At 56.8% G+C, this 223,092-nt stretch overlaps 8 protein-coding genes across 14 annotated transcripts; 6 read left to right on the forward strand and 2 right to left on the reverse strand.

Moving 5' to 3' along the window:
• Nucleotides 1–85: 85 nt before the first annotated feature.
• On the reverse strand, nt 86–11,148 carry CALU (calumenin). Of its 3 annotated transcripts, XM_086739926.1 has the most exons (7): nt 10,891–11,148; nt 7,707–7,900; nt 4,179–4,345; nt 3,969–4,029; nt 3,161–3,360; nt 1,722–1,849; nt 86–116 (listed from the first exon to the last, which is right to left on the reverse strand). In XM_086739926.1, the coding sequence occupies exons 1-6, from the start codon at nt 11,109–11,111 to the stop codon at nt 1,745–1,747; spliced, it is 948 nt and encodes a 315-aa protein (XP_086596052.1). In that variant the 5' UTR covers nt 11,112–11,148; the 3' UTR covers nt 86–116; nt 1,722–1,744. The 3 variants fall into 3 exon arrangements, with proteins under 3 accessions (XP_086596052.1, XP_086596050.1, XP_086596051.1); XM_086739924.1 differs by lacking the exons at nt 86–116; nt 7,707–7,900 and adding an exon at nt 7,443–7,636 and having other exon boundaries at nt 1,572–1,849; XM_086739925.1 differs by lacking the exon at nt 86–116 and having other exon boundaries at nt 1,572–1,849.
• Nucleotides 11,149–30,078: 18,930 nt separating this feature from the next.
• On the forward strand, nt 30,079–36,603 carry IRF5 (interferon regulatory factor 5). The gene is made up of 8 exons (XM_086744036.1): nt 30,079–30,252; nt 31,809–31,986; nt 32,921–32,973; nt 33,076–33,106; nt 33,209–33,484; nt 34,396–34,785; nt 35,781–35,899; nt 35,983–36,603. Exons 1-8 carry the CDS (start codon nt 30,079–30,081, stop codon nt 36,190–36,192), a joined length of 1,431 nt encoding a protein of 476 aa, XP_086600162.1. The 3' UTR covers nt 36,193–36,603.
• Nucleotides 36,604–36,748: 145 nt separating this feature from the next.
• On the reverse strand, nt 36,749–64,056 carry TNPO3 (transportin 3). 3 transcript variants are annotated; one of them, XM_086744003.1, is made up of 23 exons: nt 63,911–64,056; nt 55,471–55,671; nt 54,972–55,045; nt 54,104–54,260; nt 51,010–51,153; nt 48,503–48,678; nt 46,194–46,332; nt 45,165–45,311; nt 44,482–44,589; nt 44,175–44,266; nt 43,190–43,329; nt 42,919–43,110; nt 41,903–41,994; nt 41,214–41,290; nt 40,861–40,921; nt 40,291–40,431; nt 40,026–40,142; nt 38,865–38,959; nt 38,556–38,712; nt 38,186–38,353; nt 37,925–38,037; nt 37,093–37,183; nt 36,749–36,960 (listed from the first exon to the last, which is right to left on the reverse strand). In XM_086744003.1, the coding sequence occupies exons 1-22, from the start codon at nt 64,034–64,036 to the stop codon at nt 37,123–37,125; spliced, it is 2,778 nt and encodes a 925-aa protein (XP_086600129.1). In that variant the 5' UTR covers nt 64,037–64,056; the 3' UTR covers nt 36,749–36,960; nt 37,093–37,122. The 3 variants fall into 3 exon arrangements, with proteins under 3 accessions (XP_086600129.1, XP_086600122.1, XP_086600113.1); XM_086743996.1 differs by having other exon boundaries at nt 36,749–36,963; XM_086743987.1 differs by having other exon boundaries at nt 36,749–36,980.
• Nucleotides 64,057–70,926: 6,870 nt separating this feature from the next.
• On the forward strand, nt 70,927–74,928 carry TSPAN33 (tetraspanin 33). 2 transcript variants are annotated; one of them, XM_086739928.1, is made up of 8 exons: nt 70,927–71,139; nt 73,037–73,094; nt 73,216–73,343; nt 73,472–73,510; nt 73,613–73,708; nt 73,933–74,061; nt 74,460–74,621; nt 74,816–74,928. In XM_086739928.1, exons 1-8 carry the CDS (start codon nt 71,035–71,037, stop codon nt 74,915–74,917), a joined length of 819 nt encoding a protein of 272 aa, XP_086596054.1. In that variant the 5' UTR covers nt 70,927–71,034; the 3' UTR covers nt 74,918–74,928. The 2 variants fall into 2 exon arrangements, with proteins under 2 accessions (XP_086596054.1, XP_086596053.1); XM_086739927.1 differs by having other exon boundaries at nt 70,929–71,139; nt 73,436–73,510.
• Nucleotides 74,929–78,319: 3,391 nt separating this feature from the next.
• SMO (smoothened, frizzled class receptor) lies at nt 78,320–87,591 on the forward strand (the record flags this gene model as incomplete). Its single annotated transcript, XM_086739929.1, has 12 exons — nt 78,320–78,713; nt 82,747–82,952; nt 84,001–84,210; nt 84,301–84,473; nt 84,653–84,872; nt 84,981–85,104; nt 85,195–85,287; nt 85,494–85,602; nt 85,753–85,938; nt 86,179–86,327; nt 86,425–86,559; nt 86,685–87,591. Coding segments are annotated over 12 exons (2,535 nt in total), but the record flags the coding sequence as incomplete, so codon positions are not given.
• Nucleotides 87,592–95,051: 7,460 nt separating this feature from the next.
• AHCYL2 (adenosylhomocysteinase like 2) lies at nt 95,052–175,741 on the forward strand. 2 transcript variants are annotated; one of them, XM_086744016.1, is made up of 17 exons: nt 95,055–95,515; nt 152,861–152,969; nt 156,150–156,293; nt 156,938–157,038; nt 157,155–157,257; nt 158,018–158,112; nt 163,062–163,168; nt 164,759–164,875; nt 168,372–168,435; nt 169,475–169,563; nt 170,981–171,051; nt 171,190–171,284; nt 172,788–172,886; nt 173,267–173,335; nt 173,421–173,499; nt 174,220–174,340; nt 175,571–175,741. In XM_086744016.1, exons 1-17 carry the CDS (start codon nt 95,099–95,101, stop codon nt 175,575–175,577), a joined length of 1,887 nt encoding a protein of 628 aa, XP_086600142.1. In that variant the 5' UTR covers nt 95,055–95,098; the 3' UTR covers nt 175,578–175,741. The 2 variants fall into 2 exon arrangements, with proteins under 2 accessions (XP_086600150.1, XP_086600142.1); XM_086744024.1 differs by lacking the exon at nt 175,571–175,741 and having other exon boundaries at nt 95,052–95,515; nt 173,267–173,499.
• Nucleotides 175,742–179,936: 4,195 nt separating this feature from the next.
• Nucleotides 179,937–202,512, forward strand: STRIP2 (striatin interacting protein 2). The gene is made up of 21 exons (XM_086744050.1): nt 179,937–180,059; nt 181,518–181,587; nt 182,371–182,445; nt 182,529–182,663; nt 182,836–182,956; nt 183,619–183,687; nt 183,801–183,907; nt 184,025–184,152; nt 184,499–184,684; nt 185,524–185,747; nt 186,600–186,665; nt 187,284–187,347; nt 188,110–188,181; nt 188,452–188,526; nt 189,617–189,714; nt 190,250–190,376; nt 192,809–192,909; nt 195,229–195,295; nt 198,252–198,356; nt 198,884–199,088; nt 200,667–202,512. Exons 1-21 carry the CDS (start codon nt 179,937–179,939, stop codon nt 200,915–200,917), a joined length of 2,469 nt encoding a protein of 822 aa, XP_086600176.1. The 3' UTR covers nt 200,918–202,512.
• Nucleotides 202,513–210,499: 7,987 nt separating this feature from the next.
• SMKR1 (small lysine rich protein 1) lies at nt 210,500–214,466 on the forward strand. Its single transcript, XM_086739930.1, has 2 exons — nt 210,500–210,557; nt 213,985–214,466. The coding sequence occupies exons 1-2, from the start codon at nt 210,555–210,557 to the stop codon at nt 214,186–214,188; spliced, it is 207 nt and encodes a 68-aa protein (XP_086596056.1). The 5' UTR covers nt 210,500–210,554; the 3' UTR covers nt 214,189–214,466.
• Nucleotides 214,467–223,092: the final 8,626 nt, after the last annotated feature.

Genomic DNA, 223,092 nt, shown 5'->3' on the forward strand with positions numbered 1-223,092 from the left:
GGATCGTCCGGACGCGCCGGCAGATTTCACCCCCGAGCGGGAATTCCGGAGACGGATTTCAAAGGGTTGGGGTTTGGTTTGGTTTGGTTTGGTTTTTTTTTTTCCCTTCGGAGCGGCGGCGGCGAGCGGGAAGAGAGAAAAAATGGAAAAAAAAAAATTAAAAATAAAAAAAGAAATTTAAAAATAAAAAAAATTAAAATTTAAAAAAAAAATTAAAAATAAAAAAAGAAATTTAAAAATAAAAAAAATTAAAATTTCAAAAAAAATTTAAAAATCAAAAAACAAAATAAAAAATAAAAATTCAAAAAATAAAATAAAAAAAAATTAACATAAAAAATTTAAAATTCAAAAATTAAAATAAAAATAAAATTAAAAAATTAAAATAAAAATGAAATTAAAAAATTAAAATTAAAAAAATTAACATAAAAAATTTAAAATTAGAAAAATAAAATTCAAAAAATTAAAAAATTAAAAAATTAAAAAAAAGAAATTAACATTAAAAAATTAAAATTAAAAAAAATTAAAAATTAATAATAAAATTAATAAAACTCCAGAGTGACCTCACGCTCGGGCGGCTCCCCGTGCCGGGACGAAGAGCCGGTTGCCGCCGCTCCTCCTCCTCCTCCGCGTTTTATTTTATTTTATTTAATTTAATTTTATTTTATTTTATTTTACTTTTTTGGGCGGATTAAAGGCACTTCCGAGCGACTCCCCGCCCCGCTGCGGCTCGTTAACGGCTTCGTTAATCGGGAAAAACCCGGGAAACGGCCATTTCTGGCGGCAAAGCGCTGGGGAAGAGGCCGGGGGCCGAGCCCTGCCGGCGTTCCGGCAAATCCGGCGCCTCCCGGAGCGGCCGGAGGGAAGAAAAGGTTTGGATTTGAAAAGATTGGCCTCATTTTGTCACATTTTTGTCAAATTTCATGGAATTTTATCACATTTTTGTCAAATTTTATCAAATTTTTGTCAAATTTTGTCTTTCTCTATCAAATTTTGTCCTTTTTTGTCAAATTTTATCATTTTTTGGTCAAATTTTATCAATTTTTGTCAAATTTTGTCTTTTTTTGTCAAATTTTATCAATTTTTTGTCAAATTTTGTCTTTTTCTATCAAATTTTGTCCTTTTTTTGTCAGATTTTATCAATTTTTTGGTCAAATTTTGGGTTTTTTTGTCAAATTTTGTCCTTTTTTTGTCATTTTTGGTCAAATTTTGTAAATTTTTTGTCAAATTTTGGGTTTTTTTGTCATTTTTGGTCAAATTTTGACAATTTTTTTGTCAAATTTCACCAAATTTTGTCATTTTTTTGTCAAATTTCACCAAATTTTGTCAATTTTTGTCAATTCTCAGCAAATTTTGTTTAATTTTGTTGATTTTTGTTGACTTTCGTCCAATTTCGTCCAATTTTGTCAAATTTTAAACAACCGTAGTGGAGTAGAGACAGGAAAAAAAACCAAAATGGAAGGGAAAAGAGGGAGGAAGGGCAGGGGGAGAAGCATTCCCGTCGCTCCGCCCTTCGCCGGACGGGACCCCCGCCTCCCGCGGAGCCGCAAACGGCTACCGAAACGAACCCGGAACTCGTTACGCCCACGAAACGAGGCGTTCATTAAAAAAAAAAAAACCAAAAAAAACTGGAAAAAACAATCCACAGAGTGGTTTTCAGAGTCCCCGCGAAACAAAGCCCCGTTCCCAACGGCGAGGCCGGAGCCCGGAAGCAAATAAATTACGTCGGAAGCGGCCGGCTCCGCGCTCAGAACTCGTCGTGCCGCACCAGGGCCTCGCCGAAATCCGTGGCCTGGCTCCCCACGAAGAGGTCGTGCTTGGCCACGATCTCCTCCCGGCTCAGCTTCCCGTCCTGCAGACGGAAAATTCCATGCTTTATCCCGCTTTCGGGGGGTTTTCCCCAAAAACCGGCCCAGCCCCACGGTTTATCCCAGTTTTGGGGTTTTTTTCCCGGAAAACCGGCCCAGCCGCGTGGTTTATCCCAGTTTTTTGGGGCTTTTCCCCCAAAACCAGCCCAGCCCTGTGGTTTATCCCAGTTTTTTGGGTTTTTTTCCCGGAAAACCGGCCCAGCCGCGTGGTTTATCCCAGTTTTTTGGGGTTTTTCCCCCAAAACCAGCCCAGCCCCACGGTTCATCCCATGTTTTTGGGTTTTTCCCCCCAAAACTGGCCCAGCCGCGTGGTTTATCCCAGTTTTTGGGGATTTTTCTCCCCCAAAACCAGCCCAGCCCCATGGTTTATCCCAGGTTTTTGGGTTTTTTTCCCGGAAAACCGGCCCAGCCGCGTGGTTTATCCCAGTTTTTTGGGGTTTTCTTCCCAGCAAACCAGCCCAGCCCCATGGTTTATCCCAGTTTTTTGGGTTTTTTTCCCGGAAAACCAGCCCAGCCCCATGGTTTATCCCAGTTTTTTGGGTTTTTTTCCCGGAAAACCAGCCCAGCCACGTGGTTTATCCCAGTTTTTGGGTTTTTCCCCCCAAAACCGGCCCAGCCGCGTGGTTTATCCCGTTTTTTTTGTTGTTTTTTCCCTCCAAAACCGGCCCAGCTGCATGGTTTTCCCGGTTTCGGGAGTTTTTGTTTGGTTTTTTTTCCCAGAAAACCAGCCCAGCCCCATGATTTATCCCGGTTTTTGGGATTTCCCTCCCGCTCCAAACTGGCCCAGCCGTGTGGTTTATCCCAGTTTTGGGGATTTTTCCTCAAAAACCGGCCCAGCCGTGTGGTTTATCCCAGTTTTGGGAGTCTTTGGGGCTTTTTTTTCCCCGGAAAACCAGCCCAGCCGCATGGCTTATCCCGGTTTTTGAGATTTTTTCCCCCCAGACCAGCCCAGCCGTGTGGTTTATCCCAGTTTTTGGGATTTTTCCCCCCAAAACCGGCCCAGTCACATGATTTATCCCAATTTTGGGGTTTTTTGGGATTTTTTTCCCTCCAAAACCAGCCCAGATGCGCAGCTTTTCCCATTTTTTGGATTTTTTCCCCCCCAAAACCGGCCCAGCTGCGTGGTTTATCCCGGTTTTTGGCCTTTTTCCCCCCAAAACCGGCCCAGCTGCGTGGTTTATCCCGGTTTTTGGCCTTTTTCCCCCCAAAACCGGCCCAGCCGCGTGGTTTATCCCATTTTTGGCGGGTTTTTCCCCAAACCCGGCCCAGGCAGAGCAGAGGTGCCGCGCGCCCACCTTGTCCTGGTCGGATTCGTAGACGAGGTGGCGCGCTTCCGCCTCGGCGTGGTCGTAATCCGACGGGAGGATCCAATCCTTGGTTTCCTCCTTGTCCATTTTGCCGTCGCGGTTTTTGTCTCGGAATTCCACGAACTGCTCCCGCTCCGTTTTCACCCACTCGGGCTCGTCGGCGGCGGCGTCCTGGCTGTACATGTCACCTGGAAAGGGCACGGCGACGGCTCGGACGGATCCATTCCCAACGGAAAAATCCCCGGCGGGACACGCGGGCAGCGCTGGGTTCGGCGCCGCCGGCCGCGCCGGCACGACCCGCCCCATCCCGCTTTCCGACCTCAAGGATCGCCTCTAAATTTCTTTATTTCCCAAAATTCCTTCCCAAAAATCCCCAAAGCGCCGCCGGGAATCCGTGCGGAGCAGCAAGGCAGCCTTCCTCCCGGCGTTTTTCGGAGCTGGCACGGTTTTTCCCTGCTCCCCTCGCCTTTCCACCAAAAAAAAAGCGGCAGCTGCTCGGCATCCCGGCGCTGCCGGAGCGGGAACGGCCGGCCCCCGCTGTCTCCACGAGGGAAAAATTTGGGATTCGGAGCAGACGTTCCCTTCCCTCCGGATCCCGAAGCCGCTCGTCCCACCCCGAGCGCCCGGCGGCCGACGCGGGTTCGGGATTTCACCCAGAAATCCCCCCGGCGAGGAGGGAAGTTCAAAAAAAAAGAGGGAATAAAATTCCGGGAAAGGGGATGGGACGGGAAAGGCGACGCCGGCAGCTGATCCCGCCGGATGGGGCGTGGCCGGGAACGCGGCGGCGGCGGCTCACCTATGTACTCCTCCAGGTCGATGAAGCCGTCGCCGTTCTTGTCGATGTCCTCCATGGTTTCCTGCGAGGAGACGGCGGCCGTCAGCCGGGCTCCCGGGAATTCCGCCCCCCAAATCCCGGGAGCGCCGCCCTGCGCTCCCTCCCCCGGCCCCCCGATCCGTGTCCGCCCCGCCGCGGGATCGTTTGCGGCGACCGCGGCAGCCGACGCACCTGCACGACGATGTCCTTCATGTAGTCGTACTCTTCGGGGTGGAGGAAGGCGGTGAACTCCTCCTTGGTGGCCGTCAGGTCTCCGTCTTTGTCGGCCATCTTGAAGCGGCGCTCGTCTCGCACCATCATTTGTTTGTAGTTAAACCCGTCGTCGGGGTCCGGGTCATCTGGGCGGGGGCAGAGAAGAGCCGTCCCGGGTCAGGTGGGGTGGGGGGAGATGGTCCATGGTCATCATCAACCCAACCTCAACCTCAACCCAACCTCAACTTCCTCAACTCAACCCAACCTCATCTTTCTCAACCCAACTTCAACCTCCTCAATTCAACCTGGACCTCCCCAACTCAAGCTCCTCAACTTTCTCAACCTCCTCAACCCAACCCCAACCTCCTCAACCCAACCCCAACCCAACCTCCACCTCCTCAACTCAACCTCAATTTCAAACCAACCTCAATTTCAACCTAACCTCAACCTCCTCAACCCAACCTCAACTTCCTCAGTCTCCTCATCCCAACGTCAACCTCCTCAACTCAACCTCAACTTTCTCGACTCCACCTTGACCTCAACCTTCTCAACCCAACCTCAACTTTCTCAACGCAACCTCAACTTTCTCAACCCAACCTCAACTTCCTCCCAACGCTTCGCCACGGCGGCCTGAATTTCAGACACCGGTGGCCGTCGTGCCTCTCCTGAGCATCCCCCGGCCAGGAGGAAGAGGAGGAGGAGCTGTCAGCGGCTGCGGGAGCCCAGCACTCCCGAGGAAGATGCCCCCAGGAGACAGGCATCGGCCTTTGGTGGGGTTTTTTTGTTTTCTTTTTTGGCCGGCGCAGCGCCGGCGGCTCGACCCGGGTTATTTTTGGAGGAGAATGCGTAAGGGGATATCGCTCTCCGGCTTCAAAGCCGGCGAAACGTCCCCCAGCGCCCGCCGCGGCGGGAATATCTGGGCGCGGACGGCCGCTAGATATAGCCACGCCGACAGCTACAGATAAGCGACGGGACGCCGAGGGCGGCTTTGTCCGGCAGCCTATAGAAAAATACCGGGAGAAGGGGGGGCAGCAGCTGAATCGGCGCGGGGTTACGTTAAGCCAGAGCCAGGCCCGGTCTAAAAAAAGGCTCCCTCCCGTCTCTGTTTACAGCCAGGACAAAAGGCGGGGGATTAAGCGGCTGGAAGACGGGAGGGAGGTTTTATTTTAAGCCGGCTCTAGGGCACGACTAAGCCTCGAGTTTCCCGGTCCAGCCGGGAGCTTTCGGCTCGGGAAGCGGCGTAGGCCGAGAGCGAAGCGGAGCGGGGAAGGAATTTCTGCGCGGACTTGCGGTTCCGGCGTTCGGCCGAGCGGAGAAGAGCCGGGCCAGCGGACCGCTGGAAAAGGGTTAAACCCACCCAAAGCCGCGGCGCGTTTTAGGCCCTGCCTAAAGGTTTCGCGCAAGCGGAAGGTTTCAGAGGGCGGATCGGGGGGGGAATCGCTGGGAATCCCAACTTTTTAGTTGGGATTTTAAATCCTTTTAAATCCTTTTTAAAACTTTTTAAATCCTGGAACGCGAGCGCTTCTGGTTTCTGACCCCAGAACGAGCCCAAGCCAAAAAAAACCCCTGAATTATTCCAATTATTTTCTCATTTTTAAGGAAGTTTTAAGGGAGTTTGGCTGTAAAGTGAAGATTTTGGATGCTTCTCACGTAACATTCCTGCTTTCCCGACGGAAAGCGGGCTTGACGCGGGCAGAACCCAGCCCTCGGCGCCGACGCGCAGCGGGCTCCCTTCTCACGGCGCTGGGTGCAGCAAACCCCCAAAAAAAAAATTAAAAAAACCCCCCGGCGTTTCATTTTGGTGCCAAAAGGCGAGCGTTTCTGTAAATCCTCAGCCGAGCAGCAAGAGAGGGGCGGTGCCTGGGCTCCCACGCGACGGGACGGAAGGGATCGGCCGGCCTCTTGGCCGCGCGTCAAGCTCTCTCCGGAGGCATTCCCAGCGCCGCTCCGGCCCGGAGAGCAGGAGGGAGGGGAGAGTTCGGTGGAAGGGATGAGAATATTTCGGCAGAAAGAGGTCGCGGGGGGAAAAAAAATAAAAAAAAAACCGCTGAAAAGAAATGAAAAGTAAAAAAGGGGCGCGGAGCCGCGGCGCTAGGCAGGCCCGGGAAGAGCCGGCGGGATCGTGCCGGCGTTAAGGACAAAAGGGACGCGGGAGCAGCGCTAAAATAGGATCCGGCGGCGTCTGCCAAGGGCGCTCGGCACCCAGCGCCGGACCCCGAGCCGGGCGGCCGGGAGCGTTGCGGCGTCACGGGGGCCGGGCACAACCCTCTCTGGCAAACTGGGCTTTCTCGTTAAGGTTTTTTCCTCATTAAGCTTTTTTTTTTTAAAAAAAAAATACTCTCCGGGCGGCAAAATCCCACCGCAGAGCCCGAAAAGTGGGATAAAAGCCTTCCCAGGAGCGGCTCTCCCCGCTCCAAGGCTGGCGGATAGGCCAGGCTTTCCGGGATGGCAACGTTTTCGGCAAACGGAGCCTCGGGAAGAGCCCGGCGCGACCCCGAGCGGGCCGGAGCCCCCGGCAGCACGGCGAATCCCAGCCCCCCTCCGGCTTTATCCCGTTACAAGGAGCCGGGAAGGGAGGCCGGAGCAGCCGGGTTCTGCCCGGCGTTTGCCTATCTTTGGAAATATTTAGCAAATTCAATTTGATTTCACGCTCGCAGGCCGCAGCTCGTCACGCCATATACGGCCGCGTTCCCGTTCCCGGAGCGGGAAGAGCTGCCAGAGGAACCGTTTGGTTTTTTTTTTTTTGGTTTTGTTTTTTTTTTCCCCCAGCGTTTTAACCCCACAAGAGCGGCTTTTACCTCACCCCTCGGGGTTTTACGGCCCCACGGGGCCGCCGAGCCGAATCGCGTCCCGAAAATCTCCGAGCTCGGTGGGCGGTGGGGCTGGAAGCTGCCCGCGGGACTTCGGGAAGCGATTAAAAGAGCCTTCGCTAACGACCTGGGCGGATTTAGGAAGGGAAAACCCCCAAAAACGCCGCTTTTAGAGCCGGGAGCTGGCGATCCGAAAGCTGGAAGGCCAAAAAAAAGCCGCGGCGGCGCGCGTTCCGCCTCTCGCCGCCGGGTTCGGCGCCGATTTCCGCGACGAAGCGGCCGACAAAGCGGCGCGGCGCTGGCCGAGGGCGCTTTTTTTTTTTCCCCCCCCCGAACGGCCCATCGGGAGGTAAATTTGAGGGAGAATTCGATTCGATTTTGTATTTTTGGGGGCGAGCTGAGCGGCGCCGCTCACCACCGGCCGGCCCCTTACCGAGGTACGTGCCATAGGTCACGTTTCTGTACTCATCCCAGGAGACCGATCCGTCTTGGTTGGTGTCGAACTCCTGCCACTGCCGTTCGACACTCTCATACACGTATTTCTTCTGGGCCTTCTTAATCCAGGCTTTCAGCTCCCCCTCCGTCACAAACCCATCCTTATCCGTGTCTATCTTACCCACAATCGCTCTACGAAAACAAAACAGCACGTTTCAAGCGCCGGCTCCGGGTATTTTTGCTCCCGAGAGTCGAGACCTACCTAAGATGTAGCCGTAGGTGGCATTTTTATATTCCTCCCAAGAAATGAGGCCGTCCTCATTGAGGTCGTGCCCTTTCCACTGCCGCTCTACGTCCTCGTAAATCCAGCGTTTTTGGGCAAATTTAATCCAGGCTTTCAGCTCCTCCACCGTTACAAACCCGTCTTTGTCTTCGTCTATTTTACTTACAATCTTTCTGTAGGAAACGTAGAAAAATCCGGGAAAAAGTTAAAGGGGAAAAAAAGGCTCCGAGGCGGGAAGAGCGTCGGGACGGGGCGGCAGGTTATTCCCGCGCGCCGGAGCGAGCAAAACGAGGGGTGGCTAAGCAAATCCCGGGAGTTTGAGCGCTCGTCCTTAAAACCGAGGTGGGGTTTAGCGCCGGAACGCCGGCCCGCTCGCTCCCGGGACGACGGGGATTTGCGTTCTTCAGGAATTTGGGGAACAGGCCTGGGGAAAAGACGCAGCGGCGCGTCTTCGCGCCCCGGGGCGGGTCGGCGTTCCGAGCGGGAAAACCGGCCGCGGGGAAGGGGTAAGGACGGAGCCCGGGCTCGCGGGCGAGGCGCGGGACGGCGCCGCGAAGCCGACGTCCGCGTGCGGTCGCACCCCGGGGGCCGCGCCCGCCCGTTTCAGCGCGGGAGAAACCGGAGACGCGCGCTCGGGAACGCAGCGGCGCGGGGCCGCCCGCCTTCCGTTATTTTTAGCGGCAGCTGCGAGGAAAAGCCGGCGGGAGGAATGCGGGGCTGCGCCGGCAGACGCGGGCGAGCCGCGGGGAGGGGAGCTGGGCCGTGTCATCCTTGGGGTTTGCTCCGAGGAGCAGCGGCGGCGCGCGTTTTTCCCTAAAAAAATGAAAATCCTGGGATAAGACCGGTAAAAAATATTCCGGTTCCTCCCAGGAGAGCCTCTCGCGCGTCACCCGCGTGGCGTTTCGGTGGCCTGAGTCATTTTTGCAGGAGCGTATCGCCGCGCGCTGTTTTAGGGAAACCATTCGGCTTTTCGCGGCCTCCGAGGGCTTCATCCCGCCGGGAATCTCCCCCTGGAAAAATCCATCCGGCCGAGGGCGACGAGAAACCGGCCGAGCCGCGACGCGCTGCTCGGCGCCCGGAGCTCGCGCGTCGGCAGGGCTAGCGGCCGTCACAGGGATACGTTGGGGAGAGAATTAAAATAAAAAAATAAAAACCAAACCAAAAAAAATCCCCCTCCCAAAAAACCCGACCGGAACGACGAACCGGAGGTGGATTTTTCCAGGAAAGGATTTTGAGGCGGGGCAGCAGCAAGTTCAGAGGGTTAACGAGCGAACGGCGTCGCCGTTAAAGCTCGGGGACGCCTCGGCCGCTCCTACCCCTCTGCCTTCAGCTGCCGCCGCGGCTCCGTGCCAAAAGCAGACGCTCGCCGGCCGCTTTCCCAGGGCCTGAGCCACAAAAACTGTGGGATTTTAAAAAAAAAAAAATGGGGAAAAAAAAAAAAAAAAAGCGGTTTTGTCACACAAACCGCGTGTGTTTTGTGCCGGCCGGCAGCTGGAGTCGGCCGGCCGCTCGGATTCCCCGCTCGCGGCGTCGCGGGGGAGCGAGGGGATCAGCGGCCTGGGCAGGAAAACGGGCCAAGAAAAAAAAAGAAAAAAAGGAAAAAAAACTAAAATAAAACAACAAAAAAGCCCAAGGTAGAGCGCGGGACGCTGTTCGGCGCCCCAGGAAACAGGGAGGTGAGGAAACGGAGCCAGGAAACCCGGAGCCAGAGCTCTCTCCTGGAAAACCAACTCCTTTCAACAGCCATTAAACCAAAAAAAATAATAATTTAAATAATTACGCGCTCGTAACGAGTTTACCCAACCGGCTCAGGCTGGGGAAAGCGTGATGAATTTGCCTCCGAGTGAAAAAAAAAAAAAAAAAATAAAAATCCACGGAACCTGGTTTCTGTCAAAGGCGAGGGCGGTTTGGAAGGGCCCGGTTCACACGTCCGAGTGGAAACTCTGAGCCGGCCCCGCGCCCGCTGCCAGCTTTTTCCAGCGGATAACTCGGCACAACAAGGGAATTACGGCGCGGAGCCGTGACCGAGCCGGCGGGGGCAGGAAAACGGCGCCGGGGCCGGGGCACGGCCGGCGCGGTTCTGCTGGCCACGCGCTCTCCCTTCGTGCTCCCTCCTGCTTTTGGGGTTGAAATCGAGCGATTTCCTCATTTTTTTTTTTTTTTTCCCCCAAAAAACCACCTGACTCCGGATTTTTGCGGTCCGCAGGGTGACGAGGGCCTCGTTGCACTGGATCCAGTGGTGCAAAGGGGGTTTTTTTTCCAGTTTAGAGCCCGCAGGGATTAAAAGAAACCCCCCCACTCGCGTCTCTACGGACACCAAACCCCGCGGGAAAGCCCGGCGCCAGCCCGCTCCGAAAATCCGGCCGCGCCCGCGGGGGCCTACACGCCGTGAAGCTTCCCCTTCCCATCAGGGAGCCTCGTTTTCCCTGAAAAAATTCCTAAATTTTCCCCGCGGTTTGCAGCAAGCGCAGCTCCGCCAGCCGTAGCGCGAGGCGGAGGCGCTCGGCGCTCGCGCGGAGGGCGATGCTGGCGAGCTACGCCCGTCCGGCACGGAAAAAGAGGCCCAAAAAAATGGGAAAAAAATGGGAAAAAACGGACAAATTTGAAGAGTTCACGGGCAATTCGGACGATAAAAATTCAATCCTTCAGCCCAACGCCTCGAGGAGCGCCCCAACGGCAAGGCCAGGCTCACCAGGGAGGTGCCAGCCCTCAGGAGCCTCCAGGAAAAAAAAATAAATAAAGGGGAGAGAGAAAAAAAAAAATAAAATTAAGCCTTTTGAGCCCGACGTGAACAACTGCGGCGGCAGCTGCTGCGGGGCGCGCGAGCGGGGCGCGCCAGGGGCCGCGGCCCGACGCCGGCGCTGGAGCAGGAGCTGGGAGCAGCTGCTGCTGGGAAGGAAAAGGTGGCAGGAAAACGGGAACGATCCCCCCCGGGGCGTCAGCCTCGGCCCGGTTCGGGTGCAAACCGCGGCTTTTCGTTGACGCTTCGCGATTTCGGGGAGCGTTCGGGGGTCGGAAGGACCCACGGTGCCCTCCGGCGAGGAGAAGCGCGGGCGCGCCGCGGCATTTTGGCAGCGCGGCTTCGTTCTCGCCCTCGGTTGCGTTTTTAATTCTTTTTTTTTTTTATTATTATTATTTTTTATTATTATTTTTTTTGCCTTACCCGAGCCTCTCCTTGCTCTCCTCCGGCGTGAGCTGATCGAAAGTTTTGGCCTCCTCCGCCCCCAGGAAGGCGTCGTGGTCGTAGTCGAAGTTCTGGGCGTCGTCGTGGACCTTGTCGCTGAGCTGGGGGTCGTGGTGGACCCGGTCTTTTTTCTCGGTGGGTTTGCCGGAGACGCAGAGCACGGAGAGGGAGAGGCAGAGGAGGAGCTGAGGGACGGTCATGGTGGCTCGGAGGAAACCTGGGGCACGGCGAGAGGAAGGGGAATTGAGGAGGGGGACGACGGAGCGGCGCCGGCTCGGGGGGCGCCGAGAGGAATGCTGAGCCCGAAACGGGGAGAGCGGACGGATTCGGACGGATCGCCCGGGCAAAAAACGATGGATTTGTACGGACCGGGCGAAAAGCCCGAGGAATTTGTGCAGATTGGGCAAAAATCTGAGCAATTTGTACAGATTTTCTGGGCAAAAACCAATGGATTTGCATGGATTGGACAAAAAACCCAATGAATTTGTACAAATTGGGCAAAAACACCAATGGATTTGTGCAGATCGGGCAAAAAAAAAGATGAATTTGTGCAGATTGGGAAAAAATCTCAGCAATTTGTACAGATTTTCTGGGCAAAAACCAATGGATTTGTGCAGATTGGGAAAAAAACTGATGAATTTGTGCAGATTGGGAAAAAAAAACTGATGAATTTGTACAGACTGGGCAAAAATCCCGATGAATTTGTGCAGATTGGGCAAAAAATCTGAGGAATTTGTACAGGGTGTCCGGGCAAAACCCAATGGATTTGTACGGATTGGGCAAAACCACCAACAAATTTGTGCAGACTGGGCAAAAACACCAGTGAATTTGTGCAGATTGGGAAAAAAACTGATGAATTTGTGCAGATTGGGGGAAGAAAAAGATGAATTTGTGCAGATTGGGCAAAAAAAACTGATGAATTTGTGCAGATTGGGAAAAAAAAACTGATGAATTTGTACAGACTGGGCAAAAAGCCCGATGAATTTGTGCAGATTGGGAAAAAAATGTGAGGAATTTGTACAGAGTGGGCAAAAACTTGATGAATTTGTACAGATTGGGGAAAAAAACCGATGAATTTGTGCAGACTGGGCAAAAACACAACGGATTTGTGCAGACTGGGCAAAAAAAAGAGATGAATTTGTGCAGACTGGGGAAAAAAAACCCTATGAATTTGTGCAGATTGGGCAAAAACCTGATGAATTTCTGCAGATTGGGAAAAAAATCTGAGGAATTTTTACAGATTGTCTGGGCAAAACCCGATGAATTTGTACAGACTGGGCAAAAACACAATGGATTTGTGCAGACTGGGCAAAAAAAGAGATGAATTTGGACAGAGTGGGCAAAAAAAGAGACGAATTTGTAGGGATTTTCTGGGCACAAACGACCTGCGGAGCCCCGCGGCGCCGGCAGCCGCTCCCGCCCGCGCTCCCCGCTCCCCTCGCGCGAGCCCCTTCGCACGGCGGCGGCGAGCGCCAACTGCGGAGGGTCAGGAGGCGAGGAATGCGAAGGACGCCCGGCAAACGCGCCTCCCGCCAGCTGCCCTCCGCTCTCGCGTCCTCCCGCCCCCTTCCCTCCCCAAAAATCCTCCTCCCCAGCGCGGAGCCGACGGCCGGGGACGGACACGGGATCCCCGCGCCGCGGCGGAAGCCTCGCCCAGGCGCGTTTCACCGGTAAATTTAACTCGCCGCGCCCAGCTGGACCCCGGTTCCACGTGCGGGGCGGGTGACGGGCGCAGACGACGACGGAAACACTCCGGACGCGGGGATTTAGCGCCCGGGCCGGAAAACGCCGGGTAAAACCAGCGAGAGCCGCGCTCTGCAGTCAAACGGGGCTCTCCGATGTATCCCCCGTCGTTACCTCGTTAATTTAAAACTGCAATCAAGCAGCTGACGTTTAAAATCGAGCCGCCCGACGCCCTCCACGCAGGCAGGACCCCGCTTGCGCAGCCCTGCCTGGAAAAGTTCGTAAAATTAAGCGTGGAAACCGGAAATTGAAGAGGTGGCGCGGCTAGAAATCACTCGTGGGGTTAAAAAAAGAGCGGCAAAAAAGGGAAAAGTAGAAAAAAAAAATTAAAAACTTCTAATAAACGAGGATTTACCTGCCTGAAGCGTTACTGAGGAGTTGGTGAGGTCAAGGGATTTTTTTTTTAATTAAAAATCAACAATTTTTACTTAAAATCGACGACGGCGCGAGGGCGCCGGGGCTCTGCCTGCAGAAGGCGGTGTTTTAATCAAGAAAAAAAACCCAAAAAAGTGAAAAAAGGGTGAATTTAAAGCAGCTGAGCGAGGTCAGGCGCCGTCCTTCCCCTCTCAGGGGCGAGCAGGCGCAGCAGCGAGGAGGCAGCGGCCGCGGAGCGAAGCCAAATCCCGAGGAAGCGAGAGCGTCGCCGGTTTTTCCCTGCGGAGAAAGTTGGAAAGCAGCGCTCCGCCGAGGAAAAAGAAAAAAAAAAAAAAAAAGGGAAAAAAAGGAAAAGAGGAGGCCCCACCGCCACGACCGCGTCCACCGAGGCGGGGATCTCGGAGCCGGGCTGCGAATCCCGGCCTGAAACACAGCGCGCGGACGCCCCAGGCGTTAATTAATCCCAATTAAAGGGAAGCCTGGGCGCGGTTTAGCCGAGGGAAGAGGCGCGCGCAGGCCGGAGCGTCGGGAAGGAGGGAAAAGCCGGAAGAAAAGCCGCTTTTCTCCACCCTCAGGTCATTTCACCGGGGCACAGCGCGGCTTTTCCTCCTCCTAACCGCTCTCCAGCGGATCCGCCGCCTCGTCGCGTTTATTTAGAAAGCAGTTTCTAATTTAAGAAATTAAATTTCTTAAATTTTAAAGGCAGCGACGCTCCCCCGGGGCTTTTTAGGCCACGAGGGACACCCAGACCCCGCCCCGTTTCCTCGCCTCTCGCCTCCCCCCCGGAGCGCGGCGGGAGGATTTCATCGCCGCTCCGACCGCGTGGACGGAGCTTCGCGGTCACCGGCCAGCGGAAAAAAAAAAAATAAAATAAAATAAAATAAAAAAATCCGCATCCCGCATCCTCCCGGAAAGGAAACGAGGCCTGAGCGGCCGGCGGCGAATCCCAGCCGGATCCGGGCGGAAAATCCCCGCTATCCGGCCACGCGTGACGCAATCAAGCGCGGCCAGGAGCCGGGGGACGCCCCGGGCGCTGTTTGAGAGGCCGTATTTCGGCGCAGAACCAGCTTCTGGCCGCCTTCGAGCGCATCCCGGCGCCGAGGAGCCGCCCAGCCTCTCGCTAAACCGGGCGGCGGGCCGGGCTCGAGCGCGGAGTGACCTGGAACGGGCGTAAATTCCACGATTTTTATCTCCAGCGGCGAAGCAAAGCGGCCCCGAGCCGTCGGGAGGCGATCCAAAAGAACAAAAAAAAAAAAAATAGAAGGGGGCAACCTGACCTCAAACCCGGGCATCGCGCCGGGGAAGGCGCCGAGCCGAGCCTCGCTCTGCGGGATGAAAAAAATTAATAAATCCGCCGTTATTCACCAAAAAGTCACTTCTGCAACGGTCTGTGCCGGTAAACAGCTGCTCTCCCAGGAGGATCAGGCCTCAAGTTTTCCCGGGAGCTCAGTTTTGGGGGGGGGGGAAGGAAAAAAAAAAATAAAATAAAGTTACGCGTGTCCCCTCTTCCCTCTCCGCGTCGCTCGGCGAACCGCGAGGGGAAGGGACGCCGGGACGTTCTCCGTTCTCCTAAACGAAACGGGGCTCGGCGGCGAACCGCGGGGGAGCCCGAAGCGGCGATCGGCGGCGGGGTGAACGGGGAAGGACCCCCCCCCCCCCCCTCCCCCCCAAATGGGGGTCTCCCGGAACGTCGGCGCGCGGAGGACCGGAGACCGCGGTTGGTTTCGCCGGGCCAGCGGCGGAAGGACGCGGGACACGGCGCCGGCGACGTTCCGTGCGGATCGACGGGTAAGAAACCCCTTTGGAGAGCGTTTCCCACCGGGAAGCGCGGGCGGTCCCACGGAAACCCACCCCCTCGCTGCGACGGGTCGGGCGAACGGAGCCTTTCTTTCGTTTTTCGAAGGAAGAGCCGGAGGTGGCGGCGCTAAAACGGGCGAGGGGGCGCGAAAGCGGCCGTTGACACAACCGCTCACCGGCTGACGAAGAACCTGAAGGCGCGGGTTAACGAAGGCGTAATTGAGTTAATTAAAAGCTCCTCGCGCGTCAGCATCTCGCAACACCCTTACCCCCCCCGGCCGAGGCCTGAGGGCAGCGGGAGCTTGGTACCGGTCACTCGGAGCCCGGTACCGGTTCCCCGGGCCGGGGGCTCTCCCCGCACCGCAGCCCCCCCCCGGGGGGGGGGCTGCGGTGCGGGGAGAGCCCCCGGCCCGGGGAACCGGTACCGGTACCGCCGCGGCCTGGACGCGCAGCCCCAGGCCAGAGGAACCGGTTGAGGTGGGGGGGGAACCGGTTGAGGTGGGGGGGGGGAACCGGTTGAGGTGGGGGGGGGGAACCGGTTGAGGTGGGGGGGGGGGGGGAACCGGCTGCGGGGGGACACGGCGACGCTGCCCCCCCCCCTCACGGGGTTCCCATGGCGACCAGGCCCAGCCCGCCCGCTGCCACGTTACCGGTCGCCCACGCGTGGCTCGGCGGCTGGGCTGTCGCCCCCCCCCCCCCCCCCTCGGCGGGCCCGGGAGCCCCTTCCCTTCCCGCCCCGCCGGGCCCGGCCCTCACCGTTCGCCGGGAGCCGCCGCCGCCGCCGCCCGTTCTCCCTCAACCGTTCTCGCCGACCGGAAGTAGGCGCTTCGCCACGCCGCACGGCCCCCCGCGCTCTCTCCGAGCCGGCCAATCCGAGCGCTGCTCCTCCTCTCCCGCCTTCAAGATCCTCGCTCTGATTGGGCGTTCCCGCCGCTCGTCCGCCCCTTCGCCCGCCTCCCCCGCTCTACCCTCCGCCTACATCCCCGCCCCCTCCGCCCGCCGTAGCCCCGCCTCCCCGCCCCTCGCCGGCGCGGCCGCCGATTGGTCGGAAAGCGCCACGTCCTCAAGCGCGCGCCGGCCGCCGGCCACGCCCACCCGGGCGCCCGCTCCCCCCCTTCCCCTCTGCGCGCCTGCGCAGTGAGGTGGAGGGGAAAAGGGCGGGAAGAGGGAGGCGGTGGGCGAGGACGGGCCGCCATTTTGAGGCGGGGGGCAGAGCGGGGCCACGCAGCCCTTCCCCAACCCCTGGGGCAGCCGGGGCCGGGCTGCTGGGGCGCTGCGAGTCCTTCCCCTTCCTTAGCAAGCAGGAGCGTTGTGGTTTTAGAGCAGCGTCGCCTCCTGAAACGGCCCTGAGCCCTCCCCTCGGGGGTCCTTCAGTCACAGAACCTCGCCAGAGAGGCGTGGAGTCGTTTAGGCAGGGACTGCTCGATGTGCTGCAGGCGACAGGTTTGGTTCACGTGTATTGAAATCGCAGAGCCAGCTGGGAGAGCTGGGGCTGCTCAGCCTGGAGCAGAGGAGGCTCCGGGGAGACCTGAGAGCGGCTCCCAGTGCCCAAAGGGAGCTGCAGGAAAGGTGGGGAGAGACTCTTCAGCAGGGCCTGCTGGGACAGGATGAGGGGTGATGGTTTAAAACAGAGGGGGGGAGATTCTGACTGGACATGAGGAAGAAATGTTTTACGCTGAGGGTGGTGGAGCCCTGGCCCAGGCTGCCCAGAGAGGCGGTGGATGCCCCATCCCTGGAAACATCCCAGGCCAGGTTGGCCGGGGCTCTGAGCAACCTGATCCGGTTGGAGATGTCCCTGCTCCTGGCAGGGGGTTGGGCTGGGTGGGCTTTGAGGGTCCCTTCCCACCCAAACCATTCTGTGACTCTCTGATTCCATGATGATCAGTCCACCCGTTAACGCAACACTACCAAGGTCACCACTAAACCCCATCCCAAAGTGCCTCATCTTTTAAATTAAACTGTGACTCCACTGCTTCCCCGGACAGCCCGTTCCAGTGCTTGACAACCCTTTAGGTGAATAATTTTTTCCTAATATCCGATTTAAACCTCCCCTGGCACAACTTGAGCCCGTCTCTTCTCATTACTTGGGAAAAGAGACCGACCCCCGCCTCGCTCCGACCTCCCGTCAGGCAGAGAGCGATGCGGTCTCCCCTCAGCCTCCTCTGGGCTAATTAACCGTAATTCCCTCGCGGGACTGGAGCTCCGGACCTTTCGCCAGCTTCGTTGCTCTTCCCTGGACGCGCTCCAGCACCTCAACGTCTTTCTCGTCGCGAGGGTCCCTGCCGTGCTGCCAGGCGTGCCCCGAGCGAGCGCGTCGTGACTGCATCCATCCAAAAATAACTCGGAGGAGCGCAGGCATCCTAAGTTGACAGCACGTTTATAAATACGTTTCGATTTGGGCTGAAAACGCTACGTGGCATTTTAATTCCTTGCATTTAAAATTACTCCTTTGTAACAAGATGTGATCCCATCGGGAGGGAATGTCTTCTACGACCAAAATCCCGTTTCGCTCAATCACCCCGCCGCGGCGTCACGTTGCTATTTAATTTCCCCCCCTGCCTCAGCGCACCGCGATGCGTCAGCCTGCCGATACGCGACGGCCAAATGGCCGAGGCACGCGATTCGTCGCCTTGGACGCGATTCAGCCGATGAGATGCGCACGTCCACATCTGTGCTGGCTGCCTGGACTCCCCTTATAGTCACTGGAAAGAAACGGGCGCTTTCCAGGGCGTGATTCATCTCGTCCTGAAGTAAATGCCTAAATTAGGTCAGGGGAATTGTACCCTGGGAGCGCGTTTCTCTCCGGTCTCCGAGGGGAGCTGAGCCCGCGCCGTCCCTGGCAGATGTTCGCACCCGATATTTACAGTGCGCTGAGATAATTCCCACCCTCTGTGTCACCGTAAACAATTTTAAAAGCCGCTTCGGCCGGCTGACATTTTAAAACCCGGCCCAACTGTTAAGTCATGAACTGAAAAAACTTACGCGAAAGTTCCTTTGCAAAATGAACCTTTGTCTTTCTTTTTTTTTTTTTTTGTCTCTCGAATTGCTGATTTTTGGAAGGTTGCAAGAAAATAATCGCGTGTGTGAGGCTGCATCCCTGTTTCCGACGCGGATCCGCGCTGGCGGGGGATTGCGTGTGGTGTAGCTGCTCCCGTGTCAGGAGATTGTGAGCAGAAGTTAAAATCAGGTGCTTTTTTGGGTTTTTTACAAGAAAAAGTTGTCTTAATGTTTTTTTTAATGTTAAAGTTTGTGTGTTCGAGCTTTTCTTTGTGCCCAGGAGGAACAGAAGATTGATTTTTTTTGTTTTCTTTACGAGGAAGCCTACATTCTCACGATTCAAGGGCTCGAAGGAAAACCGGGAGCAGCCCGATTTCTCCGAGCGGGCTTCCGCCAGGTCCTGCCCTCAGTTTCTGCACGGCTCCCCGGAGCGAGGGCTGCCCTGCCTCCCGTCCCGCGGGGGCTGAGAGCTCATCCCGGGACCTCGAGGGACCCCGCGCCGGGGTCCGCCAGCCCCGCTGCGACGCAGGCCGGGGGCTCGGAGCGTGACGGAGCGAGGGAGGCGCAGCAAGGAGGGTTGTGGCGGAATTTGGGGCTCTGCTCCCCGAGTTATCACGACTCGTCGGGAGAAGGTGAGCAGCGTGTCCTTCACTTTCTGCCCGGAAAGTTTCGCTTGATTAAAATATCTCCGCGCTTACGGCCTCCTAAATCTAGCTTGGCACCAAGTCCTGCTGGGATCATCAGGCCTGCAAGCTTTGAAATCTCCGGAGTGACGAGCGGAAGTCAGTCCCTCCTCGCTCCCCATCCTGATTTTCCCATTTCAGGGATCCCACGCCCTCTCCCCATCCTGATTTTCCCATTTCCAGGCTCCCAATCCCTCTCCCTGTCCTTATTTTCCCGTTTCAAGGTTCCCAGTCGCTTTCCCAATCGTTATTTTCCCCTTTCGAGGTTCCCAATCCCTCTCTCCATCCTGATTTTCCCGTTTCAAGGAATAATTGGGAGAACCCATTACTGATTAACGAGCTTTTCAGCTGTAACCGTGTTTATCTCTTTGTCGCGTGACCCGGACGGCAGAGGAGTTCAGGTGAAGATGACCTCCGTGTTTGGACAAAGAGGAGACAATTTGATTCGTCTGCCGGCGAATCGATCATCCCACCCGGCGCTGCAGCCGCTGCCAGGTCACGGACGCGGTTTGGGTGCTGGGTCTGGCGGAAACCTTTGTGAGTCCCGGGAGAAACACCCCTGGGAGAAACGCTGGGATGGTCTGGAGAGCAACCGGCGCCGTGAGGGAGCTGGAGAGGAACCGGCGCTGTGAAGGATCTGGAGAAGAACCGGCTCCGCGAGGGAGCTGGAGAAGAACCGGCGCCGTGAAGGTGCTGAAGAACTGGCGCCACGAAGGAGCTGGAGAGGAACTGGCTCCGCGAAGGAGCTGGAGAAGAACCGGCACCGTGAAGGTGCTGGAGAAGAACCAACTCCGTGAAGGAGCTGGAGAAGAACCGGGACCGTGAAGGAGCTGGAGAGGAACCGGCGCCGTGAAGGAGCTGGAGAAGAACCAACTCCACGAAGGAGCTGGAGAAGAACCAGCGCCGCGAGGGAGCTGGAGAAGAACCAGCGCCGTGAAGGTGCTGGAGAGGAACCGGCGCCGTGAGGGATCTGGAGAAGAACCGGCGCCACGAATGATCTGGAGAAGAACCGGCGCCGTGAAGGTTCTGGAGAAGAACTGGCACCATGAGGGAGCTGGAGAAGAACCGGCGCCATAAAGGTGCTGGAGAAGAACCGGTGCTGTGAAGGAGCTGGAGAAGAACCGGCTCCGGGAAGGAGTTGGAGAAGAACCAGTGCCGTGAAGGAGCTGCAGAAGAAGCGACGCCATGAAGGAGCTGGAGAAGAACTGGCGCCGCGAGGGAGCTGGAGAGGAACCGGCTCCGGGAAGGAGTTGGAGAAGACCCGGCGCTGTGAGGGATCTGGAGAAGAACTGGTGCCGTGAGGGAGCTGGAGAAGAAGCGGCACTGTGAAGGTTCTGGAGAAGAACCGGCGCCGCGAGGGAGCTGGAGAAGAACCTGCGCCGCAAAGGAGCTGGAGAGCAACCAGCGCCACGAGGGAGCTGGAGAAGAACCAGCGCCGTGAAGGTGCTGGAGAGGAACCAGCGCCGTGAGGGAGCTGGAGAAGAAGCGACGCCATGAAGGAGCTGGAGAAGAACCGGCGCCGCGAGGGAGCTGGAGAAGAACCGGCTCCGGGAAGGAGTTGGAGAAGACCCGGCGCTGTGAGGGATCTGGAGAAGAACCGGCGCCGTGAGGGATCTGGAGAAGAACCGGCGCCGTGAGGGATCTGGAGAAGAACCGGCGCTGTGAGGGATCTGGAGAAGAAGCGGCACTGTGAAGGTTCTGGAGAAGAACCGGCACTGTGAAGGATCTGGAGAAGAACCGGCTCCGTGAAGGAGCTGGAGAAGAACCGGCGCCGTGAAGGATCTGGAGAAGAACCGGCTCCGTGAAGGAGCTGGAGAAGAACCGGCGCCGTGAAGGATCTGGAGAAGAACCGGCTCCGTGAAGGAGCTGGAGAAGAACCGGCGCCGTGAAGGATCTGGAGAAGAACCGGCTCCGTGAAGGATCTGGAGAAGAACTGGCTCCGTGAAGGAGCTGGAGAAGAACCGGCGCCGTGAAGGATCTGGAGAAGAACCGGCTCCGTGAAGGAGCTGGAGAAGAACCGGCGCCGTGAAGGATCTGGAGAAGAACCGGCTCCGTGAAGGATCTGGAGAAGAACTGGCTCCGTGAAGGAGCTGGAGAAGAACCGGCGCCGTGAAGGATCTGGAGAAGAACCGGCTCCGTGAAGGAGCTGGAGAAGAACCGGCGCCGTGAAGGATCTGGAGAAGAACCGGCTCCGTGAAGGATCTGGAGAAGAACCGGCTCCGTGAAGGAGCTGGAGAAGAACCGGCACTGTGAAGGATCTGGAGAAGAACCGGCTCCGTGAAGGAGCTGGAGAAGAACCGGCGCCGTGAAGGATCTGGAGAAGAACCGGCTCCGTGAAGGATCTGGAGAAGAACCGGCACCATGAAGGAGCTGGAGAAGAACCGGCACCGTGAAGGAGCTGGAGAAGAAGCGGCACTGTGAAGGTTCTGGAGAAGAACCGGCGCCGCGAGGGAGCTGGAAGCCTGGAGCACTCCGCTCCGAGCCCCTTCCCGTGCCGCCCCTCTGGCCGAACCCTGACCCCGGCGCCGGGCCCTTGGCCCGCGTGGAGCCACGTGGCCGTGACCGCGCGCCGACCCAGCGCCGTCAGCGGGCGCTCGGCGGCCGTTGGGCCGCGTGCCCATACATCCCCACGCGCTCCGCGGGCGCTGCCGGGCCGCGTCCCGCGGGAAAAGCGAAATCCCGCCGGGAACGATCCGCAGCCAACCGGGCGCGTGCGGGTCCCCGCGCCGTTTGAAAGCGAGGCGGGGTGGGAAGAGCAGCACGAACCCCGCGCGCCGGGCGCGGAGGACTCGCTCCGTGCGGGATTTAACGGCGGGATGAGCGCCGCGGCGCCGGGATCAGCGGAATGCCCCCGGCTAATCCTCCCGCTCCGGAGCCGTCTATTTAGGGAAGCGCTGGCTGCGCGGAGCCGGAGGGGGCCCTGCGCTCAGCGTCCTGGCATTCCTCCGCGTCCCAGCTGGCTTCTTTCCCGGCCCCGCACCCGCTCCTTCCCGGCCGTTCCGGGGCGGCCTTCGGCAAAATCCTTACGGATCGCGGCGGGGTGGAGCCGTTGCACCCGCCTTGAGCTGCGCCGGATTGAAACAAGAAAAAAATAATAATAATAATAATAATTAAGAAAAGGATCGTGATCCAGGAGGAACGTGTTCCCGCTCCTCCGCCCTCCCGTGCCGCGTGCCGGGCCGCGGCGTTCGGAGCGCGGGGATGATCCGTAGGGAAGGCATTCGGGCGGCTGATGTCAGGGAGCAGCAATGCGAGGGAGCTGCCAGCCCAGGCCGCCTCCCCGCGAGCCGCGGGCGCCGCCAGCCCGCGCGGACGGAGAGAAACGTCCTTGTCCCGGCGCGGCGACGGAGGGTCCCGGCGCGGGGCGAGCCGCCTCTCCTCGCCGCGGGGCCTTGAGTTTTCCCGGATCCCTGCTGATTTGGAGAGCTTTAGCCAAAAAAAAAATTCCCCAAAAAAATAAAACTAAACCCGGGGGAATTCCTGGTCCTGGGGCAGAGGGGTTTAATTAGCGCCTTTTACTTCGTTAACGTGAATCCCGAGCGGGAAGGCTCGTTACCGGCACGCGCCCGCGCCCCAGCGCGTGGACTGGAATTCCCGGAGGATAACCCCGCGTCCCGCGGGGGCTGCGGTGACTTTCCCGCGGGACGTCCCGCCGGGCTCTGCGTGCGGCTCTTTGCTTCCGGCGCTCTTGGCTGCGGAGCAAGGACAAAGCCGCTCCGGTCTCCCTTTCCCGGAAAACCGGTGCGTTTCCCGTTGCCCGGAAGATTTCGGCTCGTCTCCGGCTCTCCGTCGCACGTCCCGCCCCGGAATTCTCTGCTTTGACGGCTTCCAGCTCATCCCTTCGTGGTTCCGAAGGGGAACGTCCCGTTACCGCCGGCGCTCCGGCGGCTCCGCGGGATCCCCCCCCCCGCCCCTCGCCGCGCCTCCTCGTTAAACCTCGCTCGTTACATCGCCGCTCCGGCCTTCCGATGATCCGACAGGCCGGGAAGGGAAAAACAAGCCGCTCTCTGCCCATAAAAAGCAACGGGCTTGCGGCGTGGAGTCATCGAAGCCGGAGGGATCCGGGCGGCGGGAACGCTCTTCCCGGGAAGACGCGCCGTTGGGAGAGGGGAGCCGGCGTCTGCTCCGGAACGTGGCTCCGGCCCGGCCGCGATCCCCCCCCAAAAGGTTCGGAAAAACGCGCCCCGGAGCTTCACTGCCCGCAATTCCGCTCCTCTGGCCTCCTTATCCCTGCGGGAATGTGCTCCTGCTACCTGAAACACATCCCAAACCCAGTTTTTTAGGAACACACGGAAGCGGTGGCGTTCCCGAATTCCCGGCTATCCCACGCCAGCGGCTACGGGGAGCTGCTCCGGCCAAGGCGCGGAGCGCGCTCGGCTCTCCGGAGAGAAGCCGTCCCTTCCCGGCACGGCTTGGGAAAACCAGGCTCCCGACGCCAAACCGCCTCCGGAATCGGCGGCGGATCCGGGATGCGGAATTGGCGTCGGATGGGTCGGGTGAGGCCGATCCCGAATTTCCCAACCCGATCCCGCCGGCTCTGCGTGCGCGGCCGCGCCCTCCTCCCGACCTCCCCGTGCCGCGGATCGTCCCGCTCTTCCTCGTTTTGTCCGCTTTTGCCGGGAACGGCGCGCTCCTCCTCTTCCTTTGGGATTTAGCCGCGGATGTTGGGAGAGAAAACTCCGGGGAAGCGTCAAACGGTGGGATAGTTGGGATTTATCCGGGGATTTTGGGAGAGAAAACTCCGGGGGAGCGTCAAACGGTGGGATATCTGGGATTTATCCGCGGATTTTGGAAGAGAAAACTCCGAGGAAGTGTCAAACACGGATTTCTGACGCCACCCGACCTCCGCCGTCGGATGGTCGAGGACTGGGAAAAAAAAATCCACGGAGAGTGTCGGAAAATCCCTGGAAGTGGGACTGCCTCGTGTTTATTCCCGTGCCCAGACACCACGGGAGCGGCCCGGCACGGCTCCGGCACGGCTCCGGCACCGCTCCGGCACCGCTCCGGCACCGCTCCGGCACATCCCGAATTAAGGAAGCCGCCAAATTAAGGGAAAAAAAAAAGCTGGAAGTCAGACAAATTAATTCCGGAGCCGAGAAATCCGTGATTTTCTGGCCAAATCCCGGCCGAAGGTTCCGGTATCCGGAGCCGGCAGCTGGCGGGGGGCCCGGGATGAAGCGATGACTCCGAGACGCCGACGTTCCCGCTCCGGGAAATCCCATCCAACATCATCCCGGCGGCCCGTGGAGCGGCGGCGGCCGAGCGCTCCCTCTCACGGCGGCGGAGACGGAGGCGATCCCGAGGGATTTTCATCGGGAACAGAAAAATCGAAGAGGCGGAGAGCGCTGGCGGAGACGGGAAGTCGGCGCCGGATCGGGAGCGGAACGCGGCATCCTGCCCGGAGAGCCGGCGCGCCGGAACCGTTTCGTTTCTCGGCAGAAGAAAAATTCCCCCCAAATTTTAAAAAATTACCAAAATTTTCTCCCAAAATTCAAAAAAAAATTTAAAATTTTTTTTAAAATTCCCCAAAATTCCCAAATCCCGGGGGTGTCTCCGGGCTCTTCCCGCTCCGTAACCCGCGGCAATTTCACGCGTGAGAACCCCCCAAAAATGGGATTTTTAGGTATTTTTCCCAATTTTATCCTCGCGAGGCGGAGAGCGGAGCCGGGCACCGCGGCCCAAACGCTCCGAGCGCTTCCCGAAACACGGAGCGGGGCGCGGAAGGAGGCGGCGGCGGCGGGGAAAGGCCCGGCCGTCCCGCTTCCTTCCCGTTTCTCCTTCCCGATTCATCCGTGCTGGGATCGGCCGGGATCGCCGGATGAGGCCGCGCGGAAAGAAAACCCGCGGGGGAGAGCATCCCGAGGGAAGCTCCGTAGGGACCCTGCCGCGAATCCCGTGTGGAAGAGGATCCGCGGATCGCCGGGAACGTTGGCCGGCCGTCGGCACCTCTGCCCGGAAGCCGGGAATGCCGATCCCCGGGGATTTGTAGGCTCCCGCCGGCTCCTCAGAGCGAGGGGGGGAACATCCCCCAAATCCCGCGGGAGGGCGGCCGGAATGGTGGGATGAGCCACGGAGCGGTGATCCCGGGCGGTCGCCGGCTGGGAGTCTACTGGGATGGGCTCCACTCCCATTGGGAATCCACTGGGAATCTGCTGGGATCGGCTCCTCTCCGGCTGGGAGTCTACTGGGAATCCACTGGGATGGGCTCCACTCCCATTGGGAATCCACTGGGAATCCACTGGGATCGGCTCTGCTCCCACTGGGAATCCGCTGGAAATCTGCTGGGATCGGCTCCTCTCCTGCTGGGAATCCACTGGGAATCCACTGGGATCGGCTCTGCTCCCACTGGGAATCCGCTGGAAATCTGCTGGGATCGGCTCCTCTCCTGCTGGGAATCCACTGGGAATCCACTGGGATCGGCTCTGCTCCCACTGGGAATCCGCTGGAAATCTGCTGGGATCGGCTCCTCTCCTGCTGGGAATCCACTGGGAATCCACTGGGATCGGCTCTGCTCCCACTGGGAATCCGCTGGAAATCTGCTGGGATCGGCTCCTCTCCGGCTGGGAACCCACTGGGAATCCACTGGGATCGGCTCTGCTCCCATTGGGAATCAACTGGGAATCCACTGGGATCAGCTTCTCTCCGGCTGGGAGTCTACTGGGATCGGCTCCACTCCCAATTGGGAATCCACTGGAAATCTGCTGGGATCGGATCCTCTCCTGCTGGGAATCCACTGGGAATCCACTGGGATCGGCTCATCTCCTGCTGGGAATCCACTGGGAATCCACTGGGATCAGCTCAGCTCCTGCTGGGAATCCACTGGGATCTGTTCCTCTCCTGCTGGGAATCCACTGGGATCAGCTCCCCTCCGGCTGGGAATCCACTGGGATGGGCTCATCTTCTGCTGGGAATCCACTGGGATTGGCTCCTCTCCGGCTGGGAATCCACTGGGATCGGCTCCTCTCCGGCTGGGAATCCACTGGGAATCCACTGGGATCGGCTCCTCTCCTGCTGGGAATCCACTGGGATCTGTTCCTCTCCGGCTGGGAGTCTACTGGGATCGGCTCCTCTCCTGTTGGGAATCCACTGGGAATCCACTGGGATCGGCTCCGCTCCTGCTGGGAATCCACTGGGAATCCACTGGGATCGACTCTGCTCCCATTGGGAATCCACTGGGAATCCACTGGGATCAGCTCCTCTCCGGCTGGGAGTCTACTGGGATCGGCTCCACTCCCATTGGGAATCCGCTGGAAATCTGCTGGGATCGGCTCCTCACCGGCTGGGAATCCACTGGGAATCCACTGGGATCGGCTCCTCTCCTGCTGGGAATCCACTGGGAATCCACTGGGATCGGCTCTGCTCCCATTGGGAATCAACTGGGAATCCACTGGGATCAGCTCCTCTCCGGCTGGGAGTCTACTGGGATGGGCTCCACTCCCATTGGGAATCCGCTGGAAATCCACTGGGATTGGCTCCTCACCGGCTGGGAATCGACTGGGAATCCACTGGGATCGGCTCCGCTTCTGCTGGGAATCCACTGGGATCAGCTCCTCTCCCGCTAGGAATCAACTGGGAATCCACTGGGATTTGCTCCTCGCCAGCTGGGAGTCTACTGGGATCGGCTCCACTCCCATTGGGAATCCACTGGGAATCCGCTGGGATCGGCTCCTCTCCAGCTGGGATTTGACTGGGAATCCACTGGGATCTGCTCCTTTCCCACTGGGAATCCACTGGGACCGGATTATCTCACACTGGGGATCCACTGGGATCCGCTCCTCTCCCACTGGGAATCCACTGGGAATCCACTGGGACCAGCTCATCTCCCAGGAAATTTGGGAATTTCGAGGCCCCAGATCCGCAGCCGGGGGCCCGCTCGCTACCGCGGGGAGGGGCTTGCGGCACCCCGCGCGGGGACACGCGTGGGGCGAAACTGGGAAACACGGGTGGGGACGCGGGAGGCGGGGCCGGGGCCGTCCCGCGGGGCCGGGCCACGCCCACCCGGGCCACGCCCACCCGGGCCACGCCCCCGCCCCCACGGCCCGGCCCCGCCGTGCGGAAGCGCTGGGAGGCGGCGGCGGCGGCGGCGCGCGGGTGAGTGGCGGGGCCGCCCGTGGGCGCGTGTCCGCGCGTGGGTCCCCGTGGGGCGCGTCCCCGCGGGAGGGGGTGCCCGCGGGGGTGGGTCTCCGTGGGAGGGGGGGCGGGGGGGCGGCAGGTGCCGCGGGCATCCCTCCGTGGGGGGGCAGCAGCCCGCGCTCCGCCGGCACCCACGGGACTCGCGGCACCCACGACCGGTCACGCGTGCCCCGGGATGAAGGGGGGGGGGAAAGGGGGGGGGTTTCCTGCGTGACCCCCACGCGGCGCGGGACCCCCGTGGCGGGTGAGGTCTGGGGGCGCCCGCTGGGCGCGGCCCCCGCGTGGGCTCCGTGTCCCCGCGTGTCCCCGTGCCCGTGTGTCCCCGCGTGTCCCCGCGCGGGGTCCGTGCCCCCCCGCCCCCCCCCGCGTGTCCCCCACCCCCAGCTCGGTCCCAGCCGGTTTTGTTTCCCCGAAGCAGCCGCAGCTTCTGCTTTCGGGCCGCGGGGTCCCGCCCACGCACCCACGCGGGGGGTGGGGCGGGGGGGGCGGGGTGGCAGGGACCCTCCCCCCCACCTCCGGCTGCCACCCGGCCCCGCGCCCCCGCCCACGGCCGCGGGGGGACACGCGAGGGGGGGGGAGAGGGGGACACACACCCAGGGGGTGGCACGCGTGGGTGCCCCGCCGCGGCTGCGCACGCGTGTGATGAGCGGGTCGGGCCTCAGCCCGCTGTCTCGGACACGCGTGTCACGAGCGGGGCCGGTCTCAGCCCGCTCACACGTGTCACGAGTGGGGCCGGTCTCAGCCCATTCACGCGTGTCACGAGTGGGGCCGGTCTCAGCCCACTCACACGTGTCACGAGTGGGGCCGGTCTCAGCCCATTCACGCGTGTCACGAGTGGGGCCGGTCTCAGCCCGCTCACACGTGTCACGAGTGGGACCGGTCTCAGCCCACTCACACGTGTCACGAGCGGGGCCGGTCTCAGCCCATTCACGCGTGTCACGAGCGGGGCCGGTCTCAGCCCACTCACACGTGTCACGAGCGGGGCCGGTCTCAGCCCACTCACACGTGTCACGAGTGGGGCCGGTCTCAGCCCACTCACACGTGTCACGAGCGGGGCCGGTCTCAGCCCGTTCACACGTGTCACGAGTGGGGCCGGTCTCAGCCCACTCACACGTGTCACGAGTGGGGCCGGTCTCAGCCCGTTCACACGTGTCACGAGTGGGGCCGGTCTCAGCCCGCTCACACGTGTCACGAGTGGGGCCAGGCCTCAGCCCACTCACACGTGTCACGAGCGTGGCCGGTCTCAGCCCACTCACACGTGTCACGAACGGGGCCAGGTCTCAGCCCACTCACACGTGTCACGAGTGGGGCCGGTCTCAGCCCACTCACACGTGTCACGAACGGGGCCAGGTCTCAGCCCACTCACACGTGTCACGAGTGGGGCCGGTCTCAGCCCACTCACACGTGTCACGAACGGGGCCAGGTCTCAGCCCACTCACACGTGTCACGAGCGGGGCCAGGTCTCAGCCCACTCACACGTGTCACGAGCGGGGCCGGTCTCAGCCCGTTCACACGTGTCACGAGCGGGGCCGGTCTCAGCCCACTCACACGTGTCACGAACGGGGCCAGGTCTCAGCCCACTCACACGTGTCACGAGCGGGGCCAGGTCTCAGCCCACTCACACGTGTCACGAGTGGGGCCGGTCTCAGCCCATTCACGCGTGTCACGAGCGGGGCCGGTCTCAGCCCACTCACACGTGTCACGAGCGGGGCCGGTCTCAGCCCGTTCACACGTGTCACGAGCGGGGCCAGGTCTCAGCCCACTCACACGTGTCACGAGCGGGGCCGGTCTCAGCCCACTCACACGTGTCACGAACGGGGCCGGTCTCAGCCCATTCACACGTGTCACGAGTGGGGCCGGTCTCAGCCCACTCACACGTGTCACGAGCGGGGCCAGGTCTCAGCCCACTCACACGTGTCACGAGTGGGGCCGGTCTCAGCCCGTTCACACGTGTCACGAGTGGGGCCGGTCTCAGCCCGTTCACACGTGTCACGAGTGGGGCCGGTCTCAGCCCACTCACACGTGTCACGAGCGGGGCCAGGTCTCAGCCCACTCACACGTGTCACGAGTGGGGCCGGTCTCAGCCCAGTCACACGTGTCACGAGCGGGGCCAGGTCTCAGCCCACTCACACGTGTCACGAGCGGGGCTGGTCTCAGACTACTCACACGTGTCACGAGCGGGGCCGGTCTCAGCCCACTCACACGTGTCACGAGTGGGGCCGGTCTCAGCCCAGTCACACGTGTCACGAGCGGGGCCAGGTCTCAGCCCGCTCACACGTGTCACGAGTGGGGCCGGTCTCAGCCCACTCACACGTGTCACGAACGGGGCCAGGTCTCAGCCCACTCACACGTGTCACGAGTGGGGCCGGTCTCAGCCCGTTCACACGTGTCACGAACGGGGCCGGTCTCAGCCCAGTCACACGTGTCACGAGCGGGGCCAGGTCTCAGCCCATTCACACGTGTCACGAGTGGGGCCGGTCTCAGCCCACTCACACGTGTCACGAGTGGGGCCAGGTCTCAGCCCACTCACACGTGTCACGAGTGGGGCCGGTCTCAGCCCACTCACACGTGTCACGGGCGGGGCCAGGTCTCAGCCCACTCACACGTGTCACGAGCGGGGCCAGGTCTCAGCCCACTCACACGTGTCACGAGCGGGGCCGGTCTCAGCCCGCTCACACGTGTCACGAGCGGGGCCGGTCTCAGCCCGTTCACACGTGTCACGAGCGGGGCCAGGTCTCAGCCCACTCACACGTGTCACGAGCGGGCCAGGCCTCAGCCCATGCACACGTGTCACGAGCGGGGCCAGGTCTCAGCCCACTCACACGTGTCACGAGCGGGCCAGGCCTCAGCCCATGCACACGTGTCACGAGTGGGGCCGGTCTCAGCCCAGTCACACGTGTCACGAGCGGGGCCAGGTCTCAGCCCACTCACACGTGTCACGAGCGGGGCCGGTCTCAGCCCGCTCACACGTGTCACGAGCGGGGCCGGTCTCAGCCCGCTCACACGTGTCACGAGTGGGGCCGGTCTCAGCCCCTTCACGTGTGTCACGAGCGGGGCCGGTCTCAGCCCGTTCACACGTGTCACGAGCGGGGCTGGTCTCAGCCCACTCACACGTGTCACGAGCGGGCCAGGCCTCAGCCCATGCACACGTGTCACGAGTGGGGCCGGTCTCAGCCCGTTCACACGTGTCACGAGTGGGGCCGGTCTCAGCCCACTCACACGTGTCACGAGTGGGGCCGGTCTCAGCCCATTCACACGTGTCACGAGCGGGCCAGGCCTCAGCTCCTTCACCTGTGTCACGAGCGGGCCAGGCCTCAGCCCACTCACACGTGTCACGAGCGGGCCAGGCCTCAGCCCCCTCCGCTCACAAGTGTGACGAGGTGGCCTGGCCTCAGCCCACACCCGTCCCCCGTCCCCCCCCGCCTCCGCAGAGCCCCCCATGGACCCCCCGGCGCGGCGGGTGCGGCTGAAGCCCTGGCTGGTGGCGCAGGTGAGCAGCCAGCGCTACCCCGGCCTGCGCTGGCTGGACCCCCAGCGCCGGCGCTTCGCCATCCCCTGGCGCCACGCCACCCGCCACCCCCCCGCGCCCCCGGAGCACCGCTCCATCTTCCAGGTGACGGCGGCGCACGCGGGACTGGGACTGCTGGGAGCACTGGGGGGGGGGCACGGGACGGGGGGGCGGTGGGGAGCTGGGGCTGGGAGTGCTGGGAGCACTGGGCGGGCAGTGGCACCCGGGATGGGGGGACGATGGGGAGCTGGGACTGGGAGTGCTGGGAGCACTGGGGGGGGGGGCACAGGACGGGGGAGCGATGGGGAGCTGGGACTGGGAGTGCTGGGAGCACTGGGGGGACAGTGGGACTGGGGAGCTGGGACTGGGAGTGCTGGGAGCACTGGGGGGGCAATGGGACACGGGAGGGGGGGCGATGGGGAGCTGGGACTGGGAGTGACGGGGGTGCTGGGTGCTGGTGGGAGCGGGTTTGGGTGCTGGGAGCAGGTCGGGGTGCCAATGGGGAGCAGGTTTGGGGTGCTGGGTGCCAGTGGGCACGGATTTGGGTGCTGGGTGCCAATGGGGAGCAGGTTTGGGGTGCTGGGTGATGGTGGGACCAGGTTTGGGGCGCCGGGTGCTGATGGGGAGCAGTTTTGGGTGCCGGTGGGAGCAGGCTGGGGCGCTGGGAGCGGGTTGGGTGCCGATGGGAGTGGATCGGGGTGCTGGGTGCCGATGGGAACGGATTTGGGTGCTGGGTGGGGCGCTGGGAGCGGGGTGGGTGCCGATGGGAGCGGGTTGGGTGCCGATGGGAGTGGGTCGGGGTGCTGGGAGCAGATTCGGGTTTGGGTGCCGACAGGCGCGGGTTGGGGCACTGGGAGCTGGTTGGGTGCCGATGGGTGCGGGTTGGGTGCTGATGGGAGCAGATTCAGGTTTGGGTGCCGATGGGAGCAGATTTGGGTTTGGGTGCCGATGGGCGCCGGTTGGGTGCCAATGGGAGCCGGTTGGGTGCCGCCATGCGCGGGTTTGGGTGCCGATGGGAGCTGGTTGGGTGCCGATGGGCGCGGATTTGGGTGCTGATGGGAGCTGGTTGGATGCCAATGGGCGCGGGTTTGGGTGCCGATGGGAGCTGGTTGGGTGCCGATGGGCGCGGGTTTGGGTGCCGATGGGAGCCAGTTGGAGTGCTGGGAGCGGGTTGGGTGCCGATGGGAGCAGATTCGGACTTGGGTGCCGATGGGCATGGGTTTGGGTGATGATGGGAGCCAGTTGGGTGCCAGCGGGTGCAGGTTGGGTGCCAATGGGAGCCGGTTGGAGTGCTGGGAGTGGGTTGAGTGCTGATGGGAGCAGATTCGGGTTTGGGTGCCGATGGGCGCCGGTTGGGTGCCGATGGGAGCAGATTTGGGTTTGGGTGCCAATGGGAGCTGGTTGGGTGCCGATGGGAGCAGATTCGGGTTTGGGTGCCGATGGGAGCTGGTTGGGTGCCGATGGGAGCAGATTCGGATTTGGGTGCCGATGGGTGCCGGTTGGGTGCCGCCATGCGTGGGTTTGGGCGATGATGGGCGCCGGTTGGGGTGCTGGGAGCGGGTTGGGTGCCGATGGGAGCAGATTCGGGTTTGGGTGCCGATGGGCGCCGGTTGGGTGCCGCCGCGCCCGGGTTCGGGTGCTGAGCGGCGCGGCGGCGGCAGGCGTGGGCGCAGGAGACCGGGAAGTTCACGGCGGGGCTGGACCCCCCCGACCCCGCCAAGTGGAAGGCCAACCTGCGCTGCGCCCTCAACAAGAGCCGCGACTTCCGCCTGCTCTTCGACGGCCCCCGCGCCAGCCCCCCGCGCCCCTACAAGGTCTACGAGCTCTGCCAGGGGCCAGGTACCCGCGGGGGGAGCGGGGGGTCGGGGGGGGGGGTCCCGGCGCCCCACGCCGCCCCCAGGGGTAGGGTGGCCGTGGGGTGGCCCGGTCCCCAGCACCCCACGTGTCCCCCACGGCCCGCAAAGCTCCAGCAGCCCCCACGGCGCCAGCGCCCCGTGAGGTCCCAGCACCCCACAAATCCCCCGCACCCCATGAGGACCCAGCACCCCGCATCCTCAGCACCCCACGTCCCCCACACCCCACATCCCCCACACCCCACAAGTCCCCAGCACCCCGTGAGGTCCCAGCACCCCGCATCCTCAGCGCCCCACGTCCCCCACACCCCACATCCCCCACACCCCACAAGTCCCCAGCACCCCATGAGGACCCAGCACCCCGCATCCTCAGCACCCCACGTCCCCCACACCCCACATCCCCCACACCCCACAAGTCCCCAGCACCCCGTGAGGTCCCAGCACCCCACGTCCCCCACACCCCATGAGGACCCAGTGCCCCACAGGAACCTGGCTCCCCACAACTGCCCCTGCACCCCACAAAGTCCCCCACACCCTAAAAGGACCCAGCACCCCACAAGTCCCCTTGCACCCCACAACTGCCCCTGCACCCCATGAGGTCCCTGCACCCCACAAGCCCCCCACCCCTCGAGTCCCCCACACCCCACAAGTCCTCAGCACCCCATGAGGACCCAGCACCCCACAAGTCCCCTTGCACCCCACAACTGCCCCTGCACCCCATGAGGTCCCAGCACCCCACACGTCCCCCACGCCCCACAAGTCCCCAGCACCCTGCAGTGCCCCTGCACCCCACAACTGCCCCTGCACCCCACAAGCCCCCCACCCTCCCAAGTACCCGTCTCCCCCCCGAGCCCCCCGCACCCCACAGCTCCCCCCGCGCCCCCCAGCCCCGCTCCCCCCAGCCCGTCTCTCCCTCGCAGACGGGGCGGCCGAGGATGACTACGGCTGCGGCGCCGAGGAGGACGTCAGCCAGGTACCGGGGGACGGGGAGGGGTCCGGGGTGGCGGGACCCCCAAAACGGGGACAGCTCGGGGGGGTCCCTGCACCCCAGCCCCACATCCTCTGCTCCCCACAGCTCCAGAAGATGACATCGCTGAGCATCGATGGTGAGTGGGGGGCGTGGGGGGGATGTGGGGTGCACCCACCTGGCGGTCTGGGGGGCGGCTGGGGGGCTGTGGCCACCCTCTGACCCCCACCCTGCGCCCCAGACACCCAGCCCGGGGGGGACCTGCTGCCCCCCTACCCCTGGCCCGAGGAGGAGCCCCACTTCGCCGGCGGCTGCCCCGTGGGGTCCTTCGCGCCGCCCCCCCCGCCGCTGCTCCCCGGGGAGGTGGGGGGCACCCACGGGACCCCCGAGCTGCCTCCCGCCGCCCTCGCCAAGACGGGGCCCCCCCTGGGCACCCTGGGGCCCCCGGCCACCTGCCCGCTGGCACCCGTGGAGAACGTCATCCCCAACCTGCTCATCAGCCCCCACATGCTGCCGCGTGAGGAGGGGGCTGGGGGTGGGGGGCATGGGTGGCTGTGAAGCGGTTGGACATGGGTGCGGGGTGGCCATGGGCATGGGATGGCCGTGGGGTGACCACCATGGGGTGACCGTGGGTGCGGAGTGGCCGTGGGGTGGCTGGATGGTGGTGACCGTGGGTGTTGGGCGGCCCTGAGGTGACCACCATGGATTGGCCGTGGGTGTGGGGTGGCCATGGGGTGGCTGGACAAGGTGGCCATGGCTGCGGGGTGGCCGTGGGGTGGCTGGGTGGTGATGGCCATGGCTGTGGGGATAGCTGCATGGGGTGACCATGGGTGTAGGGTGGCCATGGGGTGGTTGGTTGGGGTGGTCATGGGTAGAGGTTGGCTTAAATGGGTGGCCATGGGTGTAGGGTGGCCATGGGGTGACTGGACAAGGTGGCGATGGGTGTAGGGTGGCCATGGGTGTCAGTAAGGTGGCCATGGAGTGGTTGGTTGGGGTGGTCATGGGTAGAGGTTGGCTTAAATGGGTGGCCGTGGCCATGGGGTGACTGGACTGGGTGGCCATGGGTAGAGGATGGCCATGGATGTGGGTAGAGTGGCCATGGGGTGGCTGGACAAGGAGGCCATGGGGCGGCTGGATGGTGGTTACCATGGGTGTTGGGTGGCTGGCCAAGGTGGCCATGGGTGTGGGGGGTGACCACCACGGGGGTGGCCGGATGGGGTGGCCATGGGCGTAGGGTGGCCATGGGTGTGAGTAGGGTGACCGGCTGGGGTGGCCATCAACATGGGGTGGCCATGGGGTGGCTGGGGGAGGTGGCCATGGGCGTAGGGTGGCCGTGGGTGTGAGTAGGGTGGCCACGGGTGACCGGCTGGGGTGGCCGTCAAGGCGTGGTGGCCGCGCCGTGGTCCGACACCCGCGTCCCTTGCCCAGTGACCGACCTGGAGCTGAAGTTCCAGTACCGGGGCCGTCAGGTCTGCGTCCTCACCATCAGCAACCCCCACGGCTGCCGCCTGTTCCACAGCAGCCTGCAGCCCACGCCGGAGCAGGTGGAGCTCTTCGGGCCGCTGACGCTGGAGCAGGTCCGCTTCCCCGCCGCCGACGCCATCCCCAACGAGAAGCAACGCTTCTACACCCACCAGCTGCTGGACGTGCTGGACCGCGGGCTCATCCTGGAGCTGCAGGGCCAGGACCTCTACGCCGTCCGCCTCTGCCAGTGCAAGGTCTTCTGGAGCGGGCCCTGCGCCGACCCCCGCGCCGGCCCCAACCCCATCGAGAGGGAGAAGAAGACCAAGCTCTTCAGCCTCGAGGGCTTTCTCAACGGTAAGCGAGGTCCCCCCCCGCCGGGCTCCTCGGGGCGGGGTCAGCTGGGATTTGGGGACGCCGGGAGGGACGCGGGGGCCTGGTGGCGCGGGAGGACCAAGCTGGGATGGGGGGACACCAGGTGGCACACGGGGACCCGGAGGGACCAAAATGGGATGAGGAGACGGGGGGGGAACCAAGCTGGGATCTGGGGGCTCCGGGTGGGACGTGGGTACCTGGTGGCATGGGGGGGGACGCAGTTGGCGTTTGGGGACACGCGGTGGGACGTGAGGACCTGATGGCACGGAGGGACAAAGCTGAGATGGGGTGACACCAGGTGGCACTTGGGGATGCTGGGTGGGATGGAGGGGGTCAGCTGGGATTCGGGGGCGCCAGGCGGGACGGGGGGACCTGATGGTGTGGAGGGACCAAGCTGGGATGAGATGTGGTGGCATGAGGGGACACCACCCAGGAGATGGGGACGAGCTGGTCTGGGGGGACCGGGCCGGGATGGGGGGACACCAGGCGGGACGCGGGGACCTGGTGGTGTGGAGAGACCGGGCCGGGATGGGGGGACACCAGGCGGGACGCGGGGACCTGGTGGTGTGGAGAGACCGGGCCGGGATGGGGGGACACCAGGCGGGACGCGGGGACCCGGTGGTGTGGAGAGACCGGGCCGGGATGGGGGGACACCAGGCGGGACGCGGGGACCTGGTGGTGTGGAGACCGGGCCGGGATGGGGGGACACCAGGCGGGACGCGGGGACCTGGTGGTGTGGAGAGACCGGGCCGGGATGGGGGGACACCAGGCGGGACGCGGGGACCTGGTGGTGTGGAGGGACCGGGCCGGGATGGGGGGACACCAGGCGGGACGCGGGGACCTGGTGGTGTGGAGACCGGGCCGGGATGGGGGGACACCAGGCGGCGTGGGGACACCAAGCCGGGACAGGGGACACCGGGCGGGACAGCGGAGGCGCAGAGCCCGCCCCGCCCCTCACCGCGGCCTCGGCCCCGCAGGCCTCATCCAGTTCCAGAAGGGCCAGACCCCCACGCCGCCGCCCTTCGAGATCTTCTTCTGCTTCGGCGAGGAGTGGCCGGACCAGAAGCCCAAGGAGAAGAAACTCATCACGGTGCAGGTGAGGGCGCGGGGACGGCGGGTGGGCGTCCCCCACCCCGCGCCGGCCGCGCGCTGACCCCCCTCTCCCCCCTTTTCGGGCAGGTGGTGCCGGTGGCGGCGCGGCTGCTGCTGGAGATGTTTTCGGGGGAGCTCTCCTGGTCGGCCGACAGCGTCCCGCTCCACATCTCCCACCCCGACCTCAAGGACAGGCTGGTGGCCCAGTTCAAGGAGCTCCACCAGCTCTGGCAGAACCAGCAGCGCCCGCCCGCGCCGCCGCCGGACCCCGACCCCTGGGCGCTGCCCCCCCAGTGACCGGCCGCACCCCCCGGCAGAACAGCACCGCACGGCGACGTTTTTAATTCCTTTTTTTTTTTTTTCTTTTTTTTTTTTTTTTTTTTAATTTTTTTCCTCGTTTTTATTGTTCTCGAGATGGCTACACACCCCCGCAGGGAACCGCATGCGCTCCGGCCCCGGCCCCGCGCTCGCTGGCGCCGTCCTCGTCCTCCCCGCGCGCGCTCCGCCCCGCCGATAAACCAAATAAAACCAACCCCCCCCTCAAAAAACCAAACTGAAAAAAAAAAAAAAAAAAAGAAAGAAAAACAAAAAATAAAAGCAATAGAATATTTATAGTTTGAGAGTCCGTCCCACCTGCGGCCGCTCCGGGGGGTCGCTGCCGAGCGGGGTGCTCCCCGCAGCCGCTGCCCTTTCCCAAATTTAAACCCCGGCTTTCCTTCCCAAAATCATTTTTTAGTTGTGTTTTTTTTTTTTTTTTTTACTTTTTGGGTTTTTTTTCCATTTCACAGAAAGTTTTCTACTTCGCGCTCTTGTTTTGCTGCCGGGCAAATCCGTTTTCCTCCGCTGCCTGGGGTTTTTTTTTAATTTTTTTTTTTTTTTTTAATTCCCCCCCCTCGTTGGTTTGTTGTCTCGTTTGCGGTAGCCGACCTTCGGGAAGCGAATCCGCCGGGAACGCGGGATCCTGCGGCCGTCCCGCGCGGCTGGCGCCGGAGCGAGCGAAAGCCCTCGGCCGCCGTGACGCTGGGCTCATCGTGGGACGCCGTCTTGGTTTGCTTCGTTACCTGGCTTCTAATTAAAAGAGATTCCTGGGAGCGGGGAGAGAGCGGGGGTCAGGCCCTCCCTCCCCACGCGGGACGCGGCGTCGCGGCCCCGGGGGTGTCACCGCGGCCCCGGCGGGGTCACGGCGGCGGCTCTCACCTGGGAGACGGGCGCCGCGCGGCGCGGGAGCTATCGGAAGAGGCGGGTGAAGTCTCTCAGGGCCCAGCAGACCTGTTTACATTCCTCAGCGCTGCGAGAGAGGGGTGACAGGGGGGTGACGTCGGCGGGGTGACATTCGGGGAGCGGGGACGGCGGCCCCCTGCCCGGCACGCGCCGGCGGCGGGGAGCGGCAGCCAGGAGCGCGGCGGTTGGGGGAGACGTCGCGGCAAACGGCGCTGGGCAGCCGCCAGCGTCGGCCCCAGAGGGGACGCGGGTGCCGCCGCGGCGGTGGCGGGACGCAAGGTGGCCCCCCCGGGGACGAGCCCACCTCGGGCTCCGGGATTTTTTTTCCCGGAGCCGCGAGCCGAGCAGTCGGGGCTGGAGCGGCTCGATGTCCCCAAAGCGTTCGGGGAGCCGGCTGGTGACAGCGCGGGCGGAGGGGACGTCGCCGGGCTGATCCGGCTCCGGGAACGGACGCATCCCGCAGCGGCGGGATCCCGGCGGGATCCCAGCGCCGGAGCAGCGCGGCCGGGAGCCGGTGACACCGACTCACGAAAGGAAAGCCGCCGCGCTCGGGCGAGAGCGGGAAAACCCGCCGGGTGAGGGCAAAGGCAAGACGCGCCCTCCGGAGCGCGGCTTCCCGCAGCCAGTGCCGTACCGGGAACGGCCGGGACGAGACATCGATCCCGGCGGATCCGCGGGCAGGGAACGGGGGCGACGTCCCGCCGGGACGAGCCGGAGCGCGGAAACGGCCGCGCGCAGGGAGACGCCGGAGCAGCGTCCGCGTCCCGTCCCGGCTCCCCGCTCCGCACGGGAACGCCGGCGCGCTCACCTCGTGACCTGCTTGTGGAAGTCCGTCAGCTGTTTGTGCGTCACCTGGATGGCCCCGCCCGTCGTCTCCTTGGGCAGACCCTTCAGCGAGCTCTCCAGCCAGCGGCAGAACGTCTGCGGGAAGAGCGAGGGAAATGGGGACGCGGAGCCCGACGAAGGCCCCGCATCCCGGCTCCGGCGAGGCGTCCGCGCGCGCGCAGCTGAGCCCCGAGCTCCCCCACGCCGTTTCGGGGCGCGTCCCGTCCCCGCCGCGCCCCCTCACCGGCCGGTCGATCTGCATGATCTCCCAGAGCACCTCGGCGACGTCGGGCAGGGTGTAGGGGGGCAGGCAGAAGCAGCAAGTGTGCAGCAGCTGGTTGACGAGCTGCTGGCCCAGCTGGTTCATCACTTGGCCGATGAGCTCCTTGCGCAGCTCAAAGTCTTCCTCGTGCTGCGGGAGGAAGAGGAGGGAGCGTGAGGAGCGCTTGGGGGCAGGGACACGCTGCTCCCCGCTCCCGGGAGCTTCTCCGGCAGTGGCGGGAGTAAGCGGTGGCATCCCCGACTCCGTGGATTCCTCGAGGAGGAACGACGCAACGAGGAACCCGCGAGGAACCCGCGAGGAACCTGCGAGGAACCCGCGAGGAAGGACTCACGTCGTTGGCCACGCCGGTGTGGATGAGATCGCGCAGGAACTTCATGACGCTGCAGTTGGCGTCCCGGTGATCCAGGGTGGTGGCGGCGATGGCCCACTGCAGGATGGGGATCATCACCTGGCTGCGGAGCAAGGTGACGGGGCTGCGCTGGATGAACCTGGCCAGGCAGAGGACAGAGGAGACGTTACGGGCGCTCTGCCCATCCCTGCGCGGGACCCTGCCCTCTCCCACCCACCCACGGAGACGGGGACCCCTCCCCGAGGAGAGGAGGGGCCGGGGCGTCCCCGCGCGGCGGGAGGAGGCCGGTACCTGGCTGCTAATCGGAAGAGGTCGTCCACGGTGTCCGGGTGGTTCTGAAGGCCGTTGGGCTGCTCGAGGAGCTGGAAGGTGGGGATGCACAGCGCCTAGGAGAAGGGCGGCGGGGACGCGTCAGGAACGCGCTGCGATACAACTGAATCTCAAACCGCCCTTCTCTCTCCGCAGGGAGATTTCCAGCACGGACCACAGCGGACTGCATCAGACCTCGGCGTCTCCTGACAGCCAGGTTTGATCCCTCAACGCGGTCTTGATCATCCCCCAACCTGGTCTTGATCATCTTCCAACCCTGTCTTGATCCCTCAACCCGGTTTTGATCATCTCCCAACCTGGTTCTGACCCCCAACCCAGTTTTGATCATCTCCCAACCCCAGTTCTGATCCCTCAACCTGGTTTTGATCATCTCGCAACCTAGTCTTGATCCCTCAACCCGGTCTTGATCATCTCCCAACCTGGTTTTGATCCCTCAACCTGGTTTTGATCCCTCAACCTGGTTTTGATCCTCTCCCAACCCTGGTTTTGATCCTCTCCCAACCCCGGTTCTGATCCCTCAACCTGGTTCTGATCCAGGTTTGGATCTCCTCTCCCGCTGGGACACATGCCCCGCAGCACCAACGCCTTCCTCAACCATCAAGGAGCCGCTCGCCACTTCTCCTTTCACCAAAAACCTTTCTCCTCCTCGCTTTTGTTCACCCAGTCGCCAAACGCCGGGAGAGCAGCGAGGCACTGGGACCAGTCCAGGTCTGCCTCAGCGCCCAGTGGAAACGGCCCCGCTCCCTGCACCCAGGGCACAGCCGCCCCCGCCAGCGCAGAGGGGACGTCACCGCGCCGGCGCGCGGAAACGAGAGCGGGAAGGGAGCTGGGGAAGCGCCTGGAGCACAAGCGCTGGGAGAAAACGGCCTCAAGCTGCGCCGGGGGAGGTTTAGACTGGATACTGGGAAAAATTCCTCACGGAAAGGGCTGTCGAGCACGGGAACTGGAGGGAAGCGGCGGAGCCACCGTTTAATTTAAAAGACGCGCAGATGCGGTGCTCAGGGACGCGGTTTAGCGGCGGCCGGGGCAGCGCTGGGTTAACGGCTGAACTGGAAGATCCTGAAGATCTTTGCCAGCCGCAGCGGCCCCGCGATTCCGACGCCGGCGGCGCGCGGCGCCCACCTGCAGCATGTCGAGCAGCCCCTGCCGGCAGCCCTCCTCCATGCCGTACTCGTCCACCAAGATGCTGCCCAGGTAGAGGAAGCAGGAGTGCTGGTGCGCCCGGTACACGTTCACCATCTGCGGGGAGAGAACCGCACGCTGCCTGGCGCCGCCGACGCGGAATTCCCTCTCGCCGCGGCCCGCGGGCTGCAGGATCCGGCCGGGAATCTGCCCGCGGGCGGGGGTTTCCTCGGCCAGCCCCGCGCCGGAGCGGCGGGCTGCGTACCTGGGTGACGAGCGGCTGCAGCAGGGCGGCGGAGCCTTTGCCCACGCAGCGGACGGCGAAGCGCAGGCAGCGGCAGCAGCGCTCCACGATGCGGTTATCGGCACTGTGCTTGTTCAGGGTCTCCGACAGCACCGGCCAGATCTGAGGGCGGACGGGCAGGAAAAAAAAAAAAAAAGAAATAAAAACCTGAATCCAGGACACGGCGTATCCCACCATGCTTCCTCCCCAAAATCCACCCGGATCCCCGTACCGCCAGCCCGATGCCACCCAGGTCCCAAAAACAAGAGGTCGCGCGACGCGTAAGTGAGCTTTTTATTGGAGTGAAGAGCTCAGAGCGGCTTAAAACCGCCGGCGCGGCGCCGCAAACGTTCCAAGGGCAGGGAAATCAAAGCGCCGGGGATATCTGCGGAGGCAGGAACCTTCCGGGGTTCCAAATCCCTGCCCGTCAGCCATCCCGGCTCCTCTCCCCGTACGGATCCGGCACCGCAAGCGAATCGACCGCGGGAACGACGCCCCCGTCAATCCCCTCCGTGAGGAATTCCGTCCCGAACCCGCACCGCCGGCACTCACCTCCTGAATGACTTTTTGGCACGGGTGGATCTGTCCGTTTTCTACGATGGGGTTGGTGTGTCTGTGAAAAGCAGCAGAGGGTTGAACAGTGTTTTTCTCTGATTTTTTTTTTTTTTGCATTTAAAGCCAAAAAAACGGGCTGGAGCCCCAAGCACCCGCCGAGGCCGCGGGAGGGGGACCAGAAACCGGCTCGGAGCGGCCGAGGAGCCTCCGAGGTGGGGAAGAAGCGGCTTCCAGCCCGCTCCTCTCGGGGCCGGGGGGAAAGGAGCGGTGATTCGTTTGGTTTTGAGTCTGGGTGAGCGGCTTTGACTCACAAAGCCCTGCCCGGCTGTCCCCGGCCCCTCCTTCCTCACCGGAATATGACAGCGAGCCGATCCAGGGGCACGGTAGGGTCTGAGGAGAGGCCGTTGCTTGGCTCCTGAGAGAGCAGCTAGAAAAGAAGGGAAAATGACGGGATTTCGGGATCCGTTCCCAGTGACGGTGCGATAAACGCCGCCCGGACGCCGGACCCCACCAGCAGCACCTTCCCATCCCCCGCGGGCCAAGGCAGAGCGGGCGTCTCCTCAGACCTCGCTGGGACCCGAGCTGGGACGCGCACGGCCCTTTCTGGAGGCTGCCCTCCCGTCCCTGCCACCCCGCGGGGTTTCTGCGCCCCCTTGTCCCAGGTCTGCGCGGAAAGGTCGCTACGGCCACCGTGGTTTTGGGGACAGCCAGAACGTGACCCCGCGTCCCACAGGGAAGTCGAGTTCCCACGTCCTCCATCCCGGAGACGGCGGGTGAAAGCTGCCTGCTGCGTTCCAGGTCGGCTCGGCGCGGCTCCCGACGCACAAACTGATTTTTAGGGATCGTTTTTGTCCCATTTAACCCATTACACGCTCCACCAGCTAGGTATTTCTGAGCCAGGAGAGACTTGGGGACAGTCCTGGACTCCTCGTGCCCCTCTGGCTTCGAGGGGACGCAATTTCCACAGCAGATCAAGCCACCGGGCAACGACAGAGCCACCGTCCCACCCAAAACGGGGACAAGGAGCGCGGGGACGTACCTTCTTCAGCGCCATCACCTGCACGGCGCAGAGCTCGCTGAGGCATTCCGCTATCTTCTCCAACGGGAGCCTGGCGAGGACCAAGGCCGTCCCTGGAAAAAGCAAGAGGAGAGGGACTCAGGAGCGGGAACACGGCGGGCGAAACGCAACACCAGCGAGGTTCCCCAGACCGGGAGCTGGTTCTCCGCGGCTTGAAGGCGGCTCTTCGGTTAAACCAAGACAGCGGAACGCTTTCCGCGGGGCGGGAAGGAGGAAGGAACGCCGGCGGGCGGGAGAACAGGGATGGATCTGAAGGCAGGAGGACATCGCGAGGGCACCTGGGCACCCCAACGCGTCCCTGCCGCCGCCCCGCAGCTTCGCGAGCTTCCGAGGAAGCTTCTTCCGACCCAGAGCCGAGGCGTTTGAAGGCTCCCAGGAAAATTAGACACGGAGACAAGCGCTCGAGCCGCTCCCCGCTGCCACATCGCAGCGTTTAAAGGCAGGAGGAGCGCAACCAGCCCACGTCGGAGCTGCCGGCAGAGCACGGGGCTGGGGCTGACGACACCGGGAGGAAAATAAAATAAAATAAAATAAATTCTCCCTGGTTCGTGCATTCGTTGCCTTGTTTTATAGAAGGAGGAGAAAATACTGCGCGGCAGGGAGAGGAGCAGCTCAGATACGTGCGCGCAAACAAGCGAGAAACGACAAACGCTCGCAGTTTCCCACCCCGCGCGTACGGTCTCCAAGCGTTGGGATGCGGCGGTAACGCACGGCCAGCTTGGCGTGGGCATTTCCAGTGTTCTCTTCCCGTGTTTTGAGTTCAGAGCAGGGATGGAGACGGCTTATAAACCCAGAAAAGGTTTTTCCTGCCTCCTGCCCCAAGCAAGCGCTTAAGAAGACGCGCGGTGCGGACACCTGAGCGCCTCAGAGCGAAGCGAGGCGCTCTCGTCTAGGAAAAACCCCGCGAAAACGGGGCGGCAGCAGCGTCCGCGGTGAGCGGCTCCCCTCCCGAATCGGGCGCCTTTTCCCCCACGCACCCTTGAGCAGCCCCACGGCGGCCTCCGGAGAGAGCGTGAAGGAGTCGAGGGAGCGGGCGATCTCCAGCAGCCCGTTGAAGTGCTGGGCCATGTGGTCCCGGCACACGGAGCAGATGTTGTGGATGGCCTTGGCCGCCGCCGAGGCCAGCCGCCTGTCGCACAGCCCCTTCATCAAATATCCCAGCACGGGATCTGCGGAGGAGAAAGGCGGGGTGAGGAGAAGGGGTTCCGGGAGGGGACCGGGTTCCGTCGCGGGGCGGGAGGGACTCACCCAGGAACTGGGGGTTTCTGTCCACCACCTCGCTCATCTCTCCCACCAGCTCGATGCTGGTGTAGCGCACAGCGGTGTGCACCGTCTCCGGGAGGCGAACCACCCCTTCCAGCACCTCCACCAGCGTCGGGTTGTTCTCCCTGCGGGGAAACGACAGCCCTGGCTTAGCTCCCGGGCCATTTCCGCGGAGCGGCAGGTTTTATCGGACCCCATCGCCTCCCGCGCCGCTCGGAATCAGCCGGGCAAAGCCCGCAGCCGTGGCTCTCGGAAACAACGCAGAAATAAAAAGCGGAGATGATAAACCCAGCGAGAGCGGCCTTGACGCAGATAACGCGAGCCGGCGGGCGCGGAGCGAAGGCGGCGGCTCCCCCGGCCTCCCGGGGAAGGGGGGCACGGCCACCCCAGCCCGGGCTGTCCCACCGCATCGGCGCGCGGGAGGACTCGCCGCGCTCTCACCGCCCTGGACGTTGGCTTCCAGAAAGCGATTTAAGCTTCCCTAAAGATACCTGGGGAAAAAACTGGCTCTTCCCTCTCCGGGTGCAGAAGGATCCCCAAACAACGCTTTGCTTGCAGGAGATAAACCAAAGGGAAACAAAACCTCATCCTATTTCTCCAGGGCCGAGCCCAAGCCTGTGGCGTTAAAGCCCCCAGGCAGGCAGAGAGGAAGGAGACCTGAGAAGGTTCCAACCGCTTCCCGCGGTCCCAGCTCCGTCCTGGAGCGGTATTCCCAGCCAGAACGCGGAGATCTCAATGCGTGGGCTCCAGGATTGCTCCCTCAGCACGGGGCACCGCACCGCCGCGGCTCTCAGCGTCCGCGCTCTGCGCTAGCTGAAATAAAGCGTGGTTTTTAACCGTTTCCGCCTGGGAAAGCGCGTTCCTGGGAGTATCCGTGGGATATTCGCGGTGTCTCTGCAGAAAAACCCTCACTTGGAGGCAAGTCCTGGCCCCTCGGCCCTTACAGATGAGGAGGATGGTGAACACTCACTGGTCAACGCTCTTGGCTATGGAGGCCATGATGAAGAGGACAGCTTCCGTCACCTCCCAGGGCGGATTCCCGTCCTTCAGGGTGGCGTAGAGCTGCGAGAAAGGGAACCGGTCAGCAAACGGAGCTCCCAACGCAGCTCGTGGGCGCGCGGTCACGCATCCCGCCCGGCGAGACGGCCGCCCAGCTCCTCCCCTCCTCCGCCACCCGAAATACCAGGCTCCAGGTGTGTCCAGGTGTGACCTCCTCCCCACCCCAAAGGCCACCACACGGCTCGGAAGCGCGCCTCACGACGTTCCCGCAAACCCACCTGAGCGAAACACTCCACCGATCCCACCAGGAAGATGAGGTCTTTCACCAGGTCCGAGACCCGCATCCGGAACTCCCCAAAATCGTCCGTCTCCTCTGGGACGCCCTCCTAAGAGGGATCAGGGAGGGCAAAAGGGTGAGAAATCCGGGTTCCCGTGCACCCACAGCCAGGACGAGCCAAGGAATTCCGTTCCGGAGAAGAGATCCAGCGTTTCTGCCCTCCTCTCCCCAAATCGAGCTCCGGAAGGGGATTTCAAGGAGAAGGGAGCGCAACGGAATTCTAACAGCCTGACCACCCGCTGCGTATTCCTGCCCCGCCACGCGGATGAAGGGATGGAAATCGGGATGGGGAGCACAGGCAGGGGTGGAAAAAGGATCGAGCATCCCAGACTTCAAGGAGGAAGACGACAGCGGCGCGGCTAACGAGCTGCGCAAGCTTTATTCCAACAAAACCATCCCCGAGCAGGGGACAACGAGAGCTCCGCAGCTCTCAAATCGGGAGCGGGTCGCCCCGCGGCAACTGAACGCCAGAAAGCTCCGTTGGAACGAGAATTAACTCAATAAATTAATTACTCTCAACCCTCTCTCCGCAATTACTGTGACTGCAGAACCTGGAGAGCCACCAGCGCGCAGCAGCGAGGACGGAGGCGTCCCGCGGAGGCAAGCAAGCGAAGGCAGGCTTACGTGGTCCGAGTCGAGCTGGCAGTGCCTGGCCAGGGCGTGGAGAAGGCGCTGGATGTAGGCTTTGAAGATGCTGTGGATGACGGCGTCGTCCGTCTTGTACAGGTGCTCCCCCAGTCTGTACCAGAAGTTAAAGGAAATTTCTACCACCTGTTTAGAAAGGAAAATAAATAATTAAAGAAAAATCAGTGTCTCGTTATCAACAGAACATTTTGTGGTTACCGCAGGGAAGAAAACAAAAAAAAAAAAAAAAACGAGCGCAGATTTTTTTTCAGGAGCAGCTGCAGAGCTTTGATCCCTCCCAAGCATCGCTGGCACAGGACAAGGTCAAGCCCGAGGGAGACTGAGCTTAGCAGAGCTGGAAAGGGGACTACAGGGTCACCGAGCCCCACGCGAGCACCGCAGGGACCCGCTGAAGCGCGGCCACCCCGCCATTTCCACGGCAAACGAGCCCCGACGGGCCGGATCGCGTCCTTCCCGCAGCGGCACCTTAAACACGGAGGGGAAGGACGGGAGCGCGACCCAGCGAAGCCCAGCTGGGCCTCCCTGCTCCACGCGGCCGATTCAGCGAATTTACGTTTTCCTCCGCGCACAGGCGTGGGGATCGGCTGCTGGGATGTAATTAACAGGTTTGGAAGAATAAAAAGCGGGGTTAAAACGAGAGCCGGCATCTTAAATACGACGACGGCCGGGGAGATGTGATGCTGAACAGCATTTACTCGGAGGACGAAGTCGCCGCGAGCTCCGCCGCAATCCTTGCAAAGCTTAAGCGTGGAAAGAAAATAACGGCGGCTTTCAGAGCTGGCCCACGCGTCCGGGGCGCTGGGAAAGGGACGCCGTGCCAGATTTCCGCACCACGAACGCAGAGCGGGCGCTTCAAGCCTCCCAGAAAAAAATATTTCCTTTCTCTTTATCGCCACGTGGCGACAGAGGAGGAAAAAAAAAAAAAAGCTTTTTCCGCTGAGTCGGACCCCGGGTGAGCGGGATTTGGCAAGAGGGGCGAGGAGGGGAAGGCGGGCAAACCTCACGCACCTCGTACTGCGGGTGACCCGCGCAGATCAGCAGCAGCTCCAGCGTCCGCAGGTCGCCCAGCCCCTGGCCCGGCGTGCAAACTATTTTATCTAGGAACGTCTCGCACAGCTCGGTGAACACGCGGCAGTAGTTGAGCACCCTGGCGAAGGGAAAAAACAAAACAGAAAAAAACCAAAACCAGGGGGTGAGTCAGGAAGATCTTCCACAGGGGAGCTGATATCCCTGCCCTGCCAGAAACACCAGCTCCTGCTTTACCTTGCCGTCAGCAGCTGGGAAATGAGGAGGGGAACTGGTCTTTGATCAGAAATAGGGGAAAAATAGGTTCCAATAAGCAAATCTTGAAAAATTTTCATATTACCCACGAAGTTTGGGAAGCAAACCTACTCTAAAAATAAAGCCAGGACGTCCCGCGGCCCGGACGGGGCCAGCGCGGCGGGAAAACGCAATTCAGCGGCGAGCGGACCACGAGCTTTACCCGGCTTTGAGCCCGCAGGACCGGAGGGAACGCCCCGGAGCCACGGCACGGTGGGACGGAGCAAGCTCCTCACCAATAAACCACCTCCCATCAGGGATCTGGGGGAGAGGTCCAAGAAGAACCATCGGTCCTGGGCTTTGGTTTTAGCATTCACACTCTGGAGAGGTTTAGGAAGTCCTAAATCCGGAGACGGGCTGCACACGCACCCTAAAGCCGGTCCTAAAGGCGGAGGCGAGTCCGCCACATGAGATTTTTTCCTTTTTTTTTTTTTTTTTTAAACTCCAAAAGGCTTCACGCTTCACACAACCCGCCAGCTCCGCGGCGTATCCCCAGGAGCAGATCAAACACGGCGAGACGGTGCCAGCGCCATCGGCGGGGCCTTTGGACAATCCCCGGGAGCGTTTAGGGAGGAAACACCTTCCCCAGCGGAGACCGGAGAGCTGATGCCGTTAATTATCCCCTGCCCCAGCAGCGCCTGAAGACGAAAGCGTTCAGATTTCTCAGAAATACGAAGAGATGCCGCGGCAGAGCCGATCTTACCACGCAGAGAGGATATTATAACTTTATAATTTTTGATTTCAAAAGCCCCAACTTCGAGGAGCGGCTACTCATTCCGCTTGTGGAAATCCCTAACGCGGCAGAGCTCGGGAATTTCCTTAAGCCGAAGGCGCGTACGGCGTCTGGGCTTCGCACCCCGAGCTCAAAGGCGGGGAGGGAGACGCTGGTCGAGTTCTTGAGTTCATCCGAAAAGGCTCAGCGGCGAGGCAAGCACCCCCGAGCCGCCGAGGGGCTGGCAACAGATGGTCTGGCAAACGCGTGAAGCGCTGCTTTCATAGAATCACGGAATGGTTTGGGTGGGAAGGGAGCGTTACAGCCCACCCAGCCCAACCCCCTGCCAGGAGCAGGGACATCTCCAACCGGATCAGGGTGCTCAGAGCCCTGGCCAACCTGGCTTGGGATGTTTCCAGGGATGGGGCATCCACCGCCTCTCTGGGCAGCCTGGGCCAGCTCTCAGCTCTCCCCGGAGCCTCCTCTTCTCCAGGCTGAACAGCCCCAGCTCTCCCAGCCCGGCCTCACAGCAGAGCTGCTCCAGCCCTCTCAGCATCTGCGTGGCCTCCTCTGGACCCTCTCCACCAGCTCCACGGCCTTCTGCTGTTGGGGGCTCCAGAGCTGGACGCAGCGCTGCAGGGGGGTCTCACCAGAGCGGGGCAGAGGGGCAGGATCCCCTCCCTCGCCCGCTGCCCGCGCTGCTGGGGGTGCAGCCCAGGGTGCCGTTGGTTTCTGGGCTGCCAGCGCCCGTTGCCGGCTCACGTTGAGCTTCTCGCCCACCAGCACCCCCAGTCCTTCTCCGCAGGGCTGCTCTCCATCCATTCGACACACTTCATCAAGGTGTGAGGGCTACAGTTCCTCATAACTCAAGAACACGTGGCTGATGACCCTCCACTCCTCTTTCCACCAAAAACAGCTGCACCAGGTACAGATATTTGTAGAGAGGAGGCAGCAGGAGCGACAAGTCGCTCCTCAACTCTTATTTTAAGGCTGATAACACATCAGCTGCGCCTCAGGATACTCCCCTTGGCCTTCGTCTGCCACGAGGGAGACCAAGCGCCCCAGCCCACCTCTCCATCGAAGCTGAGCACAAAGCCCTGGGGCGCTGACCCGCACGCCAAGGAAGTCATTCTGCTCCCCTGGCTTCGTTCAACAAACACTTATTTGCGTAAGAGGCTTCCGAGCACCGCACACAAACGCCGCGGATTCAAAAAACAACGACAGAGAGATGCCGTGAGGGTTAACGGCTGTACCTCTCCTTGCCTTTCCGGGCACGGTCACTTACTTGTCCAGGTCCTCGCGCGCGACAGCCATGTGATAGGCACTCTCCAGGGTGAGGACGCCCTGGAAAAGCTGCAGGGCCAGGGGAAGGTTGGTCTCCACGTTCTCGATGGCGTAGAGGGCCGAGCACACGCAATCGGAAGCGGCTTCGTGGAGGTTTGAGGATGTCTTGTCTTGTTGCTGCCAGAAACAAGAAGAGCCCGGTGAATATTTATGAAATTAGATGGTAATTAAGAAGAAAATACTCTTTTTTTTCGTTCCTGAAATACTTTGTAGAGCTTCTGCGTAGCCACAGCTCCCAACAACTCACCCAATTCCCAACAACTCCCAAGCAGCCCTGCAAAACCTGCGTTGCTTTAGCACCGCGAACACTTGAGGTCAAGAGTGACCCTTCCCAACGGGACCCCACCGAGTTCTCCTCAGGAGAGGCAGACGCAGGAGGAAAAATGCCGACCGAAATCCACGACGGCTCAGGAGAAAGAATTCTGGGTGACAGAACCATAGGGTATCTCAAGCGGGAAGGGACCCACAAGGATCAGAGCCCTCGGTGAGCAGGGAGAGGAGGTTTCTCACAAGCACGTGTGAAATATTTATCACCGCGACGGTCCAGCGATTGTGCAAGGCTGATTTGGTGCAAGGCCGCTGGCACAGGCGCTCTCACGGCTCCCGCGGAGCAATTAAGGAGGGAGACGAGACCGGCATGCTAAGGAGGAGGAGAGAGCAAAGTGAAGCGCCGGGAGGAAACAAAGGAGCGGTGACTCTGCGCGGCCTTTCACGGGAGAGCTCAGCGCGTTCGGAAAACAATTCCTGGTCCCGCGTGAAGGTGGAAGCGGGGAGGAAAAAAAAAAAGAAGTCGCGTTTAAAAGTGATGTTAACAGAATAAAAAGGCCGGCGAGCCAAAGGCGCTGTCCTGGAGGAGAGGGGTTCCCGCTGCAGCGCCGTCGCTCGGGTCCCCGCGTGAATATTTTCCGTTCGTCTCCCACCGAGCGGCAGCCCTCGTTTGCATTCGTCACTAATCGCCTCCGCACCACAGCAGGGATGCAAAGGAGGGATCCGACTCTCGCGGCGGGTCGCGGGTTCCCGGCAGTGCCGCAGCAGCACGCTCCGTCCTCCGGGAATTCCTCCTGTCCGTCTTGTTCAGTTCGCTGCCCTCCCCGGCGCAGCGACGCGGGATTCTCCCAGCCTCCCCGTTCCACCGGGCTCTTCACCTCTCCCGCCTTCGGAGAGGACAAAAGCAAACCAAGCCCAAGCCAAAGCACCTGCCGTAGTTCATTTCCCAAGGTGAATGTGTCAGAGAGGGAATAAAGTATTATTTTATTGAAAATGTGGAAAGAAAACCAAACAGACCCAAAGAGGTACCGATTTTAGGACTGAACAAACGCTGAATTCTTCGCTTCTTCAAGGACAGGCAACTTCTAAAGCCAAAATTCACCAATACTTAAACAAGGACGGCAAACTCGCCGCCACAGCGCTCTGAACAAACGCGTTCTGCTCAGAGCCCCGCAAAAACAAGCAGGTGTAGAGTCAGGACCAAGCACAACGCATTTGAGACCAAAACTCTCACTTTTAAAGTCTACGCAGGCTCCAAAGCGCAGCCGGCACCCGCTTGGGCAGCAGCGGCCACCACGGTGTGGCTAGAAACGGTCGTTTCTCAGACGTTACATCTTCTGTTCCGCTCTGGATGTTTTGCAGGCATCACAGAAGAATTAAACCTGGCTCCTGCTTCAGCTGGACCAGGTATCTGCTTAATTTAGCCTCCAGAATTGATGACTAGCACAGCAGGAATAAGAAGAACAGACAGAAATAGAAGATTAAATAGTCTTTGAATTTTTTTCTTGATGTATTTTCTGCTGGCGAGCGTAGTAATAAACGTATGGAGATGAAAGGATCACACGTGGTGACGCAGCGGGACGGCTCCTGCGACCCAGCCCCTCTGCGGCTGCCCGACACGGTGACCTGCGCTCTCCTGCGCCGCGGCAGGAAAAGCCGCGATTCCCAAGCGGCGCGGGGGAGAAGGCGCAGGAATTCTCTCACAGGGACAGCTGAGCCAGGGGGCTGAGAGGGGCTTCAGTAAAACCAGGCAAAGCACCTGCTCTGGAGAGATTTTGGAGTCTTTCCTGTCTGCCCGAGAACAAGGACTGGTGCTCACCCCTGAGCACGTATTCCCTCGCTCGGAACAGAAGGAGGAGAGGAAAGAACGACCCCGAAGGAGCTGCAGAGTCTCCTTCCTCCACACAAACAGCCAAAAAACCACACGCGTGCGTTTCTGTTTGCATCCGAAAGCTCTGCCGACACTTTCTGTCCATCAGCCTCGTCCCCAAATCCTGAACCAAGGACCAAGCTGCTCGAGGGAAAGACCAGAAGGTTCCTACTCGGGGCAGGAGGGCCACAACTCGCCTTCCGCGCCCGTGGGAAAGCGGCGGCGCCTCTCAGACGCTCCCGGATTTAAAAGCGACGCCATCCCGGTACCCAGGGCCCACCACCGCCTCGTTTCCCGAGAGGAATACTCACCAGCACCTCGAAAAGGAGCGACAGTAACTTGCTGTTGGCCATGAAGGTGCTGTCCAGGACACCCAGGTTGAACCAGCTCCCCAAGCAGCGGAAGATTTTGATGAGCATCTTCTCATCGTTGCCGGCTTTCTCCACGCACGTCATCTACGGCGGGACAGGGAAGAACTGCTCAGGACCCCAGTTCCAACATTTAACTGCACAATACAAATCACAAATAACTTTTGGAAAGCCCTCCTGGAGTCTCTACAACTAGCATCGAGAACTCCTCCGTGAATCTCAGCGAGGCACAGGGGGCCTGGGACCACCAGCAGGGCTCTCTCCAAGAGGCACGTGCAACTTTCAGCGACCAAACAGCAGCGTCGGACCTACACGGAAGCAGCGCTCCAACGAAAAGGCACCTGAGGACGCCCACACCAGCAGAGAGGACCTTCTGCCTCTACCTCGGGCGACCACATCCCCACAGCGGTTTCGTAACCGGCAACGCGACAGTTCCGCAGACGTCCTCTCAAGAGCACGTGGACTTGGGAGCGTCCTCTCAAAGAGGAGATCAGGACAGCCTGAACGCGCAGAGACAGGACGCGGGTCCGGCAGCGATGGCCAACGCTTCTTCTGCTGCACGACAGCCCCTAACAGCAGCCCTCACCCAAACCTGACACCGAAGGAAGCCCTGAGCTCGCCAGGCTGAGGGAAAGGAAGAAGAGGCGGACAAGCAGGACCTGGAGAAGGATCCCAGATTCTCTTCTCCGGAGAAGAGAGCAGTTCTACACGTGAGAGCTTCTAGAGATCATTGCTCCTGGCTTGACTCCTCAATCCTTACGGTGGAATGTTGTACTTCATCATAGTCCCTCTACAATTTTTTCACACGCCACTTTAACTCAAAAAAAGGGAATTTAGCGTTTAAATCCTACACAGAAAACTTAATTTTGCTCTTCAGGCAGGCGGCTGAAAGCCTGGGCTGGGATTTACCACCAAAGCCCCGGGCAGAAGCAGAGGAAGTCTGACCAGAAAGCCTTACGACAGAGCTACGACCCGTGGCGGTCCCTCAGCATCGTCTCCGGTAAGGCCGCGAGCGGCCGGAGCGAGGCGATGTTGGCTGTCTCACCGATGCGACAGCCAGACTCCTCCGAGACATCCTAGGAAGAGAGCTGAGGGCTGGAGACTGCTCGGAGGGACGGCACGGAGCAGGGACTTGAGGGAGGTGAAGAAGTTTCGGAACTGAGCGAGGACGCGGGCAAAGACAAGCAAGCCCACTGGAAAAGCGGAACTGGGCTCCCCTCACGGCCGTGGTGGCAATGGGACGGACCTCTGCTGGGATAAACACGGCTCAAGGGGGGAAGGCAGCCTTCCCAAGGAAGATCTGAGATGCTGTTGAGCAGACATTGCTCAACTCCGCGTCTTCATACACAGCACGAGAGGAAAATGGCCTCAAGTTGCGTCGGGGGAGGTTTAGGTTGGATATCGGGAAAAATTTCTTCACCAAAAGTCTTGTCAAGCACTGGAACAGCCCGTGGTGGTTGAGTCACCACCCCGGAGGGATTTAGAAGACACGCAGACACGGCGCTTGGGGACACGGTTTGGTGGTGGCCTTGGCAGCACTGGGTTAGTGGTTGGACTCGATGACCTTAAAGACCTTTTCCAACCAAAACAATTCTACGATCTGGATCATCACCATCCCCCTTCCTTTGGGGTTACCGGAGTAATTCCGGAAAACGAAGCCTCCTTCCCAGGGAAGGTCAAAGCCAGATGTTGCACCAAGGTGGAACACCCACCAGAAACATCTGCCACGCTCGGATCTCTACTCCAGATACTCCCTGTAGCTTTCTTAACCCCAGAGCCACAAAAGGCGGCGTGGAAAGAGAACGGGGACCTTCTGCGGAGGTTTCGGGCCAGACGCAAAGTTAAACTGAGCCCTCCTAAGCTCCACCCTGCCCTGTTCTCCAAATTAAACACAGGAAACCGCCGGGGGTTGAGCCTGTCCCCATCAGAGACGGGGATTCAGAGGGGGCAGGGCTAGCGGGGAGGGACCGCCGGTGACATCTGCGGGGCAGGAGGGGATAAACGAAACGGGAGGCGACACGGGCCTGGAGGAAGATGAAGAGGGGCTCCTCCGAGCGGAGGATCAAACCCCAGGGAGGACGTCCCCCTCCTGCCTGGCTCCTCAGAGCAAATCCAGGGCCCTCCGCCTATTTCTGTGCGGCATGGGGCTGGGGACGAGCAGAGACCCTGCACGCCTGAGCTAGAAAAGACACGGGAAAATTATCCCTTGAGGAGAAGAGAACATAATCACAGGTTTTAAAGCCTGCGAAGACGGGGCTGCAGAGCAGAGAGGTGATCCCCGACGAGGCGCTGCCGCCCGACACGCCGAACCTCGACTCAGCGCCGTCACCTGAAGCCCGAGCCAGGGATCGGGTTGGCTGAAGAACGTGAGAAGCCTCTCTGGAAAGGAAGGAGGCGGCGAGGAGAATTTATTTTCAGTTCCTGAAGCAATTCACCTCAACGCTCATTCTCTGCACCCCAAGTTCGCCCCGTTTGAGGGCTCACAAGTCTCGTTCTCAAAAGAGCACGAGCGCTCCCCAAATGGGGAGGCCTTTGAAGAAGAACCAGGAGGTTCAGCCACCGTCTCCTCGTCTGGCCAACGCTAAAGGTGACCTGCAGCTGTAAATCCGCAGTGGCTTATCACACGACGGTCAGAAAGCAGGGGCAGGAGAAGAGAGAAATCAAGTCTCTAAGGATCTGAACGCCTTTCTAAGAGACAGAGACACGGAGGTGTGCATCTAGAGATGACCTAGAGATCTACACGCACGCCAAAAGACACGCCGCGCTCTGTAGCGCCAGCTAAAACAACGCCGGCTTGGCACCGAGAGTCCAGCTGAGAGGACGAGAAGGTCGTTAAGTTTCCGTAACGAGCTCAGTTTTCAATCCGGTGCCGCGATTTTGATCTGCTTGGAACTGAAATAGATAAAAACCAGCTTGTTTCACGCAAACCGGCTTTTCCATCACATCCAACTGGGAATAACCGGGATCAGCGGTGCGGAGACGGGAGAAGCCGCCGCGCGAACTTTTTGAGCGGCTGCCCAGGGCTCGGTGTCCTTACCAGCAGAGAGATGACGGTGCTGGAGTAGTACGCCAAGTCTTCTATGATTTCGGTCCGGCGGTTGGCTCCGATGCGCAAGGATCGGCTGTGAACCTCTTCCGGCAGCACCGTGAGGATTTCCAGCAGAAAAGGCAGCGACGTTACGTCGTTGCTGTACCTGAAACGACGAGGAGGGAGGGCAGGGCGTGAAGGCAGGCCAGAGCCGCGCGCGCGCAGAAAATCTGGGAAGGAGGTGAACGGCGCGGTGAGACGGAGGGGCGTTTCGAGGAGACTCAGCACAAACACGCTCCAGCGTCCGGCTGCAAGGGCAGAGCGCCGTCCGGAGCGGTCTCAGTGGTTTAGATGGAGATTTTCAAGAGAAAAACAGCAAAAGCTTTGCCAGCCCAGGAGCACATCGTGTCCAAGCGCCACCACCCAGCCAAATCGAGCTCCCCCCACCGCGACACAAACACCACGGGAGCGGTGATCTGCCCGAGCGAGGCAGAACGCGGCATCGCACGGCGGCGGCGAACGCGGGGCAGCGAAAACGCCATCGCACAGGGAACGCGGCAGCCAACGACTCGGGCTCGCCGTTCGATCCTGCGCTACGGCTAAAGCCGGGAGGGGCCGAGGGATCAGCGCGTAACAAAAGGAGGGATGAGGAAAACCGCTGAGGCTCGGAGAGCCGCGGCCACGGCCTCTCTGTTACACAGAGCCGCAGACAGGCCGACCTAAACCGCTTTAAATTATTAATCAAGAAAGAAAAAAAAACTTTCCTATCGCCGGGGCGCTTGCTGCCGCGCGTGTATTTGGACCGCGCAGGCCCGCTCGCTCAACATTTACCCCAGGAACAACCGAGAGCTTGACGATATAAACAACAATTACTCACTTTTCAACCAGCGTTTGCACGCAGCCTTTCCAAGAAGCCATTTGCAGGGCGAGGTCTGCTATTGCTAAAGCAAGCTGAGAGGAGAAAAAAAAAAAAAAACAAAGAAAAAACACAGCTGAGCGTGGTGAACAATGAAATCTGCCCCACAGCGCGGGAGAAAGGGGGCTGCGACGGTCAGACCTGCGCTCGGCAGCGCCGGCAGGTAACTCCAAGCCTGCGGAGGCAGGATGTTAATTCCCAAAATCCCTGCTGCGTGCGCAATCCCCGCGGCTGAGCGCACCCGATGGGGCAAAATTCCCCACTGGGTTATTTAGGGGCTGCACAGGCACCCTCGGCTCGGCCCGCGCAGCGTCAGACGCCCCGGGGCTGCAGAAACGTGGGGATAACGGGAACGCCGTACGGAGAACAAAGGGATTTCCGAGAACGCGCCAGCACCTCGGGAGAAATCCCCTCGGTCGCACCCGGGGCGGCTCCTTCCGCCCCTCGGCGTGGCACCCACCTGCGTGACGATGACCGGCGAGAGGTCTTTCAAGTTCTGGATGTGGGACAGCAAAGAATCCCGTAAGGAAGCGTGGGAGTCGGTGGGGAGTTCGTAGAAGGACGTCTGTATCTTCATCTTCATCGTCTGCGCCGCGAAGTAGCAGGACTCCACATCCTGGCGGATCTGCAGCAGCTGGTCGGAGATCTCCCAAGCGTGGACCTGGAGAGAAAGCGCGGAGGCGTCAGCGAGCAGGCGGGGGAACGCGGAGCAGACCGGGGAGGCATCAGCACTTTCCCCCCTCCCCAAACATCCCCCCAGTTCTCAAGTTGTCACCAGGAGAGCCTCTGCCGCGACACCCGCACGAGGAACTGAACGAGCGGGCAGCTCCCGGCGCAGACCCGGCATCGGCGGAGACGCTCACGGCCTCAGCCACCGCGACGGCGCCGGGAGAGCGGATCCGACGCCCGTCCTTGCGGGAAAGAGCAACAAAAAGAGGTTTTTTGGGGGCTCCGGCATCGTCAGATTGGATTTTTTATCGCTATAACCACCAGGAAATTCACTCTGGTGGACTCCAAAAGATACCTCTGACAGAAAATCAGGTCACGGGACTGGAGGATGGCAGATATTTCTGATTTTTTTTTTGGAGGGGCGGGGAGATGAAAGACGGCTCCAACCAACATCACAGACCCATAAACATCGCGCCCCAAAAGGAGGAGTTCCCCAAAAGCAACGCGATAACGGCCAGCGAGGCACAGGACCCCAGAACCACCACGGAGGAGGACTTTTTAATACATATAAAAACAAAAAGGATACATAAAAAGTCCATCGAGGTCCAACGGCGCAGTGAAGGGAACAATTAAACAAATTAAATACATTAAAGTCAGCTACAGGACAAAGGATCCTGCCTGTTTGCCTTTTAAAAACCACTTTACCAGCAAAAATCCAGCTGGCAATCCCGGCCACTGCTGGCTGTAGCCCTTCCCGTTCTTCCTGCGCTTGACGCCACTGGGATGAAGAGAAATCCCAGGAAAAAAAGCCATTTCCTTAACTCCACCTGCAGGAAATATCCATGTGGAAAAGCAGACGCAGGCCGTCGCCTTCCCTACTCCTTCACAGTCAAACTTCTCCTCCGCAGCTGACACTTAGGAGGAGAAAAAAACCAATAAAAACCATTTAAAAATGCCTCGTTATGGAAATCACTTTTTTTTTTTTGGTGGTTGTTGAAAATCCGGTTCACAAAAATCTCTGGAAGTCCACGGAGAGCTCATTCGGACAGCCCCGGTGCGTCCGGGCTGACGTGAAACCCGCCGCCCGGCCTGGGATATTTTTTATTTTTCAAATTTCAAGTAGCCTTCACGGGCACCTTGGCGTCACCCAAGAAAGATGAAAGGAGATGGAGCGACGTCTGTGCTCACCGAACCCAAACAGCGGGAACGTTCGCGCTGCAGGAACCCAAAGGCAGCAGATGCCTACGACGCTTGCGGTCCTCGTTTCAGTCTCGTTAGCGAAGGAGGTTTGATGGCGACCTTTGGGTCATAGAATCACAGGAGGGTTTGGGTGGGAAGGGAGCGTCCAAGCCCACCCAGTCCAACCCCCTGCCAGGAGCAGGGACATCTCCAACCGGATCAGGTTGCTCACAGCCCCGGCCAACCTGGCCTGGGATGTTTCCAGGGATGGGGCACCCACCGCCTCTCTGGGCACCCTGGGCCAGCTCTCAGCTCTCCCCGGAGCCTCCTCTGCTCCAGGCTGAGCAGCCCCAGCTCTCCCAGCCCGGCCGCACAGCAGAGCTGCCCCAGCCCTCCCAGCATCTGCGTGGCCTCCTCCGGACCCTCTCCACCAGCTCCACGGCCTTCTGCTGTTGGGGGCTCCAGAGCTGGACGCAGCGCTGCAGGGGGGTCTCCCCGGAGCGGGGCAGAGGGGCAGGATCCCGTCCCTCGCCCGCTGCCCGCGCTGCTGGGGGTGCAGCCCTCTCCCCTTCTCCACTCAGCTCAACTCAGAACATTTAAGCAGCCAGCCGCGTCCAAACACAACGGCAAGAGCCCCAAAAGACGTCGATCCGTCCCTTCCAGCCGCCTACGTGACCACAGGCCGTTAGAGAAGCTCTCTCCAACAACCCCAGCCATTACCGGCGTACAACTCGCCCGTAAGAACTTCCAAACGGGCAGCGAGGGCAGTTTGGAGGCGTTTCCCAGATTTATTGACACTCCCCAGGTAATTCCCAAGCTGGGAATAAATTTCTGAAGGAACTGAAGAACTACAACAGCTGGAATCCCTCTGGGACTAAAAACTCTCTCAGCTGCGTTAACGGGGACGTATTTTCCGCGGAGTTTAGAACCGAACGATCACGGACACGGCGGCGGAAAAAGGGACTCAACAGCACGCGCGGCCGGAGATCCTACCAAAAAAAAAAAAAAAACCCACGCAAAAACCAAAGCCGGAGAGCCTCCGCTACGCAAGCGATGCTTTAACCATCCGGAAGCCGCTGACTCAAAGAATTCTGAAATTATTAATGGTTTCGTGATCATTAATGACTGACCGTACTGAAAGAAGCCGTTTGAACACCCCAAGTTCACCGCGGCACGGTCAGAAATCACAGAAAACTCTTCAAGAGTTGGAAGAAGTTGACTTGCGCGCCCTCAGACAGCTCCAACGATGACTACGGGACCATCAATCAACACACAGGGAGAAAAACCCCCAAAATCTGGAGTAATATTTAGGAAGAACAGACGTACACGGCAGCGGAACAGGTAAGGAAGAGCTTAAAGAAATGCCAGGTGGGGAAATAAATAAATTCGGAGTCTTCGGCAATCGAGCGCCCAACCTACACCTCAGCAGAGAGCGGGCGAGTTCGGCAGATTATCGTTACTCGGGGCATTTTTTCCGGGCACGTGACAGCAAAACATTTCCAAGATGTGAGAAGAGAGCGGTTTCAGATTTGAGCGTTGACCCCCCGATCGCCAAGGAAAGCGAGCTAGCGGAAGGGTTACTCGCAGAACAGAGCTTCCAGCTACAGCGAAGCTGAAGCAGCAGCCAGAGGAGCTCCCAACACCGCCCGCAATTTTATGGATCCTCCTTAAACAAAGGCTGGCTCGAGCCAGACACTGAAAACCAGGGGAGGCTTCACGCTTGAAAGGCGGCCGCAGAGCGTTCCTCTCGCACCCCAGCCCCCCGACAAAGAGCCGTTTCCATTCTTTGGCCAAGTTATGACATGCCCAAGGTCGTAATTCTCGAGCCAAGGGAGCTGGCAAACCCCCTCAGCTATTGAGCGGCCTCTCCCCAGGGTCTCGTACGGGCTGCTGGAGGACGCTTCTAAAGGACGTCGCGGCGCTGAGCTCAAGCAAGCTTCGGGCAAGGACAGCGCGTTCCACGCCAAGCCTGCCGCTCTACAAGACTTTGAGGATAACTTGAGAGGCAGTGGTGAATGTCTTCAAGGACGGAGACCTCCTCAGCCCTGCTCTTTGTTCCAGGATTGGTCCATCCTAATGCAGCGCAGGAGCAACTTAAGTCTCCTAAACCCCAAACCACAACGTTGTTGTCCAGCCGGTTGTCCCAGGCTGACCTGCTGCACGGGGTTATCACATCCCGGGGAAGAAGATTCTTAATTGGCCTTTGCCGAGCTGCCCGAGGTCCCCGTGAGCCCGTTCCTCCACCCACCGAGGTCCCTTGGAAAACCAGCCCTGCCTCCGGCACGCCAACCGCTCCTCCAACTTGGCGTCGTCCACGGTCTGGCTGAGGGTGCCTCTGTCCTACCATCTCGGTGGTCAAGGAAGACGTTCAGCAGTCTCCGCGCAACTGGCAACCCTGGGGAACACCACTTGTCACTGGTCACCAGCTGGACGCCAGGCGGATGACCACCGCCGCTTAAGCGCAGTGATTGGCGGAGTTTCCCAACCATCGCGTCCACCTCTGTCCGGTTTGGTTACAGAAACAGCTGTACGACATCGCGTTGAAGGTCTTCTTAAACATCAAGGAACGGGATATCCACTGCTCTCCCCGTCCACCACGCCGGCCATCTTAGCCCGCGAGGCTCCTCAGTTGGTAGGAAACTTGTCTTCTCCACCGATAGTCCAGGAGACGCATCATTCCCTCTTCCACGTTTTTTTCCCAGCAATTGCTTTTGGCCAGGTGTTGGCAAATTTCTCGACACGTAGCGCTCAATGCTTCAAAAAAAACCATCGGTAGAGGACTTGGCCCAAATTCCACCCTGAAGTCTGGAACATCTCAGTGAGCGGGGAAGGAACGCAGCCCCTCGTACAGAGCGTCGCTACGGTCTCCTCTCCGCGTGCTGGCGCGCAGACCCTCTGTTCCAAAGCTCTGTCGAGGTCCCACCGCCTCTCAAAGAAGACCCACCAAGAGCTCAACAGCCGGCAGGAGGCAAGGTTGGTCGCCTCCAGCTCTCGGGAGGGCATGAGCAATCCTAAACGAGCACCTCGCCTCCGGAACGACGCTTTTAAACCCATGCTTCCTCCGGATGCGCCGAAACGGACTCCCAGACGTCCCTCTGCGCAGCCACGCATGTCTTGCCCAGTACAACTGGTTGAACGCCCCAACCGACAAAAACCCCACCAGATGAAGGCCAGTAGCCCCCTCCTTGGGCACGGGGTAACCCGCGAGCAGCGTTCTTGTGAACCCGGGGATTTCTCGCTCGGACCGGCTTTGCCAGCAATCAGAATCACAAATTTTGGGTCAACCGACCTCCTTGACCAGGATGGTTTGAGCGACGGCCTCGCCATCATCACCACGGGACCAGAGAGATTTTATTTCCCTTAAAATGGTTTGGGAAAGGATTCCCAAATTATTTCCAGCATTACATAAAGCTGCTTGGTTTGTTTTTTTTTTTTTAATTTAATTAGGGGTTATACTTCTACCCAATACTCCCAATCAATTAATTTTACGGACAGATGAAAGGAAATCCATAGCAGAGTTAGTCACTTCCACGAACTCTGGCTACGAGCCTCGTAGAAATTCCACCTCCCAGTCGGCACTTAACGAATCAACGTTCAATCACAAACCGACCTACGCTGAATCCACACCGAAAAAAACCCCCAAAACCCCAAAAAAACCAACGCGCCAACTGGTCTGGAATTGCCTTGACGCAACTCCAAGCACACAGGGTAGGTTCGCGGGTCGGAAGAGCCTCGAATTCGGTGGTTTAGGTGAATTTTTACCTCCAGCCGAGCTCTTCGGCGCTGCGCAGGAGACAGGCAGGCGGGCAACCGCTCCCCAGGACGCTCCGCTACGGCGCGTCGCCCTCCGCTGGAATAACCCGCGGTTAAAAGGCAAGAAACGACGCTGCGGGGGGGACCGGTGACCTCCCCAACGCGATTCAGGCACGTGCAAACCGACGTTGAAGCTTTTGCTTCTCGTCGCCACGACGGCTCTGGCGTGCGACGGCCGGCCCGTCAAACGGCGAGAGCTTAGGACGACGCCACGATTCCGGAAATGCCAAAAAAAAAAACCCAAAAAAACAAACCGGGGACAAGCCAACCCCGCAGCCCACGCCAGCGGAGTTCAGTAACGGAGACGCGCACGCAGCTGCCGCGATATCGGGGTATCGAACCGCTCCCGTGCGTCGCGGCAAGCGCCGGCCGACAAGGAACGTTTGGGAAATAGTCGACGACGGGCGCCGTTTGCAGAGAGACGGTTTGCGAACGGAACAGAACCCAAAGAAAGGACCTTCGGGGTGTTACATCCAAGTGGCTTGATCCAGCCGGAAACGAGGAAGCCGAGCGCTTGGTCAGCGCTTTTGAGGACACTCCAAACCCTTCGCTCGTCACTGCTGACAGTCAGCAAAGGGCTGACGCGGAGAACCAGTGAAAAAGGCACCAGAACCCACCGCGCTCCCCGCTTTTCCATTTTTCTGTCGACCACCGGCCACAAAACCCCGGCTCGAAGCTCGCCGCCGAGGTGGCGCCTCCAAAAAAGCTGCTGCCCCGCGCCCCGCGCCCCGGGAACGCGTTGACAAAGAGAGGGAAGAAGGGGCGAAAGGTGCAGACGGACGGCGACGGCGTTTTTATTTCCATCTTCCCTCCGCAACGCGCGCGAGAGGAGCTTCCTGCTTGTAAACTCCGGCGCAGGAGGCGCTCACCCCGCGACGCCGCGCCGCTTGCCGAGCAAAATTCCCCCGCTCCGGCTCCTAAAGAAGCAGCCGAAGCTCCCGCCCCGCGGCGGCTGGGGGTTCCCGCTCCCCACGGCGTTAAGATCACCCAAAGGTCCGGAAAAATAACTGGAATGAATCCTCAGCCTCGGGAAATAAATCTTTGGAGGGATCTTCTGCGAGAAGCAGAAAAGCTGTCAGGCTGGAGTCGCGCTAGCTCGCCGCTCACGTTTTAAACGCCCTCGCACGCACGACAGAGCCGGTCCAGAGCTGGAGAAGGATTTTGGGAAGCGTTTAGAAGAGATAGGAGAGAGATCCCTCTCCGAAAAACGCAAAGGGATCCCCTTTGTTTGCCGGTACAAGAGCCGAGCGCTCGTCCGTGCTCCAGCACAAAAGCAGCCGCACGGAGAAACCGCGCGGCGACGGGAGATTCCCCGCGGCGAGACGCCTCGCGGGGACGCGGAGGTGACGACCGCGCGCGGGCACCTGCGATTCACACCGAAAAACAACCTGCGCAGCGCGGGCGAGAGGCCACAGAAACCACGGCGGAGCAAAACGGGCGGAGAGACGCCATCCTTACGGGCGGCCGGGGCGTGAAATGAATAAAAATGAATTCCAAATACGCCGCGTGCTCCTTTCGCTGGGGCAACGCGTGCCAAGCGCGGGCAGCCAGAGCGCAGCCCGCCGAGGAAGCGCCTTCGGTGGAATCCGTCGTCTTCATCCCACCGCGTCCCTCGCCCATCCCCGATTCCCCGACCCTGGCCCAGCCAGGGGCAGGAACTCCCCTCGGCGCGCCGCAAAAGGATTCTCTACCCCGCAAACGGACCCGGAGCCGCGCTAATTGCGGCGCCGTTAACGAACGCAGCACGGAATCGGAGTCCTCGGGCTGGGAGCGGGCAGCCTCACCCAGCAAAGAGCGAGCACCCGCTGCTGCGACCACAGATTCGGGGTGGTTCTGGCCCAGGAATCCGCTCTGAAATGACAATTTCCCCGCTTCCAGCTGAAAACGGGACCTTCGCGCGGGCGTAACCGCGGCCGGCGGCGCTCAGACCCGCCGCCGATCGGCGTTGAGCCCCTTCACGGAACTCAGATTCCCCCCCGAGCGCTTCCTGAAGGCAAAGCCCCCTTCTCCGGGCGGGCAAGCGAGGAAAGCGGCTGCCTAAACACACGCAGACATCTGACCGACGGCGTTTCTCCTCGCTCAGCAGAACAGCTGAGAAAAAAAAAAACGCTGCAAACTCTCGCGGTGACCGGGGATGTAACTCTGCGTGGGGCACCGAAGGAAATTTTTTTTTAAAAAAAGGAGGAAAAAACCATGATTTTGTGGAAACAAACGGTCTAAAACTTTGCTGGGAAGCTGATGGAGCTGCACGGAGCTCGGCGAAACCCCCCTGGGATGGCGCCGAGGAGGGGAACGCCGCTCCGCTCCGCGGGACGCGGGCTTCGAGATACAGGGAGAAGCGAGGGGGGCTGCAGCCTCGCGAGGTGAAACCCATCACCCGGAAGGCAGCAGCGGCCACCGAAGGTTTTGGAGGGAAGAAAACTACGGAGCAGGGGGCTGCGGAGGCCACCGGAGCCGCGCAGGGAGCGACGCGGCGGCACAAAACGAGGAGAGACAATAGGATTTGGAGAGGAGGGGAAAAACAGGAGCCCTACAAGCGAAAGGGAAGAGGTGCGTTCGCACCAAGACCACGCGAGGCCAGAAAACGCAGGCTGACCCCCAAATTCGGCCTTAGGGGTAAATTTTGGGGAGAAGGAGCTCGCCAAACACCGCTTGCGGACTCCAGAGAGGAGCCACGGGGCTCGGGCGCCGTCACCCACCGCCTTCGGCCTCTCCCGCCGACCCCGCGCCAGGAGGGCGCTGCCTCTGCCCCCCGATTCGGCGCAGGGTTCCCCCGGCCCCCCGACCTCAGGCGGCGGGAGAGTTTCGGGGGCGAACCCCCAATTTCTTTCCCCCCCCCCTCCCCCCCGACACCTCCCGAAGCCACTTCCTCCTTCCCAGCCGCCGCGAGGGCTGTGCCAAACGTGTCAGCTCGCCTCTCCTGTTATTAAAAAAACAAAAAAAAAACACACAGAAAAAGCGGCGGAGGGAGCTAACCAAGGCCGGGCCTGGGGCTCCCCCCTCGGTGAGCGGCGTTACCCCCCCCCCCCCCCCCCCCAAAAAAAAAGCCGTTGGCTCCGGATGGAGCCCCCGGGGAGCGGCCTGCGGTAGAACCAGGCCGGCTACCGGACACCGAGCAACGGCAGACGGGCTCCCGGGGAGGGAATCACCCGGATTACAACGGCTGCTCCCCCCCGCCCCACACCCCACCTCGCCCCTTCCCCACCGCCCCCCCCCCCCCCCACCTCCCGGGGCCTCACCGATCGCTGGAGCTCGCCCAGCCAGCAGCTCGCCCGCTCTTTGCCGCTGGGGTCGGGGTCGTGGTAGAGGGCCTGCACGGCCTGGTAAACCACCTGCAGGCTGGGCTTGCCCCCGCCGCCCTCCATGGCCGCCGCCGCCGCCGCCCCCTCAGGGCCGCCGCCCGCCGCCGCCGCCCGCCGCCGCCATCTCCTCGCCCTGCGCCCTCGCCGGGACCGGGACGGGGCGGCGCGGCCGCGCTGAAAAGGGGTCCCCCCCGGAAACACGCGCCCGCCGACACGCGCGTTCCGCTTCCTTCCGTTCCGCTTCCTTCCGTTCCGCTTCCTTCCTTCACGCTTCCTTCCTTCACGCTTCCTTTTCCGCCTGGCTCCGCTCTGTTTCCTTTCGTTTCTCCCCGCTTCGCGTGTGTGTGTGCGTGCGTGTCCCGCCCCGGCACCAACCGGTACCGCCAGCCCCGCCCGGAACGGTCCCGCTGTGTTTCCGTGGGGTGCGTCGGGTAAATGGGTCCGGGTGTGCCCCCACTCCACGCGGAAGGGACGCGGCGGGGCCCCCCACGCCCCCCCCCCCATCGGCCTCACCCCGGGGGTCCCATCGCCCCCGCTCCCCTCACCCCGTCCCGCTGCGCTCCCGTTATTCCCGCCGATCCCAGCGCCATCCCGCTCCCACCCGTGTTCCCAGGCCGCGGGGTCCCCTTGGCCCCCACGCCCCCCCGTCTCCCGTGGGATAACGGCGGCGGATTTGGGAAGTCGCGGCGGTCCGGTGGGCTTCCCGCGGACTGGAAGAGGGGAAACGGCCCCAGTTTTAAAAAGGAAAATGAGGAAAACCCGGGGGACTGCAGGGCGGGAGCCTCGCCTTCACGCCGGGTGGGATCGCGGAGCAGATCCTCCTGGAAACCACGCTACGGCCCGTGGAAACCACGCTACGGCCCGTGGAAACCACGCTACGGCCCGTGGAAACCACGCTGAGGCCCGTGGAAACCACGCTACGGCCCGTGGAAACCACGCTGAGGCCCATGGAAACCACGCTACGGCCCGTGGAAACCACGCTACGGCCCGTGGAAACCACGCTACGGCCTGTGGAAACCACGCTGAGGCCCGTGGAAACCACGCTGAGGCACATGGAGAGCAAGGAGGTGGTCGGTGGCAGCCAACGTGGCTTCACCAAGGGCAGATCGTGCTTGACCAACTTGGTGGCCTTCTACAACAACGTTACGGTGTTGGCGGCCAAGGGACGAGCAACCAACGTCATCTACCTGGACTTGGGCAAAGCTTTGGACACTGTCCCGCACAACATTCTTCTCCCTAAACTGGAAAGAGGTGGGTTGGATGGACGGACCACTCGGTGGATAAGGAGTTGGCTGGATGGCCATACTCAAAGAGTTTTTGGTCAACGGCTCGATGTCCAAGTGGAGACCGGTGACGAGTGGCGTCCCTCAGGGGTCCGTGTTGGGCCCGGCCCTGTTCAACATCTTTGTCAGGACGCGGACAGTGGGACGAACTGTCCCGGTTGATCATCCTGGTTCTCCTTCCAAACGCCGCTTTGGAGCACCACATGGAAGATGCTCAACAACCACCAGGAAGAGGAACATCTCGTTTGCGGGCGGTGGACAGCCGCACTGCCTCTTACCCGGGATGTCTTCCCTGGATCCTTGCTCCAAACTTATTCCTCATCCCCATCGCTTGTTTGGCAACGAGCCCGGAGTCAAAACCAACGCGGGCAACCAGCAGCACCAGATTTCTCCGGCGGGTGACACAGTTACGGGTTCCTTCACCGCCGTCGGACGCCGAATTTGGGTGGTCAGCAGAACCTGCCCCCAAAGCATCCTGGTATCCACCTCGTTAGGCGTAATTACTGCCCGGCACCCCAAATTACGGAGCGCAGCCTTCCGAAGCGTTCCGGAGCCTCGAGGCACGAACGCGGCCCCGGGCGGGGAAGAGGAGCCGCGGTAATTACACTGCGCGCTGCAATCACGCTCAATTTACGCGGGGTAGACAAAGACCGGCTCCTGACGGTCCTCACGGACCTCTGTTAACGACTCTCCAATTACATTCAGCCCTTAATGAAACTCAGTTGCTCTTCCAACCCACGGTGCTCACTTGGCCAACACCGTGACGACTCCAGGCAAAGCTGGTGGCCCACCATCTTGACCTGCTGGCCACGCTCCTCTTGATGCAGCCCAGGGCGCCGTTGGTTTCTGGGCCGCCAGCGCACGTTGCCGGCTCACGTTGAGCTTCTGGCCCACCAGCACCCCCAGTCCTTCTCCTCGGGGTTCCTCTCCATCCGTTCCCCGCCCGGCCGGGATTTGTGCCGGGATCGCCCCCACCCACGGGCAGGACCTTGCCCTCGGCCTGGTTGGACCCCGTGAGTTTCTCACGGACCCACCTCTCGACCTTGCCCAGGTCCCTCTGGTCGGCGTCCCCTCCCTCAAAATGGTGGTGACAGCTCAAAATTCAACCCAGAGCTAAGGAATTAATCACCGAAGTAATTAATCGCGAGTACCCGTGTTGCTTTATGAGGGGTAATTTGGAATAAATAGCAATTAATCGATCGTATCTTTAAAATATTAAAGCTATGTTTTATTTTCTGGTAGTAATTTTGTAGTAACTACTAATGCCCTCTCGCGTTACTCATCGCTAGTAATTTACGGTGATCCGTAATGAATTACAGGTTGCTAATGGTAATTAGTGATAGTAATTGCTAATAGTAATCTGCATCGTTATTAATAATCTCCATTATTGCTATTAATCTGCATTATTTCCACTAATATTACCACAAATAATTACTAATACTAACGTGTCTCATGCTGTAGTGGTCGTAGACAGCAACAATCACTAAGAGCAAGAGTAATTAACGGGAATTTTAATAAATAAATTAGCGGAAGCAAAGCCACTTGCGTCTGGTGGGACCCAGGAACCCGTGAGCTGAACCTCCGGCGATTTCGGGGCGGGCAAGAGCCCCCGCCCCCACCTGCTTTGGTGGGACCCCCCCCGGTGGAGACCTCGACCCCAGGTGACCGTCCAGGAGCCGATGTCCTGCACCCGCCCGCAGCTCTGCACCAAAAAAGTGTAAAAAATAACTCGTTACCCACCCAAAACGAGCGTCACTGATGGAGGTCCCAAGCAGGAGGTCTCCTGGACCCTCGCGGGGACGCCTGGCTGCCTCGGTGGGGGATGAGGATGAGGATGATGAGGAGGAGGAGGAGCGGTGGCCTTGGGTGACCTGAGGAGTCTCAGTTCCTGGGGGTCCCCGGGCAGGGATGGGGTGCGAGGGTCCCTCGGAGCGGCCGGTGGGGCGGGGGGTTGTGTCTGTCCCCATCCCAATCCTCGTCCCCACCCTCGGCATCACCCGCATCCCTGTCCCCGTCCCGGACCCCACCCCAATCTCCAGCCCATCCCACCCCATCCCGCTCCCACAGGAGACCGTGCCGTCACCCCCAGCCTGGTGGCACCGGGGCTGGGGAGAGCAGAGTGGCATTTCGGGGTCCCCTGTCCCCAGACACCCTGTCCCCTGCCCGGCTGCGGGATCTGGGGACCCTGGGTCCGTGTCCCCTTCCGGGGGGGGAGACATGGGCAGGGGGACAGGGTGGGGAGCGGGCAGGGAGGGGAGTGGGACACGGCCGCCGCAGGCAGGGGACGGGCAGAGGTGGCGGGGTCTGCCCTGGGGGCGGTGGCACGACTCCCTGTGGAGGAAGATGCGGTTGGGGGCCACCTCAACCGTGGGGACACGTCCATGGGGAGACACCCATGGGGACATGTCTGTGGGACTCATCCAGGGGGACATGTCCATGGGGACACGTCCATGAGGAGACACCCATGGGGACATGTCTGTGGGACTCATCCAGGGGGAGACACCCATGGGGAGATGTCCATGGGACTCATCCAAGGAGACACATACTTGGAGAGAAATCCATGGGAACACATCCAGAGGGACACGTCCATGGGGACATGTCTGTGGGACTCATCCGTGGGGAGACATCCATGGGGAGACATCCATGAAGACACACCCATGAAGACATGTCCATGGGGGCACATCCATGGGGTGACATCCATAGGGAGACATCCATGGGGACATGTCCATGGGGACCTGCCCGGTGGCATCGCAGAGCCACTTTCTGCCGTCATCACGGGACCCAGGGAGGATGGCGCCGGTGGGAGGTGACAAACGCCACCATCGCCAGGGAGGGCGTGTGGTTTGGTGGTGGGATCTCCCAGGGGTCCCTGTTAGGGCCTCCCATTGCTTGAACCAGTGGCCATGGAGAGCTCCTTACCTGGATGCGGAGTGGGTGACCTGGTGACACCCACTATGGCACACGGGACGGGGACGCTGGTGGCTCTCCCTTCCCTTTCCCGCCCGGCTGTCACAGGGCAGCTCCAGGAACACGCCTCACGTCCAGGCGGAGGCCGGGGGGGGGACGTGGGGATCTGGTGGGTCGGGGCATGGGTCTGGTGAGGGCACGTATGGATCTGGTGGGCCAATGAGTAGATCTGGTGGGTGGATGTACAGATCTGATGGGTCAATGCATAGATCTGGTGGGTGGACATACAGATCTGATGGGTCAACGCGTAGATCTGGTGGGTAGATGTACAGATCTGATGGGTCAACGCGTAGATCTGGTGGGTGGACGTACAGATCTGATGGGTCAACGCGTAGATCTGGTGGGTGGACGTACAGATCTGATGGGTCAACGCGTAGATCTCATGGGGGATGTACAGATCTGATGGGTCAATGCATAGATCTCATGGGGGATGTACAGATCTGATGGGTCAACGCGTAGATCTGGTGGGGGATGTACAGATCTGATGGGCCAATGCGTAGATCTGGTGGGTGGACGTACAGATCTGATGGGTCAACGCGTAGATCTGGTGGGTGGACATACAGATCTGATGGGTCAACGTGTAGATCTGGTGGGTGGACGTACAGATCTGATGGGCCAATGCGTAGATCTGGTGGGTGGACGTACAGATCTGATGGGTCAATGCGTAGATCTGGTGGGTGGACGTACAGATCTGATGGGTCAATGCGTAGATCTGGTGGGTGGATGTACAGATCTGATGGGTCAACGCGTAGATCTGGTGGGTGGACGTACAGATCTGATGGGTCAACGCGTAGAACTGGTGGGTGGACGTACAGATCTGATGGGTCAATGCGTAGATCTGGTGGGTGGACATACAGATCTGATGGGTCAATGCGTAGATCTGGTGGGTGGACGTACAGATCTGATGGGCCAATGTGGAGATCTCATGGGGGACGTACAGATCTGATGGGCCAATGCGTAGATCTGGTTGATGGATGTACAGATCTGATGAGTGGACAAGTAGATCTGATGGACAACATGTAGATCTGACGGGTGGACACTCAGATCGGACGGACGACATGCAGATCTGATGGGTAGACACGTAGATCTCCTGGGTGGACACGTAGATCCCATCGGTGGACGTACAGATTTGATGAACGGATCTGATGGACAACGCAGATCTGACGGGTGGACACGTAGATCTGATGGTTGGATGTACCGATTTCATAAGTGGACGCGTGGATCTGATGGATGACACGTAGATTTGATGGGTGGACACGTAGATCTGATGGACGACATCGGAGATCTGATGGACGACAATGGAGATCTGATGGACGACAATGGAGATCTGATGGGTGGACACGTAGATCTGATGGATGACAACGTAGATCTGATGGACGACAATGGAGATCTGATGGACGACAATGGAGATCTGATGGACGGATACGTAGATCTGATGGACGACAACGGAGATCTGATGGACGACAACGGAGATCTGATGGGTAGACACGTAGATCTGATGGATGACAACGTAGATCTGATGGGTGGACGTAGAGGTGCATCCACGGGCCAACGGAGGCACCTTCATCTCCATCGCTGCGGCAGAAGCATTTCCGTGAGGCCCAGGGAACGTTCAACCCCACCAAGTGAGCTCTCCAGACATCCACGGGCATCAACCGCCGTGTTTTTGGGGTTCTTCCAGAGGCACCCAAAGCAAAGTGGCACCCGTCACCGAGGTGGTGGCTCCTCGGTGACGCGGGCTGGGTGCCGTCGCCACCGCGGTGCCTCGGTGACCCAAAAAGCAAGAAGGGGATTTTCGGTTTCAGTTCCTCCACCCGAAGTTCTCGGCTGCCGGCGGGAAGAGCCGTGCTGGCGCGGCAGCCGCTCCCCGGGGCTTTCCAGTCCCGACGAACCCTGAAATTTTAGATAAATAATAATAAATTCAGCAAAAATACGAAATTTGAGGCTTAGATTCGGGTCGGGAAGGGACTTTTCGCTTCTTCGCGCCCCGGGCTGAGCCGATAATTAATGTAAACGAGGAGAACGAACGCAGCGTGGAGGGGAGCGTTGTGACGGAGGAAGGATCCATCCTCCTCCTCCTCGCCGCCGGCTTCGGGGGGGTCCCGCCGGACACCCAAAAATAAAGGCAAACCCGAAGAAATCCCCCGGAACGACTCATTTTTACGCCGTTTGCGGCGCGGAAAGGGGAACTGCGGCGTTTCGGGCTCTCGGTTCCCCGTGCCGGCGCGGTCGCCGGGGGTGCAGCGCTGGCACTGCCGGTTTTGGGGCGATTTCTGCGCATTTGGGGTCAGATATTTGGCAATCTCCAATATCCCCAGGTGGGATGAGGGCTGTCCCACGTCCCTGCTGTCCCCTCGTGTCCCTCCCACGGGCTGTCACCGAGGCGCAAATCAATTACGATTATAATTTAATTATATTTATAAACTATCATTATGAAATGCAACCAGCTGCCCCAGGGGCTGGGGGGGGGGGGTGTCTCCGGGGGACGGACAGCACGATTGGGGCGATTTGGGGGAAATTCGGGGCCGCGCGCCTGCAAACGCGGGTGCGCTGGCCCTTTAAGACGGGGAGGCGGCGCCACGAACAGGTGCGGCAGCGCCACACCGCGCGCCCGGGGGGGGGGGGGGGGCCGGGCTGAGTGATGGGGCGAGGCACCAATGGGAAGGTAGAGAGAGCCGGACGGACCAATGAGAAGGCGAGGGAGGGAGCGGGGCGGGACGCGGTCCGGCTGGGCTGCGGGGTCCGCGCCTCGGCTCGGCGCTCGCCGGGTCCGGTTCCGCCGGGTCCGGTTCCGCGGGGCTCGGCCGGGCCATGGCGAGGAGGGCGGCGGGGGGCGCCGGGCCCCCCGGGGAAGATTTCTCCTTCGTCAGCCCGCTGGTGAAGTACGTGCTCTTCTTCTTCAACCTGCTCTTCTGGGTGAGTGACGGGACCCCCAAACCCCTGAGACTCCCCCCCAAATCCCCCTCAAATCCCCAGGACCCTCCCCAAATCCTCGAGATCCTTCCCGATCTCCAAGATCCCCCCCCAAATCCTCGGGATCCCCCAATCCCCAGGACCCCCCCCAAATCCCCGAGATCCCCCCAAATCCCCAGGACCTCCCCCCAAATCCCTGAGACTCCCAAATGCCCAGGACCCCCCCCAAATCCCCGAGATCCCCCCAAATCCCCAGGACCCCCCCCAAATCCCCGAGATCCCCCCAAATCCCCAGGACCTCCCCCCAAATCCCTGAGACTCCCAAATCCCCGAGATCCCCCCAAATCCCTGAGACTCCCAGATGCCCAGGACCCCCCCCAAATCCCCAGGACCTCCCCCCAAATCCCCAGGAACCCCCCCAAATCCCTGAGACTCCCAAATGCCCAAGACTCCCCCCTCCCCAAAATCCCCACGATCCCTCCCGATCCCCAGGACCCCCCCCACCGAGTCCCTGAGACTCCCAAATCCCCAGGACCTCCCCCCAAATCCCTGAGACTCCCAAATGCCCAGGACCCCCCCCAAATCCCTGAGATCCCCCCAAATCCCCAGGATTCTCCCCCCAAATCCCTGAGACTCCCAAATGCCCAGGACCCCCCCCAAATCCCTGAGACTCCCAAATCCCCGAGATCCCCCCAAATCCCCAGGACCTCCCCCCAAATCCCTGAGACTCCCAAATCCCCAGGACCCCCCCAAATCCCTGAGATCCCCCAAATCCCAGGACCTCCCCCCAAATCCCTGAGACTCCCAAATGCCCAGGACCCCCCCCAAATCCCTGAGACTCCCAAATCCCCAGGACCCCCCCCAAATCCCTGAGACTCCCAAATCCCCAGGACCCCCCACGCCCCCACTCCCTGAGATCCCCCCAAATCCCCAGGACCTCCCCCCAAATCCCTGAGACTCCCAAATCCCCAGGACCCCCCACGCCCCCACTCCCCGAAATCCCCCAGAATCGCCAGGACCCCCCCAAATCCCCAAAACTCCCCTCCCAAATCCCCAGGATTCTCCCCCCAAATCCCGAGGACCCCCCGATCCCCGGGACCCCCCCACTCCAGGCCCTGTCCCTATCCCAGGACCTCCCCCCCGCCCCCCATGACAATTTTTTAGGGGTCCCCCTTCCTCATGGTGTCGCCCGTGGGTGGCTGCCCCCCCAAACCTCCTCCGTTCCCCCCCAAATTGGGGTGGGGGGGCACACCCTCGGGGCCACCTGGCGTGGGGAAGCCGCGGGGTTTCCGCGGTTCGGGGCGTTTTTGTTTAAATATTTCGGGGGCATTTTTCTTTTTGGGGGATTTTTGTTTTTTAATGCTTTGGGAGAAATTTTTATGTTTTGGGGTTTTTAATTCCCTTTTGGTGAAGGTTTTTTTTTATATTTTGGGGTTTTTATTATGTTTTATTTTTTTATGTTTTGGGTTTTTAATTATATTTTGGTGGCAGTTATTTTTTTGGTTTTGGTATTTTTTTTTTTTTAATACTTTGCGTTTTTTTTTTACATCTTGAGGGTTTTTTACAGTTTGGGGGGGTTATGCTTTGGTGGTTTTTTAATCTTTTTAGGGGATTTTGGGGTTTTTTTTTTTTTTCTGACGATCACGATTTTTCAGAGGGCTGCTTCCGTATTTTGAAATCCCATTTTTTGAGGAAGCTTCTCGCTTCCGACAAACCGCGTCCCCACCCCCGGGACCGTTCCCCCTTGGCCCTGTCCCACCGCCGACGCCGAAATGGGGGGCGAGGAGGGGAAACTGAGGCAGCGGCTCCACAGGGGAGGGCTGCAGGCGGGACCCCCGGAGCGGGAGGGCGGTGGTACCTTTGGGGGGGGGTCTCAGAAGCCCCCCGTCCCGCTGCGCAGATGATCTCCATGGTGATGGTGGCGGTGGGGGTCTACGCCCGGCTGCTGAAGCACGCAGGTGAGGCCGGGGCGGGGGGGCTCGGGGATCGCCGGTGCCGCCGGGATCCCGAGATGAGGTGGGGTGCTCCGGCCGGATTTCGGGGGGGGGGGGGGCTGCGGGTGACGCGTTGCCGCGGCAGAGGCGGCGCTGGCCTGCCTGGCGGTGGACCCCGCCGTCCTGCTCGTCGTGGTGGGCGTCCTCACCTTCCTCATCACCTTCTGCGGCTGCGTGGGCTCCTTGCGGGAGAACATCTGCCTGCTGCAGACGGTGAGTCCCGGGGTGGGGGGACACCGCCCCCGCCGCATTTCGGCGTCCCCGCCGCCGTCGCCTCACCGCCCTCGCGCTCCTCTCGCCCGCAGTTCTCCGCCTGCCTCACCGTCGTCTTCCTCCTGCAGCTGGCGGCCGGCGTGCTGGGTTTCGTCTTCTCCGATAAGGTACGGCCGAAACGGGGCGCAGGGGGGTGCCGGACGGCCCCGAGCTCGTCGGGCGACGTCCTTGCTCGGTGTGTGTGTCCCCCCCGCCCCGCCCCGTCGCAGGCGCGCGGGAAGGTGAGCGAGATCATCAACGGCGCCATCGTGCACTACCGGGATGACCTGGACCTGCAGAACCTCATCGATTTCGGGCAGAAGGAGGTGCGGGCTGGAACGGGACGGGACGGGACGGGACGTCCTCGAGGAACGGGGACGGTGGTGGGTCAGGCTTCAATCCGCGGGGGACGCCGGATGCGGTGACGCCCCGGTTGGGGAGACCTGGATGAGAAGGGAAAGGGAGGAGGGAGGAGAAAAAAAAAAAATAATAAAAGACAACAAACCCCCCCAAAAACCCCCGGTGAGCGCCCCGCGCCCCCTCCCCGCAGTTCAGCTGCTGCGGAGGGGTCTCCTACAAGGACTGGTCCCAGAACATGTACTTCAACTGCACGGCCGCCAACCCCAGCCGGGAGCGCTGCTCCGTGCCCTTCTCCTGCTGCCTGCGGCACGCCGGCGAGGTGAGGACGCCGGCTTCGGGGCGCCCAGGGTGGTTTTGGGGGACCCCTGCTCTGCACCTCTCTTCTCCAGGCTGAGAAGAACCCAATCCCCACCCCACCCTTCCTCCTCCTCCCCAGGAGAGGGAACCCCACCACCCCCAGCGTACGGGACCCCGCAGCACCCAGTGGGTTTGGGGGTGTTTGGGTGAATTCCCCCTGCGTGGAGGGGGGGGTGGGGCTCTGTGGGGGCAGGGACCCTGCCCACGCTGCCCCCCACCCCAGGTGGTGTCCGTTTTGGGAGCTGGGGACACCAAGGGTGGAAGGGGACCCAGGGCCAGAGCTCCCAGTTGCCCTATGGGACCCCCCCCACCTCCATCTGGGTGCGTTTTCTGTGTGTGTGTCCCCCCCCGCGCCCCCAGGCCGTCATCAACACCATGTGTGGCCACGGGATGCAGGCCATGGGCTACCTGGAGGCCAGCGCCTTCATCTACACCAACGGCTGCATCGACAAGTTGGTCAACTGGATCCACAGCAACCTCTTCCTGCTGGGGGGCGTCGCTCTGGGGCTGGCGGTCCCACAGGTACCTGGGGGTGGGGCGGGGGGGGGCCCCGGCAGGGAGACGGGACCGTCCCGCAGCTCCGCTCCGCTCCGCTCGCCGTCCCGTTTGGGAGCCGCCCGAACGCCGGGTCTGACGGCGAAACGCAGATTTGGGGCGGGAGCGGGGCGAAAGCCGGGCCCCGCGTTCTTCAGCGCCTTCCTCTTCCTCTCCCGCAGCTGGTGGGCATCCTGCTGGCTCAGATCCTCGTCAACCAGATCAGAGACCAGGTCAAGCTGCAGCTCTACAACCAGCAGCACCGCGCAGACCCCTGGTACTGAGCCCCGGCGCGGCCGGCCCCGCGGCGCGACGCGGCGCTGGCTCCTCGGGACCCCGACGGCGATTTTTCCCAAACCCCGGATCCGCAGGAAGAGCTGAAGGGGCTTTGGCGGAGAAGAGGGAGGTCGGAGCGGGCTGCGGACACCCGGATCCGCGCGCGGTGGCCGCAGAGGGACGCGCGGGGACGCCGTGGCTTTGAGGGCAGGTGCCGCGTTCGCCGCACCGTGCCGCGTTTCGGGGGGCTGGACCGGCCCCGGTGAACGGCTGCGCGTCCGTCCTCGGAGACTGAGGAGTCACCCGGGAAGCAGGTTTGCTCTTGGATGCGCTTCCCATCTCCGTCCGTCCTCCCGACGCGCGCGCCCGGCCGCCTTCGCCCGTGAAGGGTGACAAATTGGGGACGTCCGCCCTGTCGCTGGGCGCCGCGCGCCCCGCCGGTTCCGTCCCGGTGCCACCGGGAGCGGGAGCCCCGCGCGTCCGCTCTGGAAGGAGGAGGAAGGGCGCCGAGGACGGGCACAGCCCCGCGTCCCCTCTCGTGCCGGGCCGCGGCGTTTCCTTTTGCTTTCACGGAGAATAAAGCGAGAGGAGGCCGGAGCCCCGCGATCTCCGCCGCGCCGAGCCCGGTGGGGGCCCCGCTCGATCAGCGGGGCGGGGGACAACGCCGCGGTTCGGTGGGGACATGGTCGGGCCAGCCCCTTCCCGTGCAGTGCCACCGTCATCTCAACAGCGCTGCGCTGCTGGGGGCCGGCTGCGGGAGAAAAACAAACGTTAATGCCCCCAAAAAAAGGGGGGAGAGAAGGGGGCGAGGGGTAGCACAGCCAGCTAGTAGACAGCAGAGAATCCCCCAGCTTGGGGAGGTGTTTGCTGCCTTGCTGATTCCCGGAATTCCCCCCCCTTTCCTGCCCTGGGGAAGAGCTGCAAAACTTTGGGGTGCAAAGCCGTGAGCTGGAGGGGCTGCCGCTGCCCCCCGGCACCGCGGGCCCCGGCCTCGCTGCCGCTTTTCGGAGCGGTCGCAAACTGGGGGTGGAGTTTTAGGGAATTTTTTTTTGGCTTTTTTAATTTTTTTTTTTTTTTTCTCCTCAGGCTGGGTGGTCCCGCCGCACCGCCCCGCCGCAGAGGGAGTCGGGATGCGGCCCAGCGCCCGGCTCTTTGTGTGCGGCCGGGAGGCTCCGAGGCTCAACCGGGCCCCTCTGCCGCCTCCCTGCCCCGATTTTGTCCCCTCTGTGTCCCCCCCACGGCTTTTGGCCAGGGGGGCACGGGGTTCTCGTGGACCGAGGTGGCCCCATCCTGCCCCAGCGTTAGCCAAGGACCAGCTCCCGGCTGCCCCCGGTCCCCTCCGGCATCACCGGCTGGGTGCTGTGGGAAAACTGCCCCAAAACTCTCCCCTCTGTGCCCCAAAGGATGACTTTTCCCCCTCAAAAAAAAAAGATTTATCCGTCCAAAAGAGCAACTTCTGAAAAAGTACCCCCCCAAAGAACTTCTCTCCCCAAAAAGCAGTTTCTCTTTCCCCAAAAAGCAACCTCGCCCCTTCAAAATGTGACTCCTCGCCCAAAAAAAACGAAGTTTTTCCCCTCAAAAGTGATGAAGAACGACACTTCCCCCTAAAAAGTGACTTCTCCCACCCAAAAGTTACTTGTCTCCCTAAAACTTCTCCTCAAAAGAGCTATGTCTCCCCTAAAAAGCAAGGTCTCTCCCAAGAGTGGCTTCTCCCCTCAAAAGTGACTTGTCACCAAAAAGTCACTTTTGCTCCCCCAAAAAAGTGACTCCTCTTCCCAAAAAGCAACTTTTCTCTTCCCTGAAGTAATTCTTGTCCTCAAAAAGCAGCTTTTCTCCCCCTAAAAGCGACTCATCCCCAAAAAGGGAGTTCTTCTCCCCAAAAGTGACTTCCCCCTCGAAAAAGTGACTTTTCTTCCCCTAAAAGTGACTTTTGTCCCCAAAAAGCAACTTTTCTCCGCCCCAAAGGGACTTTTGTCCCCCAAAAGTGACTTCTCCTCCCCCAAAAGTGACTTTTCCCTCAAAAAAGTGACTTTTGTCCCCAAAAAGCAACTTTTCTCTGCCCCAAAAGGACTTTTGTCCCCCCAAAGTGACTTTCCCCTCAAAAAAGTGACTCTTCTTCGCCTAAAAGTGACTTTTCTTCTCAAAAAGCAACTTTTCTCCCCTCAAAAGTGACTCTTGTACCCAAAAGCAACTTTTTTTTCCCCCCTAGAAGTTACTTTAGTCCACAAAAAGCAACTTTTTTTCTCCCAAAAGTGACTTCTCCCCCCAGTGTGACTTCCCCCTCAAAAAGTGACTTTTCCCCCCAAAAATAAACTTTTTTCTCCCTATAAAGTGCCTTTTGTTCCCCCAAAGTGACTTCTCTTCCCCAAAAGCAACTTTTGTCCTCCAAAAAGTATGTCCTCAAAAAGTAACTCCCCCGCCAAAAAGCTACTTTTTGCCCAAAATTAAACTTCTATCTCCCACTAAAGTGCCTTTTGTCCCCCAAAAGTAACTTTTTCTCCCCAAAAGTGATTACTCCGTCAAAAAAAGTTCCTTCCCCCTGCCAACCCCAACTTTCCTCCTCTAAAGTGACTTATCTCCTAAAAAAGCGACTTTTCTCCTCCAGTGAGGTGACCTCTCTGCCCCAAAGCAGCTTTACCCCCAAAGGAACCTTTTGCTCCTCAAAACGACTTTTCCCTCCCCAAACCCGGCTCTCTCCCTCAAAACCTCCCAACCCTCCTCCCCAAATCCAACTCTCTCCGAAAAAAACACCCTTTCTCCTCCAAAAACGCGGCTCCTCCCCTTCCAAACCAACATTTCCCCTCCCAAAAATCACTCTTCCCCCCCCCAAACCGGCATTTTCCCCCTAAAAACTGACTTTTCCCCCACAACCCCCAACATTTCCCCCCAAAACCCAACAATTCCCTCACAAAACCCACATTTTCCCCGTAAAGAACAACTTTCCCCTCCCCAAACCCAACATTTTCCGCCTAAAGAACAACTTTCCCCCTCACAAAACCTAACTTTTTCCCTCACAAACCCAACGTTTCCCCCTAAAACCCAACATCTCCCCCAAAACCACCTTCCCCCCTCAGCCTCGGGCCAACCGCCCTCTTCGCTCCTCCCCCATCGCGCCCCCTCTCAACCCCCCTCTTCCCTCCTTAAAACTCGCCCCCTCCCTGCCCCTTCCAAAAAAAAAAAAAAAAAAAAGTAACTTTTTCCTCACAAAAAGCCACTTTTTCCCTCAGAAACGGGCCGCCCCCCCCCGCCGCCTCCCCCTTTCCGCTCCTCCCGCGCGCCGCCTCCCCTCAGCCCGCCCTGGCGGGGGCGCGAGGCCATGGCGGGCCGCGCCGGGGGGGGGGAGGAGGAGGAGGAGGAAGAAGAGGAGGAGGAGGAGGAGGAGGAGCGGCCCCGCTCCGCTCCCGGCGAGCTCAACAAAGGCCGTCGGGGCATGGCGGGGGTCGGGCCGCCCGCCTAGGGCCGCCGGGGCATGGCGGGGGCCGGGCCGCCCGCCTAGGGCCGGCCGGGATGGCGGAGGAGGGGCGGCGGGGTGGCGGTGGGCGCTGGCGCTGGGGACGGCGCTGGCGCTGGGACGCTGCCCGGCGGCCGCCGCCGCCCCGCTCTCCCCTCCGTTCCTCAACTCCTCTTCCTCCTCCTCCTCTTCCTCCGCCGTTCCCGAGCGCTGCCGCCGGCCCGCGCCCTGCGAACGCCTCCGGTACGGTGCCTGCCTGGGCTCGGCGCTGCCCTACGCCGCCACCTCCACGCTGCTGGCCGCCGACTCCGCCTCGCAGGAGGAGGCTCACGGAAAGCTGCTGCTCTGGTCCGGTACGGGACGGGACGGGGACGGGGACGGGACGGGGGTGCAGGCCCAGCGCGGTATAGCGGGGTGGGGGAGGGCTGGGGCCCGGGGAGCACTTGGGTGGGGGGGGGGGGGGGGCGGTATAGCGGGGAGTGGGGGTGGTACGGTGTAGAGCGGTATAGTGGGGGACGGGGAGTGGGCGCAGTATAGAAAAGTATAGCAGGGGGCTGGGGGTGGGTGCAGTGCAGAGGGGAGCTGTATAGATGGGTACTGTATAGCGAGGGAGCAGTATAGCAGGGACTGGAGATGGGTACAGTATAGAGAAGGAGCTGTATAGCAGGGGGCTGGGGGGTACAGAGCGGTATAGGGGAGCAGTATGGTGGGGGCCAGGGAGCGGGCGCAGTATAGAAGACTATAGCAGGGGGCTGGGGGTGGGTATACAGAGGGGAGTGGTATAGTGGGGGACAGAGCGTGGGTACGGTATAGAAAACCGTATAGCGGGAGAGGCTGGGGGTGGGCGCAGTACAGAGGGGAGCGGTATAGTGTGGGGCAGGGGGTGGGTACAGTATAGCGATGGGAGCAGTATAGCAGGGAGTGGAGATGGGTACAGCATAGAGAAGGAGCTGTATAGCAGGGGGCTGGGGGGGTACAGAGCGGTATAGGGGAGCAGTATGGTGGGGGCAGGGAGTGGGCGCAGTATAGAAGACTATAGCAGGGGGCTGGGGGTGGGTATACAGAGGGGAGTGGTATAGTGGGGACAGAGCGTGGGTACGGTATAGAAAACAGTATAGCGGGAGGCTGGGGTGGGCGCAGTACAGAGGGGAGCGGTATAGTGTGGGGCAGGGGGTGGTACAGTATAGCGAGGGAGCAGTATAGCAGGGGAGTGGAGATGGGTACAGCATAGAGAAGGAGCTGTATGCAGGGGGCTGGGGGGGGTACAGTGCAGAGCGGTATAGGGGAGCAGTATGGTGGGGGCAGGGAGCGGGCGCAGTATAGAAGACTATAGCAGGGGGCTGGGGGTGGGTGCAGTGTAGAGGGGAGCTGTATAGATGGGTACTGAGTATAGCGAGGGAGCAGTATAGCAGGGGACTGGAGGTGGGTACGGTATAGAGAAGGAGCTGTATAGCAGGGGGCTGGGGGGGTACAGTACAGAGCGGTATAGGGGAGCAGTATGGGGGGGCCAGGGAGTGGGCGGCAGTATAGAAGGACTATAGCAGGGGGCTGGGGGTGGGTATACAGAGGGGAGTGGTATAGTGGGGGACAGAGCGTGGGTACAGTATAGAAAACCGTATAGCAGGAGGCTGGGGTGTGGGCGCAGTACAGAGGGGAGTGGTATAGTGGGGGGTAGGGGTGGGTACAGTATAGCGAGGGAGCAGTATAGCAGGGAGTGGAGATGGGTACAGCATAGAGAAGGAGCTGTATAGCAGGGGGCTGGGGGGGGTACAGTACAGAGCGGTATAGGGGAGCAGTATGGTGGGGGCAGGGAGCGGGCGCAGTATAGAAGACTATAGCAGGGGGCTGTATAGAGGGGAGCGGTATAGCAGGGCACTGGAGATGGGTACGGTATAGAAAACTGTACAGTAGAGGGCTGGGGGTGGGTGCAGTGCAGAGGGGAGCTGTATAGATGGGTACTGTATAGCGAGGAGCAGTATAGCAGGGGACTGGAGGTGGGTACGGTATAGAGAAGGAGCTGTATAGCAGGGGGCTGGGGGGGTACAGTACAGAGCGGTATAGGGGAGCAGTATAGTGGGGGGCAGGGAGCGGGCGCAGTATAGAAGACTATAGCAGGGGGCTGTATAGAGGGGAGCAGTATAGCAGGGCACTGGAGATGGGTACGGTATAGAAAATTGTACAGTAGAGGGCTGGGGGGGTGGTGCAGTGCAGAGGGGAGCTGTATAGATGGGTACTGTATAGCGAGGGAGCAGTATAGCAGGGGACTGGAGGTGGGTACGGTATAGAGAAGGAGCTGTATAGCAGGGGGCTGGGGGGGGTACAGTGCAGAGCGGTATAGGGGAGCAGTATAGTGGGGGGCAGGGAGCGGGCGCAGTATAGAAGACTATAGCAGGAGGCTGGGGGTGGGTGCAGTACAGAGGGGAGCGGTATAGCAGGGGAGTGGGGGTGAGTGCAGTATAGAGAACTGTGTAGCAAGGGCTTGGGAGCGGGTGCAGTATAGAGGGGGAGCTGTATAGCAGGGGCCTGGGGATGCGGATGGTATAGAAAACTATGGCAGCGGCGTGGAGATAGGTACGGTATAGAGGGGAGCTGTATAGTGAGGGCAGGGGGTGGGTACAGTATAGAGGGGGAGCTGTATAACAGGGGCGGGTGATGAGCACAGTACAGAAAACTGTATGAGGGGAGCAGTATAGTGGGGGACGGGATGGGTACAGTCTAGAAAACTGTATAGCAGGGGTGGGAGATGGGTGCGGTATAGAGGGGGAGCTGTATAGCAGGGGCCTGGGGGTGGTTACAGTGTAGGGGGGGACAGGGGACAGGTACAGTGTAGAGAGGGAGCTGTATAGCAGGGGACTGGGTTTGGGTACAATATAGCAGGGTACTGGAGTTGAGTACAGTACAGAGGGGGAGCGGTATAGCAGGGGAGCAGGGACGGGCACAGTACAGAGGGGGGGTGGTATAGCAGGGGTCTAGGGGTGGGTGCAGAACAGAGGAGCAGTATAGCAGGGGCCTGGGGGTGAGTGCAGTATAGAGGGGAGCAGTATAGCGGGAGACAGTACAGTATAGAGGGATCCTGGAGTTGGGCACAGTACAGAGGGGGAGCTGTATAGTAGGGGAGCAGGGACGGGGGAGCGGTATAGCGGGGGAGCAGGGACGGGCAGAGGACAGAGGGGGAGCTGTATAGCGGGGGAGCAGGGACGGGCAGAGGACAGAGGGGGAGCGGTATAGCAGGGGAGCAGGGACGGGCAGAGGACAGAGGGGGAGCGGTATAGCGGGGGAGCAGGGACGGGCACAGTACAGAAGGGGAGCTGTATAGCGGGGGAGCAGGGACGGGCACAGTATGGCCAGCTGTATAGCGGGGGAGCGGTATAGCGGGGGAGCAGGGACGGGCACAGTATGGCCAGCTGTATAGCGGGGGAGCTGTATAGCGGGGGAGCAGGGACGGGCACAGTATGGCCAGCTGTATAGCGGGGGAGCTGTATAGCGGGGGAGCAGGGACGGGCGCAGGACAGAGGGGGAGCGGTATAGCGGGGGAGCAGGGACGGGCGCAGGACAGAGGGGGAGCGGTATAGCGGGGGAGCAGGGATGGGCAGAGGACAGAGGGGGAGCTGTATAGCGGGGGAGCAGGGATGGGCTCAGGACAGAGGGGGAGCTGTATAGCGGGGGAGCAGGGACGGGCAGAGGACAGAGGGGGAGCTGTATAGTGGGGGAGCAGGGATGGGGGAGCTGTATAGCGGGGGAGCAGGGACGGGCACAGGACAGAGGGGGAGCGGTATAGCGGGGGAGCAGGGACGGGCACAGTATGGCCAGCTGTATAGTGGGGGAGCAGGGACGGGGGAGCAGGGACGGGCGCAGGACAGAGGGGGAGTGGTATAGCGGGGGAGCAGGGACGGGCGCAGGACAGAGGGGGAGCTGTATAGCGGGGGAGCAGGGACGGGCACAGTATGGCCAGCTGTATAGCGGGGGAGCTGTATAGCGGGGGAGCAGGGACGGGCAGAGGACAGAGGGGGAGCTGTATAGCGGGGGAGCAGGGATGGGGGAGCTGTATAGCGGGGGAGCAGGGACGGGCAGAGGACAGAGGGGGAGCGGTATAGCGGGGGAGCAGGGACGGGCACAGTATGGCCAGCTGTATAGCGGGGGAGCTGTATAGCGGGGGAGCAGGGACGGGCGCAGGACAGAGGGGGAGCTGTATAGCGGGGGAGCAGGGACGGGGGAGCTGTATAGCGGGGGAGCAGGGACGGGCGCCGCGCAGCCGGGCGCCTGGCGCTGGGTGCAGTCTGGAGGGAGAGCGCCGTAGCGGGGGCCCGGGCGCGGCGGCGGCGGCGCTGTAGCGGGGTCCCGCCGGCGCTGCCCGCGCCCCCCGCGGTGCCGGCGCTGTCCCCGCAGGCCTGCGCAACGCCCCGCGCTGCTGGGACGTCATCCAGCCGCTGCTCTGCGCCGTCTACATGCCCAAGTGCGAGGACGGGCGCGTGGAGCTGCCCAGCCAGACGCTCTGCCAGGCCACCCGCGCGCCCTGCGCCATCGTGGAGCGCGAGCGCGGCTGGCCCGACTTCCTCAAGTGCACGCACGACCGCTTCCCCGAGGGCTGTCCGGTACGGCGCGCGCGCCCCAATTCCCGCCCTCCCCTCCCCCCGCGACGGGGCGCCCTCCTCGCCCTCCTCGCCCTCCTCCTCGTCGCCCTCCTCCTCGTCGCCCTCCTCCTCGTCGCCCTCCTCCTCCTCCTCGTCGCCCTCCTCCTCGTCGCCCTCCTCCTCCTCCTCGTCGCCCTCCTCCTCCTCCTCGTCGCCCTCCTCCTCCTCCTCGTCGCCCTCCTCCTCCTCCTCGTCGCCCTCCTCGCCCTCCTCCTCGTCGCCCTCCTCGCCCTCCTCCTCCTCCTCGTCGCCCTCCTCGCCCTCCTCCTCCTCCTCGTCGCCCTCCTCGCCCTCCTCCTCCTCCTCGTCGCCCTCCTCGCCCTCCTCCTCCTCCTCGTCGCCCTCCTCGTCGCCCTCCTCCTCCTCCTCCTCCTCGTCACCCTCCTCGTCGCCCTCCTCCTCCTCGTCACCCTCCTCCTCGCCCTCCTCGCCCTCCTCCTCCTCGTCGCCCTCCTCGCCCTCCTCCTCCTCCTCCTCGTCGCCCTCCTCCTCCTCCTCCTCGTCGCCCTCCTCCTCCTCCTCCTCGTCGCCCTCCTCGCCCTCCTCCTCCTCCTCCTCGTCGCCCTCGTCGCCCTCCTCGCCCTCCTCCTCGTCGCCCTCCTCCTCCTCCTCCTCGTCGCCCTCCTCCTCCTCCTCCTCGTCGCCCTCCTCGCCCTCCTCCTCCTCGCCCTCCTCCTCCTCCTCCTCGTCGCCCTCCTCGCCCTCCTCCTCCTCCTCCTCGTCGCCCTCCTCCTCCTCCTCCTCCTCCTCGCCGCCCTCCTCCTCCTCCTCGCCGCCCTCCTCGCCCTCCTCCTCCTCCTCCTCGTCGCCCTCCTCGCCCTCCTCCTCCTCCTCCTCGTCGCCCTCCTCCTCCTCCTCCTCCTCCTCGCCGCCCTCCTCCTCCTCCTCGTCGCCCTCCTCGCCCTCCTCCTCCTCCTCCTCGCCGCCCTCCTCCCCCTCCTCCTCCTCCTCGCCGCCCTCCTCCTCCTCCTCGCCGCCCTCCTCCTCCTCACGCCCCGTTTTCCGGCAGAACGAGGTGCAGAACATCAAGTTCAACAGCTCGGGGCAGTGCGAGGCGCCGCTGGTGAGGACGGACAACCCCAAGAGCTGGTACGAGGACGTGGAGGGCTGCGGCATCCAGTGCCAGAACCCGCTCTTCACCGAGAAGGAACACCGCGAGATGCACGTCTACATCGCCGCCTTCAGCTCCGTCACCATCTTCTGCACCTTCTTCACCCTGGTGAGACGCGGGGCGGTGGGGAGGGGACGTGTGCGCACGTGGGGAGGCGTCCCCGAAAGGGGACCGGGCGCCGAGCCGTTCCCTTTGCAGGCCACGTTCGTCGCCGACTGGAGGAACTCCAACCGCTACCCCGCCGTCATCCTCTTCTACGTCAACGCCTGCTTCTTCGTGGGCAGCATCGGCTGGCTGGCGCAGTTCATGGACGGCGCCCGCGACGAGATCGTGTGCCGGGCCGACGGCACCATGCGCCTGGGGGAACCCACGTACGTTGTCACCTTCGTCCCCGTCCCGCCACGTCCCCCGGGACTGAGGGAGGCTCTTGGGGGTGGGGGGGCGTTCCTGGCCTCTTGGAGCACGGAGGACGCTCCGCTCTCGGGGTAGGAGAGACCCCGTTCCTCCCCGGGGAGGGCTGGTGACGCTTCTGTCTCGCCTCCCCTCGTAGCTCCAACGAGACGCTCTCCTGCGTCATCATCTTCGTCATCGTTTACTACTCGCTGATGTCGGGCGTCATCTGGTTCGTCATGCTGACCTACGCCTGGCACACCTCCTTCAAGGCGCTGGGCACCACCTACCAACCGCTGCTGGGCAAGACCTCCTACTTCCACCTCATCACCTGGTCCATCCCCTTCGTCCTCACCGTGGCCATCCTGGCCGTGGCGCAGGTAACCGGGACCGCGGTCCCGCGGCCTGCCGGGGGGACGTTGCGCGGGGAGGGGTGGCCGCAGCCAGCTGACCCCCCGACCCCGTCTCCTTGTCCCCGTCTCTGCCAGGTGGACGGTGACTCCGTCAGCGGCATCTGCTTCGTGGGCTACAAGAACTATCGCTACCGGGCCGGCTTCGTCCTGGCGCCCATCGGCCTCGTCCTCATCGTGGGGGGTTATTTCCTCATCCGGGGTAGGCGCGGGCTCGCCGCGGGGACGGGGACGCCGTGGGTGTGTGTGTCACCCCCCTCGCCCCCCTGACCACCTCGTCCCACCGCCGCAGGGGTCATGACGCTCTTCTCCATCAAGAGCAACCACCCCGGGCTGCTGAGCGAGAAGGCGGCCAGCAAGATCAACGAGACCATGCTGCGCCTGGGTAAGCGGGGCCTCGCCGGCGCCGATTCCCTCGGAATTTGAGTGGGAACGGGGACGCTTTGTCCCCTGGACCCGGACAGCCGCGTCCCACCTTCCCGGGGGTGGCTGCAGCGGGGGGACAGAGCTGTCGTGACGGCGGCACAGCACTGGTGGAACGTCTTTGTCCTGGGATCCGGCTAAACCGGGGACGTCTCGCTTCTCTTCCAGGCATCTTCGGCTTCTTGGCCTTCGGCTTCGTCTTCATCACTTTCGGCTGCCACTTCTACGACTTCTTCAACCAGGCGGAGTGGGAGCGCAGCTTTCGGGAATACGTCCTGTGAGCGGGACGGGGACGGGAGGGCGAGCGGGACGCTGGCGGCGGGTCCCCCGGCCAGCGTGGCCACCTCATCTCCGCCCTGCAGAGCTGCGGGGGCGTCGTTGGGCGTCCCCGTCCTTAACGGCCGCCGTCCCGCGCCTGTCCCCGCAGGTGCGAGGCCAACGTCACCATCGCCACGCAGACCAACAAGCCCATCCCGGAGTGCGAGATCAAGAACCGGCCGAGCTTGCTGGTGGAGAAGATCAACCTCTTCGCCATGTTCGGCACCGGCGTCTCCATGAGCACCTGGGTCTGGACCAAGGCCACCCTCCTCATCTGGAAGCGCACCTGGTGCAGGTGGGACCCCGGGGGACGTCACCTCACCCCTGCGGGACCCTTTCTGTCCCGAAACGTTGGAAGGTCCTCCCCGGGGTTTTGTCCGTCAGCTGGAGGAGTTGTGGGCTCGCGGCAGACGGTGGTTGGGGAAGGGGGTGGCCTCTCCCGCTTTGTGGGTGTCATGGGACACCTCTGTCCCCGGGGGGGCTCTGCGTCCCCTGCGCCGCCCCGCGTCCCCGCGCTGACCCGCCGTGTCCCCAGGCTGACGGGGCAGAGCGATGACCAGCCCAAGAGGATCAAGAAGAGCAAGATGATCGCCAAAGCCTTCTCCAAGCGCAAAGAGCTGCTGCGCGACCCGGGCCAGGAGTTGTCCTTCAGCATGCACACCGTCTCGCACGACGGCCCCGTGGGTACGTGCTCGTGGGAGGGGGGGGACACGTTTCGGCGGCACCCCCGGGGTCCCCTCCGTCCCCCGCCTTGACGGGGGCTCCCCCGTTGTCGTTGCAGCCGGTTTAGCCTTCGACATCAACGAGCCGTCGGCCGACGTGTCCTCGGCGTGGGCCCAGCACGTCACCAAGATGGTGGCCAGGAGAGGGGCTATCCTGCCGCAGGACGTCTCCGTGACACCCGTGGCGACGCCTGGCAAGTCCTTGGGGACCGCGTGGGGCATTTTGGGGGGGGGGGGGGGGGGGGGCCGGGCTGAGGGGTGTCGGGGGGCTGGCGGGGTGGGACGTGCCCGCTCTCACCCGCCCCGCTCCGCCCCGCAGTGCCGCCGGAGGAGAGGGCCAACCTCTGGGTGGTGGAGGCCGACGTCTCCCCCGAGCCGCAGAAGCGCGGCGGCCGCAGGAAGAAACGGAGGAAGAAGAAGAAGAAGGAGGAGGTGTGCCCCGATCCCGAACGCCGCCTCGCGCCCCCCCAGCCCCCCAGCGCCGTCCCTCGCCTGCCCCGCTTGCCCCCCCGGCCCTGCCTGGTGGCCTTCGCCCCCGACGTCCTCCCGGGGCTGCAGCCCGAAGCCGCCTTCGCCGGGGGGCCGTGGGGCGGCCGCCGCGGAGCCAACGTCGTCCACCTCGTCAGCAACCCGTTCTGCCCCGAGAGCGGCTCCCCGGAGGAGGAGGAGGAGAGCCCCGGGCCCGGCGGCGGGCGCCGGCAGCGCAACGGGGGTCCGCTCTGGCCCCCCGACCCCGGCACCCTGCCCCGCGGCGGGGGACCGAGGACTCAGGGCCGCCGGGCCGCCTTGGCCCCCATCCACTCCCGGACCAACCTGGTGGACGCGGAGCTGCTGGACGCCGATTCGGACTTTTAAGCCCGGCGAGACCTTGCGAGGGGACGGGGACGGCTGGGGTGAAACCCGAATCCTCGTCCGGCCCGCGAGGGGACACTGAAGCCCACCCCGTCCCGCCGGGCCGGGCCACGGCCGATTTTCGCCTCTCGGAGGGCGGCTTTTCTCCCCGCGCGTCCCAGCGTCGGCAAGACGCCGGCAGAAGGGAGTTTCGGGGATTTCCCACCCCGCGGCGTCGCTGGGAGAGGAGCCGGGGAGCGCCGGTGGAACGGCCTCCGGGTCCTGCGCGGATTTAAGGACCAGGGGGGCGCTGGCTTTTCCGCGCGCGGCCCTCCCGGGACAGCGGGCCAGCGTAGGCCGGGGCGGATTTTGGCGAGCGTTGTCCCGAGGTGCTGTGCCCCCACCCGCGGCTAGATGGTACGTAGAGCTTCCACACACTTGTGCCAGTAGGGATTTTTTTTTATTATTATTATTATTTTTTAATCTTTTTCTAGCGCACCGAGGCGCCACGGCCGGGCGCGGCCTCCGCTCGGGTGCCGCGGCCGAGAGCGGGACGAGCTGACCCCCCCGACGGGGCGGCAGCAGCAGCATCGTCCCGGGGGCGCACCTCTTGTTTTTTAATTATTTTCTGGGTGCACCCGTTTTTTTTTCTAGGGTCCCCAAGTGCCTTCCAGCTCCCCCGGAGAGCTGAACCGGACCCAAACCGGCGCCGCCGTGGCCGTGGGGAGACGGGGAGCCGTGTTGGGGCGCACGGGAGCTCCCCGAGCCATGATTAAAAAAAAAAAAAAAATTAAAAAAAAAAAAAAGAAATAAAACTTTAAAATCCTGGGATGCGCAAGGCGAGACGGGGTCGCCTTTCTGCACCAGCTGCCTGAACAAAGTTTTATATATATATATATATATATATTTTTTTTTTTTTAAGGGAAAAAAAACAAAAACCCAAACAATTCGCAGCGCCCCGGCCGAGCCCCGACGTGGGGGGACCGCAGTCGCTGCCGGTGTCCGTACCGGGCCGTTATCCCCGTGCGCGGCTTTACGAAATCCTGGTAGCTCCTGCCTTTCTCGCTATCCCGGAAACCTCCACGGGTTCATTTTTTTTTTTATTTTTTTTATTTTTTTTTCCGCTGTGTAAAGGAAAACCCTCCTGTATCAGTATTAAATCTGCCGAGTTTCTATTGCCGACGGTTGCCGCGGGCTTTTTGGGGAGGTGCGCGGCGAAACGGCGCGGGGTTTTTTTGTCCTTTCTCCTAAAAGGCCTCCAGCCGCTTTAAAACCAGCTTTAAAACCGGTTTTAACCAGCTCTAAAACCCCGGTCCCGGCCGTTTTCCCCGCGGAAGGCTGGGGCGAGGGGCGGGAAACGCCTGCGGGAGCTGAGGGGACGTTTTGGGGGGACGCTCGACGGCTTTTGGCCGCAAAGCGGGGGGCGCCTGGGGGGGCCCTCTGCCACCAGATGGCACTGCCGCCTTAAAGATCCCCAAATTGGCCCCCCCAATTTCGGGGTCCCACAGGGGCTTTTGGGGACAAACTCTCCTTTTTTTTTTTTAAATTTTGCTTGGGAGTGAGGTGTCGGGGTGCTCGGTGAGCCCGGACACCAGGTCCCTCGGAAATTTGGGTGGAATCGGTGCGTGAAAATCGCATTTTCCTGATTTTTATTTTTTTTTTTTTGGGTGAGCAGGACGGGCCGCTCCTGCTCCGCCGCCGCCGGGCCGGGTGAGCGGCGGGAAGCCGGCCGGTTCGTCTGTGGCAAAACAAAATGTTTCTCTTTATTTTATTTCTTTTTTTTTTTTTTAAAGACGAATGCATCGAAGCAGCTGCTCCTAAGCTTTGAAACAAAAAGCTAAAATATTTAATTTTGGAAACGACGGGAGACGTCCTGACCCCCTCGCATCCCCTGTGGCAACAAAAAACCCCTTGATTTGGCACACAGGGACAAAAAAGCCTGGTTTGGGGTTTTTTAGGCAGAAAAAAAAAAGCATTTATCCTGGGAAACACCACGTCTTCCCCCAGAGGGGCTCGGAAGACGGAACCGGCTCTTTGCTCTAGCGGGAAAAATGGGAAGCAACTGTCAGAGCCCGTCGCTCAGGGCTGTGATTAAAACATCCTCGTTAAAAGGGATGAAACGCCCGGCACGGGACAAATCCAGCGCAACTCGTTCTTAATTCCCAGCGTTTCGGCTCCGGGGGATTTTCCGGAGGATTTTCCTCCGGCCGTGGGACGGAGCCGTGCGGCGCAGCGGCTGCCAGCCGCCGCCCCGGGTTTCCCCGCCCGACGCCGCCGGCAGGGAAACCGCAGCCGGGAACGAAGGCGCGTGGCGGCCCGCAGCAGCGCTCGCACGCGTGACGTGGGACCGGAGACCCTCGGCGTGGCTGAGCCGGCTCCGACGGAGGAGATTCCTCCCGCGGGGATGTTTTATTACGGACGGGGACGAGGCTGGGCCAGCGTCCCCTCCATCCTCGGTGCCGGGGTTCGGGACGCTCCCGCTCCCCACAGACCCTTTTTTCCCCCAACAGCGTCTCCCCCCAACTCCTTCGGGGAAGAGGTCGGTGAGTTTTAAGGTCCTGCGGGACAAACCTCCTCCCTTCGGCGACCCAGGCGTCGCCCGCTCAGCTCCTCGGTGCCCAAAACCCAATTAATTTCCCCAGCCGTCCGTGGAAAATCCTCAGGAAAGAACGGGAAGAGCTGGAACGATCACGCTCCTCTTATTTATTTTTCTTTTCCCTTTCGGTGAGGAGCAATATCTCGGGCTCCGCTTCACATTACAAAGGAGCGAAGAGCCCTTCCTCTTCCTCCTGCCTGCCCTCCCGTTGTCGGGCAGCTTTAATATCTTCCAGTTACGCTTTTCCACCCGTTCCCTAAGGAAACGGGGCTCGCATGGTGACACCCGGCCGGCTGTCGGGCGTCCCCCCCGGCACAGCGCCCGCCGGCGAGGCTGCAGCCTTGCGAGATTACAAAGGTTTCGTGAAAACCGAGCAAAAAGATCGCGTTCAAATCAAGGAATTCACACTCCCTGTCCCGTTTCTCAGCGGTTTTGGGAGGCGCAGGAGATAAAAACGCCGAGAGCCCATCCCTCCAGTGCAGGGAGGGCAGGGCAAGGAGCTTTCCGGGAATCCGGAGAATACTCCCTAGGAACACGCTCACCCCGCCGCCCCCGGGGACAAACGTCGGCGCTATCTGGCCATCTTGCTTGCGTTTGCCGTGATTAAGTGAAGGAAAACGACGCCGGTGCCGGAACAAACCGATAGGTGCTGTAAAATGGGATTGCTCTTATCAGACGGGCAAACGCCGTTAGGCGGGGACGGGCTGAATCATCGCAAATTCGTTATCTGCGATTAGAGGAGTTATTACAGCGCGGAATTGACTTCTAGGTTGTTGGTTTTTTTTTTTTTTTTAATATATATATTCTGTATCTCGGCAAGATGACTACTGCGTCTGTCTGCCGGCTTACAGCAGGGTATTGGAGTCTTCGAAAATCGAAAAACTTCCCTAAAAATCTCTTTTTTTCCCCCCTTCTTTTCTTTGTGTCCGGAAGGCTCAGCCTCCGTGGCGGCGTCCGGTGAAGCTGGATCGCGGCGGGGCCGCGCGAGAGCCTGCGCCATCCCCGGTAAGGGAGGCTTGGCCGCTGTTCACCGGGAGCAGGGAGGCGAAGAGGCTCCGCGCCGAGAAGTCCTGCCCTGGAGTCCTGGCTCCGTTTCCCAGCGCTGCTTTTAGGGCTGAACATCCCAGGAACGGGCAAATCCAGGACGAGAAGGTGGCTGAGGCTCCGCTGAGCCGGTAACCAGCCCGCTCTCCTCCCGGGCGGGCGCCCGGCACCGCCGGCCGTTCCCCACGGCGCAGCGTGGTCGGATGGAGGATTTCAGCTGAAATTCACGAGCCAAACGGTTCAATTTTGGTGGCAAAAAAACCCCTCCAAATTTTCTTTGTTTGTGTAAAATCGAAGCGTGGGTTTCCGCACCGGAGCGCACCCGTGGCTGCCTCCATCCTTCCCTCTCTGCCAAGGAGGCCAAGAGGACAAAGATGACTACGAAACGCCCGACGTGGGTGTCCAGTCTCGCTCTTCCCTCACTTTTGCGCTACGACGCGCTCCGTTCGGGCGGGATCTACGTACGCCGCTTCCCAAGCAGCGCGGGCACCTCTGCTCCAAGGCCGCGCCGTCCCTTGGGAGCGGGATCCTGCGCGCCGGGCCCTGCCGGCAGCTCCGCTGGCGTTGTGGGGCGGACCTGCTGCAGCTTGGTTCCACCCCGCGCGGCGTTCCCGTCCGGGAAAGAGGTATTTCCACGCCAGCAGGTCAGGCACGGGCAAAGCAGGCTGACGACCGCAGCCGAGCCTGCCCTGACAGCTCCGGGCCGCAGGCCGCAGCTATTTTCCTCCTTCTCTGGCTTAATTTCGTTTGTGGTCATCGCTGGGAGGCGAAAGCAGGCCGTCTCCCGTGCAGATCCACACGCGGTCGCGCCTCTCCTGCCTTTCCGGCGCTGCTTTCTCTGCCGTCTTTTAGGAAAATCTCCCCTGCCTCGCCGCCCGTCTCCTGTCCCCGCTGCCGCCCTCCACGCCCGCGGCACGGGGAAGGCGCCGGCCCCGAACCTCTCCCGTAGGCACCGCCGGCGCCGCTCTCACAGAGCCCCGATTGTTCCGGCCGCTCCATCCTCCCTAACCAAACAGCCTCTCCCTTTCTCTCCTGATATCCGTTGTTTTTCCAGAGAAATCGGTGAGCGCTCCGGGGCTCTGGCAAGCGGCGCTATCACCTATTCGCTCAGCGGGCGCGCGGCGGTTTGCGCCCCGGTGCGACGCAGGCACGTCCGGTGTGTGGGCACGCTGAGATTTGTACGCCTTTTTATTTTTCCCGGGAAAACGCCATCCCTGTCGCTACCTCTGTTTGAGGACTGCGCTCCTTAAAAGGCGAACGGGGCGAGGGCGGCGAAGATCCGACGCCAAGCCGGGCGGGCGACGCACGAAGGACCCAACTCGGGGTCGGGATTTTGCCACAGCAGCAGGTTCACCCGGGTCGGGCTTGTGCAAAACAACCCGGTGAGGTTTTTTTTTAACGGCCTGTGGGTTCTGCGGCACCAGGAGCCGATAACGTCCGGAGGGTTTCTGCCCTCGGCGCTGCCGAGCCGGGCTCCAGGTCAGCACAAGCAGAACGGCGCAGCTGGGGCTTCGCGTGGAGCCTGCGCTCGTCTTACGGCGGCAAGAAACGCGCAGCGCGAATCGAAGGGGAGGGAGAGGCATCGCCTGCGACTTGCAACCCCTCCCGCGGCTGCTTTCAAAGAGTTTTGTTCTCAAAGGCCCCTTCTGGGACCCTGACCTGCCCTGAGCCGGAGCTTTCTGATCCGAGGGGAGACAGCCGTCCCGCTGTGAAAGCCGCAGGCGGCTTCTGATGTCGCTTCGGCGAGGAAACAGCGTCGGTTCCATAAAGCCGGGGCTTTCCGCGCACACAGCCGTGCGCTGCTTTCCTTGAACTTCAGCCCCGCTCTCGCCTTCCTCCCGGCACCCTCCCGCTGGTGCAGCGTTGCCTTCGGAGCCCGTTAAACGCTTTACGGCCCCTTTCCCTCCTCGCCTCCGTCCCGGGCGTTTTCCAGCCCAGCTGCCACCCTCGCCTACAACGAAACCGTTTTTCCTCCTGTCCCCAGCGAGTTTTTAACCAGCGCGGGGTGTCAGCAGCTGCCGACCAGGTTCTTCCCCTCCGAGGCTGAATTCCTCCTTCGGCTTCTCAGGTTTTGCAGCCCCTCTCCCTCGGTCGCCTCCTGAATTTTTGGGAGGTTTTCCGCGGGCTCCTCCTCTCCTCCCGCTGCGCCTCGTCTCGCAGCCAGCTCATCCCAAACTCCGAGCTCAGCCAGGGCTCGGGAGTGACTCCAGCGCACTGGGAATCAGGAGCTCTCCCGGTCGCTGCAGTCTCGTGGGTGGTTTTGTCCTGCGCGTTTCTAAATTCCAGCATTTCTGGTGGATCCTGAAACTCCGCTCAAGCTCGCGCTAGTTCATGCCCGTCCATTTTCCAGGCTTCTCCGCATCTCTCCTGGTTGGCCCATTGCACTCCCTTCGGTGTCAAGAAGCTCCCTAAGAGGAGCTTTCCCAGAGAACGGAAGGATTCGGAAATCCTGAAGGATTTAGAAAAATGCGGCTCATTACTGGCTGCTGTTTGTACGAAGGCCTCCGGAGAAAGGCTGACCCACGCGGGGCTCTGCGGGCTCGCGGGACCTGGCTCTCCGATGTCGCGCTCACCTTAGAATCCTAGAATAGGAGACCCCCCCTGCAGCGCTGCGTCCAGCTCTGGAGCCCCCAACAGCAGAAGGACGTGGAGCTGCTGGAGAGGGTGCAGAGGAGGCCACGCAGATGCTGGGAGGGCTGGAGCAGCTCTGCTGTGAGGCCGGGCTGGGAGAGCTGGGGCTGCTCAGCCTGGAGCAGAGGAGGCTCCGGGGAGAGCTGAGAGCTGGCCCAGGTCACCCAGAGAGGCGGTGGATGCCCCATCCCTGGAAACATCCCAGGCCAGGTTGCTTCCAAACCCTGCCCCATGAGCCGTAAGTGCAGTAGAACCTGCACCTACAGCAGCCATCGGGTCTTCTCAGCTTTCCTGGTCTTTCAAAATGTCTTTCGGAGCAGGAGACGCTGAAACGTTTTGAGCTCTAAGGTGACCCCCAGGCAGAGCACGACGTCGTAAGGCCCCTCTTTTCTGGCATCAGGACAAACAAGGATAACTCAACCACACGGCGGGCCTGCAACGGTCACCTCCATCCCAGCTCTTCTCGTAACATCGGCGGGGATTACAGTTTCCGTTCCCTCTGCCCCTTCTGCTGGAATCACCGCTGCTCCTTCCGAGGCCGCATCTTGGGGAGGTTGCCCTTAGGTGAGATGATTGTGAAGGTGTTGTCTCACAAACGGCGTTCGTCACCCGGCGTGCAACGGGCCAGTCTCACCCGCAGCGCCGACGCACCAGTTTATTTTGAAACCGCGCAAAGTCGGGCGCTAGGCGGATTTAGAATCATAGAATGAATCACAGAAGGGTTCGGGTGGGGAGGGAGCGTTCGAGCCCACCCAGCCCAACCCCCTGCCAGGAGCAGGGACATCTCCAACCGGATCAGGTTGCTCAGAGCCCCGGCCAACCTGGCCTGGGATGTTTCCAGGGATGGGGCATCCACCGCCTCTCTGGGCAGCCTGGGCCAGTGCTCCACCACCCTCAGGGTAAAACATTTTTTCCTGCTATCCAGTCTGAATCTACTAAACCGTCACACGCTCCTTGCACAATCACGCGGCTTTCGACGCCTTTTGGGGCGGGATGTTTCCGTTTTATGGGTCTTTCGGTCCCTCATAGGGAATACGTTGTTTCCGTGAAGTAGCTTGGCTCGCTGGAGCCGGATCCTGTTTCACGAGATACCCGTTGTCCTTGCCTAATGGAAAATTTCATTTAAAAATGTTTTATGTCAAAGGGAGGGGCCCGGCTGAGGCGCTTTGCCAGAACCTCTGGGCTCCTCGTTTTGCTTGTGGCAGAGCAGCGGGGCAGGGAGAGCGGCCTGGCGTGGCACAAGGACTGAAACACAACAAATTCCACTAAAATGTGACCAAAAAAACCCCTCAAACTTCACAGGGAGGGGAGGGCGTGGGGGCGGCTGCAGGCCCTGACGAGGCCTCGCCTCCCGCCGCCATTCCGCGCCTGTGCCCTTGGCGGGCGGGCCGGTGGGCACGGCTCTCGGCGGGCCGGACTACATTTCCCAAGAGCCCCCGCGGCGGGGGGAGGGGAGGGACTGGCAGGCGAGGCGCGGCGCGGAGTCCGCTGGGAGTTGTAGTCCGGGCGGGAAGGGCGGGGCGGTGGGCGGGAGGACTGCGGGTCCCGGCGTGCCGCGCGGGCGGGCCCTGAGGGAGCCGGAGGAGGAGGAGGAGGAGGAGGAGGAGGCGGCGGCGGCGGCAGCAGCAGCGATGTCGGTGCAGGTGGCAGCCCCCGCCGTGGAGCTGAAGGAGCTGAGCGGCCCCATGGATAAGGCGGCGGGGCCGGCGTGCGAGCCGGTGGCCGCTCACCCACCCGGCATGGCCGCCGCCTCCTGCCCGTTACCGGTCACGGAGCGCGAGGCGGCCCCTGTGTCCGAGCGGCCTCCGGTGAGCGGCTGCCCGGGGCTGCCCTCCTCCTCCGCCGCCGCCGGTTTGCCCCCGGGCGCCGTGAAGGTGCCTCAGGCTTCGGCCATGAAGCGAAGCGACCCGCATCACCCCCAGCACCGGCACCGGGACGGCGGCGAGACCGGAGGAGGAGGAGGAGGAGGAGGAGGCGGCACCGCCGCGGCCGAGGCGCTCGTCAGCCCCGACGGCACCGTCAGCGAGGCGCCGCGCACCGTCAAGAAGGTAACGGGGAGGGGAGAGCCCACCCGCGGGCCCTGGGTCCGCGAAAGGGCCCGGCCCGGCCTGGGGGGTCCCCGGTGTGCGTCTGTGGGGGTGCCCCGAGGGGCTCCCGTGGGGCCCTGGGGGTCCTCCCGTGGCCGTGGGGGTGCCCCGAGGGGCTCCCGTGGGCCGTGAGGGTCCTGCCGTGGGCCGTTGAGGTCCACCCGTGAGCGTGGGGATGGTTCCGTGGGCCGTGGGGATGCCCCGAGGGGCTCCCGTGGGGGTCTTGCCGTGGCCGTGGGGGTGCCCCGAGGGGCTCCAGTGAGCCGTGGGGATGGCTCCGTGGGCCGTGGGGGTCTTCTCGTGGGCTGCGGGATGCTCCCGTGGGCCGTGGGGTTGCTCCGAGGGGCTCCCGTGGGCTGTGGGGGTCCTGCCGTGGCCGTGGGGGTGCCCCTCGGGGCTCCCGTGGGCTGTGGGGGTCCTCCCGTGGCTGTGGGGATGGCCCCGAGGGGCTCCCGTGGGCTGTGGGGGTCCTCCCGTGGCCGTGGGGGTGGCCCCGAGGGGCTCCCGTGGGTTATGGGGGTCCTGCCGCGGCCGTGGGGGTGCCCCTCGGGGCTCCCGTGGGCTGTGGGGGTCCTGCCGCGGCCGTGGGGGTGCCCCGAGGGGCTCCTGTGGGCCGTGGGGGTCCTGCCATGGCTGTGCGGATGGCCCCGAGTGGCTCCCGTGGGCTGTGGGGGGTCCTCCCGTGGCGTGGGGGTGGCCCCGAGGGGCTCCCATGGGCTGTGGGGGTCGTGCCGTGGCCGTGGGGATGGCCCCGAGGGGCTCCCGTGGGCTGTGGGGGTCGTGCCGTGGCCGTGGGGATGGCCCCGAGGGGCTCCCGTGGGCTGTGGGGGGTCCTCCCGTGGCCGTGGGGGTGGCCCCGAGGGGCTCCCGTGGGCTGTGGGGGTCCTGCCGTGGCCGTGCCCCGACGGGCTCGCGTGGGCTGTGGGGGGTCCTGCCGTGGCCGTAGGGGTGCCCCTCGGGGCTCCCGTGGGCTGTGGGGGGTCCTGCCGTGGCTGTGGGGATGGCCCCGAGGGGCTCGCGTGGGCAGTGGGGGTCCTGCCGTGGGCTGTGGGGATGGCCCCGAGGGGCTCCCGTGGGCTGTGGGGGTCCTCCCGTGGCCGTGGGGGTGGCCCCGAGGGGCTCCCGTGGGTTATGGGGGTCCTGCCGTGGCCGTGGGGATGGCCCCGAGGGGCTCCCGTGGGCTGTGGGGGTCCTGCCGTGGCCGTGCCCCGACGGGCTCGCGTGGGCTGTGGGGGGTCCTGCCGTGGCCGTGGGGGTGGCCCCGAGGGGCTCGCGTGGGCTGTGGGGGTCCTGCCGTGGCCGTGGGGGTGCCCCTCGGGGCTCCCGTGGGCTGTGGGGGTCCTCCCGTGGCTGTGGGGATGGCCCCGAGGGGCTCGCGTGGGCCGTGGGGGTCCTGCCGTGGCCGTGGGGGTGCCCCGAGTGGCTCCCATGGGCTGTGGGGGTCCTCCCGTGGCCGTGGGGGTGGCCCCGAGGGTCTCCCGTGGGCTGTGGGGGGTCCTCCCGTGGCCGTGGGGGTGGCCCCGAGGGGCTCGCGTGGGCCGTAGGGGTCCTGCCGTGGCCGTGGGGTTGCCCCGAGGGGCTCCCGTGGGTTATCGGGGTCCTGCCGTGGCCGTGGGGGTGCCCCTCGGGGCTCCCGTGGGCTGTGGGGGTGCTCCCGTGCCCAAGTTTTGGGGACGCGCTCCTCCCGGGCGCGTGGGCTCTCGTCCCCGTCCTTGCGTCCCCCCTGTGCCTCCGCCCTGTGGGTAAGCGTGGGGCGGACACGCAGACGCTGGCGTGGGCCTGCCCGCGGACACGCGTGACCGGCGTGATCCTGCCCTGTGGCTCCGCGTCACCCGCGCGCGTGCCTGGAAGGGTGCGTGTTCGCTCGCGCGCCCCGCTCCCGCGCACCCGGGCGTCGGGGCGTTTGTGGGAGACGCGGGCGCCGGCTACGTGACGTCCTGAGTGGGCGCGGGTTCGCGTCGCGTTCGCGTCCCCGGGGTTATCAGCTCGCTCGGAAACACGGATACGCGCCGGATAAAAACCTACGGAGCGGCGCCCGTCCCGTCGGCGCGGGAGCGATGAAGCAGGCGCGCCGGGTGCGCCCGCGCCCGTGGGTGCTCGCGCTCGCCCCGTGGGACGTCCCTGTCCCGCCGCTTGCCCGTCCAGGTGTTCGGCTGCGCGCTGGGAACGCGCGGAGCGCGGTCTTGCCCGGCGAGCGCGCGTTGGGCGCGCGGCCGTGGGCTCCTCCAACCGTTGCTGTGGCACCCTTCCCTTGGGAATCTCGGGAGCTCTCCCCGCCGTGACGCCGGAAGCGTTTTGGGGAACGCGGGAGAAGCGTCCCTGCCGTAACGGGAACCTGCCCGCTCCCGAAACTTCGGGGCGAAGGCTTCGTCCGCATCCCGCTGGATCTCCGCCCTCTCCCCTTGTCGCTCTCACGTTCCCTCTCCCTTCGGAAGGCCCGGGATGAGGGAATTTGTCTCCGCAGCCGCTCCCAGAGGCTCTGTGGGACGCAGCGCATCCCTGGAAGGCAAGGTCTGGATCAAGGGCTCCTTCCTGCCGTTAGGAATCCCTGCTGCGGAGGCGTTCCGCTCGTTTTTCCCCCAAATCTGTGACCTCCATCCGCGCTGTCTGGAGCCCTCGCTGTTTGGTATCCTAACTTCTGTTTTTAGGGATGCTCAGGGTATCCATACTCCTGTGCTTAATACTTCTAAACTCCTCTTTTACCCCTCTGTTTTTATTTTTTTCCCTTTTTTTTTAATTGTTAATCAACATAAAGAGGTTTCTCCTCGCGCCCCCCTCCTGGAGTCCAGCTCTCGTCTAAGAGCAGCGGAGGACGCTTCGGAAGAGCGGAGCAGAGGATGCCGGGCTTCCAGGAGAAACCTGGACGCGGGAGGAAGAGGCGGGGAGCTTTCGGATCGGCGCGGCTCCCCAGCTGGCTGCCTTCGCGCCGGGTGCCGCGTTGTTGGGGAGCCGACAATCTGCTCGCTAGCGGAAGCGAGGTGTTGAGGCAGAATCTGCGAGTACATACTGTTCCTTCTCCTTTTTTTTTTTTTTTAAATTTTTTTTCCCCCCCATACTTTTATTCCAGAGACTTCTGGGTGCGTTCCAGAGCCTGGAGAGGTTCTCCGGCGTTTCGTTGACTGCATTTCCAAATCCTTTCCGCCGTTTTTCTTAGGGAGTCGCGTTATTTAAATTAAAACGCCGGGTTCGGTCGCCGTAAAATCGGTCCCAGGCCTGTGACTGAGAAATCGGGCGCTGAAGCATCTGTTGAAAGAAGGTTCAGTGCAAAAATGAGTCTCTTTTAGATGTATTTTTTTTTTAGCAGGTAAAATTTTTAGCCGGATCCAAGAGAACTCGGCTTTAGGACGTGAAATAAAAGTCGATTTAAAAGAGATAAGCAAGATCATAGCAAATCTGTAGTGAAACCGGTGAAACTGTGGTTCTTATCAGTGTTTGCCTGGAATAAAAAAATCTCTGGCATTTTTTCTTGACTGAAAGTACTGTTTTTTCTGGGTATTTTTTATTTTTTTTTTTCCCTTGAAATTTTAACCTGGGTTCTTGCAATACCGCGCGACCAAACGTTTATTTCGTCCTTCTGACACCAGCACAGACTTCCCGGTAAAGCTGTGACTGGTTTTCCTCTCGTACCACCCGCGCTTCGAAACAATTTCTCTTTTGGTTTAGTCTTTTACTGTCTGCCTTCAGATGGACTCATTAATAATTTCTTTTTTATTTTATTTTTTATTTTTTTTGCCAGTTTGTATTTTTATTTATTTAGGTGATCGCTTCATTTTGCCTCGCGTTACAGCTGATTCCGCAGTCTCGCGCGCCTGCTCGGGCGAGAAATGCTGGCGCTCCTCCAAACCCAGAGGTCAAATCTGGGTGGAAATCTCTGTAATCGCGTTTTTTTTTTTGTTTTTTTTTTTTTTTTCCTGTTCCTTTTGCGTTCTTGCCGTAGATCCGCGCTCGCGAGAACCGGCTGGGAGACCTCTGAGACGCCGTCGGGCTTGGGTTTTGCAGAGCCAGCTCCCACGCGTGCGGCGGCGACCTTCACGCGCGTCCACGTTTAGCCGACGCCCGCTGCTGCGGAGCTGGCTGGCTCCGGACGGACCTTCTCGGCGGCCGCACGCGGCTCCAGCAGCTCAAACCGCGTGAATTCCTCGCTTTGAGCCGAGTTAGCTTTCTCTCGGGGCGAAAGGAGAGCGGGAGAAGCGGCAGGAGCGCGTCGGCGGGGACGGGAAGGACGGAAAGGCCTCCCCGGCAGCGGCTGGGTGCCGAAGCGGCTCCGTTGGGTGCCGGTCTCCGCGACGGCGGCGCTGGCGGCAGCCGGCTGGGGTGACTCGGGAGACGCGTGGTTTTTTTTCTCTCGCCGTCCCCGCTCCCGGAGCGGGGTGAGTAACAGGCTCAGGTGTCCCGGCCTAAACTTCCCCGCGGGCGTGAGTCAAGGCCCTGAGTCACGCGGATTGTTTACGGGTTTAGGTTTTAATGGCGTTTCCATGACGAGACGATCGCTCTGGGCTTATATTTTGTGTTATTTCGCCGAGCGCTCCCGGATCGAAGCGACCGAAACTCCTGGAAATGTCGTTAGCGGGGTGGGAGCCAGGAAGGGGCTGTAATTAAAACTGATTAGCCGGGTGATCTTTGCCCTGCGAAGACGACTCTGTGCCCCTCTTGCTGTAGCCAGAGAACACCACGGACGTAAACGGATGCACCTCTTGGTTTCAGGGTTAACTGCTTGCCAAGTGGGGTTTAGGGAAAGCTCGCACGCCACACCGGCGAGTTTAAACGGCGGCGATCGCATCGCTGCGATGTTTTATGTTAAGCACATACCGATTTACAACGTGAAAGGTTTGGTTTTTATTATTTTCTTTCTTTTTTTCTTGTCCCAGCCACTTCAGAACGGAAAGCACAGCTCCCTCCTCCGATTTCAAGCTGTTCTTTCGCTCCGCAGCGTCAGGAAAACAGAGGGTTTGGAACGGGAAGGGGTTGATTTGCTGCGTTGTCGATTCATTCAGCGGGCTAGAGCTCGCTTTGCCGGAGCGCCGCCGCCTCCGCGCTGCTGGCGGCTGTGGAAAGCCGCGGCTTTTGTCTGGGCAGAGCAGAAAAAAAAGCCGGGGCGTAGCGGTAATACGGTAACGAGGCGCGGATCCTCCTGTCGTGTCACCTTTCTGAAACTCCGCGCCGTGAAATTCTTTCGGGGGAAGCGATTGCGGCGAAATAAATGCCTGCCGCTCGCCAGACTGGCACGTCAGCTGAGCGGGGCGCCGCGATGGGAGGGTTTGTTCTGCTCAGACTACAAATGACTCTCATGGGGTTTGTCTAAACGATGCTTCTGACCTTGACTCCCCGCGGATTTCACCGCCTGCGACGGAAACGGTGCCTTTTCCCTCCTCAACGCCTGCAAATTCCTCGCGACGTTCCCGCATCGTTTTGCGGGGCAGGAGGATATTTTGGGTTTTTTTTTTAATTTTTTTTTTTGGCAGGATTTCTTACGTGCTTGTGCGTTGCTTTCCCGTTTTCTCTGTTCCGTGCTAACCCCCAGTGATCAGTTACGCTGGGTAATCAATGATTTCCCCCGCCGCTCGTAACGAGCATGGTGTGAACGCTCTTTGGTAAAATCTTATCATGGGAGGCCGGGTTCTTTTATTGCCTATAATGCTCCCGGGGCTGTCTCCCCGCGAACGCGGGCGGATAATTTTAGAAGGTGCCCGCCTGCGACTGCTTGGAAATGTGCGCAGAGATCAATCCGGCAACCTCTGGCGTGGCGGCTCTGGAGCGGAAGAGGAGATGAGAGAGACTGGGGGGGAAAAGGTGGTGGAAAACCGATGGCTGAGCAGCCCCAGCTCTCCCAGCCCGGCCGCACAGCAGAGCTGCTCCAGCCCTCTCAGCATCTGCGTGGCCTCCTCTGGACCCTCTCCAGCAGCTCCACGGCCTTCTGCTGTTGGGGGCTCCAGAGCTGGACGCAGCGCTGCAGGGGGGTCTCACCAGAGCGGGGCAGAGGGGCAGAATCCCCTCCCTCGCCCGCTGCCCGCGCTGCTGGGGGTGCAGCCCGGGATGCAGTGACCTCTCCAGTTTAGAGAGAAGGATGTTGTGGGGACGGTTCTCAGCTCGTGGACGGGAGAAGCTGGGACGTGGCTCGGGTACCTCAGGCCTTGTACCCGTGAACGGCAAACCTGCGTTTTGCCGGGAGGCTGTGGCACCGTACCTCTCGCTTTCTGAAGTTAAAAAAAAAAAAAAAAATGTTGGAACACATAATGATCTCCGTGTTTTTGTCTTTCCTGGAGCGACAGAAACCTGGTGTTTGAATTTCCAAGCAATTAAAAGCGCAGCCTTCGCGTTAGCCCCGACTTGCCGCTTGAAAGATGAGCAAGGGAAAGCAGTCGCAACCTTCGGGGCCTTGTTTGACCTTTTTAGGTTTTCTTTTTACCTCTGTCTAGCGAATTGTAACACAACGTGGTGACTTAACTCAGACGAGGGAGAGAGGGAGGTGAAATGAAAAGGAAACGAGCCGGGTAACTCGGACGTAACAGGGAGATTTCTCCGTGCGACCTGCAGCATTGCTTCGACTGGAATTTAAAGACTGGAAGAATAGAATTGCTCCGAACGGCGCGCAGAGCTACCGCAGCGGTAGGACAGAAAAACTTCCCGCTTAATTTCCCGTTATTTATTTTCCTCTTCGGTTTCGCGGATTCAGGGCAGAGGTCCAAGCGCAGAACCTCAGTCGGGTGAGGGAGCGGGCTCCGCGGAGTGCGACGGTAAATTCCCGTGTGGAGGGATGAGCTGTGGGCAGGTGACAAAAATCTAAAGGATGAACGGAAGAGAGGCAGCCGGAGAAATCGGGTCCAGCCTCTAAATAAAAACACTGGGGGCTGCTTTAGCTGCTGCGTTCTGAGGCTTCGAGTGAGCAACCGGCTGACGAGGAGGAAAGGGGTGAGCTGAGGATAAAAAGCAGCTTTAAATCTTTCTAGCACAAAATCCTCCGTGCTCGGGCCTGCAGCGAAAGGCGTTTGTAGCGAAAAATCGCCCTGAAATGCCTCAGTTTCAGCCTGGAGAAGCCGTAATGAAGCTCATTTCTTCCTTTCTTATCAAATGGCCGCCAGTGTTGGCGCAGGGTCTTTCTGGGTGGAAAATCTGCAAGTGCAAATTTAAGGTGAGGGGTGCTGGCAGTCGCTGAGGCAGCCTGCAGACAGGGAGGGGAAAATTATTTGTGTTTTCGGTTGCAACGGCAGTCCAGTCTTCTCAGGATTCGGGTGAGATCCTGCAGCGACGTCAAAAGCAGCGCGGGGTCAGTAAATTCTGTTCACTCCTCTGCGTTGCGGCGCCGTGGAGCAACCCTGCAGCGCCCGCTCGCGGGCGTGCCGCGGATGGTGCGGAGAGGCAAAGTCCCGTCTGGAAACCGAAATTCAGCGCGCGGGTACCGGATTGAACGGGAAACTGTCTGGGCTTGACGCTCTGAACTGGGAGAAGTCAGTAAGTGAGAAAGTAAGGCCGAGGAACTTGAAGATTTGAGGTCTAAGATTTAAAAAATAAAAAAATATATATTTTTTTTTTCTTTGAGAACGCTTCTCAACCGACCATTTCCCTGCTTGAGGCCTCAAAGCAGCAAATTACTGCCACGCTTGTGCCCGCTATGCACTCAATACCTTTGAAAAAAGGTGGCTTTTTAATTTCTAGTTATATTTTTGGGAAGGCAAGTGTTTTCTAAGCATGTCAGCTTGGCTTTTTTTTTTTTCCCATCCAAAAAAATTACGCAGGTGTTCCTAGAACTCCGCCTTGCAGCCGGAGCTGTTGATGAGCTACGGGCTTCGCCGCAAAACTTTGAAATTCCGTATTTTTCGTAGGGTGCAGCTCGTCTAATCCGTGCTTACTCCAAAATACAACTCGTAGGATGAAGAATGCTGAGGTCGATCGGAAGTTTATTTCTTGTCCCGCGAAAGCGTACGTGAAGCTGATCAAATCGGCGCCCTGACTTACCGTGCTTCTCCCCAAGCGTGAGCTTTCATACTGTTTGTGCTGTACAGAGAGCTTTAAACTGCTTTTTTTTTTTAATTTATTGCAGTGTTTTATTGGGAAATAGGTGTATAGTTATGTAAATATGTACTGAAGTATTTTAATTTTTTATTGTAACTGAAATACGCGCAGATGTCTCAAGTTAAAGCGGGCAGAGGCTGTTGCGTGGCTTTCCAGAAGGCTCGGCGACCAGCAGCGCGCTTCCCTGAGAATCGAGTGACGTGGTCGTGCTGGTGTTCCCTTCCTGCCTGAGGGGAAGGGCTTCTCTGCGAACGGAACGTCGGAGCGCTCTGGGATAAGCAAGGACGGGTGAGAGCCTGGAATTAACCTTCCTCTGAGCCCTCGGAAGGCTCGCCGGAGCGCTGGAGCGCTTTGCAAACTGGTTTCCGGTTTTTGCAAGACAGTTTCATCTCAGGTTTGTAGCCTGGGGTGTGGAGGCACTGAAATTAATTCCAGTTGTCGCTATATTTGGGGTTTCCACTACGAAATTTAGAAAACCTGGCTTTTTTTTTTCCCCCGATGTCTTGTGTCATTGGTAAACGGCGCTCTCTCATCGAAGCACGGTTCCCACTGCCTTCAGCTGGAGCTGTGAGCGCTCAGCGCTTCTCCCAGCTCTGGGTCACAAGCCGCAGGGGGAAAAAAAAAAAAAAGCTGATTTTGCAGTTAACGGCCGGCTGGGAGCAGGTTACCGAAGGCGTCTTGCCCAGCGCTGCTGCGGACAAGCCCGAACGGATGCAGGCAGCCCCACGTTCGCTCTGCGCGTGGCGACTTGGTCCAGCGTGAGTCACCTCGTCGGCGCCGCGCGTGAGCCGCTGCGCGGCTGCCGGGCCAGCGCTGGCTTCCGTCCGTCCAGCTGAAGCTGCGCTCTGTCTGCGCCTGCCTGCGTAGACTTGCCGGTAGCGACTGTGGCAGAGAAAAATCCAGAGTTTAATTAGGTGAGGCGGCGTTTAACAGCCTCACCAAACCCCTTTGTTCTTCTTGAGGCCTCCTGCCTCCTCCTCCGCGCGCTCTCGACACGAGAAGCAAAGAATCGCCAAAGTCCGGCCCGGAAACCGCCGCGCTCTGTGCGCTGACGGAGACAGGTTCTGAAAGCGGCAGCGTGTGCGTGCTCCGGGCTGAGCGAGCGACCCCCTTTCTGGGATTCCTTATTTTTGGTCAGCTTTCCAGCCTTAATGTTCCTCCACCAACGTTTTTTTAGCCCGTGAAACGTTCAAATGCTGCCGCGTGCCGACCTTACCTTAAATTGCAAGGGTGGCAACGTTGGAGCTCCAGGTATTTGTTTTATTTTAGTTTTTTTTTTTTTTTTCTCCTGACAGAGCCTGAAATAGGCAGCTGGTTGCATTTTTCGTGAGCCGGTTGAAAAATGAGTTAGCTCCCCTGAACCGCCCCATTTCAGATTGGATTCCGAGAGCGAGTACTTAAAAACAGAAGCAGCACGAGCGTGCCTTCGTCTGAGAGTTCGGAGGCTTTGCTTGGTGTTTACCTCGCGCAGGTGGAGCAGAGCGATCGACGCTTAATCCTGAAGTTCTGTGAGGAAAACCAGGGAAGGGACTGTTCCCGTGAAAACGCCTCGAGGACCGGCTTAGGAGAACAGCTTCGCGCTGTTGGTGCCGGTATCTCTTCCCGAAAGCTCAGTGACTCAGATTTGATGTTCTCTCCGTGACTTTGGTGTTTACGGGGGCAGGGAATTCTGCTGGGATCCTTCTCACTCTCGGCTAAGATCACTTTTTTGTTTGCAGAATGCATTAATGTGGATTTTTTTAGGTTTTTTTTTTTTTTTTTAAACCCTGACCTTTGGCATTCTGGGATGAGAGATTGCTGCCAGGATTTCCAGCGTTTCACATCGACCAGTTAGGCGTTAACTGGAGTGACTTTCTCCGAAACCAAACTGTTAATTTTCTACTCTTCGCTGGCGTTGGGTCGCGCTTCAGCCTTGCTCTCCGCTGCTAGTACGTGAGATTTCAAGGGTGGATGCTAAAATCCTTCTTGTTTTCAAGCGATGTGAAAAGTAAACGATCCTCTCGGTGATTTGATTCAGGTCTAAGGTATTGTTTGTTGCTTTGATGTGCTTTTCGCCGGTACCTGGAGGCGGATAATTGGCGTCCCGTGACGAAAGGTGCGATGGAAATTGAAGCGTTTGCGTGCTTCCTTCGATTGTTTGGCTTCCCCTTGGCCGCTTCGGAGGCGGCGGTGGGGCACAGAGGTGACGAACCAGGGTAAGGCTCCGAGGGCAAGGGGTAATATTTCAGAGACTGAGTGTACGTCTTATTTTTGTATAATTTTTTTTTTATTGTGATAAGCCACTTGGCAAGTTCGGGCACAGAGCCCGAGACTCCAGCCCGTCCTCCAGCCTGCAGACCTGTTAGAAATGGATCATCTTCTGAACCACGGTGACCTGGAAACGAAGTAAATCTTCAGACGCAATCGTAGTTGGTGTCAAACCCCGTGTCTTGTTATTTCCAGACACATAAAAGACGCTGAATTCTTTAAATCTGAAGGGAGGTGTCAAGAAGCAAGCGTTCATTCTGGGTTTGTCTCTTTTAATGTGTCACGTTATTTTTTTGTGCGTAATTTTAAGGGTTTTTTTTTTGGAGACTAATTTTTGGAGCTTTAGAGTGCACCTTGTTTGCTCTTCAGCGTTCTGGAAGACGCAGGAGGAAAATAATCACTTGTCTTCAGGAAGGACAGCGTCAGGACTTTTATTTGACCTTGGTGGTTGAACGCGACTTCTCAGTTCCTCTAAGTGATGTTGGTGGAAGTGGCTCTTCTGGTGGCAGAGATTGCAAAGGGGTGGCCTGAGCGCACTCCCACTCTTCTCCCTGACAGCCCGCGTCCAGGTTTCACCCGTCCTTCAGAAGGGAAGAGTGTCTGCAAGCAGTTGGAGAGGCCAGCAGCGCAGTGAAAGCCAGGGTGAGGTTTCCTCTTAGCTATCGGTTGCTGTGTCCTTACCTGATTCTTATAAAATCACGGAATGGGTTGGGTTGGAAGGGACCTTCAAGCCCATCTAGTCCAACCCCCTGCCAGGAGCAGGGACATCTCCAACCAGATCAGGTTGCTCAGAGCCCCGGCCAACCTGGCCTGGGATGTTTCCAGGGATGGGGCATCCACCGCCTCTCTGGGCACCCTGGGCCAGTGCTCCACCACCCTCAGCATAAAGCAGGACCTTGCCCTTGGCCTGGTTGGACTCCATGAGGTTGGCACGGGCCCACCTGCATTTTGAGAAATGCCATCCTGGTCCGTTACTATCTTCCCAGTATAATGCCATAAAGCTTGTTTTCCCGATGGCACAAGTTCTCACCTCCGCTCCCTGAAGGACTCGCCCGTGTTCTCAGACCTTTTCAGTCTCCTGCTCTCTTGTCCTTGGGAAGTCGATGGCCCAGTAGATCCTTGATGCCAACCCGCACCGGACGTTTGTTAGCACAGAAATGGCTTGCTTGGAACCGCATCTTCCATCCTGCCTTTGTGCTTTGAAGGCGGTTGTCGTGACCATCGGCAAAGCCGCCGTTTATCCGTCTTCAGGTTCTTCTTTGGCTGCCCACAGAAGCCTGAGGACGGCGAGGTGTTGGTGCGGTAACACACCCCCTCGCAGCAGGAGCTGGAAGCTACGTTAGCGTGCAGCTCGCTCGCCGTCGCGCTCGGCTAACCCGTTCTCATCCTTTTTCTGATGCAGGAGTATAAATCGGAAAGAGTGCGGAGGCTGAAGGTCTTGGCTCGGAAAGGGGCGGGTGGACGAGGCGAGTGGTATCCTGGTGGGGACGGAGGTGGGGGTTTTGGTAGGAGGACCTGTTCATGTCAGAACACAGGTCCCAGGGACTGGAATTTCGGCTGAAACTGCCTCTTTCCCCGTTTCCTCTGTCAGCTTTCACCCAGCTGTTTTCCTTATCTAGAACCCACGGTTTTCCGGGCTCCTCGTGTGTAAAGCAGCGCCTTTATTTCGGTGTCGCAGATCCCTTCCAAACGGGTTTCTTTTTTCTGGGTTTGGATCAGGCATTACAAGTCATCGTAACCCCTCAGAGCTAGAAAAGCCTTTGTACGCGGCCGGGATCGGAAGATTCCTGGCCACGGAGTAACAAAGCACTGATAGCGTGCCAGAACCCTGCGCGGATTTCGGCTGTTTCCTCTGCTTCGGCTTCGTTAGCACCGCCGTGAGGTATTTCGTGCGCTCTGATGGGTGGTGAGGTCCCACGTGCCGCCTCCGAGGCGGGCAGGTGTTTAAGGACTGCGTAGGCGGGCGCGATGCACGCAGAGCAAACGAGGCTTCCACGTGAGAATTGCGGGAGGGGGAGTCCATTAAACTGCCGCTGCGTCTCCTTGCCGTACTGGGAAACCTGCCCCGTGCTACTGGTGTTCACAACGCCCGTTAAGTTAGTGATATCTGCCCATCCTAGGAACGCGTTTTAATTCATAGAATCATAGAATGGTTTGGGTGCGAAGGGACCTTCAAAGGCCACCCAGCCCAACCCCCTGCCAGGAGCAGGGACATCTCCAACCGGATCAGGTTGCTCAGAGCCCCGGCCAACCTGGCCTGGGATGTTTCCAGGGATGGGGCATCCACCGCCTCTCTGGGCAACCTGGGCCAGTGCTCCACCACCCTCAGGGTAAAACATTTCTTCCTCATATCCAGTCTGAATCTCCCTTCCTCTATTTTAAACCCATCACCCCTCGTCCTGTCCCAACAGGCCCTGCTGAAGAGTCTCTCCCCACCTTTCCTGCAGCCCCCTTTGGGCACTGGGAGCCGCTCTCAGCTCTCCCCGGAGCCTCCTCTGCTCCAGGCTGAGCAGCCCCAGCTCTCCCAGCCCGGCCTCACAGCAGAGCTGCTCCAGCCCTCTCAGCATCCGCGTGGCCTCCTCTGGACCCTCTCCAACTGCTCCATGTCCTTCTGCTGTTGGGGGCTCCAGAACTGGACACAGCGCTGCAGGGGGGTCTCACCAGGGCAGAGTAGAGGTAGAGGGAGAGAATCACCTCCCTTGACCTGCTGGCCACGCTCCTCTTGATGCAGCCCAGGGTGCCGTTGGTTTCTGGGCTGCCAGCGCCCGTTGCCGGCTCACGTTGAGCTTCTAATCCGCCAGCACCCCCAGTCCCTCTCCTCAGGGCTGCTCTCCATCCATTCTCCTTATGCCGTCACCCCGTCATAGAAGGCCACCAGATTGGTCAGGCACGATCTGCCCGTGGTGAAGCCATGCTGGCTGTCACCAGCCACCTCCTTGCTCTCCATGTGCCTTAGTGTGGTTTCCAGGAGAATCTGCTCCATGACCTTGCCAGGCACAGAGGTGAGGCTGACCGGCCTGTAGTTGCCTGGGTCCTCCTTGTTCCCCTTTTTAAAAATTGGGGTTATGTTCCCTCTCTTCCAGTCATCGGGGACCTCACCAGACCGCCACGACTTCTCAAATACGATAGCCACTGGCTTGGCAGCTTCATCCGCCAGCTCCCTCAGGACCCGCGGATGGATCTCGTCAGGTCCCATGGACTTGTGCACCTTCAGGTTCCTCAGGTGATTCTTCTTTGCGGTTTGCCGTCTGAAGGCGTTGCGTCGCACGGGGCAGGCTCTGCCAGCCCTTACGGTTCTCCCCTCGGCGCTTGGTCCGTCAGTCGCGACGGGGTTCTGCGCAGTCGTTCACGCCGGTTTTCGCTCCGTGCCATTCGCCCCTCGCCGCGCGAGTGGGAGGATGCTGGAGAAAACGGGATTTTGTGGGCCGCTGGGAAGGAGCTCATCTTTTTGAAAGCCTCCGTTGTTCACCGTGCAGGAGTTGAGCCTCGAGAGCGCGACGCAAACGATATCTCGGAGGGTTCCCAGGCTTCGGTCGGGATTGTGCTGGTAATTTTTCAGGAGCTAAGCGTGTGTACGACTTCTGCATCTACTTTATTTCTAGCGGATATTTCTCTTTCTGCCCCGTTTCAAGCTGATGCAGGATCGTACGTGGTTTTACGGGAGGCAGCCTGCAGGGCGGATCCCCAAGGCCGATACCTCTGAAGGTCAGGTTTCGCCGCTGCTTGTTTTGCCTTTGGGAAGAAAAGCTGCGTTTTGGGCGTTTAAGGTTGGGAAAGAGCGATGTGACGGCTGCTGCGCTTTCCCAGAGCAAGAGCTGGAGCTTCGTCCTGGTGTACCTTAGAAAGCGTCCGTACGGACGTCGACGCTGTGGGTCCAGGAGAAATCCGGAGAGCAGAGGTTATGAAGGAGAAGAAAATTAAGTTAAGAAGAAAATAATTTGTATTTTAATAGGAAAAAAAATATATATATTTGGCTTTTCTGTCCTGGTAGTTGACCGTTACGCTAGATGAGTCTCAAGCAGTCCTGTCCTCAAAATCCCTGGAGAGAGGATCCGGACTGGCTTTGTTCGGCGGGAGGAGATTTTTTTTATTTTTGCCCGTCACATCCTAATGTGTTGGGTATCTCGCTTGTCCCGTGCCAAGGCGTTCGTGCTGGAACTGCTGAAGGACTACAGAAGGACCAGCGTGGTGTTTCTCTCTTCCTCCGAATTACCGAATGGGCGCCCCTTGCCTGATTTTAGCCGGCTAGACGCGAGTTTAGATTTTTGAAGCCCCAGAGGGACGCTGGAAGGGCTTTCAGGGAGTTTCTCTGCCTAGGCTCAGGTCAGCTTTGCGTGTCACGGCTGTGTTTAAGTCACAGGGCTGCTTTCCACAGAGCTTTGCCGGTCACACCGTGGGCGGTGGTCGGAGAAGACGCTTCCACGTTGCCGTCTGAGACCTCTTCCTGCACCACGTGGACTCCTAGGCCAAACCAGGAGTAATTGTTTCGGCGCTTTTGGCTTGGTGTGACATCACTGCACTTTATTTTTCCTTTATAAGACAATCAGGACCGTGTTTGACTAAACAAAGCAGTGTTTAATTTTGGATCTGCTCTGCTTTGGGCTCATCCTAAGCTTCCACGTGGATACGAGCGGCAGAGCGCTCGCTGGAGACAGGTACAGAAGCAGCGCTTCCCTGAACAAAACAGGTTTTATTTCTTTTTTCCTTTTCTACTTCTTTTTGCGTCAACATCCTCTGCAATAATCCCGGCTTTTAAGCCGGTCTAAATTGGGTTATTCAGCGCTAACGTTATGCAAGATCCCTGATCAGTGGTGTGGAGCTGGAGTTGTGCGAGGCTCCTTGGAGCGGCCGATGGAATGAACGTCGCCGTAGCAACCATTACAATTCAAATGGCTTTCCTTGGGAAGCCAGGCCGCGCGTGCCCGCGCCCGCAGCACGGCGTTACGTAAAATGCTTCGTGCCCCGGCGCTCGGGGTGACCGTAGGGGTTTTGAGGGCGTCTTTTGTGAGCCTTCGGCCTCGCCGACCCGCTCTCCTCTGCTCTCCTTTGCTTTTCTGAAAAGCAAAAACTCTTAGCTCCCTCAAATTCATCTCTGGAGTGTTTCTCCCTGTGATATTTCAGCTCTCGAGTACGGATGCCGTCGGAGCTCGGCGTCTACCAAACCCCGTTGAGTTTGAGTCGCCCTGACCGCGCGTTTGTGGCTTTACGGCGGCGAGCGCAACGACCTCGCGCCTTGCTTCGTGGTTCCTTCAGCTCGTGCGGAGGATCAGTTCCTAGAACGCAGGCTGATCACACCGACTTGGTGTGGAGGAACCCGTTGTTGTCAAAGCTGGGGTGCAAAGCTCCTTGTTGTGTGAATTCTCAGGAAAACCGTGGGGTGTTGAATTCTTGTCGTGCTGTGCCGCGCTCCCGAAATCCAAAGCTTTCTTCCTGTTATTTTTATCCTCTCGTTCACGTGCATCTGGTGATTTCAAAGTGAAAAATCACCCAGAGGTTTCTCTTCACACCTTCAGCGGCCCCCGTTCGCTTGCTCGTTCTTCCTTTTCTCTGTTGACCGATGCTCCTCGCTGGTGGCTCCTGGGTTAATTTTCAAATGTTCCATGGAAACGTTCAAGGCCAGGCTGGATGAGGCTCTGAGCAACCTGATGTGGTTGGAGATGTCCCTGCTCCTGGCAGGGGGTTGGACTGGATGGCCTTTGAAGATCCCTTCCAACCCAAACCGTTCTATGATTCCATGATTTATGGAGCAGCTGCAGTGCTGGCCTGCCTGAGACAGGTGCTCTTCAAACCGATAAATTGTGTCTTGGTCAACAGCTGGAGGAAAGGAAACAGCCCGCGTCGCCGGGAAATGCTTTACACACAAGCTTGGTTGTGGCAATACCCTTCCTACGGAGCGTAGCCCGGCGTGTTTGGCCTGAATACGGCCCAAGTTGATGTAGCAGGAGGAGTAAAAGGAAAAGGAGGTGTGGGGGGGGTAAATCTAGGCTAGTTTTTTTAATTCTTGTGTTCTAAAGAGGAGCTGGAAGAGCCATCTCTGTGGTGAAGGCTGTTCCAGCAGCGGTTGCTAGGTTGTGTGGAGGGATGAGGCACTGGCAGGGAAGAGGAGGGAGGCTGGAACGGATCTCTGGAGTCTTCAGCAGCGAAACGGTTTTGAACTGAAAAATTCAAAAACTCAAGGTTCAAAACAAAGTTCAAAACTCAACGTGAGCCGGCAACGGGCGCTGGCGGCCCAGAAACCAACGGCACCCTGGGCTGCACCCCCAGCAGCGCGGGCAGCGGGCGAGGGAGGGGATCCTGCCCCTCTGCCCCGCTCTGGTGAGACCCCCCTGCAGCGCTGCGTCCAGCTCTGGAGCCCCCAACAGCAGAAGGACGTGGAGCTGGTGGAGAGGGTCCAGAGGAGGCCACGCAGATGCTGAGAGGGCTGGAGCAGCTCTGCTGTGAGGCCGGGCTGAGAGAGCTGGGGCTGCTCAGCCTGGAGCAGAGGAGGCTCCGGGGAGAGCTGAGAGCGGCTCCCAGTGCCCAAAGGGGGCTGCAGGGAAGGTGGGGAGAGACTCTTCAGCAGGGCCTGCTGGGACAGGACGAGGGGTAACAGTTTAAAATAGAGGGAGGCAGATTCAGATTGGACATCAGGAAGAAATGTTTTGTGCTGAGGGTGGTGGAGCACTGGCCCAGGTTGCCCAGAGAGGCGGTGGATGCCCCATCCCTGGAAACATTCCAGGCCAGGTTGGCCGGGGCTCTGAGCAACCTGATCCGGTTGGAGATGTCCCTGCTCCTGGCAGGGGGTTGGGCTGGGTGGGCTCTAACGCTCCCTTCCCACCCAAACCCTTCTGTGACTCTATCATCCACTCCGCGCTTCAGGAGAGCTTCTTGTCTGCCGTCTCGCAGTAACTCCTTGTACTTTTCCACCTCTCTCCTGAAACGCTCGTGCGTCTCTGCTGAATTATTCCGCGCTCCAGATTGTTTCCTGCCTGGACGGCGGCCAGCCAACCCGCTAGCTCTCACACCCATCTTCTTCCCCCACCCCGTCCAAAGCCCGGTCCAGCGCGGGCCTGGGGGCTCGTTTCCGGACATCCAAGGAGTTCACGGGAAGGGTGAGCGCATCCTGAGAGGAGGGGAAGGAGCGCTCGGGTGTGGGGGGCTGCGCCGTGCTCACGCTGTGCCAGGATATCTCTGGAGCTTTTAAAAGGGAACAACCCCTCACGTTAAAAAGATTTTTTTTTTTCTAAACTAGTTATTTTTTAAATTTTTTAATTGGCGATGACTCAAACAGCCATAAAAGTGCCTGCCGTAAATCTTTGACTCTGAAATTCAGAGATTTACTGCTTATAATTGTAATTTTGGTGGGGCTCTCTTGAAGTGGAAGCAGTTCTTTGAGGCAGCCTCTGACATGGGCTGTGCAGTTCCCGGTTGAAGAATTATTTTGGGTTTCGTGCCCTTTGATGATTACGATGACGCCGTCCGCAGGAGGCTTTTGGGTTGGGAAGCTGCTTATCTGCTCACCGCGGCGAAGATGCTGCTGGGCAGCTCCAAGCGCCGAGAACTTTCTGTGCTTTGCTTCTTGTTTTGCCTTGACTTTTTTATTTTTAACATAAATAAGCCGAAACATTTTCTGGTTTCACCGCGGCAGATGCAGCGAAACGACCGCGGTTGAGTCATCGGGCCGCCCGAACACGTAAAGCGTTTTTCCGTCAACGTTCTGCACGATACGGCTTCCGCGCCGCGTTTTCTGTGCTCTCCTCTGACTCGAGAGAGACGTTGGCCGCTAACGCAGCGATTGTGAAAGACGAGAAAAGCCGCTTCTCCGCTCGGCCGCGTGAAAAGTCCCGCCGCAGTTGTGTTTGAGGAACTTGCCTGAGGACCGGAGTTTGAGCAGGAACGCGTTGCCTGGTTCCATCACGTGATTTTGGGGTGTGATTTCGGAATACTCCTCCTCAAGTGACGCGATGGCAAAGCTGAGTAGGTCTGTACGGACCTGCTGAGCTTCCCGGCCAAAGCCGGACCCGGCCGATGACCTTTCCGTGCTTTGGGGACCCTGAGCTGCTTTTCCCCTCGTTGACTGGTTCTTCGTTTCCCGCTCTTTGCCGTCGGGCTGAGGGAACGCTGAGTTAGAGCTGGTGGCGTTGATCGTAGGGACGCTTCAGCCTCGTTATCGAGCTGTGGGGAGGCGGCCTCGCTCTGGGTTTACACGCGCAACCACAGGCCTGCGTCAAGGTGAAATAAAAAAACCCAAGTTTTAAAAAAAAAAAAATAAATCTTCAAATTTCTCCGTTGTCTTCATCCCCCGGATGGAAGGTGTTGTGGATGATATCAAATGGCCTTGTCTTTGAGATCAGGTGAATTACACTTTCGGTGGTTTCTCTGGAATTCCTTAGCTGGGTTTGGGAAGAAGTTGGGTTTTTTTGGTTTTTGTTTTTTTTTTTTTTTTGGTGTTTTCTTTTTTGGTTTTTGTAGGCACAGCAAGAGATGAGCAGCCGCGTTTCTCCATTTGCCTTTCTCTGTGAAGCGTTCAGCCGCCTTTGGCTGTCCGTCCCTCTCCCTCGCTGGAGGTGTCCTGAAGGACTGGGCGCGTCTTAGCCGCTGTGACCCACGGCCCAACGTGTTCAGTTGTTGTCGCTGATATTTTATGGTAACTTAGCGAGCTTCTGAGGTGCTGGCGAACGTTAGCTTCTGCCGAGTCTCCGATGGGAATGGTGACCTCGGGCAGAAAGGCGAGGTAGCAATCCAGCTGTAATAACCACTGTCTTCTCTCCGTAAGAGCCTTCTTCCCTCTTCATCTTCACGTTAGGCAAGACCGTTGAATCATCTCAACCGCTTAGCACTGCCTGAAGGAGATTCCGCTTGTGCTCGAGTGGCTCCGCACCCTTCCTCCTTGCTTTGTTCCTCCGCGATTTTATTAGGCAGCCTTGCGAAAAACGTTGGAGGGTTAGTGGGGAGGACGCAGACAGGGCTGGGCTGAGGTGAATGGGTTCACAGAGAGATCTCTTGGATGCAGAGCGACCTACTACATGGTCAGGAGAAGAGGAGGAGGAGGGCTGAGTGGGGAGGAAGAGGAGCTTTTCCCTTTTGATGCCATGGAGCTGCTGGAGTGGATCAAGCAGCTTCATAACTTCATCCATCATATTGATTTTATGGTTTCCCTAAAATCACTTGGCACCAATCGTTACGGTTTCCCCGCTCACTGCTCAGTAACTGTCAGGGAATTAAAGAAACAACTCTCTCCAGCGAGGACGACAAAATCAGGATGGCAGGTCCTGGACAACTCCGGTTTTGAGTTGTGTCAGAAAGAATTACAACAATCTTCTAGGTGAACGTCAATTTTGAAATATTAGATGTTCCTTTTCACGTGACGTCTTCTCGTCTGAGAAGTCCAGCCTCGACTCAGCTTTTAGATTGTCAGATATCTGTACCTGCCAAAGAATGCCAGCCTCTCGCAGAGCACCCAGCAGAAACCTGCTCCTGTCCTGCCGCCTCGGGCAGAATTGAGGTTCCAAATTTGAGCTTCTTTCAACGCCGCCAAGGTTTGCATTGGCGTGTCCCCGTAGGGACCGTGCTCGTATTAGGGCGTTGGATTGTCCATGGCTTTGGGTACGCAGATGGCTACTTTAACGTAGATGCGGTGGGTCTAATATTTGGGTCTTAAAATCACTTAGAGCTGATTTCAAACAGAGTAGGTGACCTAAATCTACCTAGGGTTTTTTGGGGAAGGACTGGAGAGGCTTTGGGAACCTGAAGACTTGGGGACTTGGGAGAGCAGGGTTGAGATGTCTGACCCAACGATCTGGGTTCTTTCTGCTGGCAGCTCAGGAAAAGCCTAAATTAGCTGCCTCACCCCAGGCAGTAAGATTTATTTAGAGCTAGATTTATTTAGACCCGTCTGCTGGAGTCCATTTCTCTCATGAATATGGAGGAGCAGGGGGGAGCGAAGTGTAGCAACGCTTTGAGAAGAGGCCAACGCATCATAGAGAGTGCTGCGTCCAGCTCTGGAGCCCCCAGCAGCCAGCTTAGCTCCCTTCATGCCTTAAGCCTTGCTTTAATTTCACCTTAATTCAAAACCCTGCCCGATTTCCACGTCCATGCGCTTTTGTTTCGCTTTGCAGAAGCTCTTAAATGCGTATGTGGAGATGGGGCTGAAGCAGTTGGGTGGAGGTGACCTTCGGAACTGACTTACTGCTGGTGTTTCTGGTTTGTCCCCGATTCTCCCGTACGTCATTTTCGTGTCTGGACCGTTTTTGGGATGATAGCGTTCTTAAGTTAGTGCAGCGCCAAGCAAGGTACGGATCCAGCTGTACAATCCTGGACTCCAGGCACGGCCTCCTGGTACAGCTGGCCGACGTCTTCCCCTCTTGGTCAAGCTCGTTACGCCCTTAGTGCCTTGTCTGTTTTCTGCTCTTGTCTGAATTAATACTTATTTTATTTTATTAAAAACCTGAAAGTTATGAGCCGTTAATTGCAGATGGCTCTCTTTTATTGAGATATCGACACTAGCGCCCCTGAAGAAGTTGTCAGAAGTCACTTTTTCCATCTAGCTCCCTCAACACCTCGGAGCTGGGATTTTTAATGGGCTGTCCGTATCGAGGTTTTTAAGGAAAAGCTCGTTCCTTCTTCAGCAGTTTAATCACAGAAGGGTCTGGGTGCGAAGGGACCTTCAAAGCCCACCCAGCCCAACCCCCTGCCAGGAGCAGGGACATCTCCAACCGGATCAGGTTGCTCAGAGCCCCGGCCAACCTGGCCTGGGATGTTTCCAGGGATGGGGCACCCACCGCCTCTCTGGGCAACCTGGGCCAGCGTTTTACCACCCTTTGCGAGTGGATGGGTTTTTACTTTGTCTCTTGATTTCTCTCCAATTTATAACAAATATTAATCCAATCTATGAAGTACGTTCAGCTGGTTCACAAGGAGTTGATTTTTCTTCTTAATTTCTTTTTTTCCACCTGGCCTCTTTAGTCTTTAGCTTTGTCAAGATTGGCGACTGAAGCACCGTGGAGACCGCGTGATGTCAACTCTTGTCGTTAAGACAGCGCTTACCATTAACGTGACTCGGTCGTCTGAAGTCTCCAAACGAAAGTTGCCACCAGCCCGAGCTGCGCTCTAAACACGAGCGTGGTTTAAAGATATTCCGCGCTGGAAACAACCCGCGTGATCCGTTTTTCCGTCGTTCTACCGGGAGTTCCGTTTTGCTTTTCCTAGGTGACTTTTCGGAGAGCGCAAGCCGCGCGTAAATAATTTTCCGATTAGGAGAGGAGCCTGCCCACGTGTCCCGTGGGGTTTTGCGGGGTGACGAACGCTCTCGCTTCTTGACACTTGCGGTGATTTAAGAAAATAAAAACGTAAAAATGTGGCTGCCAAAATATTTTGCCCAATAGAATCTTCTCAGACGTAGAAAACACGGCTAGACAATAGTCCTGGTGTTTGGTTATATGAATTATAAATACCCGTCTTCCTGTGCAGCCGTACCTGCCTTCAGGGCAATTAAAATTTTATTAAAGAGACGAGGAGGAGCAAAGGGAATATTTGATTTGGAGTTACGACAGCACTTGGGTCTTCAGGCCGCTGTGGAGGACGCGAAGCCGGCTGGCTCGGTGTGATAGCGCGCCAGCTGTGCGTCCTCCTTTATTTATTTCGTATTTATTCTAATTTGGAGTGTGGGAAGGCGGGGAATGCGGTTACGATGCAAAGCAGAGGTGTCTGGAGATAACCGAAGAAAATGCTCCCGTCTGTCTTCTGAGATGATTGCGTTCCTCGGGAAAGAGAAACGGTCTTCCCAGAGCCCACCTCGGACTGAAATTATGGAGGCTGTGGAGTGGGCGGCAGTTGCGTAGGATGGACGTGGTACCAGCAGAGAGGCACGGGGTTTTGTGGCCTTTCAGTTTTTATTTCCTAGGATAGAAAAAATATGTGAGGCTCCCCTACCAGAGCTGGTTTAGGAAGGAGCTGGTGGTGGCAAAGAGGCGGGTTTGCTGAAATTGGAACCAGGAGTGTCATCTCTGGTGGGTTTGTCTTTCTCGCTGTGGCGCAATTTTCCAGATTTCAATCTGATGCCCTTCCAGGGGCTGCGTTGGGCTGTTCTGGTTTTCTGAGAGGAAACTGCGCTTGGAGATTCTGGGACAGACGGAAGAAGTGTTTTACGGTAAAGGTGATGGGACAGTGGAAGAGGTTGCCCAGAGAGGTGGTGGATGCCCATCCCTGGAAGTGTTAGAGGCCAGGTTGGACGAGACTGAGCGACCTGATCTGGTGGACGGTGTCCTTGCCCATGGTGCCGGGAGTTGGACTGGGTGTTGGACTGGAGTTGGACTGGCCACGCAGATGCTGAGAGGGCTGGAGCTCCTCTCCTGTGAGGCCAGGCTGAGACAGCTGGGGCTGCTCAGCCTGGAGAAGAGGAGGCCAGGTTGGCCGGGGCTGTGAGCAACCTGATCTGGTTGGAGATGTCCCTGCTCCTTGCAGGGAGGTTGGACTAGATGACCTTTGAAGGTCCCTTCCAACCCAAACCCTCCTGTGATTCTATGATTCTATGATCTTTAAGGTCCCTTCCAACCCAGTCCATCACCCGGGCCTTCCTCTGGCCTGAGCCTTCACCCACGTGTCGGGAACAGTCGCTTCAAGCAGCGGTTGACACCCAAAATGGCCAACAGCCTGGCAGCGCGGTGAGTTTGTGGTACCGTCAGGAGACGATGAAATCTGGGGAGACCTACCTTCCAACAGACTGGGTGCGCTTATCAGAAAAGCGAAATTTCAGAGGAGATACACTGCTCTACTGATCTTAGATTTTTCGATTAGAAAAGCCAGGTAGAACAAAGTCCTCCCTTCTATTTCAGGTCTTTTCAGCCTGGAGATTTCTCTTCTCTTCTTGTTTCGCCGTCCCAGCTGATGACTTGGCAAAATGCTGTCCTTTGCGTTCCCGAGATGTTAGACTTTGACAAACTTGAAGAGAAAATGGAGGAAAAAAGCTCCAGATTCTCATTTTAGCAGATTTTTGTGCTTGTCTCTTTTTTTTTTTTTTTTTGGGCAGATGCTGACTTCAGAAAAATATTTTTCTGAGGCTTGGAGCTTTGTTACAGCAGCGGCTGCTGCTTTGGTCTCGACTCTGATGGTTCAGTCGCTATTTCCGACGTAAACCTCGACTTCAGAAGCCTGTAAACGTGCCGTAAATGTTCTCTCCGCGCTGAGGGAATCATTTTTAGAAGGAAGAATTACGCATCTCCTCTTCTAAAAGGTTTCTGTTCAATATGCAGTTGCTGTTTTACGCAGGGCGTGCCTTACGGGTGCAGTTATTGGAGCCCGTCGCTGAAACGCTCGTTAAAATTAGGTTTGCGAAAGCTGTTCCGTAAGCAGGGAAAAACCCCAAACTGTCTTCAAAACCCGTCAGCACGGAGCACGTGACGCTCGCACGCGTGAACAGCAGCGAGTCTAAACAAGGACGAAGCGAGCGAACCAAACTCTTCCTCCAAATATAGCTAGGGAAGCTTTCATGGCCTTAAAAAGCTGAGCTGCAAATGGAAGATCTCGCCCGAAACTGCGGCGTGGTCTTGCCAGTTGTGGGCCAACGCGAGCCGAGTCAACGCGTAAAACCGTAAAGAGTAGCGCAGCAGTGTGGCGAGCGCCTGTTCCGTTTTAGAGGACAGACCTCCAGGTAAATCCGTAATAATGCTTTTTCCTGGTCTGTTGCCACTTTTTTTTCTGTAACGGGAAGACGTTGAAAGTGTCAAGCAGTGACCGAAATCTTCAGCTGCTCACCGTGGAGCGAGGAGTGGACGTGGAGAGAGGACGTGGATGAAGACAGGAAGGCCAGCGCTGACCTTGAGTTTAATTTTCATTTGTTTCTGTCGGCCCTTGTAGCAGCTGGTTCTCTTTAGCTGTCTCTACTGGTGATGAGCTGGGTCTTTCTCAAACGCTCGTTTCCCTTCCACGTATCTCCAGGAACCTCTTTGTTTCACCGAAAGGTTTGTGTCTTGGACTGGTGAAAATCCAGAGGGACCTGGCCAGGCTGGAGAGGTGGGCCCTTCCCAGCCTCGTGGAGTTCAACCAGGCCAAGGGCAAGGTCCTGCCCGTGGGTGGGGGCACTGCCAGCACAAATCCAGGCTGGGGGAGAATGGATGGAGAGCAGCTCTGAGGAGAAGGACTGGGGGTGCTGGTGGGCGAGAAGCTCAACGTGAGCCGGCAACGGGCGCTGGCAGCCCAGAAACCAACGGCGCCCTGGGCTGCACCCCCAGCAGCGCGGGCAGCGGGCGAGGGAGGGGATCCTGCCCCTCTGCCCCGCTCCGGTGAGACCCCCCTGCAGCGCTGCGTCCAGCTCTGGAGCCCCCAACAGCAGAAGGACGCGGAGCTGGTGGAGAGGGTCCAGAGGAGGCCACGTGGATGCTGAGAGGGCTGGAGCAGCTCTGCTGTGAGGCCGGGCTGGGAGAGCTGGGGCTGCTCAGCCTGGAGCAGAGGAGGCTCCGGGGAGAGCTGAGAGCTGGCCCAGGGTGCCCAGAGAGGCGGTGGATGCCCCAGCCCTGGAAACATCCCAGGCCAGGTTGGCCGGGGCTCTGAGCAACCTGATCCGGTTGGAGATGTCCCTGCTCCTGGCAGGGGGGTTGGGCTGGGTGGGATTTAAAGGTCCCTTCCCACCCAAACCCTTCTGGGATTCTATGAAAATCCGGAAAAGGACAGAAACTTGTGGGTCTGTAGCTCCAGAGTTCTTTAACTGTAGAAGATTTATCGATGTCAACTGCTTTGAGAAATCTTAGCCGTACCTGAAGTCGTTCTGAGCCTTGAAAGGGCGTTGCTGAAAGGTTTTGAGTGTTGGAGTCATCAAACAATTGCCGAAAAGCCCGAGGATTTGGTAATTTCCATTTCGGTTTGAGAAATCGGGGGAAGAGGTTAAACTCTGCTTCTGTATTCCAAGAACACGCGTTCTGAGAAAGCTTTAAATAAAAAAAAAAAATCATCCTTAACTACGCTTGCACCGCGGCCAACGCTTCACGGTTCTTGGAAGCCCTTTGAAGACTTACCGTCGCAGGTAGCCGTGCCCCCTGACGCCGTGCTCACGTGTGTGCATCCCGGTGAGTGATCCAAAAATGAGCGATGAAATTTCTCTCGGGGTTTTTTCTTCCCATCTGTAACGCCTTTTGGCTGTGCTGGCACCGTCCTCTTGCGGGTTTTCCTTCTGCCCGTGCGATAGCAGGGGAAACTTGTGGCAGATGGTGGTGGGCGCTACCGCTGGGAGAGCCTTCCAGAAGAGTTTGAGTTTTCGTAGAATCTTTAAGGTTGGAGAAGACCTCCGCGATCATCAAGTCCAGCCATCAACCCAACACCGCCACGCCTACCGAAGCAGTTTTGCTGGGTTCGGGTGTCTCGATGAGGTTTTTTTTTTATGTTTCAGTGACTGCGATTTCATTTTGTTATTTGCAAAACCAACTTGCCCCAGAGAGCTGCTGGTGAAGAGGTGACACCTCTTCACGAGAACGAGGTTTGAAAAATTGTCTCGGAGATGTTCGTTGGGCGACAACAGGGTCGTCGTGGTTAGGTCCTCTCCAACGCACCTTCTCATCTCCACGCGGAAAGTCTGCCTTCCGTGTTTATCCCTCCGGTAGCGCTGGGAGAGGTGATTCTCGGTGCTGTCCAAAACGCCTTCGGATATCTCTGTGGCAACGGGCGTTTTTTGCCGTTTATCGGCCTTTTTAGCAGAGCGGGGCGTGTTTCTGCGCGGTGCCTTCTTCTGTGCTGGATCCAAATGCGGTGGCGTTCGCGTCTTAGCGGGAGGAGGAGCTGTTACGTTGCAGGGTTTGTTTTTCTCTGTCGGCGGGCGCGTTTCTGTAAATCTTTTGCCTTTGAAATTACATTTAGCCGAGACTATCGGGATACAGAGCTACCGGGATGTGATAACCGTGCCATTTTTGTCCGCATTGCTGCGTTGAGCGTTTCTCCTGGAAACTTCCGACAGAATCACGGAATGGTTTGGGTGGGAAGGGAGCGTTCAAGCCCACCCAGCCCAACCCCCTGCCAGGAGCAGGGACATCTCCAACCGGATCAGGTTGCTCAGAGCCCCGGCCAACCTGGCCTGGGATGTTTCCAGGGCTGGGGCATCCACCGCCTCTCTGGGCAACCTGGGCCAGTGCTCCACCACCCTCAGCTTTAAAAAAAAGCCCCAAACAGCTTCGTTCCTGGTGGCCTCATCCAAACGCCGCTGCACTTTCACGTGTGACGAGGGCAGGCAACCGTAGCAGGTAAAGAGGGAGTCCTCTAGATGGGAAAACTCTTTCGGTTGCCTCGTTATTTTCCGGAGAGGTTCTCTCGTCGTCCCGTGGAGGCTTGCCAAGAGCCACGCGTCGCCCCTGAGCTCGCTTTAACTGTTAGAGGGAGAAGACTGTGCAAGACCTTACTCCTGAGCAAGACCATCTATTTCATGTGAGGAAAAGCTGCTCCAGAAAACAAGGTATCGCCCCGTTGCAGCTCTCTACCAGAAGACATCCTTTATCACGGGAAGCGTGATGGCTTTGCAGTCCTTTTCCGTTGGCCGTGCTCAGCGCAGACTGTTCGTAGATGTTTCTCCTCGCTGGGATAAACGGGAGGGTGAGGAGCGGGAGCTCGGAGCGCGGCGGCTGCGGCGATGCTAGCGCTTCGGCAGCGCCGCCCTTTCGACCTGACACCGCGGTGAGTCCGTCGAAAAACCAGCAGCAGAATAAACCCCGGCGTAGCCACGCAGCCGGCGCTTCCAGCACAGCAAGGCCCAGGACTTCAGTAATTTTTGATGACAGGTTTTATTTGGGCGCGGGACCTCACCCCTAGGACGTTCCAGCTGATGCTGAACGCTACGGCATGGCGGCGCGGAAACGCGGTCGGCTCTGGAAGCACGCAGGTTGCTTCTCAGCTCTCTGTAAAACACAAAATCGGATTTCCGGTCTCGATCCTTTCCTTCAAGGCGCTGCCCAGCCTGCTGCCAGGGTGTCTGAAGTTCTCCGAGGAACGTTTTGATGACATTTGGTGCCGACAAATCCTTTTATCGGCAAGGATGGGTAATTTGTAGGGGGGGGTTTTGTTGGGTGGCTGACTTCATGCTGTTCCCTGACGCAGCAGCGTCTGAACCACAGACCTGCTCTCTACCGGTGCTGGTGCGCAGGCAAGGTTCGTTTCTTTGGGAAGAAGGTGCGTCGCAGCTCAGCCCCGATCGGGACCAGACTACGCAGTCTCTCTCCCTCCCCCCACCCTCCGAGAGAACAGGGGGAGATGATATAAGAAAAACGGCTCAAGGTTTGAGATAAGGACGGGGAGAAATCCTTAAAGTTACCGTCACGGGCAAAACAGACTCGACTTGGGGAAAACTATTCATTTATTTCTAAAAACAGCAGGAGAATGAGACAGGGAACAAGATAACCTCCCCCCACCCCTCCCTCTTCCCGGGCTTAACATTATCTTTATTACTTTCCCGTCCCGAGCGGCACAGGGGGGAAGAGGGAATGGGGGTTGCAGTCAGTTCATCATATGTTGTTTTACGCCGCTGTATCATCGTCGGGGGAAGAACTCCTCACATTCCTCCCCTGCTCCATCGTGGGGTCCCTCCCACGGGCCACAGTCCTTTGTGGAACTGCTCCAGCGTGGGTCATCTCTTCCACGGGTGCAGTCCCTCTAGAGCAGCTGCCCCAGCGGGCCCTCCACGGGCCACAGCTGCCTTCAGGCCTCCACCTCCTCCGGCGTGGGGTCCTCCCCGGGCTGCAGGTGGATCTCTGCCCCTCCGTGGACCTCCATGGGCTGCAGGGGCACAACCTGCTCCACCACGGCCATCACCACGGGCTGCAGGGGAATCTTGGCCAGGAGCCGCATTACTCATCCCCCTCCTTCTGCACTGCCCTTGGCGTCTGCAGCCGTTCCTCACAACCGGCTGGCAGACGCCTCTCAGGATCCTTTTTACATCTCATTCACATCTCATCTTCTCTCCACTTCTTGCAGCCGGGCCGGGCCGAGTTGGGCCCAGTCGGCTGCCCGGCGGGAGGCCAGAGGGTGAGGCCTGCAAGGCCCATGAGGCTCGCGCTTCCCCCTCTCTGCCCCCCGCTCAGCTGCTTCACATCGCTCCTTTTTTTTCCTGTTTTCCCCTATTTAAATACGTTATCGCAGAGGCGTTATCACGAGACATTCTGCTACCAATCGGCTCGGCCTTGGCCAGCAGCGGGTCCGCCCTAGGCCCGGCCGAGTCCACTGAACAAAGGGGAGCGACTTCCAGCAGTTTCCTACAGAAGCTGCCACCTTAGGCCCCCCCTCACTAGCAAAACCAGAACAAGGAGAAAACAAACTGGAGGGACGTTTAGGGAAATCAGATTTCTCTGTTGTTGGCAAGCACATGACGATGGTGATGAGTGTTCTGTGCGTAGAACGTTAGGTGCTCACTTAAGGCTTGACGTTTTGCGGGCCTTTGCTGCTCAGAGCCTGTGCTTGATGGTATTTCCGAATTTCTGAAGGTGCAAGGCGTGGCTTTGCTGTAGAACATCAGGAGAGCAGGCCTTCCATGGAGAGCCGTTGGGTTCTTCCCTCACCACACGTCAGCAGATAGATTTTTAACGCGCGTCCCCTTGAGTGACTGAGCAAAAATCTTTACGCTTTTGCAAGGCTGAGGGATTTTGTTTAAAGGTCTGTGGTGCTGCGGCGCCGGGAACCCTTCTTACGCCGGTCTCCGTTTGCGTTATTTGCCGTGGCATTTGGGTTGTCCTTGGCTTGGGTTGGGTTGACCTTCCCACGCAGTTGTCCTCTGTTTCCCCTTGAGTTGTCCGTTTGTTCCTTCCAGGAAACAGCGTTCCTTGCCCGAGCAGTGGAGAGCGAGAGCTCCGGGTGCTTTCCCTGATGCCTCTCCCTGTTTTCTCTCTTGTTTTAAGAAAAATTCGATGCATGTGTAGTGACTCCCCAGTATAGCAAGAATCCATAGCTTACTGGTTTGGATGTAGGTGGTTTTTGTGGTAACTGGAGCAGATCAAGAGTAATGACCAGAAACGTGTGCCCACGGAAGAACTGCCTGACAATCCTGTGACGACACGGGCTGTGGGTTGTTTCTCGGTGAACAGCGTGACGTTACAGTGATGGCTTCCAACCTCTTCCAGATTTTGCGGGAGAAGTCCAAACCCTTCGTTGTGACGTGACCTGCTTACAGAACGCGCTTTCCCTCCACGCTGAAACGCTACTTCCTGATAACTTCAGATGGCTTTCACAAAAGAAATTTCTTGAAATTTCCTTCTCCGAAACCAGTTCGGTGCTGACTTTTCGTAAGTTAACCCCGGCGATCGGGCTGTTTCAGCCGTCGCACGCAACCGCGTCGAGCGCTTTCCTTTCTAATTCTTTCTCGGCGTCGAAAACGCCGGCGCGGTAAAGAAATGAGAGCAGAGCAGGGAGGAGGAATGAGTTGGGCTGATATAATCTCGTTAACTAAGAAACGTTCTGTCCTACCGATGACTCTCAGGGGATGAGGACAAGGAAAATCAAAGGATTCGATGGCTGAGTTGATGTCGGCTATTCCTGGGAATGAAAAATCTGCCATTAAGTTAATTTTGTTGTCTTGACGTTTATCTCCTGCCCCAGATTAATTGGAGAGCTGAACGTAAGGCCGGTGCCGTACCCTGCCGCCAGACAGCCGGGAGCCGTTAAACCGAGCTCCAGCTTTCCTCTTCTCCAGGAGAAGACTTGAGAAATCGACTTTTTTTTTTTTTTTGCTTTGACTCCCATTCCTTTATCCAAGGATTATTTTGGTTTTTAAATGTGTTTGTTTAAACGAGGCGTGGTGAAAATACGGTTGGGGGTTTTGCGTTTCGTAGGAATGACCTTGAGCGAGTACCTCTTGAGGAAAATGGGTCACTTACAGAGTCACAGAAGGGTTTGGGTGGGAAGGGACCTTCAAAGGCCACCCAGTCCAACCCCCTGCCAGGAGCAGGGACATCTCCAACCGGATCAGGTTGCTCAGAGCCCCGGCCAACCTGGCCTGGGATGTTTCCAGGGATGGGGCATCCACCGCCTCTCTGGGCAACCTGGGACAGTGCTCCAGCGCCCTCAGCGTAAAACATTTCTTCCTGCTATCCAGTCTGAATCTGCCTCCGTCTATTTTAAACCCATCACCCCTTGTCCTGTCCCAGCAGGCCCTGCTGAAGAGTCTCTCCCCACCTTCCCTGCAGCCCCCTTTGGGCACTGGGAGCCGCTCTCAGCTCTCCCCGGAGCCTCCTCTTCTCCAGGCTGAGCAGCCCCAGCTCTCCCAGCCCGGCCTCACAGCAGAGCTGCTCCAGCCCTCTCATCATCTGCGTGGCCTCCTCTGGACCCTCTCCACCAGCTCCATGGCCTTCTGCTGTTGGGGGCTCCAGAGCTGGACGCAGCGCTGCAGGGGGGTCTCACCGGAGCGGGGCAGAGGGGCAGGATCCCCTCCCTCGCCCGCTGCCCGCGCTCCTCTTGTAATAATGTTTTGTGTATTCCGATGCCTGAACCGTAAAACTTGCCCTTTGCTATGAAATAGTTTAACGTTTTTGAAAGCGTTTGGGTTTTTTTTATGTGGCAACAAAGAGAATCTTCAAAAGGATAATTGAGCTGTGAGGTGGTTATCTACAAACACGAGCAAATGGCTTTAGGAAGTATTTGCTTGTTCATGAACGTTGAAATCTGCTTGCGATGCTTTGCCGGTTTCCTTCTGATGGTTGCCAGCAAATGTCGCTTGGAGCCTCGGCCTGCAGCGCACTTGGTCTTCCACACCTTGCCGTGTGCCTTGAGTTCAGTTAAAATTAAAAGAAAACACGTAAAATTGAGTCTTTTTTTTTAAGTTTAGATATAGCAAACATCTGACATCTGTCAAAATTCAAAATGTGAAGTGCTGTTGAAACAAGTTTTGTGAAGCTTTGTAGTGGTTTTTCCTTATCTGAGGAACGAGGCAAGGTATAAAAAGAAGTTTCTTCAAGAAGACTTTGAAGAATTGTTCAGGTTTTGAAAAATTTACTAAATCATAGAACGGTAGAACGTCTCGAGTTGGAAGGGGCCCATAAGGATCGTTGAGTCCAACTCCCATAGAGCGGCTTGGCCAATAAAACCAGTTTTAAAGCGTGTTTTCCGCGTGTAAACCACTTTTTTACGAAGCGTGTTGGCTATTGGCAGTACCGATAACCGAGGGGGGAGTTAGGTTGGGGTGGCCGAGCCTGAACGCGCAGACGGATCGAGTCCTTGCGGAGCGTTCGGTGGTTTCTCATGTGCTGGGTGGTTCCAGTCTGGCGGAAAAGCGAGCAAAGCTTCCGTGTATATACAGCGGCTCCCGGTGCCCAGAGGGGGCTGCAGGGAAGGTGGGGAGAGACTCTTCAGCAGGGCCTGCTGGGACAGGACCAGGGGTCATGGTTTAAAATAGAGGGAGGGAGACTCAGATTGGACATGAGGAAGAAATGTTTTACGCTGAGGGTGGTGGAGCACTGGCCCAGGTTGCCCAGAGAGGCGGTGGATGCCCCATCCCTGGAAACATTCCAGGCCAGGTTGGACGGGGCTCTGAGCAACCTGATCCGGTTGGAGATGTCCCTGCTCCTGGCAGGGGGTTGGGCTGGGTGGCCTTTGAAGGTCCCTTCCAACCCAAACCCTTCTGTGATTCTAGGATTCCTGGAGGTTGGGTACATGTGGCTGGAGAGCATCGCCTTCACAGTCCAGAAGTGGAGTGGAAATAAGGCCTGTTGATGGTCTGGTTTTTTTTTTTTTTTTGCAGTTGGTGCTCTGTACGCTTAGATTATTGAGCAACAACTCCTTTTTCATTGTCTTCGCCAAAGATGCCACCAGAATCCCAGAAGGGTTTGGGTGGGAAGGGAGCCTCAAAGCCCACCCAGCCCAACCCCCCTGCCAGGAGCAGGGACATCTCCAACCGGATCAGGTTGCTCAGAGCCCCGGCCAACCTGGCCTGGGATGTTTCCAGGGCTGGGGCATCCACCGCCTTTGGATTGGTCCCTTCCAACCCAGACCATTCTATCGTTCTATGATTTCCTCTTTTTCCCGCTTTTGACAGATTTCAGAAGGCATTTCAGACCCAAACCAGGTCAGCTCCGGCTGATGGTTAGAACGCAGCAGCACGGGATGCTCGGGTGGAGATCAGTGGTGGGAAGCCCCTCAAACGGTGTCTTTCAAGAGAAATTTGGAGCAGCGATAAATGAAGCGCGGCTCTAGAAGAGGGAACGCGGCTTGGTTGATGAGAAACCATTCAGAGAAGCCAAGCGGTCGCGACCAGCTTTTGGTGTTCCCTGGACGTGTGTGCGTAGAGAGTTTGGGGTGTGGCCTGTAGCCCGTTCACGATGTGAGTGCCTTGGACAAATTCTAAATGCATTTTTTTTAAATATTTGTGTGTTTTATTAAAGGATTTGGCCTTTTTTTTGTTGTGTTTCTCAGTGCAGTTGTAGCGTTTCTACGTTGTGGTGGAGCCTAAAGACCTCAGCTGGAATTTGGGCTTAGTCTTGGCTGTACAGGTGGAAGACGTGACCTCAAGGATGTCCCAGGAGATATCCCCGGCCTGGTCTGGTTTTTCTGGGCTGCTCAGAAGAACGTGGAGCCTTTGCAGCAAACCCTACCAACTGGGTTTGTGAAGGTCTCGCTGCAGCCCCGATCGAGTAGATAAGAGCTCGGGAGCGGGGTGTAATTAAGAGCTGCTCTTCAGAGCTGTAATTAGGGAGGCTGTGCTGAAACGCGGAGCTGAACGGCGTCCTGGGTTCCTCTCCGGAGCGAGGGCTGGTGGGAAAGTCCCAAACAATGGGGGCGAAAGGCGGTTGGAGCTACTTCTTCAGGAAGCTGTTGGGGCCTGCTGATTAGATCTTTATTAAACGAAAAAAAAAGTCCCTGTAGTACTTCTTTATTTTTTTTTTTGAGCTAGATAAAATCTGGAATTGCCTTTACAGCTTGCCTTTGTTCACAGCTCTGAAATAAAATAGCGCTGCCGATGTTGAGCAGCCGGTTATTACCGTTCCTTTCCTTTGCTCCAAAGATTAGGACACCACCTCTTTTTATTGTTTTATTTTTATTTTTTTGGCTGTTTCAGCTGCTTTTTGGCCCTGTGCGGATCCAGAAGAGGGAAAGGCTATGTTATTCCCCGTAAGGTGGGTCCGCTCTGTGCTTTTTAACCGGTAACCTGTCTCACGTGGTGAAGTCTGTTCCGAAAACGCCGCTGTAAGCTCTGGAGATCCTTTGACTGAGTAAACGTTCCGGCCCCGGCTCCAGAAAGGACAGACGAATGCAACTTTGTGGAAATGCCTGGTAGGAATGGCCTCAAGGTGCAGCAGGGGAGGTTTAGGTGGGATATTGGGAAAAATTTCTTTACTGGAAGAGTGGTCAGGCACTGGGACAGGCTGCCCAAGGACGTGGTGGAGTCCCCATCCCTGGAGGTGCTCAAAGAATGTGCAGATGTGGCACTGCAGGACATGGGTTAGTGGGCGTGGTGGTGTTGGGTTGACGGTTGGACTTGATGATCACGGAGATCTCTTCCAACCGTAGGATTCTGTGAAACCATGGAAGCGAAATGCAGCTCAGCTGAGGGATCTGCGCCTACAGAATGCTTGGAGGTGGCCAAGGGCTTCTTGAGCTCTGACCCCTTTGGCTGCCACTGTCCTGGGTGGCAACGTCCAACCCTTAACCGTATCCTGGTCCTGTTTCGGGATAAGGTTTTGTACTGCTTGGCCTTCACCCCGCCGGTTCGTCCAGAAAACGAGTTCGGTGTCGTTTGTCCCCCCTCTCCTTTCCTCTGCCCGGGCAGCAGAGCCTCGCGGAAGCCAGCTTTCGCGTGGTCGGTACGTGATGCGTTCTTGCGTACGCGTCACGTGATTCTCGCTGCTATAATGGGTGGTTTCAAGTGAAATGTTAGACTATTTTTTTTTTGTTGGCCTCAGCTTCTTGACTGTTTTCATCTAAAGACCTTCTAATTTATCTCGTTTGTTGTTGGCCTTGGCGTCTACCAGCGGCGCTGTTTCTGCAAACGATGCGTCGCTGCTTTGAAACGCACGTGTAATTTTTAAGAGAATGAGCGTGACTGCGAGCTTGGCCTTGAGCCCGGTTCAGATCCGTGTTTTGGGGGCAGATCCAGTTTATCCTGACAACCTAAGCCCGGGTTTTTGAGCGGTCCTTCTCAAAGACCCACGCGTCTTTGCAAATGGAAACGCTGCAGGTGTCGTTAGCTCAACGTCGCACCCTTGGCTTTTTTTGTGCCGTGACACCAGTGGAATTGGATTCTTCTCGTTTGGTTTCCTGGATTTGAGCTCTTGGAGAACCCCATGCCGTACAGAACGTTGGCTTCTCTCTCTGCCCATCTCAGATGAACTTCACCTAGGAATAAGCTCAAAAAACCCGGCAGCTTTTCTACAGAATTTACCCAAAATAGCCTGCCGCGATTCCCGCTCGGAAGAGCGCTAGGCCGTGCGGACGCTGGCGGCCCTGGCGTGATTTGTCGGCGTACCCCGACCTCTCACCCTGGCCGCGGGACAAGTGCCTTGCTTGCACTTTCCGTTCCCCAGCAGAACCCTGCCGGAATTACAGCTCTGGCTCGGCGGTTCCGTCTCCGCGGATCCGAAGGGAATCCCGCCTGCGTTCCTGTTTATGGCGTGTCTCTGTGGTTAGTGGGACAGGGATGCGTGTTTTTGCGGTGTCTCTGCTCCCTGCGTTGAAGTTTAACTCCTAATATTTCACGCGCAGAGCTGCTTTCAGGTGGGGCGAGCGCTTTCCCGGGTGGCGGGAACCGAGAGCAGCGTGGGCGTCTCTTCCAGTGCTTGGGGTACGTCAGAGCCAGAGAGTCATAGCATCACAGAATCCTACGGTTGGAAGAGACCTCCGAGATCATCAAGTCCAACCGTCAACCCAACACCACCACGCCCACTAAACCATGTCCTGCAGTGCCACGTCTGCATGTTCTTTGAGCACCTCCAGGGATGGGAACTCCACCACCGTCATCTGTGATCTCTGGTGTGATCTCGACTGAGCTGGAGTGTCGTGTTCTCGATGGGACAAGGGGGAATGGTTTCAAAACGGAGGTAGATTTAGATCGGATATTGGGAAATATTTTTTTCCACTAAGGGTGGTGGAGCACTGGCCCAGGTTGCCCAGAGAGGCGGTGGATGCCCCATCCCTGGAAACATTCCAGGCCAGGTTGGCCGGGGCTCTGAGCACCCTGATCCGGTTGGAGATGTCGCTGCTCCTGGCAGGGGGTTGGGCTGGGTGGGCTTTGAAGGTCCCTTCCCACCATTCCGTGATTCTGTTCTATCTCGTTGTACCGTTCTTGGCACAAATCTCCCAGACGTTGACGCAAGTCGCGGTGCGCAGCCGAGTTCCTCAAAGAAATGCGCGCTGCTGGGCTGATGGACCCGTGCGCGCTGGGGAGCTTCTGCTCTTCCCTGCGAGGGATGGGAGAACGTGGAGAGGGCCGTGAGCTGCGTCTACGTCAGATTTCATCCGAGGTGTTTAAGTCGCGCCGTTACTTGTGCAGTGCCGTTGTGTTACAGGTAGTTCAGCAGCGTTTTTTTGAACGTGAAGACCTTGAATCGGCCTGCAGCTCTGTTTATCTCCAGTGAGAACGTGAGTCGAGCTAATAAATGTCAGACGCGTTCTCTTCTGTCATGAAAATTGCAGACAGAAGCTCGCTGAGAGCCGAGCGGCTCGGCTGTTAACCTTTTTGCGCGGAGCCAGCTGAAGGCAGCTTGATTGCCTCTCTTCCCACGTTCTCCATTAGCTTGGACTTTTCCGTGGGCTTTCCTTTTTTTTTTCTTTCAAGCCCACCCACGTTCGATTCTTCAAACTTTTCCTCCCATTATCTCGCTCGGTGGGTTACACTGGAACACGTGGCCGTTCTTTGTTAAAACCGGCGTCGCTTGGAACTTTGGGGCTTTAAACTGCTCCTTTCGCTTTTCCTCCTGCCGTACTTGTTGAATTTCCGAGCGAGCTCCACACGGCGGTGGGTCTGAAGTTCAGGCCCGGGAGACTGGTTGCGTCGCCTGCTGTAGAGGGCTCAGGTTCTCTGAGCCCTGCAAACTCCCAAAGATTTTTTTAGCTCTGCGCTTTCTTGGGAATTATGATGTTATTGCCGCTTTATGGATGGCTCCGGGGAGACCTGAGAGCGGCTCCCAGCGCCCAAAGGGGGCTGCAGGGAAGGTGGGGAGAGACTCTTCAGCAGGGCCTGCTGGGACAGGACGAGGGGTGATGGGTTTAAAATAGAGGGAGGGAGATTCAGACTGGATTTAAGGAAGAAATTTTTGACGCTGAGGGTGGTGGAGCACTGGCCCAGGCTGCCCAGAGAGGCGGTGGATGCCCCATCCCTGGAAACATCCCAGGCCAGGTTGGCCGGGGCTCTGAGCAACCTGATCCGGTTGGAGATGTCCCTGCTCCTGGCAGGGGGTTGGGCTGGGTGGGCTTTAATGCTGCCTTCCCACCCAAACCCCTCTGGGATTCTACAGAAGGGCAGAAATGTCAGTGCGATCGATCGTGCCACCCAGGGACGTGATGGAGTCCCCATCCCTGGAGCTGCTCAAAGACCGTGCGGACGTGGCACTGCAGGACATGGCTTCGTAGGCGTGGTGGTGTTGGGTTGGCGGTTGGACTTGATGATCCTGGAGGTTTCTTCCAACCTTAAGATTCTGCGATTCTATGATTTTTTTTAATATATATTTTAAAAAATTACCCTTCTCCAGATACTGATGAGGGATGGCTGCTTCGTTGGGTTCCGATGCTTCCGTCAGAGCTCTCAGCCCTCACGCGGTGAATTTCGCTCTGTCACTTGCCCGTCACCTCCGTGGGTCCCGTTCCCGGGCGTGGGCGTAAATGCTGAGCCCACGTACGAGGTAATAAAGCCTTTGCCTTTCAAACTGTCAGAGCGTTCTGCTTTGAGAGAGAGAAGTCGTTAGTAATCCCTCATTAGTCTAATTTTGAGTATCTGGCGTCTATTTAAACGTTCTGCTTGATCGTTTAATCCCCACGCAGGACGCCGGATTGATTTACCTGCGCTCCCGAGTCCTGTTGTGCTGGGAACGCGGGGTTTTTGCCGTCTCCGAGTGTTCTGGAGCCCTCCTCGCGCTGGCGCGTGACTCGCAGCCCCCCCCGGGGCGACGGCTCCGCGCGAACGCTGCCGGGCCTCCCCGCGACGCGGTTTGCCGCTCACGGCTCCTTCGCCGTTCAGAGGATGAAAGAACGCCTTCGCCTTCCGCTTGGCTCTGGATAGATTTGGTTAAAAGAACTCGCCGGGCGCGGGTTGCTGTGTTTCCCTGAGCAGCGGGGGAGGCGAGGGCGGCGGAGGGGAATCTCTGCGGCGTTTGCGGCCGGGACCTCGGGAGCCGCGGGTAGGAAACACGACGGGCTAGCCAATCGCTCCAGATTTGAAGGGAACGTGCTGCACTTCTGCTTGCCAGAGCCATGCAGAGCTTTAGTCTGATGATTAAAATAATTCACTTGCTATTAAAGTCGTATTTTCGACAGGGTCAGTGAATCACAGACTGGTTTGGGTGGGAAGGGACTGTAGAGCCCACCCAGCCCAACCCCCTGCCAGGAGCAGGGACATCTCCAACCGGATCAGGTTGCTCAGAGCCCCGGCCAACCTGGCCTGGAATGTTTCCAGGGATGGGGCATCCACCGCCTCTCTGGGCAACCTGGGACAGTGCTCCAGCGCCCTCAGGGTAAAACATTTCTTCCTAACATCTCATCTAATCTCATCTCCCTCCCTCTATTTTAAACCCATCACCCCTCGTCCTGTCCCAGCAGGCCCTGCTGAAGAGTCTCTCCCCACCTTCCCTGCAGCCCCCTTTGGGCACTGGGAGCCGCTCTCAGCTCTCCCCGGAGCCTCCTCTGCTCCAGGCTGAGCAGCCCCAGCTCTCCCAGCCCGGCCTCACAGCAGAGCTGCTCCAGCCCTCTCAGCATCTGCGTGGCCTCCTCTGGACCCTCTCCAACAGCTCCACGTCCTTCTGATGTTGGGGGCTCCAGAGCTGGACGCAGCGCTGCAGGGGGGTCTCACCAGAGCGGAGCAGAGGGGCAGGATCCCCTCCCTCGCCCGCTGCCCGCGCTGCTGGGGGTGCAGCCCAGGGTGCCGTTGGTTTCTGGGCTGCCAGCGCCCGTTGCCGGCTCACGTTGAGCTTCTCGCCCACCAGCACCCCCAGTCCTTCTCCTCAGGGCTGCTCTCCATCCGTTCTCCCCCAGCCTGGATTTGTGCTGGCAGTGCCCCGACCCCTGTGCAGGACCTTGCACTTGGCCTGGTTGAACTCCATGAGGTTTGCATGAGCCCATCGCTCCAGCCTGTCCAGGTCCCCCTGGATGGATCCCTCCCCTCCAGCGTGTCGACCGCAGCACGCAGCTGGGTGTCGTAGGGTTATGGACTCGGGTGTGATGCAAGGAGGTCCCGCTCGGTGGCCCATTGGTTTTCATCCCCGTTAAACGTGTGAGACGGTGGCGGAGCCCGGTCTCATTGAGTCTCCGTGGGCTGAGATTCCTCAAATCCAGCCCGTGTGCTTTCACCGTGGGAAAGCGAGGACCTGGCACCCATCGGGTGGGATTGCGCTCTGGCTGACCGCTCTAATCTCCGCGTGACGAGGGACTTGTAACGGCCCGTTAGTCACAATTAGTAAAGACCCTGAAACAGGGGAGGGGGCTGGCCGTTCCGTGGAGTAAAACTCCTGAGCGTGTCTCCCGGAGAAAGCGCCCGTGGCTCTGCTCTCCGAAAGCACCGACCCGCGTGGGCGGAGCGAGCGATGAACCCGCGTGATTGGGGTGGATTTGGGATGAGCGTGCGTTTTAACGGGCCAAAATTTGGATGAAGCTGGTTAATGAGACAAGTCTCTTTGAAAATTCGTTAGCGAACCAGCAATTTTCTGTGAGGAAACCAGTTTCTCCTCCTTCCCCCGGCCATTGCTGACCCTGCTGTTGGATCTCCAGCCGCGCGGTTGCTCTTTGCCTCGGGGGAGGACGTGCGGGATGGAGCGGTGCTCGGAGAAAACCCCCATTTGCGCGCGCGGGTCGTTCAGCTCGGGTTTGAAGGCTTTTTCTTCCCACGGGAAAACGGAGAGTCGGGGCGCGGTGCCCTGGCGTTACCTGTTCAGGGGGCTCTGCTCCCGATAACGCCGAGCTCCGCTGATTAAAGCTTTGCTCGTTAGCTGCGTTTTCCCCGGCTGGCTGATAGCCGAGCGGCTCGCGCGGGGCGAGGAGCGGCTTTTCCAGCACCGGTTTGGGCGCGTTGGCGCTTCCCCCAGAAGCCCCGCCGCCGCGGGTGCCGCGCGCGGGAGGTGGGATCGCTCCGGGGATGCCGAAAGCCGCAGCAAGCCTGCAGTGAGAAATCCTCATCGGTCTGCCGCCGCGCTGCGGGGTGGGGACGGGTCCCTCTCGGTCACGTTTCTGCGTGCGTTGCTGGTGGGCGCGGGGAGATGGGCTTCGTTTTGTGCCGAGCCGTTGACACACGCTGGCAGGATTGAGTAACGCTTGTTGCCTTGGTAGCTCCTCACACGTGAGCAGGGAAACTTTGGCATCTCAAATCGTAGAATCACAGACTGGTTTGGGTGGGAAGGGAGCGTTACAGCCACCCAGCCCAACCCCCTGCCAGGAGCAGGGACATCTCCAACCGGATCAGGTTGCTCAGAGCCCCGGCCAACCTGGCCTGGGATGTTTCCAGGGATGGGGCATCCACCGCCTCTCTGGGCACCCTGGGCCAGCTCTCAGCTCTCCCCGGAGCCTCCTCTGCTCCAGGCTGAGCAGCCCCAGCTCTCCCAGCCCGGCCTCACAGCAGAGCTGCTCCAGCCCTCTCAGCATCTGCGTGGCCTCCTCTGGACCCTCTCCACCAGCTCCACGGCCTTCTGCTGTTGGGGGCTCCAGAGCTGGACGCAGCGCTGCAGGGGGGTCTCACCAGAGCGGGGCAGAGGGGCAGGATCCCCTCCCTCGCCCGCTGCCCGCGCTGCTGGGGGTGCAGCCCAGGGTGCCGTTGGTTTCTGGGCTGCCAGCGCCCGTTGCCGGCTCACGTTGAGCTTCTCGCCCACCAGCACCCCCAGTCCTTCTCCTCAGGGCTGCTCTCCATCCGTTCTCCTCGTCGCAGTGGCCAGGAGCGGAGCAGACGTGACCTGCAGCTTTCGTCTGTGGTTTTAAGGAGGAGAATTAAAGCGCAGATGTTTGCGTGTGACAGAGGAGGAGGCTGGCGACAAACAAAATGATTCAGCCGGCGTGCGCTGGATCAAACACTGGGATGGCAGGAACTGTTTGGCGCGTTTTTCCGGAACCGGTCGGTCTGTCTGAGGGGTGTGTATGAAATCCTGGGATAGACCTGCAAGTCTCCCTCTCTCCTTCCCTCTCTCCTTCCCTCTCTCCTTCCCTCTCTCCTTCCCTCTCTCTTTCCCTCTCTCCTTCCCTCTCTCTTTCCCTCTCTTCTCCAAATTTAAGGGAAATTTCTCATTCAGAGGATTTTGGACGCTGTGTACAATCTGCAGTCTGGACCCGAGGACCCCTCACCGTTGGTTGCGATGCTGAATGAAGATGAGACGCTGAATTGCCATAGACCTGTGTAAGACTGCAGTACAAAGAATTACCAGAAAAGCCCGATACTTGGTGAAGGTACACACGCGCACGTTAGAAACCAAGCCATCCAGCTCCTGCTTTCCGTTAGGGAGCGGGGCCGGTTCAGCTCCTGCGGCCAGGCTCCCCTCCTGGTTATCATTCCCAGCCACCGCTGCGTTCCTCACCGGCCGCGTTCCTCACCGACCGCCGTGGCTCTGGGTTTGACAGCCTTAAATTCTGCGTTTTTGGGGTTCTGTAGGCGTTTATTATTATAGAATCATAGAATCATGGAATGGTTTGGGTGGGAAGGGAGCGTCCAAGCCCACCCAGCCCAACCCCCTGCCAGGAGCAGGGACATCTCCAACCGGATCAGGTTGCTCAGAGCCCCGGCCAACCTGGCCTGGGATGTTTCCAGGGATGGGGCACCCACCGCCTCGCTGGGCAGCCTGGGCCAGCTCTCAGCTCTCCCCGGAGCCTCCTCTTCTCCAGGCTGAGCAGCCTCTGGCTGTTCTTCTCTGGAATAACTCATTTTGCTTCAATCTGACCCGGGTGACTTCTCACTCCCCAGTATTTTCCACATGGAAAATTGAATTTTTAGTTAGTTTTCCTTTTCAGTTTTTTTTTCCAACATCTGAGAAGTCCCCAAGCGTCTCACGCCTGTTGATCACCCTCTGAGCACATCTGCTCCCTCAGCCAGTTTTCCCCTGGGAAAAAAAAGCCGCGGCGGAGCTTTTGTGCGGAGAGGGGACAGCGGGGTAAGCGGCGGTGCCTGCGTAAGAGGATCGTACAGGTTGGTGGGCCCGCACGCGAACGTCGGCTCCGGTTCAGAGCTTCAGCTCCAAAAAGATTTCCGCGGGTGGCTAAACTTCAGAGTGATTTCCAAACGCGTGCCGTTTGCGAGGTGGCAAAGGTGAAAAATCAGTAAAACTGGAAATCGCAGGATACTGAAATGGAAAATATTTGTTGTGTTATACCATAATATAAAAAAAAAATAAATAAAAATCGGTGTCTTGACCTGTAGCGGTGGGTCTGGTGGAAGGCCGAGTCGATACGCCGTTCATCCGAAGCTTTCGGAGTTCTCTGCTGTGGTTCCGCGTCCGTCCCCTCCGTGGTGCAGCCCGCACCCGTCCTCACGCGGCACGAGGCGCGAGGAGGTGCCGTGAAAACGCAGAGCGCTTCGCCAACGGATGGCATGCGCCCGCTGCTCTGCGTCTCCGGAGTGGTTGGTTACCGGGCGCGTTCGGGCTCCTGTTGCTGTTTCCGCCGTCGGAGGCGTGGGGAACTGGAAACGAGTGTCACCACTGGGACTGAGCGGTGTCTGTGTTTCGGAACGGCGTTGTTGCCTTCGGAAACGTGTGAATAGCTTTTCTCTTCGGAGCCCCTCGTTAATCTTCGTCCTGCTTGTGTCTGAGCCACAGCGAGCCCTTGGGCATCCCAAACTTCCCCTTTCCTTCTCCCGTTTTGGAGCAAATTAAAAAAAAAACCTTTTTTTTTTTTTTGGTTATTTAGTGGGTTTGCGGCGTTGGCATTCCTACAGCGCAGAGCTCCGTACAGAAGACAGCTGGTTCTCCCTTTTTTTTTTGGATGCGGTTCCCATCCTCCTGGTACGCAGCAGCTGTTCGTTCAGCTACGCACGGCTGAATTCCCAGTAAGCGACGGGTGTTGCCGCGAAGGTGCTGGGAGAGGAGAACTGTCCGGCCTTGCTCTCTCCTGCGGATTAGGATTTTTGTACTTGCCTCGCAAAATAAACGTGAAACGTGTTGTTAATTTTTTAGGGGAGGTAGGCTTACGCTCGACTTCTCGGTGCCAAAACCCACCCTTACCTCGGGGAAATGAAACATTTTGCTCTTTCTTGAGTTTTCTGGTACCTGGAAGGAGCCGTTTTCTGTGTTTTAACAGGTCCTGTAAATCTGCCAGGTGTGTGTCCTTAGGTGGGACCCTACGGGTCTGTCACCTCCTTCCTCACGGCCTCTTGACAACCTCTTCTCCTCCGGGAAGGTCAGTTCCTTGAGCCGCTGGAAGCACCTCCGAAGTTTGGTCTTCTCTCAAGACCGCTGCTCGTCTGGAAAGTCTCCTCTTGGGTTTTTGTGCTGTAAGTAGCACCGGGAGTCTTCCAGTAGAAATCTGACCCGTGTTTGGCGCTTTTCCGGCAAGAGAGCACGGATGCCGTCGTGGGCTTGGGTCTGACCCGGGTTCATCTCGCTCTAGTAGGAAGCGTGGCCGTCTTGATGGCAAAAGTAGACGCAGGGTGGCCTCTGCGCGTGGCGAGTCTCATGTTCTTGCTTTGAGCTTCGCTTTGCCCGTTGAAGGAGCCGTTTCAAAGCCAGTGCTCCGCAGCGTAACCCACGGAGGAGCCGTCCTCTCCACGTTCGGCCCTTTCCAATTCAAACTCCAACTCATACGATCGCATCCTTGTCATTCGTAATGGCAGAATCCATTTTTAGTTCATAGAAACTTCCTGGCTATCAAAGACCTCACCCGTAGCTTCTATGAGATCGAGAGACAGCGCTGGAACGCCCAGCACCAGAAGGCCATGGAGCTGCTGGAGAGGGTCCAGAGGAGGCCACGCAGATGCTGGGAGGGCTGGGGCAGCTCTGCTGTGAGGCCGGGCTGGGAGAGCTGGGGCTGCTCAGCCTGGAGAAGAGGAGGCTCCGGGGAGAGCTGAGAGCTGGCCCAGGTCACCCAGAGAGGCGGTGGATGCCCCATCCCTGGAAACATCCCAGGCCAGGTTGGCCGGGGCTCTGAGCAACCTGATCCGGTTGGAGATGTCCCTGCTCCTGGCAGGGGGTTGGGCTGGGTGGGCTTTGAGGGTCCCTTCCCACCCAAACCCTTCTGGGATTCTACGCCCTCAGCGTGCCCAGGCCCGGAGGGGTCGGTCCGTGTTTGCCTGCAGGCAGTGGTGTGTTACAAAAACCCCTCTTACTGCCCGAGGACCCCCCCCCGTTTACACCATGCAGATGTTTTATTCTTCAGGGAGCGCTGAGAACACATTTTAATTCTGGAAATGAGAAAATATTCAAGCTGTTCCTGGAATATCTATTAAATTCCCTGCGCTTTAAAAAGGGGACATCCACGCTGGCCGGCGTGACCCACGCTGCTTTTTTGCCCCTAAAAGGACAGAGATCCATCTCGGGCTGTTCCTCGGGGATAGGTGCTCGTCCCCGGCTGCTCCAGCCAGCTCGTTTTTCACCGGCAGCGTCAGGGAGATGATGCTGCTGCGGGGTTATTTATAGCGGGGCTGATGCCGCAATCCAGGAATGGCAGGAATTCACAAGGTGCTGCCTTGCCTGCCGCTTGATACCCACGTCTGCCTGAACCGGGTCGTGGTTTCGGGCGCAGGAGTCGTCCCTGGAGTGTTGAAAGCCTCGTGGAAAAATCAGGTTTTTTTTAAAAGACCTTTTCTCTGATGGTGGAATCTAGAAGCAGGCTCCGTAAGCAGCCTGGTTTTGGAGCAGGTCCATGTTCAAGCACTCTTAGCTGTGCTTCTGGATATTCCGTGTCTAAAAAGCAACAGCAAAAGGAGACCATCAGTTGATTTGCCGCTTGATCTTCAGCCTCAGTGCCGTCAGCACACCGATTTGACTTCTAGTGCCGAGCAGCTGACGGTCTTCCCCTTCCAAAGTGCTTTGAAACCACCAAAGTCTTGAGCGAAGTCATCGCCCTGGCCGCACGGTCCTTCAACACGTTCCTCACGGGTTGACCCGGAGCTCCTGCCTGAGCTGGAAGCTCAAGTCCCTACGATTTCACGGGATTGCAGAAATTAATACCCGCTCTCGTGCTTTCCAAAATCTGCTGGCGATGAAGAACGCGCTCGGAGAAGTTTACAGCCGGAGGGCGGGCGGGTGATGAGCAGAGATGCGTCCAAGCAGACGGACAGTTGGGTTTTATCTGAGCAACCCAGCGGAGAGGGCTTCAGAGGAGGTGGACATCTTCTGAAGGTGCCCAGGCAGGTCGTACCGCGTGGGGGTCTGCGAGGAACGTATTTGTGATAGCTGCGCGGGATGAAGAGCTGGCGTGAGCTGATTTTGTGGGTGTCACAACAAAGCCTGATGGAAAGAGCCTTCCAAATCTGGTTTTGCCTATTTTTTTCCCCCGTTTTCCCTCTCAGGAGGAGGATTACTTGTCTCTCTAGATCAGAAACATCCTGTCTACCAGCAAAACAAGGGAGCGGGGCGGTGTCCTCTTATGAGGAGCGGCTGAGGGAACTGGGGTTGTTGAGTCTGGAGGTCTGGAGAAGAGGAGGCCGAGGGGAGAGCTCATTGCTCTCTACAACGAGCTGAAAGGAGGCTGTAGGGAGGTGGGTGTTGGTCTCTTCTCCCAAATAACTTGTGGTAGGACGAGAGGAAATGGCCTCAGGTTGTGTCAGAGGAGGTTTAGGTGGGATATTGGGAAACACTTCTTTACTGGAAGAGTGGTCAGGCACTGGGACAGGCTGCCCAAGGACGTGGTGGAGTCCCCATCCCTGGAGGTACTCACAGAATGCGTAGACGTGGCACTGCAGGACATGGTTTAGTGGGCGTGGTGGTGTTGGGTTGACGGTTGGACTTGATGATCTTGAAGGTCTCTTCCAACCGTAGGATTCTGTGATTCTACGGTGGTGCAGTCTGGCAGTGCTGTTCATGCCCAGCATCTACACCAGGCAGTGACCCCCCAGCGTTAAAAATAACATGAAATTTCTATCTGTTGTTGTTGTCCTGAGCTGGAACCGTTCCCTAGTCCACTGTACCCACACAGCTGAAGGATGACTGAAAAAAATGTTGAAGAAGCTACTGGTGTAATCTTTGAAGAGCTCAATGTCTCCCTGCTGCAAGATGCACCATCCGTGGTCTGCAGAGTCCAGGCTGCAGTAGCATTGGTGGTAAACTGGCATCGTATAAAACCGGAAGGTTCTCCAGCAATTCCGTAACTCCTGCAGAGAGCATCCTGGTGTTGGCGTGGCAGAAAGTTTGAAAATGGGAGAATTTGTAGCTCCCTTGGGAACACATCGCTTTGCAAACCAGGCACGGAGACCAGGGGCAGCCCGACGCTCGCCGGGTGCTGCCGTGCTGGCATCTCCCGGTGGGTTGGGTTGTGCCCTGACGTGGTGAGGGACACGATTGGGATTGAGGAGAATTTGAATTTGGGAACAGTTTTATCAAGAAAGAAAGAAGTTTCTCCAAACACCTGAACGTGAAGCTGGGTGGTCCTCAAAGCCGCTCAGATTTCTCTCCTTTTTCCTTCACCACTCAAGTTTTAAACTTTGTTGTTGTTTTTTCGCGGGCTCTTGCTCCCCCTCGTGTCTGCGCAGGGCTTTTGCAGCCGGTCGTCTTGCGTTCGTTTCTCATTTCCTTCTTCTTCCGTCAGCCCGGCACGCTGTGGAGGACCGGCTTGTTTTCATGGCTTCTGCTGCAACAGCTCTCAAGCGAGTCGTTAAATCCTACCCAGCTTTCAGCAGAAACGGCAAGCCGCGTATTGCATAGAATCACAGAATCACAGAAGGGTTTGGGTGGGAAGGGACCTTCAAGCCCACCCAGTCCAACCCCCTGCCAGGAGCAGGGACATCTCCAACCGGATCAGGTTGCTCAGAGCCCCTGGCCTGGAATGTTTCCAGGGATGGGGCATCCACCGCCTCTCTGGGCAACCTGGGCCAGTGCTCCACCACCCTCAGGGTAAAACATTTCTTCCTCATATCCAGTCTGAATCTGCCTGCCTTCCGCGTATTCCGGCAATAATTGCTAATGCTTGTTCTCCGCTTTCGCCCCGTGTAGCTTTCGGTTACCGAAAGCTGTCTGTTCATTGAGGTTTGAACCCGTTCTTTTCTCTGCTGTGAGACCTTACAAAGAGTGCCCTTGGTTCGTTTGGCCCGGTGACCGTTTCATCTCCCTGCTCAAGTAGGTTTTTAAAAGCTTTTTTCTAACTGTTAGTGCTTTTCCTCCACAGAGCTTTCTGAGCAGCTCAGTGCTGATAATTTTAATTTTTTTAAATAATAAACCGTGATTTGAGTCATGGATGTTAGAAATCACCATCCGCAGGCAGCTGAACGTTGGGTAGCATCAGGCAAGATTTATTTCGATGTGCTTTCACGATCTCTTCACCTCTCACGTGAGGGAATCGTGTTAGAGAAGAGGAGAACAGATCCTTCCTCATCCTGAGCTAAAGCTTCCTGTCACCTAAAACCTAAAAAGAACTCAAATAGTGGCAGGCGAGAGTACGTTACCCGCGCGTTTTCTAGGTTTCTTTTGCTAAAACGAGGTTGGAGGGCCCAGCGTGAGAAGTGATGGGAGCACGACCCTTGTTCTTTGTGGACAAACGTGTTGTTGAAATTCCTGATCCAAGATATCGTCCAGACCTCTGAAGGTTTGCGTTGCGCGCAAGGAAAAATGCGACGTACGGGTGTTTAATAGATCTGCACCTTTTGGTAGGAGGCAGAGTTGGACCAAACTTCACAGAACGGTTGAGGTTGGAAGGGACCTCGAGGGATCATCAAGTCCAGCCCACCACGCTCAAGCAGGTTGCCCTGGACCATGGCCGGCCAGATGTTGGGTATCTCCAAGGATGGAGATACTGGTTGCTGTCACAGGGACCTTCAAAGCCTACCCAGCCCAACCCCCTGCCCGGAGCAGGGACATCTCCAACCAGATCAGGTTGCTCAGAGCCCGGTCCAACCTGGCCTGGGATGTTTCCAGGGATGGGGCATCCACCGCCTCTCTGGGCAACCTGGGCCAGTGCCCCACCACCCTCAGCATAAAAAATTTCCTCCTTCTACCCAGTCTGAATCTCCCCTCTTTTCGTTATAAACCACCACCCCTCGTCCTGTCGCTACGGGGAACATCTGAGGGAAGGCTGCCCGTGACCGCCTGTTGCAAAGCAGATCGCTGGAGCTGGTGGTGGTGGAGCTGTTTTAAGGAACGATGTCTGCTGTAAGAGTAGGTGGACAGCCTCTGATGGTGAACCTTGAGAAGAAGTTGGGAAAGACGTAGTTATGATACGGATGCTGGTATGGGGTTTGCTTCCAAGCCATGAAGGTAGTGGAGCAGCCCAGGGGATGTTCTGTGCTGGGACACGGATGCCCGGTGTGCTCTGGGAAGCGCTTTCCTGGCTGTATGGGAACATGCGTGCTCTCCAAAACCCATCCATCTGGCGCCCGGCGGTGCGTTGGGTCTGGTGGGAACATCTGAGATGTCTGCCTGATGAGGGACCATCTCCCGCGCTGTTGGAGGGGTCGTTTCCGGCCTCTGCAGCTGGCTGAGTTGCTGCTCGAGGGAGTGCCTAGATGAAGAGGCGGGTTTTTTTGGCTGGAGTTCAACTTAATGTTGCTTGGAGATGGGAGTATGACGGCCCGAAGGCTTGAAGGCAGCGCCGAACAGAAGCTTCTTTCAATCTGGAGGGGTGAGCTTGCCAACAGCGGGAAAATATCGCCTGAAAAAATAACAAACTCTTCCCGGTTTCTGCTGGGTGGCTGGAGTGGTGACGCAGACAAAATACATCCACTCGGCTTGGATGGTGCGTGGTGTTTACCCAGAAGATTTGAGTTACGCCGCTTCGACTTGTTTGCACCCGTAGCCTCCTGCCACCCCGCCTTAGCCAGAAACGGCAAACTCCAAAATTTCCGGCGTTTGAACCGTTCCCCTGCTGAGAGAACAGCCTGGGGGAAGCCGGGAACCGCTCCTGTCCACGGAGGAGGTGTGCTGGCGGCCCAACGGGACGCGCCTACCGGTTGCGTGCTACCAAGTTCCTTGCCTGGTTGCCGGAACGGGAGGAAGTCAGTGAAGGGAGGTTTGTGTCAGCCGTTGCCCCAAATGAAACGCTTTGTGTGAAGGAAAAATAAAAACCGGGAAATGTTTGTGTGGGCTGATGAGCCGCCAGACCTTCCCGGCAGAGAGGGGACGTTTCCTTCAGCATCTCCACTGAGATGCTGCCAGCCCCACCTTCGCTTCGCCCCGTTGGCTTTGGGGGTGGAGATCTACTGATGGAACACCAAAGTGGGCTCAGGAGACGCTCCCAGATGGCTCGTTAATTCCCGAGAGTGGAGTCCTTCGTTGTGTTGAGTAGACCAGAGAGGTTCTCGTTGAGTTGAAACCTCAACCTAAGTCTTCCACGCCGCAGTGGCAAAGGTTTGTTTGTAACCCGGGCCGTTGTGGAGCTGCTGGCCGTGGAAACGTGCCTTCGCAGGAGGAGGAGATCCCTTTGCAGTCGCTCTGCCTACAAAATCTTCGTTTCCGTCCTCTTTGCCTTCTGCAGAGCCGGGGCTGAGCGTGCTCAGCAGAGGGAGCTGCAGCCCCGCCGGCCTCCTCCATCCCGGCTTTTCCCTCAGATTGGACCACGCGCAAATAATTTAAAATATTTCTCTGATTCTGTGCGCGGCCACGGGATTGTGAAGTCCATTTCTGTGGTGAGATTGCAGCCAGAAGCCGTTCGGCGTCAGAGGTGTCCACACGCTGGTTTGTTCCCAGTTGCGTGAACTTTGATGGTGCTGAGTATACTCCGGGAGACCGATGGCTCCAAATAACGCGTGTGCCTCTCACCTTGCTGTTGTATCGAGCGGGGTGTCGGCGTTGCGGTGACGCAGGTCTTGGGGAGTAGGCAAGCGATGGATGGACGTCTCCTCCCCGCCGCGATGAGCTTGCTCTCGTTTGCTCTCAGCTCAGACGTGGAGCAGAGCCGGCGTTGGCGTGAAACCACCGCTGCGCAAACCGGCTGGATCCGAGCGCTTCACCCGGCGCGGGATTTTGGACAGAAATGAGGAACCCAGTGGACTTCTGGAGCTGCCCGCCTTGAACGCTCGGCTAACGAGGCCGGTTCGTAACGAAGAGCTCAGCCGGGAGAAGATCCGGCCACCGAAGCCTCCGGCGAGCTCAAGAGCGGGGGGCTTGGCTGCTGCGTCCCCCTACGAACGTGAGGGCGGAGAGCTTCACCCGTGGAGAAGTGGGGCGGCAGCGCCAGCCGCTCTGCGTTCCGCGTGCCCCCGTGGATGGTGAGCTATTGACCTCGAGAGGAGCTTCGCGTCTCGCTGCTCCGCCTCGGCGTACGATGGCGTTTAGCCGGAACGAGGGTCGTTAATGTCCGATGCTAACGAGGGCGGTGCGACGTCCTCCCCTGCCAGCGCAGCATTGTTCCTCGCTGCGAGCTGCCGGGTGGAAAAGGGTCGAGCGCTGGAGGGCCTGGTCCCCGCGGGCCCCCCCGTGCTGCACATGAGTTGTATGGAGAATCAATTTTTACAACAATTTGGGGAGGGGGGTGGGAGAAACTTCGCAACGTGTTCCGGGAGACTTGGAATTTCACCAGGATCGGCATGGCAAACGCTGTCTTTGTGGTCGCGTTAATTTTTATCCTCAGTTTAGGTGCTGTCGTTGGAATAAAACCTCTAAAACTCCAGACGCCCTTCCCGGCAGCGCACGCTGCTCAGCTTAGAACAGACACCGCCAAATACTAAAATTCGTTTCTCTCCGCTTGGCTTCTCTGATGGAAAGAATTCCCAAAGCAGCTGAAAATATCGCAGCATTGCTCCGGAAAGCGGGCGGCGCAGGAAGACAGAGGGTCGCGTGTCTGGAGGGCGGCTTCACGCGTCCCCCGAGGGTCCGGGCAGCGTCGTTTGGTCCCGAAATGTCGCGGTGCTTCCGAAGCACTGGAATTCTGTATTGATACCTGTTACAGCTTCCCTGCTTTCTGCTCGGATCTTCCACGGTGGAACCCTGTCCCAGGTCGCCCAGAGAGGCGGTGGATGCCCCATCCCTGGACACATCCCAGGCCAGGTTGGCCGGGGCTCTGAGCAACCTGATCCGGTTGGAGATGTCCCTGCTCCTGGCAGGGGGTTGGGCTGGGTGGGCTTGGACGCTCCCTTCCCACCCAAACCCTCCTGTGACGCTGTGATGACTCTCCAACGATGCCCTTTCCAATATTTGGTTGATAACAAGAGGTGCATGCGGTAAATGCAGGACCTTGGGAAGAGCCCTAAGACATAAAAGACTGCTTGAAATAATGACCTTAAAGGTAATTAGCATTTTAAAGCTTAGGCTAATTATTACTTGAAATGTGGCTGTTCCCTCCCAGGCTGTCCCCGAGGAACCACACAAAATGCCAGTCAGCCAGGGTGAAATCCCGGTTAAAAACATCGCTGGAGGACGTGACCCTGAGCCCCAGGCAGGTGGAGTTCGATGCCACGGCAGCTTTAAGCCGTCTGTAAAGTCCCCCGCCCGGGCTGCGCGCGGAAATTGCCACGGCGTAAGAAAAAAAATGTCCACTTAAATGAAATTTTGGTCGTCTGGTCCCAATCCCAGCCGCGCCGAATTCATAACGGAAAAAAATTACGGAGCGGGATAGATCCGGATGGAGAGGTTTGCTGCTCGTTTTGAAGCGGAACTCCGTACTTTTTACCATGAGTACCCCAAAAATCCACGTTTGAAACAATAAAGGTGTGTGTTATGCGGAGTGTATCGCTGGTAACCCTTAAATGCAAAATTCGTTGCCTCACCGTCGACAGAAATGGGACGTGATTTGAGTGAAAGCTGAGAGAATTGCAATCTACACCAAAATTTTACAAAAATAAAATCTATAAAGCTTAAAAAAGCGACAGTGGGGGTACGGAAAGTTGGGTGTTGTAGGGGAATAATGAGGTCAGAATCAAATCGCCACGCGCGGACTCCATATGTAGGGAATGACTTCAGAAAAGTACCAGAGCATCAACTGTTCACGACGGCGATCTGAGTATTTTTAGAACTACCAGGAAGGACGACTTCCAAAAGTGGAATCACAGAAGGGTTTGGGTGGGAAGGGACCTTCAAAGCCCACCCAGCCCAACCCCCTGCCAGGAGCAGGGGCATCTCCAACCGGATCAGGTTGCTCAGAGCCCCGGCCAACCTGGCCTGGGATGTTTCCAGGGCTGGGGCACCCACCGCCTCTCTGGGCAGCCTGGGCCAGCTCTCAGCTCTCCCCGGAGCCTCCTCTTCTCCAGGCTGAGCAGCCCCAGCTCTCCCAGCCCGGCCGCACAGCAGAGCTGCCCCAGCCCTCTCAGCATCTGCGTGGCCTCCTCTGGACCCTCTCCACCAGCTCCACGGCCTTCTGCTGCTGGGGGCTCCAGAGCTGGACGCAGCGCTGCAGGGGGGTCTCACCAGAGCGGGGCAGAGGGGCAGAATCCCCTCCCTCGCCCGCTGCCCGCGCTGCTGGGGGTGCAGCCCAGGGTGCCGTTGGTTTCTGGGCTGCCAGCGCCCGTTGCCGGCTCACGTTGAGCTTCTCGCCCACCAGCACCCCCAGGCCTTCTCCTCAGGGCTGCTCTCCATCCATCCCCCGTCCGGCCTGGATTTGTGCTGGGATTACCCCCACCCACAGGCAAGTATCTCGATGTGATAACCTACTGGACAAAGTCGTGTGTGCTTTGGTAGCGTGAGCTTCATCCCCCTTTCCAGGATTTCCGTAGCTTACACTGAGCTCAAGCAGCATCTCCTGTGGAGTTTTGCTTGGAAAGGATCATCAATAATGTTAAAAATTAAAAACTTATCTTGAAAACCCAACTTTGGCTTTAGGATCAGCTGAGGGAAACTGCTAATCCTAGTCTCATATTTTCTGATGTATTTCCATATTGGAAATATTCCGTATTTCCATTTTCCAATTATTCTCATAGTCATTAACGTCAGGAATTGTGTTTTTTCCCTTCACGAAGATGTAAGATAGCCTGGGAATTTTTACTCCTTTGGTGGATTCTCTATGGGAATTGTTTTGGGTGCGTCATCGGGGACAAAACTCTTTGCAGAAGGGCTCCACCCACTAAATAAAAATAAAAAACCCGCTGCGTTGGGTCTGCTCCCTCGCTGGTGGCAAAGCATCGTGCTCCTCAAACCCTGCTGCGCCACGGCGTTATCCACAGCGCTTCTCCTGCGGCACTGGGCACCTGCAGGGTGGGAAGAGACTGGATGTAAGGAAGAAATGTTTTACGCTGAGGGTGGTGGAGCACTGGCCCAGGCTGCCCAGAGAGGCGGTGGATGCCCCAGCCCTGGAAACATCCCAGGCCAGGTTGGCCGGGGCTCTGAGCAACCTGATCCGGTTGGGGATGTCCCTGCTCCTGGCAGGGGGTTGGGCTGGGTGGCCTTTGAAGGTCCCTTCCCACCCAAACCAGTCTGTGATTCCGCGAGGAACGGTCCGACACGGAACAGTGGGCCGGAGTCTGGACCCTTCCAAGGACGCGCTCTCTGCTCTTGCTGCCGCGGGGGCCGGAGCGGGGACCGGCGTAATTAAAAACCGCTTTGCCGTCTAACAAATGCCTCCCTTGTTTTAGTTGCTCATTAGTTAATTTTCTTCTAATGAGGCTCTGCTAACGCAATCATCTGACATTGGGGGGGGGGGGAAGAAAGTGCGGGGGGGAGAACCCAGGTTCAAAAGAGCCTAATTAGCAAGTTAATTATAGCGAGCAGGGAAATGTGCTCGTTACATAAATCGGCGATTGTTGCGCACGCACAAGCCGGGCCACGTTCAGAACGGCCGGTAACCGTCTGGGGGTCAGGCGAGCGCCGTAATTCCACGCACAACACAGGCAGGGCTTGTTCGGCGGGACGCCTCATTAAGTCTTGGGGTCCTTTCCTGCCAAAAAAAAAAAAAAATTAAAAAAAAAAAAAAAGGAATCTGAAAATCCCAGCGGTTCCCTTGCCCTCCCTCCCTCTCCCTCCACCGCGCAGCTGAAACCAGAGCGGGCAGGATCGGCTCGGCCCGGCCGGGAGGTATAAATGGGGGGGCGGCCGCTGTCCCGGCGGGAGCCGGCGCGGAGGGGCCGTGGGTGATGCCATCATGCCGAACAAGAAGAAATACAACGTGAACGGGGATTCGGGGGTTAAAGCCCAGGTGAGGGCAGTCTTTAGTCCCACAATAGCGTTTTTCTAGTGCAAAGGAGATTTATTTCTCTCTCCTCCCCTCTTTTTTTCCTCTTTTCCTTGCTTTTCCCCCCAAACACTTCTATCTGGAGCTCCCTGCACCCCTGCCTAGAGAAATTCCCACTCTCTGCAGAACTTGTCTTCCTTTTCTCCCGGGAGCGGGAGGTTCGGAGTGACGAAGCGTTGAGCCGAACACGTTGCTCTGGGGTTGGGCACCGCGATGGAGGAGTCGCGGGGTTTGTGAGCAGGGAGGTTGCCCAGGGACAACTCGGCCGGTGAGACTTATTTTTTGCGTAGGGCGGCTCTTGGTGGTGGAAACCCCAGGCTGAAGGGAGACTTAGCTCCTTCGAAATGTAACGAGCCCGCACCTGCGTTTCATCACAGAATCACGGGGTGGTTTGGGTGGGAAGGGACCCTCAAAGCCCACCCAGCCCAACCCCCCTGCCAGGAGCAGGGACATCTCCAACCGGATCAGGTTGCTCAGAGCCCTGGCCAACCTGGCTTTGAAAGTCATTAGAAGTCATTAACCCCTTGTACCTCTGGAGGTGAGATTTTCCGGCTTGGATTGGTTTTTTGCTGCTAGAGGTTGAGAACAGCGGTGTTTATGTCGCTGCAGGGCAGGTTGGGCTCCTAAATCCGAGCAGCTGCAGCTCTCAACGGCTTCACGGTCTCTCCTTCGAGCTTTAGCCGTGCGAAGTTGGCTATTACCTTCAGAGGCGTTTCGGTTTGAGCTGAACGAGTTCAATCACTGTTCTCGTCCCCGTCTCGAGTGCCCCCATCTTTCCAGCCGGGCTGGGACGCCATCGGTCGCCTTGTGCCGTTCCGTAGGGATTTAAACCAGTTTGGTCTGGTTGGGTGAGCAAGGTCTGCTTTTCTCCTTCTGGCCAGGGGTCAAGCGCGCGTTGCTGAAATCTCAGCTGCAAAACAAAGATGCGTTGTGGGAGCTGGGCTAAGGGTACGTTTCTGTCGGCGATGTCCACGCGATACGAAATCTAGCGCTGCGTGACGGTGGCTACAACAGATGTCTGAAATAAATCCAATTCCAACTCCCTTTCTTCCCCGCTCTCCCTGTTGTTCAACGGACAAAGCCAAAAGGTGTTGGTGAAGGGTCAACGCAGACCTGAGCCTTCACCTGGGAGATGCCCCTTCCTGACGTTCTTCCTCTTCTGGTGCCTCCTTTCACCTCTTCCCAGTCGGTGCCCTGCCCGGCTAAAGCTCAGCCCAGCTTGTGGCAGGGTTTCAAGGGTTTAAACCCTTAAAGGGGTTGAGAGGAGGGTTGAGCGTAAAGTCTAGTTCTCGTTCTGCCTAATTTGGTTCATTACTTTGCTTTTTGGCGCGTACCGGCCTGTCACTCTTGGATGCGGAGGTATTTTGAGAGCTCTGAATTACCACGTCGCTTGGCGTAGTTGCATTGAACATCCCCGAAGAGACGATGCGGGGAAGGAAAACGTTAAGCCTAACCCGAATTATTCGCCCTTTGTTAGACCTCCGGCCCGGCTCACTTTGCCGAGAGCGTCGTTTTGCACAAATAACCCGATGCGTTGATGAAGCTGCGCCGATGTCAAGGGTTTTGTTTTAAATTATTAAAAAAAAATGTTCTTTCGGGCCAACAGCTTCTTAGAGAAGGAATTAGGTGGTGGATGCCCCATCCCTGGAAATGTTCCAGGCCAGGTTGGCCGGGGCTCTGAGCAACCTGATGTGGTTGGAGATGTCCCTGCTCCTGGCAGGGGTTGGGCTGGGTGGCCTTTGAAGGTCCCTTCCCACCCAAACCCTTCTGGGATTCCATGAATCAAAAAAATGGTGTCTGTGCAAAGACCCTGTCCCACCGGGATCGGAGGTGTTAAGCCACAGCGCGGCTCTTGACTGTAATATGAGTTTGACATGGGTTTGTTGTTTTTTTTTTTTCTCCCTGTACGTTTCCCGATCTGCTGTCATTCTGTTGTTTGGTTTAAGATTAGCAGAAAAAAAAAAAAATAAGGCTTCCAGGTGCTGCTGCAAATCCTCTCCCAGCTCCTTTCCCCGCTCCCCGGCAGCGCGGGCTGGCTGTCCCCAGACCAGCTCGGATTTGGAGACTCTGAATTGGCCACCGGAGACCCCCGACATCGTTTTCTTTCACTCACTGGCCCAAAAAGCTGGGTAGCAGCTCTTCAGCATCACCAGCCCACCCTACATGCCGCGTCAAGCGCCGCTGCTTAACCCACTTGAATTTGAGTTCCCAGAACGAGATCAGATTCCTCCTGGGTAGATGACTTCTTTAAATGAACCCAACTTCTCCAAGTACCCCGAGGGGTTCATTAGTAGACTTAATTAACGGCTTGCAGTATTTTGGAGATGTAAATATTTAATCCCGTGCACCAGATTGAGTCGGTTTGCGCCCGGAGCAAAGTCCGAGGAAATTTGCGGTTGGAAGCCGTGTTTCCGATGATTCCGTGAATTACAAGGGATGTGGAGCTGCTGGTGTGGTCTGGAGACGCGCCGCGTCCCCTGGGCCAGGCGGGTGGGCTCGGCGCGGTTTTAGCGGCTGTGGAAATGTCTCCGGTGGTCATGATGCCCTTTGGGTCTCCAACGGGAGGTTGGTGCTGGTGTGAGCAGCGAAGCACTGAGAGAAGTTCGACCTGAGGGACACGTCGACGGGGCGCGGAAGGGTTGAGTTTCTACTGTGAGGTCGCTGCTAATCAGCTGGAAGAGCTGGTGTTTGGTCTATGTGAAAGCTGGGATTTGGGGAGTTTAGAATAAGGAAATGCTGATGATTTGGCCACCTTGCTGTCCTTTTAACCAAGGGCAGAGTAAAACGAAGCTTGGAGAAAGAGGTTCTTCTAAAAATACCGATGTTAAATGTAATTTTCTCCTTAAAGTGCCTAGATAAAAGTGACTCTTCTTTAGAGTCACGGAAGGGTTTGGGTTGGAAGGGACCCTCAAAGTCCACCCAGCCCAACCCCCTGCCAGGAGCAGGGACATCTCCAACCGGATCAGGTTGCTCAGAGCCTCATCCAGCCTGGCCTGGAATGTTTCCAGGGATGGGGCATACTGGTGTGTTATGTACGTCGCTGCAGGTGTTACTGGTAGCTGACAGCTGGTTCCTCTTCTCCAACTGGGACAGTTCCATTTTGCCAGTCTGTGCGTCGCTTCGTTTACGTGCCGCGTCCCTCGTTCCGTGGTGTGTTGTACGAAGCTGTGTCAGTACCGTACCCTTACGTGCTGGTGTTCTCCGGGCGCCCGTGCTCCCAACGGTCTCAACGGCCTCGGGTGATGGTCTGATCTCAGATGTTTCTTCATCCGGAAGAATATGGAAGTGGCACTCGGTACTTGAAGCGCCTTTATTTTTGCTTTTTGTGTTTTGTCCAGCGAGCGGGGAGCATCTCATACTGGTCACCTCAATAAACGAGATGGGTCAGTGTCCGCTTCGGCTCTGCAAATGTTGGGTGGTCCTAATGGGCTTCTCTTGCCATGAAGAACCCTCGTTGTTAGCATTTTGGAAAAATAAATCCGTGTGTGGTGGGGACAGAGGTTTCTGATTTGTATGGTTAAAGGAGGAGCTTCGGGGGTTTGAAAGACAAATGTGTCGACGCTGCGTCCGGCGGAGGGCCTGAAAGTAAACGAAGTAGGCAATTTACCGTACCCCGTCCCCAGTTAATAACAGGAATTGCGATTCAGCTCGTTACCAAGATCGTCTCAGCGTCCGCTCGAGGCGTTGGCTTCTTGGGATTAATCTTCTCTATCAGCCTGCAGGGTTTCTGCGCCTGGCTCAACTGTGAATTTCTTTTCGCAGATCCAGTTTGCTGACCAGAAGCAAGAATTCAACAAGCGCCCGACGAAGATCGGCCGCCGCTCGCTGTCCCGCTCCATCTCGCAGTCCTCGACAGACAGCTACAGCTCAGGTGCGCGCCCGCGCTGCGTTGCTTGCTCCCATTTCTTGTCACAATTCAAAGTTTCAGGTTATTTAAAAACAAACCGAAATATTTTACAGCCGTGTGATGTTTCGTACAGTTACAGGCCTGCGAGAAGCGGGGAGTTGGACTCAATGATCCTTACGGGTCCCTTCCAACTCGGGATGTTCTGTGAATCTGTGATCAGCCTCAGCCTCTTCCAACATCTCTGCAAAAGTGCCAAGGGCAAGGTCCTGCCCGTGGGTGGGGGCACTGCCAGCACAAATCCAGGCTGGCGGAGAACGGATGGAGAGGAGCCCCGAGGAGAAGGACTGGGGGTGCTGGTGGGCGAGAAGCTCAACGTGAGCCGGCAACGGGCGCTGGCAGCCCAGAAACCAACGGCGCCCTGGGCTGCACCCCCAGCAGCGCGGGCAGCGGGCGAGGGAGGGGATCCTGCCCCTCTGCCCCGCTCTGGTGAGACCCCCCTGCAGCGCTGCGTCCAGCTCTGGAGCCCCCAACAGCAGAAGGACGTGGAGCTGGTGGAGAGGGTCCAGAGGAGGCCACGCAGATGATCAGGGGGCTGGAGCAGCTCTGCTGTGAGGCCGGGCTGGGAGAGCTGGGGCTGCTCAGCCTGGAGCAGAGGAGGCTCCGGGGAGAGCTGAGAGCTGGCCCAGGCTGCCCAGAGAGGCGGTGGATGCCCCATCCCTGGAAACATTCCAGGCCAGGTTGGCCGGGGCTCTGGGCAACCTGATCCGGTTGGAGATGTCCCTGCTCCTGGCAGGGGGTTGGGCTGGGTGGGCTGTAACACTCCCTTCCCACCCAAACCCTCCTGTGAGGAACCAGCGGAGACACTTGAGCAAAGATTTTTGGGGATCAGCTGGTTTATATCAGCCTGGCGCCGGGACCACTGAAGCGCTCAGTGTTGCGTGTTGCGCAGCGCGTGGACGTTACGTGGGCGCTGAGATGAGATTAGAGCAGTAATATCTTTAATTAAAGGTGATTGGCTTCATCCTCCTGCTGTTTCACAGCTTTGGAAGGGTTGTGCAGAGCAGGACCAGGGTTTGTCGGCTTCGTTGGGCTGCGACGGGGACAGGTTGCCCCTTTTTTGCCCGGACCGATGGTGGTGCTACAGATGTGAGTGGATCTTCATCTCAAACATCAGCAAAGCTGAACTTTGCTGGATTTAGGCTCTGACCTGGTCTTTGCTGGGGTAGAACATGGGCTACAGGTGTCTCCGTGTGATTTTGAAGAAACCTCTGCGCAAATTAGCTGTCTTCAAGGAAATAATTCTCCTTGGACTAATTAATCCTTCTGGAGCCCTCGACATACGAGAGCTCGGTTTTATCTAAGGTGCTCTTTTGTTACTAAGCCAGGCTCCCGGTCCTTCAGGAGCTGCGCGCAAATTCAGGAATGAATTGCCGTCGGCGCGTGGTTCGCAGGGTCGGACTTGCCTTTCGCACCCCGCTGAGGATGGAGCCTTTGCGGAGAAATTTCAGCAATGCGTAATTCTCCTCCCTGAGCGGATTAAGGCCCGAGCGGCTCTCGGGGAGCCTGGCACGCCGACAGTGGCAGCGCTAAGCTTTTTTTCCTTGCGATCGTTCAAGCGCTTCACGCGAGCCAGAAGATGAAGCGAATCAGCGTGGTGCTGCAGGAAGGACCAACCCGCGGCCGTGCTGGGGGTGGGGGTTTAACTCCTTGGTTTGGGTTTTTTTTGCATGAAAACAGGAACAGAGCTTCTTGAAATGCTGGATAGAGCGGCGGTTTGCCTTCAGGTTCTCTGATCGGGCTCTCGGTATCCATCTTCAGTTGAGGTCTGGATGCCTCTGGAAAGCTGCAGCTCTTTGGGAGCGCTGCTGGGTGGTGATAAGGCCATGGGTTCAACCATGGTGGTGTTGGGTTGACAGTTGGACTTGGTGATCTTGGACGCCTCTTCCAACCTTAAAGATTCAAGGGAGGGGATTCTGCCCCTCTGCCCCGCTCTGGTGAGACCCCCCTGCAGCGCTGCGTCCAGCTCTGGAGCCCCCAGCACCAGAAGGACGGGGAGCTGGTGGAGAGGGTCCAGAGGAGGCCACGCGGATGCTGAGAGGGCTGGAGCAGCTCTGCTGTGAGGCCAGGCTGGGAGAGCTGGGGCTGCTCAGCCTGGAGAAGAGGAGGCTCCAGGGAGAGCTGAGAGCGGCTCCCAGTGCCCAAAGGGGGCTGCAGGGAAGGTGGGGAGAGACTCTTCAGCAGGGCCTGCTGGGACAGGACGAGGGGTGATGGGTTTAAAATCGAGGGAGGGAGATTCAGGTTGGATATTAGGAAAAATTTTTTTACAATGAGAATTGTAGAGCACTGTCCCAGGTTGCCCAGAGAGGTGAGGTGGTGGCTCTCCATCCTTGGAAGACTTCAGGACCTGGTTAGAGAGCGCCGTGGCTCGCCTGTTCCTCTGCTGGCAATGTCCTGCTCTGAGTGGGCAGGGGGGCGAGATGACCTTGGCGGTTCCTTCCAGCCGTCATCTCTGCACATCTGCAGACAGCTCAGTCCAGCCCTTGGATTAATTTTTTTCTTTTCTATTAGAATAACAAACTCTTGGAGATGTGTTTAGTATTTTGCTTTTCACCACCTTCTTCAACCCCTCTCCCTCTTGCCCTTGTGGCCATGGCCATTATTGAAGAACGTTGAAATCGAGCAAATCCAAGGACTGGGAATGCCACCATGAATGAATAATGATTAACTAGCAGCCTCCACCGCGCCGTTGTGGAAAATTAAGTAGGGTCTGGTACCTATCCGATCTTAAATTACAACTCTCAGTGGTTTGGAAGTTCTCAGGACATTAACGAGCATTTTTGGTGGCTGTCTGAGAGCTGTAGATGCAGAACGCTTGGGAAGAGAGATGGGAGGAGGGCGCAGAGGAGCTGCGAAGTGTGAGGAAATGAGCCCGTGGGGAACGCGGGCAGTGCTGGAGCCGGTTACCTCTGGTGTGGTGTGGCAGTCGAGGCAGATGAGAGTGAGGAAGCCGTTGCAGGCAAAAGCTGCCTGTGGGGAAACCATAAAGAGGAGCAGATCCCCGCTGAGGACGGAAGGAGTTGGCACGTGCGCGTGGAGAAGCACATCCTTGCAGACGTCCAACAGATCATCTACGCCCTTCCACTGCAGGTGGTTTGGCTTCAGGGAATATTTTGTTCTGTCTCTGACCTCCTTTTCTTCCTCCAGCTGCCTCCTACACAGACAGCTCCGATGACGAGACCTCCCCCCGCGACAAGCAGCAGAAGAACTCCAAGGGCAGCAGCGATTTCTGCGTGAAAAACATAAAGCAGGCAGAGTTTGGGCGCCGAGAGATTGAAATCGCTGAACAAGGTAAATGGGGCGTGTTTCTCAAGCTCCAGGTTGTCCTAGGCTGTCTTGTGGGCTTCTTCCTTCCCCCGAATTGTCTTCTTCTGAGGTTCATTGTGTTGGTGATCTCTTGACGCCATTCCTGGTAGAGGTGGGAAAGCTTTTCTGGGATTCTGTGGGATGGAAAGGAGTTACGGGGTCATGCCGTGTAGCTCCAGCCAACCAGCTGCTGAAGGACAACTCTATAGTCAGATGCATTTTGTAAAAAACCGTAGAAAAGATGAAATCCTTCAAATAAATTAGACAACTTGGTTTTAGCATGGTTGTCTCCAAAAATCAGGACTTGGGAGCAGTGAGTCCCGAGTCCTCCTCTGTCTGCAGCTGATTTCCCTCCAGCCTCACTTGGCCATTCGCAGGTGGGAATTCGAAAATGTGATGATATCCTAAAGAGCAGCAGAAGGCTTCAGAGGGTTGTTGGGTCCTTCTCAACCGTGCCATGAGTTACTGGATCCCTGCTCCCAAAGTTTTTCCTTTTTTTTTGGGAAGCTGCCAAGCTGTACAAGTTCATGAGGGTGCCGGCTAGCAGGGCAAGAAGTGACGCTGGCTGTTTCTTCCTTGATCCCTCTTTCCGTGGCGTTGATGGACCTCTTTTCTATTTTGCCTTTCAGAAATGCCCGCGCTGATGGCTCTGAGGAAGAGAGCTCAGGGGGAGAAGCCGCTGGCCGGGGCCAAGATCGTGGGCTGCACACACATTACAGCGCAGACGGCTGTAAGACCCAGCGATAGCCCCCGGACAGGGATTTCTCACTGCTCAGCCTCTCAAATAGACTCCAAGACTCTTTACGTTGGTCTTGCTGATTTTTTTTTTTGTTTGTTTAAATCCAGGTGCTGATGGAGACTCTCGGTGCGCTGGGCGCCCAGTGCCGATGGGCGGCGTGCAACATCTACTCTACTCTTAACGAAGTGGCTGCTGCCCTTGCCGAGAGCGGTAGGAGACTTTGCCCTCCTTGTTCTTTTGGGTTTCAAAAAGAGTTCTTCCTGTCCCATCGTATTTAGCTCATTTACAATCTCTTGTAATTTTTTTCCTTCGTTATCGTCAATTCAGAATAAACCTGTAAGAGGTAATCGGCATGAGATCAATCCCTTCCATCGATCTGAAAACCTCAGAGTGATTTTTTTCTCTGGCGTGTAGAAGTCCGTGGTACGATGGATGATGCACGTTTGCAGCCATCAGGGCTGGGTGAACCTGAAAATTATGTTGCTAAAAGAAAGTAAACTAAATTTTATTTCAGTTCTATAAATTTGAGTCATAACTTTGGCTCAAAGGGGTGAGAGAGAAAATTTCTAGGGCTGGGATTCACTGAGCAGAAGCTGTCCATGTTGCCGCTCAGCTGGGAGATGCCTTAATTCCAGTCCTGTTTTGGGACATCTAGCTTGCAGCCAAAGCTTGATTTTGCAAATAAATGTGATCGTTGAGAGTGTGTTGCCCTCTCGTCTGGTGGCCAGAGCTTTTTCTTGGGGGAGAGGAAGAAATTAGGAAGGCTAAAGCTGACTCCTAGCTGCTGCCTTCAGTAGGTGTCTTCAATGTGTATCTCTGAAGCTTCTTCTAGAAGGTAGATGTTGAAAAATCAGCAAGCAAGACCGCGGTGGTGTGGGGAGCCCGGTTCATCACGCGTGGACGCGGGGAGAGCCGATCCCCAAGGGATTGGCTAAGGCTGTGGTAGCACCCGTCTCCCTCTCTGTGCCAGGGTTCCCCGTCTTCGCCTGGAAGGGAGAATCCGAAGACGACTTCTGGTGGTGCATCGATCGCTGCGTCAACGTCGAAGGATGGCAGCCCAACATGGTGAGACGGGGACGACTGTAAAACGCTCAGCGGGTGTTGAGGCATGGGTAGCTCTCGTCTGGAGAGAAGGAGGAGGGTTTAGTGCTGATCTGCGTTTTCCTCCTGAGTTTAGACCTAGCTTAGCAGTTAAGGCTTGGTGCTAACAGCACTTACCCTCAAAGCGCTTTGCAGTTATCTACGCAATGCGGGACGGGAGATCGACTGAACTCGCTCTCACAGGGGAGAAGGTGAGTGAAATGACTTCTGCATGACTTCGGATGACTTCGATCTTGCCTGCCAAGCAAGGTTTTGCGTAACTATTTTCTAAATTAAAACAGCTGCCTTAGTGCTAAGTTTATCAGTGCTTAGTTTGCTTCCGGAGCAGCTTGCTACAGGTTAAAGCAAACGGTAAAAAATGACCCAAAATCAGTGTGTTCTGAAAAGGGAATTTTACCATATTTGATGAAATCCACAGCTTTGGTTGATGTGAGTTTGGTTGCGTCGATGATACCTCTGTTTTGGAAAAAAAAAATAGCTTTTTAGGTGATTTCCGCACTTTAAGCCGGGTCTTACTGTCCCAGCACAAAACCTCAGCTGGCCCAGCTCCACACTGTGCTGGTTAATTCTGCCCTTGTTTCCAGGGAAAACAGGGAACCCTGAAGTAGGTGAGCGGAATAATTTCCAGCTGTCAAACGTGCTGTTTTCATCGCGCTTCCCGACAGATTTTCAGCCCGGGAGCTTGTGATCTGAATTAGCCAAAAAGCGATCAAAGGAGGAGGAGAGGCGTGCGCCCGCGTTGTTTGTTGGCCCATATCGGCTTGTTGGAGGTGGAATTTTTTGGCCCTTCCAGTCTGCACCTGCTCACTTCCTCGCTGTCACCTTTCAAAAGGATTGTGAATGTCAAAAAATCCGCCCCCGAGCTACGAATCTGAGTCGAGACGCCACAGCGGCTTTTTTTCTTCTGTGTGAGGAACAATTTCCCATCGAAAATGTCAGTAAATGAAGAAGTCAGCGCACCGGGATACGGATTTTACGCTTTCCCAGGATCTCTTCAGACCTCTTGATTCTGCGCCCTGTGTCTCCAGCCACCCGTGTATTTTCAGACCTGCTTCCGGAGCACGGAACTAATTGGTGGGGAGCACCAAATGCCATGGATCTAGCGGTTCCCCAAGATCTGCCTCCCAAAGATTTAGAGCCCCACATTTTTAGAGATGAGAAATAGGATGCTGGGTGCTGGGTGAAGCACATGTGTGGAACGGAGCTTCTTCATATGATTATTACAGAAAGGAGGAGCTGGCAAACTTGGCTGAAGAAGCAAGACGAAATTACAAAGCCAGATGAACCTACTCTGCTCCGTGTCCTGATGGCAACTTTTCAGAGCGTGCATCCTATTTTTTCTCTTCTGTCCTTGAGACTGAGAATTTCCCCCAATGTCCCGAGTCAAGGAGACACGTCCCCAGGTTGTAAGACTGAGCCTGAGCAGCTCATTTCTAACCTGCTGCTCCTGGTTGAACCTCTTTTTGTAGAATCACGGAATGGTTTGGGTGGGAAGGGAGCGTTAGAGCCCACCCAGCCCAACCCCCCTGCCAGGAGCAGGGACATCTCCAACCGGATCAGGTTGCTCAGAGCCCCGGCCAACCTGGCCTGGGATGTTTCCAGGGATGGGGCATCCACCGCCTCTCTGGGCAGCCTGGGCCAGCTCTCAGCTCTCCCCGGAGCCTCCTCTGCTCCAGGCTGAGCAGCCCCAGCTCTCCCAGCCCGGCCTCACAGCAGAGCTGCTCCAGCCCTCTCAGCATCTGCGTGGCCTTCTCTGGACCCTCTCCACCAGCTCCACGTCCTTCTTCCATTGCAGGCTCCTACATCTTTAAGCTCAATAAATTGAAGGGCAATCCCTATTTCTACGTAAGAGAAAGCAAAATGGGTCGAAGTTGTTCAGCGGCGTGGTGCAAGCCACGATGACTTAATATCCGGGCTTGAAGTGCTCCCCAGGAGCCCTGCTCAGCTTTGCTGGCCCTCACCAGTCCCGCGTCCAGGTCGGCATGGCCAGACGTGATGGAGTTGACGTTGTCCCATGCAAATAAATAGGGATGTCTTACGGTCCACAAACGTGACTCCTCAGTGTTTGGGCTTCTGTGTGGCCTGGCTCCATGGGAACAGCCAGCCACAAACACGGAGAGTCTCCGGTAAAACACGTTGGGTTTTCTGACGGAACACCAGACCTTTCGAGCAGCGCTCTGTCTGGAGAGGAATGACTCAGAGGGATTTTTCTGAAAAATACCCAATCTGCAGGGCTGGGGATTTGGTTTCCTCGGCAGCATGAAGTGATCTAGGACCACGCTGCCACCGGGGCCTTTCGATGCCACCTCCAGCCGTGCCGTCCTGCCGTCTCCTTGCGTTTTCGCCAGTCGTTTTCCTCAGTCAGTTATTTTCAACCATGTTGTTGAGCTAATCCTAGCTAATTTTAGTTTTGGCAAGATCAAGCACGGGGTGTCGGCTGTTGCCCCAACGGAGTTGGAAGGGGGGCAGGGCGAGGCATTTGGTGGCAGTGGGGTCTTGGATGGATTTAAAGAGGTTGTGAAATGGCACCTTGAGACACCAGCTTCTTTCATGGAAGAGCCGGAGATTTTCTGCTAGGGGAACCGTGAAATGGGAGGACTGAGGGAGTGAGAAGTCACAGCTGTTCTGGGCAGGCAGCGACGTGAAATTGGTTATTTGGAGAGAGAAACGCCTACCAAGGGGATCCAGATCACCAAACCAGTCAAAAATCGTAAAAATTCAGGGTGAATACTGCTGTGGAGGAGCAGGAGTAGATATCTCCCGGTGCTGGGGTCAGAGGATGGTCCCATCTCCAAAGAGAGAAACATCCCTGAAGGCATGGCGTGATAAGAAGATGTTTTTACAGGTGCAACCACTCCAGCATGCTGTGCTCCAAGATAAAAGTGCCAAAACCCAGCGGGAGGTTGATGAACTGCAGCCGGGAGCGTGGGTTGGCAGGTCGTGCCTCCGGGTGGGCGGCAGGCGGCGGCAGCACCGAGAGACGGACATCTACAACCGCCGGTTTTCTGTACGAAACGTTATTTGCACGTCAAATAAAGGCTTTTTTTTTCCCCAGAAAAAAAATCTTCCTGGGAGGAGTTTGAATGGAGACAGATCACCTGTGAAAAGCTGAGCAAACTGCAGAAATATGTGGCCCGTACCACAGGCTGCTACACGAAGGTGACCTCCCATCAAAAACCAGTTCCTCCATTGATTGGGTTGGGCTTTTTTTCGTCTCCTGCCCTCCTAGGAAAGAGGAAACTGCCAACCCCCAGAATTCTTTCTTAGAAAGAGGATTATGTGCGCTATTAAATGAGGATTAATGAAATGAAGACGTCCTGGGAGCCGAGCTGCTGGATTCCTACCTCGGCTGGCCCAGGAGAGCGTCTCAGCCCACTTAACCCTTACCTGCCTGTGAACGAGAGGTGGATCTGGGGGTTCCTCGGAGACTCAAAGTCAGGTCTGCGTGGAAGACAGGACACCATGTGCTTTCCAGACATTTGTGGAGGAGCGTCTGCCACCCACAGCCTTTGCCTTCGGTGGAAAATCACAGAATCACAGAAGGGTTTGGGTTGGAAGGGACCTTTAAATCCCACCCAGTCCAACCCCCCTGCCAGGAGCAGGGACATCTCCAACCAGATCAGGTTGCTCAGAGCCTCGTCCAACCTGGCCTGGAATGTTTCCATCCAAATCCTGCAATTTAGAGAGAAAAAGGTTGGGCTAGTACGCAGCATGGCCAAGCAACTCTTTGCCCACGGATGTCAGAGTGGTGGCTCCATGCAGCAACCACGTCATGTCGTGATGAAGCTCAGGAACGTCGTCTTCGTGCCCGCAACGGGGCTTCTGTCGCGGGAGCTGTGTGTTGAGATGTAGCAGGGGGTGACCCAAAGTGGTTGGGACTGGGGCCGTGTTCGTTACGAGGAAGATGCGTAGGGCACAAACGATGAGTCTCTTGATAAACTTCGTTGGCAGGGAGATCTTCTGTAAGGATCAGAGGTAAAAACTAAGCCTTGGCGTAGTCTTTGATTGTTCTGGCGACACTATAGCACGTCGCAAAAATTCCTGAAAACATCAACCCGTGTCTATCTGAATGGTCTACCTGGATGTACATCTTAGACTTTTAGCGGCGTTACGACCTTCATGTCCAAAGCCATTACCATGTGCTGGATGATTGTAACACCAGCAGAGAGTGGACAAGCTCTTGGACATCCCTTTGCACTGCAGTTTTTGGCTTTCTGTGACCGAATTGTTGTCACGTCTGTCCTTTCCGAAGAACGTTTTCAAAGGGCGCCTTTACTTGCTCATCTGTAATGTTTCTATTAAAGCAGTAGTGTCCGACGTTCTCCACCACCCTGAGATGCATCGTGAGGAGGAAGGGGGTGACTTGGGAGACGCGTGATCTGATAAAGAAGAGTTTTATGCTTCTCAGTTTGAGGTTCAAGGCCGGATGAAATGAGCAGAGACCCAAAGCTGTTGTCTAAAAGAGGTTCAGTGTTGTTGATGCGCAGTGGTTGATGATGCAGTTGCGTTATAATTGGCATTAGCGGCTCTGCACCCTCCTCCTCCTCCATCCTCCTCCTTCTCCATTCTCCTCCCTCCTCCATTAGCAGTTGTATCAGAAAAGCTGATGACTGCGTAGGGTTCAAAGACTTTTCTACCTCTACTTCTGGAACATGGGGAGAGAGGAGCTTCCATGGCAATTTTCCCTGGTCCCTCTCATCTCATCATCAACATCAAGGTCTGGTGTGTTTATCTCACTTGGTGCCTCTGCAGAGTGGTCTCACCTAAGGTGTCCCCATGTGGCGTTTGAGTTGCCAAAACCGGGGCTTGATTAGGACTGATCTGAGCGTGTGATTTACTCCTTGGTAACCCCTTGGGTCAGCAGGCCTTGCTGAATCTGCAGAGCGGTGACTTTGTGGTTGTTTTTGTTACAGATTTTGGATGACGGAGGAGATCTCACTCACTGGATCTACAAGAAATACCCCAACATGTTCAAGAAGATCAAGGGGATAGTGGAGGAGAGCGTGACTGGTGTCCACAGGTAACGGGACAGCCTGGGCGCCCTGCTCCTTGCAGGGGGGTTGGACTGGGTGGCCTTTAAAGGTCCCTTCCCACCCAAACCCTTCTGTGATTCTCTGTGAGCACGGAGATGTTGGATCTTCTGCCTCAGGGCTCCGGTGGCAGAAGACCCCCAAGCTGTCAGATGCCACAGGCTCAGCTGGGTGTTGAACCTCCCAACACGTGGTCTGTGGTTTTCCTTCGGCACGGGCTTGGCTTTCCCGTAAGAAGTGGTTTACATCTCTCATGTAGCGAAAGCACTGTGGAACTGCAGCTCTGAATTTCAGACGAGGAGCAGAAGTACTTCCTTGACCAAAAGTGCGGGTCTAAACTCAGTCTGTGGGAAGAAGTGAGATTTGGGAAGAGGAAACCAGGCTCCAGCTGGGGTGGGAGCCCAGAAAGGGAGAACCGCAGAGCTGCAGCCGTATGATGAGTGACATCCATCGGTCTGCGGCAGAAGCGGAATTTTACTGGGAGAAGTGGCTCCCAGGGTTAGGAGAAGTACCAGAGGTGCTCTTCCAGTGACGTTAATTGTGTCACAGGTGACCTAAAATCGGGGCCTGAGGAGAAGAGCAGCAGCCTCTGCTTTTTTCTGGGTTTTTTTGCAGGGAGAAGGGCTTGGGCTGCAGCTCTTGGAGCAGCAGCAGCCCTCAAAACAGGGAAATAAAATATTCGAAACGAGGAAGCGACCGGTTCAGGTTTGCAGCCAGCGGGGTCAAGAAAAGGACCTGATAATATTTTTAGCATCAAAAATCGTTCCAAATATGGGCAAAACCAAAGCAATGTTGAAAACTGTTCCCCGCGTTTTCGTGCCAGGAGCGAGGTTGTTTTCTGAGGCTGGTGGCATCGATGCGTCCGTGCGGGGAACGCGGTCCCCTTACCTCCAGGGCACAGGCAACCCTGGGGAGTGAGGCTCCTCAGACGACAAAATGAGACTGGGGAGAAATCTGGAGGTGGTCTGTAGAGGCTGACCGAGGGACCGTGTCCTCCTTCCCAAGGTCTGGAGCAGGGATGGTTTTCAGAGTCTCTTTGTAGCCGTCGTGTCGCTTTTAGATCCATTTTTAGGGTGTTTGCTGCTGCCAGGAGTTCAGTCTGCTCTCAGAACTAGGTCAGGTTGGTTGCTTCTTGCACTACATCTCGGTGATTACGCTCCTGCTGCCGTTCAAATGAACGTTTTGCTGCAAGCGTTGATCAGAGCAGCTTCACGCTGCTGTGAAAGTTGTTCTTCTGTGGCCATTCCTATTTATCTTGAGCTGTAAGAGCTTGAGGAATGACAGGAGCTCTCATCTTACGTTATCAGAAGCAGGATTTGGGGGTTTTGTCTTTTTGAGGACATCAGAGGATGGTCGTAATGTCAATAGTTACAAGGCACATGGAGTCTAGAGCATCTTCTGATCTCTGCTATTTGATGTTTTTATGGAATGCCTCTTGCCAACCCAGCAGGTTGGGGTGGGAGATGGGTTCAAACATCTGTACAAACACCACTTCCTCCAGCGAAACAAGGTCTTGAGAGCCCACAACGGTAGGGCGTAGGGAAATATTTTTCCGTTGATCATCTCTTTCTTCGTAACAGGCTGTACCAGTTGTCCAAAGCGGGGAAGCTCTGCGTCCCAGCCATGAACGTCAACGACTCGGTCACAAAGCAGAAGTTTGACAACCTGTACTGCTGCAGAGAGTCCATCCTGGACGGGTACGTACATGGCCGCCCCAAAAGGGCCGCGTCCCGTGCTCGGGTTGTGTTGGACCCCACAGGGAACGAGACCCGTGGCTCTGTCCTACCTGCCAGCGCAGATCATTTTAGATCAATCGATGTGTCAGAGGAGAAGACGACGACCCTTTATTACCTCTAGTTCATCCTGTTTGTGTCATGGATGGGGTCTGCGAGACAAGGCCAGGTTGGATGGCTCTCTGGTTGGAGATGTCCCTGCTTCTTGCAGTGGGGTTGGACCGGATGGGCTTTCAAGGTCCTTTCCAACCCAGACCGTTCTGTGATTCTGTGATTTTGGGCAGATTCACTTGTACAATTGTATGTAAAGCTCCACAAATAGGTGCACACCAGAAAACAAACATTGAATTTTGTGATTGTAGGATAACGATCTTGCCGCAAAGACCGTAGCATCTCCAGAAGCCTGGATTCCATATTTTTAACCCGGCTAGGTGTGTGAATGGGGCGCCTCTCCTCCTCTTTTTGTGGAAGCACGTCTTCTCTTTTCCCGGCGTGGCTGGAAGACGTATCAAATATTTTATTGGCCGTGGTGATGTAAGGCACTTCGCAGTGCGGAGCTCGCCGAGCCTTTGTGCTCTCGGGGTGACGTTGCCCTTCCGCGCGCGCAGGTGGCTCGCGTGCGTTTTCCCTTCCCGGTGAGCGTGACCGGAGCTGCGTTCAAGCCCTGCAGCTACTCCTGCGTGAGGACTTCAGAAGTCCTCGCGTGTGGCTACGACACTCCTTCCTGCCCTTCGTAGCACCAGGATAAAACCCATCTGTGTTTTGTGTGAGTCGACCAACTGCTTCATCGCAACGTTTTTTGCTTTCCTAGTTTCCTTTTTTGATCCTCTCCTGGGAATACACAACAAACCTAAAGAGAAATAAAAAACCAGAAGAGGTTGTGGTAGACCAAGACTTTATCCCACAACAGTTGCGTGTCCAAAGCGTATGCTTGAGCTGAGGATTAAACCCTGTCCTCCACCCAAATAATCAGGTGCAGAAGGTGGGGATGACGGGGCCGATGACTGCTTCATCCCCACCCCGGACCTGCAGGATTTACAGCCTCGCGCCGTACAAGCAGGCAGAAGAGTGTTTGCATCCCTCTGTGCTCCCACCACCCCAGAAATCCCAGCAGGCAGACCGTGGGACTGGGAGCAGCTCTGTCGCATCCTGACGGTGCTGTGCTGTTTCGGATCGGGCGGGAATCAGCTGCTGATGGATCCGTGGGCACCAGGAACATGATGTTTTCTGAGACTGTTGGTCTTGAGATGCAGTGCAAAATACTTGAAGCTGTGATCTGGAGAGGGTGTAAAAGAGGAAATTTTTTTCCGCTCTTTCTCTCTCTTTTTTTTTTTCTTTATTTTGATGGAATTGGATGGCCGTCCGTGTCCCCACCACCAAATTTTCTCAAAGCCAAGTGAGCTTAGGACAAGTTTTATTCACAATATCGCATCTGGTAGTGGTCCCAGTAGACAAGTAAGCACGGAAGCAAGCACAGATTTGACTTTCTGGACTGGCGTTGACGCTGACGAGATGAAAGCCGGAGGAAAGATGCTCTGTGCCAGGTAGCTGTGGTGCAGAGGAGGAACCCTCCATGGTGCAGACAACCTGCTTCATGAGAGAAGACTTTTTTTTTGTGTTGGTAACTTGATGTGGTCTGAGGTTTAAACACATCTCGAGATCTGAGAGGTTCTCAGAGACCCAACACAGGCTCCTCTGTTGATGGTGGACGCTGCTCTAACATCTTTTTCCCAAATCTTTGTGAGATTTGTAGTAGAGTGCCTCAGCCATCACCCCGGCTTTGAAGTAGGCTTCCTGGTGGTGGTCACCTTGAGCAGGAGAAGTGAAGGAGACTCATGTCTGTAAAACCTGTGTGTCCAAATACAGGGGCACGAAGATGATCTTAAAAATGTGTGCGAGTGCCGTACGAGTTGGCGATCCACCAAATGTCCTTCCCGGGGTGATCCGCTGCACGTGCAGTTTCTTCCCAACATCTCCATCCCATGTTGTTCTAAAAGGCTGAATTTTAGGCTCCCTGTCAAGTCAGTAGTGGTGGCATCTGGCTCTTCCATGCCGAGATGTTTTATTACAGAACTTGACACTGCAACCAACCCGTGGTTTCTTGCTCGTCCTGCCCATCAAAACTGGAGAAGTTCAATCAAAATCATCACCTGGTCGCCAAATTATGTTCAATCGCAAAGCTGCGATGTGCGGCAGCGTGCTCTGAGATGCGACGCGTCACTAACTGGGCTTTGCTGGAAGCAGTAACGGGAAAAATGAGGGTGGTGGAGCACTGGCCCAGGTTGCCAGAGAGGCGGTGGATGCCCCATCCCTGGAAACATCCCAGGCCAGGTTGGCCGGGGCTCTGAGCAACCTGATCCGGTTGGACATGTCCCTGCTCCTGGCAGGGGGGTTGGGCTGGGTGGGCTTGAACGCTCCCTTCCCACCCAAACCAGTCTGTGATTCTGTGAAAACATCTTGCAGAAGTAATTTTTCTGATTAAGTAGCCCCTCCTTCTTTATGATGACCGTGTCTCTGCGCTGTGGTCGGAGGGTTCAAGACACACAAGGCAGCCTCTGTCACAGAATCACCGAATCTTAAGGTTGGAAGAGACCTCCAAGCTCATCAAGTCCAACCGTCAACCCAACACCACCATGCCTACTCAACCATCTCACGCGGGTCAGCTGCCCGGTCAAGGGTTGCCCCCAAATTTTGTGTGTCCCAAGCCACAGCTGAGCTCCTTGTTCCATGTGCAGTGCATTAAAATCTTTCAAATCTTCTTTATCTTGTGGTCTTCGCTTGTGACGGTTGATGGGCCTCACGGGGAGGTCAGTTGGGATTTGAGTCGAGTCTAAAACTGGGCCAGGGGAAATCTGAGCAGAGGTGCAATGAAATCTGCTGCGGTTTTTATGGAAATTCGTTGGGAAATGGAAGGGAATTTCGCCTTCCCGGCACTGCTAACCTATTTACTGGGTGCTAAAAATAGCCTGCAATGTAGGGCGCTCTTCGGGAGAAGCCAGAAGGAAGCAGAGTGGAAGGGAGAGCTTTATTTGTGGAGAGCACTGGGGTTCTGGCAAGAAATTACCACTTCCCTGCTCCTTCTGCAGTTATTTCTGTCGGGTATTTTGATTTAAAAAAAAAAAAATTAAGAAAAAAATATATTTGGAAAAGATTTTGATTTCTGGAGTACCAAACCAACGAGATCCGACTAAAAAAATTCAAAAAAAGGGATGCAAACCCCCAATCCTTCCTCTTTGTTGCGTTTCACTGGTGGCACCCACCCTTAGCAAAGGAGGAAGTTGGGGTTTGGGTGCCTTTCGGGTCCTTTCCGCACCCGGAATCGCCGGGTCCCTGCAGGGACGCGGGACGCGGCCGTGGCAGTTAGGAGGAGCAAGCGGAGAAGGACCGCCGTCCGTCAGAGCATCGCCGGTGGAACAAATCTTACTGCCGGTCTTTAATTTTTTTTTTTTTTTCTTTTTAGCCTCAAAAGGACGACAGACATGATGTTTGGAGGCAAGCAAGTCGTGGTTTGTGGCTACGGGGAGGTAAGGGGCTCAGATTGCCCAGGCGCGTGCCGGTGTCAAATCGGCGCGTCCTTTATCCGACCGGGCTTTTCCGTCCCGGCGGCTTTTCGCTGCGTCTGCAGGTGGCTTCAGACCCGCGGGGGCTTCAGACCCGTCGCCAAGACGGGAGATTTCCTCGATTTCCAGAACATTTCTGTAGTATCACGCAAGACACCGAGCCTGAATCTCAAAACACACGAGTGTGAAATATTCTGAAGATCTTTTCTATCCGAACATTTACGTTTCCAGTTATCACTATATTAATATTGTATTTCTATTTTCCATTTCTACACGATTTTATACTATGAATATAATATAGCCGCAGCGTTGCATGCTGAAGCGTGGTCAAGAAAGACGAGTTATTCTTGACTCATCCCCATGCCTGCACCCCCACACGGAGAAATCCTCTCCCGAGGGATTTTCACCCTTCGGCAGGTCTTGTTGGGACCAGTTAACACCAGTTACTGTGGGTGCTGTACTGGGACTCTTTTTTTTTTCCCCCAAAGAGCTGGGATTGGGCAGATTTCTCATGTGCAACTGCATTTTTGGGGAACCCTTTGTCATTGAACCGTTCCTCTGAATTCCTCTGCGCCGTACGCGCTGCGTGACGGTTAAAGCTCGTTAGCCCTCCACGATTTAATCACTAGGCTTCCTAAATAGAGCAAAGGCTACAAGAGGCTCAAACTTTCCTTGAGACAAGCGTAATCGCTCGTTATCGTCCTGCCTTCTAGCTATCAGGGTGTTTGGGTGGGAAAAAACTCCCTGGGGCCAAAATCAACAGCGCTGTTGTATTTTCCAGCTGGGCCTGACTCAGGTCCTGGATTATTCCGAAGCCAGGAATTTCCTGCACCCCAAAACTGAGTCTGTGTAACCAGAGAGGGTTGCGCAGGGCCCTTGGGGCTGCGGAGGAGGCGCTGGGACTTGTCCATGCCCTGGAAGCTTTTCCCCGGCCGTGCCAACGCCCGCCGGCTCTCGGCGTCTCGGCGTCTCACTCTTCCTCTCTGCTCTTCTCCCTCGCCAGGTCGGAAAGGGCTGCTGCGCTGCTCTGAAGGCCATGGGCTCCATAGTGTACGTGACAGAGATCGATCCCATCTGTGCCCTCCAGGCCTGGTAAGCAGTTGCACCGAGCCCGCCTTCTTCTTTAGCCTCATTTTTAAAATTTTTTTTTGAGGAAAATCATGGCCAGAAATCGCTCGGCGGTGATCCCTCCCAAGAGGGATGCTGGTGAGGGGGATTCGCGGCTTCTCCGCACCCTCGGAGGGACCCACGGCTTTCTCCCACAGCCAGGAAAGGCTTCCTGCACTAAAATGTCACCCAGTTTATCTGCATCCCACGTGCCAGCTTGCGTAATCGTAACCACAGCGGCCAGGAGTTTAACGCTGTGGCTTGAAAGGATGTTGGGAGTGAACCGCCGCCTTTGGAGACCAAACTCGGGCTTTGCTGTGCCGTGCGCGCCTCTCACCCACGGAATATTTGGGTTTCTGTGACCACCCACCTCTCGTAAACCTCTCCTGGCTTAAGGCACGCGGCTCGCCCCGGCACGGGCGCGTTGCGGTTACACCCGCCCGCGTTTCCTCGGGGGAAAGGTTGTTTGGGTGCAGAGACGCCGCTTCTGCATCCCAAGGTCCGAGACGGGCCGTGACGCTGAAAGCAGCGTCCCAAAACCAACCCGGAGCCTTGTTAAACCCCCGGCTCTTCCTGACAACGAGCTTGCGAAGGGCTGTGGTGCTGAGAAAACTAACGAGCCCTGCTTCATTAGCAGAGCCGATCAACATTCGGTTTGCTTGGCGACCTTCACAAGGGGCACGTCCAGCACCCGCATCCTTAATTGGGAACTCGGTCGTTTGCCGCAGCCCGTGCGGCCCTTCTCGTGAGGAGCTTGCAGTGGAGCGAGAAAAAAAAACAGTAAATGGGACAGAAAGCAGAAAAAAAAAAGACTTTTTTTATAGTAACTCTGAAGTTCTCGGGAGGACTGTCAACAAATCCCTAAAAAAACCTCCTGCCCTCGTTATCCGTGGCGCTGAGCGCACCTTGCCGGGCGACGCCGGGCGGGACTTGCTGAGCGCTCAGCGCTTCTGAAGATGGCGCAGGTGCCTGTACGGGCGATGCGAGGTTGATGGTAGGCATCTGGGGGTTTGGGGTTTTTTTAACATCTAAATCCACATTGGAAAGGATTCTGCAGCAGGAGGGCGCGCCTGCATCTCCTGGCTGGAGAGCGGCAGCTGGAAAAAAGCCGTCTGGATTGAAAAATTGAGGTTTGCAGGCGCGGAGGCATTGGCAGAAAATTGGAAACCCCCAAAATCTCTTTGCACTTCTCCCTACAGCAGTCCCAGATCCTCCAGGTTGGCTCCGGAAACCCCTCTCATGGCTTGAGGTACCTGGCCCTTTGCGTGCTGCTTTGCTGGTTTCCCGTTTCTGGCATTAGAGAGTGAAAATGAGTAGCTGAAAATCAATTTATGGAGGTTTTTCCCTGGTTTTGGCATGGTTTTGCTGCTTCTCAGACTAATTTTTCCCGCTTTCCTCGTAGCATGGATGGATTCCGGCTTGTGAAACTCAACGAAGTCATCAGACAAGTTGACATCGTCATCACCTGCACCGGTACGCGGTCCCCGAGGCAGGAGGAGGGGTCGTCGGGGGGGTGCGCCCCGTCACCGGGCCCATCTTTTTCCAAAGGAAAGGGGGAAAAGATGGGGGAAGTGAACACGGGTGTTTATTACGGATCTCGCTGTCCGGCAGGCAACAAGAATGTGGTGACCAGGGAACACCTGGACCGGATGAAGAACAGCTGCATCGTCTGCAACATGGGGCACTCCAACACCGAGATCGACGTGGTGAGCGCAGGGACGGGCGTCGGGCACGGGGTGGGGTGTTGGTGCTTTCGGGACCCTTCGGCAGCCGCCTCTGAGCGGCGCCACTTGGGCAAGGAGATCAAATCACCCAGCGCTCCCCGTGTCTCAGCAGACAGTCAGGCATGGCGTTGTCATTCCTGCGATCCCAAGGGACGCCAGGGAGCCAGACAAATTCCTTCTCCTTCCAGCATAGTGTTTGGTGCCCACCAGCCTCAATTCTTCTCCTTCCAACATAGTGTTTGGTGTCTACCAGCCTCAATCCTTCTCCTTCCAACGTAGCGTCTGGTATCCACCAGCCTCAATCCTTCTCCTTCCAACGTAGTGTTTGGTGTCTACCAGCCTCAATCCTTCTCCTTCCAACGTAGCATCTGGTATCCACCAGCCTCAATCCTTCGCCTTCCAACGTAGTGTTTGGTGTCCACCAGCCTCAATCCTTCGCCTTCCAACGTAGTGTTTGGTGTCCACCAGCCTCAATCCTTCTCCTTCCAACGTAGTGTTTGGTGTCCACCAGCCTCAATCCTTCTCCTTCCAACGTAGTGTTTGATGTCCACCAGCCTCAATCCTTCTCCTTCCAACATAGTGTTTGGTGTCCACCAGCCTCAATCCTTCGCCTTCCAACGTAGTGTTTGGTGTCCACCAGCCTCAATCCTTCTCCTTCCAACGTAGTGTTTGGTGTCCACCAGCCTCAATCCTTCGCCTTCCAACGTAGTGTTTGATGTCCACCAGCCTCAATCCTTCTCCTTCCAACATAGTGTTTGGTGTCCACCAGCCTCAATCCTTCGCCTTCCAACGTAGTGTTTGGTGTCCACCAGCCTCAATCCTTCTCCTTCCAACATAGTGTTTGGTGTCCACCAGCCTCAATCCTTCTCCTTCCAACGTAGTGTTTGGTGTCCACCAGCCTCAATCCTTCTCCTTCCAACGTAGTGTTTGGTGTCCACCAGCCTCAATCCTTCTCCTTCCAACGTAGTGTTTGGTGTCCACCAGCCTCAATCCTTCTCCTTCCAACGTAGTGTTTGATGTCCACCAGCCTCAATCCTTCTCCTTCCAACGTAGTGTTTGGTGTCCACCAGCCTCAGTCCTTCTCCTTCCAACGTAGTGTTTGGTGTCCACCAGCCTCAATTCTTCTCCTTCCAATGCAGTGTTTGGTGTCCACCAGCCTCAGTCCTTCCCCTGGAGAGCTGGTGAATCGCCCTCTCCACCCCAGTCCCTCTGCTTTCGCGTTATTACACCGTTAAGACCCAACCAAGAGTTCAGCTCGGTGCAACACAATAGTTGATGCTGGAGCTTTGATGCATTGTAATCGTAAAAATAGCTCCAGGTCATGATTCATAAAGGTTTCGGTGGTCTGGGACCGTGTCTGGACCTGGAGGAAACCATAAACCCAGCAGAATGTCAGCGAGTTGCTTCCTCTTTTTGTTCCTGTTGTGTCGCTTCTGTTTTTTGATCTTTTGCCAGCGCTTTAACCCTCTGAACACCGTGTTTCAGGCAAGCCTGCGTACGCCTGAGCTGACCTGGGAGAGGGTGAGGTCCCAGGTGGACCACGTCATCTGGCCGGACGGGAAGAGGATAGTCCTTCTGGCAGAGGTGAGTCACAGGCAAAGGAGCGGGAATTGCGACCCGTTCTCCGCTTGCGGAGGAGAAAAACAAGAGCTGGATGAGCGGTGGAGCCGAAGCGCGTCCAGAAATCACCTCGTGGGCCTCAGCAGCTCAACGGTCCCTCTGGTTGGACGGCTTGGGTTGAACCTGTTCCGGCCCATGAGTTACTGGAACGCGGAAAAGCTCCTGTGTGTTTCTGTACCCCGCCCCAACGTGTCTCCCTCGGGGGATTTGATCAGATTTTCCTTCTCAAGCGCATGTGATAAACGGTGTTTCATCCCAGAAGGGACGCGTTTCTCGTACCTTCTGCGGGGCTGCAGGCTGCTTTCGGTGCCGCGCTGAGGTAACGCCCGCTTTCTGCTTCCCAGGGCCGCCTGCTGAACCTGAGCTGCTCCACCGTCCCCACCTTCGTCTTGTCCATCACCGCCACCACGCAGGCGAGTAGGGTTTGGGCTGAGCCTAAAGCAACGTCTCGCTGCGTAGCGGGCAGTGGTCGCTCACCTAAGCGTCTTCTCCATGCAGGCTTTGGCTTTGATAGAGCTCTACAACGCTCCTGAGGGCCGCTACAAGCAAGACGTGTACTTGCTGCCCAAGAAAATGGGTAAAGATGTCCCCGTTGCCTTCGCTTTTGGTTTCGAGATGGAACAGATGGGAGGTTTTGCTAGGCTGGGCTGAGGACGGCAGGGCACCGTGGCCTCCCGGGCTCTCGTTTGCTTCCCTGCCAAATTCAGGGTCTTCCAGGACGGTCTTCCCACTGGGTCTGGGCTCTTCGCTAAATCGGACGCGTTGTTTCTCTGACGCGCTTGGTCCATCCGCGCCGATGCCGGGGATTTTCATGTAGGGCTTCCCCACCCTTCGTTGGCCGCGAAGACCAACAGCTTGGCCCCTGACCAACAGCTCTGCCAGCAGAACCCTCTCCTGAGGACACGAGCCGTACTGACCACGCTTTTGCTGCCAAACTGGACTTCTGGGGGTTATTTGTAGTTTTTGAGACCGGGTGCAGCTTGTCCCTAGCTTGGGCGTTAGGTGTCACCTACCAGAAGTGTCCGGTGGCTCCTGCATCAGTAGAGCGTCCAAGCTTGCCCAAGGGTAGAGCGTAACGCGGCAGCAGACGCGGGAGCCCTATTCCAGGGAAAGATTTTCCTTTCTGCTTCCAAATACCCCGAGGGCCGTGGCATCCTCCATCCGGGAGACCAGGTCAGCAGCAAAGGCGTGAGGAGCGACGCCTTTCCCAGCCGGGGCTTTAGGGAGCTGGCGCGCGGCAGGAGGGGACGCGTTCCCTTCCCCGCGCCGTACTAACGAGGCTTCGCGTCGTTTGCAGACGAGTACGTGGCGAGCCTTCACCTGCCGACGTTCGACGCCCACCTGACGGAACTGACGGATGAGCAAGCGAAATACCTGGGGCTGAACAAGAACGGACCTTTCAAACCAAACTACTACAGGTGCCGCGCCTCGACCTCTTCCTGTCCTCTGCCGCGAGCGCGGGGTGCGCGCGGAGGGGGGCGGGGGCGGCCGGGCTTTCGTCCCACCCGTCCCCTCAGAAGACGTCACGAGCTTTCTGTTAATCCCCGTCGCCGGGAAGGGGACGGCGCGGTGGGAGCGGTGACGCGGACGCTCGGCGGGACGCGAGCCCTTTGCGTCTGGCAGCAGCTGTCACCCAGACGCGGCGAACGGCGGCGCGATGCTGCCCGGCCGGCTCGGCTGCCAGCTTTATTTTTAACGTTTGACGCAGGACGGCATGGCGCGGAGCTGCGGGCTCGCCCGGCGGCTCTCCTCCTCCGGCACGGGCTGCGCTGACCCCCCCAAAAATTAATAATTCTCCATTTAAACCCTTGGATCCCTTCCCTTCCCGGGCTTTTGTTTGTGGCCGGCACTGCGACGCGGTTTTACCCTGAAAAATGCCTTTGCACGCAGCGATCAGCTTGTGAGGAGCTGAAGCCCTGCTCTTTTCTCGCAGAAGACGTTTTCTTGGCACGCCGGTCTTCAGCGCTCAACGCCAGAGCAGCGCCACCCCAAAATGCTCCGCTTTGGGGGTTTAGCGGGTTTTGCCACATTCTGAGCTTTTTTTTTTTTTCCCCTGCCCTGCGCCACGTGCAAAATCACGGTGCTGCCACGCAGCCGTGCCCTCCCGCGGAGGAATTGCCTGCGGTTCCGTTTTCTCTGCCCGGTTTCACTGCCCTGGCCTGGCGGGGAGCGTGCTTTGTCCCACGCGCGGAGAAGCGGGAATACGGAGAGGGTCGCGGCGAATTCCCCGCGTCGAGGGAGAGCCGCGCCGCCTCCAACATCCCCCGCGCGCCGCGGGGTCGAGATGTACCGGGCCATCTTCAGGCGTGGCCATCAGCCAGGCGTCGGCGTTTAAGGCGTTGCGCGTCCTCCCCGGTTTCTGCGCCGACGCCCACGCAAACCGGTGCGACCCGGTCCCCGAATCAACCGGGCGCCGTCGAATTTTCCCCGTGCCGTACTCGAAGCGAGCGGCAGCGTTCAAGCAGCGAGGGCGGGTGGCCAAATATAGCGCGGTATTTGTGGGGGAGGAGACGAGGACCACGTCCCTTCCTAAATCATTTCTTCTCTCGCTGCCGACCCCTCCCAAAATACGCGGCGCTGGTGCCGGGGGAGCTGCGCGTCCCTCCCCAGCGCCTTGCCACAACCCCGTTTTCTCTTCTTCCCCCCAGATACTGAGTTCCTGCCGCTGTCTCCCGGAGAATCGCGAGGAACGAGAACCCGTGTCTTTTCTCAACTGCTGTACAGGATGAAACAGCGCAAGCTTCCTAAGCTAGAGCCGGGCTTGCTCACGTAGTAGACAGTGTGTTTAGGTTATTTATTTATTAAATTAGAATACCGTTCACGCGGCCTCTGCCACTGGTGTTCGCCCTGCCGCGGGACTGGGAGACGGTGGATTTCTTTCCGTTTGTTTCGTTTTTTCTCTTTGGGTTGTTCTTTCTTTTCGGGGGGGGCGCTGGGAGGATGGGGGAGCCGAGGAAGGAGCCGGTGGAATCGAGTGGCTGCGATGTACTCGGAATAGTTCGTTGTCACCGTTCACCCGACGCGCACAACGGGAGCTGCGGGATCTGACGTCGAGGTCGTAGAATCACGGAATGGTTTGGGTTGGAAGGGACCTTTCAGGGTCATCTGGTCCAACCCCCTGCGAGGAGCAGGGACATCTCCACCCAGAGGTCGCACGTTGCTTTTGGTTTCCTTCTCATCCCAGTGCTTCTTCCGGCGGAGCAGGATCCCGAACCCAGATCCCAGGATCCCAAACCTGGAGGCCGGCCAGGTTCGCGTTTCTCATGCCGCTTGACAACACGGCTGAAAACCTCGCGTGCCCCGGGCGCTGCCGGCCAGCCGGGTGCCGCCTTGGCAGCGAAGCGTTGCATCTCGCCGGCGGTCGCCGGAGAAGCCTCTCGTAATTTGATTTGAGTCGGTGAACTTCGCCTTAGCACTGCTGAAAGCTGTAACGAAGGGTCCGGTCGTCAGCGTCGGCTGGGGAGAACCCCTAGCACGCGGTGGAAGCCAGGAGGGCAGAGCGGTGCCCCCTCGGATGCGTAACGTGGTGGTGATGGGGTAGGACCCGCCACCGCTTCCTTCATCGCAGCTCCGCAGTCTTTTCCTGCTGCTTTCGTCACGAGTGCCAACCTCCTACGGTTCAACCAAAGTCGTGTTCCCGGTGGGGCTACCGGGCGGCCGTGCGCGCCCGCGCTGGCGGAGGAGCCTTGCAACCTCGCCGACCGACGCTGCTCACGTGTTGGGGAGCTCTTCGAAGCCAAGCGGAGCTCGTCGGCCATCTCGGCTGGGAGGACCCGTGTCCGCGCGAGGTTTCTCCAGCCGCATGTCAGTCCTCGTTGGAAATCTTGGAGTTTTATTTTCTAGGAATATTTCTACGATAAAATCTAGAAACCCCCTTTGAGTGCGAGATGTACGCTGGAGAAATCTCCACCACGATTTCGTGTGCGGGGAAGAGTTCGGCGTCGCTAAAACCCTTTAATCACCTCAAATCTTGATGTGTCGGAGCCAACGGAGAACAAATTTGCCGTAATTTCTCTCTTTAGCCCAGGATGTCCCGCCGGAACGCTGTGGACAGTGCGGCACGCGCACCGAGGTGACTTTCCAAGCTTCCGCGTCTCATCAGAGTCGCTTTCCAAGTTCACGTGGAGAACGTGGCCCTGAAGTGAATTTGCCTGGCCCCGTGAGTCCAAAAGCCTTCATCCTGTGGTTGCTGCTTTGGTGCCCAGGTCCCTCATCAGCTGCAGATCCTTGTTTTGTCCTCACGGACTTCTCTGCCGTCATTAAAAAACTCTTTTGCGGCAGCTCGTTCACGCACAAGAAAGGAAAAACTGTGGAATTACGGTCTCGGCGGCCAAGTCTTTCTCGCAGCTCTTGATGCTGAGGTCTGAAGTCGGCTTGACCACGAGCCGCTCGTCTTCGGAGCAACGTTCTCGTGTGCTTGCTTATTCCAAATTTCTCTTTGAGATTTCTCAAAGCCTAAAAAGAAAACCTCGAGAGGACGCTGAGGAGACTTTAGGCCTTTGAAGATACCTTAGGGCTTTGAAGGAGACTTTGAGAAGATGTTGGGCCTTTGAGAAGACTTTGAGGAGACCTTGAGAAGACTTTAAGACTTTGAGAAGACTTCAGGCCTTGGAGAAGACTTCATCAGAGTCTGATCGCTAACCACAAGCTTGAAATAACCTCTACTCACTCGTGAGTTTTATCCAGATCCTGAGATTTTTGGGCAGAGTCCCCTCAGCCGTTTGAAACGTCACCTTCGGGTCTTTCCCCTTGGTCTGCATCAACCAGCGAAGCCCGGAGTTTCTGTTCTTTCCAGACGCACAACGTGGAATCCCGCTCTCGGTCGAGGTGAAAGGCGGTTGCGGGGGTCCCGTCCAGCAAAGCGGCTTTTGGAAAACCGGTGTCCCGCCCGCAGCCGCTTCTGCCCCGGGAAAATCCCTCTCCAGCCGCGCGACCCTTCGGCACGGCTCACGCAGTCGCGCGCCTCCCCCGTGTCCGTCGCTCCTGGCGCCGTCCCCGTCCCCCAATTCCTTCGTGCTGGTTTTTAAGCCCGTTTTATCTTCAGAGATAGGAGAAAAAAAAAAAATAATAAAATCCCAACTGGCTTTTCCCACCTGGATTTTTAAAGCTCTTCTCCGTGTCGTTCTGCTTCTTCTGTAAGCTTTTTTGCTGGCTTGGCTTTTTCCTGATCAATCTGGAATCATTCTGTGATCATCTCTAAATTAAATGTGTAATGGGTTGGGCTTTTCGGTTGGGTTTTTGGTTTTTTGGTTGTTTGGTTTTTTTTTTTTTTTAACGTAACGCATTTTTAAAGAATTAGGAAAAAGGAGATTTAGGTAACACCAGCAAAATTGGATAAGGAAATTAATTCTGGTCTGAACTTTAGAAATAATGAGAGGAAAACCTGCCATCAGCCTGCCGTGAGGAGACGGAAACCGCGCGCCCCTAACGTTTTCCAAAGGCTGTTTTCAATATTCATGTCTGAGTGATTGTATTAGATCAGCAATAACGACTCTGTAATCTCGAAACAAATAAACGATGGGAAAACTCCGCTTCTCCGCAGCGTCTTCCGGCTCTGGCGGGCGCGGACGGGGAGTTTCTGGGGGCGGCCCTGGGGTGGGGATGGGGACCTCGGCCCCTGAGCCGGTGCCGGATCAACCCCGGCTGGGAAAGCAGCCGGGGCGGCCGTGGGGCGGCCGTGGGGCGGCCGTGGGGCAGCGGGGGCTGCGCGGGCGCTTGTCCTTGGGGGAAGCGGGATGAGCGGTGCCGGAAAAAAAAAAAAAAAATTAAAAAATCCCGTTATCTCTCCCGTTCCCCATCCTGCAGAACCGGGAACGCTGCCGGGGCGGCGCGGGGAGATGCCCACCCCAAGATTCGGCTTCTCCGGCGGCGGGGGAAGGATGCGGGACACGCGCGGCACCGGGACGGGGGCGTCCGGCAGCTCCCCGGCCACGCGCCGCGGTGGTCGCCCCCAAAACTCAGCCAGCCCCCCGTGTTGGGTGGGGAGGGAGGGAGGAGAGGAGCGGGGAGGGGAAATCCCGACGGCCCCCACCTCTGCTTTCCAGGCCCCGGGAGCTGCCCTGACCCAAAGTTGTGGTACGGGGACAGGGGGGGTTGGACAACGCCACTGCTCCCCCAAACCAGCACCCCTAGGGACACCCCATAACCCCCCCCAGCACACCTAGAGACACCCCATAGCCCCCCTCAGCACCCCCTCACCCCCCCCAAAACCATCACCCCTAGGACACCCCATACCCCCCCAGCACCCCTAGAGACACCCCATAACCCCCCTCAGCACCACCAGGGACACCCCATAACCCCCCCAGCACCCCCCGCAAAACCATCACCCCTAGGAACACCCCACAACCCCCCCCAGCACCCCTAGGGACACCCCATAGCCCCCCCAGCACCCCTAGGGACACCCCATAGCCCCCCTCAGCACCACCGGGGACACCCTATAGCCCCCCCCAGCACCCCCCCAAAACCATCACCCCTAGGAACACCCCATAACCCACCCAGCACCCCTAGAGACACCCCATAGCCCCCCTCAGCACCACCAGGGACACCCTATAGCCCCCCCCAGCATCCCTAGAGACACCCCATAACCCCCCTCAGCACCCCCCCCCAAAACCATCACCCCTAGGAACACCCCATACCCCCCCATCGCCCCTAGAGACACCCCATAACCCCCCCAGGACCCCTAGGAACACCCCATACCCCCCCTCAGCACCCCCTCACCCCCCCCAAAACCAGCACCCCTAGGACACCCCATAGCCCCCCCATTCCACGCTCCCAGCTCCCCCCTCTCCCCATTCCCCCCCCCCAAACCCGCGCTCCCCCCCACCCCCCATTATCCCAGGACCCCCCGCCACCTGGGGACGCCCCTCCCCTCCCCTCCTGTCCCCGCCCCCCGCCCAATGGCAGCGCGGGGGCGTGTCCTTCGTCCCCGCGGGACCAATGGGCGCGGCGGGGGGGCGGGGCGCGGCGGGGGGCGGCCCCCACGTGCTCGGGGCGCCCGCAGAAGGGGCGCAGCGCATGGAGGCGGCGGGGGGCGCGACCCCGGCCCCGGGCAGGGCTCGGCCGGCCCAGCCCCCGCCCCCGCCCCCGCCGCAGCCCAGGGGCCGGGAGCTCTTCAGGAGCCAGCGGAAGGAATCTGAGGTGAGGGCGGGGGGGGGGCGCGGGCACCCCCCCCTCCCCCCCAAACTACAGGGGCTCCACCCCAGGTGGAGCTGGGAGGGGGGTTCCTGCCCCGAGGGTTTGGGGATGGAGGGGTCCTGCCGGACCCAACCTGAGGGTCGGAGGGGGGGTTGCCCCCCCCCCGCCGCCACCCCCCCCCGGGCTCCTGAGGGGGTGCCCACTCCTGGGGTCCCCCAGGGAGGCTGCCCCCGGCATTGACACCCCCACTGCTCCCCCCCTCCCCCAGGGTTTTGGGGTCCCCCACACCCCCCAGGCACCCACTTACCCCCCCCCCCCCCCAGCAGGGTCTGGGGGCCGCACCCCTCGCCCCTCCTGCCCCCGTCCGGCTCCGAGGGTGCCGGGTTGGGGGAGCGGGGCCCGGCTCGGGTCACCAGGGTCCGGCCCGGGACTGGTGTCCCCGGCCGCCACGAAGCCACCGCGGGACCCCCGTGAGCGGAGAACGGGAAGAACTCACTCCTCCCCCCCAGGTCGAGGGGCTCCCTGGGGACACCTGACCCAAAAAAGGGGTCCCTCCTCCCCGGGGTGCCCAAATCGTGACCCCCCACCCCGAGCCCCGGCCGTGAATTTGGGGTTTGCTTTTCTCCTCCGGCTCAGCCTCGCCGAGCGGATTAGCGCTGCACGCGCTTCGCCAAATTCCTCGTCGGCTTTACTTTCCCCACCTCCAGCCGCCCCGCCGGCTCGGCTGCCGAAATTGGGTGAGAAACCAACGTTGCGCGGCGAGCCGCGCTCAGCCCCGCAGCCCTGCGTCCCCCGGGCTCCTCAGCACTCGTCGTGCCGGCGCGCGGCCGTTCCAGCCCAGCCGCCGAGAAGGGACGCTGAGGCTCAGAATGAGAAATCGATGATGTTCGTTTCGTTGATTATCCATCCAGGAGTTCCCTCCGCGCGGCACGGCGTTGGGTTGTCAACGCCGGCGTTGGGTCGTCGTCTGGCCGCGGCCGCCGCCGCGATCCTCCGGCGAAGTTTCATGCTCCAGTTCCTCATCCACGGGGAGGGGGGGGAGGATATCCACAGCCTCACGGGGGTCAAACGGGCAAAACTCGGCCCCAAAGCCGTCGGATCCGGGGCGTTAAGGACGGAGCACGGGGGGGTTGCGTCCTCCTGGGCATTTTTTTCTCCAAACCAGCCCCAGGCTTGTTTTTCAGGCGTTCTGAAACGCGTCAAATCTTCCCTGGCTCTGCTTTCCCTGCCACTTGAGAAATGCTATTTTTTTTTTTTCCTTTCCACGTTTTCACTGGATTTTAAGCAGCCTGGCGCGGACATCCCGCGCGAGCCCCGGGGACCCGCGGCGAGATCATCCGCGCACAAGCCGCCGCTCCGGCGGCCGGAGGAGCTGTAACGCGAAGGCTGGGAGCGCTGGCAGCCGTCCCGCCTCCCGAAATATCCGCGGGGACGCTGCTAACGCCAGCCCGCTCTCCGCAGGGCTCCGCGGATTGTCCCAACCTGGAGTTCGAATACGGGGATGCCGACGACCACGGCGCCGAGTTAGCAGGTGAAGCGGCGTTTGGGTGCTGCGTTGCTATTTATAGGTGGCTGCCGGGAAGGGGAAAAAAAAAAAAAAAAAAATCCCTCGGGATGGTCGGGCAGGCGGGCTGGGGGATGGATATCGCCTGGTGTCATCCTGGCGGTGACGGAGCGAGAGGGATTTATTAATAGAGAGCCGCTCGCTCCTTGGGGATGAGCAACGGGGACGCGCGGGGGCACGGGGATTACCCCGCGCTCCGAATTATCCGGGACACGCTGACGGGCACGCGGGGGGCGGGAGGCCGGGCGGCGTGCCCGCTGGCGCGGCCAGGGCGGGGAAGCGTCGCCCTTCGTCGCGGGCGTCGCCACGGGGCGCGTCCTCGTCCCGTGTCTTCCGACTCCGGCTGCCTGTGCCCCGCGCCCCGCGGGTTCCCCGGCGCATCCCGACCGGCAAAGGGGCCGGTTTCGGCTGCGGGCGTCTCAGCTGCCTGGCTAAAGCACGGTTTTTCTTTGAGGGATCCTTCCTCCTCCCTTGCGGGACCGATTTAGTCCCCGCGGGGCTGCTCAGCACGGTAGGACCCCTGGGAATTCTGTAGGAACAGGCAGGAATCCTGTAGGAAGAGGCACCTCGTGTCCCTCCAAGCCCAGCCCTGGGCGGCTCCAAGATGCCCCCTGAGCTGAGGGACAAGTTTAGGTCTCTGCCCCGCGTCTCCTTGCGTGCGTAGGGATGTTTCAGAGCCCCGCGAGGGATTTGGCGATGATGAGGAGGGTGCGACCCCTCCGGACCCCTGCTGACCCCGTTCTCCATCAGAGCTGTACAGCTACACCGAGGAGCCCGAGCTCAGCACCAACAGGAGATGCTTCGAGGAGGACTTTCATGCTCAAGGTACCGGCTCTGGGCTCAGCACCCCTGGGTGACAGCGGGACCCCGCGGGAGGCACCCAGCTGGTGGTCGCGTCCCCTTTCCAGTGCGGGGCAGGAGGTGGCTGGAGCTGGATGAGGCTCAGCAGAAGACCTACGTCATGCGTCTGCTGGATGGGCTGGAGGTGGTCAACAGGGACAAGCGGCTCAGAGTAGCGCGGGCCATCCTCTACCTGGCGCAGGGTAAGGGCCACGTCCCCCGTGATAACGCGGCCGCGTACCTGCTGCCTGGCTTCATCACGGGGGGGCTGGGAGAAGCCTTCTCCTGGGGCTGTGCCAGGTCGGTGCAGAGGATGTGCCCCAGGGGTTCAAAGGTGCCTCCCCCCAACCTGTGCCTCCCTCGGGGCCTCTCTAGGTGTCTTCGGAGACTGCGATAACGAAGGCGATGTCCTGCACTGGTCTCGGCACAACAGCTTCCTCCTGTACCGGCTGGGGACCTTCACTGCCTTCCTGGAGCTCCTCAACATGGAGATTGAGTGAGAGGACCCGCACTGTCCTCGCCCTCCTCACCATCCTCTTCATCTTCTTTCTCCTCGTCCTCCTCACCCTCTTCCATCCTCCTTGACCTCCTCCTCTTCATCTGCTTTCTCCCCCTCTGCCTCACCCTCTTCCATCCTCTTCACCTCCCCTTCTTCATCTTCTTTCTCCCCATCCTCCTCACCTTCTTCTTTCATCTTCTTCATCTTCTTTCTCCTCATCCTACTCACCCTTTTCTTATGTCCTCCTCACCCTCCTCTTCTTCGTCTTCTTTCTCCTTCTCCTCACCCTCTTCTTCCATGCTCCTCACCCTCCTCCTCTTCATTTTCTTTGTACCCATTCTACTTGCCCTCCTCTTTTCTTTCTTTCCTCTTCCTCCTCTTTTCTTTCTTTCCTCTTCCTCCTCTTTTCTTTCTTTCCTCTTCCTCCTCTTTTCTTTCTTTCCTCTTGCTCCTCTTTTCTTTCTTTCCTCTTGCTCCTCTTTTCTTTCTTTTCTTCTCCTTCCTCCTCGTCCTCCCTCTCTTCACCGAGGACCAGGGAGGTGCCGCAGCCACAGCACGTCCCCGAGCGCGGCGTCCCCGCCAGCAGACGTAGGCTGGGAGTCGGGGCCAGGAGCCACCACGTCTGGTGGCTGGCGCTGAGCTCGTCCCCTTCCCCGCAGCAACAGCCAGGCCTGCAGCAGCGCCCTGCGGAAGCCGGCCATCTCGCTGGCCGACAGCACGGAGCTCAGGTACCCCCTGCTCCGCCCCCGCTGGCACGTTGGGTGGAGGCTGTGGGACAGCCTGTGGGGACAAAGTGGCCTCTGGCTGGCAGCGTCACCTGCCTGCCGTGCCGTCCCGGCAGGGTGCTGCTCAGCGTCATGTACCTGATGGTGGAGAACATCCGTGCGGAGCGGGAGACAGATCCCCCCGAGTGGAAAACCTGCCGGGAGACCTTCAGGATGGAGCTGAGTGAGCCACAGAGTTCATTGTGCCCTAACAAGGTCCCTTCGTCGTCCTTGGCCGGCAAGGAGACCTCGGGGATGGGGAGTCTGCTTTGACCCTGCTCCCCATCCCTCTCTCCACCAGGTTTCCCTGTGCACACGGAAGAGCCCTTTGCTCTTCTGCTCTTCACGATGGTGACCAAGTTCTGCAGCGGCCACGCTCCACACTTCCCCATGAAGAAGGTCCTGCTCCTGCTCTGGAAGGTGCTTCTGGTGGGTGCAAACCCTTCCTTTTTCCAGAAACCGCTCATTCTGGGAGTAGTGCTGATGCAGCCAGGACGTTCTCCACTATTCAGTCCAACCATAACGAGGTTATTTAGGAGAGCACAGGAGGCTGGCACGAGGCGGACAGTTTCTCCTGGGATGAGGGTGGGCTGAGCCACGTGGAGGACGTGTGGTGGAGGAGAAGTCTGGAGAATGAACCAGTGCGTGATGTCTTCACGCTCAGCTCCCTAGTTTGGTGGCCTCGAACTGCTGCTCCCCTGGGAACCCAGCAGAGCCGTGCAGCCCCGGTGGGACGTCTGCTCGCCGATTTCTCACCTCTCTTGTTGTTCCCTAGTTCACACTGGGAGGATTCGAAGCCCTGCAGGCGATGCAGGTGAGGAAGCGGGAGGAGCTGGGGCTGCCGCCCTTGCCGGAGGACAGCATCCAGGTGATGCGCAACATGCGCGCCGCTTCACCTCCCACCTACTCCATCGAGCTCTCGGAGCAGCAGCAGCAGAAGCGCGGTCACCGCAGCCGGAGGGTGAGAGCAGGCTTGTCCCCATGGCGCATGGCCCAGGATGCTCTTCCAATGGGAATCTCCCCACCTTCCCTGCAGCCCCCTTTGGGCACTGGGAGCCGCTCTCAGCTCTCCCCGGAGCCTCCTCTTCTCCAGGCGGAGCAGCCCCAGCTCTCCCAGCCCGGCCTCACAGCAGAGCTGCTCCAGCCCTCTCAGCATCTCCTCTGGACCTGCTCTGACAGGTCCATGTCTTGCTTGCTCTGGACGCAGTACTCTGGGTGGGGGTCTCACAAGAGTGGAGTAGAAGGGGAGAATCACGCCCCCCCAGCCTGCTGGCCATGCTTTCTGGGTTGCCAGCGCACGTTGCCACCTCACATTCAGTTTTTCATCCGCCAGTTTCAGTTGCAGCACATCAGCCCTGTGATGCGTTTGGTCCGGAGGAAGCCTCAGGACATCCTGACCCCGTGGCGAAGGGCTGATAAGCACTGAGGAGCAGACGGCTCACAGCAAGCTCGTCTTTTTTTAGCTCTGCTCTTGGAGCTGCTGTCTTATGGTCTGAGGATCAAAAATGCCTCTTTTGCTAAGGGAGAGATGTCGCGCGGTAGCTCCAAAAGTTAAGATGGAAAATGGGGTCACGCCTCCTAGAGCAGCAGTGTTAGAGGTGCAGAGGGGGCTTTGGTGGCACCAGCTAGGAGGGAAAGCCTCACCTGAGGAACATCTGGGAGCTTGATCCTTCCAGGAGGGAAATCCTCACCTGAGGAACATCTGGGAGCTTGATCCTTCCAGGCTGGAGATGTCTGGTGACAGCAGCTGGGAGGGAAATAAAATCCACAGAGTGACCTGAATCTCTCCTCCTGCTGCAGCCCCTGATGAAGCAAGACAGTTTGGATATCTACAACGAGAGAGACCCCTTCAAGAACGATGAAGCAGGAGTTGACGAAGAGGAGAACGACGACGTGGACAGCGGGATCGAGGGGGAGCTGGACCTGATGGAGCGGGACGCGATTATCCCCGCGATGCCTGCTCAGCGCCCACCTATCGAAAGGGTGTCGTTCCCCAAAGGGCTCCCCTGGGCCCCCAAAGTCAGGTAAACTCATCTGGTGTCACTGTCATCCTCCCCAGTCCTGCCTGTCCTGGAGTTCACTGCAGGCTGAACGTCAGCCTGGGGCGAGCTTGTTGGCCTCTGGCACGTTGAACTGAAGTGACTCCACTTCTTCTGTCTCGGTTGGTCCCTTCTGGACTGGGTTTAGCTGAGCTCTTCCCCAGGCTTTACAAATCAAGCATGGCCAAGCTTGACCCGTAAGTGGCAGTCCCGTTTTGGACATCCCAGGTTGTACTGGGAAGGAGGCTTGGGCCAGGTTCTGGACTAATCATCTTGGGAACCGTGGTACCCCACGTAACCGGATGCTCTCAGCTTCAAAATCAAATGACCGTTGTTTTTCTTGGCTGGTGCCTGGAAACCCAGCTGGGTTTCTTTCCACCCGTGAGAGCCTTGGCTCGCGGTTCGTGTCCTACTTGTAGTGCTGAGACCTGACCGGTTCTCATGAAAGATGCCCAAGGTGGACAAGATGCCAGCTTGCTCTCTCGGAGCAGCGCGTGCTCCGCCAGAATGCGGAGACAACGTTTGTTCGCTCAAAGCGAGCAGATGCCACTTGAAGATGCGTGTGCTGGGAGCACAGCAGGTGGCTAAAGAGGCGCTGGCCCTACCTCCTCTCCGTTTGTTTGCACGCTCCCATGGAGTTGCACCCCAAATACAAATTCACCTTGCTCCCAACTGCCGAGAGCAATGGTGGCTGCTATGAAGACCTCTAGAAGTCAATCCTAGAAAGCTCCAAGGTTCTTGCTGGTCCCATGCTGCGGTCCTTTCTGAGCAATGCAGACTGTGATGTGTCCGTTTTCTAACCTTCTCCCTGTTCTTGTTTCTCTGCTGCTCCATCAGACAGAAAGACATCGAGCATTTCCTGGAAGCCAGCAGGAACAAATTCATCGGATTCACGCTGGGACAGTGAGTGTTACGGGTGTAGGTCCAACAAAGTCTGTCCCGCAGCTCCCATCGGTGCAATTTAACTGGTGGGAGGTGTCCACAGAGCTTTGGTTTTCTGAAGTCAACCGGCCTAAGCCACGCTCAGGACGATTTCGCTGGGGCTGCGGCAGGGTGTTCAGCGTTATAACAACATATTCTTGGAGATGCTGGTCTCCAAGGACCTCTTGCTGTTAAAAATCAGACCTAGCCTGGAATGAGTGACCCTTGGCCCAGGCCGGAGACCAGTTTGATGCAGGAGGGAGCTGGGACAAGCTGGTATCCACAGCAAATTACCCCGTTTGTGAATAAACCAAGCTGCGAGCAGAGTCACCCTGGCAAGGGGTCAAGCTGGCTCCATGCAGAGACCTGACTTCACCCCAGTTCTTCACCCCGGTGCCGCCCCTCTCTTGTGCAGGCTGGGGAGGAGATGGGAGGGCAGCCCGCTCTCCCCAAGACTTCTCCCAGTTCGTTGACCCATCCAGGATGCATTCCATAGATTCAGGAGGGTCCAGGCTTCATCTTCTACCTTGTGTGACCTGGAAGTGTTTAAACCCAGATCTTCTTCCCCATCTCGTCCTTACCTTCTGTCATCTCCCACAGAGACACTGAAACTCTGATAGGGCTGCCACGGCCGATCCACGAGAGCGTGAAGACGCTGAAGCAGGTGAGATGGTGGCTCCACGCGCGGTGCTTGGGCGGAGCAGCCCAGAGAGCCTTGCTGATCGGCTTGTCTAACCTTGTCCCATGCTGTTTTTGCTCCCTAGCACTCAGCAGGTGCTCTGAGGTGGGATCGGACCCGTGGGGATCTCATGGGGGGTAGGGAAATCATTGGGCAAGATCACCAAGGCTATAGGGGAGCTTCTTCCAGGAATTGGGGGAAAAAAAAAAAATTGGAAAACGGAGTCCTCACTGCAATTCCAGGTGGATTGCCCAGCAGCTGGCCTTCCCCTCTGTCGGAGGTATAGCACTGCTGTCTCCTGGTGAGCGTTTGCCGTGTGCTTTGAAGGTTACAGGCTTTCAGAGTTGGGTTTGGACACACGTGTCCAGACCTGTGCTGTTCCCAGGGGGAAGCATGGCTAGCCTTGGCTGCTGGGACGCTCTACGTGGGGCGAGACACCTCCAGAGGCCAACTGACCCTATCTAAGGTCCAAATTGCCTTTTAGAGGCGATTGTCCCTCTCTGTTTACTTACAGAGAGATCCTAGAAGGAAGCAGATTCCTTCCTAGGTGGAAGTAATCCAAGGCTGGATGTGCGAAGAGCTTCAGGGACAGAGGGATGTCCCACCCTAAGATGAGTTCTCCATGTGCCTGCTGTGACCTATACATCTAACTCGGGTATTACCGAAATCAGCCACTCTTCTCACCACTGACCGTGTTTCGTCCTTCAGTTGTGATATTGCTCTGCCACTGTCTGTGTATTTTGCCAGCACAAGTACGTTTCCATCTCAGACGTCCAGATCAAGAACGAGGAGGAGCTGGAGAAGTGCCCCATGTCTCTGGTAAGAAGTTGCTGCTTCCCTTCGCTAGATATGTGGAAGACTTCCAAGGTGTCACAGAAATCCATACGTTCTCTCTGATCCTTAGGACATTTCTTGGATGCTCTTTTTTTCTAAAATACCATATCTCGATCAAATGTAGCAGTAGAGCAAGGCCTACTATGTCCATCGTTAACTCCTCAAGCTGGGTTTTATGGAGGTGACTGACATATCTCAGGTGCGTGGACTGGAAATATTTAATTTCCCCTTGTTTCTGATGTTTCTCTGTGCCAGGGGGAAGAGGAAGTCCAAGAAACGCCCTGTGAGATCCTGTATCGAGCGATGTTATACAATCTCCCCCAGTACATGGTAAGCTCGTCCTTCTTAAAAGTAAGGAGAGCTTTGGAGTGGGGAATGGCACCAATCTGTGAGCCGTGGAGCTCAGCGTGGGGCTGCTGGGCTGTGTTCAGAACTTGGATGGTGAGATTTTGGTGGGAATCCAGAGCCGAATTCGGTGGAATGTAATCCAAGAGGAGGGATTCAGAGGGGTGCGGATACCAGGGGCACGGTCAAACGGCTGGAGACAGGTCAGTGGTCGGAAAATATGATGTGTGGGGAGGACTGGGCACAAGGAACAAAGTCCTCCATGTTGGTGGGATCTCAAAACTGGCTCCTACCCTCCGGACAGTGAGAGGAACCAGTTGGAGATGGCCCTGTGTCATGTCTTGAGCTGCGTGAGCTGTAGTATTTACCAGCAAGCCATTGCACGCTGATGCAGGCATCTTCACTTCCGACCTCAAGAAGCAGCCTACAGACTTCACCGGTCCCTTGAGCCTTTTTCCTTCTTGCTGAGACAAACTTTTCATTGCGATGTCGTGCTGATCTCCGAGCGTGATGGCTTGCTGGGCCGGGAACCAAACTAAACATCAAGCTTTAGGTGGCTCGGGTCTCTGCCAAGCTGGTGGAGCTCTCCACAGCTATCCAAACTGCAGAGAGAGTGTAGGTTATGACCTTCCCTAGAGGGACATCCCTGGCAGCCTTCCCATGGCCCCAGGAGATTCCTAGAAGAATGCAGTGAGTTTCCTGAAATTTATCTCCGTGGAGAATGACAGTTGGGTCACGTGCACTGTGTCCATGGGGAGAGACCAACAGAGATTTAAATGCGTTAAGTTCCTGGTGTGCCTTGCGTTATTTTGTCCATCCCACTGGAGCTCAGGTGCTCATGGTGCCTTAAGGTAACGCCAAACCAGAGCTGCCGTGCTCCCCACCCCGGGCCTGCCTGTCCAGGGTATCAAAGGAGAGGCCGAGCCTTGGCATGGTCAGTCCGTCACGGTGAACGGAGCCTGGGCTGGTGACACCCTCTAGACTTGGCTTGAAGCCGTCCAGTGTCAGCAAGTGAAGGAGAAGGGAGGAATGCCCCTTCCTGGGACCATCTCTCCACGCCTGCCCTCTTCTGCAGATAGCTTTGCTGAAGATCCTCCTTGCTGCGGCGCCCACCTCCAAAGCCAAGACCGACTCCATCAACATCCTGGCGGACGTCTTGCCTGAAGAGATGCCGTAAGTCCTCGACGAGGTGGCCACCGGCCATCCCAGCTTTGCCACGAAGTCTTGGACCAAGCAGGAGAGTTGGTGTTTGCCGATAGGTTCGGGGGGCTCCAGATTTGGGGACTTCTCTGGGGATAGATGCAAGCTGCTGTTGCCACCCGGGCAGAGGGGTGAAAGCCAAGAAGCAATGCTGTTTTTTTGGGAGAGTAAGAATTTGAGCGCAGTCGGCAGCCGCTGTGCTCTGCTAGCTGATTGGCAGAAATAATGAAATCATGCTAATTGACACAAATCATAAAGATACATGACCATATAGCAGGTGTCCTTCGTACTGCTCACCCAGGGCTGCTGGTGGAGGGCCATCAGCTTTTTTTCCCCCCGTTTTTTAATGCACGTTGGTGTCACCAGACAGGAGGGGAGGGAAATGGGAGGCCCGGAGGGAAGTGAAGGTCCCTGTTTCTGTAGAGCTTGTCCAGATGAACCCAACAGCACCTTAATCATCCTTGCTCCCGTACCCACCGCGCTGTTGCCTTCTTTCCCTCCAACCCAGCATCACCGTTCTTCAGAGCATGAAACTGGGGATTGACGTGAACAGACACAAAGAGATCATCGTCAAGAGCATCTCGGCTTTGCTGCTGCTGCTCCTCAAGCACTTCAAGCTGAACCACATCTACCAGGTGAGCGCGGAGAAGGGGTCGGCCGTTGCCAAGCTGGTCTTTCAGCTGATGTGTCCGGATAGAGCCTCTCCAGGAAGGTTTTCCATGAGGATCGTTTTCCATAGTGGTGAACCCTAGCCCAGGCCAGGGTTTGTATAGGGTTACTCCGACAGGGATAACCTGCCGGCAATATATCTCCGACTGGGTTTTGACAGGATCATTTCCACTCACGCGGAAAGCGTTTTCAGGCTTCTGGAAAAATTCACGCTGTGGCTGATCAGGTGAACGTTTAGGAGACGTCACGAGCACGAGCCTCCTTGGGAGAAGGAGGAAGGAGACGGGGGTTAGACAAGACCCCCTGTTGCTCTGTCTCATCGCCAGTGACCAGAAATGGTGCTGGCCAGGTCCTCACGAGGTTAATCCGGTCCTCTGCCCCGTGGCAGGATCGAGTTCTTGGGGGCTCCGGTTTCACCAGAGCTTGCAGGTCTGGGTCTGAGATGCAATCTGATTTTTGTTTCGTTTGCATGGCACCAATCGAACTGCGCCCGCACTTGGGCTTTCCTTGGTTAAAAGAAGTTCTCCACCCATTCTGCGAGTCAAACAATCAGCGTTTTGTAATTTTTTTTTTCCTTTGGAAGGTTTCAGCATGGCACAAATCCATCTGTGTTGTGAAGCCCACTGATATTTATCTGAGGATAAATATAAATCCATGGACTGGATTGGAGAAAATGGAAAAAAAAAAAAACAAAAAAAAAACCAAACACATTTTTACAATCCTACATTTGCTCCATGTCCCTTCGCTACTTTTTCTCACGTCCCCCCCAAAACAGCTCCTTTCATTGCTTCCTCTGCAGCAGTGAGGCAGCAACTGCGCAGACCTGCACACCTACACAGATCAGGGGTTTCTGGTGTCGGTGCCGTCAAGAGTCGATGTTCTTACGCCCACAGAGAAACTCCATCACGTTATTGCAGTCAGCAAGTTAGCGTGATCTTCGGTCTGATCCAATGTCACGGACTGGTTGCCGCCAGCCGCACCGCAAAGCAGTGAGAGTGTCTCTAACGGCTTTAAACAGGAAGAGAGTAGATTTAGATTGGACAGAGGAGGCCACGCAGATGCTGAGAGGGCTGGGGCAGCTCTGCTGTGAGGCCGGGCTGGGAGAGCTGGGGCTGCTCAGCCTGGAGCAGAGGAGGCTCCGGGGAGAGCTGAGAGCGGCTCCCAGTGCCCAGAGGGGGCTGCAGGGAAGGTGGGGAGAGACTCTTCAGCAGGGCCTGCTGGGCCAGGACGAGGGGTAACGGTTTAAAATAGAGGGAGGCAGATTCAGATTGGACATCAGGAAGAAATGTTTTACCCTGAGGGTGGTGGAGCACTGGCCCAGGTTGCCCGGAGAGGCGGTGGATGCCCCATCCCTGGAAACATTCCAGGCCAGGGGCTCTGAGCAACCTGATCTGGTTGGAGATGTCCCTCCTCCTGGCAGGGGGTGGACTGGAATGGCTTTAATGCTCCCTCCCCACCCAAACCATTCTATGAAAAAATTCTTTACTCTGAGGGTGGTGAGGCACTGGCCCAGGTTGCTCAGAGAAGCTGTGGGTGCCCCATCCCTGGAAGTGCCCAAGGCCAGGCTGGACAGGGCTCTGAGAGACCTGGCCTGGTGGAAGGTGTCCCTGCCCAGCTCAGGGACTGGACTGGATGATCTTGAAGGTCCCAAACCGTTCTGCGATGCTCTGATCTCCGATCCCGGCTAGCGGGGATTGCCGGTTACTCCTATAATGGCGGCGGTGTGTCACCAGTGCCGTACCGAGCGTCGACGGCTTGTGCCAGGCGGAGATGAGACGTGTAGGAACAGACTGCTTCTTCACCCTCAGACTGGGGGTGTTGATTGCAGGTTAGTGAGAGGCACGGGTGGGGTGGGGTGGGATAGGATATTGCTGATTTTTGTGTTTCTCTCTTTAAAGAATAATAGAGATTTGTTGTATTATGCGGCCATACGCACGCAGATCATGTAATGTTTAGAAAGAGAGAAATTAAAAGCATATAACAAGGTAAAAGTACTTTTTTTTCAGTCAAAATTTGAAAAGGGACTGAGGTTATAATGTGACAGGAGTAGGAACTATTGTAATTTCCTCATCTAATCACTACATCGCCTCCGTCCCTCTTCCCCATAGAGTGTTTTGCCACAGATTTTATTTGGAAAAGCAACGCCGTGGTCACTGGGTGCAGCTGTTCCTAAACTACTGCCATAAAGGTTGTGTCCACGCTCTACGGCAGAGTTTTCCAGCCGGCGGGAATTGCCGTATACGATGCCAGCCTTATACAGCAGGCTTCTGCAAGGGGAGGATGGTCCGGAGGAAACCATCGAGACTGCGTTGCTCTTGGCTGCAAACGGGTTTCCGTTCCCGGGTGGTGCTCCCAGTTGCTCCAGCTAACGTTGACCCGTTTCACTTCTCTTCCTCAGTTTGAGTACGTGTCCCAACATTTGGTGTTTGCCAACTGCATCCCGCTGATCCTGAAGTTCTTCAACCAAAACATCATGTCTTATATCACTGCCAAAAACAGGTACAGCCACTTCTGGGGGTGGAGAGACGATGGAGCTTTGTGCACGAGGAACCCTAACACGTGGTGGGACCGAGTGACCTCTGGTCCCTAGCACGGCTTCGGGGCTGTATGCTCTCCACTGGCGGGGAGCAAATCCCTCCTGCTTAATGAGGAGGACTGGCTGGAGGGTTTCCAGTCTCACTGGACTGGTAAAATAAATGTAGACCCGTCTCCCTTGCTGACAGTAGGCTTGTTTTCATCTTTACGTGGGCTCCTGGAAAACATCTGTGCCATTCCAGTGCTCCAGTGCCGCTGGGCATCTATGGGCCACAGCTTCAAAAAGGCATGATGGGGTAGAGTCTTCTAGGTCTTTTCCACTTTTTTTTTTTAGCTAAAATTGAGCTTTCCTGACTTCGTCGTGTTTTGCGTAGTTGTCGCTGCCGTTTACCTCTGAAATGAGAGATGCTAGCCCTGTTTTGGGTCTGTCTAGGGACTGGCTGGACGACGGCAGGTCGGTGTAGGAACTGACACAACCCTTTCAGAAGGACTGGGTAGGATTTCCCAGTTCGGAGGGGAGCGCTGCAGGGGGATGGTGCTGTTAGAAGGGTGAAAAGATCCTTCTTGTTGCTTTCTGATGCTCTTTCCGTTGCTCTCCAGCCACGTGTGTAGGCTGCTCTGTCTCCTGCACGGCGTGGTTGTGTATCTGTGAGATGGCACGCATGGAAAAATAGAAAGTAAGATATTAATAATTAACATTTCCACTTCTGGTCCTGTGCTTTAAAGGCACAGAAGTGAGGAGGAAACGTGGCCCAGGAGCACTTGGCTCCCTCTTCTGCTTTCTGACGGAGGTTTCACAGGCGGGATACGCTCCTGTGGAATGAGGTGGGCTTTGCAGCCGGACGCTCTGATCCAAAGAGGTTGAGCTGGTCTGCCCAGCCCAGTGTACTGGGTTGTCGGACAGCGGCGAACGACGTCGGGCACTGCCGTGCGAAAAGGATGGTGGGATTACCAGAATATCAGACGTGATGTCAGTACAAGGAAAGACGGGGAGAGACTCTCCAGCAGGGCCTGGTGTGACAGGATGAGAGGGGATGGTTTCAAAATAGAGGGAGGTAGATTCAGATTGGATATTAGGAAAAAAATGTTTTACCCTGAGGGTGGTGGAGCACTGGCCCAGGCTGCCCAGAGAGGTGGTGGATGCCCCATCCCTGGAAACATCCCAGGCCAGGTTGGCTGGGGCTCTGAGCAACCTGATCCGGTTGGAGATGTCCCTGCTCCTGGCAGGGGGGTTGGGCTGGGTGGGCTTGAACGCTCCCTTCCCACCCAAACCAGTCTGTGACTCCGCAATGATGATGTGTGGCAAACGAGCCGTGGGGCTCCTGGTCCTGAGCTGACTCCCTCTGAGCTCTGCCGCTTGTATCTGCGCGGCGCTTCCAGTTTTAGGGTTACGATGGGTAGGAGCCAGCGAGGAGCATCTGTCCTTGTGGTCAGGCAAGCCCTTCCTGAGCCAAAAGCTTTTAACGAAGCCTATTTTAGGGGATCGCCTGACCTCGGGTCTCATCCTGGATTGCCTGTGACTCAGTGGTGGTTACAAGTCAGCTTGTTGCTCAGCTGCTGAATTTAAAAACAGAAAAGAGCAAACGCGAGGGAACCCAATAACTGGAGCTGTGGGATAGTGCTTCATTTTAGAATGGTGCAGGTCTGGGGGCACAGACAGCTTCATTGTGTGTGTGAATACATACATTTTATATATATTTACACACTTTTTTACAAAATTGCCTACTTTTACAAAGGCAGTAGGCCTGTAGGGCTTTGAAGGACCTGATGGCCTTGTTCTGAACTTTCTTGCTGGTGATCAAACATCTCCGTTTTAACCAAAGATCTGGCTTAGTGGTTTGGTTTTTTTTTTTCTTTTTTTTTTTTAAATATGCATGTGCATAACTAATCTGTCCTGTCTTAATGGATCCAAGTCCTTTGGGTCCTTATTAATGCACTCAGGATGCACTTTGGAGCCAAGAGGAATCGACGCGCTCCGTTAAGCTGAGACGCGGGGCGGCGACGAGGCTGGGAGCCCGTTTGGATGCCGTCTGTGCGGTGGGAAATGCGGGAGGGAGGCACGTCCACGCGGGTTCACGTGCCCAGCGTGGCTCGCTGGCGATGGGACCGCTGCCGATCCAAACGATTTGCCGCATCAGGCAGCGCTGCGGCTGCAATTCAAACCCCGGGCGCGGGGAAGGAAGGCGTTACGGATCGCTGGGCATAATCATGTAGATCATCTTAAGAAGTTGCTTTCGTATTTACCTGGTTCTTAACGAGTCCTCTCCTTCCTTTCTTCCGCAGCATCTCCGTCCTGGACTATCCACATTGCACGGTCTATGATTTGCCCGAGCTCACTGCAGAAAGCCTGGTAAGCAGCGCAGAAAGGGTCCTTGTAACCGGTATTGCTGTACGCCAGAGGGTGAGGACGGATTTCTGGTTTCCTTTTCCTGTCTTCTTCTTCTGTACCCCCAACCTTTCCAAAACCAGGCTTATTTTCCCCCTTCTCAGACTTGAAAACTCCTCCCGTCGCTATTCTGGCTCGCTGTCGGCTGCGGGGAGGAGGCACTGACGGCATCGTGAACCCCACAAAAATAGCTGGCCTTCGAGTTTCCCTTTTCGCTTCTCCAAATGAGAGAGCCTGCTTTTAAAATGGATTTGCCCAGAGGTTTAAATTTCTCTGAGCACTTGCTTTTTGTAAGATGCCAGTAGATGAGGGGAATGAACGGAATTCCCTGCGGAGAGGAGCTGAAGTGTTACGGAGACCGGCCAGCGTGATGGGCTGTGTGAAATTAGGGAGTGCAGACGAGACATTAGTGCTGGCAGGTTCATAACTGCAATAACTCAAATGCAGAGTAGGTTGGACTCAGAGCACAGAGCAGAGACAAGATTTGGGGTTAACAGGGACCAGAGAGAAGGGAGACCCTAAATGACGCAGGAATCGTTAAGAAGGAGCCTGACCAAAACCAGTCTGGCCAGGCGTGATCTCACCGTGCCTGGCTGCTAAAATATTAAGCCTTTTTTTTTTACCTTAGCTGTGTAAAAGTTGAAATCTTTCACTTGATTTTAGTTATTTCCCCTAGTTTCCACGAGCTGAAGTTGCTCAGGAATCTCTCCAGGGCTGTGGGCAGCCAGCACAGCCAAATTGGTTTTACTGGTTCTGTAGCCACAGCATTTCTGATGCGGCACGGTGATGCAAATTCCCGCTGCGAGCTGATTATGCCGGATCAAATTTATATAAAATCCCTCTGTGGGGCGCGTGCGGGTAGGTGTGGGATTGTTATGCCGCCTCGGTCCTCTGCCGCTATCCCACGTGCCTTTCCGCCAGCGCTTCTTCCCTCTTTTTGGGTGCCTGCTCGAGGTGACAGCTCCTGGACATCGCCTCCCTCCTTATCAACGGGATCAGACCCGTGTTTTGTGCTGGTCCGTGGGCCACTTGCCAAAGGCTGGGTGTCCTGGCCAGGCTGGGGGCCCATCCACGCTGCCAGCCTCCCACCGACCGCATCCTGGCCCTATGGGGACATCTAGTGACACCTCTCATCCCATGGCTCGTGCTAATCCTATGCTCACACTAAGCTTTGTGGCTGTAGACTGAACATTTTAGGGAAAATATTCCCAGTTACGCTTCCCCAGTAGGGTCCGCTCCCCAGTTTGGCAGCTGCTGCATTAAACAACAGTGCCTCATTGCTTTCCTGCAGCAGACACGTGTTAGCCTCACAGGAAACTAATTTAATTAGAAAATACGTGGAAATCAACTTGAATTTGACCATGTGTATTCGTCTTCGGGAGGATACCCGTGAACCATAGAATCACAGACTGGTTTGGGTGGGAAGGGAGCGTTAGAGCCCACCCAGCCCAACCGCCCTGCCAGGAGCAGGGACATCTCCAACCGGATCAGGGTGCTCAGAGCCCCGGCCAACCTGGCCTGGGATGTTTCCAGGGATGGGGCATCCACCGCCTCTCTGGGCAGCCTGAGCCAGTGCTCCACCACCCTCAGTGTAAAACATTTCTTCCTTTTATCCAATCTGAATCTGCCTCCCTCTATTTTGAAACCAGGATGTAAGGATTTAACAGGAATTAAACATGCCCTGTTTATACTTGCGCACGTATTTAAGTTTCTTCAGCCAACATTTTATGCATTGTTTTTGCCTTTTTTTTTTTTTCAATACTCCGACACGCTGATTTTAACACCCCAGCCGTAACACATTTCCTAGCAGATGTAACATGATTACACTTTCAGAGGGTTGAGCGAGGAGAGCGTGTGTTTGGTTTACATCCGTGGAAAAGCAGGATGAGTTCAGCAGCGCTGTCTCCAGAGGAGGGACCCTTTGGCAGGGGGGGAACTGCTGTCCCCACGCGGCGTAAATCAGTCCTGGCAAGGCAGCGGGGGCTTCACCCATGCTGTTGTGGGACAGGCTCTTCGATTCCTCGCTGGTCGCCAGCTCTGCTCTCCTGTTGCTCCCCTCCAGCTCCCATTTTTGGGGAGGGGGCTGCAGAGGAGCCTGTTGCACCATATCAATGGGGAGGGTAGCAGGAGATGGGGGTAAAAGGAGGACTAAAGTCTGTTTAGCCTGTTCCCTCCTCCCATAAAGCACCTGTGAGCGCCTTGGGGACACTTTGGTGACATCCCACCTCTGCGCTCCGCTGTGTGCGCAGGAGCCTCCAGCCTCTGCCGGCGGAAAAGTGCATTTGCTCAGAGTGGTTTTTACCAAATCCCAGAATTAAACCAAATAAGTTGGAAGCACTTTCTTGTTGGCCTCTAAAAATGATGCGTACAATAGCATCTTACCAGCTTACTGACATGACAGGTTGGTGTTTGCTTTTAAGAACGAAGGCGTTACGCTGGTGAGATTTCTTGGGTAAACCTAGTTTCAAAGCTGGATCAGACACTGGCAGAAGGGGTCATCCCCAAACTCTCCTCCCGAGGACGCCGAGAACCTGGGCCTTGCACCAGCCCGTGGTTTTTGCTGTGAGTTAAGGCTGTGCCTTGCTGCAAGTGCTTTATAAATGAAGCAGCCCTTGTTTCCGCTCTCGTCCCCAGACAGGTGATTTGTGGGACGTTTCTGCTGAGCTCAGCGCTGTTAAAAGCGCGTTGCCGGAGCGGTGCAATGACTGCTCAGGTGTGCCACGGGCAGTGTTTACGCAGGCTGGAGCTGGGGGTGCTTACGTCTTGCTCATACTTAAGTGTGAGCCCTGCCGCTCACACTTTATCGGAAATAAGGCTTGTGCAGATAGTAAAAATAAAGAGTTTCTGCACGAGGATATCTGCGTGGCGGTGCTGTTGGATGCTGCTGTTAGGGTTACGCTCTTCCTTCTCTGCTTTGCAGGAAGCCGGAGATAACAACCAGTTCTGCTGGAGAAATTTATTCTCTTGCATTAACCTGCTGAGGATCCTCAACAAGCTGACCAAGTGGAAACACTCCAGGACAATGGTAAGGTGACGTCCCGTTTCTCCGAGACCTGCCGGGGGTTGCCAGCGTCGCACCTTGAGCGTATTCCCGGCATTTTTTACCCTGAGGGTGGTGGAGCACTGTCCCAGGTTGCCCAGAGAGGCGGTGGATGCCCCATCCCTGGAAACATTCCAGGCCAGGTTGGCCGGGGCTCTGAGCAACCTGATCTGGTTGGAGATGTCCCTATGATTCTCTATGCTGCGCGGCTTCAGCCCGGCCTTCCTGCTGGAAGTTTCTTCTTGGCAGTGCTGGAGCTTCTGCTTCTTCATCATCTGCCCATTTTTCTTTCATAGATTGAGCCTTAAATGCAGAAATACTTTTTTTCCTCTGCAAATAATATTTATTTCTACGACCCTCAAGCCCGCTGCAGCAAGTGTTGGTTATGCTGAACATGCCTGTCCTACCTGCTTGGGGTTTGTACTGCACGTGGCCCAGGTGCTGGTGCCCAAGACAGCACTCGTGTTGCTTTCTTGAACAGATTGCATTAATTTGTGTCGATTCCTCGGCAGATGCTGGTAGTCTTTAAGTCGGCCCCAATACTGAAACGAGCTCTGAAGGTGAAGCAGGCCATGATGCAGCTGTATGTCCTCAAGCTGTTGAAAATCCAGACCAAATACCTGGGGCGTCAGTGGAGAAAGAGCAACATGAAAACCATGTCTGCCATCTACCAGAAGGTGCGGCACCGCATGAACGACGACTGGGCTTACGGCAACGGTGAGTGGCGCCAGGGGAGCACCCTCTCTGGGTGCGCAGCTGAAATCGGCACGCAGGGGGTTTGACGTGTTTTGTCCTGTGACCTGTTAGGATCCCATAAACTTGTTTGGGTCAGTAGGAACAAATTTATTGCGTGAGGAAAGGTGGGAATAATCAGATCAGGATGGGACGTGGTCAGCTCAGGTCTCTGAGATGAGTTTCCACCAAGGCCAGGCCCGCGCTTCTGCGCTCCCAAGTCACTTTCACCATTGAGCCATGAAGCTGGCCTGCTATCCGTGCCAGATCTGCGTGCTTAGGATGGCTGAGGAGTGAAAATCTGACCGACAGCTCTGCAGCTCACACCTAAGAAACAAGAGCAGCTGCATCCCAGCGGCGCCGATACTCTGAATCCTGAAGCTGAAGCACAGATGTGACGTGCTGGCCTTTAAACCGCTCTTGGGTAGTCTAAATCTGTATTTTTTGAGGGATGTCATGAAATTTCTCGTGTTCCTCTGACGCGATGCATCAGACCACATACTCTTATCCCTTTGTAAGACCACCCAGTCGCTGCAACAACTGACCCGAGCTTCGGACAAGAAGAGAAAGTATTAAAATATCTTTTTGCCTCAATAACAGAGTCCTAAATTTTTGCTGTGCATGTATCTTCTTTTTAATGAGGATTAAATAGAAAAAATGGGTAGCATCCCTATTTCAAAAGAAAACAGGGCAAGAAGTAAAAGCCTAGGGGAATGGAGAAAGGCATTATAATTATGTTAGGGTGTTTAATTTCACCTGTAAAAGATATAATCTTCCCACGAAAGAGTTAATAGCAACGTCATGCAACACTCGATATCGCAATGCCCGGCTTGGCAGAGACGGCACCGTGACCTGCACAGTTTGCCAGGCAAGCACTCGGCTTTCGGAGACGCGATCTGGAAGGGTTTTTCCTGGAGTGTTTATTTTTATCTTTGTGTATCTGGGTTGATACTCAGCCCCTGAGCACTGCTGAGCTTTGCCGATGGATTTGCTGAATCTTTGGAGCAAAGGACTTTCATACAGACCTAGAGCTCATAAAGACAACTTTCAAAATATTTTTTTTCCATGTTACATGTTTACATAATATTACATGTGTAAAATATCCTGATTGTTACAGCCAGCAGTTAGATTTTCAACATCATTCATAGCTAAATTTGTCCAATTTTTTTTAAAAAAAGCTTTGTTTTCAGTAGCTCATAAGCAGCGCACCAGTTTTTAGCTCTATGCATTAAATCTTGATCTCTGCTTCAGACATCTGTGGAGATTTCTAGTAAAAGTGGTGGGGTCTTTCAGAAAAAAAGCAGAAGCTTGGTAATGACAGAGTTCTTTAGGCACACTACAGAGCAGAAATAATAGCATTTCTATAGCAAGTTTTCTGAGTCTGCTGAATTTACAAGTTATTTTAACATATTTAATTTAAATATCTTAAATTAAAATGTATGCATAATGGGAATTGATAAGGAATAAGGAGTAACTGACTGGCTAATACTCCTTTCTTTTGCCCAAGCCTTATCAGAGTTCTTCTTTCCATGCTACTTTGGTCTTGTTTCTCCTTCAATGTAGATATCGACGCCAGACCTTGGGATTTCCAGGCTGAAGAATGCACCCTGAGAGCCAACATCGAAGCCTTCAACAGCCGGAGATACGACAAACCTCAAGACTCGGAGTTTGCGCCGGTGGACAACTGCCTGCAGAGCGTGCTGGGGCAGCGGCTGGAGCTCCCCGAGGACTTCCACTACTCCTACGAACTCTGGCTGGAGCGGGAGGTGTTTTCTCAGCCCATTCGCTGGGAGGAGCTGCTGCACTACCAGTGAGAGCGACACCTTCACCTGCCCCCGGTGCCACCTCCGTAACGACTCAAGGTGCTACAGGCTGAGGAACGGAAGATTATTTTGGACCTGGGTGTTCTTAAGCACAGCTGGAAAAAAATTTGCAGTCTTTCCAAAGAGTCCAAGCCTCTTCGTATCTACCCAGACACCCCCGAGTATGCGACTGCCGTGTTTTTGGAGGTCATCCCTTTCCTGTGACTTCTTGGAGACCACAAAATATCAATGGACCGGCACAGCGGCCACGGACCAGGTTCCAGTGGCATGCTAGTGGCAGTGTCAAGAGCGAGCTTGTCTGGTCTTTACTTGATTGACACCGAGAGCTCAGAGCCCAGGTCTGTGTCGTAGCTTGGTTCACGCATGTAAGTTTGTTGTAAGAGCATCTCAACTTTGAAAGGTTTCCATCTCTCCAGAATGCCCCACGCTGTGCCTGATTTGTGTTCATTTATTGAGTTATGGCTATCTGATAACGTGCTTCACCCTGCTGCCGTGAACAAGCTGCCCTGCTTCCCCGATGAAGGTGAAGATATGAAATACGTGGTGCTGTCTGTGACGGTCCCAAGAGGTGACAGGTTGGCTTGGCCAAAGGAGATGACCGTTACCTCTTGTCCCTGGGCTGGTGTGACTGCTGCTGGGATTACAGAACCCGACTGACAGAGGCTTGCTTCCACAACTGACAGTTTTTTGCATTGTTCCCCAAGGATAACAATCCATTTACCTTTTCACCGCTCCCCTTTTCCCACCACTCCATCCACTTACCATCGGTATTAGCGTGAAATGGTCGGTAAGCTGTGCAATGTTCAGAGCTATACAGGAGGTTGATTGCCACATTTCTTTCCACCTCGTTGTTTTTGAAGGATAATTACTGCAGATAGCTTTCTTTAGCTCTTCTAACCCTGGAGGAGATGGTAAATGCCACGTTAAATAACCAAATTTTTCCACAGATTGTTGGTTGTTTGGGGGAATGCTTGTGCCAAGTCTTAAAGCGGGGAGGAAGAGTGCTTTGTTGCCGTCATACGAGGAAAGGAGCAGCCGCTGCGGTCCGTAACTTTCAGAATGAAGAGCATGTTGAGCTGTAAACTTTCTACAAGGTCCATAGCGAGTGAGTCTCAGCCCTTGATACCCTGCAGGGTGACAGTCCCTTCTCCTCGGCCAACAGCCCAGCCTGAGGGCCACGCTGAAAAAGCAGGCTGGGCTTCACAGTGCTTTCTTTAGCAGTATGACAGAGCCTGAAAATTCTAATATTCCCCTACAAAATTTTACAAGTCCAGCACAGGGAATCCTGGATCTAACCTCCCCCCGGCCATGAAGCCAGGAGTTCAGCTTTGGCCAAAGCAGCACGTGTTAACGCGGTGCAGGCGAGCACTTAGGCCAGGCTGTTATGGACGTATCAAGCAGACAAGTGATAAAACCACAAGTATTTCTTAGGACAGGATTTGTGCTTATTGCTGTGGAATTAAACTGCCAATGTTTCCTTAGTGGGGTTTGTAAAATGTGTTTTTCATAGAAATAGCATCAGTAAACCGCTCACCTTTTAAAATATGCTTTTGTTCAAAATAAACCAGAGCCACTTTTAAAGCACAGACATTCACTTAAGCTTTTTCCTTCCTGCATGTTAATTGAAATGCTTCCTTTGCTGCTTTTTTTTTTTTGTTTATTTTTAAAGGACAAAAGCATCCCCCTACAAACAGACCCATAAACGCAGCTCTTACCCCTGCCCACGTCCCCTCTCTCTCTGCTGAGGAAAGGCTTTCTGTCTGACAGACTTTGGATGTTCTGCTCTGATGTACACAGAACTCTAAAAGAGAAAAACAGAATTATGGGCTGTAGGTGTCTTCACAGTGTTTGTGCTTGTTAAAAAGTAAAAAGTTATTTAAAAATAAATAAAGCCTCTCCAAGCAGTAAGGCGTGAAAACCAGACATACGATCGATAAGGGAAGCGTGGTTCTGTCTGCAGGGATCCCAGAACTGGGAGAGCTGTGTAGCTTCAGACATTTCAGCATCTGCACTTCAGCTCCCTTTCTAAAGTGTGGCACCTAGCCTGTGTTCCCTAGAGCCCACTCATAGCTAATAAACTACAGATGAAATAAACACAAATAAATTAACAAACCCCAGCTAAAGATGGCAGACATCTGAAGGGCCTGTTAAATATTTCAGCATGTACTAGGGTCCAGAGCCCAGGGCTAGCTGCAAAGTTCAGGATTTTCTCTGCGATATTTTGTCTCGTATTTTCCTACCAAATGCGCAACTTCCCCCTCAGGCCAGGGTCCTGGGAATTCAGCCGTATCTCTGCATGGTATCCCATATCCTGACACAAGCGACACCTCTCCAGCACAGTTGGTTTCTTTTTTTTTTCCCTTCCTTCCTTCACATTGTGACCCCACACTGAAATAATATCTGGAGCCGTTTTTTTTTTTCTGGTGTTCTCTGTTTTAGAGTGATTTAGAAAAGAATCTAATTCCCCAATAACTAAGCGTGCGTGTAAGGAACTATCAATGCATCTGAATCCTTTTAGTCTTACTAAACTATGCGCATGAAGGTAAGTGTTTCTTCAAGGGAATGAATTAATTATTGAAGATTAGAAACTTCAGAAAAAGCCCTGGGTATTTGGCTCAAAACTTCCCCCCCCAGTGTTTCTTTCCCACAATGTTGATGTCGGGGAAAAAAATAACCAGTACATACACAATGTACGTTTTTCTACATTCTATGTTTAATTTGTGCTTTATATAAGGTTTCTATGGCTTTTCAGTGCCTTCTGTTTTTACTGAGGTAGAGAATAGAAACACAAATCCTTACCTGAATGTCTGTGGTAGAGGATGATATAAATGGTTCTGAATTCTCTTTATTTCCACCACCACTACCAAAAAGTTATGCTTCCTAGAGATACACCTCTATACAGAAGGAACCTCTGTGTAAAAAAAAAAAAAGGAACTAGGGAAAGGTAGCACCTTTTAAATTAAATATTTGTGTCTCGTCACATATTTGTCACGAGGACTGCACATCTACTGCGATGTGCCGTGGTTAGCGAGGGTTTCTCCTGGAAAACGCGCCGGTAAAAACTGCCGGCCTCACTACGGGCTGCGCAGCGCTCTGCAGAGCAGCTGTGGGGCCGGAATGCCAGCTTAGCAGGAACAGAGGGAACCTCTACTTTAATAAGTTGATCCCGTTTACAAACAGATGCGGGTAACTCAACCAGCGTAACACTTCAAAGGCTTTTCCTTGAGGTGTTTCTCTGTTAAAGTGAGGCCCCTCTGGAAAACTCCCTTCCCAGGACTTCGGGCAGTCCCAGACGCTCCTTCTCCAGCATGGATGCTACTTCTCCAGATGGAAAGGCTCCATCCCCCTATTGCACCTCTCAAACTGCCAGCAGATAGCAGTTGAAAACTTCTCTGCTTCGCAGGGAGGACTTTCTTCACCTTAAAAAAAAAATAATCTCAAAAGAGCTAGGAGACAGCAATTATGGACCGATCGCTGTGAGGTACAGTGAGGAAGTTTCAGCACAGTTGCAGATGGTTTCGGTACAGCTGAAGAAACATCTGTTATCTTACCCCAAACACGACTGTTGTTGATTCCAGGAATGCTCGAGTGGTCTCAGTTTCTGATGTAACTGGCATATCCAGAGCTTTTATTTTTTTTTTTTCAGCCTACAGGTGGTTGCTGAAAGCTTTGCTGTCGGTAAGTCACTTTCTTCAGTCCCTCGGTACAGATTCCTCTATTTTTAGCCTTGTTTCCTAGGGATATAAAGCACATGCAGCTACGCTGTTAGTTCCTCAGTCCTCTATAAGCAACTTTCAAACTGGTGAGCTAATTTCATGCAACTCTGAGTGAAGGATAAAAGGCCTCCAAGATGTGACACTCCTTTCAGGGTCGTGAACGTTGGTAGCTAGGTAGAGAGGAACCCTACTAACTCCCCACCTGAGGCAAAGGCGAGGGGAGTTCAGCCTGGATCCGTTTAATTTGGCAGAAACCAGTGGGCCAGTTTGCCCAGTTTGTGCCAGTGCGATGGCTGGGGCCGGGGAAGGAGGAACTCTGTTCTGCAGGACCTGGGGAAGGCGCTTGGTTAGTGCTGGGAAAGGACAACGGGGAGAGGACCGAGCTGCAGAGCATGGCAGGGAAAGGATGTGAACCTGCTTAGCACTGGGTTTCAGTAATCCCACAGCTTATGGAACAACTCGTTAAAATAAAATACCATTAATTTGTTGGAGTACGGAACATCAGATTATGTTTCCCCACACACACTTCTCCGTAGCCGTTCGATTCTCATTGGGCTTGGTCCCCTGCCTGTGCATTACTCATTTTATTCTTTCTTCCTCTGTAAAAAGGACCACAACCTAACATCCCTCCTTCCCCTTACGTGAGTATTCCCGTAAAAATGATGACACTAAGATACCCTGGCCTGACAGCTGCCAGAGTCAAAGCACTTTATTTATCCAGCTGTAACTACAGCAGTGACTTTATGAGGCCAGGTTTATTATACACTTACTTTGCAGAAACTTCCCTCAATTATTTATCAAAAGCTTTGCATGTGTAAGCAGTAGCTTGTTCTGTAGCCAGGTCCCAGCATCTTTACAAAACACAGCAGTTGACTGCACAGGCTAATTTTTGTCTCCTCAATCTAGTATTTCAGATACGCTTGTCACCACCGTCACTTCTTTTTAGCCTCCGTGGTTGGCATAATGTGGTCTCCTGCCATGTGTTTTTGCTAAAAGGTGATAATGAGTAGAATTGCGATTGCTTCTTTTATGCCATGTGGTTTGTTAATAAAAATTACACAAAATCATTTTTCGCTGAAAACAGTAAAAATGAAATTTTTTTTTCATTATTTCTTTCATTATCTATCCCAAGACTCATTCAAAAGAGCTTTACTTAGAAAAATCAGCAGATTTTCTTTCTGCATTACATTACCGAGCCTTTCCCTATCGTCTCTGGTTCTTCACCTTCTTTCGCTGTCTTTTTTGGCTCCTCCTGCTCAGGTACCAGGATTCCTCTGAGATTTTCCTCAGCAGTGATGTTCTTCTGGCAGGGCTATTTTAATCTCAAGTAGCTACCGGATTGAGTTGCGCGCGGCCTCTTAGAAGCAGGAAAGGAGGAGAAAAGGAAGAATCTGAGCCGCTTTAGTAAACTTAGCCACTGAGAACAAGACTCAAACCACAGAACAACCAAAGACCAAGGCCCTGCGCCTTTTCAAAAGGCAAGGAACTTCTTTACTCCACCATTCATCCCCCAAATCACCCTGACAATGGTCTTTTGGGCAGGGTAACAGTATCCCTCCTTTTCTTTCACCGCTGAACACAAAAGTTCAGCTGCTCCATCATTTGGTCCGAGTAGAAGAGAGACAACATGCTCATCAGCCTAAGTGAAGCTGGATACTCCCCACTGATCAGAAAGCAACCGCGTGTTCGCCTGGAGCCCGCTCTCGGCAACAGAGAACAGTCATCAGAAAACGCTGGTATTTTCTAGAGAAAACAAAATATCCATGATAAGTAAAAGAATCTAAAATATGTACGTTCTCTGCACCGAATGTCTTATCACTTGTACTTGAAAGCATGTAACACATCCAGGTTACAACAGAGGAGCTTCTTCCACTGGATGAGGAAGAGGTCTGCACCGTAGACACGGTAACAACGTTCAGCTGGTCAGGCGCTCAGACACTTCACTTCAGAAAGATAAAGCGGCATTTCCCATTAACTCCACCCCTTTCTGCTCAAGGCCAGTAAGTCTAATGGTTTCCGCTCTGGGTTTCAAACTTGCTTTTCAAAACATCCTCCGCAGCAGCATCTCGCTCTCCGCTGACACCCACGCTCAGGCAGGGTCGGGTGATGGCCCAGCTGATCTTATTTCCAAAGTTCCCTGGTCTCATGTCTCCATCCAACCCGCACTCCTGGCTCAACTTCCCCTCTTGATAAGAGAGATCGTCACTAAACCTGTACTTTGCCAAGGAGCGCCTTTGCTCTTTGATTTCTCTGTTCCTGAGCTCCTCCTCTAGTCATCACCTGGTGCATTTTGCCGTCACACTCACTCCTGTCATTTAGCCTTCTCTTGATATCGTAATTTACATGCCATGATAATTATTTTCCTTCAGACATTTCTGCCTGACCACCTTCTTCCTTTCTTTCACCCATATCCTTATTTCTCTTCATCTTTTATTTGGCTCTTGGTCTCTTTGTGGTCCTCAGCTCTTCTTTTGTTCTCATTTCTGGCAGTTCTTCTGATCATTCTTCATTAAGCCACGTTTTACTCAGTCACCGGTCTGGCTTATTCTCTATATCCACTTCTATTTTCGTGCTGGAATCATGCAAACATTTCCACCACTACAGAGTTGTTCTGTCCCCCTTCAGTACTTGTACATTCAGAGCCATGTCTACTCTTTTATCAATATTAAAGAAGCCCCTCTACAGCGCGTACCTTCTAACCACCGTATCACCTCACAGCGTCCAAAGCAACAGGTGAATGCTTGTTAACCATTACAATTCCATGAGATGGATATTTGTGTTTGTAAGAAACCCAACAATCTGTGTAGCTGCCAGGAAGAGCGGAAAAGATGGTTGGATATCGTTGTGAATTAGCTTTACAATCCTCTACCCTCTTCCAATGCTGATTTATTTAAATGTCTACACATAGCAAACTAGAGTATGTAGAAACTTCATACCAGGGGAGAAAACAAAGGCTGAACAGCTGTCATGTCCAACAGGCAAAGTAAAAAGCAAAGGTGTCTCTATTCCCAAAAGTGGTTTTTAAAACAAGAAATTACACGTTGGTGTTCAGTACTTACCATCGTATTAAAATGACGAGGCTTTCCGATACTTGAAACTCATTTTATAGCCTCCAGCAATTAAGAGAATTCTTGTTTTTGTTAAAATTAATCATTCTGAAACAAATACCGCTCTGTCCTCCCCGCTGCGATGAGAGCATGTGCCCCTGCCAAACAGCCCAGAGACAGGCTGAGCTGGGTTGACGTTTCATCAGCCAAGTTATTGAGATTGTCTCTCCCCCATACTCTGCGCAAATGATGATTTTCATGAGACGCATAGGAAATTCCTATATTAGCTCTTATTTCTGTGTCAATATTGGTTGGAATCGGACAACCGGCCCAGAAGTTACTGCAGAAGGGCTGATGGGCAACCCACGTTCCAGTGCCAGCCCTGTTTCCTTACAAAATTGCACAAAAATAAAAACCCCTCTAAGCTCCTACCTGTTGAGATTTGGAGGAAAAGCTTTAAAATACGATGAAGCTCATCCTACGGGCTTACATACCAGGAAGCAGATTTAGAGAGCTTAATGTTTGAGATAGAAATAAATTAATGATGTAGGCAGCCTCATTGATGTGTTGGGGTTTGGCAATAGTATAATTATTAGCTTTTTTTTTTTCCATGAGGCGATTCAGCTCCTACTGCTATTTTTCACTTCTGCTTTTTGATTTTTTGCACTTTGCAAGGAAAAGCCTTGTGCTGAGGGATGCAGAAGAGACACCTGCTCCTCACCCTTTCTCCAAAGCTTTAGAAAAATGGTTTTATGGCTGTAAAAAAGGTGTTGTCTCTAAAAAGGCACTGAAATGAACCCTTCAGCTGCCTGCTCCTCCCTCTAACCCCTCCATCTCCATCGCTTCCCCTGGGTCTCAGACCTCAGCTTAACTTTAACCACTGTACGGGGATTTCTTGATGACAGCCGAACTCTATTACTTGTAGTTTTCAGTGCCTGCTGTGCAAAAGTGTGGCTTTTAGAGGAGGCAAAAAGCAGAGGTTGTTTTTTAAAATGTTTCTGCAGTAAAGGATGCTGGGTCAGCTAGTTAAACAAAGTGAGTACTTCGTCCAGCTCTGGAGCCCCCAACAGCAGAAGGCCGTGGAGCTGGTGGAGAGGGTCCAGAGGAGGCCACGCAGATGCTGAGAGGGCTGGAGCAGCTCTGCTGTGCGGCCGGGCTGGGAGAGCTGGGGCTGTTCAGCCTGGAGAAGAGGAGGCTCCGGGGAGAGCTGAGAGCTGGCCCAGGTTGCCCAGAGAGGCGGTGGGTGCCCCGTCCCTGGAAACATCCCAGGCCAGGTTGGCCGGGGCTCTGAGCAACCTGATCTGGTTGGAGATGTCCCTGCTCCTGGCAGGGGGTTGGGCTGCGTGGGCTTTGAGGCTCCCTTCCCACCCAAACCCTTCTGGGATTCGGTGATTTTTCACACTGCAGTAGCTCAGAGCACTGAGGTGTGGGCTGCGCCTCCCTCAGCACGAGCAGCAAGCCGAGGCCTAACATCTCCCAACCCGAGGCTTTTCACCCACAAATAACGTGAATATTCACTTAATTCTGCTCCCAACCTCTGAAAAGCACACCCTCCTGCGCTCCCCCTCCCAGCTGCACGGTGTTGCTGTGTTTATTTCCCCTCTCGCTGGTATTTTTGGCTGCGGGTGGGGCAGGCTCTCTCTGTGCTTTGTTTCCCGCCGGGCTCCCCTCAGCGCCGGACCAGCTTTTCCCGCCTTTTTCCTCAGGCGGCCGTTCAGACCGCAACGGTCGCGGGCAGCGCGCGGCCCCCCCCCCCGCGTCGGTGACGGATTGGACGAGGAGCGTTGCGTCAGCGGCAGACCCCGCCCCTCCCTGCTGGCCCGCCTTCCGCTGCGCATGCGTGAGCTGGGGAGGCGGGAATGGGTGCCATGGCAACGGGGCGCGGGCGGTAAATTGAGGGGAGGCCGCGTCCGGTAGCGGCTCTGACGGGAGGTTGGGGCCGGGGCCGGGGCCGGGGCCGGGGCCGGGGCCGGGGCCGGGGCCGGGTTTGGGTTTCTTCAGGCCGTGCTGTGCAGGGAGGTAAGGTCCTGCCTGCGCTACACGGGCTGTCCTGCAAGTGGGGATGGGCCTCGGTGGGTGAAGTGCCCTTTGCAGGTCGCTGTCATCGAGCTGAGGTTTGGGTTTTAATTTTTTCCCCTGTCCGGTCTTGTATTGTTAGAGAAAGTCTCCAGGGCTTTCCTAAAAAGCTCAGAGCCCTGGAATCTGGCAGAGTTAGCAGATGACCTCTGCTGTGAGGCCGGGCTGGGAGAGCTGGGGCTGCTCAGCCTGGAGCAGAGGAGGCTCCGGGGAGAGCTGAGAGCGGCTCCCAGTGCCCAAAGGGGGCTGCAGGGAAGGTGGGGAGAGGCTCTTCAGCAGGGCCTGCTGGGACAGGACAAAGGAGTAATGGTTTTAAACCACTGAGCATAGATTTAGACTGGATTTAAGGAAGAAATTCTGCACTATGAGAGTGCTGAGGCACTGGCCCAGGTTGCCCAGAGAGGCAGTGGATGCCCCATTCCTGGAAACATCCCAGGCCAGGTTGGCCGGGGCTCTGAGGGACCCGCTCTCATGGAAGGTGTCCCGGCCCAGGGCAGGGGGATTGGAAATAGATGATGTTTAAGGTCCCTTCCAATCCAAACCATTCTATGATTCTATGACCTCACAGGCGATTGTCTGCAAAGAAACACTTTTAGGTATGGCACACCTCGACCTGTTTTTGCAAGCAAAATTTTCACTGTTTTTTTTTTTCTTTTTCCCCCTATAACTGTAAGTTTAGGGAGGAGTGATATTAATACACGGTACGTAACCCACTGTGTGATTGTATGTTGCAGGGCCCATCCTCAGGGCTTGATGTGGAGTCCCTCCGCTCGGTAAAAGGACGTAGCCATGGTAATACAGGTTTGATTCTTTTGAAGTGTATCGATACTGCGTTTCGAGGAAATTGAGTTAACCTCCAAAAGGTTCCTTCCCAAGGCCGCGTGACCTGCCCAAATTCACTTTGTGCGTGAGTATGCACCTAATACAAATTTCTAGCTTTTCCTGCTGTTCTCTGCTACAGGCTGCAAAATTTTGCACACATCTTATAAAGCCCCAAATCTTAGTGCTTGTGGGTGAACGAAAAATACTGCACAAATGTGGACTTCCCACGAAGAGCGTTCAGATGTCACGCTGGGCTGTAGCTTAAAAACTCTAGAGAGATCGTGGTAGGAAGTCTGATCTGTGAGTCCTGCCTCTACACAACTGCTCAGCGTCATGTGTCCCCTGGTTGCCCGATAAATCTGTACGAAATCCCAAGGTCGTCAGCTGGCGCACCAAGCGCTGGCCCTAGCGCTGCCGTATGCGCATGTACGCACACAAGGCGTTACTTCTGACGGCATTTGCAACGCTGTGCTGTAGCTTATTAGCGTCCCACGCTTCGGGAAGCCCTGCTGCAGGTTTTTATTTTTATTTTGCAAGATCAGCTGCAGGCCAAATTCTGACCGGGAGTTCTGCTCAGAAAATCCGCCGGTGACCCTGCTGGGAGTGCGCGGACAGGGAGTGCGATTCAGGTGATTGAGGAAAAATCTGACGTAAGCATCTACTCTGAAGTGTGCGCATTCCAGCGCATGAAGTATCCAAAAAATTCTGTCCAATTAAGGTCTGCAAAAAAAGCTTGTCACCTTCTCTAATACATGTCCGAGTTCAAGTGGTTTGCAGTCTGCGTGGCTGAAGGTTTAGGAAACAATCTGCCGTCAGCTGCAGCTTGCACTCTGCGTTTTCTATCTGTCTTTTCTTCCTTGTGTGGATAGTGGTTCTGTGTGTTTTATACAGAAATGTTGATTTTTTTTTTCTTTACCTGTACATGCTCCTTCACATCGTGGTTCCAGCTGGTTCTGAGGGTTGTACCCCTGACTGTTCTCAGAGCTCAGAGCTATGTTTGTCTCTTTTGCACTTAACAGTACTGAGCTGAAAAAGGGACTCCTTCTGATTGATACCATGAAAAATATGCGATGTATAGTGCCTTCCCCTAGCTTATGGCCAACACGGGGCCTTTCTGGCTGTAGCTGTGCTAATTCTTCCTAATGAAGTGCTTGGATCCGTTTAATTACAGTGTGCAAAACCAGGCAAATAACAGAAATCAGATGGGCAGATGCAGAAAGTGACTCGGTGTGTACTGGAAGTGCTCTTGCCATCGGACCAGAGATCGAGTACCTCTGCTCGCTCGTGATGTGGAAATACTCCCGCTCAGCCTTTCCTCTGGGACTAGCCGTTGCTCCGTCCTCGGCGTTCCTGGGACACTGCCCACCTTCTGGCTCTGCGTTGCCCTCACCGTTTTCCTGCCTACACAGCAGCAATGAGAGGTTCCTCCGGGTCCCTGACCCGGTTTCTGTGGCTCAGTACCTGGAGGCAGCGTCTTCCACGCGGACGTGCTCCAGGCTTGTTGCGACGAGCGGCCAGGACGGAGGAGAAAACAATCCAGGGAGTGAATCAGACGCTGGCAAATCCCTCTCAGAGGCAAGAGGCTGGGTGTTCAGGCACCAGTGCTAATCAGCTGGAGTTAACAGGAGTATTTTTTTGGCCTGCTCTAGGGCTTGGGTGAGTCTTGGCAACACCTCCTTCCTACGTAGGGAATGGCTAGAGCTGCTGCCTAGATTTGTGTTAATGGTAGAAGAGCGACTGTATCACAGAGCCCTGAAAAGGCCACAGCTGCAGAAGGGAGACCTGCTCTTCTGGTTTGCGATCCCGAGTCACGAGTAGTGGATGAACACACGACATAGGCTTCGTTTGCTTCAGGATCGCACTGTAATGCATTAATTGAAAAATCAGTTTAAAAGAATGTATGATTTCCATTGTGCACAACCCGTTTTTAGCCAGAGAGGAGCACAGGGGAACGCTAATTAGCTCTGTCTGATGACTTTAAAGATTCTTACAGCCTATAGAGCAAATATGGATGTGGTTGTTCTGGTTTTGCTAGTGAGGGGGGGCCTAAGGTGGCAGCTTCTGTAGGGAACTGCTAGAAGTTTCCCCTTTGTTCAGTGGACTCGGCCGGGCCTAGGGCGGACCTGCTGCTGGCCAAGGCTGAGCCGATTGGTAGCAGAATGTCCCGTGATAACGCCTCTGCGATAGCGTATTTAAGTAGGGGAAAACAGGAAAAAAAGGAGGAGAAGATGTGAAGCAGCTGAGCGGGTGGCAGAGAGGGGGAGGCGCGAGCCTCATGGGCCTTGCAGGCCTCACCCTCCGGCCTCCCGCCGGGCAGCCGACTGGGCCCGACTCGGCCCGGCCCGGCTGCAAGAAGTGGAGAGGAGATGAGAAGTGAATAAGATGTAAAAAGGATCCTGAGAGGCGTCTGCCAGCCTGTTGTGAGGAACGGCTGCAGACACCAAGGTCAGTGAAGGAGGAGGGGGAGGAGTAATGCGGCTCCTGGCCAAGATTCCTCTGCAGCCCATGGTGAAGACCATGGTGGAGCAGGTTGTCCCCCTGCAGCCCATGGAGGTCCACGGAGGGGCAGAGATCCACCTGCAGCCCATGAAGGTCCACGGAGGGGCAGAGATCCACCTGCAGCCCGTGGAGGACCCCACGCCAGAGCAGGTGGAGGCCTGAAGGCAGCTGTGGCCCGTGGAGGGCCCGCTGGGGCAGCTGTTCTAGAGGGACTGCACCCCGTGGAAGAGATGACCCACGCCGGAGCAGTTCCACGAAGGACTGTGGCCCGTGGGAGGGACCCCACAACAGAGCAGGGGAGGAATGTGAGGAGTTCTTCCCCTGACGATGATACAGCGGCGTAAAACAACGCGTGATGAACTGACTGCAACCCCCATTCCCTTCCACCCCCCCCGTGCCGCTCGGGAGGGGAAGGTAGTAGAGATAATGTTAAGCCCGGGAAGAGGGAGGGGTGGGGGGAGGTTATCTTGTTCCCTGTCTCATTCTCCTGCTAATTTTAGAAATAAGTGAATAGTTTTCCCCAGGTCGAGTCTGTTTTGCCCGTGACGGTAACTTTAAGGATTTCTCCCCGTCCTTATCTCAAACCTCGAGCTGTTTTTCTTATATCATCTCCCCCTGTTCTCTCGGAGGGTGGGGGGAGCGGGAGAGAGACTGCGTAGTCTGGTCCTGAGCGGGGCTGAACTACGACAGTGGTGAAAGTGCATTAATGCTTGTGAGTCCATATATAAAATCACCACGAAGTGCAGGAGTCTGTGGCGAGGGGCTGTGACCTAATACCCTGAGTCGGGTCTGTGATGCAATGACACAGCTGTTCCGGGACGTCTTGGGATCCTCTCCCCAGAAGCAAGACCATAAAGATGCAGAACTGAGTGTTTTTGTGGTAATTTTCTCTCTGCAGGCAGGTGAAAGTAGCAAACCCAAAGGTCACAAAGGCAAAAGCTCCAAAAAGAAAGCGAAGACGGTGGTGAAGGAAGTGGATATCCTCAGCCCGCCTGCCATGCTCAACGCCTACTACATCTGTCACAACGCCCCCGCCTTCCTGGAGCTGCGTGGCTTCCCCTGGCCTGGCTCCCCGAAAAAGAAGGGGAAGAAAGGAAAGTAACCGAGTGGCTGGAGAGCAAAGGACTTTGTGAAAACCAGGCTCCCCGGTGAAGAAGAGACTTTTTTTTTTTTTTTTTGGAATAGACTCATCCTGACCTCTCCAGTGGTTAGCTGAAATGTTGTGCCATAATGGCTGTTCTGTCTGTACAAAGACGCTCTTGTTGTAGCTCAGGCGTAGAGTGACAAATGGTAAGCGACGCTGTGCCATTGTAATTTCAGCTGTGGCCCTTCGCCCTCCGGTTCTGTGCGGAATAAAGCATTGTGCCTCGGCCGTCGGAAGGGTCCGGAGTGGGGTTTGCTTTACCCGTACCGCTGCCTTCTTTTAAGGGTGGGACGTGCTCCCCAGTAGCGCCGGTGGTTTAACCAGCGCTGGTGGAAACGTGGGCTCAGAAAGTGGATACCACGATAAGACTGACAGCGCTAAGTATGATTTCTGTAACATCAGCTTATCTGAGAGCCGCCCAGCCTCCCTCTCCGGGTCGACAAAGAGCCGCGTGATGCTGTCGGTGTATCTCCGTGGCTACGTTTGGCCAGATAAAGCAGTACTCGAAGCTTCAGGGAATTACCACCAGCCCTCCTTGGGCCGCAGTGCAAATCTGGAGATCTAGCTCAGACGTTGTCAGCGATGCTGTTACACGCAGTCAGAGGCGATGCCGAACCCCCGCCCCCAGGTCTCCCCTTACAGTAATCGCTCTCAGTCCAAACATCCTCGCTGGACACCACAAGCTTTGTGTTCTGCTTCAAAGTCGGTTTGCTCTGTTTCCTCCGCGTGTTTAACGCAGCCCTTGGTAAATTGTGAAGCAGCACGTCAAGCGAAGCTGTGCGTCTCTCCCAGATTCTTACATCCATGGGGAGGATGCAGTAGAGCGAGTGGGAGGGGTGAGGAGGCGTCCTGAACGGATGCAGGCTGTGGAGAGATGGGAAGGGATACAAAAGAGCTGGAATCTTGGAGAAAGAGTTGGGAAAAGAGAATGTGCAATGGGCTAGCGCAGATGTCCCAGTTTGCGAGGATAACTGGAGGGACTGTGAGCTCGTGTCCTACAGCAAGCGGCGCTGTGACGCGCACAGGAAGTATCGCGTCAGAGTTTCAGTTGGTTTCTCGGGGCTGAACGTCTGCGGGGCCGACCTGGCAGAGCAGCGAGCTGGCCCCCAAGGCCATTTCTGATTGAGTCAACTGCAGGGGGAGGCGCGGCACCTTTCTGGCTCCCAGGTAGCTTTACGTTACGGATAACAGAAAAGTCAGTTAGAATGTGATCGACCCAAACCCATAAAGGCCTGTAAAGCCTTATGCTGCTTCTCCAGCTTAAAATGTTAACTTCATGAAGAGGTCTTGATGAGGTAAAATAATAGTTTTGTAGGCCAACTATTGTGGTTATGTAGGCTACTGCACTACTCCACTGAATTTTTCTTCTATGTGTCAAGAAAATCATGGTGGGTATCCCGTTGCCTTGGCAGTTAGTCCGCAGTTGGCATCTTCTGCTGAATCAGAGATGTGGTTTGCAGTACCAGTTTGTTCTGTGTCGTGCGTTGACGTCTTCCTCAGCATTTACTCAGGTTCTTGCTTCCCCGCCACCCCTCAGGAAGTCTCTGGCCACAGCATATTCTTGCAACTATTTCCTCCCAAGTACCAGCGTTCTAAGGCAAGAGATCTCTTGCAACCTCTGTACTTAGCATCTCAAGTTAAACATTTAAATACATAAATCAATCATTCCCTTTTTGTATGATACATTTGCTACACAGAGCTTCAAGGGAGAGATGTTTCCGAGCTCTGAGGTGGGAACCGCTCAACGTCATAGGGCAGCCCCCCCGCCGCTACTGTTCGTTTGGGTCCCAGGGTCAGTTTGCAGGAGAAGCTGAAGAGCAGTACAAGATGAAAAACCCGGTTTGACAGCAATTGCACACAGAGCAGGTGCTGGAGGAAGTAACTTCCTTCTGGGCAACTTGCTCTCCAGCTACCTCTCGCAGCACCGTGTGCAGTTTCCTCTGAAGCAGCTGTTATCTGACCAGCGCGGGAGGCAGCGTCCCACGCGAGACAGGCGAGTGGTCTGATCCCACACAACGGTTACAAGTAAGCGAGGCCATTTTTACATCTATGATAGACTGCAGCTACAATGATTTAACGACTCCAAAGCGTTAGTATGCAGAAATTACCACGACAAATAGTGAAGTATCACTATATGTTTTCTCTTAAAAAAAAAAAAAGTGATTTCTGCATGATGCGATTGAGCACACCAGATGGTGACCAGTGAAGTGCAAAGGACAAAGGCTCTGCTTTCTAGTGTATCTGAAAACCCTTCCAACCATCCCAAACTGAAAAACGAAACACTTTTTCTCCCCCCTTTTTCCCTTTTACCTCTCTTGTGCCTTGATCCATCTCAATTTTGCCTGTAATTCAGGCTTCCTGGGGTTTGATAAAGACCAACAGGCGTATCTATAGAAAAGTCTGGATTTCAAATGGCTCGATTCTCCATTTGAATGTGTCGCTTCAGGGTGCCGCAGGCTGTGCTGCTCGCTTCTGAGCCCTCGATGGGGCTTTACAGGGAGTCTCCGCTGCTGCAGGATGACTTGCAGATATTTCTGGTTTATCACAGCCTCTAAGAGTTTGATTCTGTGACGGGCTTTTCTGCCTGTTGGGGTGCCGAACTTCTAAGCTGAGTTTATGATGAATAAAGCCTGTTTTGTTGAAATGCCCAAAGAATCTTTTTGAGCGGAAACCGCAAGCTGGAGAGGCCCTTTGCTCTATGGGCACAGCGCGAGGGAACTTCGCGGCGTTGTGTGTGTCATCTCTTGCGGGGAGTGACATTTTTCTAGTGTTAGGGCTTCCTTTGTTTTGCCGTTACGGAGTGGTCGTGCACAGCGTGCCGCTTTGGGTGCACGCAGTTATAACATTTCCTGTAGGAAGCTGCGTACCGCAGCTCCGCTGTTAAAAATATACTGGATGTTGGTGCGTGTGTTTGTGGGTGGGGCGCGGCCGGGGAGAAAAGGAGTCACAGGACTGTTACGTGATGAGAATGATGGCTATATATATACTACATATAAAAATATATGTAAGGAGTTTTTTAAAAGACATTATTCACCACGTTATTAGACTATTTCAAGCTGTATGAGCAGCTTCCCTTCTTTACTCTTTCCTTCAGTCGGCGTTTCTGTATTGCCCGGTATCTCCTACCACATTATTTTCACACTAAGAAAAGCATCGTGGATCTTTATGATATATAAGAAAGGCTTGAGAAGCGGTGTGTATCCTTTTGCCTCATTTCTCATTTTAAGAATGCCCTGGCCGTTATTTCCCATCTTCAGGGGAGGACAGCTGAGGACTCTTTTGCTCATAAATGGTATCCCCGTAATGAAGAGGTTACTATGGCGAATTTTTAAAGGAAAACTTTCATCCGAAAGGCATCTTAGATGTTGGCACTAAGTAGCGTCAGCAGAAGTAAATAAAGTTTTCAGCAGGTTAACTCCCATCTCATTTGCTAATTTTTCACTGGTCCCCCACTGCCATTTCAGATGTCCAGGAACAAAATTAGTCTAATTTTACTGTCTTTTAATAAGCCTCTCTCTCTCAAGCTTTCTGTTTATGTTTAAAAACGGCACAAGTCATCTTTTTTTCTCTCTTTTGCTAGTAACTGTCTTACAGAAGACCAGAAGGAACAAAAGATGGTTGGTCTCTGAGACGTGCTGTCTGGGTACCACGACACCTGCAGGTATTGACGTCTTCCATTTCGGACACCGGGATGGTTTTGTTACATGCTAGTGTGTTATCCACTATATAATTATCTAGTTACTGGTAGTTTTCTGGAAGTATTCCGTGAATTCAGGACTCCTGCTTCTTTCAGATGCTTTTCACAATCCCCTTGGAGGAAGCTTACAAGGCCTTCCCACCCCGACAGCCTCAGACCATAGGTTAATCGTAAGAGAATCCTGGGGAGAAAATACCTTTTTCCTTGACTTTTTTTGGTTTAGGCTGCGCATAATTTTATTAAAGGTAAGAAATATTTATTTTTTTTTTAATTTTAAAATAAAGTCCTTTAAGTCTGCAGTGTTCCTTCTAGGTTATTGCTGTAGGACTTGAGGAGAAACATAATTGAAAGCGATTTTTTTTAATTTACTGTTAAGGTCTGATATATTCACGACTCAGCTAAAGTAAACTGAGTGTGAAATCTTTTTAATGCAAAAGAATGGCTTAGTATCAGCCTTTCTCCCAATTGTCTTCTAGCCATAACTGGCACTAAAAGAGAGAAATGTTTAAGAAAAATGAGGAAGATATTTAATGCAACGCATGGTTACAACGGCTTCCTTGGAATGGCCGTGATTATATTCTGTGAAGGGAGCGGTTTGCTCTTTGGTGGAAATTCTTGAGCCAAAGGCTTTAAAGGTTCACCTGCAGTTCCTGCTGAATGCTAGAATATTTTTAACAGCTGAAATTGCAAGCGATAGGCCAAGTGCTCCTACAAGCTAAAAGGAAGCCCTTGTTAAATGTTAGCAGGTAGAGTGGAGCACACACGTTATATGACGAAAGAAAAAAATCCTTAAGGCTCCTTAGTGCAAGTTGAAAATTACATTTAACTTCAGAAAATCTTTTTCTCTCTCAGGGTGATTCAAGTAGGTCTTACTTGGGGGCACTTCTCCCACACCATTTAATAGGAAGTGCCTGTTCGTGAGGTACGAAGACAACCAGCCTGGGAGAAGAGCCCTCCATGCATACTGGCATGTTAAACCAGAAGCTACAAAATTGATGTTTGTGTTAAAGTGGTATTGGTTAAGCAATTAGTTACAATTATTATTGCAGCAGGGTTTTTCTTGAGTTTTCTCAGCGGAGATATGGTCAAGGTACTTGAAAGAGACTTGAAACATGGGTCGTCTCACCTTGCTTTGCATGTCTATAATGTAGCTCTCTCAGCCTGAGATGATCATTCTGGGATCTCCTTACAGATAAAAAGGAGATGGGAAACAGGCATGTGAGGCATGGCCGCTCCTGGACTAAAAAGTCTGATGTTTCTTTCTCATATTTATAGCAAATGGCTCATTTCTTAAAATATTTAGTTCCTGAAAAAAAAAAAAAATTACTATCTATGACTTTTTTGACCTCCCTTGGCCTAAAAAAATGTTTGAGGAGGAGCAAGTGGGAATGCTTTGCATGTATAAGATGGATTATTTTTCATCAGAGAAGGGGAGGGACCTGTTGAGGACATCTATTTCATATCTATAGAGTTTGATTGGCTTGTAAGCAGATTTTATCAAGCCCCTAAGACAGCAGAAGCAAAGGTTGGATCAGAAGCGATGTAGATGAATGATATCATGTTCCTAGTTTTCTTAATTTGACCTTTCTATGGAAAGCGAATCATCTTGCAACATCAGTTGCTTCATAAGAGAGTTTCACCAGGAGAGTCATGGTTGGTTTAAAGCTTCTGACGTGACTGGCATTCTGCTTATTGGCGACAACCCAATGCTTGAAGAAATGAAAGGAAGAAAATGCCAACCCTTATGAAATCACTGCTTTTTCTAATACTATTGATAGTATTTGCCTCCTCTAGCGATCTCAGTTTTGTAATCTCACCTTGCGCTTCAGTTCTTGTAATGCTTTATTTATTATTTAAAGCTGAAGTGTCCAAACCTAGTGAAACAGGCATCTTCTGCTGGGGTATACTGGAGCTTTCTAAGCTTGAGGCTGTTTGTCTTATTGCAGCAATAACCGCTGAGCTTGCCATGGTGTCCAACCATCTCAAATGACAGGGCTTGAAATGGGGTCCCTGAAAGCAAGATTCCTTCTGTCATCTGTTGTTTTGGCTCCTGAAATGCTTTATCCTGGAAGCCTGGCACCTTCTGAAAATAGATACAATATTTTGGGAGTATCTGATAATTACAGCTTGTCCAAGGAGTAGCTCTGTTTTCTTAGAAGTGTACATGCTTTTATCGATTCCTCATGCTTTTCCATTGCCTTATGCACGTGGCTTGCATAGTTTCTGTTGCCATCACCAGAAAGCACATAAAGTAGGAAACATTTCAAGCTCTTACACTGACAGTCGGTACTTTGCTTGTCTCGCCTACAACCACAGTTAGGGTCTGTCGCAACGCTTTGGCAGGTCTTAACAGTTCTTCACCAGCTGGCATTGCAAGCTTACTTGGAAAAGGAGATCAAAGTAGTTTTAATAGTTTGTGAGATTTCAGACTGGCGACCTCCTCGGGCTGTCTCAGGTGAGCTTCTCAGTGTCTCTTAAATGTCCCAGGGTTGTTCAGCTCCAGGACTGTTCCTGTGCCCACACGTGCAGGGCTGTGCCAGTCCTGCCCTTACCAGTAGTCATAACCCACAGTTTACCACTGTCTTTACAACGATCTTTCATGAAGTGAGGATTGCTATGTCTCCTTTCTCTTAAAATTCCTTCCTTTCAGCTCTTTAGGGTAAGGAAGAGCGCTACTTTCATTCTTATGTCACATTTTTAAAACCTGTTATTCTTGTTGCTTTCCTCCGTGCTTCACAATGCTACTGCTTCATCAGCACAAGGTGACAATTAACACCTCCGACACGCAGTTTTTCTTCTCACATGTTGCTACATGACAGGCATAAAACTGAGACTCATGGGATTAACCTCCCCTAAATCTAAATGTCGGCATCAATGCCTGGACTACTCGTCTAGATTCATACGGTAAGAGCAGTTCAGGATGTGATTCCTCTGCTTAAACGTATGCAGAGGCTTAAAGCAGCCCTGGGTGTCTTGTTTAGGTACTGGAACATCTGGTGAGCTCTATCCCACTCTCTGTGATATGTAATATTTTACTGAAAAAACAATTCAAATGCAGTGTGGACAGAGAAATGTAAGTTCTTCACAGAGTGATGAATCCAGGGAAACCAATGTGGCCGTGGCTTGGGGGTCCTAAGGAATGTGGGCTAACGGCCATAAAAAGGGGCATCAGAAAACTCAAAAACTGTGACTCTAGTGTCTTGGATGACGAGGGTAAAATTGTGTGTGATGTTCTCTGTCTGATCTTCTGTTCCAAGGAAAGCACCTGGCCTGCGCCTTTTGGGCATCCCTGTTCAGAGAACAAAAGTACCTCCTGACTTCAGCACGGTGGTTTCTCAGGCGCGGAGGAGTGGAGCAGAGCCAGACGGTTCCTTGGAGAGGAAGCGCAGTCGTCTTGAGCTTATCACTCCTGCACAGTTGTAAACTCAGCCCTGCTCGCTCTCGCTAGTAATAGCCAAGCGTAATTGTGTTTCGGCGGCTAACCCAGACAGGGGAAAATCGCCTCATCTCTTACGCGGTTTAGGCGAAATTGCCTTGAGTAATGAAGAAAAGCAAATCATAAATATCCAACTCGGTGTAATCAGTCTTCAGTGACTGCTTGGGGAATTTATTTCCCTAAGAAAAGCAGTTTGGACCCGAGGAAGTACCTCACAATGAGCGGATTGGCAGCGCTGTACAAAAGGCATTGCAGCAGCGCGTTATTTGGAAGCACCGTACGCCGCGGTCTGCGTTAGGAAGGCGGCAGCGGGTCTAAGGAGGTGTCATCCTGGGGCTGGCCACAGCCGCCCCTGCCAGCTCCGCCCTACAATTGAGGAGGGGGATTATCAGGCGCTCCAGGAGCAGCGCAGTGCTGGTACAGTACAAGCCTCAGCAAGGGAATTAGATACTGGAGTTGGGCTACTCCTGTCCTAAGAACTGATTAAAAAAAAATAATTTTCACCTGTGTGTTCGAAAATAAGCTTCAGGCAAAATGCAGGGATGGGAGAGGAAAGCCTTCCTGCCAGCAAGTTCCCAGCTCATTTCTTCAGTCTCATCTTTGTCTCTGCGTTAACTGTTTTTGCTGTAAAATCTACTGCAGTTTGGTGCTTAGCTACAAGGAACATTGCAGCGGGCACTGAAAAGCTATCCGTAATAGCCTAAGTGGGCTCTTACGTGCCATTCTCTCTCTGTAGCTGTTACTGTTACCGCTCTTTCACTGAGATGAGAGAATGGCACTCATCCAGCACTGCCGTCTTTTATTCCTAAATACTCTGGGTACTGGCAGAATAGAAACAACTAATCACTAGTTATGAAAAGCAGCGAACAGGCCGGCTGCTGTGGGGCAAGCCCAAAAGCCAGACTGCTTTTGGTTACTGGTTGCTGCAGAAGAGGAACCACGAGTAAAGCTGTGTCCTCAAGACATGTCATGTTTCGCTTCTGTTGCTGCACCTTCAGACCCCGTTTTGTTGTATAATCACACCCCAAAACAAGGGTCTCGGCTCCAGTCTTGGGTAGCTTCTACATCTTCACACCATGCAACCTTTCTCCCTGCTGTCGAGGGAACCGAGGTCTCCAGAGCCCGTAGCACAGATCCCCTTTCTCCTGAACCCTCCCTGCTCCTAAACGAAACGGTTTGAGGCTCAAGGCTTCCCCAGACAACAGCTGGTCCAGGTCAGTATCCAAAACAGAACTTCAAAAATAGGCAGCAAAGCCCTAAAATCATTTATTACTGTCCAAGAAAACAAATTTTGACATTAACTGTTGACTGCCTGATTGCTTTCTACACCAGGTTCTTTCACTGAGCGTGAGCCGGCTCTGGGTGAGACGACTCTCATGACACTGAACCTGAAATAGAGAACAAAGCTCTGGATGTGTCTTTTTTACAGAGGTACAGGCAATCTGGGAAAGAGACCAAATACAGTAAATAAGAAGAAGCCTGGAGAACTGGAATTATATGGAAAAATGCCTCCTTCTGTCTCCAATACCTGGCAAAGCTAATCACGGCTTATCTTCAGCCTCTTCACTCTGCCCCATCTTGCACTGTAACACTGGGCAACTCCAGATGCCTGTCATACTCTGCGCAGAAAAACAGCAAGGTCAGTGCTTGCAGAACTTGATCAAACTACATTTGAACAGACTGAGTGAAAATAAGCTGAAAATACCTGCTGAGAAGTGGCCACAAAGGC

Source organism: Chlamydotis macqueenii, chromosome 1 (genome assembly GCF_036417535.1).
Source record: "Chlamydotis macqueenii isolate bChlMac1 chromosome 1, bChlMac1.mat, whole genome shotgun sequence".
Classification (NCBI taxonomy): domain Eukaryota; kingdom Metazoa; phylum Chordata; class Aves; order Otidiformes; family Otididae; genus Chlamydotis; species Chlamydotis macqueenii.

What these genes read in the sequence shown, in the direction of transcription:
- TNPO3 (XM_086744003.1), bottom strand. Translation starts at nt 64,036, where the DNA reads ATGGAGGGCGGCGGGGGCAAGCCCAGCCTGCAGGTGGTTTACCAGGCC. An exon ending in GCACCGTCATCTCTCTGCTG is followed by an intron (nt 51,154 to 54,103) that starts GTAAGGACACCG and finishes GTCCCGCCGTAG; the next exon opens with ATGACGTGCGTGGAGAAAGC. An exon ending in CTCTTCCGATTAGCAGCCAG is followed by an intron (nt 38,713 to 38,864) that starts GTACCGGCCTCC and finishes CTGCCTGGCCAG; the next exon opens with GTTCATCCAGCGCAGCCCCG.
- IRF5 (XM_086744036.1), top strand. Translation starts at nt 30,079, where the DNA reads ATGGACCCCCCGGCGCGGCGGGTGCGGCTGAAGCCCTGGCTGGTGGCG. An exon ending in CGAGCTCTGCCAGGGGCCAG is followed by an intron (nt 31,987 to 32,920) that starts GTACCCGCGGGG and finishes TCTCCCTCGCAG; the next exon opens with ACGGGGCGGCCGAGGATGAC. An exon ending in GACATCGCTGAGCATCGATG is followed by an intron (nt 33,107 to 33,208) that starts GTGAGTGGGGGG and finishes CCTGCGCCCCAG; the next exon opens with ACACCCAGCCCGGGGGGGAC.
- STRIP2 (XM_086744050.1), top strand. Translation starts at nt 179,937, where the DNA reads ATGGAGGCGGCGGGGGGCGCGACCCCGGCCCCGGGCAGGGCTCGGCCG. An exon ending in GCCGACAGCACGGAGCTCAG is followed by an intron (nt 183,688 to 183,800) that starts GTACCCCCTGCT and finishes CCGTCCCGGCAG; the next exon opens with GGTGCTGCTCAGCGTCATGT. An exon ending in TGCTCTGGAAGGTGCTTCTG is followed by an intron (nt 184,153 to 184,498) that starts GTGGGTGCAAAC and finishes GTTGTTCCCTAG; the next exon opens with TTCACACTGGGAGGATTCGA.
- CALU (XM_086739926.1), bottom strand. Translation starts at nt 11,111, where the DNA reads ATGACCGTCCCTCAGCTCCTCCTCTGCCTCTCCCTCTCCGTGCTCTGC. An exon ending in CACCTACGGCTACATCTTAG is followed by an intron (nt 4,346 to 7,706) that starts GTAGGTCTCGAC and finishes GCCCCCGCCCAG; the next exon opens with ATGACCCGGACCCCGACGAC. An exon ending in TGAAGGACATCGTCGTGCAG is followed by an intron (nt 4,030 to 4,178) that starts GTGCGTCGGCTG and finishes GTCTCCTCGCAG; the next exon opens with GAAACCATGGAGGACATCGA.
- TSPAN33 (XM_086739927.1), top strand. Translation starts at nt 71,035, where the DNA reads ATGGCGAGGAGGGCGGCGGGGGGCGCCGGGCCCCCCGGGGAAGATTTC. An exon ending in TCTTCAACCTGCTCTTCTGG is followed by an intron (nt 71,140 to 73,036) that starts GTGAGTGACGGG and finishes CCCGCTGCGCAG; the next exon opens with ATGATCTCCATGGTGATGGT. An exon ending in GCCTGCGGCACGCCGGCGAG is followed by an intron (nt 74,062 to 74,459) that starts GTGAGGACGCCG and finishes CCGCGCCCCCAG; the next exon opens with GCCGTCATCAACACCATGTG.
- AHCYL2 (XM_086744016.1), top strand. Translation starts at nt 95,099, where the DNA reads ATGTCGGTGCAGGTGGCAGCCCCCGCCGTGGAGCTGAAGGAGCTGAGC. An exon ending in TGGTTTGTGGCTACGGGGAG is followed by an intron (nt 168,436 to 169,474) that starts GTAAGGGGCTCA and finishes CTCCCTCGCCAG; the next exon opens with GTCGGAAAGGGCTGCTGCGC. An exon ending in GGATAGTCCTTCTGGCAGAG is followed by an intron (nt 172,887 to 173,266) that starts GTGAGTCACAGG and finishes TCTGCTTCCCAG; the next exon opens with GGCCGCCTGCTGAACCTGAG.